This window comes from Ornithodoros turicata, unplaced genomic scaffold (assembly GCF_037126465.1).
Source record: "Ornithodoros turicata isolate Travis unplaced genomic scaffold, ASM3712646v1 Chromosome11, whole genome shotgun sequence".
In the NCBI taxonomy this organism is placed as follows: domain Eukaryota; kingdom Metazoa; phylum Arthropoda; class Arachnida; order Ixodida; family Argasidae; genus Ornithodoros; species Ornithodoros turicata.
In genome coordinates, this window is record NW_026999295.1 from 1,466,688 (window position 1) to 1,724,890 (window position 258,203).

The 258,203-nt window shown below is 46.3% G+C and overlaps 4 protein-coding genes and 1 long non-coding RNA gene across 9 annotated transcripts; 1 reads left to right on the forward strand and 4 right to left on the reverse strand.

Moving 5' to 3' along the window:
- Positions 1–14,521: 14,521 nt before the first annotated feature.
- LOC135371430 (cholinesterase 1-like) lies at positions 14,522–22,080 on the reverse strand. Its single transcript, XM_064605483.1, has 3 exons — positions 21,920–22,080; positions 17,709–19,269; positions 14,522–14,709 (listed from the first exon to the last, which is right to left on the reverse strand). Exons 1-3 carry the CDS (start codon positions 21,972–21,974, stop codon positions 14,535–14,537), a joined length of 1,791 nt encoding a protein of 596 aa, XP_064461553.1. The 5' UTR covers positions 21,975–22,080; the 3' UTR covers positions 14,522–14,534.
- Positions 22,081–57,459: 35,379 nt separating this feature from the next.
- LOC135371410 (uncharacterized) lies at positions 57,460–58,710 on the reverse strand. The gene has a single exon (XM_064605475.1). It carries the CDS (start codon positions 58,708–58,710, stop codon positions 57,460–57,462), a length of 1,251 nt encoding a protein of 416 aa, XP_064461545.1.
- Positions 58,711–79,252: 20,542 nt separating this feature from the next.
- Positions 79,253–226,673, reverse strand: LOC135371418 (uncharacterized). Of its 3 annotated transcripts, XM_064605477.1 has the most exons (14): positions 226,564–226,673; positions 226,204–226,309; positions 185,222–185,263; positions 183,243–183,260; positions 176,815–176,859; positions 176,283–176,327; positions 159,293–159,436; positions 143,232–143,445; positions 139,621–139,768; positions 101,967–102,076; positions 101,276–101,381; positions 89,560–89,718; positions 79,877–79,981; positions 79,253–79,570 (listed from the first exon to the last, which is right to left on the reverse strand). In XM_064605477.1, exons 1-14 carry the CDS (start codon positions 226,630–226,632, stop codon positions 79,400–79,402), a joined length of 1,482 nt encoding a protein of 493 aa, XP_064461547.1. In that variant the 5' UTR covers positions 226,633–226,673; the 3' UTR covers positions 79,253–79,399. The 3 variants fall into 3 exon arrangements, with proteins under 3 accessions (XP_064461547.1, XP_064461548.1, XP_064461549.1); XM_064605478.1 differs by lacking the exons at positions 101,276–101,381; positions 101,967–102,076; XM_064605479.1 differs by lacking the exons at positions 79,253–79,570; positions 79,877–79,981; positions 101,276–101,381 and having other exon boundaries at positions 89,600–89,718.
- Positions 83,491–88,566, reverse strand: LOC135371434 (uncharacterized). 3 transcript variants are annotated; one of them, XM_064605487.1, is made up of 8 exons: positions 87,542–88,566; positions 87,310–87,484; positions 86,841–86,918; positions 86,610–86,687; positions 86,388–86,503; positions 85,199–85,333; positions 84,067–84,267; positions 83,491–83,964 (listed from the first exon to the last, which is right to left on the reverse strand). In XM_064605487.1, the coding sequence occupies exons 1-8, from the start codon at positions 87,542–87,544 to the stop codon at positions 83,665–83,667; spliced, it is 1,086 nt and encodes a 361-aa protein (XP_064461557.1). In that variant the 5' UTR covers positions 87,545–88,566; the 3' UTR covers positions 83,491–83,664. The 3 variants fall into 3 exon arrangements, with proteins under 3 accessions (XP_064461557.1, XP_064461556.1, XP_064461558.1); XM_064605486.1 differs by having other exon boundaries at positions 86,841–86,921; positions 87,542–88,563; XM_064605488.1 differs by lacking the exon at positions 84,067–84,267 and having other exon boundaries at positions 86,841–86,921; positions 87,542–88,560.
- Positions 106,613–107,494, forward strand: LOC135371426 (uncharacterized). Its single transcript, XR_010415610.1, has 6 exons — positions 106,613–106,908; positions 106,994–107,018; positions 107,084–107,126; positions 107,195–107,243; positions 107,302–107,328; positions 107,423–107,494. It is a non-coding gene; the product is annotated as an uncharacterized LOC135371426 (long non-coding RNA).
- Positions 226,674–258,203: the final 31,530 nt, after the last annotated feature.

Genomic DNA, 258,203 nt, shown 5'->3' on the forward strand with positions numbered 1-258,203 from the left:
GGTACTGAAGTAGTGCTGCCAGTAAGTATGCGTAACGATGGCCCACAACGTATAGAGCCCAATCCGAAACTGAAAAATGGGCTGTCCGTGGCCCGAACAATCAGCAATGTGCAGCAGAGTAAGGGATTTGTTCGCGTAACGAATCCGACCTCATCGCCGATTATAGTACATGCTTCTAGTAAGGTGGGCTCAGCCAGTTCCATACTGAGCACGCAGCTTTGCCTCGTGGCACCACAGGAGAAGACGTACTAAAATCGCGTCAATCAGGGCAGTGTTAGTCGACAATTAGGGCCACAACTAACAGACCAGGAGGAAACATCACTGCGCACCCTCGTAGGCAAAATTGACTATCTGTTCACGAGCAAAGAGAACCCTATCCGTCAGACGAATTTTGCTGAACATATTATCGACACAGGTAGTGCAACGCCAATCAAGCGGCACCCATATCGCCGATCGCCGTACGAGCGCGACGTTATTCGAGCTCAGGTGCGCGAGATGTCGAAGGACGGCATTATACGCGAATCCGACAGCCCGTGAGCCTCGCCGGTAGTGCTAGTCCGGAAGCCAAATGGGGGCCGCCGTTTTTGTGTTGACTTTCGAAGGGTCAATGCCGTGACGAAAATAGACGTGCATCCACTCCCTCGCATTGATGACATCCTAGACGTACTGCAAGGAGCGAAATATTTCACGACCCCCGATTTGACGTCAGGATACAGGCAAGTCGGTATCCACGAGAAGGACAAGGAGAAGACTGCCTTCACCTGCAGCGTAGGCTTGTACGAGTTCAACGTGGTACCGTTCGGGTTGTGCAACGCTGCAGCCACTTTTCAGAGAATGATCAACAAGGCACTTGGTGGTCTCCTCTGGAGAGTGTGCTTAGCCTATCTGGACGACATTGTGATATTTTCTAGAATAGAAGCGCACGTGAAAGGATCTAGAGGAAGTATACTTCGTGCTCTGGGTGACGCGAACCTGCAACTTAGGTTCGAAAAATGCAAATTTGCTGAGGGCGAACTTAAGTACTTGGGACATGTACTCAGACTTGTACGTATTTAGAGTATTGTATTTAAAATACTGTATTTTAAATACAATGTGCGGTATTTTGGTACTCTACTCAATACTTTTTGTTTTGCGTATTTGTACTCTATTTAAAATACATTTTATGGTATTTTCTACTCAATACTCTAATTACATATTTTGGATCTCCCTGTCAACCTTTCTGCGTCTCGTCTTTCCATTATCTTGCTTGTTCAGTGGAAATTTCCTGAGTCCCTCGGACTTGACCCGGACATTGGCCCTTCTTGGAAGTCTCCATTTGGAGATCTTGCCCCGTGTGTACTAATCCTTGGCGAGGGGGGTTCTATTATGTGTGCCCTGACGCGGTAACGCCGAATTCTGACCTCGCCGAGCAGGGACCTGCTAGAAGTTTGCTTTGGTCTGGGTCACACATACTTCGTGGAGTTATGTGGTATCTCTTTGTCACCTTTTTGGAACTTGTGTTTAGATGACTCCTATTCCTATCACACAGGGACGGCTTGCGTAATACGCCGGGTTTAGGTGATTCATGTCACATAGTGGCGACTTGCCCCATTGACCAGTGACTGGTGACTTTTTGCGTTCAAGGATAAATAGTATCTTAATTTTATTTCAAATACTTTTTGAAGTATTTCGTACTCTATCTTAATTACTTTAATCTTCATGTATTTATACTCTATCTTAATTACATTCTAACGTCAGTATTTATTACCTTATCTTAAATACATTTTTGAGTATCTTGTACATGTCTGCATGTACTCGACGGAGGTCACATAAAACCTGACCCTATGAAGATTAATGCGGTACAAGAGGTCCCCCCGCCAAGGGACCGGAGCGAAGTGCAAAGTTTTCTTGGAATCTGCAACTACTATCGCCGATTCATAAAAGGTTTTGAGCGCATAGCAGGACCATTAACCAATCTCACAAGGAAGGGCGTACATGGCGAGCTTGCCATGATGACATAACGGCAGCCCATCAGGTAACAAGCGCACATGGGAGAAGATACGAGGCAGGTACTTCTGGTGGAAGATGTTTTCGGACGTTACGAAGTATGTGATGGGCTGCGAAGATTGCCAGACAAGAAAAGTGCCTCCTCTCAAGCCAATGGGGTTCCTGCAACCCATTCCACCTGTTTCACGCCCCTTTCAGTAGGTTGAAATTTATTTCGTGGGCCCACTTACGAAGTCGAATACCGATAACCGTTACATCCTAGTAATGACGGACTACCACTCCAAATTTGCGGAAGCCGTTGCAACTCCAGTAGCCACTGCATCCTGTGCGGCCAAATGATTCGTTGAGAACATCGTGCTCAAACATGGTGCTGCACATAAGTGTGAAAGTCCGTACAACGCCCAGGAGCACCGTATGCATGTAATCCGGAACAATTCCAGACCCAATCCCAAAATGTGACATGTTTATTAGTGAAGCTTTATATACCCGCAGACGGGGTGGTTATCCTCTAATGACTGCTGCTACATCGGTCCGTTCTCTTGTGGTGTCAGTGGTGCTATGGTTCATGGCTGAGACATACTACTCCTTTATGGTAGCACCAACTACATCCGTAGTACCCGTCAAAGGAAGGTATTCGTGTCCGGCTTTCCTTTACCACACCAAAGCCCAGCTAAAAGCATGTATCTCTGCCTCACAGTTGGCGGCAACTCATTTACCATCACGTGAATGGGCCAAGCTGATACGTGCAATAGAGAATATTACACTCAAGCTGTGCACGTCTAATGTGACAACACCACAAAGAAAAGAAGAAGAAAAAAAAACGCACTGGCAAGAACCACTCCAATGAGAAATATGCTGATGTGGCTCATTGGTTCAACGAGGCATGCGGGCATTAACACTTTCTGTGATTTCTCATTAAGACTCATTGAGTATTGCACCATTTTCAGTATACTTTTTCCCCCAAATTATCTATTGGGAATTAAAGTTTTTGTGGTCACTGAATGAGATCTGAGTACATGATATCCAATAGGTTCAATGAAATGAGATTTTCATAAGATTTTGAATAAGACAGTTTCCAGCAGGATAGGCTACCAGCTATCTCACATCCCTATAGGCAAAATGTCCCTGTGGCGACACTTAACTGTCGTCCGTAACGACATAGTCTATTAGATGCCGAGGAGGTCGGCGTTCTCGTCGAGGACGCTGTAACGTAGCCACGGAGCCGTTGGACAATACTTCCTGTTGTATTTCACTTGTTCCGACTGTTGTTGCAGATGGATCTTGAGATACTGCCTTATTGGCTGCGCTTAGAGCCACTAGATAGGAACTCTAGCTGCGCTGGTACAAGGTGGTCCTGTTGAGGCTGGACTGCTAATTGTGTTAGCAACATCCAATAAGTATAGTGCCACGTATGGAGGCACAAAAGGCTTCAACTGTGAGACGTGAACTATTCGTTGGTCACACTGTAAAGGCTGACTCGTTCTTGTAATCTTCTGTACGACAAAGGCCACAGGAGCCTTTTGTTCTGTGATCTGATACGGGCCCGTGAATTTGGGTGCTAACTTCTCTGCTGCAGAAGAACTGGTACTGCACGCTGCACCCAGACCACTTGGCCAACCTCGAAGTTGTGGTTGCGATGTGTTGTGTGGTAACGTCGCTTCTTGGTTGCCTGAGCGTTTCCGGTGTTGTGGGCTGCATATATGTGCCCTTTCTCAACCATGTGAAGGATACGGTCATGAAGCGTTGTTTGGTTCTGTTGTCGGTGCTTTTGCCTGGGAAGGTTGGGAACGTGGCCAAATATAGAAGATCATAAGTAGAGAAGGCAAGCAAGCTGGTGTATACGATTGAACTGAAACATCTCCTTGAGTCTGAGGAGCAACGAAGGGGAGGTCAACACAGGATGGACATGTGACAAGAACCGACAACGACGACTCGTGTAAGTCGTCATTGTCGGTTCTTGTCCCTTGTCCCTTGGGATGCGGCTGTTTTCGCCGCGCGCATTATGCGCGGATTCTTTTATGACTTTCGTTCCGTTTCTTTTTAATTTAGTTTATTATCATTGTTTTTATGAATGCATTTTCCAGATTTACTTAATCGAGGGAACTTTTTTTTTCGTCACCATAACAACTGCGTATAAAGGAACGGGAGTTACAAGTGGTTGGACAATACAAGCCGTGGTAGAATATCTCCCGGCGTCTTCCAAAACGATTCCAGACTCAACAAACTTCCAAAGCTGGCACCCAGCAAACCACCAACGGCACACAGATGTGCATAAGACGTCACAACATGGATATTTGGATATCCAGTGGATTTTCGTGAGGGTCCAACTTACATCCACTGGATATCCATAGGTGCTGGGCTTTACGCCCTGTTTTCTGATCCCAGGAACCTCCAGACAATGTCTTTCATGGACATGTGGATATGAGATGGATATTGTTCGGTGCAGGTATAAAAACCCCGTAATTCAGTAGTTCTTACATACCGTGTGTAGTTTTATCGGTACAGTGTACTATAGTATCATAGCCCAATGTTATTATTTAAGGGCCTATTGTTAAAAATGCACTCAACCTTCAAAAAAAAAGAAAAAGAAAACAGCAAAAAGAAACCCTTTTTGCCCTCTCCACCACGAACGTGGATTTGGAGGGAGACCGGAACATTCACAGTGGCCTTTCTTGGCGAAATGGCCGGAGGCCGGAGCGTATACTGAAGTACAAGTTGTTAGCTCTGCTGTGTTTAAGTGATAAAACAAAAAGTGTGTCTTTTCGGGTGGCACGAGCGATAAATTTATGCACTATTGCGTGAAATATTGGGTTAAAAAAAGGGTAATCGCGTTTGCATTGCTATCCGTAGGATAGGCCGAGCGTTTTTAATGGAATTGCCTCGCGAACCTGGTGAGGTCTTTGTTTTGGGCAGGCTATTTTATGAGTGCCCGACGCCGGTCCTGTTGCGGTGCATTTGATATGCTTTCCTGAAGCAGCGTGCTTTGTTCTTGTAGTGTGGTTCACGCCTTTAGCTCCAATTCTATCAGTTGAAATGAATAGAAGTGTAGAAATGAGTAGAAGTGATTTTCCCTGATCGCATAAGGTAATTTGTGTATACCTTTGTCTTGTGCTTTCTTTAAGCAGGGACAATGCAGCTGTGTGTATCGCATTATGCAATAATTTTCTGATAGCAGAAGTGAGTGCCTTTTTCTCAATTTATTAACGTGCGCCACTGTTTCTTGCAGTTACAGCTATTGGAGCGAAAGTGCGTGTAATTTTTCACTGCTCTTTCTTCTTTCACTGCATTTACTCAGAATGTAGAAACAGTCAGCATTCAGGTAGAGCAGAAGAAAGCCGCTTGGCATATACCGGGTGTTTCAGTTAAATCCCCGGGCTAAATAGTTCGCGAACGGGTGGACCAATCGGTATGGCCGCGACAAAAATACGTATACCGAAACCGATTAATTACTGACTGCAACAAATGACCGCTTCGGTGGCAGATTATTCTCTAAAAGGTGTCCAGTGAAGGTACCAAAAGGGGTAGCACCCATTTTAATGTAGACGGCGCCCTACTTTAGAAGTTACGTTTTTTCACGAAACTCATTTGAATTTTTATTTAAATAATGAGCACCTCCCACTCATTCACACGGTGCGCAGCTTTTAGGTGGTATCGGACAGATACTTGTAAAAAATAAAGTTCTTCGATTGGTGCACCCGTTCGCGAATTATGTAGCCCGGGGATTTAACTGAAACACCCTGTATAGCTGAGTTCATGAGAATTGATTTTCTTTGTTCTTTGTTTCTTTTTTGTTAGATGTTATTGAGTGTCAGTATTCACTTTGCTTGATATGTTGATGGAGTAAGCTGTTTGCAGTTATAAGTATTTGTGCAGAAATGCTGGTATCTGAGCGTGGAGGAGAAATTCCTATAAAGCACCTCTCCTTGTGCATTCCTAAGCTGCTGTCTGTGTGTGCGCGCGCGTGTGTGCTTTTTCCCTGATTTGTGACGTCATCATGGCATGTTGGGGCTTGTTTAGCAGTGTCTTTCTTGTTACAATTTTACCCGCCGCTAGTATCTGGTTGTTATCTTGTGTTAGCCGTTGAGTTTCGTAGCGATGTGTGGTGACTCTGCTATTATTCCTGAGCGCTCCGTTTTAAGCCTTTTCCCTGCTCACTTAAAGGAATTTGTGTGCCCTTGTCCTGTGCTTTCTTTATGCAAGGGCAATGCGGCTGTGTATGTAGCATTATGCAAGAATTATCTGATAGCAGAAATGGGTGTCTTTTTCTTAGTTTATTAGCGTACGCTTCGGTTTTTGAAGTCATTGCAATTCAAGCACAAGTGCGCACAATTTTTTGCTGACGTTTCCCTTTTTCACCGATTTTACGCATAAGAATGCCGCATGGTAAAGCTGAATTCGTGAGAAGAGGGCTTGTATGTTTTTTGTTTGTTAGATTTCATTAGGAGCACGGTGTGTTGAGGAAGTCAGCTGTTTGCAGTTGTCGGTATTTGTGCAGAAATGCTTGCATCTGAGCGCAGGACATAAATTCCTAGCACGCCACCCTCAGTGTAAATTAATTATTTTGGATGCGAGTCTGCTTCACTGCATGACAAGGCTGAAATGCCAAGAAAGAAAAACTTGCAGCGCTTGATTGATAGTAATCCAAGTAATAGTGCAATTATAGTTTCCATATGAAGTAGAATTTTAATAGGCTCCTAAAATTATAGTTTCGTAATAGTCTTTCGAAACTGCAATGCAATAATCATTAATATAGTAGGAATGCAATCACATCATATATCTGTTCCCGTAAAGGCGTTCTGTCTAGTCCTCCGTCGAGCGCGAATGGAACTTTGCCCCCAGGCTTTCGCTCCTTTTTGCTCGCAGGTGTAGCCTCAGACAATGAATATAGAAAATATTGAGAGCCACGTAATACATAAGCCAGGGTCACAATTATTATTATTTCAAAGAGCAGTGGTAGTTTACTGCTGTTGTGATTCTAATGACCGTGATAAACCTTTACAGTGAAAATCGTTAAGATCAGCGTTCATGGATGATACTTTTAATTTTAATGTAAGAATGAATATCATTAAGAGTAGGTAAAAAGAAATAATCTTGCGATTCAATAAATAATAGGAGTATTTCTCTTTGCCGCTGCATTCTTCAGACAGGATGTGATTACGTCATGCAGTCTTTCAGGTGTCTGTAGCAATGCATTGACCGTTACTGGGAAAAAGTGTAGCAATAAAAAAATGGGAGGTTGGTCGATGGTGTGCATTGTCCTGGACGATTTATGATGAGCACTGTTCTTCGAATAAGAGGAGTGTGTGTGCTTAGAATAGTTGGATATGCTGGTTTTCCACTTTGTTCAAGTGTTTCTCTGCGCTTTTGTTCCCCTGGTTGTCTGAAAAACATGAGATTTTTCCTGACATGACAGTGGTCGTCCTGACATGCCCAGACCTGTTCAGATGTGCTTTCCTTCTACATGTAGTTCTGTTTTCTTTTTTTCTTTTTGAAAAGAAACATTCTTGTCTTGACGATAGTGCTGCCCTGAATTGGAGTAGTGCTAGAATGATTCTTAATATTTTTGTGATTCAATTAGCTCAGTGAGTAACCGCAAGGGGGACAGGTGCATGGCTTTATTCAGGAGGAAAAGAAGCGTCATTATTCAGTTATCTCCCTGGTTCTCGGATGAGACGGACATCTCTTCTGAGCTCGTCGTATTTAGCCATTGATGGTGTTAGGATATTTTGTTCTTTCCTGTATTCGCAAGTCTCATTCAGTAAGACTTTGGGATTGAAATGCTTAATTCCTACCATCAGCTTTCATGCATGGTGCTTTTTTGCAATAGTTTTTTTGCTTCCTATGCAATCGTTATAGAAGAATAAAGGAAATAATCTTGGGATAGTGATTCAATAAGTCACAGGTCCCGTGTCTACAGCGTACGCGTTCTTGAATCATGCAGCTGCATGCATGGGTGACGACGTCATGCCGCGGCTCTATTCTTTCAGGTGGATCTTGTCCAGTTGAGCATTAGTGGAAGAAAACAGTGTAGCCCTGAGACAATAGGCTGACGTCACGACCAATGAGCAAGGTCTGCAGAGGGCGCAAGGATTAACTTTTCTCTTGGACACTGACGTGAGTGGACGCGTTAATTTTGTTCCTAGCAATTGTGTTGGCCGTTAGTGAAAAAGCCTAGCTTCGGTGGAATTCTGTTTGCCTCTGACGGGGTACGAATGTATTGTTCGTCACTGGTGAATGGTGGATTTTGTGTCGAGGGGATTTACAATGAGTGAATGCAGTGTACGTGTCCGGTGAGTGTCTTTTTCACTCTGTTCAAATGTTTTTCTGTGTTTGCTTTCCTCTGTTGCCCGGCAGTCGTGCGATTTTTTCTCGTTTAACAGCACTCATTGAGCAATGTTCTGACATGCCCTGACCTGCATGTTTTGTATTTTTCCTTTGTGGACGAGAAAGATTCATGTTGATCGTTCTTGTCTTGAAGATGATGCTAGTGCTGCGGCACTCTTGATCTGAATGGGAATAGTGCTAGAACGATTCTTCATAATTTTGCGATTAAGTTAGTTTAGAAAGTAACCGCAAGAGGGACAGATGCGTGACTTTATAGAGGAGAAAAAAGCATTCAGATTCAGTTCTGTGCAGGGCTGTCGGATGGAGCAGACGGATCGTTCTGCGCTCCCCGTGACTCCTGTTGTGGTGCCTGATTCGTTGTGTAACTAATTCTTTCGCACAAGATAACTTTGTTCCCCCTTTTCTATGATTTTCATGCCCGTGCATGCGCTGGTTGCTGTTGTCCAGGCATCCCCGCCATTTTCTATCTTCCGTAAAAGCTACTTTGGGAACGAGGGTAGCGCTGGCGTGACTCTTAATAATTTTGTCATGAAATTAGTTGAGAAAGTAACCGCTTGGGGGGTGCAGATGCGTGACTTTAGAGATGAGAACAAAGCATTACTATTCAGTTCTGTGCCTGGCTGTCGGATGGAGCAGTTGCATCGTTCTGCGCTCCCCGTGACTGCTGTTGTGTTGGGCTCATTTGTTGTGTAACTAATTTTTGTTGTTGGTAGCTATTGATGGTTAGCATATCTACTCTTACTTTCCCAGCCTTTGTATTATGAGTGTTTTTCTCCTCGCATGTCTAGAGCTGTCCTAACCTGCCCAGACATGTCATGATGACATCACAGCTGATGTCACAGGATGTCCGGAACTGGTGGTCATAGCTGCGATGCTTTCCAACCTGCCTGTGTGCTCCGTCGCCCAGTGATGGTCAGCGGCCGTTCAGGACCGCTTTCTTCAAGATGGCGTCGTTGATCTTCAACTAAACTCCTTCTCTCCACTCTATCTATTTTTTTTCTTTTTTTTATGGGCTCTCGTTGCTCACAACTCACAGCTGGCCTGAACACGAGTTAGACGCTCCCCAATTAGTGTGATGACTCACTGGATGACGCTGATCACTGTTGGGGGGGTCCCAATTAACTCTAATTGCTAAGTAAATCGTGTTTAAGGCTAGTTGTGAGTTTTGGGCTACGAGAGTCCATCCCATACTGCTCTCATACGGTTCATTTCTTTCTTCTGCCACACGGTACTTCCACCAGCTTTCAGGACCAGGAGAGCACATTCCATGGTTTGGCGATTCATTGGTTGAAAGCTTATGAAAGTACGTCGCCCAGATGTCTTGTCGCATCTTTTGCAGGTCTCCTGTATTACGTCTTATGGCAAGTCCACAATATAGTTCTGGGGTTCATCTACTTTATCCGTGAGTCTCCCTCCTCCTGCAAGAGGTTTTCCGTCACTCAGAAACGTTCCTTTGCTCTCCCTCTTGAACTTGCGAAGACGTGTGCCCATTCTCTTTTGAACGTGTCCGATGCACTCCAGCTTCTCTACACAGATGTCTTCGCCATAGGGATTAGAAGGTGCTACCTTCCTAAACCCTTTGCTGTCACCATCACCTAAGAATTTTGAGTAATATGCACCTCGCTGCTCCACGCTCCTGTTGAAAATTCTCACAGCCCCCTCAACTTCCATAGCCGCACCTTCAAAGTTCTTCTGACAACCAGTCGAATGACGAGACCCTTCTGTGTCTGTGTTGCTCTCACGCAGGCACCCTTGGCAAAATTTTGCAAGATATTCAATGTCGATTAGTTTTCCAGTATCTATAGACGTTACACTCACTACACCATTATTGGATGTGTGACCCTGCTTTTGCCAGGTTCCATCGAGGGCTACAGCGATTTCCAGACTTCCACTTTCCTCCGTGGCCTCTTTTGCAGCAGCTTTCATATATACTTCTGCTACAGCTTGCAAATGTGTAGCTAATTCGCCTGTGTAAGTTCCAAACTTCACTGGAGGGCTTGAGAGGTTCAAATTCGCTAAGAGGGTTTTCCCGGCAGTGTAGCCCTTCCCAACTGAGCGGAGGCCGCACACTAGACCCATATTTGCTTCCAAAAGACCTCAGTCAGTCCTTTCGGAAGTGAAGTAAGAATTAGACGCCCCACATGACTTACACGAAAGAGCACACTTCAAAACCACTCCCGCTCTTTCACTCATCCGTTCCGAAGCCTTCATGCTGCCCCCACATACTTTACAACAGCACGACATGATCACCTCACTCAATATCTTACTGTCTATGAGAAGAAACCCGTCAGCTTTGTCACAGCAAATATCCGGCTGCTCGGCGAAAGGCGGCGGGGGGGGGGGGGGGGCGGAATATGCATTTATTAAAAGGAAAGGTCCGGCTCGGCGAAAGATCCAGACAGCTTCTTTCGGAATAGGCAGTCATGACTCGCCGTGACGTGTTGAGCATCTGCTGGTGGATTTGACTGTATTTCCTCGCCCTTAGAAGGTACCGATGGTGTTGTTTCTTCCCGCATACCTTGTTTCATGTGCTGGTTACCTCGAAATTTCCGTTTCTGGAACGCTGACTTTGGTTTTGTCATCGTTACAAAGCAAGTAGCACGCAGTACACGTTAATTTTGCAAAGGGTTGGCTTGGATACCCGAGTGGCTGTACAGCCGCATGCACCAAGGTGTCTAGCACAAGGTATCTGCAGCCATTAAACTTGGTTTATAAAATAAAATAAAATAAGACAAAAGCGAAAAATCGATTTTTCGGGATTTTGGATGCCGGGTGGCTTTAAGAAGTGAGTCCGCCTGAACTTTTTAATTTTTACACTTGCAACAAATATCGTATTGACAAAAACATAATTTTAGCCTGGTTTTTACGTTGTCAAAGGTAAATATTCCATTTAAAGGTAGTAAGCTCCTAGCACTTGGGACATACTTCTAGGTGTATCAAGTTCGGGTGTTCCACGAAAATCCCCCGGCTGAATAATTCGTGAACAGGTGGCGCTATCGAAGAAATTTCTTTTCGGTAAAGATCCTTGGGACATCGACCATGAACTGAGTAGTGAGCGACTCATTTGCAGACGCTCGCTAATTAGATAAACATCTTAACTTCTAACTTTTACTTCGCACGCTTACGGAACCTCTGTTTTACGCATCGGGACCTTCAGCGAAAAATATTGCAAGGAAAAAACCCGCATCGACACTTAGTGATTTTTTCGAGTAATTCATCTACGAGCGCTATCCTAGCCAACCGCACCCGATGACAACGTTTCTAACGTATGGGATAAGTATGGGTAACGTACGCCTTTCTTTCTTTCTTTTTTTTTTTTTTTTTTGTACCGATGATACCGTACATAAGGAGACAAAGAAAGGCTCCGCCTCCCGTCTTTAACAAATCAGGCGAGAGCGTTGTTATTCGGGATGATGGTTGGCTAGGAGCGTGCTTTTTTTTAAAGAGTGTGCCCACTAGTTCACAGTGCTCGCGGCGCATTCGTCATCATCCACGATAACAGCACGCTACCTCACCTACGGAACGACAGAACCGGCAGTGCCGTTTGCCAGTCGCTTTGAGAAGGAATATCAAAGCGTCTCTTGCGGTTGTTCCTAATCATCCATCAACCCCATGTGTCAACCAGGCTGATGGACACGAAATTGACAGCCAGATAGCTGATCCGAAGAACGCATTGATGCGCTGCTCCGCGCAAGAAATATGTAAACCGAAACCAATTAATTACTCGAAAAAATCACAAAGTGTGGATGCGGCTTTTTTCTTGCAATATTTTTCACTGAAGGTCCCGATGCGTAAAACAGAGGTTCCATAAGCGTGCGAAGTAAAAGTTAAAAGTTAAAATGCTTATCTAATAAGTGAGCTAATGCAAAGGAGCCGCTCACTACTCAGTTCATGGCCGATGTCCCAAGGATCTTTATCGTAAAGAAATTACTTCGATAGCGCCACCTGTTCACGAATTATTCAGCCGGGGGATTTTCGTGAAACACCCTGTATACAGGGTGTCCCAGAAAACGTGTCATTGAATTTTAATTAAAACCCTACGCCACACAGAATCATGCGGTCAACGGCATTTGTTCTTACTATGTTTTTGCCACCTCCTGTTGTGATCTGATCTGTGAACTGAACTCGGAAATTTGCCAGGTAGAGGTCACTTTTTTACCCCACCAATGTGAAGAGCGGACGGAATTTACACAAATTAATGATAATTGACAGCAATATTGAGGATCTATCGTATCGGAAAAAAATATCCGAAAATCGTGCTCTACGGAGCTCGCAGAGGATGCGCGGAACGAATTTTTCAGCGAAATCATTCTCAGTCCGACGAAACGAGGTTGAAAACCCAGCCCACATTGACATGGTAGAAAGAGATAACACAGACATGGCTTATCGCGTCCAGCTTCGGTTGGGATCATACCTTCCCTCTCTCAATTTCAGGAACTGTCACTTTTTCTCCTATCACTCCCTGGGCTGGGTTTCCAACCTCCTTTCGTCGGACTGCAGCGATTACGCTCAAAATTCCTCGCACGTTAAACTCAAATGCCTCGAGAAGCATAACGTTCGTCTATTTTTCACGATACGATAGATCCTGAATATCACTGTTAATTATCATGAATTTGTGTAAATTCCGCGCTGTTCATGTTGGTGGGGTAAAAAAGTAACCTTTACTTGGCAAATTTCCGACTTCACTTTACAAAAATTTAAATAATTAAACTTAGGTTACATGACATGCACATCAGGAGGTGTCAAAAACCTAGTAAGAACAAATGCCGTTGACCGCATGATTGTAGGTGGTGTAGTTTCTTTATTAGAATTGATGACACGTTTTCTGGAACACCCTGTATGGAAAAAGAGTACAAGTTTCCAGAAAGGAAAATAATGCACAAGGGAAAGGAGAGATACGCCATTTTTTAAGAAGGCACAGAAAACAAAAACAGCAGCCCGTGATTAAACCGTCGCTAAACATGGACTAATGTAGCTCGTACAGTTGGAGATGCCAGATGTTTCTCGAATGGAAGGAGCTGGTCTCTTCTAGCAGCAAATACCAACTACAGGTTGAAGTTTCATTTCAAGAAGTTGCGTTCAAATACAGTAATTCAGCATCACATTCGTATTGGTTCGACGAAACGAAATGCAGAACATGTTTACACCGGGGGTGGATCTTGGTAGAAGGTTCAGTCCTAATCATTTGTCGAACAGATCTTGCGCAGTGTATTCTGCGTGCTGTACTAGAGTAGACTAGACCTCCAGCCCCTATAAAAATATCGGGTCCTGAAATGTCTACCTATTGGACTTGGTTCTCAGAGGAAGCATCTGCTGGGATAAATAAATGGGAGTAGATTTGTAGATTTTCACATGAGGTGTGTCGGCCTATTTGTCTGGCGACATGCTGCACGTGTAGGTCTTCCCACCATGTGAGGTACTTTTGACGTGCACCGGAAATCTCCGACACAGGATGCTTGAGACAATATTTTGTCCCCCACATTGCTATACAGTCTCGGCCGGGATCGAACCGATGATCTTGTGCTAAGCACGCCAACACGTTGCCGACTGAGCTACCGAAGCCAGTAAGAGGATCACGCTCCTTATTTTCCAATCAAAAGCATGCAGGACACGAGATATACTAGAGAAAGCTTGAAATTGAAACAGTATATACCAGCTCCCGTGGCATGGTGGTTAGGATGATCGCTTACGTATCTTATGGAAACACGGAGGTTTGCAGCACTTAGCATATAGAGTGTAGCTCACCCTTACACATTTACACCCTTTGGACGGGCCGCGGAGTGACACGTACATATCTCGAGCGGAGTAAATTACCACCATTAGAGTATTATACGTACAGCAATCGGCGAATAACCTGGGTATGTGCATAAATCTGACAAGGGGTTACTCACCTGGTCGGGTGATTTGCGGTTTGTCTCCCGTCTGTGCAGACTAACCGCTGCAGCATTTACTCGCAGTCGATAAAGCCGCCAAGCATTTTTTTTTCAGGACTGCTCCATTGCGGTAGAGAGCGGCGCGTCCGTCAAGCCTTTTTCATTGTTGTTGTTACACCGGATCTGAACCCCAGGACCAGGACCCCACCAGGCTTGGAACCCAAAGGCTTGAACGCGTCCATAGTCAGAATTAAGTCAAAAGTACATGAACCGTAATTACGTTTAACTATGCGAAATGTGCGGACACAACATCATCCAAGAGATGTTTAATTAACCGTCATGAGATGTCCTTGTGCGCGACTCTGCGTTCTTCAGAAGACGGCCGCATGCGTCGTCAAGTTCGCTCATGTTGCGTTGGCGTAGTTTGTTCAGAAGAAGGACGGCCATTTTCTTATCCCCAACATTGTACTGCGGCCACTTGACATCATCACGACGATCCGGTACTCTGAAACAACAAATTTGAACTTTTACTAATCGGCGGTAAAAAACGTGCCGCAGGTATGCCTTGCCTACGCTTGTCCCGCAAGTTCCTGCATAACATCATTGACACGAACACCCTGTACGCCCAATTTTCATCCAACAGTGTGCTGTTCCCATGATGCAAGAAATCTATATCTACCTAACTGGTGCAGGAGTAAAAGTCCTTCAAGCAGCCGTAAGCAGCTTCTACGCAGTTTATTTATTTATTATTACAGGAAACCCGACAGCGCCATGATATGGCATTACGTAGGGGAGAGAGGACACCACAGAACTCATTACAAAAAAAAAAAAATATATATATATATAAAACATGCACAGTACAAATCAGTGAGTAAAATAAAAGAAAGCAACACGCTTTGTAAGTGAGAAGTGAGTTTCTGCACACAAGAGGAGAAGGGGGGGAGTGGAGTGATGTGGCGTGCTCCTATTCGTGGAGAAGCCCATTGCACCACGTACGAGCAGCGAAAAAGGTAAACAGGCTGGATCGGTCGCTTTCACGCTGTGAGCTTCTCGTGTTTTACGTCGATTTTAAGCGACGAAATGGTAAATACGCGTTGTGGAGTACGTGTTGTGACACTAGTGTTAAAATGGGACTCTCACATGTCCTTACGATATTCTTTTGGTTGTCCATAGGAGGTCATCAAGGACCGATGTATGGGAGTGTGATGACGCAGGAGGGACATAATCTAGCATCATTTCATGCACCTTATTTGTTTTCGTCAGAAACCACACGCAGTCTTGACAACTGTTTAGTTTCACTGATTTTACTGATTCATATTGACACACTGCGGCGTAAAGTCTGTACTTTCCATAACCGAAATAAGCGCGGCGACAAAAAAGACAGAAATCTAGAAGGTAAAAAAAAAGAAGAAGAAAAGAAAGAGAACGAAGAAGTCTTGCCCGGAGTACACAAACACCTTCGAAAGGTACTGTAATTCCCTTCCAAAGAACAATCAGACACTGTTCATTGCTTGCTATGCGATCCTCCGGTTCGAGAGTACTGCTCGCCTCCGACACGAAACGAAGGGTGAGCTATTGAAGTTTAATTATATTTAGCAAACACACACTACTTAAGCGACGAATTGCTTGAAGTGCCAACTCGTAAGCAATGCGAAGTCTATGTTTCTTACTCATTTGGTTTGAGACATCCGGGTAGGACCTTCAAAAGCAGTGCTACAGAATCGCGTTTTTCTGTTTTTTTCCGCGGTAAATGCTCCAAGTATCAAGATGCCTTTTCGGAGGCGAGTGTCTCTTCTGTAGAATGTCATTCAGCCCCTGGGATCGACCCAGAAAGCAAAATAAATGTGTCACTGAATATTTGCAGTCTTAGCAGGAAAATGGAACAAGGTGGCATTTCTCGTCCCTTGCTCTACCTGCCGGGACTAGTACAGGATGTGCCTGAATGACTCTACACGGACAATCCGCGAGTGTCAACCTCAGGACATTCTGGGAATACAAATCGGAGGACTAGGACACGATGACACTGTGAGGACGTCCCGGGGACCGTCTGTGTTCTTGGGGTTAGTGACTCTTATCGCCAGAGGATGACAAAACAGCTCCCTTGATTTCATTTTCACTGTCAACCAAATAAGGTAACAAAGCTGCTCATTTTCATGAAAATCGGAGATTCTTTTAGACACCGTACAACCTGAGAGTTTGATGATGCGACGCATTACCAGAGCCTAGCAATACCAAGCAAAGCAATGCTTGAGAGTACAGAATCCACACACTCGTTCACATACAAGGTGTCTTTTTTTAGGTGCCACATACTTTTTATTAAAAAAGTATGAGAGCTATGAGTAGGCCAGGTATGAGTCTACCATACCTGGCCTGGCGGACATCTTTCCTAGCCGGTTGTATCACTGTTCGATGACTAATTCACTAAAACCCGATAATTAACTTATTGATTGAAGAATTTTAGGAAAAACTCAGACGGAAGGATTACAGAGCGTCGTGGTCAGAAGCTATTCCAGATGCCAGCGATTTTAAAATGTTTCTGTGCTTCAACATACGAGCATTTTTGTTGTCTAAGGAAATGAACCGAAACTGAAAAAGCGCGCCTCAAGACTACATAATCTACGCCGACGGAGGTTTATCTGGATCGGAAAGAGGATTGACTATCTGGCCAGCAGATCGGCACCTACTCCAATCATCTCCATAGCTCTACATCTTTCCTAGCCGGTTGTATCACTGTTCGATGACTAATTCACTAAAACCCGATAATTAACTTATTGATTGAAGAATTTTAGGAAAAACTCAGACGGAAGGATTACAGAGCGTCGTGGTCAGAAGCTATTCCAGATGCCAGCGATTTTAAAATGTTTCTGTGCTTCAACATACGAGCATTTTTGTTGTCTAAGGAAATGAACCGAAACTGAAAAAGCGCGCCTCAAGACTACATACTCTACGCCGACGGAGGTTTATCTGGATCGGAAAGAGGATTGACTATCTGGCCAGCAGATCGGCACCTACTCCAATCATCTCCATAGCTCCAACTAACGTGGCCCTGTCACGTGGAATGAGCGCTGTGCTCCTTGCGTTCCCAGTCGCCGCGGTTTCGGCTCATTTCCATATCAAAATGTGGGGATGGATATTTTAACGTACATGTGTGTTTCAGGGTTTGTGGACGTGGACGTGGAATGGCTTACAACAAGGACACCCTCTGATCCTGCTATCTCGCTTTTGCCCGAAATCCCGTAACTAAATAGATTAACGAATTTTACGCAATTAGTCATCTTGTAGTTGCGTGCTTTCTTCGAGAGGATGCCTCCTGGCCATATAACACAACTGCAAAAACGACATCTGTCCTGCTCTCATAGGTCTTGAATAAAAAATCTGTGGCATCTAAAAAAACACCCTTATATGCTTAGCTGAAAAATGTGGTACCCATGCCTAAAAACTACTGCAAAACTATTACTTGTCCATCGAGCGAACCAAGCTACATTGTTCTGCAGAGGAACTCACCCACTTTCGGCAAAGACAGCCCACTTCTGGATGATGCGTCGACTCATGGAGAGGGTGTCATTGTCAACAGGTCTGGTATATGCCAATCGAAAGAAGTATCCGAGGCTGAAGAGGACGTCCACGTAGTGAGTTGCTCCAAGCCACTGCTTAAAGTTCAGCACGTTGGTATTCAGTAGGGTGGGGGACAAATGGTAGTCAAACTCGTAAACGAACACATTTCCGCCACTTCTAGACACGTAATCTGCCATCATCTTCACGGGACATTTGACCAGCACGTCGCCAAGGAATCTGCATGCTTGGATATAAGAGTCTTGATATGAAATACCATTCTTCCGATCGTAGTAGTACTCAAAGAGGGAACCGAGACTTCTTTGTGAGTAGTATTGCAATACAAGCCTTTCTTGGAATACCGTCACGAAGGCCCTCGGGAAGCGGTTCACAGACTGCAGTGACCAGGAACTAAAAAACTGTCTCAGAAAGTATTCCCCTTCGTTTGCTGTAAATCCAATCAGTATATCTTTGTCCATTAGGATTTCCTTCTCTGCCTTGTTGATGTTCTTGTTTATGGCTGTAATGTAGAGTTCCGTATCGAGATCATAGTAGGACGGGCCAAATACGCGACCGTGAATGCCATCAAAATCATCTAAGTTGGACAATATCTCCCAGGATGACGCGTTTTTGAGGCAGCCGAGCAGCTCCTCTTCGGATTGTTGGACTCCGTGAGAACCGCTGAAGCACACATCGCGAGCGAGTGCTTCGAATTCTGCTTTCCTTGCATAAAGAACCTGCTCGGTGACGAGGAAGGGACTTCCACCTTGCATGATCGCCCTCTTGATGTACGGCCTGCTCACCGGCGACAGCATGTGCAGTCCTGCTGCGACGGCTCCGCTATCCACACCAAGAAGGGTGAGGGTGTCCTCCTTTCCACCGAACACGCGAGCGTTCACATATATCCATTGGATCGCTAGTAACTGGTCCCACAGTCCCTGGTTACCTTGAGCTTCGTGTAGTGTAGTTCGTAAAAATCCAAATACGTTCAGCCGAAAGTTGGGCACAGCCACGACAACCTCGCCCAAAGCGGCCAGATATCTCGCGTCGTACAAGTCGTCCACATTGGATCCCGTGGAGAAACCACCGCCGTGCAGGACAACCACCACCGCTCTACTAGCTGACCCACTGTGTGATACCATGGGTGCGTACAAGTTCATATAGAGGCAGTCTTCGTCGATGGACACGTTACTGGATCGGCCGAAATAGTACTCTTGAGCTCGTTGTGGGCAACGGGCATTGATGGCGGTACCGTCGTGGACGCCCTTCCAGGGGTAGGCAGCGATCGGGTGGGAGAAACGACGTCCATTGCGGGGAGGTAGAGCATACGGGATGCCATAGAAAGCGCGAACAGTGACATTGTAGACATCCAATGGGACACCCAGGACGTCCCCAGTGCTGGTAGTGACAACGAAAGTGGTGCCTCGGTTTGCGAGTATATCCTTGAATGTCCCTCTTTGCTGCGAGAACTTTAGTATAAGCAAGACGCCTATGGCGAAGACAGCACAGCACACTGCATTGAGAAGACGATTGAGAATGTCAAAAGTAATCGCACTGCAATGGTCGCTACGCGCATCAGCTAAGGGATGCTACGATGAGGCCGGTACATGAGCGCATGCGGTAATACGGATCAGTCCTAGTTTATCCTGCTATGCAACTGTTGTAATAGAACGGCGCAATGAAGTCTCCTGCAAGTGATATATGACGCAGGTGTATGGGGTCAGCCTTATTTTCAATATTTCAAATTTGATTTTGTGATGAGCTGTTTCAATTTTCCTAAGATGAACTTGGAAATACTAGGGTACTCTATGCGAGATGCACGGAGAACACAGAACTCTCGACCCCGATAACCTATTGCAACTCCTGCGCAGTCAGTCAGTCCTGTCAGTCTTGTACGGAGTACTGTCGATGTCACAACGATGTCGCCGTGGTCATAGCTATCTGGCATATTCAGAGCGGTGGAGAGTAAAGAACAGAAACAACACCTTGTTCAGATGCCTGCTGTGCCTCCCTCATGAAAAATTCCTGTCAGCTTTGAGCTTTAACTCATGCAATTTCTCGGTGGCTTGCAGCAGCAGTTAAGCACGACGGCATTTACTATACTTTTCTTCCTCCTCTTCCACTTTTCCTCTCAGATATCGAAAGTAATTGGCAAAGTGACGCGCTACTTTTCTAGACGTTACCCCATTACTTTTTCCGGCGAGTAATTTGTAGCGGTAAAAAATACATTTTCGTACAGGGTAACGGTAATTAATTACTTTTTTAGTAATGTGTGCACGTCTGGGTACAAATGACTAGATCGTAAGTACCCCATGATGCGATAACGGAAGCTGCTAGGTTAGCAAGGTGATGCCAGTTGCCTTAAAGCAATAAGGTGATTGGCTCAACGTATTTTTTTGGAACCGCTATCGGGAACACCTGATAACCTCGCTAGCGATACGACTCTTGAAATGATGGAATGCACTAGTTATTACACTGCAGACATACTGGACCCTATGTACAACAATTGAGACATGAATTTCAGTCAATAAAGCGCGCGTATTTGGTCGTTATGGGGTACGACAACAACCAAGCAGACATGCGGGGTTCCATACTACAATATACAGTACTAACTGAAATATTTGAAATGTGGCAGTCGTCGAAAAAGACAGAGTGGCGGGGATCGAATCACGTACCTGTCGATTGACGGTCAAGTGGCTACGCTGGCATCTGCTTTTCGACCTCCTACCAAGGGACCTCATTCACCTAACGGGACACGCGCTGTCCCAAACGTTTTCTCTCAGAAACACAACACATATGCAGAGCCGTGAACACAACGACGAGGCAGCGTCATCTGGTGAACATGATGGAAAGCCACTGCAAAGTAATGTATCTCTCCTTCCATTGTTCATGTTCTTAGGCACCTGAAGGCTTGGTGTTGTGTTCGTTCGTTTGAGTGTTTCAGACTCAGCAAGTTACATTCCATCATACGTATGCACTCGACCACCGTTTATCCCGGCATCCCTTATCCTGACACATATCGTGGGGACAGATTTGAGACTATGCATGTTAGCTTCATTTATCTGGCCGTCAGCTTCCGGACCTGGACAAGGATTTCCAGGAACCACCATAGGAGCGTACCCAACGACCTGCCTCACTTATCCGATCTTGGGTCAGAGTCAGTGTGCGACATTTTCGCCAGCGCGGGCGACAACCTTGAGGGTAGAGTGAACTATGAAAGATGGAAGTCACTGAAAAGGTTAGCCAGCTGTAGGACTCGAACCCACATCTTCTGGATTACCGGTTCATTCACTTGAAGCTTTGTATGAATTTGTCCTTTCTGTCTGTTCCAGCCTCAGAACATGAATTGTCTCAGAGTGAACTACTCCGTACTATGCTTAAAGGGGCAGTAAACAGGTATACAAGGTGCGCATTTCTCTGCGTTATATTACTGCAACTTAGGCAGTGAAAGCTCCTGGCAATTACTAGCGCTCAAAGCCGAAGACGCTTGCATACGGATGAAATATTCACTGCACTCTTTCGTCTTTTAGCTCCACCCTGCACTTTAACTTTACGTCATTTTGACGTGGCGGATTCCTCATCAATTACGATCAAGGGTTACACGTATGATTTTATTTCCTTGCGAAAATGGACCAGATGATTACATTTTATTTTGTTGTTGTTGAGCAAAAGAGTGATGTTCCTGAAATTAGTGCTATAACTATGAGTTTAGGAGAGCTTGGTGTTTTAGTAATCTTATAAAAATGAGTATGGCCGTTTCATATGCATTACGAAAATGCATTACATATGCATGGGCCTCGTGGGCAGCTCAAAATATCGTGTTTCATTTATCCGGATGCCCCGCTCACCGGACATTTTTGCTGGGACCCGGATAAACGGGGGTCGACTGTTTTCAGAGTCGAGCAGCATTTTACGGAGAGGCTAAAACGTTCTCAAGTGTCTTCTCTTTACAAATGAACGGAGGGGTTTCGCCCTATGAGTTCATGCAAGCGTTTGCCATATTGGGTTGACGAGCTCTACTGAAGTTCTCTAAACGCTGATGTAGTCGACTTCCTTTTCAAATCGGCACAGTGTATGGTAGTTTACATGGAGAGGAGGGATAGCCTTTTCTCTCAATCGACTTTACAGCCTGTCGCTGACAAAATAAACAACATCACACTCACCAAGCACAATGAGCATGTGTCTTCCAAAATCATTTTCCCTCAGTTGCGATGCCATTCCTGGGATGGTTCTTCTTTAGTCTGCTCCATTCAGAAGATCGTGCATGTGTAAGTGTCAAAGGAACGCGACCTCTGCGCAGTCGTCGTCTTCCTCAAATGGTGACTGTAACCGCGTGAGTAAATAAATAAATAAGTAATTGCAGTAGATTTACATGTAACGTCACCCAATTAGTTTCATTTCAAGAAGGTACATTGGTAAACACAGCACGATTTGAGAACCCAGAGGCGAGCCTAGATTAAAGGGTCCCAGTACAATTTTTTTTACAAAGAAATTAGGATATAATGTATCATTCAATAGCCAATTCGCAGTCGATGAACCGCTGAGATAACCAGGCTAAGTGAAATATAAGTCAGCACTTGCCGGTTTTTACAGTGCAAGGTGAAAACCGGAAGACCAACAACAGTAAACTTGCAAACTGGCGTAACTCGGAGCTAAGCGTGGGCCTAAACTTCTTTAACTCATTGGTCGTTGCGTCAAGCTTGGTCCCTACAACGTGTCTAAACTTGTCAATGAACAGGGTAGCCCAGAATTTATGCACGTAAGACCTTCTCTGTCTACCGCATGAACTTCCGGTGGCACACGAAAAAGCATTTACATGATGAAAACCAACAAAAATATCGTGGTAACCAAACTCCACGTAACAAAAAAAGTTGTCCATGCAAACCTTGCTCTCCGTGCATTCCGAATTTCCTATGCAGAAGTCAATATGGAGGTCACGGCACAGTTGCGTCTAGCTACCGCTAGGCGTGGTAGATTCCGTTTCGATGGATGGATGGATGGGTGGCTTTTCGTGTGAATCGGGCGGTGGCGTCGCTCCCCCAGCAGTGGAGCAACGCAACTGTGCTACACTGCAATGTCCCATTTGAAATACGACACGGCGCAAAGTTCGCATGACTAAGGATTTTGTTGTTGCTTTTCATCAGGTTTTTATTAAACTTCTATAGCCTATTTGAAAAAAAAAAAAAACTTCTCTTTTACTCTCTCTCTCGAAATATTTCAGGAATCGATAGACACCAAATTTATGTCTACCAGTTTTCGTTTTTGTAAAAAAAAACATGAAATATGAGTACACATACACATCGACTGAAAGCCCAGTGAACCATGTCACTCTGTGGCGCCATCTGGTGATGCACAGGAAAAACCGCGCGTACCGTATCCATCCGCCGAGCAAGCGGTGCGCAGCATAGTGCTGGCTCGTATGGGTGGCGTGGGGGTGTGGATGGTACCTGCGTCCTCTTTCTCTCTCTCTCTCTCTTCTCATTACTTTCATGACTTAGGGCATGGCCTTGGAGACCAGTACAAAAGGTTGCTTAGCTGATCGTAAAGGGATTATCCTCTGAGCCTACATAGTCGTGCTTGTGTAATGTAAAGAGAAAGCACACTGACCAACGACCCTCACGAAAGGAGTTGCCTCAGGACAGAAGTCACCGATATTTCGAACACAGACTGTTCTTCTTCTTCTCTGTTCGAAATATCGGCGGCTTCTGTCCTGAGGTAACTCCCTTCCTACATCTCTACCGGTTCGCTGGATTTCTACCCATCAACCTTCACGAAAGAATGTCACATACATCGCGAAAGAATGTCAGATACATCGTCTACATACCTCGAAAACGCCTGAAATCCGGTAAACGGACCCGGGAATAGCTTGAGATTCGGAACTAGCATCGCGGTCAAAAACAATGGTTTAAAGTAAGAGCTTCAGTACGAGTCGTATCCTAGCGGCTCTCCAACGAACCATGTTCGGCGCACGTCAAAACGTGGGTAGCACAAAGGACGGAGTGCTGAGTGGGGCCGACAAGGTCGCGCCATTCGTGCGGTCTCCACACTGGTCCCCAGTTCTGTCGTCCCCATAGTGCGCCATCTAGTGAAAACAGAGACAATCCTCTCCGGCGCGTCAATGTCATACGCATGCGCATAGGCCATTGTGAAAAAGGTCCATTGCTCACAAACATTTGAAATCACGCGAACTATTTTTAACGCGGACGAGGTGGCTCTCAGCGCGAAAGGTGTGTACCGACTTGAGAATTCAAAAGGAGAGGGTCACGTGGTGCAGAAGTCACGTAGCGATGGTCGAAAGAGAGTAGGAGAAGGTAAACCAGAGAGGAAATGGCACGAGCGCACGGGGTCAGAGAGGAGTCATTTGTGTCATCTTTTTTTTTGTTCTGTTCTGTCGAAGTTCAGAACCCTGCTCGGAAAGTTTGCTGGTTGTGGGCGGCTAATTTGAAAAGCACCCTTGACGTTTGTAATTTCACCTGCAGTGAAGCTACACTATGATATCATTGACGGTATGGTCTTATAGTCATCTTCAGATGCTGCTAGTGCATCGAAAGCTATGGATCTGCTCGAGTAACACGCAGCAAATGTGTGTTTGTCTTCTTTCCGCTACCTCCTCCTCCTTCAAAAATCTGGATTGTTGCTGGAGCTATGTGGTCTCCCTGGTGGGCACCTGCAGCTCTATTTCTTTTAAGCTTCTGGGTAATTGCGAAGACGTGACTTGAACGTGCGACGCTCTGACATGAGCGTTACTGTTTCCTTCGGTCTCTCATGTGTGCTTTGGTCTCAATGTTTGTATTCGAAAAACGGGAGAGCACAAGGACGGCTGATAAGCTAACTAAGTTGCGTTTGCTTCAAGTGGTCTCTTTCGTCTGTACTTCTCTTGCAGATACTTCGCTTAGTATGAAAACATGCTCTTTTGTGTATGCATGCCACCTGAACCACAATGGGACTTCGATCCTTATTGTGAAGGTGTTCATTATTTCATTCCCCACATCACCACCACCAATGGGGTATAGGGTATCGCCCCTGGCGATAAAACTCCCCATTCATCATCTTTAAATCAAGTTGTCGTTGTTACCTCATCCCAGTTACACCCTGTTACACACTCTTAATAAAACATTTGAAATGCACGCTAAAAAATCTACCCTTCAAAATCCATCCCTATGAAATCCACGCTGTCAAAATAAATCACATTGGGTCTATGCAGTTCAGTGTTAAGCATGGTTTCACGTGAGCGACTCGGTGTTTAAGAAGGTCACACTCAAGAATAACGAGTCTTTATGCAATTCTGTGTCATATTCAGCATGTATCTTACATTTATTTATTAATTTAATCAAGTTATAGGTGTAAATAACTGTGCGTATGAATACAAGGAAAACAACGCTTCGGCGGTTGGGCTACCATTGGGAACGAAGCTATCTGAGAAAATGGAGTAACGACGGAGCGGTATGGTGTTTCGGATTTGCTGTATGAAAGGGCTACTCACTGCAAGCTCTAATAAAGTATATGTCTCTTCTGCAGATTTCGTCAGGTATTTCTCAGACGTATAACGACTTGGTGTTCTAAAGCGCGTGCAAGTGCGGTGAAGTCATGAAGGAATTCATGGGTGAAGTGGCATTGATGCATCCGTAGCCATTTTGGACGTTGAGTCGGGTAGTGAAAAATGCCCAGGATGAGCAACATATAGAACGGATCGCAAAACTGCTGTGACAACCATTTGTCACGACGGAAATCTCGTAAATTCTCTCTTGCTTTCCTTGCTGTCGGCGTACGAAGAAACCTGAATGTTATGTTTGATTAGAGCCGCGAAAAGTTGTTCAGCAAGGTAAAACTGTGCACCGTTACCGTGGGAGAACACCGTCATAGGCGGGGGTGTTTAAAGGGACAGTCGCATTCTCCGAGGTCAATTTCGAAACTAATGCGCATTCTAATTCCTTGACGACCACTGAAGTGGGCCCGAAAATACCATTTCGATCCGCGGCTTACTTTTCGCACATTACGATGAAAAACAAACCGGAGTCCTTGCGCCCTCGCTCTCTAAAAGTGGGAGCAAACGTCACACGGATAAGGCCAATCAGCGCGCGCCGTGGGCAAATGCGAGCCGCGCGCCTGTTTGGCGATCGCGAAGCGAAGGCGAAAGTAGCAAACTTGGAGTCTGAAAACGAGAGTGATGTTTCTCTGTCTGGGGGAGATTCTGACGAACATGTTAGCGGTACCGGCGACGAGTTAATGCTGGATGATGACCCATACTCTACGGACCCAATGCCTCTGCAACCCGCCGACCATCCACGAGATGTGGCTGCGGCTAACCCGCGGGATGACATTTTCAGGTGACGTATCTCTTTGCATGGTTGCCGTCGGATGTGCGAAACAGTTTAGAATGTTGAAATTGTTGTCGGCAGGTGTCTCTGTGGAGTCTGCGACCCACAGGAGCCCGACGAGCGCCTGTGTTGCCATTCTGTTGCCAGGGTGGTAGAAATGTGCAACAGTGCCGCTGTGCAGTGCATCACACAGTGCAACACAACACCCATTACTCAGGGACATCTGCCTCCGTAGGGAGCTTCTAGTGGTGTACGCGCCTCAATTCTGCCGCTATGATCAACATTTTAGGCGACTCAATCCCTGATAATAATATACATACATAATAATACAATAAAATACATACATAATATATATAATAAATATATATATATATATATATATATATATTTAAGTTGAAATAAACGAATGCGGTTGACCACGAAAAATAAAGGTATTCAATAAAGATCAGAAGTGGAGACGGTGCTTCTACAGGACAAGGAATAAAAGGGGAACTTTATTAAAAACTAAGAGGGAGTATTCGACGTTTCGACAGCAGCGCTGTCTTCAACAGGAATGGGATCTTATGGTGACGCAAGACAATTGCAAAGAATGAGAGGGGAATATGTACAAGGGGAGAGGGCAGCACACGTGCTTTGTCAAACAAAGGTAAAAGGGTACAATGAATCACAGGCAGTCATATTCTTCGCCGGATATGACTGCCTGTGATTCATTGTACCCTTTTACCTTTGTTTGACAAAGCACGTGTGCTGCCCTCTCCCCTTGTACATATTCCCCTCTCATTCTTTGCAATTGTCTTGCGTCACCATAAGATCCCATTCCTGTTGAAGACAGCGCTGCTGTCGAAACGTCGAATACTCCCTCTTAGTTTTTAATAAAGTTCCCCTTTTATTCCTTGTCCTGTAGAAGCACCGTCTCCACTTCTGATCTTTATTGAATACATATATATATATATATATATATATAATGCAGGAAAAGAAAGCCATTAAAGAAACAAATAAATGATATTAGACGTGTTTCAAATTCAAACTTACAGATTAATATGGCTTCTATGGCTGCACGCAGAGAAACAGATACTCATGGAACGATGCGGCAGCACCAGAGGACACGTGTTTCGCCGTGTTTGCGGCTCGTCGGCCCTGGGTAGCTGCGCATCGTTCCGAATTGGCAAACCAGGGGTCACTCAGCGAGCGATATACACCTGGGAGGGTGACTGAGCACTCCTCAATGCCACAGTGCAAGCCAGTGAATTGTAATGCAGGAAAAGAAAGCCATTAAAGAAACAAATAAATGATATTAGACGTGTTTGAAATTCAAACTTACAGATTAATATGGCTTCTATGGCTGCACGCAGAGAAACAGATACTCATGGAACGATGCGGCAGCACCAGAGGACACGTGTTTCGCCGTGTTTGCGGCTCGTCGGCCCTGGGTAGCTGCGCATCGTTCCGAATTGGCAAACCAGGGGTCACTCAGCGAGCGATATACACCTGGGAGGGTGACTGAGCACTCCTCAATGCCACAGTGCAAGCCAGTGAATTGTAATGCAGGAAAAGAAAGCCATTAAAGAAACAAATAAATGATATTAGACGTGTTTGAAATTCAAACTTACAGATTAATATGGCTTCTATGGCTGCACGCAGAGAAACAGATACTCATGGAACGATGCGGCAGCACCAGAGGACACGTGTTTCGCCGTGTTTGCGGCTACCAGGGATAACAGGCAGGGGATAACAGGGGATTGCGGCAGGGGATAACAAAAGCAGCTGCAGCTATTTGCAAAGCACATTTTTCCTCTCAATTTCAACTGCAATACAAAATCTCAAAAAGCTGTAGTAGCATGTAGACATGTATTCCTTGTTAGGATACATTTTGTAGGCAGCCACTGTGGTTACGTTCCCTGGTGTTGCAGGTGACTGCTCCCGAAAGAAAGGAAAGAACAGATATTATTTCATGTTCTTGGTGTATAAAAAATCAATAAGGCTATCATTCTATAATGTTCCTCTGAAAGGGTAATCTGCACGCAGGCAAAGCCTCTTGTGGCAAAAGTTGGGTGGCCCTGAAAAGGGCCGTTTTTGTTGCTGGTAACAAGGCTGGTGCATCCTGGTCGGCTGTCAAGTTTTATTGCCAGTAGGGAGCCACATTTACTTCCGGAACCTGAAATAAGAAAATCAAATTTCAAAGTGTTGTGCAACGCTCCTCCAAGGCATACCACATACAGCATACTAGGGGTTTAAAAAAAACGGGGAAGGGGGGGGGGGGGGCTCTAGGCGAATGCAACCAATGGTGCGCTGTTGCCTGTTGTGTGGATCATTCAAGAATATATTTTTCGTTCCACCCAATTAAGGGTAATTAATTCGCTATATTTTAATTACTGGTTCTATCTTCGAGGTGTTAATGAGAGAGTTGTAGACTATCAAGATACAAAGTGAATGAAGTGGTTCCAGGCCGCTATGGCTCCTGGTTTCCTCTTTTCCCGGGTACAATAGTTGGAACTCAAAAGCCAAGCTGAGCAAAAGGGGATACTCAGATTTGACAACCATACCCTACGAATGCAGCACCCTCAAGCGCACTAGAGATGAATGACGTCCAGGTTATCTTGGTGCTGTGCACGTATTATTAATCGCCGTGGAAAGGACGAGCGGCCCTTCTAGAGTGATAACTGAATCACAGCCCCCCACTACTCTCTATTCTGTTTCAGGCAGCGCAGACAGGGAGGAAACACAGCCCGTATGAAGCGCCTGCAGATTTTAGCTAGTTTAAAAATCATATTTTTATTGTTCGTTTGATATGGACACAAATTTTCCCAGCCTGAACGATGCTTGGGGTTGCCTTCCAGGTCTTCCTGGGTCCATATCGAGGTTCAACTTTTACTTGAACTGTCGGTGGAAATTTCAATCGGACTGATGACGAATTAAGGTTCTAATCATGCAAGGATGCGTTCTATGAACGAGGAGAAGACATTTCTCTTCTTTCACAGCACGCCCTTCAGAGTGCGCTGTAATTCACGTGCGTCGGTGCAACTTCCGAAACCAACTTTTGAACCGGGGGAGAAAAGCAAACGAAGGCGTAGTGACCTGTAACTACTTGAGTTGCCTTTATACCGAGACCATCTACAACTCTGTCGTTGACACCTCGGAGCCAAGACCCGTAATTACAAAATAGCGAATTCATTAGCCTTAATTAATTAATTGTCTGGCATGAAAAAAAAATTGGATGGTCCTCACAACAGGCAACAGCGCACCGTTGGGTTCATTCGCCTGGGCCCCCCGGCATTTATTTAACCCCTGGTCAACTTATCTTAGGACACGGTGTATCAAGGCCCTGAAGTTTTCAGGTTGCATTCTTTCAGATTATTCTCCTCTTTATTATTATTTTTCAAATTCGGGGGGGGGGGGGGTAAAAATCAAGGCAATAACCTCATGTAAAAAATTCATGCAAACTCAGGTGGAAAAATTATAATTAGACTGAATTCAGGGGGAAATTCATCCGTATTGTAGAAGTAACATTCACCACACGGTTTATCTGGCGTGTTAGAAATTTGACGTAGAGGTCGAGCTGAGGCCAGAGCATATTTTGTGAAAAAATAGCATGTCACTTCCTTCAGGCGCCTAACTGAGTTGGAGCTTTGTGCGCAGTAGCCAGGTTTAACCCTACACAAGCGAACCTCGATTCAGGGGAAGAATAAGGTGAAACCCTAAAACTTCCGAGTCTAATCATATGCCACCTTTTAAGACAAAATTGGGGCGTGCACACACCTTGATTGAAAACGTTCCATAGCCTCTTCCAAGGTTGGCCTTTCACCATAAGAGGCTGACCGTGCTGGGCGAGCTTCCACTGCTGGTGGTTCTTTGTGTTTCTCTTTGATGCGACGTAGCACCTCTGCTGTAAGTGTCGTCCCATATTCTGTTGAAGGAGATAATTGCAACGTGATCTCACAGGCCAATCGCCGTATAAAGTTTCTATTTCTGTTTGTAATGGGGAATGAACAGTTCACGAACAGAGCAATGAAAAAAAACAACAACAACGACAACACCATTTTCGTGGTAGTTTTGATAGACACAGGTGATACAGAACAAGCACCATGCACTTTTTTTTTCATCACGGGCACGAGAAAAGCACCATGCACACCCCCTTTTATCGCTCTGTTCGTGAAGTTTTTCCATCTACAGCAAAAAGATGGACATCCTGTACTCATGACCGTGGGTACACTCATGTTCAGCGCACCACTGCCAGGTACATACCGTACGTTGCATCTTCGTTCACAGGTACCACAAGCCATGCCTTCTTAACCTTTGAAGGATTCAGGCGGTACTGCTTGGACCCCTCTTTTTCCAATTGTGCACGGTCGGCATTTTCGTTATAGTGAAGTACGGCCAGTTATGTCCTACAACATGACTAATGATGTTACAATGTTCCTTCGAAAGGCCCGCCCATGCATTTAATACCTGGCTAGCATTCCCTCATCATGGAACGAAAATGTCTTTGGCGTGAAGTGCAGCATGACGCTGTGGAAGGCTTCCAGACCGTACGTTTGGTCTTGGGAGGGCAGCTGAGGGATGTCCTTGAGCAGGGCAGGTGCTGCAATAATGTCTGTGACCTTCCTGTAAGTTTCACTGTCTGCAAAAAAGAAGCAAAGAAGCAGAGCCACAGCCGTGAGTTTGACATGAATACGTACATGAACATGTACGTTCCATATATGGTGACGAGAATCATGTTATTGAAGAATGTTATGAGTGCACTGCCAATGATCAACGCTCGCATGCCAGTCGTGGGCATCAATGCAAACGTCTCCCCACGAGATGCATTCATGAGCATAGTAACACGTACTGTTCCCCTTTGTGATCTTCTGATCATACTGGAACTGCATGAGATTAGTACTGTGTTACTTTTTTACGCTTCTGCCATCCCCATGCGCCCCCACTGGTTTCTCAAGCTGCGATTCGTTTCTCAAACAGTGAAGCCAACATTTCTGCCCACCACTACAGTTTACTATACTTCGACCTGATTTCTGCTTGCTCTCATTCTATTCTTTCGCCTTTGTAGCTAGGCTTTTCCAACTTCAATCCAGAATAACTTTTCTGCACTCATCCATACGTGTTCCCACAAGGTGGTGGTGGTGGTGGTGATAGGGCTTGCCGTTGTCGGCCTCACGTATGTGGGCAACGTCACGACTCACGCCCTGGGGGAATGTGCGTCCTGGGCCGACTTCTAAGGGAACTGTGGCGACATATGTCTGAAAGCGTCTGAGGAAAACCCAGGAAAAACCCCAGACAGCACAGCCGGCACCGGGATTCGAACCCGGGTACCTCCCAGTCTCGACGTGACATGGCCAGCAGGCTAACCACTGAGCCACGGGGTGTTCCCACAAGTTCACCACTTGTTCCCACAAGTTCACCACTTGATGACTTGCTGAGCGGCCAAGTGCCAATAGCTTCTTCTTTACCCCTGGGAACATCAATTTCGTTGTTGTTATCCCCAGGAAAACCATACCAGTATGCACTTGGTATAGGCACCTTTGACGACGTGCCACACATCAAAGCGATGTTTTATCTGGGGGCAGCAGTCCCTCATCATCGCCTTGATTCCAGTGTGTCTGTCTGTAATAAGGGTGTCTACGACCATATCATTCCATTCAAGGAATGCCAGGCACCTCTGTAACCCGTGCTTCTCCATGGCATTACCGCTCGATACCTCAGTTGCCTGTACAAAAACATAAGCAAGCCAGCAAGCATGTGGCAGATGTTAGCCTTCTCCAAAGTTCCTCTGAAACAGTGAGGAGCAAAGCAAAAACTGAAGACAGTACCTTGACCAATTCAAAGTGTATTATGCGGTTGGCAGTGGTCTCGAGCAGGGTGTAGGTTCCATAGAGGGCAGTGTGTCCAGGAGAATCACATCTCCCATCACCGGCAATGGTTAGGGGACGTGGCTGCAGCTGTTCAAGGAGTTCCTTCTGTCTAGTCTGATAAACCTTGCATTATTGCGGAAAAGCAGTATACTGTCCATTAGAAGGGGACTCGATAACCAAGTTCTTTCATTCTTGTGGCTCCTCATCAAGAGGGCAAAATATGGGCAATACAATATTGCCATTTATGTGCAGTAGTGCTGAGTTCGTACTGGCTGTTTCATGCAGATGGCATATACTTACATAGCTGACAGCGGGAATGAGGTACTCCTTCTGGGTCCTGTAATACTGCGACTTGGACAGTGCTGGCACCCTCAACATTTCAAACATGCGAAGAGCCTTTGCCACGTTCATCCCAGAAAACATTATGAACGTACACAGCAGCACGTTGCCCAAAGGTCTGCTTCCGACCCAGGGTTGACTAGACAAGATTCGCTTCCTGCCGCAGCTGCACGTTGTCGTAGCTTGTACCAATGTCCCTCTTGGCTTTATCGTGGTGGTAAGCTCACTGACACCACAGCGCAAGAATTCCGACAGGAGCTCTCGCAGACTAGACTCGGCAACAAGAAAGAGGCGTTCACCTTCCTCCATAAAAGGAGGAGACATGCACATATGAGGCGTTGCTTCTTTGCCCATGGCCACGGACTCACAGTTGATGTATATAGGGGCTTGAATGATGGAACCCTGGAGAGCTGCTGAGTTCATCACTGTAGACGGCAGAGTTTGCAATGCAACTCTTTCCATTATCACAGCACTAAGAACATTCAACTCACTCTTCATCGTCAGAACTTTCCACCATGTCCGACGTATGAAGTGTAGCATCATGTGGGCCGGGAATGCTGCATGTAAAAGATTAAATCATGCCTGTTATTGATGTTTAGGGTGATGTATGTGGGTTACACTAAGAAATTACAGTAAACTCTCAGTAACTTCACCCCGCCCAGTATCCACCAGAGCTTGATTGAGCTAAGCAGTAATTTGAGCCATTGAATGTACTTTACCCCACAGTAAGTATACCAGGGAAACCACTGTGTGTTTGAGTGAAGCATAAATTTCAATTTATCCATTTTTAGTTCACTACATAAACGACTGAAAATTCTTTGTCTCATCTTCTACCTGAAGGAATGAAATGGCCTTCTGTAAGAGACCTAACGATTACGGCCTGTGATCGCAAGGCAACATTTCATTTCTTCAGCAATAAATATAACCATAATATATAAACATAACATAACATATATATATATCTAAACATAAATAATGAATTTCCAGTTGCTTCCATTACTCTGTCTAAATCCTCTGTATGCAGGACGCTAAAGGTACCTACGGTACTACAGGTGCCTGTAAAACCGCACATCAGAGCCACGTACCTTGTCGATCCAAACGTGGTATCGAGTTCTGGCACTACATCTGGCGCTGTACCTGGCTCTGGAGTTGAGGCCCTTTGCACACCAGTATCAACATATTGGTATGTAAACTGCAATGCAGTTTTGCTGCCTCTCATGTCCCCTGGGACACCTGCAGCCAGTGCCAAGGAAGTTTGTGGCGGAAGGCTAAGCTCAGTTGCACAGTTGTGCTCGACGCAACAAACTCTGTCTGAGTACCTGTGTACAAATACACGTTTCAACCTTTACACAATAAGTGCTCTTTCTCAGTACCTAATGTACACAAAGGAACAGCTGTTTGTGTTCCCATGTGCCTCACATCCTTCTTTACGGCTTCCTCACGATCAACTGGAAATAAGGTATAGAGAAACCCGTACTGGCTGACTGTTTGGTACGGCACCAGAGGTTCCAGCAGTAGTCCATCCAGTATAATGGCTCCAAGACATGGGCAACAGGGAGAAGATATGTATGCAGCTGTCAAAAATACAAATTTTTCTTTGTGCCATAGTTTCCCTTTTTACTCTCCCACATGCCGCAATAAAAAAAGATGTGTTTCTCTCTGGTGCAAAAACAGGAGAAAAGATGTGCACCAATCTCGTAGTGGCATCCCCGTTACGGCACAGTGAACTGCAGTGATAGATGTTAGTAGTAGGTACTGGACTCTCATAGTGCACAACGCCCAACTGGCCTGAACACGATTTAATTAGCAATTAAAGCTAATTGGGACCCCCACATTAATCAGCACCCTCCAGGGAGCCACCACACTAATTGGGGAAAGTCTAACTCGTGTCCAGACCAGCTGAGCGTTGTGCACTATGAGAGTCCATAAAAAAGAAAAATAATAGGCAGAAAATAAAAAGATAGAAATAGAGTGGAGAGAAACAATTTATTCGAAAATCAACGATGCCGAGGCGAAGAAGCCGCTCCGCAACACCCGATTGACCAGCGCCCGCCATGTTGGTAGTTTGCACCCAGCAGTTGCAGAGATCGACGACAGGTGGCCAGGTAGTTGCAAGGCATCACACCAGATGCCGCCACCGTCATAGCTCTAGACGAGAAAGACAGAACAAGATACTAGCGGCAGGTAAAAATAGCAGCACTGCTAAACAAGTCTAGGCATGCGAGAGAAAAGGTCTAACCGCTACTGCTAAAACAGCACGGAGAAAACAGTACACATCGGGGGAAAAAGGCTTACGGGGACGATCGCTTAGGCCTAACCTCAACGTCACAACACTATGCAGCTAACACAAGGCGGGAACCACTGGGCACACATCGCTAAACATGCGTCAACACGAACAAAAGGCTTGCTCACCGCAAAACAAGTCTAAACATGCGAGAAAAGGCTTAACACGAGCGCGGTCAAATCACTCGTTGGTCACCGCTAAACACGGCAAACATACGAGAAAAGGAGCGCGCTTAGGCCTAACCTCAACGTCACAACACTATGCAGCTAACACAAGGCGGGAACCACTGGGCACACATCGCTAAACATGCGTCAACACGAACAAAAGGCTTGCTCACCGCAAAACAAGTCTAAACATGCGAGAAAAGGCTTAACACGAGCGCGGTCAAATCACTCGTTGGTCACCCCTAAACACGGCAAACATACGAGAAAAGGAGCGCGTCAAATCACTCACCTTTTCCCTCGCGGCAACTTCCAGGCAGAGACTGAGCGAGCGCGGGGAACACACGTCTGCCCTGTACGACAGCCAGCCAGAAACTGAGCGAGCGCTGGGAGCGTACGTCCGTCTTCCGCGACAGCCCGAGAGAAACTGAGTGAGGCGACGCGCAGCGGCAGCTATGGATGCGCGCGCGCCCTCTGCTCCACCCGTCCGCGCATGCGCGCGCGCGCGCTCCTAGCGCCCTCTGTGCCGCCCGCGGATGTTTTCGGTTTCGACTCTCTGCTGTGCGCGCGCGCGCGCTGCTAGCGGCGACGGGTGGCTTCTGAGTTTCGGTTTCATTCTCCGTTGTTTGCGCGCGCGTTTATCTCTATAAAGGCAGCGCGCACCGCGCTTGCGTCATCATTCTGGCCGATACGTGGAAAACGCCATGTGTGGTTTATTCTCCTGCATTTCTCGTCGTCGCAAGGAAAACACAAAAAACGAAGAACTTCGCGAATTTATTCGCGGCATCGTGGAGGAAGCCTTTCAAGTCCACCGCCTGGAATGGTTGCAAGCGCGTCAAGAAATGTGTCAGGACAAGATGAAGACGCTCGACCGCATCTTAGCGGCGGACAGACTGGCGAAAAAGAAGTCCAACTTTAGCCTGGATAATCTGTATTGGGAACGCAGTTCCAATGTAGAGGACGACGACGACGACGTGTAAATGAAAGCGTTGCATTTCTCTTCGAGTCTCAGTCTCTTCTTTCTCTTCGTGAAACGTGTACGCACGCAACATGTCTTCCCCTGAACCTTTTTGTTTCCGTCATCCTTTTCGCTGTATCTTAAGCGGCCCCTCCATGTGCGGCAAATCTACGTTCGTTGCTAACGTGCTGAGGAACCTGAACGACGTGGTGGACAAGCCTCCGACACAAATATTCAACGTACAGAAATATGCTTCGCCGAGCATGCAGGACGAATTCGGGGACTCCGTAAAATTTACCAAGGAGCTACCGCGAGAGTGGGACACGTCGCGCGCTACGCTGATCGTCGTCGACGATCACATGACCGACATCCGGTTCCTTGAAGGAGGTGACCGATCTTTTCATTCGGGGTTCTCACCACGCCAACGCGTCGATCTTCTTACTTGTTCAAAACATCTTTTTCGACAGTAGCCATTTTAGAACAATATCCTACAACGCCAGTTACGTCGTCCTGTGGCGCACCGTGCGCAGCGTGCACCAGATGGAACATTTCGGCCAACAGCTATTTGGCAGAAAACATTGGAGTATTTTCTGGACGCATATAAACAAGCGATGTCGTCGCCCCACGCATATTTACTCGTGGATCTTCACAACTATACGCACGAGGATCACAGGTTGCGTAGCAATATCTTTCCGGGAGAACGTCAATATATCTACGCTCCGAAATGAATCTCCGCCCTCACCTCACTTTACTCAAAGTACTCTCCACTCTACCCCCTCCACGCCGCCGCGACGTCTTGAGACGTTCGTCCTCGTCCGACATGAAACACGTCTCCGAAATTTGCCTCAATGTATTGAACGGAAAGGCGGCTCTAGCTCCACATACGTTCGCGCGTTTGAAGAAGCACAAACGCTTTTTACGACGGCTCGCCTACAAAAAGATTCACAAGAATCCGCAACGTTTGAAGCGCTATCTGTCTCAGCAGCGAGGACAGGGCGTTCTTTCGTCGGTGGTTCCTCTCCTGCTTTCCGCCGTGTTGAACCTTTTCGCCAATGGCCAAGAGAATTGAAGTGACCACCTCCTCCATCGGAAACATTCTTTCCTCGAAGGAGAGTGACGACGTCAAAGTGAAACTCATACTGCAAGCACTGTATCGCATACTCAAGCAATACGGATTTGACCCCTACGACAATAAAAACAAGGCGTCCGACGCTACAAATGACTTTGACTATTCGCTCCTCTCTCCAGAGGTGGACGAAGAGGAAGCGGAAAGGGTCGTCTCGGAATTAAAGAAGGTTCTTTCCTGGGATTGCGAGGGTTGTGTCTCCGTGTCGGGCAAGCCCATCAGACACTCCTCCGTTTACGAACTCGTCAATTATTTGTTGCAACGTAAGACGGGAAAGAAACCTTCCTGGTTCCCCAAAGTCTCGAAACTATTGCGTCTGATTTCTCTACCCAAATCTCGCGAGCCTCAACAGCAGCAGCAGCAGCAGGCCTCCATTGCGTGGACGACTTATGGAGGGATATGAGAAACCAGAGGGTGGTTTGGGGGGTGTGGAACGCTATAGAAAAGCGCATCACTTGAGCAAAAAGAAGGCTCTCGCCATTCTCAGAAAGCTGGATGCCTACACGCTCCACCATCCGGTCAGAAGAAAGTTTAATAGGAGACGCATCATCGCGCTCAAGATCAACGACGTGTGGCAAATGGATCTCGCCGATTTTTCAAAATACAAGAGATTCAACGGTGGCTACCGCTACATTCTCGTGGCAATCGATTCCCTCTCCCGCTTTCTGCGCACCCTCCCACTAAAGACAAAGCGCCCCGAAGAAATGAAAAGGGCCATGATAAGACTTTTTCGGGGAGGTAACGTACCTACACGCATCTTTTGCGACAGAGGCGGGGAATTCTACAACAAGACCGCCAAGGAGTATCTCTCACGAAAGAAGGTACACATGTATTCGACCTTCTCTCCAGTAATCAAAGCATCGCAGGCAGAACGCGTCATACGCACTTTACGCGACAGAATATTCCGTTATTTTAGAGTAACGGGAAAATACCACTTCGTTTCCGCGCTTCCCAAGATCGTGCGCGACTACAACACCACCAAACACAGGACTTTGGGCATCAGCCCGTCCGAAGTCACGCCCGAAAACGAATTGGAGCTGTTCAATAAGATAAACGGGAAGCCCGTCGTACCCTACGTGAAAAAGAAGCTCAAACTGGGGGATAAAGTGAGGGTCCTACTACACAGAAAAATGTTTTCATAAGAGCTCGGAAGGGAGTTGGTCGCCTCAGATTTTCACCGTCTCCCGCCTGAGAGACACCTCTCCTCCCGTCGTACACCTGGAAGATTACCGGGGTAAGGAAGTGGACGGATCTTTCTACTCGGAGGAGGTACTGGTCGTAACCCGAGACGCCAATCAGCCTTGGCCAGTAACGAAAGTGCTGAGAAAGAAGCAAGTGAACGGTCAGAGCTTCTCCTTGGTTCGCTGGTTCGGTTACGACAAAGAACACGACAGTTGGGTTCCGAGCAGCGAAGTGGTCAAGATTGGGAAATGATGTCAGACATCTACGTCCACCTGCTCTCGAACGCCAGCATGGATAAGTTTCCCTCGAATAAACTCAACGCCTTCACGGTAGCTTTCGATAGTCCGCTTCAGCTCTCGAATCGGTATAAAGTCGGTCTGATGGATCTCAGCATAAGTAACGATTTTTTAAATATCGGGTACGAAAGGCAAGATGCGAAAATCGAGGTTTCTTTCGAGGACACGGTCGAAGCCGGCAGAACTTTTCGTGTCACCTCGGATCTCGAGAGGGATTTGGGAAAAGCCATTTCGGAATTCAACGTTTCTTTCGCGTACAATAAATCGCGATACGACTTCGTCTTACCCGTGGACGTGAAAGCCGTGGAATTGGACCCTCGTCTCGCACAGGCGCTCGACGCCTCGCTAGCGTCCCGCGAAGCAGGTCGTGCGGTGAAACCTCCCGAAGCCACCATCTTATTGGAGCACGCCGCATCCGTCGCTTTCGTCGACGTCACTCTGAATTCGGAAACCACGTCCCTACGGAACACACTCAACAAGTATTTCCAGACGCACAAGCTGGACGCCTCGCTAGAATTCGCGGATAACGTCTACTCTCTGAAAACACCGAAAGGGTTGCACGTACCGGAACCCTTTGTCAAGCTGCTACATCTCACACCCGTCGAGGTACACGAAGAAACGCTACGCGTCTCTCTCCCCGTAGCGCGCCAATTTTCTTTCACGATCAAGACGAAAATTCCTCGATCTTTGCAAGTACATCTGCCTCCCGGCTATTATGCGACACCGCAAGCACTTCTAAATGCGATTAACCAGCGCGTAGGCGAACGCGCGCGCTTCAGCTTCGACGGAACCGAACAGAAATGTAAAATTTGGCTTTCCGAGGGCACCTCCACCCTAAGACTTTCCGAGTACCTGGCCGTGCTTTTGGGCTTCGAATCGCGTACCGTGTTCACGGGGGAGGAGGAGGATGCCACGAGCTCCGTCGAGGTACTCCTGGAACCCCCGTTTCACAACATAATCGTCTACACGGATATCGTGGAACCCACGTACGTGGGGAGCGGGAAAAAACCGATATTAAAAATACTACCCTTTTATTACGAGAAAGACAAGCACGTCGTCACCTACACGTTAGATAACATCCAGTATTTTAACCTGTCTCAATTCGGAATTCCCTCAGTGACGATCGTTCTCGCGGACGAAACGGGAAGACGTTTGCCGTTGCGGTCCAAAGGCAGAACCAATCGAACGTTGCATTTCAAATATGTACCGTAATTCCCCCAAAATAATTCCCGTGTACACGGGACCCCTTTTCCAACGAGGGGGCGGTGTGTTGAGTAACATATCCAAGTTTATCGGTCCTATCTGGCAGCAAATAAAACCGATCGCCAAGAGAACGTTGAAGCGCTTGGCGCGGAATTTGGCCAATGGCGAAGGAATATCGCGCGCAGTAAAAAAGACGGCCATAGCAACGGGGAGAGACGTGCTGGATTCCATGGAGGGCTCTGGAAACAACAATGGGAAGAAACGCCGCAAACGACAACAAAAGGCGCCGACACACGAGGCACCTGCAGATATCTTTGGTACGCCGTGAAGGTCACACATCCGCTGCGCGCGCTCCGTCATGACGTCAACGAAAGGAAAAATACAGACGCCGATCTGTCTAACAAGTGATGTGATGATATTCGAACCCCCTTCCATTCAATACGGCGTGGAAGATACTTCGTACCAACTCTTTTATCCTGTCAACGGAGTGAATAATTCCGTGATCGAATTTTCTATTCAAAATTTGCAAAGGGCGCACTTGGATCTCTACGGCAGTTTCGTGTCTTTGACCGTGCGCATTGTTCGCGACGACAGGGAAGAAATGGACGAGAAAGATGTCGTTTTCCCAATAAACCACCTGTTGAGCGGCATGTTTAAGATGGTCACCGTTTATGCGAACAACAAGCTCGTCAGTTCCAACGAGTTATACGCCTACAGGAGTATTTTGGACGTCGTGCTTCATTCCACGCCCATGGCTCAAGAAACAGTGCACGCGGCTGGACTCTATGTCGAGGACGACGAACATTTAAAGAACGATTACGACGTCTCGTCTCGCGGTCCGAAACAACGTTACGAAGCGACGAAGGGTGGAAAATACTTTAACCTGGTCGGTCAGATCAATACCGACCTGTTTCAACAGCCGCGCCTGATGGTACCTGCCGTCGAAATTCGCGTCGTTTTCCTGTTAAACAACGACGAATTTAAACTCATATCGGTCCCTAACGACAAGACAATGTACAATTACGAGGTGGACATTAAAGAAATGACGTTACACTTGAAAAAGGTGACGCTGGCACCTTCACTGTTTTTGGAATACGAGCGCCGGCTTCAGACCACGCCAGCCATCTACGTGTTACGCGGATTGGAAACCAAGGTGCGGAGCTTGAGTGCCGGGAGCTTGGACGCTCACTTTGAAAACGTTTACCCCGAAAGGGTGCCTTCCAAATTATGCGTCGCCCTGCTCGCCACGTCCGACTTTCTCGGCGACATCCAATCGAACCCCTACAAATTCCGCCATTACGACCTGTCTCATTCGATGCTCTCCGTGGACGACCAGCAAGTGCGAACCGAGTACGACTTTCAGAACGACCTCGTCAAAATTCCCTACTTTAACTTCTTGCAAGAACTGGGAGAGAAACATTTCAAGTATAGCTACGAGCGATTTAAAATGAACGGGTTCCTCCTCTACTTCAACTTAGACGTGGACAAGTGTTCTTCTCCTTCGCATTTGAACGAGTGGCGAAAAGGAAACGTTCGCCTGCAATTACGCTTCGCTAAAGCCCTTCCACACGCGGTCACCGTCCTCTCGATTTCCGAGTGTCCCAAGCTCATGTACGTCGAGAAGGACCGTATGGTCACCTTCCCATAAGAAAAGAAGTACGAGAGCCACATCTTGGAACTCGTGTCCCTGAACCCCCTCGCTTCCTCCATGCTGAGAGGCATTTGCGCTTCCGACGAAGCCTTCGTTTTATGCAAACCCGGCTATTTAATCATCAATACAGAAGAGCGAAGAAGACGCGGGCAGGACTGGGTGCTCTACCTGAAAAACTACGACGGGTCTGACGTGTTTTTCGACAGCTACGGACTACCCCCCATCGAAGCAAACCTTCGAAGGACTTTACCTGTAGTGGACGAGTATAACGACAAGTGTATTCAATCACCCTTTTCGCCTTACTGCGGGCTTTTTTGTATCTACGTAGCCACGCGCATGTCGAAACGCTACAGTTTGAAAAGTTGTGTATCCATGTTTTCCTGTAACCTCGAAGAGAATGACGAAACAATAAAACGTCTCCTCGTGAGCGAACTCGTTTCGTAAAAAATAGTCTATTTATTCACGACATACACAAGACCCTTGCGAGACGATCTTCCAATGTGCTGACCCGACGCTCGCCGTCGTCGCCGGTCTGCACCGTGACGTCGAGGGGTGTGTGGAGAAGCCAGTAGCGACGGACGATAGGTCGGTTGAAACCCGCGTTGATGAGACCCGGGTCGACTGTCTCTCCTCGTCTGTACTTCTCCAGCAGCTCGAGCTTGTAATCTACGAAACGCTTCATTTTCTTTGCAATCTTCCCACTGACGGTGAACAGACGTAAGGGTATCGTCTTGAGAATCCCCTGGACACACTCGTTCCCCTCTCTTCCTCTCTATGACGTCATTGAACGTGTCTGAACATGTTTGGACGTGTTCAGACACCGGCGGCGAACCGTCGAAGTCGTCCCTGGACACACTACTTCCTCTCTCACCCTCTCTATGACGTCATTGAACGTGTCTGAACATGTTTGGACGTGTTTGAACATGTTGTGACGTCACTGAACATGTCTGAACATGTTTGGACGTGTTTGAACATGTTGTGACGTGTGTATACACGAACCCCGCAATACGAAAAACGTCACGCAGTACGAATTAGACTAGTGGTTAGTGTGTCGCGCCCAGTGTAGAAGGATCCTGGGTTCGAATCCCACTCTGGGTCTTCACAAGTCGGCCCAGAGTGTTAGCTAGAAAATAGTGTAATGTTTTATTCAACGTCGATGGATTTATCATTGTCATATGCGACATCGCAAAAAGGCGCGAAAGACGGAAGGCGGGGTGGTCAAAGTACAGACGACACCGTCGCAATGCGAGGAGGAGGAGAGCGGTGTAGCGACTATAAAAGGTGCGCTGGTTCTACGACGATTGATCGAAAGCCCACGAGGGGCACCCATCCACGACACGAGGCATTTCGTGGACCAAAATGTAAGTCGACCGTCTCTGCTGTGAGAGTGTATTCTATGTATAGCATTGTTTTTTCAGGAACCAATAGCCGCTGTCACCGCATGACAGTGAACACACACAGGGACTCACCCCATCCTCTGTCATCATCATCATCAATCTCAAGCGTTCCTCAACTGAAGGGAAAAATGAGCATTGTTTCGTGAGAGGAAATCTCGTACTGATTTTGTTTGACCGCAGTGCCACGCTGTCTCGTATGTCAGTACGACCCCATCGATGCCATGCTCGTGGCCGTAGAAAGAGAGCACGAAGCTAGAATAGAGAATCTCGGTAATAGCCCAGTCGTCCTTTCAGATGACGACGACGACGACGACAGAGTCAGTAGTCCGCCTTTCGTAATACCTGAAACGGATGACGACGAACCCCTAGATGGACATGACAATGCAGACGAATTGCTCATGTGGGAAGGGGATCAGTCGTATGCAGATTTCATTCCTCTGTCTGGTAGGGTTCGAGATGAATCACCAGATGCAAGCCCAGAATTTCAAAACAAAGCCGAGCCTGTCCAGGGACGTAGAATCGTTGAATTGCGAGAACACGTCGTAGAGAATCATCCCTCCGTCACGGAGAGACGATTCCTTCCTTTTTTTGTCACAGATGAGGCATTTGATGGAACGGCTACTAGGTACACGCTTCTCTGTTCCCCACACGACGACAACGTCGACGATTTGCGACTTTATCTACCGAGCATAGCTCCAGTAATCACGCGCGTCCTCGAAGCTTATCCCATGCCTTTCAAATTTTGTCTGTGCTCGAAGGTGCTCATGATTAAGGACGGAGCCGACGGGTTGACTTCTCATCTCCTCCACGTGAACCTTCACTTGAGAGTGGTGCATAACCGCCAAGAAATCGAAGGCGCGATAAATGCTGCCATCGCAGAGTCCTCGCAACACGTAGAAAACTATGCGACAGAAGGGTCTGGTTTCACCTCGAACGACGTCCAATGTGTCGACTTAAAACTAACGCGCTTAAAACCGAAGCGGATTGGGTGCACGATCGAGCTTCCCGAGCTGCTAAAAAGAAAACGAAAGACTCTCACAAACGTCAAACTTCCGCCGAATCACGAAAACGAGTGTTTCAAGTATAGCGTGCTGGCACTCTTGCATCCGTTGAGGAATAACCCAAACGATTATGCTAGATACCGCAAATACATGAATCCTTCGAATCCGGAGACGCGCGAAACGTACTGGCCGCCCTGCTTCCCAGTCACTTACGAAGACATTTCCCTGTGGGAGAGAAAAAACAAAACCTCCATGTACATCTACGTGTTCGACGAGCAGACGAGTTCGATAACAACAGGACGGGTTCCCTGCACGCTCTATAAAGATAAAGTCCACTTGCTCGAGGTTAGAGAGCATTTCTATGGAATGAGAAAATTTAGCACTTTCATGGGACGAAGTGACTACTTTTATTGCGAGAAATGCACGTCCGGTTACGGGACGAGAGAGGCATTGCAGCAACACGAACGTCTGTGTCGCGACGTAAACAAAGTGATTCTCGAAATGCCAAAAGCGGGGGAGTGTGTCTCCTTCAACAAGATACAGTACATGCATCCCTATCCCTATTTCGCGGTGTTGGACACGGAGAGCGTCTTAGAAAAGGACGCACTCGTTAAGGACGCTGTGAGTGTGCACAGGATGAGCTCATACTGCATCGTTGTAGTGAGAAGTTGGGATGGAAAAATACTAGGTCTAGATGGCTATTTGGGACCCAACGCGGCAGAGAAATGCTTGCTCTCGCTCAAGCGATTTAGCGATCAAATCGATAGGTTGAACCTTTGTCCCTCACCGTTGGTCATGAGTATGGACGACCACTTTCGGCACGCGAGCGCTACGCACTGCGAATTTTGTGGAATCGAATTTAACCGACAAACGCGAAAGGTGTCGCATCACGACCACACCCGCTTCGTAGAGCCCGGTTCTTCGAATTTTGTCGCGACGCTGTGTGATACGTGTAACCTTACGTGTCGTAATACCAAAGAACTCGTCGTGTGCGTGCACAACCTGCAATACGATTTGAGCTCCCTTCTCCGCCACATGCACGTTCTAAATCTGGGCGAGCCTTGGATCTTAGCTTCGAGTACGGAAAAGATAAGAGGGTTCAACATTGGCGATCTCCATTTCCGCGATACCACGCAGTTTTTCAACCTGTCCTTGTCGAACCTGGTGGAAACCCTGCTCGCGAGCGGTGGCGAGAGCGCGTTTCATTGTACCCGCCAAATGTGTGCTGACCGTTTCTGGCGCCTCCTCAGGAAGGGCATTTACCCGTACACCTTCGTCAACAGTTTCGAAGCGTACAATTTGCCCGCACTACCGCCAAAGGAAGCTTTCAAAAGTGACCTGAACGACCAAGAGATCACGGACGAGGACTATCAGTACGTCCTAGAGATTTTCGAATTGTTCGAATGTAAGAACCTCGGTGGTTACACGCATCTCTACGTCACGCTCGACGCCTGTCAGCTCTGCGACGTCGTGCTGTATTTCAGGAAGATCGTGCTAGAGACGGATGGGATGGATATCCTACGCACCGTGTCCCTCGCCAGCTACGCGTGGGGCAGCGCTCTGAAGCTCACCAAAGTCAAACTCGAGCTCATGAGCGATCGCGAGATGTACGAAACGATCGAGAAGGGAATCAGGGGAGGCATTTGTAACAGCTTCCACAGATACTGTCGGGCTAATCACAAGGGGTGCGACGATTACGATCCCCAGCAAGAAAAGACTTTTATCCAGTACCTCGATGTGAATAGTTTGTACCCGTATGCGATGACTTTCCATCTCCCGACAGGTGGTTTTGAGTGGGTCGATCCTTCGAGGTGGAGCGAGATTGATTTGCTCAACATTCCTCACGATTCGGAAGTGGGTTACGTGTATGTGGTAGACTTGTTGTATCCCGAAGAACTGCACGCGCTCACCTGGGATTTTCCCCTGGCACCCGAACACAGGTGCGTGGACGAGAACGAACTGTCCCCCTACCAGCGACACCTGAAAGATGCGTTGGCGCTGAACGCCCCTCCCACAAAGAAACTCTCGCTGACGTGCTATGACAAAGAACGCTACGTCGTTCATTATGCATTGCTCGCTCTGTACGTGAGGTTGGGCATGAAAATAAAACGTGTTCACAGCATCCTCTCGTTCCGCCAAGACGACTTTTTGCGAACCTTCGTGCAGAGAAACGTCGCGTTGAGGAATGCCGCGAGCACGAAATTCGAGAGACTTCTGTACAAAACCATGTCGAACAGCACGTTCGGTAAGTCGATACAAAATGTGAGACGCATGAAAAGGTACGCAATAGCCTACGACAAAGAAAGTGCACTACGAAAGGCTAGCTCCGTCGACAGTCAGCATTTTCTCATTCTGAGTGACAAGTGCATCTTGTACGAGATGAAACAGCGCCGCATCAAATGCACGCACCCCCTTTACGTGGGCTTTGCCATTCTAGAAATATCCAAAGTCCGAATGTACAGCTTCGTCTACGAGTCGCTCTTTTCTCGCTTGTCGTGTCCAGTGCAATTGATCTATAGCGACACGGACAGCATAATTTTCTCTCTCACGTGTGCAAGTCTGGAAGAACAGCTGATGAAGATTGAGAATGAGTTAGATCTGTCTTCCTATCCACCGGACCACCCGCTTTTCAACGACGAGCACGCGAACCAGATGGGGTACTTCAAAGACGAGACGGGAGGTGGTGTTATTCAGGAAGTCGTAGCCATCCGAGCGAAAATGTACAGCATTCTCTTGGCTCGGTCGCACAAACAGATCGCGAGAGCGAAAGGAGTTAAGAAAGACGTGGTGAGGAAACACTTATTGCACGAAGTGTACCGAGATTCTCTGTTCAATGAAAAGATGGTCTCTCAGAAGCAGTGCACCATCCAGAGTATAAAGCAAACGATGTACACCATTTCGAGACTCAAGAAGAGCTTGGTCCCCTACGACGACAGACGCTATCTCGTGGATGCCGTACACTCCTTCCCTTATGGGAGCTGCGAATACGGTAAGCTTTACGGGTGTTTTGACGCGTATCGCATTACGATAGTACTCCTTCTTTGTGCAGCACCGGAAAACCCGGAAGAGAGCCCGAGACCGTCGACGTCAGGCATCGAGTAACCGTGGAACAAAGAGCTGCACGCGCATGTAATCGAGAATAAAAGTTCTAGTCGAGACATGCTCCTCTCTCTCTCTCTCGCAGACAAGAGAAGCACGGGTTATCATGGCAGTCTGGTAGCGGAATGGGTGTACGAAAAGAATTACCATTCTGTCATCATGCTGGTGCAGTGACCCGCGCAATGACGGCGCTGCGATGAAGATTCCCCTTTTCTGGCACGTCTGATCATCTCGTAATGCTGCGTTCGTGAGATCAGACAAGGGAGGGAGGGTGCAGGCATCTATTGACCAACTCTTTTGTTTGTATTCAATAAAGATGTTTCAGTGAAAGAACACACAGAGTCTCGTCAAAGTTATTCAGACTGTTTAATGCGTTGCATGTCAATAACCAATCGGTATTTCAATAAATCAATGACAAAGTTGGCGATATAGACTGCTTGCAAATGTCGCTGCTTCCGTAGGGCGTGCTTAATATGAGCGATGGCACGAGCGAGAAGGTCCATGATGTCTGCAGCGATGTAGTTGAATTCTGCGTTGGCCAAGCTCACAAATTCGCTCATCAGTCCCAGGGGTCCGTCCGGAACCGTTATGCAGACGTTCTTGTAACGGACGTAAATTCGACGCACCATCTCCTGCAGCGGACCCGGCGAGATCTCTCCTATATTGCCAAAGCCTACCATGTCTATCACGTAGCGAAATGCAGTGATGACGAGCTCGTTGCGGGGACTTTCGCTGGTGAAACATTCCTTCTCCACTTCTTCCCAAGAAGCGTGGGTGCGGGAACAATTTTGTAGCGAGTGGTAGCTGAACATCTTCACGTAGTGATGACGCGAGCGCGGTGCGCGCTGCCTTTATAGAGATAAATGCGCGCGCGCGCAAAGAATGGAGAATGAAACCGAAACTCAGAAGCCACCCGTCGCCGCTAGCAGCGCGCGCGCGCACACAGCAGAGAGTCGAAACCGAAAACACCTGCGGGCGGCGCAGAGGGCGCTAGGAGCGCGCGCGCGCGCATGCGCGGACGGGTGGAGCAGAGGGCGCGCGCGCATCCATAGCTGCCGCTGCGCGTCGCCTCACTCAGTTTCTCTCGGGCTGTCGCGGAAGACGGATGTGCGCTCCCAGCGCTCGCTCAGTTTCTGGCTGGCTGTCGTACAGGGCAGACGTGTGTTCCCCGCGCTCGCTCAGTCTCTGCCTGGAAGTTGCCGCGGGGGAAAAGGTGAGTGATTTGACGCGCTCCTTTTCTCGTATGTTTGCCGTGTTTAGCGGTGACCAACGAGTGATTTGACCGCGCTCGTGTTAAGCCTTTTCTCGCATGTTTAGACTTGTTTTGCGGTGAGCAAGCCTTTTGTTCGTGTTGACGCATGTTTAGCGATATGTGCCCAGTGGTTCCCGCCTTGTGTTAGCTGCATAGTGTTGTGACGTTGAGGTTAGGCCTAAGCGATCGTCCCCGTAAGCCTTTTTCCCCCGATGTGTACTGTTTTCTCCGTGCTGTTTTAGCAGTAGCGGTTAGACCTTTTCTCTCGCATGCCTAGACTTGTTTAGCAGTGCTGCTATTTTTACCTGCCGCTAGTATCTTGTTTTGTCTTTCTCGTCTAGAGCTATGACGGTGGCGGCATCTGGTGTGATGCCTTGCAACTACCTGGCCACCTGTCGTCGATCTCTGCAACTGCTGGGTGCAAACTACCAACATGGCGGGCGCTGGTCACTCGGGTGTTGCGGAGCGGCTTCTTCGCCTCGGCATCGTTGATTTTCGAATAAATTGTTTCTCTCCACTCTATTTCTATCTTTTTATTTTCTGCCTATTATTTTTCTTTTTTATGGACTCTCATAGTGCACAACGCTCAGCTGGTCTGGACACGAGTTAGACTTTCCCCAATTAGTGTGGTGGCTCCCTGGAGGGTGCTGATTAATGTGGGGGTCCCAATTAGCTCTAATTGCTAATTAAATCGTGTTCAGGCCAGTTGGGCGTTGTGCACTATGAGAGTCCAGTACCTAGTACTGATGTTTACATACAGCCTTCTGGATAATCCCCTTGTGAGATCCCAGGCAGAAATCAGGACTGGTTCCCGAATGGTCCCCAAGTGGTTCCATTTGCAGTTGAATGGTCCCAGATGGGTCCCCAAGTGGTATTAATGGTCCCGCTCTGGCTTTAAGCGGGTTCCATTCTGGTCCCAGATGGGTCCCCAAGTGGCGTTAGTGGTCCCATTCTGGCTTTAACCGGGTTCCATTCTGGGCCCAGATGGGTCCCAAAGTGGTGCAGTGTTCCCACTCTGGCTTTAAGCGGGTTCCATTCTGGGCCCAGATGGGTGCCAAAGTGGTGTGTGGTTCCCACTCTGGCTTTAAGTGGGTTCCATTCTGGGCCCAGAAGGGTGCCAAAGTGGTGTGTGGTTCCCACTCTGGCTTTAAGCGGGTTCCATTTTGGGCTCAGATGGTTCCAGCACTTCCAGCTGGAGCCTCACAGGTACCATTTTGTTCCCAGAATGGTCACTTGAGGCTCCAAGTTGGGCAGCTTCCCAGCTTTCCCCTTTGAGATTTCATCTTGTCCACACTCGCCATATATCCTTCTGGTTTTGTTTGGTCTATTACTCTGATCTATTTTAGCACATGCATGATCTCTTTTTATTGCTGTTTATCCAGGTGCGTGCGTCTGCGATCAAATATATGCTGTATCCCTGTAACTCCAATTCGAGCACATATTCTCATCTGAAGGTGCATATCATAACACATTAAGTACCAGAGAAAGGTAAAAAATACATCTCAACAACAACAAAAATTAAGCTAAATAACTAGAAGAAAGACAACGAAAAATAAAAGAAAAGGTAACTGCAGAGGCTGATGCAATGTGGAGACGCTACGGCGGCTACAAATTCAAACTTCAAACCGCGAGAGCCGAGAGGGAGAGGAGAGGGCGAGAGAGGCGAGAGTGGCAGGTGGCATGGCAGTTGGAGAGCTTGAACGCTTGAACGCGTCGCAGCAAGTTGGTTTGGTCTTCAGTTGCCGTCGCAAGGATGGTGTATCTCCTGTGCAGTATTTACGTGTGTTTTAGTGGGCTTTGTAAGACAATACGATGACAATGGTTCCTGTGCAACACATTGTCGATTTCCCGGAAGAGTTTTGACGCCAAGAAGACCTAAACGGCGTAGGGGCAAAACGCACTGTGAAACGCCAATCGGACTGCACGTCGCGAATGTTTGCAGGTATGAGTGATGACCGCGATGTTTTGATTGCTATTAAATACATGTTTCATTTTAGAAACTTAGGTGGAACTTGAAGAGAAACAGGATCAGAAGATTCCGAACGTACGGTGAAGAGGAAGGGGGTGTCGCGACCTGCATGGAAAACAGGAGTGTCATGTGTCATCTTCTCTAAGAAATTACAAGATGTGAGGTGGCCAACGAACGAAAACTCCCTCTAGTCCGTGAGTGCATCGCACAGTCAGGCATATGCTTTGTCAAGACACAGTGAGTGATCAGACTTATACTACGTGGTATGTACATGTAGAGATGTATTGATTATTTCTTTCTGCTCAGTGTATGCTTTTAGCAGAATAAACGGTATTTAATTCAGTAATATGTGCATTTCTACGCATTATTTTCACCCAGGCAAAAATCTGGACTGGTTCCAGAATGGTTCCATTTGAATCTGGACTGGTTCTATTTGAATGTGGATGGTTCCGGAATGGTTCCAGTTGAATCTTGGTGGTCCCAGCTGGATTCGCAAGTGGGGTGGCTGGTTCCACAATGGTGAAATCAATGGTACCACTCTGGCCTCAAACGGTTCCAGAACTTACAGTGGGAGCCCCACAGGTACCATTTTATTCCAACAATGGTCAATTGAACCACTTTAGATTCCAAGTTGGGCAGCTTCCCCCTTTGAGATCCGTTAGGGGAAGAAGAGTCCACTCTTGCCATATAGCCTTCTGTGTTTTTTTTTTTTTTGCTTTTTTAGTTATTATTTTGATGTATTTTAGCACACGTATGATCTATATTTCTGGATTTTTTATCCGTTTACGTCTTCGATAAAATATATGCTGTAACTTCAATTCGTGCTCATATTCTCATCTAAAGGCAAATGTCATAAAATGTACCAGCAAAATGCCAAAAGACACAATCCAAAGATGGCACACTCCGCCAAATAATTAGAAGAATTAAAAACAAAGAGGTAATTGCACGGGCTGGCCCAAAGCAGATGCAATAATTATGAGGGCGCTCCAGTGCGGCGGGAGGCTTTCAATTCAAATTCTAACGGCGGGCCGCGAGAGGCGAGAGGGAGCAGAGAGAGCGCAGGCGTCAGTTGGAACTTGGCGCGTCGTTGCGAGGTCGTTTTTTCTCTTCGGTTGCCGTGGCAGATATCGGGCATCTCCTGTGCACTATTTACGTGGTTTTAGTGCATTTTCTAAGACAACGTGATGACAATGAGTCATGTGAAACATATTGGCGATATCTCGGAGAAGTTTCGACGCTAGGAAGACACAGCATCCGCAGAAGTACCGGACGATGAAACGCCAAACGCACTGCACAGAATGCTTCTTCCGATGTTAAGAGGTATAAGTGCTTACCGTAGTGCTTCGATTACTACTGATTATGTGTTTTATTTCAGGAGCTAGAGGAACCTGAGAAACATGGTTAAGACGAGTATAAAGATTAGGATTGTTTGGTGGAGAGGAAAATGGTACATGCCGCGACCTACATGGACGGAGGTGTCATCTTCTCTGAGAAAATACAGGTGTGAGGTGGTCAACAAAACGCCATGTTCCCTGTTGTCCGTGAGTGCATCGCAAATTCAACACAAGCGCATGCCTCGTCTGAACGCAGTGAGTGATTACCCGTGTGCGACTTAGTACGTGAGAGATGTATCGATTATTTCTTTATCCTTAGTGTATGCTCATAGCAGAATAAACAATATTTACTTCAACAGTATGTGCATTTCTACGCATTACTTTCGGTCATGCATTTAGTGGTCCCATCTGCTAAGTGGTCGGATCCGAGACCACTTAGCAGAGGGGACCACTGGATAATTTCCATTGGTTCCACTCCAAGTGGTACCACCGTGAAACTGGTTCCACTTTTAACTGGTCCCAGCCATTGAATGGTTCCACATTCCAAGTGGTTCCTGTCCGATAATCCACTTCGAAGTGGTCCCGCTCCAGATTTTTGCCTGGGCAGTCATGCATTCAGTGACCCCAGCTGCTAAGTGGCCGGATCCCGGACCACTTAGCAGAGGGGACCACTGGATCAATTCCACTGGTTCCAGTTCAAGTGGGACCATCGTGAAGCTGGTTCCACTTTCAACTGGTCCCAGTCAGTAAGTGGGACACACTCAAAGTGGGACCTGTCCAATAAACCACTTTGAAGTGGTCCCACTCCAGAGTGGTCCCATTCTGAAGTGGTTTAACGAACTGGTCCCCCATGGGACCACTTGGCAAGTGGGACCAGAGTGGGACCATTACTAGGGTGGGACCAGAGTGGGACCATTACCAGAGTGGGACCAGTTCGTTAAACCATTTTGAAATGGTCCCATTCCAGATTTCTGCCTGGGATGCGCCGTGAAGTGGGAAGTGGGTCCCAGCACTTGCTTCAGCCATGACCTCCATATCTGAAATATGGCCTTGAGTGTTAACACTCAAAAGAATACGTTGTGGGCCTAGCGGGTAAAATAACAAACATAAAAATGACTATGCAAACAAATCTTCCCCTTTGCGGTCCCTGTTCCACTGGCACAGTTATTTTCCTGTCCACATTACGTTATAAACACTGGCAGCCACATCACACAAGATTCCTTTCACAGAACTCGGCAATTTTCGGGGCCCGTACGTAACCATTACTTTGTGGGACGTGCAAAAAGAATTGCAATTTTTTCGTGGCTTGACAAAACATACCAAATACAGTTGATCCCGTTGACGTGCTTGCTGCCGCCTGAAATAGAGCCAGAAATTAGCAACAAGGCTGCAGTAGAATACTGATGCACGGTGCTGTGTCTCGGACGTAGCCGAACACAGATTGCGATGTTTTCACATCCCTGAATGCTGCCATCAAGCTTACACTATGAACTGTAGAAACATCCACTAGCTGCAATAACATTAGAATACCGCTGTCATGTGGGCGTGTTACGTTACTCATAGCTCTAAGAATACAGGCGACCATTAGCACAGCAGCAACACACCAATTTTTTTTTCGAGAGTAAGCGTACTATTGCGTCAGGATGCTGCAATCATTGTAATAGTTTGTGTACATTAGTAGCCGGTGTGACTGTGACGTTACAATCGGCGGCGAGGCCAGGTGTTCGCGATGATCTTTACTGTGACAACTGATATTTTTCATCGCAGCGTAGCTGTGACTACGCAGGATTGTCACTTACCTCCGTTACTGGTTCCTGCCCCTGTTCCCGATCGAATATGGTAGGCACGGCGTCAATCTTCAACCGCTTTCGTTTCTGCCGTAGCCCGAGCCGAACTTGCAATACATCGTCATCAAAATAGGCGTCGTCGGCGAAATGACAGGAACAGACGCGTGAAACATTCAGTCCTTGGGCCACACTACAGTAGTGGCTGGCGATCGCTGCCTCCCACTTTCGTTTCGTCTCGCCATTGCGAGGTCGGTAAAATGTAAGCTCAGGATTCGCGTTATAAGTCTTTGTGCACCCGGGCACGTAGCACCGGTTTCCTGACTGTGACATCGCACGTCAACGGCGTGAAATCCTAGGGCACACGCTGTGGTTCAAAGTACTTCAAAGCAAATGCGACAAGACAACAAGAAAAAGGGTCAGACGCGCGCTCAGACACACACACCGAACTCGGCGAAAAGGAGCGCCTCCTTATGGTTGGTTTATCCCGGTGACGTCATCCAATGTCGGCGCCTTGCGGGGATTGCCGTGCGCGCCGGAAGCGCGAACATTTAAAAATCGTTTCTGAGTGAACCAAGTGGATTTGTGCGGAGAAAATTTGCCGGCGTACGTTTTGAACGACAGGGAACATGGCCATAAGAGTTCCTGAACACGCTTCCGGATGCGACTATCCCTTTAATTAGATAACGGTGAAATATAGCCAAGGGCAACTACTGGTCTTGTAGCAAGTAGATTTCCTTGTCCAACAGATGAATGGATTGTACGAATTGCCTTCCTGTCAATGGACAACTGACATTCTCCTCCTGTCTATACTGACATATGTTGATCTAAAAGCCGCTTTCCAGATGCCACAAAACACTTCTCGCCAGGTAGGTGCATTAATTCATCGAATGTGACTGAATGTGGCATTTACAGATCAGTTGCATTACCACTGAGGCAAGTTGAGTCTCAAATGCTGTCACTGCGGTGCTGTAAAAGACCTACAGCATATTCTTCGTCATTGACGACACTACCAACCTTTCCAAACTGCCCTTTTCGGATCTCTTAATGATCTCGACTAAGGCCGCCCTCTCTAAAAATTGATTGGCCCATGGCTAAACCGAGCCCACAAAGCTCTTCCTTCCCTCAAAGCTCTTTTGGCCTTTTTCGATTCCGTAGGATATTATTTCCTTCCTCACACCACCAGCAGCTATGGGGTACAGTATTGCCCCTGGCGATGAAACTCTCCGTTCATCTCAAAATAAAGTTGTTGTTGTTGTTGCTGGAACGATTAACTACGTTTCTTACAAAGTTACTAAACAGCATCTGTAACTACTGCAAGGTGATTTAAACTACTCTTGTAACTACATTTTCTGTGTAACATAGGAATGCTGGTATGTGGGTGAAGTGGCTAGTTTGCCACATCACCACAAATGGGAACACAAATGGTCGATAAATATGCTACCGAATCTGGTGCAAGCGGCCAAACCGTTGGAATGATCACAATTTTTAGTACCATGCAGAGGAAGCTACAGTAGAATCATCATCATTCACCATGTTTTCCCCTTCAAGCAATGGGATAGGGTAATGCCTCAACGCGTCGACACATCCCTCTACATCATCATTACTTATTTGTTGTTGTTGTACAGTAGAATCATGGGCGTTCCCAGGACTTTTTCTGGGGGGAGGGAGGGGGGGCAAAGTCCTTCAATTGGGCAGAGTGCAAACACCCGACCCTCCTACCGCAAATTTTTCTGGAGGCGGACGTTCCGCACTGTGTGGGTGTTCAGACGTACCTATCATAACATCTGAGAATAGTCATTACGACTTATGACTAAAGAGCGCACTATTTTCACAAGCGACCTTGGAGTTCGAAGGTGGCACGCCCCCCTCTCGGTACGCCCTTTAAACCTTTTGTACTGCTTTGTCTGGATTAGTTGTAATTATGCTGCAGCTACATAGGCAGTAGTTAAAATGCTACTACTATAGCCCATTATTGGCTGCCAAAACTTCATGCTAACACTCAGTTCTTTTTACAAACTTTGGTCGGTGATGTGTTGAATGTTTCGGTGACTTCCGTAGGCTCGATTTCACCAACTCTGGTTAATTGAACGAAGATCAAGGGTTGCCCATTCTTGAACTTAACACACACTTCTTTTTTTACAACCGTTATGAGTTAAGTGTTAGATTCAAGTTTAGTGACCGTTGATCGCAGTTCAGATGTTAACAGGTTGGTGAAACTGCTTTTGTACTCTGGTGTTGTGCAATGGTTTTTCAAGGGATTCAAACTGCAAAAAGGCTAATAATACAAAGTTTATTTCCATAATTATTTATACATATCTTCATACATGTCCTGGACAGTACGTAAAAAAACTTAATAAAATATAAAAGTCAGTAAGGTAACGTTCTGATCCGATGTAGAAGCTGAAGACTATCAAGAGCCCTCAGCGTGCTGTTTAGTGATAAACCTAATGGCCTTCGATTGAACCATTTCGAGGGCTCGAACATCTCTGTCTGCATAGGGTCCCAAACCGCTTGCAAGGCACGCTGTACAAGGCTTTTGTATGCCAGCAGTTTAGTGTGTGCTAAAGGTAGTTTTCGTGTGCACTTCAAGAAGACAATTTTTTTCAAAGCTTTAGAAGACACGTAACGAATGTGTGATTTCCACTAAAGATGGGAAGAGAGATGCACACCTAAATACCTGAAACCCTCAGCTCAATTAATTATAGTAGAATCAAAATTACAAGGGAAAATATTGAGGTTCTTCTTGTTCGCAAAAGATATCGTTGCACACTCTGCAAAATTTATCTGTTGTTGTCATGGCCTACATCAATCATTAAACACTACAAACGACTCACAGATCAGACGCTTTTACTTCGTTGATCTTTTCGTCTAGATGAAGTACATACAACGGGCCACGTCGACAACCGCCGACGGTAACGGCGGTTTATAGAAACATCCAGATTACATGCCTAAACAGCGATGCTGGGTTGCCATGAAAATGAATATATTTTATTATTAATTATATTTTTCCAATGGCTTCACTTAACAATTTTGAAATATTACATTGGCGTGTATGGCAAAGTTACTCACAGATCAGACACTTTTACTTGCTTTAGCTTCTCGTCTAGATAAAGTGCATAGAACGATAAAGATAGTCGATAAAGTGCCACGATAACGATCGTCTAGATAAAGTGCCACGTCGACAACCACCGACCGTAACGGCGGTCAATAGAAATATCCAGATTACATGCCTAGACAGCGTTGCAGGGTTGCCATGAAAACGAATATATATTTTTCCAGTGGCTTCACATAACGCTTTTGGAATATTACATTGGTATCTATAGCACAGTTGCTCATAGATGACACTTTTACTTACTTTAGCTTCTTGTCTAGATGAAGTGCCTACATCGTGCAACGTTGACAACTGCCGACGGGAACGGTGGTCTATAGAAACATCCAGATTACATGCCTAAACAGCGCTGCAGGGTTGCCATTAAAACGAATATATATTTTTCCACTGGTTATACACGTGCTCCAAACATGTATGACAACATGTCTTCAAACATGTATGGAGCATGTATAATGCTCGGTCACACTGGTTATACAATTCTTGTTTGACAACATCGTTTGGTCCAAACGCGTGTATGATTATACATAGTCTCGAACATATGTTGTTTAAACATCGGTCACACTGGTTATATAACTTGACTGGAGGAACAGTGGGAGTGGCTTAAACCGTGATGTCTGGCACACGTCAGTGTCGCAGTAACCAACGGAGGAGTTTATATAGCTTCCATTCGCGGACATCGCTATTCAAAATGTACGAAGACAACGAAGACGGGTCTGCACTTGCTGATTTTCGATTGTTTCATGCTCCATGTGCGCAGGCATAGCCTCCTATATTTGAGAATGCCTGTTCAACGGCGCCGAGATCAAAGAGCACCGCCCGTCCAAATCGTTTCCGGCGCCCACCGCAAGAGGCGCTGCCTTCCTAGGATACTGCGCTGCGATTGCCATGCTTTTCTATGAGTAAAGTTGCATCGCGAAACTAATCTTATGTGGCATATTCTGGACATTTTAATCCTGGAACGCAACCTAGAGCTTATGATAATTCGTTGAGAAGTTTATAATAGAGAAAAATGCGTGCTACGTTATTTTCGGGAGTGTTTAGTGATGAAACGCGCAAACGTCGGAGCCGCAAAAAATATGCGTTTTCCAGCAGTAACATGTTTTTAAGTCGAATTGTAGCAGACGTTATGAAGCAGAGAAGTTATGTGAACATGTTATATTGTGACTAGGGAGTGAAAAGGGCTGATGATGACGGTTTTTAGTATAGATGCCCCAAGACCTGAGCGAGCTTCACCAGTGCACAGATCATCATAGTACAGCCGTGTAAATTATACGCACGAATGTGCGACGCAAATATGACAGTAAAAATACCAAGAAACAAAGCGCAAACAAATTATTTATTCGGGTACATATATTCGGGTTATACTCTGCCACATTTGCTATCGCATTTCTTTATAGTTTTAGTGCCTCCCGTGAGAGTGGCTTGGAGGTGAAAATTTTTGCCATGTCATACTTGTCTGTGACTCCTAGAGCAAAATTTGTAAACAGTGGGCGGAAAAACTTGGTCAGTAACACTTCCAGAAACTGCCGGTGATGTCCAGGAACCGAGCATTTTAATATTTGCCGCTCGCTTAATATTGCAGTAGCGTGCTCCACAGCTGCTTTAAGGGGATGTTTCAAGTTCCTCCTCTTTGCTAGCATCACTTGAATGTAGATTTTCAAGCAATGCAGCACCACAAGTAGCTGTTGAGACGGATAGAAGAGTCCACCTCTATCTTGATGTTTAATGAGCGCGTCAGACGGGGCCAATGAGTCAGGCTTTTGCACGAGTCCAGTACACTGCTCACAAGCAATGCTTTCGCTAATAACCGTGGCCAAGTAGCCACCCACCATGGCTAGCGCTGCAACTTCAGGAGTAGGAGCCAGCGCCTCTGTTCGTTCGAGGTGGTAAATCAGTGCTCTAGTTGCATCGGTAGGGAACTGTTCTACATCCACCCTGTCTGTGGCTTGTACCTTTGACATTGGCACGCCTCCCGAGGAGCAAGGATGGTTCTCCTCAGCAACTACATTGCTGTCCCGTGATGTAGAGGCAATACCCGTCTTCAAAGTCTTTTCGATGCCAGAAAGCACAGCCCGGACATCTGTTTGGTCATTACTCCCAGCTGTCTTTCTCGACCACCCGAAGAAAGACTCAGTAGGGTCAGACGACATCTTTCTGGTCAATACAAAGCCGAAATTCATAACCCGAAGCAAGTACCTCGTGCAGTCCACATTGGAACGTGTTATAAGCAGAAGCCCATTAAAAGTCTCCTTTGTGAGAAAGTTTTTTATATGGCACTGGCTCTTGAGCTCGCCCAAGTACTCCAGGAAAGTACTTTCAAGCCACTCCAGTCGCTCGTCTGTTTCACAAAAGTACTGCTTAGTGTCAGCGTAGTTCTGGTGGATATGCTGAGTGCAATTGCTGACATCCATCAGCACAAACCACCGATGCATAGTATCCATGAACTCTACCGTTTCTCCGACTTGCGAGAAGCTCGCATCGCAGGTGTGGCCGGCTTGCTGCTCCAGCAGTTTGAGTGCCGCTGGCACAGGGGGCGATAACACCTGCACTGCCCTCATCACGTTCATTTTCTCCAGATTAGTGGGGAAAACGTGCTTCCTAGTCAGGAACCTCACGGGCTTCACAATGCTGCCTTGCTGCATTTTGTACAGCTTCGTGAGGTGATCTGCCGTAATAGAGCCGTTTTTGCCAAGATCCCGGTGGAGAAACTGTGACCGCACGTTCTTTATTAGATGGCATTGGTCAAATGCCAGAAAGAGTTTGCGGTCAGGGTCTTCAGGATGTGGTATGTGGTGTCTGATAGTTCCGTTACACAGTAGTTGGAACGCCATGACGTTGATTTTATTATTATCGGTCACGACTCGTACCACAAGAAAGCCAAGTGCTTCGACTTCCCTCAAGAAATGGCGCAAAAGAGTGTGAAGGTCTTGACCACCACAGTTCTTTGTGAAGAAGTAGGCTACGGGTATTCTGAAGCGGGATGAGAGCCCACTGAGGACGAAGCACAGGCGCGAATTAGCGAGAACAGGGTCTCCTGTGCGTTCCGTGGGAAGGACTCCTCCATAGTCGACTTCGCCGACGAAAGCGTCTCTCTGTTTTATATACTGAAGCCACAGTTTCACTCTCAGTCGTCAATGATTAAAGAGCAAGTCCTTGCCTGCGGAGAAGTGTGGACGGTAAGCTCAGCAGAGAGTCTTTCCTTCACGAGTTCTGTCACACCAGAGTCTCCACGGGAAGACCCAAGAAATCGCTCTAGCGTGCTTCGGATAGGCAAGCTCAGTAACGCTTCCTTTCGAATGTGTTCGTAAGCCTTGGACGAAATGTTTCTCAGCGCAACTGCATGACGTACCGTCAGTTCGGACCAGACCGGCTTTTTTCTCCCGAAGTTCTTTACTTGTTCCAGTAAAATTGAAGCTGCAAGATCTTTTTCGTGTGCCTTTTCGACGACATGTGTAAAGGCAGAGACGTCAGAGTCTTTTTTCACGGAGTCCAGCTCTTCCTTCAGGCTGCTTACATCCAGCTTGAGTGCTTGAATCTGGGCACGGAGTTCACGCTCTTTGCGCTTCCACTTTCGTTTCTCGATTATTGCAACCGATGAGATACCCGACAACCGATAGATGGACGCCCCGGTGTACCTTCACCCAGGAAGGCGCTGCTTGGTACGTGCTACTGCATGAGGGTCGTGTTACCTCATTTGTTCCTTCCCCGGCGTTGTCACTGACACATAGGTCGTCGTGAGCGGGCTCAAAGGATTCCTTTGGGCTGCCGGAAAGTGCTCGCCGTTTTCCTGCTGATGTCGATTCTGGAATGCTTCCTTTGCGCTTCCTTGACACCGCGTCCCCTCTCTTGGGCTTCGTCGAAGGCTGCAGGTACACAGGGTATTCCTCGAACACACTGGGCACAGCACCTTTCTTCAACCTTCGTGTTTTGCATCCTTCCTTGAAGTCGGAAGGAAGGAAGTGCCGACTACAGACACTGGAGTAGCAGGATGTCGTATTGGGAGTCCAATCGTCTCTTGATATCACCTTTAGCCACTTCTCGCGCAGCTCTGCATCACTTGGGATTTCATGAAATGAGACTCCTGGCAGTCGTTTTTTACCTGATGAGTTGCAGCGAGGCACGCAGCAGTAAGCCATGACATGGAGAAACGAGCATACCGCACCGACTAATGCAACGCGTTCCGCCAGCAAGTAGACGCTACCCGAGCGTCTCGGCGTCGCGATCGCCGGCATTGGGAAATCTTACGTCCCATAAACAACGGTATTTAAGCGGTGGTGTGATGTTTTTAGGGTGATGGACGTGCTATTCATCGATGTAAAGCTATTGCTTGAGTTGAGTTATCAGTATTTTTTTTGCTAGAAAATTCAGTTCAACCTGTAACTTCGTTTTGATCGTGTCCGTCAGATTTGCTTATCTCGTGATATCGAGTACATTAAAAACTTAATCGGAACGCAAAATAGAAAAATCGACAAATATAATGGAAAGCGGAATAGGGACAAACAGACGGAAGACTACGCCCTCTCTTACCAAAGTGTTGTTTTGGCTTATAACGATTTTTAGATATACGCATCCCACGACTATAGAGCCTGGTTTTTAACTGTTCATCTTACACGTATTAACAAGTTCGTCATCCCTCGTGCGCAGGCTTCATGCGCCACAGTAATTACCTTGTATAGACGCACAAAATACAGCAAAATACGAACAATGTGATTGGTTTCCGAATGACTACCTCATCAAGACATCACTTCGTCGCGTTAAATCAGGCTTGTCATCGAGATCGACAATGAGCTGCTCAGGATAGGATAGGATTGGAAAGACGATGTCGTCAGGGAAATGGGGGAGGCTCTATTATAGTACTTCAACGTATATTTTTACTAATACTTACGCCTTACCTTTCTGTTTGAAATATTGGCGCATTATCGGTAGTTATGTCTTACTGACGGTAGCTCATACTCGCACGGCATTTTTGTTTCCTAATTGCTTTCAATGTATTACTTTCTTGGTGATGCTTTGTATGCCGGAAGTATTTTAAACAAAAATAAATAAATAATCTCGGGGTGGTGGAAAGCAAAAAGTACAAAAAGTACAAGAATAAAATAAAACCGTTTGCAATGCATGTATGTGTGCTGTGACGCGTGGCCAAGAAAGCTTGGCCACGAACAGGTGCGCTGTCATTCGTACGTCGCACATATACTCTGACAGAGAAGTGCATTTGCATGGTGAAGCCGTTCTCATTAAGGTAAGTCTTGTGAAAGGAAGTAGTTGATTTAGGCGATTTAAAATAATCTAGCCAAATAGTTGTGGGGGATGAGCAACCGCGGTATTTTGATCACCCGTTTTTTCTTACTCTGCCCCCACCTTTTTTTTTGTCCGGTGCACAATAACAGTACTTCGACGTAGCGGAAGATGCTGGTACAAGCGGTCACGACAGCAAGCAGGTTGTTTCTTTGAAATAATCAGCTTTGCTATATTTCTTGAAAGAAAAAAAAAATCAAGCGAAGTTACAACATCCTTTCGTAATTCCTGTTGTAGTTCGTTACAATAATGTGTACACATGTACGCATGCAACAACAGCTGTCAAACATGTAGGCCATGAATTTGCGCATACAGTAGAACGCAAGACGCAACTGCTATTTTACATAATGTGATGGAAAATACAGATATGACACAATAAGAGCGCCGAAAGCTTTGGGTTCATCACTTTTCAATTAGCTTTTGCTCTGCTCAGAATCAATATCCTGAGCAGTCCACTTCAATATGGAGCAATCTATTAATATTAATTGATTTCCTAATCATCCATCCCAGTAGTGGCAGACGTCAACGCATATTACTACCAATTGCGCGAGCGCTCCATAGCATTTGCATTGAGAGGAACCCTAGGATGCGAGCGCCCCAAGCGGCGCGGTGCAGAGGAGGATAGGGGAGGAGGTTGAACGGGTGCTCCGGGCCGAATGAGCAGGCATTCTCAAATATAGGAGGCTATGGCGCAGGCAAAGAAGTCGCCATTTTGAACGTACGTGCAACACAATGTCGCGAACACTGACTTACAACTTACTCGTGTAAAATAACTCACGCGCATCACGATGTCGTTGACACTGACTCGCGCGAACGAAAACTGTCGAGGCGAATACACCCGTTTATCCAACTTGTCCGTCACCGTTTTTCGGCAGTGCCCAAATACATCGTCTTGTGTTTGGCAACATGTTGTCAAACATAGTCAGAGCGCTTGCTTGTATGACGGCACAGTCACACTCGTTATACACACATGTTTTAAAACATGTTTTGCCGGTGTATAAGCAGTGTGACCAGCACTGTATGATCATACATGTTTAAGGGATGTTTCTTATACACGTTCGTCATACATGTATGACGGAATGTTCGTGTATAATGTATAATGTATAACCAGTGTGACTCCGGCCTTAGCTTCTCCTCTAGACAAAGTGCATATAACGTGCCACATCGAAAAAAGCCGACGGTAAAGGGGGTCGATAGAAGCATCCAGATTACATGCCTAAACAGGGTTGCAGGGTTGCCATTAAAACGAATATATATTTTTCCAGTGGCTTCACATAACGCTTTTGGAATACGACATTGGCATGCATAGCAAAGTTGCTCATAGATTAGACACTTTTACTTGCTTTAGCTTCTCCTCTAGACGAAGTGCATACAACGTGCCACATCGAAAAAAGCCGACGGTAACGGGGGTCGATAGAAGCATCCAGATTACATGCCTAAACAGGGTTGCAGGGTTGCCATTAAAACGAATATATATTTTTCCAGTGGCTTCACATAACGCTTTTGGAATACGACATTGGCATGCATAGCAAAGTTGCTCATAGATTAGGCACTTTTACTTTCTTTAGCTTCTCCTCTAGACGAAGTGCATACAACGTGCCACATCGAAAAAAGCCGACGGTAACGGGGGTCGATAGAAGCATCCAGATTACATGCCTAAACAGGGTTGCAGGGTTGCCATTAAAACGAATATATATTTTTCCAGTGGCTTCACATAACGCTTTTGGAATACGACAATGGCATGCATAGCAAAGTTGCTCATAGATTAGACACTTTTACCCTCTTTAGCTTCTCCTCTAAACGAAGTGCATACAACGAGCCACATCGAAAAAAGCCGACGGTAACAGGGGTCGATAGAAGCATCCAGATTACATGCCTAAACAGGGTTGCAGGGTTGCCATTAAAACGAACATATATTTTTGCAGTGGCTTCACATAACGCTTTTGGAATACGACATTGGCATGCATAGCAAAGTTGCTCATAGATTAGACACTTTTACTCTCTTTAGCTTTTCCTCTAGACGAAGTGCATACAACGTGCAACATCGAAAAAAGCCGACGGTAACGGGGGTCGATAGAAGCATCCAGATTACATGCCTAAACAGGGTTGCAGGGTTGCCATTAAAACGAATATATATTTTTCCAGTGGCTTCACATAACGCTTTTCGAATACGACATTGGCATGCATAGCAATGTTGCTCATAGATTAGACACTTTTACTTTCTTTAGCTTCTCCTCTAGACGAAGTGCATACAAAGTGCCACATCGAAAAAAGCCGACGGTAATGGGGGTCGATAGAAGCATCCAGATTACATGCCTAAACAGGGTTGCAGGGTTGCCATTAAAACGAATATATATTTTTCCAGTGGCTTCACATAACGCTTTTCGAATACGACATTGGCATGCATAGCAAAGTTGCTCATAGATTAGACACTTTTACTTTCTTTAGCTTCTCCTCTAGACGAAGTGCATACAAAGTGCCACATCGAAAAAAGCCGACGGTAATGGGGGTCGATAGAAGCATCCAGATTACATGCCTAAACAGGGTTGCAGGGTGTCCATTAAAACGAATATATATTTTTCCAGTGGCTTCACATAACGCTTTTGAAATACGACATTGGCATGCATGGCAAAGTTGCTCATAGATTAGACACTTTTACTTTCTTTAGGTTCTCCTCTAGACGAAGTGCATACAACGTGCCACATCGAAAAAAGCCGACGGTAACGGGGGTCGATAGAAGCATCCAGATTACATGCCTAAACAGGGTTGCAGGGTTGCCATTAAAACGAATATATATTTTTCCAGTGGCTTCAGATAACGCTTTTTGAATACGACATTGGCATGCATAGCAAAGTTGCTCATAGATTAGACACTTTTACTTTCTTTAGCTTCTCCTCTAGACGAAGTGCATACAACGTGCCACATCGTAAAAAGCCGACGGTAACGGGGGTCGATAGAAGCATCCAGATTACATGCCTAAACAGGGTTGCAGGGTTGCCATTAAAACGAATATATATTTTTCCAGTGGCTTCACATAACGCTTTTGGAATACGACATTGGCATGCATAGCAAAGTTGCTCATAGATTAGACACTTTTACTTACTTTAGCTTCTCCTCTAGACGAAGTGCATACAAAGTGCCACATCGAAAAAAGCCGACGGTAACGGGGGTCGATAGAAGCATCCAGATTACATGCCTAAACAGGGTTGCAGGGTGTCCATTAAAACGAATATATATTTTTCCAGTGGCTTCACATAACGCTTTTGGAATACGACATTGGCATGCATAGCAAAGTTGCTCATAGATTAGACACTTTTACTTACTTTAGCTTCTCCTCTAGACGAAGTGCATACAACGTGCCACATCGAAAAAAGCCGACGGTAACGGGGGTCGATAGAAGCATCCAGATTACATGCCTAAACAGGGTTGCAGGGTTGCCATTAAAACGAATATATATTTTTCCAGTGGCTTCAGATAACGCTTTTTGAATACGACATTGGCATGCATAGCAAAGTTGCTCATAGATTAGACACTTTTACTTTCTTTAGGTTCTCCTCTAGACGAAGTGCATACAACGTGCCACATCGTAAAAAGCCGACGGTAACGGGGGTCGATAGAAGCATCCAGATTACATGCCTAAACAGGGTTGCAGGGTTCCCATTAAAACGAATATATATTTTTCCAGTGGCTTCAGATAACGCTTTTTGAATACGACATTGGCATGCATAGCAAAGTTGCTCATAGATTAGACACTTTTACTTTCTTTAGCTTCTCCTCTAGACGAAGTGCATACAACGTGCCACATCGTAAAAAGCCGACGGTAACGGGGGTCGATAGAAGCATCCAGATTACATGCCTAAACAGGGTTGCAGGGTTGCCATTAAAACGAATATATATTTTTCCAGTGGCTTCACATAACGCTTTTCGAATACGACATTGGCATGCATAGCAATGTTGCTCATAGATTAAACACTTTTACTTTCTTTAGGTTCTCCTCTAGACGAAGTGCATACAAAGTGCCACATCGAAAAAAGCCGACGGTAATGGGGGTCGATAGAAGCATCCAGATTACATGCCTAAACAGGGTTGCAGGGTGTCCATTAAAACGAATATATATTTTTCCAGTGGCTTCAGATAACGCTTTTTGAATACGACATTGGCATGCATAGCAAAGTTGCTCATAGATTAGACACTTTTACTTTCTTTAGCTTCTCCTCTAGACGAAGTGCATACAACGTGCCACATCGTAAAAAGCCGACGGTAACGGGGGTCGATAGAAGCATCCAGATTACATGCCTAAACAGGGTTGCAGGGTTGCCATTAAAACGAATATATATTTTTCCAGTGGCTTCACATAACGCTTTTCGAATACGACATTGGCATGCATAGCAATGTTGCTCATAGATTAAACACTTTTACTTTCTTTAGGTTCTCCTCTAGACGAAGTGCATACAAAGTGCCACATCGAAAAAAGCCGACGGTAACGGGGGTCGATAGAAGCATCCAGATTACATGCCTAAACAGGGTTGCAGGGTGTCCATTAAAACGAATATATATTTTTCCAGTGGCTTCACATAACGCTTTTGGAATACGACATTGGCATGCATAGCAAAGTTGCTCATAGATTAGACACTTTTACTTACTTTAGCTTCTCCTCTAGACGAAGTGCATACAACGTGCCACATCGAAAAAAGCCGACGGTAACGGGGGTCGATAGAAGCATCCAGATTACATGCCTAAACAGGGTTGCAGGGTTGCCATTAAAACGAATATATATTTTTCCAGTGGCTTCAGATAACGCTTTTTGAATACGACATTGGCATGCATAGCAAAGTTGCTCATAGATTAGACACTTTTACTTTCTTTAGCTTCTCCTCTAGACGAAGTGCATACAACGTGCCACATCGTAAAAAGCCGACGGTAACGGGGGTCGATAGAAGCATCCAGATTACATGCCTAAACAGGGTTGCAGGGTTGCCATTAAAACGAATATATATTTTTCCAGTGGCTTCACATAACGCTTTTCGAATACGACATTGGCATGCATAGCAATGTTGCTCATAGATTAAACACTTTTACTTTCTTTAGGTTCTCCTCTAGACGAAGTGCATACAAAGTGCCACATCGAAAAAAGCCGACGGTAACGGGGGTCGATAGAAGCATCCAGATTACATGCCTAAACAGGGTTGCAGGGTGTCCATTAAAACGAATATATATTTTTCCAGTGGCTTCACATAACGCTTTTGGAATACGACATTGGCATGCATAGCAAAGTTGCTCATAGATTAGACACTTTTACTTACTTTAGCTTCTCCTCTAGACGAAGTGCATACAACGTGCCACATCGAAAAAAGCCGACGGTAACGGGGGTCGATAGAAGCATCCAGATTACATGCCTAAACAGGGTTGCAGGGTTGCCATTAAAACGAATATATATTTTTCCAGTGGCTTCAGATAACGCTTTTTGAATACGACATTGGCATGCATAGCAAAGTTGCTCATAGATTAGACACTTTTACTTTCTTTAGCTTCTCCTCTAGACGAAGTGCATACAAAGTGCCACATCGAAAAAAGCCGACGGTAATGGGGGTCGATAGAAGCATCCAGATTACATGCCTAAACAGGGTTGCAGGGTGTCCATTAAAACGAATATATATTTTTCCAGTGGCTTCACATAACGCTTTTGGAATACGACATTGGCATGCATAGCAAAGTTGCTCATAGATTAGACACTTTTACTTTCTTTAGCTTCTCCTCTAGACGAAGTGCATACAACGTGCCACATCGAAAAAAGCCGACGGTAACGGGGGCCGATAGAAGCATCCAGATTACATGCCTAAACAGGGTTGCAGGGTTGCCATTAAAACGAATATATATTTTTCCAGTGGCTTCAGATAACGCTTTTTGAATACGACATTGGCATGCATAGCAAAGTTGCTCATAGATTAGACACTTTTACTTTCTTTAGCTTCTCCTCTAGACGAAGTGCATACAACGTGCCACATCGAAAAAAGCCGACGGTAACGGGGGTCGATAGAAGCATCCAGATTACATGCCTAAACAGGGTTGCAGGGTTGCCATTAAAACGAATATATATTTTTCCAGTGGCTTCACATAACGCTTTTGGAATACGACATTGGCATGCATAGCAAAGTTGCTCATAGATTAGACACTTTTACTTACTTTAGCTTCTCCTCTAGACGAAGTGCATACAAAGTGCCACATCGAAAAAAGCCGACGGTAACGGGGGTCGATAGAAGCATCCAGATTACATGCCTAAACAGGGTTGCAGGGTGTCCATTAAAACGAATATATATTTTTCCAGTGGCTTCACATAACGCTTTTGGAATACGACATTGGCATGCATAGCAAAGTTGCTCATAGATTAGACACTTTTACTTACTTTAGCTTCTCCTCTAGACGAAGTGCATACAACGTGCCACATCGAAAAAAGCCGACGGTAACGGGGGTCGATAGAAGCATCCAGATTACATGCCTAAACAGGGTTGCAGGGTTGCCATTAAAACGAATATATATTTTTCCAGTGGCTTCAGATAACGCTTTTTGAATACGACATTGGCATGCATAGCAAAGTTGCTCATAGATTAGACACTTTTACTTTCTTTAGGTTCTCCTCTAGACGAAGTGCATACAACGTGCCACATCGTAAAAAGCCGACGGTAACGGGGGTCGATAGAAGCATCCAGATTACATGCCTAAACAGGGTTGCAGGGTTCCCATTAAAACGAATATATATTTTTCCAGTGGCTTCAGATAACGCTTTTTGAATACGACATTGGCATGCATAGCAAAGTTGCTCATAGATTAGACACTTTTACTTTCTTTAGCTTCTCCTCTAGACGAAGTGCATACAACGTGCCACATCGTAAAAAGCCGACGGTAACGGGGGTCGATAGAAGCATCCAGATTACATGCCTAAACAGGGTTGCAGGGTTGCCATTAAAACGAATATATATTTTTCCAGTGGCTTCACATAACGCTTTTCGAATACGACATTGGCATGCATAGCAATGTTGCTCATAGATTAAACACTTTTACTTTCTTTAGGTTCTCCTCTAGACGAAGTGCATACAAAGTGCCACATCGAAAAAAGCCGACGGTAATGGGGGTCGATAGAAACATCCAGATTACATGCCTAAACAGGGTTGCAGGGTGTCCATTAAAACGAATATATATTTTTCCAGTGGCTTCACATAACGCTTTTGGAATACGACATTGGCATGCATAGCAAAGTTGCTCATAGATTAGACACTTTTACTTTCTTTAGCTTCTCCTCTAGACGAAGTGCATACAACGTGCCACATCGAAAAAAGCCGACGGTAACGGGGGCCGATAGAAGCATCCAGATTACATGCCTAAACAGGGTTGCAGGGTTGCCATTAAAACGAATATATATTTTTCCAGTGGCTTCAGATAACGCTTTTTGAATACGACATTGGCATGCATAGCAAAGTTGCTCATAGATTAGACACTTTTACTTTCTTTAGCTTCTCCTCTAGACGAAGTGCATACAACGTGCCACATCGAAAAAAGCCGACGGTAACGGGGGTCGATAGAAGCATCCAGATTACATGCCTAAACAGGGTTGCAGGGTGTCCATTAAAACGAATATATATTTTTCCAGTGGCTTCACATAAGGCTTTTGGAATACAACATTGGCATGCATAGCAAAGCTGCTCATAGATTAGACACTTTTACTTTCTTTAGCTTCTTCTCTAGACGAAGTGCATACAACGTGCCACATCGTAAAAAGCCGACGGTAACGGGGGTCGATAGAAGCATCCAGATTACATGCCTAAACAGGGTTGCAGGGTTGCCATTAAAACGAATATATATTTTTCCAGTGGCTTCAGATAACACTTTTGGAATACGACATTGGCATGCATAGCAAAGTTGCTCATAGATGAGACACTTTTACTTTCTTTAGCTTCTCCTCTAGACGAAGTGCATACAACGTGCCACATCGTAAAAAGCCGACGGTAACGGGGGTCGATAGAAGCATCCAGATTACATGCCTAAACAGGGTTGCAGGGTTGCCATTAAAACGAATATATATTTTTCCAGTGGCTTCACATAACGCTTTTGGAATATGACATTGGCATGCATTGCAAAGTTGCTCATAGATTAGACACTTTTACTTACTTTAGCTTCTCCTCTAGACGAAGTGCATACAACGTGCCACATCGAAAAAAGCCGACGGTAACGGGGGTCGATAGAAGCATCCAGATTACATGCCTAAACAGGATTGCAGGGTTGCCATTAAAACGAATATATATTTTTCCAGTGGCTTCACATAAGGCTTTTGGAATACAACATTGGCATGCATAGCAAAGCTGCTCATAGATTAGACACTTTTACTTTCTTTAGCTTATTCTCTAGACGAAGTGCATACAACGTGCCACATCGTAAAAAGCCGACGGTAATGGGAGTCGATAGAAGCGTCCAGATTACATGCCTAGACAGGGTTGCAGGGTTGCCATTAAAACGAATATATATTTTTCCAGTGGCTTCACATAACGCTTTTGGAATATGACATTGGCATGCATTGCAAAGTTGCTCATAGATTAGACACTTTTACTTACTTTAGCTTCTCCTCTAGACGAAGTGCATACAACGTGCCACATCGAAAAAAGCCGACGGTAACGGGGGTCGATAGAAGCATCCAGATTACATGCCTAAACAGGGTTGCAGGGTTGCCATTAAAACGAATATATATTTTTCCAGTGGCTTCACATAAGGCTTTTGGAATACAACATTGGCATGCATAGCAAAGCTGCTCATAGATTAGACACTTTTACTCTCTTTAGCTTATTCTCTAGACGAAGTGCATACAACGTGCCACATCGTAAAAAGCCGACGGTAACGGGAGTCGATAGAAGCGTCCAGATTACATGCCTAGACAGGGTTGCAGGGTTGCCATCAAAACGAATATATATTTTTCCAGTGGCTTCACATAACGCTTTTGGAATACGACATTGGCATGCATACCAAAGTTGCTCATAGATTAGACACTTTTACTATCTTTAGCTTCTCCTCTAGACGAAGTGCATACAACGTGCCACATCGAAAAAAGCCGACGGTAACGGGGGTCGATAGAAGCATCCAGATTACATGCCTAGACAGGGTTGCAGGGTTGCCATTAAAACGAATATATATTTTTCCAGTGGCTTCACATAACGCTTTTGGAATACGACATTGGCATGCATAGCAAAGTTGGTCATAGATTAGACACTTTTACTTTCTTTAGCTTCTCCTCTAGACCAAGTGCATACAACGTGCCACATCGAAAAAAGCCGACGGTAACGGGGGTCGATAGAAGCATCCAGATTACATGCCTAAACAGGGTTGCAGGGTTGCCATTAAAACGAATATATATTTTTCCAGTGGCTTCACATAACGCTTTTGGAATACGACATTGGCATGCATAGCAAAGTTGCTCATAGATTAGACACTTTTACTTTCTTTAGCTTCTCCTCTAGACGAAGTGCATACAAAGTGCCACATCGAAAAAAGCCGACGGTAACGGGGGTCGATAGAAGCATCCAGATTACATGCCTAAACAGGGTTGCAGGGTTGCCATTAAAACGAATATATATTTTTCCAGTGACTTCACATAACGCTTTTGGAATACGACATTGGCATGCATAGCAAAGTTGCTCATAGATTAGACACTTTTACTTTCTTTAGCTTCTCCTCTAGACGAAGTGCATACAAAGTGCCACATCGAAAAAAGCCGACGGTAACGGGGGTCGATAGAAGCATCCAGATTACATGCCTACACAGGGTTGCAGGGTTGCCATTAAAACGAATATATATTTTTACAGTGGCTTCACATAACGCTTTTGGAATACGACATTGGCATGCATAGCAAAGTTGCTCATATATTAGACACTTTTAACTACTTTAGCTTCTCCTCAAGACGAAGTGCATACAACGTGCCACATCGAAAAAAGCCGACGGTAACGGGGGTCGATAGAAGCATCCAGATTACATGCCTAGACAGGGTTGCAGGGTTGCCATTAAAACGAATATATATTTTTCCAGTGGCTTCACATAACGCTTTTGGAATACGACATTGGCATGCATAGCAAAGTTGGTCATAGATTAGACACTTTTACTTTGTTTAGCTTCTCCTCTAGACCAAGTGCATACAACGTGCCACATCGAAAAAAGCCGACGGTAACGGGGGTCGATAGAAGCATCCAGATTACATGCCTAAACAGGGTTGCAGGGTTGCCATTAAAACGAATATATATTTTTCCAGTGGCTTCACATAACGCTTTTGGAATACGACATTGGCATGCATAGCAAAGTTGCTCATAGATTAGACACTTTTACTTTCTTTAGCTTCTCCTCTAGACGAAGTGCATACAAAGTGCCACATCGAAAAAAGCCGACGGTAACGGGGGTCGATAGAAGCATCCAGATTACATGCCTAAACAGGGTTGCAGGGTTGCCATTAAAACGAATATATATTTTTCCAGTGACTTCACATAACGCTTTTGGAATACGACATTGGCATGCATAGCAAAGTTGCTCATAGATTAGACACTTTTACTTTCTTTAGCTTCTCCTCTAGACGAAGTGCATACAAAGTGCCACATCGAAAAAAGCCGACGGTAACGGGGGTCGATAGAAGCATCCAGATTACATGCCTACACAGGGTTGCAGGGTTGCCATTAAAACGAATATATATTTTTACAGTGGCTTCACATAACGCTTTTGGAATACGACATTGGCATGCATAGCAAAGTTGCTCATATATTAGACACTTTTAACTACTTTAGCTTCTCCTCAAGACGAAGTGCATACAACGTGCCACATCGAAAAAAGCCGACGGTAACGGGGGTCGATAGAAGCGTCCAGATTACATGCCTAAACAGGGTTGCAGGGTTGCCATTAAAACGAATATATATTTTTCCAGTGGCTTCACATAACGCTTTTGGAATACGACATTGGCATGCATAGCAAAGTTGCTCATAGATTAGACACTTTTACTTTCTTTAGCTTCTCCTCTAGACGAAGTGCATACAACGTGCCACATCGAAAAGAGCCGACGGTAACGGGGGTCGATAGAAGCATCCAGATTACATGCCTAAACAGGGTTGCAGGGGTGCCATTAAAACGAATATATATTTTTCCAGTGGCTTCACATAACGCTTTTGGAATACGACATTGGCATGCATAGCAAAGTTGCTTATAGATTAGACACTTTTACTTCCTTTAGCTTCTCCTCTAGACGAAGTGCTTACAACGTGCCACATCGAAAAAAGCCGACGGTAACGGGGGTCGATAGAAGCAGCCAGGTTACATGCTCTCCTCTAGACGAAGGTTTAGTAGTAGTACTACTGTAGGTTTAGTAGTAGTACTTTTGTGTATGGCTATCATTTGCATGTAAACAGCCTACTGCACACCTGTTGTAGCTGAAAAAAAAAATTACGATTCAAGTCGGGTGCCCAGGCTGAATGGTAAGCGCGCACGCAGCCCTCCGGTCACACTCCGCCCACCACAGCAGCCCTCCGCCCAAGCGCCACCCTGTTACAGGTGGTGAAGGTTTTTTGGCTGGGTTTTTCTCCTTCACCTGATTGGCATCCCAATTGGCACAATTCCCAGCACTATTGGCTTTAATAAACATATCTCAACTTGATTGGCATTACAATTGACATTAATAAATATATTTTCACTTGTACTTTTTGTGTATGACCCTTCTTTGCATGTCTCTGCATGTAAACCGCTCACCTGTTGTATCGGAAAAATATGTGAAGTCGGCCCACGTATGGCCAAAGAAGTCTGCCCAGGCTGAAAAATACGCTACGATGAGCGCACGCGCAGCCCTCCCCCGCCGATAAGCGCGCAGACAACCCTCCGCACACGCGCCGCGCGGGGAAAACACGCACAGGGCTCAGGGGCAGGGTGCCGTAGTTTGGACCGCCCGCTAATAGGACCAGACTATGTACTACTCAGTCCTTTTACATGACGAAGTTGACATCAAGTACTTTGCCATACGATTGCAGTGCCCTAACGAGCTGTTCCGAGGAGACATATGCAGGCAGGTACCTACATGGTACTGCAACGACACGTGGTCCAATGGGTTCGATGTTAACCTGCTCATTTCCGATTTTCAGATGACCCTTTTCAGTGACTAAACGGCTGGCTGCCGCCGACGAGACTACCACCTGGAAAACGGCTCTTCCTAGATGTTGAACACAGTAGGTGTTGTCAACACCCACTATTTCTGCTGCTGCATGGAGGATGCCATAAACGGAAGTGCCTGCAGTCAAACTCACTTTGAACGCCCACTCCTTGCTGGGCGCAAAAAGCGATGTCATTCTGCCCCGGGAGACGACAACGGCGAATCCGGGGCCTGCTTCCTAAGGTAGATAGCGCAGTGGCTGACGACCTTGACCTTCCAAATGACGAATGATTCCTTCGCAGATTCGGAGCCTGAGGTACGCAGCTTAGCCTTATAAGGGCCATCTTCAGCACTGCGTAGGTGGGCGACGTTTGAGCGAGTGGCGTCGAAAGGCCACGTGGAACGTGATGTTCTCCCCGTTAGGGTGAGAGTCTCATCTCTGAAAGCCCAGTACAAAGCCAGTGAAGTATTAAGGGAAGAAAAGTAGCAGAATCTCTTTGGCTGCACGTTGAATATGCGTTTATAAATCCCTAACGTCGCCACACCAGCACTGGACAGCTGTTTCGGTCTTATTGGGCCATCATCAGCAATGCGTAGGTGGGCGACGTTTGAGCGAGTGGCGTCGGAAGGAACGTGATGTCCTCCCCACAGGGTGAGAGACTCAAACGTCGTCCACCATGGCTAATCCTTCTATTCGTTGGAGATCCATTGTCGTACGCGGCAATGATGTCATTTTGTATGTCATTTATATACATGTCCGGAGCTTTTTCGCGGGTAGGTTCCGCTGTAAAATCAGACCGCACCTTAAAGGGATGAGGGTCATGGCCATGCTAGTCAGGGAAATTAACGACGAAAGATTCCAGCCTCAGAACATCATTCTCTCATAGTCAGGGAAAAATTCTTTAAGACGCATTCTCCTTGCAACTTTATCTAAGTCGAGACGCAGTTGATATTCGTGTATCGTATTATTGTTAAAGGGGCATTAAAGTGGTATCTAACATGGCCAAAAACTGCTGTCATCTTGTAAGGCAGTATGTGAAAAGCATTCCCACAAAATATTTCTGTCCAAAGTTGTTTCACCACGGTGCAACTAATTTGGAAAATCGCTGCCGCGGTGACAGGCCGGAGGGCTCCAACTGCAGACCACACCCACTCTACTGTGGTGTTGGTGGTAGAGATCCCCTCATTCGTTAGTAGGAAAAACCGTCTGCTACTAACATTGCGTGCTGTTTCTTGTTGACTTCTATGCTTTATGTGATTTACAAAAAAAAAACACAGCATATATGCAGCCTGAGAAAATAAGATTACCATCACAAGGGTAATATATCCGTGGCTTCTGTGCAATCTCAGAATTCACAGTAGCAGAAAGCAAGCGATGGCGGCGGTATTGTGGCCACCTGTTAGCCACTGAACCAACTGCGCGGTGAAAACGGTCGGACAGGCTTCACACTGTCGGGAAGCACGGGGTTTTCTCTCTACAAGCGCCGTTAATTTCGGGCTGCACCACTCGTTCTTCCCGTGGTATCTGCGGTCCCAAAAAATCGTGGTTGTGTCGTGGACAGCCTTCAAACCCTCCATTTCGGACATCACGTAGCCGGAGAACGCATAACGTCTCAGAAGCGGTAGCAGACGTTCCGGCCTGCGCGATGTTGCTCACCTCGATCATATGATCCCAGGTCCAATGAGGAGCGTCCTCACCAGTTGCGTCACATAATGATGCACGGTTAATCTCCTAAGAACAGATTCCGTGCCACTACACCCAACGCGCCGTTACGTCCATCGTGCTCTTACATCCAAAAAACGAGTCGTTACATAACACATAAAAGAAAAAAATAGCCCAAATAGCAAAAAAAAAACGTTTTCGCTTCCCTGTTCACAAAATCAGTAGAATATACAGCATGAGATAGGGACATAGGGGCATAAACTCATATTATGGACACATTAGTTCGCTTGTAAACTTGTTCAGGAAGACGTCGGATGGCACGAAGTCTTTACAGTCCATTTGTCCGCAGGGCGAATTTCAGGTGAAGAATGTTCATTGAATGGTCACGTCATATATGGTCGAGGTATGGCCCTTCGAGGCTGATAGATGGGTGTGAATTGGGTGCACATCTACAATGGTGTGTTCAGGGTGTGCTAAGGATGTTTTGCCTTATTGTAAGATGCTTAACATCGTTGTGGAATATGAATAGCGTGTACGCTGAGTCTTAATTTTCCTTCATACCAAAACCAGTCTTGATCGTGAGTTTATACTGCAAGCAATTCCTGATTTCGGTGTTTTTTGTGTATATAATCAAGTTAAACTTGCTATCGAATTTGCAGACGCTCGCAAGACAGGCAATGTATATAGTTATGCCATTGCTTAGGGCTGTTGATTTACACCAAAAATTTAATCAGATAAGGTATCGTCCGATTACCAGTGTACACCAACAAGTCACACACACCCTTTCGGGAGGGAATATGGGTGTACCATAACTCACACACTTTTAGGTGCAAAGGTTTGAAAGTGTTGTGAAACACATCATGAGAGGTAGGTGCATTTCATTACATCTAGACAATTTAGGGGTTTGAGTTATGGTACACACACCTTACATTCAAAAAGGTGTAAAAGTTTGGTGTGACGAGGGGTGACAATCATAGTGTGGTCATGTGCTGTCGTCCAATCGTATCTGGCGTTAAACCCTGAAATTGCCCAGAGATAGCCAAATAGCCAAGATTAAAAACACCCCGCCAACTGTTACAAAAAGTAGCCCAATTTGGCGGTTTATAGCCCAATCTGGCAACCCTGGCGGTTACTCTCTGAACTAAATGAATCGCAAAATCATCGTTAAGAATCGTTCTAGCTTTACTCCCATTTAGAGCAGCACTATCGTCATGACAGTACTTCAAGAAGAAAGTTCCTTGTACAAGAAAAAAAAAATACAGAACTACATGTAGAAGGGAAGCATGACAGAACAGGTCTGGGCATGTCAGGATATTGCTCAACGAGCACTGTCACTCCAGGAAAAATCGCATGTTTGTCAGACAACAAGGGGGAAAAAGCGCAGAGAAACACTTGGGCAAAGCAGAAAACACACTCCCCAGCATCAAACTATTTCTAAACACACACACACACACACTCGTCTTATTAAAAAAGCAATGTTCATGGTAAATCCGGCTAGGAAAATGCACACCAATCGACCAACCTCCCATTTTCTATTGCTGCACTTTTTCTCCAATATCGGTCAATGCATTGCTACAGATACCTCAAACAGAGCAACTGCGTGACGTCATCACATCCCGTCTGGAGAAGGCAGCGGCACAGACAAACACTCGTATTATTTATTGAATCGCAAGATTAGTTTTTCCTACTCTACTCCCTCCCTACTCCTAATTATATTCTACGACGAACAATTCTATATTCTACGACGAAACCCACATTGAAAGCGCGGTCTAACATTTTATTGCTTTCAAGAAAGTGGACAGAACGGTTATGACCAAGCAGCTCAAATATTTTCACGGATGCGTCTACAAATGAGAGAGGATTCATGTGTGCGTGCGGTTTGTTTGGTAAATTGGTTAACCAAACCGCTCAAATGTTTTACAAAGGACTCCATTTGTAGCAGCAAAGACTATGGGCGGGAAATGTAAAAATTGCAATAGCACGATATGTTCATTGGATGTCCATTCAGCATACAGCCATTTGTTGAACATATACAAAAGTCGGACCACACAACAAGCAAGACACAAGCAAGACCATATGACAAGCAAATCTGCGGCGGGAAATTCAACTCTAGCGCGGCGGACGTGGCATATCTTTAACTACAGCAACTGCGTGGCGCCATCTGTCTTAACGCCCTCCCCTCACCTTCTCACCCTCACTATTGTATTTTAAATACTGACCCCTGTGTACAAGATTGAGCCAATGGCCCAATACTGACTGACAACTAACAAGACACAGGTTGAATTCCTAGCTTTTTTTCATCTTATCAATGATATGGTTTAACTATGATGTGATATCGCTGGTTAGCAATGATATTGCATCACTGATCACCCAAGCGCTCGACCCTCATTGCACTCTACTTCCAATGTATTGTGCTGCTTGGGAAACTGTCCTATGCAGTGAGGTCATGATGACCTGACTGATGAGGGCGGAGCGACTGTGGCGGAGCGAGTGACGTCATACGACCTTGATGACGTAAAATTCTATCGTTTGGCTGGAGTTCAACTTACCTTTTCTTTGGGGACGTTTTCGCCGGGAATATTCTTGATGGGGACCTACCACACCCGACACTTCCACCCTCCTTGTCCTCCTCCTTACCGTCAACGAATGCATTGAGGCGGAGCACAATGATAAATAACAAATTTTTATTCGTCAGGATTGGCTTCGATGGGACCGATTCCTGACTCAGCTTCTTGTTTTCGGCGTTTACGCAAGTGGGTCCGCATCTTCGGCGAAGCTCGAAGACGCTTTGTCCAGGTAGCGGATAGGAAAGCGCAGAAGTGTACGTGCATACTGAATACAGTAATAACAAAAGCACGAAAAGAAAACTCGACATCACTAATTAGCCGTCAAGATCTATGAATTGAGCTCCTGCAGCTCTTGACCGGCGGATTAGTGGTATCGGATTTCTAAACATGACACATCTTGCGAAGCAATCGAGCATTTTCTCTTTCGAGATCGCTTGCATCAAGGGGGCGAGCAAACCCTATATCCTATTTTGCCTTTTTTTTTCTTTTTTCAGGTACCCTGATTTAAGCCCCAGCTTACGCGGCATTGAAAACTCGACTGGAGAACTCATAGAAACAAGACAGTTTACACCAGGGCAGCTCCATACCAGGACAACCAACACCTTTTTGGCCCTTTTTTTTCTCGTTGTACCATTCAGGCATTCACTACGCAGGCAGGCATCATTTTAACGGGTGCCGTCACAAGACATGGCGATGGCTGATGAAAGCACAATAAGGCCGAAACAGCTGTCCCGTACTGGCATGGCCGCGTTCCAGACGAAGAGCAAAGTCAGTTGCTCTCCGACTCGGAATGTATCTGAGAAAAGGAAATTAGGATGGCGGCCACAGGAACAAGTTCTGTGCTGTGCTCTTTATCACTAGAGTTTTTGTCGTAGTGTTATCTGCGTTGCTGGCTGTATACCATCCTCATAGGTGACCAGCAGATGCAGCACCCTGTCCGAATATCACCCACAAGCGCGCAGACATCGTCATTGATTCCGGGCCACCACACTGATTCCCGAGCTCTGGCCTTACACTTGTTCAGACCTTGATGACCCTAGTGGACCAGCTCCAACATTTTCGTACGAAGGGCACATTGAAACTTCATTTGAGATAGATTCATTGAAACGTGCGGAACGTCAAATTAGTGTTGGCTAGGTTACTTGGGTGTCCTCTGCGAACACCCGTGCAATGCATTGATAGGAGCAAGCAAGTTTTGTTGAAACTAAGCAGCGAGAAAAAAAAAGAACACCTGCCATGATCTGTGCCACCCGAAAACTGCGCCAACAACTCTAGCAATCCCCATAGCAAGCCTCTCCCATTATTTTATGTAGGGAACCTGTCACCTACTGCTAAGAATGGCTCACTCAGGAAAGCCGTGGTCTTCCTCCACCACTGTAAGCTGGGTCACCTGCTGAGGAGGATGGTGCGTTTTTCTTTTTAAGAATTTTGGATCAGTTACATCACCATACAGTTACATACATACAGCCACTTCGAAGCGGTATTGGGAATGGCTTATCGTGTTTCGGGATTGCCTACTAAGGCCCATTATTGCTTTTACGTGTGCACAGCACAGGGCTGCACCTCTCCGAGCCTGCCAACATATGCGTATGTGTCATATCGTGCCGTTCACGTATGGTAATGAGGCGTTCGTGAGTCAATGATGTGATAGCCTAGTATGGGTTTGGGTCATTATATTTTTTTTTTGTTCGGCTGCACTGGTCCATTTTTCGAAGAATGTCCGTATAGGACAATTTGGAGTGCCCGCAACTATAGTTGTCTGCACGCTCAAGGGCAAAAACGGCCCAGTGTCCTTGAAAACCAGTTGATCTCGCCGCACAAACCTTTAAGAAAGACAAAAGTAACGATAAGCGGGATAAACAACAGCGTATAATCTCATCTCCGTGAACATGTGACAGTAGTACGTCGTCAACGAACAAAATAACCACACCACTGATTGTGCATGGCATTGTACTGCACCGTAGGTTTGACAATACACTTTCACCACGTCTTCCAACGTGTGACACAGAACCAGCTTTTATGCATAACATTGCAGTTCTAGTAGTGCAGCTACGATTGTGCAGCTACGATAGTGCAGCTACGATTGGAAGCAGATTGGTGTCCTAATAACAATGCCCCGTACTCCTCACCTTTTGTTTTGTGGTGCCCAGGTCATCTGCCACTTTCACAGTAAAACCGTCCCATGCCAGGCTGTATACATAATCGGTAACGCGGACTCTTTTCTCTTTGCACCACTGAAATCAACAGTAATTGTACATTGTACATCTAAATATTCAAGTTGTAGCGAGAAAGACAAGATGTCATGTGGAGTAGTCATTACATTGGATGATTAAGTAAAGCTTCATTGCTTTTTGTGCACCAATTTTGTGCATCTTACATTAAAAAGAAACGAACCGAATAAAAAGGAACTCCGTGTGCCAGTATTAAGTGATAATGGGAGTGATATCCTCAATAGTCACGATGGAACACATGGAACAACTACAACACACAGCGTACAACTAGCAATTATTCATTCAGTGAGTTATTCAACCCTCAACATTGATCCTGTAGGGATTAGTGCAATTTATTTTGCATGGGGCATCCTGGGACAGAGTTTGACGAAAGAAGAGGTATATCGAGCGCTTTGTCGAGAAGTGTTTTGTCGCGTCCTCAGCTTTCTCGCGTTCTCAACATAATTGTCGCCGGTTCTACGACTCTAGCAGAGTTCCCGTCAAGCGATTGTGCTGTCAGCATTATAAGCCATGGTCGCGTCGGCACCAGTTGGCACAGTTGCTTCAGGTCGTGTCCTTGGTTTCCGCGCTACACGTGTAGGACAATATCTACTTCGAGGCACAAACCTGTCTCTATTAAGCCACTATGCCGATGCGGGATCACTACGACGAGCAAATTATCGCCGTTCTACGACTTTAACCAAGTTGCTTGTCAAGCAACTGTGGTGTCAGCCTTTAAGCTATCGTCGCATTGGCACCAGTTGGGGTACGGCCTTCATGAAAACACGAAGGGCTCACGCTTTCGTATACTTCAGGTCTTGTCCTTGGGTTCAGCGGTACACATGTTGGATAATCTGCAGTTCGAGGCACGAACCTGTCTCTATCAAGCCACTCTGCCGATACGAGATCACTACTACGAGGAAATTGTAGCGCGTTTTACGACTCTTACAGAGTTCCCCGTCAAGCAACCGTGGTGTCAGCCTTATAGGCCATCGTCGCACTGGTACCAGTTGGGGCTCGGCCTTCTTGAGAACATGCAGAGCTCACGCTTTCCTATGCCTCAGGTCTTGTTCTTGGTTTCCGCGCTACACGTGTTGGACATTCATTATCCTTCAGGTGTTACAGCTATTAAACAATCCATTGACCTTCCTTACCTCGAGACACGCAGGAAATCTAATAGGCTCTGTCTATCATAAATTCTTTAATACCAGTTTATTGAGACCGAATTTTTTGTTACCAGCTGTACATAGCTGTATGTACCCGCGACTGGATCACTCCTTAAAAGATGAACCTTTCTCACACATTTTTCTCGCTCATTTTTTAGCTCTATGCACCACCGAATAGAGCGGTCTTCCATTGCCGCTAGTCATCACTCACGATGTAAGTCATGTAACTGCTTTCAAACGTCAAATTTTGCATTTTCTGCAGATATAAGTAACTGTTTATGCAGATTATTTTACAGATATCGATTATCTTGCTTTTTATGAGTGTGTCTAACTATAAATATCGTGTCTCTTTTGTTTCTTGTTTATCAGTGTGCCTAGCAGGTATACGGGATCATCTTGTTTGTTATTCGTGAGTGTGTCTCGCTGTAAATATATGTTGTTTTTCTTCTTGTTGTTCCTGTACTGTAATTCCCTCCCTCATGTAATGCCCCAATGGGATAATTTAAGGTATTTACATAACTAAATACCAGCAGCATGGCCGGGTGGGCTAAGCCGTCCGCTCGTTGGTGGTAACCAAGGTCGTGCTCAAGACTGGGAGATGGTGGGTTCGAATCCTACCGCCGGCTGTGCTGTCTGAGGTTTTCTCTTGGTTTTCCGAAGACTTTCCAGACGAATGTCGGCAGAGTTCCCCCTGATGTCGGCCCAGGACGCATACTAATCGCCCTGTCCCCCACTCCTTCCTGCTGCCCTCTCTCCGTCTGTCCACATCTGTACGCCGCTCATAGCCACAGTTGCTTCGCGGCGCTAACACGCAATAAAAAACATAAATAAACATTACATCGTAATGCATTAAGGGACGAGAGTGCCTTCAATAGTTGGTGCTGGATGGATACGATCAAGAAGGTTACATACTAAAACTTCGCCGCCACGCAGCTGGAGTGACGCCGACACGTCGTCATCTTAGAAGGGGCAGAAAAAGAAGCCTGGCTCGCACTATTGCGTCTCAATAAACCCGTCCATCAGAGTTTTTGTGAGGAGGACGCATGGGTTTCCAATTCACATTCGCACTTTTGCGGGGCTACGATACGAGACGCTGCTTATAGCCCACTACATGAAGTGGACTTTAAGCCCACGAGCCGCAGAGAACGCGGCGGCACGATTACCGGGGCAGTGACAGGCATTTCTTACGTCGCTCCGTCTGATACTACCGAACTCTGCGAACCTATGCGTCCGTCGCTCTCGAAGGCACTTGCGTCATTTCGTAGACGGACACAGAGCTGACGGACGCATTGAAACGCAACAGTGTGGACCAAGCTTAAGGTAGCTCTAGAATGTGTGCTTTCATTCAAAACGCCGTTCCGGTCATCTGCTCCATGTAAATGGACCATGAAATTCCCGTGAACAGGACAAATCCCGAGACAGGGAAGAAAGACCACTGTTGCGAAAGAACCAGACATCGAAACATACACGGTGGGATTAGCTGCATCTGCGATTAACCTGGACCACTTCGAAAACCTTTGTGTCATTACAAGGGGGTTGGCCACCTGTTTTCCACACGGACCCAGACGGAGAAGATCATCCGAATGCGGAAACCCGCCGTCGCCAACATTCCGACAGGATCTACTACCTGTCCGCCCCACGAAGCAGACGGAGGAAAACCCCAAGCAAGGTTAGAAGCCACGGGCAAATGCTGTGACCTCAGCCAGGACCTCAGAAGTCACGTTGTCTGATATCTTCGAAAGCTAGGAAAGCTGTCAGAATAAACGCTGCTACGTTTTCCCAAGACCAGAGCCCTGTCTTTACCTGGGACCTTGCGTCGCAACACCAGACACATGCAAGACTGCGAGTGTTGTCTTTCCTACTACACTCTAAAAACTGTAACTCATAAATAAAGGTAAAAAATGTGCACATTTTTTACCTTTATTTATAGAGGTTATCGCATAACTCATAGACAGTATAACCCACATATCCTATAACCCATAGACAGTATAACGTACATATCCCATAACTCATAGGCAGTATAACCTATGTATCGTGTACCTCATAGGCAGTATAACCTATGTATCATGTAACTCATAGGCAGTATAACCTCCAGATATACGTTACCCTGTAACTTGTAAATGTCCCTGTACATGACCGGCTTGTAACCCTTATATACAAGCTATGCAGCAAAGTTTCCTAAGCACCACAGCAACCAAACATTCACCACATAAAACGGACAACATAATAAATTACTCTATACGAGAGATCATCATGTTGCTTGTCTCTCCTCCCTCACATGGAATTTATGGATCTCTGCAGCTTCCTGTGCCTCCTTCATTTGATAGCATGAGCAAATAGCACAAACACAATACCAACACTGTGGCACTCTTTGCAGAAAGTACAAGTTTATTGTGTGTATCTGACTTCTCATACACACACCAAGAGAAGAAGGTATGATATGAAGTATTTCAATATATTTGTTCAACAAATCTGTTCTGTTGCTCGCAGGTGTTGTGTATCTGTAATCGTGACACACCCTGTACAATTTCTCTTTTCACATCATATTATGTGCTTCTTTTCAAGCCGTGTTATGAAGTCCTTTAGCTTGCCATTCATGCACGCTTTCGGCACACTGTCCTTCACCACAATCCTTTGCAGTAAGAGCAATATCTGGCCGTATGCCAGCGGGTAAGACAAGTCCTTGATGTAATAAATTGTTAGGCACATCACAAGAGCTCTTTCCAGTGTGCATTCTTCATTCAGGAGTATGCGTTCATCGTAAGAGCCTCCATATACCCACTTGTCCTCTCCAAAAACAATTGCTGGACCGAGAGGTTTTTGCATTTCAGGATTGCATGCCTAAGGGAAAAATGGTTGCAGTAAGTCGAAATCAAGAACAACGCATGTCCCTTTGAACTAGCTGCCAATGATTTACACAGCTGATAAGACTAAACTACTCACATCCATCACCAATTTCTGTTGCGTGTGGCGTGATTTCAAATATTTATCAATAGCCAAGTACGAGGGCTCTTCATTAGTGACCTCTGCAAAGGCTGCCTTTACATAGCCAGTTGCTTTAGCCAGTTGCCATAGCTTTGCATAGAGCAGTTTCTCGATTTCTCCAATTTTAAGCCCAAAGCGTAATTCTGCCTCATGAGCAAGCTTAAACAACAAAAATACCTTCTTTGCAGCAACCTATGAGCTAGTACTTCACATCAAAGCCTTCTTGACACACATATCATGTAATCGTGAAAAAGAAACAGAGAAACCTGTACACCGAGAAACTGCGTAGATGCAGGCCAGCTGGTGGACGAACACCAAATTTAAATAAATGGCCCTTTTCACTTGTCTAATATTCTAATGCTTATGCTAAGTAACAAGCAGGTTTCCCCAGCAATTATAAGATTGTACCATGCTAAGAATTTTGCTCCCACAGCCACGATAGTCATTTTCCTGTCTTTCGTCTAGTTCACTAGTCATTTATCTTTTAGTTAAATGTACAATAAAGTTATACAGCAAAAAATATGTATTAAAACCAATGCAATTCAGTGTAACTCAATTACATTTAATAGTAACTGTATAGCTTTAATTGGGATGCACTTCCTATTTTGTAATTGTTACTGTAATCTAATTCCTTTTATGAATGTAAAAGCCTGAGTCTCAGCACACAGAGGGATGACACAACTCCAACCAGCAAATTTTACTGATCAGAAGAACACCATGTACACATAGTTATACAGCATGGTGGAAAGAGGGAAAGCGAGGTAGCAAGAAGGTCACGAACTCAGAGCAAGGTCAACCGAATGCAACGGTTATCAATAGACACAGAAGCAATGTTGAAACTGTTTCCCGCATTGCGATTTCTGAGAGAGGCTTTGGCGATCTCCGGCGAACTGGACTTGTGCTGAGCCTGTGAACTTCTTGCTACGTTCCTTTCCCACTTTTTCCTGTGCTGGGTAACGATATGCACATGGTGTTCTCGTGATTAGTAAAATTTGTTGATTTGAGTCGTGTCGTCCTTCTGTGTGCCCAGAGTGAGGCTTTTACATTATGAAAACCTGCACAAAAATTGACAAGTGAGAGGGTAACCTACTGTGTGCTCCCTCAAGAAATAGTTCGGAAGTGTCTCTGGAGGGTTATCTTTCCGGAACAGCAAAGTGACTTTTAAGAGTTGTGGCATCCTGGACTGATGATCATCTAGCTCGTCAGCGGGCATGCTACACAGCACCTGAATCGAAAATACTCTACACGTCGCAGTAACTCATGATATTCATGTTTCTGCTCGTTCAAGTACGTTTGAAAACCTTATGAAAATACAGTTGATTTAAACTTTGAATTTTGACTTCGTTCATAAAATTATTTGAAATATATTGCTTATTTCTGGAATTGAACTCAATAGATATACTGAAAAATTATAGTCGTTTAACGTTCTTTACATGACGCACAGTACAGAGCCGCGAATTGGTATACCAACCACACTTAACACACTTTTGGGGTGACAATTCACCAAATAAGTTTCGACAGTAAGACATATATGCTTGGTTTCACCAACACTGGTTAATCTTAAACCAAGACCAAGCGTTGCTAAGACATAGAGCTAACAGTAAATTTTTTTTTTTTTTGCTAACGTTAGTTGGTGACATGTTGAATGTTTGACTAACAATAACCCCCTTTTGTGAAGCACAAATCAGCGTTAAATTCAAGTTCAGAGACCGCTGACCTCGCTTCAAATGCTACTCGGTGTTGGTGAAATCAGGCCAAACCCGTGTACTTAGGCTGACAGGTTAATCCAGGTTTATCAGGTAACGTGGCATGAGAAGGGATATACTGATACCAAAAAGTTAATACACATAATCTATATTGCTCGTTATAAAATGAATATGTAGTATTTAATTAAGTAAGCCATTTTCAAGGAAAAGCTCTTCTATGCCCTCAACAACGCAGTCAACAACTGCTTTTGAGCACCTGTGGTGGCCCTCCAATTTCCTACACAAATGCCCCAATTTGCTGAATGATGGCAACGGTTCCGCTTCGTTCGTACACTCCATCTCCTCAATCGCATTACTAGGACACTCGCTTTGTTTGTCATCAAAATCAGTTGCACTACTGGACTGAGCACAAAATTTGAAGTGATCTTTGTACCTTCGAATGCTTTCAAATCTCGCTCCACAAGACAAGCAAGACGGCATATGATCAGATGGAGCACACTGTAGAATGTGTTCACTATATCTTCGAAAAGATGTTGTCGACAATTTGCAATAATGACAACTATGGGTGCGTACATGACTGGTGTTGTCTTCGTTGTGCAAGGAAGGCTGCAGATCATGTTGCCCTTGTCCACTGCTGCTTCCTTGAGGCTCTTTGGAGGGTTGGTATGTGCCCACATTTTCTGAACTGCCTGAAAATGTTTCGACAAAAATATCAGGCCCATGACAGCAATTATTGGGCAATTGCTCATGGGAAATGCGCAACTGAAAGCTGATACGACCATAGTAAACACTTACATTGTGCCTGTGGAACGGCGACGCTGTTCCTTTGGTATTCGGCACTTACTGCTGGTGGTGAACGGGACTCCAAATTCCCTATTGTTAAATAAAAATTAATTGAACTCAATTTACTTGCTCACATTACTGTGTTATTTAACAGTGAATTGTTCCCATGACAGGAACTACAGATGGAAACAGTCCTTGGGAAGTGCAAAATTGAAAGGGAGTGCGACCACAGTAATCCCTTACATTGTGCTTGTGGAACGGCGACGCCGTCGCTTTGATGTTGAACACTTCCTGCTGATAGTGAACGGGACTCCAGATTCCCTGCTGTTATATAAAACTGAATTAAATCCAATTTATTTTCTCATGTTAGTGTTATTAGACAGTAGACAGATTTGCGTCCTGTTACCTTGCAACAGGCGCGTGTACATATTTTCAAACAACGTCTATATCAAGGGTTTCACCCGACTGCAAAATTCCCCATTTGCCTCCTCTATCAGTATACGTTGTAAGCACAAAGACGGCGAGTGAGGATGGAGCTACCAAGTCAATGAACGCTGTGAATTAAAACAAAGCAAATGTGCAACACAGACAATCACTGAAAAGCGTGAATCGCAAATATGATGACAATGCAGTTTCGGAACGTCAGTGCGCGTTCTGTTAGACGCGTAAACAACACGGCTTAATTCGTACAGACTACCACAATTTCGCTCACCTAATGAAGTCAGTGTTGAATGCTTGGCCGGTGCGTGATCACAATAACAGCACATGACTCTGCATACACGTCCGTTGTCGTCTTGTTCCACGATGAACTCATCACAGTCGCAGTCAGCGTCCATGCACCGACCACGCTCGACCCCACGTATGTCAGTGTGCGTTAGGGACATTTCCTTGGAAAAACTTCATTTGTATAATGTCACGCAGTAGAAGTAACACATAACACTTACCATGTGCCTTTGCGGCAGAGGGTTTTGGGAATACTATCCTCTTGCACTTGCACGCCGGAGCACATACGTGCGCGCGTATCTCAAACTCGTACCTCGTGCTTCCAACACAATGTTGCCAAACGCAGTCTGTCGCTTGGCCGTACACATGTTGAAAACGTGGCTGCGCGGTGACGAGATGCGCGTGTACGTGGAGATGTGAAGGTATTCCACACGAAATAAAAGTGTCGCCAAAGACGTGTTCTAAAATAAGATTATAATAGCAGAAAATCTGCCGACTGCTTGTTTCGTAGACGAAAGTGCTACATTCGATTTTAGCTACTTTTGTTTTCAGTAAACGTCAAGAATCGGATACTGTTAAACAAATGAGGCAAATTGGGGTCTGATTTTACCGAAATAAACAGAGCCACTGCATTTTAATTCGCAGAAGCAAGATGCGAAACTTCGCTTACGTTCGAAACAGCCGTGCTTTGTCAATATAGGTAACGGCTTAAAGAGTAACGCTTTGTTTATGAGTTACTCGACAGGATTTTCGGAATGTAACCCTTAGAGCAGACGCTCAGGTTGCCATATAACTCATATACGTTCTGTAACTCTTGCCAAACAACGGGAATAACTCGTATTTCATAGGTTATCTCACTTAAAGGGAACGTTACAGGTTACATTTCTAAGAGTGTAGGTTTCGTCCTCTTCGCAAGTTATGCATCAGCTATTCAGCACCCTTCGAGTCATGTGAAATACACACTGGGAAGAGCAAGCATGACCTTCAAAAGCCCTAGACTTGTGCTCATAAAGACATGTGTCAGTCGAACAATTCCTTTTATCGGTTCCCCACCAAAACCACCTGAAAGGTTTACTCGCTACATTATTGGCGCCCCTTCCAATATGGCTGCTGGCTTCACCTGCTCAGAGTGGCTCGTATGTGGTTTCCTGTGTTAGGCACTGATGGTAGAGTTTGCCATTTTCGGCCTCCGAGGTGGGCAACAGACGACTAACGCTCCGTGGGAAGTGCGTCTCGGGCTGACTTACTCGAGAACTCGGGAACTGTGCGGACATGTCTTACGGCGTCTGAGGAAAACCCAAAACAACCCCCCCCCCCACACACACACAGCCCCCCGGCGGTTACCCCCCAGTCTCGACGTAAAATAGAAAATAGCCAGCACGCATTCCACTTTAGACATGCGAGTTGGTGAATGGGCACGACAGCAGTGGCGACACTGTACGAATGGCTCATTCGTCCGTCCGTCCTTTGTTATTTGTTTTGAAACATCGCAAGACAACACTGTGCCGAAGATACAATGCCCACATTAAGTGGAACGTTTTGAACTGGTAACATTGTACGTTTCAAGCGGAGACATGCTTGTGGTGAATTCGAGTGGGCTCCTGGCAACACAGCCTAGCGCAGGAAATACCTAGTCTTGCGCCCGTGCTGAATGAAATGAGCGTTGCCAGGAATCAAGGGGAACCGCGGTGGCTCGTCTTCAGGTTTCATGGTCTGCTAACCCATGTGTATGCCAATACCGGCCAATGTGACGACATCGGCTATAACCCGCTTCGAAGCCCGCTAAAAGGTTCTATAGAGGACAGGAGAAAAAGGCGCTGCTTGGCGTTCGGAAAATGCCACGGGAAGATGCGAGATTGCTACACTTTGACCAAGCGAACGTGACTTCTCGGGATTCGGCAAGAAAAGCTACCGCGAAATTATCAGCCGAATTATCCATTAGGATCTAAATCGCTTCCCCGTGTCACAATCAAGTGACATCGTACAGGAGTCTGTTTAGACGGGTTGAGCAGGACGTCAAAATGGTGTCTGTCTGTTGTCGGCAAGGCATCGCAGAGCAGGGCATGAGAAGGAAAAAGTGCAGTGGTGTAGAACATTTTCTTAAATAATTTTTGGAAAGCGTTCACCGCCGGCAACGTAAAAGAATGCATTAGCAAAAAGTGCACATGTGCCCCTTTAAACATTGTCAACATACCGCGGGATAAATCTGATGTACTCTGCGGAACCCTGGTGTACTTACAGATCGAAAATCGCTGTACTCCACCGATCTACACGGTGGGTCTACATGTATGCCCTTCTCCAGGTCGTAGAGTGCAACAGCTGGTGTGAAAGACATGAACGTCTTTGCTGTTGGTTCTAATGATGCTGAGGCCGCTTGTAAAAGTTGCCACGCGTCCTCCTGCAATTGAGTATAATATAAGTTCTAGGAGTTGTTTTGGGACACGATGTTAAGGCATTTCCAAACGAAGCTTTCAGGAGACTGTGAAACGTTCTTCAACCCGATGGGGAAAGTCCAGCACAAAGAGGCATAGGTTGACATTTTTCGAAAAATGCATTCAACATCACATAATGCCCCGCCGTGCACGGAATATTGACAATCAATATTGCATTACAAGCAATGCCCTCAGCATTGGTTGCTTTACGGTAGCATAACACTATCGCGTGCACTTCTGTGACAATTGCTGCGCAGAAATAATCCGCTATAATTTCCACACAGACAGCAAGAGAGAAAAAAGAATATTGCGGAGGTTTTGGCACTGATCGCATGATACTCAATTTTGGATTTGAACTACCTACAACCACCGTGCACACGTGTTCTTATTGAAAGCACGAAAACCATAGGAAGCAAGCATCATTTCAATGTGTTCCGACTGTCGCCTCTCACTAGGAATTGTCCTTAGCCAAGAACCACCCTTACGACGATCCATGACGAAAACCCGAGACTGGGAAAAAGACGAAAAACAGACGACACAACACAAAGTCTCAAACACAGCTAAAGTTTAATGGACAACCGCACACTTTTAACACATCAGGTGGGGGAGGAGGGACAGTGCAAAAGGCTCGCCAAAGCAGGGCCGAAGGTCACAGACGCTTTGCTGACACAGTTCCCAGCCCCCAAAATTGACAACGTTTCTCTCAAAAGCCTCCGACTGAGGTCGGACTCCCTGGCCTTGACAAAGGTCTGTTCCCATGTGGGAGAACAATTAAAGCAAACTTTGAGATGCTTTGCCAATTCCGACGACTGGTCCTCATTTTTTACCTTCGAAGCGCTTCGAAGGTAAAAAATGAGGACCAGCTCGCTTGCTTTTTAACCATTTTATCTGTATCTTACGACGATGATTTGATGGTTGGTAAGCTACACATTAAATCAGTTTCACATGTGGTCATCCTGACCATGGGAAACCGAGAGTAAATGAGGAGTAATTCATTTAGCCAGTACAGAGATACATTTCAGTATAAATAACTTTTCCTGTAACTAACTTTGTCGGTAACTTATAGGGATGCAAGGGCAGACACGACGGGATGCCGGCGAAAAACGAATCCACTTTGTTACAGAGCGAGACACTTTCAATTTGTGATGATTCTGCAACTTTATTCTCTCGTTGCAAAAACTAGATAAATACAAAGCAGAAAATACAGTATCCGTTTAGGTACTTCATCAGCAACAAACAAACAAACAAACAAACAAACAAACAAACAAACAAACAAACAAACAAACAAACAAACAAACAAACAAACAAACAAACAAACAAACAAACAAACAAACAAACAAACAAACAAACAAACAAACAAACAAACAAACAAACAAACAAACAAACAAACAAACAAACAAACAAACAAACAAACAAACAAACAAACACACACACACACACACACACACACACACAAACACACAAACAAACAAACAAACAAAGGAACTAAGATGAGGGTGTGTTGTGACGCTATATCGCAAGCCCATGACCGACAAACGCCGAAGTCGCGATATACGCGAGCAGACGCACAGCCATCACGCCCCTTTGGTTATCATTTCCCTCGAAAGGACTTAAGAGGGAATGAGCAGAGGAAAATGGACAGTCTGGGTGCGGCAGCGGACAAAACATCGGAAAAAACCTCGGAAAATAAAACCTCGTTCGTTTGCTGTTATGTAATGCTATGCTATGTAACGCGCATGCTGAAGAGCGTGAGGAACGCATCATAGTGAGGAGAACCTCTTATAATACAGTCGGACGATTCGAGAACTGTATGGGAGAGCGGAATCTCTCTCAGACGAAAAGAGAAGGTGGCACGTGCTTTCCGACAATGCCACCCTACGGGATCAGAGTTAGCTTATTTGCGGTACCACCCAAACCCTAGACCGGGGGATTCTCTTCATCCTAGTTGTCTATGGGGCAGACAGGCAGCGGAGTTCCAACCCCGCTGGCCTGCAGGTCTGAGAATACCAGCGAAACATCCGATTCGAGGGAACAACCTCGCCGCACTCAGTTGGAATAAAAGGTGGAAGACCGCGGCGTTATGGGTGTGTGGAGCACGGATGCATCCGTCGGAACTGCCCGCATCGTACTCCAGCCGCCCCTGGACAAGCCCCCCAGGAAAAGTCACACCGACTGTGGTAAACTCCAGGAAAACGCCGACTGTGGTAAACGCGGATAATGCAATACCGTCCGCGGCGGGAGCGAACATTTACTAGAGCCAAGTTACTTCTAGCTGTGCTATCTTTTCTGAGAATGCAGTGGCCTCTCTCCCGCTTGCATTCCGATTGCAAGATGACATCTGAAACATTGGACCGTGTATAGTGGTGCGCTTTCTGGGCAAGGCTGTCTGTCTGGTGGACACCGGAGAAGCTGTTTCCTTGATCAGCGACACTATCCACGATTGCTGCCGGGAGCGGAACATCTCGGTACGGACGACCCGACCCATGACTCTCCTATGGCTCGGCGCTGGTGCGGTTGTACCTGTTGCTGGCGCGGTACGCCTTACCTTCACCGTCGATGAATATCGTGTCGGACAACCCCTTGTTTACCTTCCTGGACTGGCAGGAGCAATGATCTTGGGACGTGATTTAATTATCCGGATGGGACTTGTCCTGGACTTACGTCGCGAAGGCTATCCAGCATGCATGCAGCAGTACCTTCCGCCCATTGCTGGAGTGGACAGCCCCTGGTAGAGATCGACGCCGGACTGATGAGTGTACCCAAGACATCAGCCCAAGGCGAAACCGGGAACTGACTGGCAACAGCGATGCACTCTACTACCCGCGCACTCTTTCTCCGTTACGGTATAATTTCGCTCTAGCGACTTCAGCGTGAGGCTTGCAAATGTCACTGGCCGAAGTTTGCCTTCGTGCTGTTATAACAAAGCCGCGCCCAATCCATAATCGCTCGCGTTTGTCTGCTCTACAAATGGGCGATTAAGACCTATCACTTCAGTCAGGGCATCCCCTTGTGCTTCCACCCATGACCAGCGCGCACCTTTCCGCAATAACCACATTAATGGCTGCATCACGTGGCGGTACGAATTGTCTATAAAATCGAATAATACCAAAGAAGCTCTGCAAGCTCTTCACGTCCTACGGACGGTATAGCCTTTAGCTCGTCCAGGTTCGGTCTGATCGTGCCGGATTCCACCGTAAACTCGAGCAAGTCGACAACTGCCTCTTTCGAGGATTGACTGTCAGCTCAGCAGAGTGCATGCGTCCCAACACCACTTTAATTCGACGGGTAGAAAAGGGGGGGGGTATAGGTTTATTGCAAAACAAAACATAAAAAAGAAAGGTAGAAAGGTATGAAAGGTGTTCCTGGAAACGTGGAATGAACGTGAACGTGAAAAAATACTGTCATCCATATAAGCTATGACGAAGTTGCACTTCACATCGCCGAGCACCTTGTCCATAATTTGCTGACAATTAGCCGGGGAACTGGACAGCCGGAGAGGGGAAGCCGGATGAACCAAAACCGTCTCCTATGACAGGTAAAGCCTGTCTTATCGACATCATCAGGTGTTATCAGCATCTGGAGGATTCCTTGATTGTAATCCAATATTGTGAACACAGGGGCTGATCCCAACGTTTATACGATCGAGTCACAGAGGGAAGTGGATAGGAATCTCTCACCGTTATCTTGTTCAGATGGCAGTAGTGTGCACATAGCCTTGCTGCGCCGTCCTTCTTGGGAGCGAGTACCACCGGCTACTACACGGGTACCACGGTACAGGGCTGCGCGAGGGTCTCGCAGCACCAGTCTCGATCATTTCGTTCAGCGCAGCATCGAGCAACTGGAGGTTGCTGACGCTAAGCGGCTGCGGGTTCCATCTCAAAGGCCTTGCGTCACTGGTTCCCATAGTGTTCCAAGACATCGGTCAAACCTGGCTTCCGAGACATCCGGGAAAATGGTAGCAATTCTTGTTCCAGAATTTCTCGTTCTTCCGAGGTACATGGAAATCGTCGCAGGTCATCGCAGATTCTCGTCCAAGACAGACCACAGGTGTTTGGTACTCTGTTCCGTGATGCTCTTCAAGGGGCAGTGATGTTCCCGCATCGCGAAGTGCTCCAGCGGCTTGCTGCTTCATCGCTGTTGCCAGTCGGTTCCCGGTTTCGGCTAGCTATCATGTTCGCGCCCGGTTGGCTAGCTATCATGTTCACACTGAATAAGTTCGACAAGTATCTGGATGGCGCGAAATTTGCAACCCAGACTGACCATCCGCAGTCGCCTGGCTGATCAGACTGAAAAATCCCGCCGGAAGACTTTGGACGTTGGAGTGCACCACGACGGAACGGTACGACTTCTCAATCGAATACCGGAGGGAAGCCGCAAATGAGGTGGCAGGCGCGCTGTCTGGAGCGCCTCTGCCCCTGGAGGAAGTCGTTACCACGAAGGAGCTCGTAGACATAGAACTGGCCATGGGTCCAGCGGACACCTATCAGCTGACCGAGGATGGTCTCCTGTTGAAGTACACCCCCGAGGCGGACGACAGAGGTAGGTGACAACACTTTCGGGAAAGTAGTATCACGAAAGCTCGGATATTTCGATGACTGCGTTAGCAGGCCACAGGAGCGGCAGCGACACTAATTCTAACTTATGTCGTATCGCGACGTGCTCAGCCATGAGACAGGATGTTTTGCGCAAAAGCACGGCATCGTATTTTCTTGGATGTATAGCGAACATGCATTCCTTTTTTTTTTTTTGGTTCGTGACGGTCAACTGATGATATCCTATTACGTCCGGAACGAAAACCTATTGTTTCGCGTTCGCATATATGTGCGTACCGCCTACTGAGGTAGGTAGGATAATTATTGACCTGAGGAATAATATGGATTTATGTGGTTGTGAAATAGACGTTGTGTTTGGGCTCGTAGTGGCTACAAAAATGTGTGTGTGTGTGTGTGTGTGCGCGCTTTTGTGAAGCTGGGACTACACTTGACAAGCAAGTGCTTTGTGTTTGCCTTTTCGTGTGACACGAATAATATATTTATGTACTACTGCGTGAAATAGTGGTTTAAAAAATAATTGTTATCACGTTTGTTATAATCTGTTGGGTTGAACGAGCCTTTGATATGCCTTCCTGAAGCGGTGTGCTTTGTTCTTATCGTGCGGTTCAAGCCTTTAGCTTCAATTCTATCAGTAGAAGTGAATAGGGATGTTTTTTGTTCTTCGTTAGTATGTGTCTGCCACGCCCGTAGCGGTGTTCAAGCTTAGTTTTCTTGGCGCAAATTCACATTCATCGTATTATCTGTCCGAGCAGAAGTGCCTTTCCCTCCTCGCTTAAGGGATCGGATTTGTGTACCCTCGTTCTGTGCTTTCTTTACGCAGGGATAACGCCACTGTGCATGTAGCATTATGCAAGAATTATCTGATAGCAGAAATGGGTGTATTTGTCTATGTTTATTAGCGTGTGCCTCGTCCTTTTTTTTTTTTTCAGTTACAGCTATGCGAGCAAAAGTGCGTGTAGGTTTTCACTGCTCGTTTCTTCCTTCTCTCTCCTTTTACGCAGAAGAAAGCCGCTTGGTAAAGCTGAATAGTGTTCTATCAGTGGGTTTGTTTGTTAGATCTTGTTGGGTGCTCGATATGTTCATGAAGTAAGCAGTGCTGAATTTTGCAGAAATGCAGAAATGCTGGTATCTGAGCACGGAGTAGAAATTCCTATATTTCTCTGCTCCCTAAGAAAATTTGTGCGTCGTTTTCCAAGCAGGAAATAGGAAACCGCGTTTAGTTTACGCAAAATTGAAAAATGAACCTGTGTATGGCTCTATGATTTTCTGTCGCAGGCTTAGGCCTTTTCCCCGATCACCAGTGTTTCGTATGCGATGCCGCATGTCTGAACTTGTTCAGCACTGTGTTTCTTGCTGCAATTTTTACCCTTCGCTAATACCTTGTTGTTGTCGTCTTGTGATAGCCATTCAGCTCCGTAGCGATGTGCTGGAACGCTGCGATTATTCCTGAGCGCTCCCTCTTAAGCCTTTTCGTCGTCGTATGTTGTATACACTGTCGTATGTGTGGAATTGCTTAGTAGTGCCTTGTAATTTTCACCCGTAAAAATTCAGCGTATATCGTATTATGCTGCCCGAGTTGAAGTGATTTTCCCTGTTCCATTTGTGTACCCGTGTTCTGTGCTTTCTTTACACAGAGACAATGCATTTGTGTGTGCATCATGCAATAATTTTCTGAAAACAGAATTGGATGTGCATTTCACAGTTTATCAGCGTAAGGTCCGGTTTATGCAGCCAATGCTATTCAAGGAAAAGTGCGCTGACCTTTACTTCTTCCACTGCTTTTATACAGAAGCAAGCCGCTTGGTACAGCTCAATTCCGGAGAAGTGGGCTCGTTTGTTTGTTTGGTTTGTTTATTATTTGATAGATGTTGTTGCTTGTGTATTCGCTTTGCTCGATATGTTGATGAAGTAAGCTGTTTGCAGGTATGAGTATTTGAGCAGAAATGCTGGCATCCGAGCGCAGGGTATAAATCCTATGAGGCACGCTACCCTCAGTGTATATTAATTATCTTGGATGTGAGTCTGCTTTATTGCAAGACAGGACGCGGCAGTCTGAAATGGGGAATGAGAAGAACATTGGAGCGGTTGGTTACTAGTAATCTAAGTAATACCGAAATTATAGTTTCCATAATGAGTAGAATTTTAAGGCTCTTAATATTATACTTGAGAGTATAGTACAGGCTTTTAGTGATAGCTTTTGTAATAGTTTGTGATAGTTTTTCTTTTTGTGATAGGTTTTCTATATATGTTCCCGTAACGGCGTTCTGTGTAGTCGTCCGTCGTGCGCGAATGGATCTTTGCCCCCAGGCTTTCGCGCCGTTTTGCTCGTAGGTGTAGCCTCAGACAATGCGTATATGAGCATAGGAAAGGTTGAACACCGCGCATTACATAAGCCTGGTGATGATGTTGAATGTTCCAGGGTCTCAATTATATTTTAAAGAGCAGTGGTAATTTACTGCTGTTGTGATTCTAACGATTGACAGTACCAAGGGCGTCTTCTGATAAGCCTTTGGGGCCGATCAGATGTTATGCATGGTGCTTTTTGAATTTTAAGGTAACAGTGAATATCATTAAGAGTAGGACAGAGAAAATAACCTTGCGATTCACTAAATAATAGGACAGTATTTCCTTGCCGCTGCATAGACAGGATGTGATGACGTCATGCAGTGGCTCTATGTTTCACGCGTCTGTAGCAATGCATTGACCGTTGCTGGAGAAAAAGTGCAGCAGCAGAAAATGGGAGGTTGGTCGGATTTATGATGAGCACTATTTTTGAATAAGAGGAATGTATGTGTGCTTAGAAATAGTTTGATGCTGGAGAGTGTGTTTTCCACTTTGTTCAAGTGTTTATTTGCGCTTTTTCCCGCTTGTTGTCTGACAAACATGCGATTTTTGCTGGCGTAACAGTGCTCGTTGAGCAATATCCTGACATGCCCAGACTTGTTCTGTCTTATGATGCATGCTTTCCATCTACATGCTATTCTATTTTTTTTTCTCTTTTACAAGAAATATTCTTATTGAAGCACTGTCTTGACGATGTCGATAGTTCTGCCACGCCCTTGATCTAACCAGAAGCAGTGCTAGAACGATTTTTTATCATTTTGTAATTCAATTAGTTCAGAGAGTAACCGCAAGGAGGACAGGTGCATGACTTTATTCAGGAGGAACAAAGCGTCATTATTCAGTTATCTGCCTGGCTCTTGGATGGGACGGAGATGTCTCACTGAGCTCATCGTATTGAGCCATTGATGGTGTTACTTGTTAGAATATTTTGTTCTTTCCTGTATTCGTAAGTCTTATTTAGTAAGACTTCGGGATTGAAATGCTTAATTCCTACAATCACCTTTCATGCATGATGCTTTTCTGCAATAGTTTTTCTGTTTCCTATGCAGTCATTAAGTAGAATAAAGAAAATAATCTTGGGATAGTGAATCAATAACGCGTCCTTGAACCATGCAGCTGCATGCCTGGGTGATGACGTCACGCCGCGGCTTTACTGATCCCGGTGGACCTTGTCCAGAGCAGTTGGGTTGGGCATTAGTGAAAAAAAACAGTGTAGCCCTGAGGCAATAGCATGACATCATGACCAATGAGCAAGGCCCGCAGAGGGCACAGTGATTCACTCCTCTCTCTGCCACTAGCGAGTGTTGACGTGGCACACAGTAACTCTGTTCCTAGGAATTGTGTTGGCCCTTAGTGGAAAAGCGTAGCCTCGGTGGGATTCAGTTTGCCTCTGACAGGGTACGGATGTGTTGTTCGTCACTCGTGAATGATGTGCGCTTCCGTGGACGGATTCACGATTAGGAGTGGAGTTTGTGTTTTCCACTTTGTTTAAGTGCTTTCTCCGTGCTTGCTTTCGTTTGTTGTTAGCAGTCATGCAATTTTTCGTCAGGTGACAGTGCTCGTTGAGCAATATCGTGACACGCCCTGTTCTGTCTTATGATGTATGCTTTCTTTTTGTTGATGCTCTGTATATTTTTTTTGACAAGAAACGTTCTTGTTGATCATTCTTGTCTTGACGATGACAGTAGTGCTGACACATCCTTGATCTGGACATGAGTAGCACTGGCATGATTCTTAATTTCGCGATGAAATTAGTTCAGAAAGTAACCGCAATGGGGATAGATGTGTGACTTTATTCAGGAGGAAGGAAGCATCATTATTCAGTTCTGTGCCTGACTCTCGGATGGAACGGTTCTGCGCTCCATGTGACTGCTGTTGTGGTGGACAGGGGGGGTCCCCGAAATCCACCATGAAGAATAAACGTTTAAGAATAAAACATTCAAGAATAATCCGTTTAAAAAATACACGGTTAAAAATATTCTCCTAAAATAAACCGCTTACTATCCCCGCTTCGAGATCACCGTTTAATAATCCACCATGAAAAATAAACTTTCAAAATCCCCTCACCATCTAGCACGGAGGCGGACCGATTCCAATTTACGCCGGGTTATATCATGTTATGTTAGGTTAGTTTAGTTTGGTTTCGGTTAGTTTGGGATAGTTTAGGCTAGTTTGGTCCTTTGAAGTTGGGTTAAGCCCCTTGCTTGCAGTTCACCTTGATTTGGGCCATACCACATGACTCTAGCAACTGTAGTGTAGATTTGGGGGGATTCTGAAACCATTTATTTTTAACAATATATTCTTAACCGTGGATTCCTTAGCGTTTATATTTAAACGAGGATATTTCGGCGATTATTTTTGTGCGTTTATTTTTAAGCGTATATTCTGGGAGATATATTTTTAACAGTGGGTACTTAAGCGTGTATTTTTGAAAGATTATTTTTAATGGTTTCAAACGGGATACACGCGATGGACAGTGGGTTGATGGTGTTCGTGTTAGGATATTTTGTTCTTTCTTGGTTTTGGTAAGTCACATTGGGCTTAATTGCTGTGATCTGATTTCAGATGTTTTGTGCTTTTCTGCAATAGTTTTTCTGTTTTGTGCAATCATAGTGGGATAAAGAGAAAAACCATGGGATAGTGATTCAATAAATAATAGGTCTCCTGTGTAGAGCGCAGCTGTACGCATTCTTGAACCATGCAGCTGCATGCCTAGGACAGGAAGTAATGATGCCATGTTGTGGCCCCATTGCAGATGAACCTTGTCCCTAGGAGTTGCGTTCACCGTGTGAAAATAAGTGCTGTATCCTTGGGATAATGGGATGACATCACGACCAATGAGCAAGGCAAGCAGAGGGAGCAGGAATTAACTTCTCTCTTAGCCTCTCGCAGGTACGGTTATGTTACTTCTCACTCGTGGTCGCCACAAATGGCGCTAGGAGCGCGCGTCGGCGCAGAGTAAGCTAGAAGCGCGCGCGCTTCCCGTACCCGCCACCCGTAGAACAGCCCTTGCGTCAGTCGTGCGCTGGCTCTCGTGGAGAGAAGACGTGCGGTCGGTCGCTCCGCCACGTTAGTTGAGCCTTGGCTGTCGATGAGAGCGGACGCACTCCGCGCTCGCCGCGGGGGAAAGGTGAGTGATTTGCAGTAGCCGTTAGGCCTTCTCCCGATGTGTCTGGTCTTGACGCACTTCTACCTAGCTCTTCGCTCGTCTGAAGCCCTTTCCCCACATTACCAGTGTATGCACCATCCCGTGTGTAGATTTGATTAGCAGTGTTGCATCGCATTTTTACCCGCAGCTAATACTTTTTCTGTGTTCCACGTAAACCAACATGAGGCCAAGCACTGCGGTTAGGCCTAAGCACCCCGATTCCTAGCTCAGCGCTCATCTTAAGCCTTTTCTCTGCAGAGGAGCAGTGTTTTGTATGTGATCTCACATGTTTAGACTTGTTGTAGTGTTGCTATTTTTACCCGGCGCTAGTATTTTGTTGTTCCCTCTCTCTTTCGCACGTATCGATGTGACGGTGGGGCCATCTGGTGTGACGCCTGGAAACTTTCTTGCCACCTGTCTCTGCAACTGTCGTGCCCAACGATGTCGAGCCGCAAGCACCGGAGTGATTCTTTCAAGATGGTTTTCATTGATATTCAAATAAATTGTTTCTCTGTGTCTGCTCCCTTTCTATTTAGTTATTTTTTCAACCACCCGAGTTTGGCATAGAAAATCCACGACAAGTATTGCAGATAAAATGGTTAAAAAGCAAGCGAGCTGGTGGCTAAGATCCATGACGAAAACCCGAGACTGGGAAAAAGACGAAAAACAGACGACACAACACAAAGTCTCAAACACAGCTGTTTGAGACCTTGTGTTGTGTCGTCTGTTTTTCGTCTTTTTCCCAGTCTCGGGTTTTCGTCATCGTCATGAAGTATTGCAGTGAGTCGGATTTTGCACTATTTAAAATTGTAAAAATTTTAAATAATTTTAAAGTAAAAATGCAACACTTGCCGTACATTTTCTGCATAAAAAAGTTGGGTTGTATATTGACTACTTACAGTATGTTTAGAATAGGTCTACATTCGTTTTGTATGTGGCTGTATTTGCTGGACTTCCATGCACAGATAACATGACATTGGAAAATTTGGTTTGGTTTAGTAGATTTGGCTTGGATATTGTGCACATTCTTCTCAGCCGTTCGGGGCAACCCTTTGTGGTAGATGGGCGAACTGAGGTAAAGGTGGTACATAGCATGGGAGAGGCTGTGTAGGAGCGCGATGGAAAATACAATCCCAAGGGAACCGCCTGAAGGGGAGCGCCGAGGATGCGGTTCAAAGCCGCATAGAAATCCTCTAATTCAGCATTTTTGCAATCTTGCCACTCCTAAATAAGCGGTAGCCAAGTGGCGTGAGATATGTATAACAGGATTTTACAAGCTGTTTTATCCAACACTCATCAATCGCTTGGTGAGTGACGTTGATATCGTGGCTATTGGGGGTGCTTCTTATTTTACTCGGAGCGCACAGCAAAGGGTGTACTGTATTTACAATACGCGCAGTTTGACATGAGCCTGTTGTTGTGTAGGTCTCCCCGCTCCCATCGTGTGTCTGTATCCACAGAATGAGAGCAGACACTTACAAATGACGGCGAGGCGCCATGCAACGGCGAGGGTGCTCGAACTTGACAGCCTTTATCAGAAACCAGCATAGAGCTACGGTAGACCACATACATAGGATTTACCGCTCTGAAAATGCAAAGGCCAGAGAACAAAATCAGTGACATGTACGACAGGGCATACGGTGGTTATTCGATGTATGCTGGTCATTATTGCTGACCACTATGATACGAGCATGAATCATTGCTATTCGCTTTTTCAGTGCTGACAGCAGCATTTGCACACGGAGCATACAGGGAGTCAACAACACAGGAACCTGTCTGTGAGATTAGGGCCCTCTTTTGGCGAGATCCAGAGTGCCTGTTGACGGACGCTCCGAACCGTATTCTGCGCCACCATCTGTGACCGTGTAGTCCTACCTACACTGCCGCGCCAAAAATCGTGGCGCAAGGATTTCCACAAAGAGAATATGTTCCTCCTTCGGCTTTAAGGAAGGGAACATGCCAGACACGACCGTCCAGTAAAGGTGTCCAACACTATAGGAGAGAAGTTGGTGCAGCAGTCACCGCGCGAAACTTTGCAACACACCCATTGAGACTTTCGTTCTTGGAGCTGGGGTAAGTTAGGCATGCAGTATCACTACCAGACACCATACGATTCCAACGTTTTTCCTCTGGAGCAACCTCGTTTATCTAACAGTGCACCTTTGCTCACTTCAAAAGATGTGAAAGGACTCCAAGGACATCTTTCCTTTTGCCGGACGCGCCTTGTGCAGTCACTCTGATGGCTGGCCCGTCCGTGCTCTGTAGTTTGCTCTGCAGCACCTGAAAGGGAGACCTACCATTAGTAGTGTACGCCATCCTTCGTTACCATGGCTCAGCGACTGAGACGCAGTGCACGCTTTTAGTCACATGGCGACAAATGCACAAGGTCGAGTCAGGCTTGGTCACCCCATCACCTGTGGGAAGCTATCCCAGCTGAAGGTAAGAAAGACAGGTCCGACCAGCAAGCCCAACGAAAGAATGATTTATTCTGCACGGTCTGGCACTCAGGCGCGCTGCGTGGGCGGCGCCAGCTGACCGGCTTCGTCGTCGGCAATCACCACAGCTACCCCCCGCTCAGAGCATTGACAGTACAGGAAGGTTAGCATCGCGGTTAGCGGTTAGCATGGGGTACGGAATCTGTCCAGGTGACGTGCTTCACCGGCACGGACTTAGGAGATGCTGGAAAGCTGGGTCCGGAGAGGGTACAAACGCGAGGAGCGTTGTCGATGAAGGCAGGCTTTAGCCTGTCGATGGAGACAGATTCAGGCCGGCCGTAGTCGTCGATCACAAACGATTTGCGTGAACGGCGGAGAACCTTGTAAGGACCGGAATACGGAGGCTCAAGCGCGCGACGAAGGCGGTCCGTCCGAAGGAAGACGTGGGGCGTCGACGACAATTCAGAGGGCACGAAGGGAGCTGGTGATGCTACTGCTCGGGTCGGAGTGAACTGAAGCGTTGCGAAAGCTTGTCTGAGGCGGGCGAGGAAAGCAGATCGTCCGGCGGTCCGTGCAGGGAACGGATGAAGGTGCAAAGACGTCAGCGGGCAGGCGAAGAGGGGTCCCATATATCAGTTCCGTCGACGAACAGCAAAGATCGACATTAGCTGTCGCACGGCTGATGGACGGCAGGCTATCCGTCCAGCTCACACGGTCACCGTGGGTCATCACGGCTTGCTTGAGGTAACGGTGGAAACACTCCATCAGGCCGTTGCATGCCGGACGGTACGCGGAAGTGCGTATACGCTCGGTCTCGATGAGGCGCAGAAAAGCTGCGAAGAGGTAGCTCTCAAGCTGTGGTCCCCTATCTGTGATGACATCCTCTGGGACGCCAAAGCACGAAATCTAGGTGGACAGGAACGTGTACGCAACAGCCTCGGCAGTCGAGTCTTTCATGACAGGGGCTTCAGGCCAGCGGGTGAACCTGTCGACACAGGTCAACAGATAACGATGGCCCTGCGGTGAGGGTAGAGGCCCGACAATGTCAAGGTGGACCTTGCTGAACATGGAGCTGGGAGGCAGAAAGGTGGCAAGAGGAGACACGGTGTGCCTGTGGCATTTGCTCAGCTGGCAAGAACTGCAAGTGCGGACCGAACGACGGGTGTCCTGTCGTGCTCCGGGCCAAACAAACCATTGAAGAACGAACGCCGTAGAGGCGCGGACTCGAAGGTGTGCGAGGCCATGGAAGGAGTCAAAACCAGTCTTCCGCAAGGCAGCGAGAATTACTGGACGAAGCGCGGCATTGGTCGTGTCGCACAGGACGGGCCGCGGGCAGCCAGGCACGGGCAAATCTTTGGCAAGTTTGAGGCTTGTTGAATGACGGCTACGAAGGTGGGCGATCTCAGAGTCTTCAGATTGTGCATGGGCGATGGCGTCGGCGCTGAGGACTGTCGCTCTGGTCACAGCGTGAACACGACTCAAGGCGTCCTCTACAGCATTACTGGGCCCTTTGATATGGCGGATGTCAGTGGTGAATTCAGAGATATAAGCGAGGTGCTTAATCTCGCGAGGGCTGTACTTTGTGATGGCGGATGAGAAAGCGTCGACAAGTGGCTTATGTGGCGGTTGAAACGGTAAAACTTCTGCCCTCCAAGGAATGACGAAAATGGCGCACCGCAGAGTACGTCGCGACGGAGGCACTATACTTCCCGAAGGCACTACACTCCGTGGGGCTGAGCTTGCGTGAGAGGAACACGAGCGGCACGTGGATGCCGTTGACCTCTTGCTGCTGAGCCGCGCCAATAGCGTTATCCGAGTCGTTAGCAACGAGGGACGTGGGAGCGTCGTGCCGGGGATGGCTAAGCATTGTAGCGGAAGCCAAGGCATCCTTGACGGAGTCGAAGGCGGCTCGCAGGTCTTTTTTTCTAGGGTAAGGGTGCCGCGGGTGAGGAAGCTGGTTTGGTTTTCAGCAATTCTTCGAGGGGTCGAAGAAGTACCGCGGCGGACGGAATGAAACGTCTATAAAAATTGACGAGCCCAAGGAAACGGCGTAGCTGGTGGACAGAGGTTGGCAGAGGAAACTCCTTGATTGCCCGCACTTTTTGTATAACGGGGAAGATTCCGTCGGCGGAGAACTCCACCTCAGGCGCGCTGCGTGGGCGGCGCCAGTTGACCGTCTTCGTCGTCGGCAGTCACCGTACATCGATCAGCTTGCAGACTACGTTTAGTGGACACGGGAGACGTACGGTCTCGCCGATTCTAGCAGAGGTCGCGTGCTTTTTATTCAGCTCCATATTGTGCGAATCCTCGGTGGGCGAAATATTGAGGATAGCATAAATTTCGCAGTCACAACCGGCAGCACCCGACGATTGCGAGCGTACCTATACTTCCGACTACTGAATATTGTTCAGAGGCCGGGAATTGTCATCTTTAATAATTCAAACGTATCGGCTAATATATGCGGGTCTACGCGGGCCCCATCCTCAGAATGAGGCAACCTGGTAGGCACGAACCTATTTGACCCATTTACCCATTTTTAACCCTATTTAAATCGGTTAGTGCAGACCAAGTTGGCTCATTCTGATGATGGGGCCTTCATTTGATCCGAAACGTAAAGTTTTATTGTTCCTGTATATGTTAGCCGGTGCAGTAGATCCGATGTGAAGATCCAGACTTACTAAGCTCGGCAGGTGGGCTAGCGGGAGTTCTGTGTACGAATTTTAGCGAGCAGACAAGTCGAGTGTTGTTACGATATTTCACTTGGCAACTCTATCCTAGCAGGTCAGGCCCCCGATCTTGGCCCAGACTTTCACATAGCAAGCGTTTTCTGTTTCCATGACGTAATCAACCCGTAAACGAGCTTACTCGTAAATAACGCGTATGACGGTTTGATGTGTACTTTGTTGGTGCAGTAAATTTCTGCCTCTAGACGAAATAGTCACACAACCAGTATACCGCGCACGTTAAATATGGGGTGCCGTTTGATGAGCTTTATGGCACGTTAAAGAACCCTCAGGTGGGCAAAAGCAATCCACAGACCGACCGCTGTTGGATCGCTCATGATCTCAGTTGTCTCGCGACTTAAAAACCCAATTTATTAGTATACCGCGCACATGCAGCGCAGGAGCATATTTGAGAATTTCATTGTTTTTCGGAATACTTTTGATCTTGATTCCGGTATTACGCGACGCTCTGCGGCCGTGTCAATCCTTGGTTACCCTACCCAGGGCTATACTATACCCTTTACTTTTAGAGGTAAAAATACAGCGGGATAGCGCGTCTTTTGCGCAAATGACGAGGCAGCGATAAGGGCACAATATGGTGGCCCATAATATATTACGAAAATATCCCTCTGAAAGATGCATGTGTGTTTCTCACCTACACTCTCAGAGCAGAACTTCACTGCATATTACGTCGTACGCAAACCATTGGCACTGCTCGTATTGTTACCGTTTCCGATTCGAAGAGCGACGGGTGCGTAGGCCTTTTTGTAGCAATTTGGATATATGATAATTGCTACAAAAAGGCGTACGTCTTTCTCTTAAAATCAAAATCATTTCTGTCAGTGGTTGGGGCACAACGTGCTATGCGTGCCATTCAGTGCGGTGTGGTGCGCCGGTGCTGACAATGTATACTGTTTATAATCTCATATATGTATATCTAATGTATATCGCTTGTGATGTACAAGGTGATAAAACCAACGAATCGAACTACCAACCTCACTTTTTTGCTACAGAAATGTCAAGTCCTCCACGGAAAGCCGTAGCCAAGTACGCATAGTATAGCAACGGAAATACCCTTATGAAAATGCATTTTGTCTTTCTGCAGACTTCTTGTGGACTTCTTGTTTCCTGTCTTGACAGTGTGTTGACTTCGACTCCTTGTTTATCAAGTCAACAGGAATTGCTGTTGACATCATGTTGACAGTCTTTTGAAATACCTTATGTGTACCTTGTGTGGACAATGTACATAGGTGTCGTTGTTGACGCTTTGTGGACTTTCTGTGCACCTGTGTAATGAGTATTTATTTCGACCGTTTTATTTTATAGATGTATTTTGTATTATTAATTACCGCATTATCGGCCAGTAATGTCCCAGAGGTCGACCTCTGGGGGTACCGAGCATTTCCTAACGGGGTGGGGGGTGGCGGTATATATGTATAGAGGCATATTTGTGAATCTATTCATTGGGAGACAGGCTGTATGGGTAATATTAGCAATTTCAGGGTGAGTTCAAAAAAAAAAAAAAAAAACTCCTGGGAGGTAGACAGATCAGTGTTACCGTCTTTCCACTAAACAAAGCGGTATTTGAATCTGAACTTATGATCAAATGTAGCTTAAATGACACTTTGCCACATTTTAGCTGCACACTAAGGCTCTAAATACATTTTCGTTGGCTTTGGGAAGGCGCTTCCTCGTATTATTTATATTTCAGTTTATTATGCAATATATTTCCAACTTATACGACCACATGAGGATCATGCGCATGCGACAAGTTTGCTCCACATTTTGACTCTGCGCCGCCGTGCTTCACCCTCGCCCCTCGCCTCGTCACGAAGGAGTCATCGCCATTAGCATCATCGGAATGTCGTTGGAACCGTTGCAAGACGTTTGAACGGTCTCCGCGCTCGCTCGTCCATTTGTGAACAAAGGAGGCCGTGATTTTGCGTCGTATGGGGTAAGCTGTGTGATCGTAAGTGTGTGATTAAGCTTCACTTGTATTCACACCATGACCGTTGGCTTTTGTTGTTTGTTGGGAGCAGCGGCTGCAGTGTTGCGTCCCGTCAGGTAAGTGTACAAGTATCAGTTCGTGGCCGGTGTTGCTTCTGCTAATTTCATTCTCGTTGTTGCAGGCCATGAAAGAAGGAAGGAGGATATGATTTTGCGTCGTAATGGGTAAGCTGTGGGATCGGAGTGTGTGATTACGCTTCGCATGTATTCACACCATGACTGTTGTGCTGTAGGTTTTTGTTGTTTGTTCGGAGCAGCGGCTGCAGTGTTGCGTCCCGTCAGGTAAGTGTACACTTCGTGGATGGTGTTGATTCTGCTAATTTCATTTTCCTTCTTGCAGGCTCTACTTTGTTGAACACTAAGCTGGGTGAACCAACTTTGTTGTTGCTATGACCGTATTACTCAGTTTTACTCACTTGTGTTTGAACGTTACTAATTTGCGATTGCACGCCCTATTTCAGACACATATCTCTCCAGCGCTTCAGAGACGTCGCTGGCGCCGAAATTCTAGCTGTTTCACCGTGGGTCGCCAGCAGAACAGCAGATCACTGACTGTCAATTGTGCGACGCGACACTATGTGGCACGAAGGATGTGTACGTGTGAAATACGTAACTACTGTGTGCGCGGGATGTTTTGTATGATTGTGTCGACACTGGATACCACTTTCAAGGTATGCATTTTCGGAATAAAGTAGATACATATATAATTTTGCAGTACTTCATTTCGTGTATTTTATGCGTGTTGCGAGTAAGTGAACATATGCACTCTTAAAAATGAACTTCACCGCATAGCATGCTCCTAGCCGACCATCAACTCGAATGATATCGCTATGTGGCCTGATTTGTTCAAAACGGTAGGCGCACGGCTTTTTTGTGATACTTACGCTGTTCATAATTGTCACAAAAATGGCGTACACCTCCCGTTTTCAGGCAGATAACGATATTCGAGATGATGATTGGCCAGGAGTGTGCTATGCGGTGAAGTTCATTTCTAAGAGAGTGGAGTCACAGGAAGTCTACAAAAAGTCTTCATATCATACGCGGGATGGTGTTACCAGAATTATGTTGACAGTACACAGAAAGAAAACAAAGAATTCCACAGCTATTCTGTAGCCAAATGTCTACAGAAAGTTGAGGGCCATAAGTCAACAAGAAGTAAACATATGATGTAAACATGAAAGCAACACAAACTCTGAAGAATGTTTTCCATGTTGACCTTGGTCTGTAGAAAGTAAACAGAAACTAAACACCCATTTTCATAAGGGTAGTCGAAAAAAATAATGCTTTAGGCCTGCTTTAGCCCCACCTGCTTTGTAGAAGGGTAGAGTGTTGGGCTTGTTGGTATTCCATTGTAGTTTCAAAAGCGCAACTACACACGAACACATACAGAAAGACACACGAGCGAGTGTCTTTCTCCCTGTGTCCCTGCGTGGTTTTGAATCTACAATACAATGTCGCAAAAAAGCGCGCATGACAACACGTTCGGTAACAGGAGGAAGTGCTTGTGCCTTCGTTTGTTTTGCTTTGTTGTGATGAGGCGGTCTTTTGTTTTCTTTGTGATAAGACGGTCGTCACCAGCATCAATGTCAAAGGTAAAACAAGAGCCGGATCACTTCCTCCTCTCGTTGCACCATCCGCGCGCGCTTTTATGCGACAATCAAACAGGTTAAATTAAATGCTTTGCGTATTGATTTGGGTTGTGATCAAGTACAAAACCGTCAGGCCAGGGCGTGATTTTTTTCGACTATTTTTGTTCCTATTTTGATTTTTGTTGAGTCTGCAGTTATCCATGGTCGTAAGTTTTCAGAGTTGAAACCCTCCAACTGAAACCTCCTCTGGTGACGTGAAACACCCTGTGCAGTTGCATAGGCATTGTTTCTTTCGGCGAATTCGATTATTCTTTTCTAGCTGCATCGTCGTAACTCCCGAAAGATGGCAGCTCGGGAAAATCGAAAAATGACCGTATGGACGCGCCACCTGCCGCTATTTGCCGGCAAGACAATGCCCTCCGATGAGCCCGTCTGTACCAAAATTTAGGAAGACCCATTGGTGGATCCTTCAGAAATGCCCTCTCGTTCCTCTTTGTGCTTCCTTTCTATTCATTGATTGGTTTGATTACTGAACAAAGGGCGTATACGCCACAGGTCCGAAAATTGTGGTAAATGATTGAGAAGCATCTGCACTGCAGCAAACACGCGCAGCACATTGTGCATCCTAATTAGTTTCACCATTAAAGCCCCGCATAATTGGTTGCGTCGTCATATCCTCGAAGAATGGAAGCGTGATGATTTCGCTATGACGGGGAACAGAGGATGTTTAAGCCACAGGTTCGAAATGTGAGGTAAAAGATTGACGTTGATCTACGCCACGCACTTTCTGGAAGTGCTACGTTTCAACCATCCCCTTCTTGCCTTTAGTTACATTAGACGCCATTTCTGCAACAGAGGCGGCCTTTGCAAAGTGCGCAGAATCCCCATATGATCCATGTATCTTATACACAGAGTTCATCGTTTTAGGAATAAACTTGATTTTTCACGATAGTTCAAGAATTCGGCCCAACTTGTCGTTTTTGGTAAACCGGAAAAGTCAGCGAAGAGAGCTATTTTCGACAACGTATTTATCCTCCTTTTATTGTTCCCTCCTGCAGGAGTCCAAAACGAGCTTTTGTTGAGCTCTGGCAAGTGTCTAAATACCGCGGTCATTCACTATCACAGTTCCGAGTGCAAATATAAAGATTATTGTTTCTCGTCCCAGTGTCGCAGCAGTGGCTTGTTTTATATGCCTTTCGTTTCACCCGAAAATCCCCCGGTGACATATCAAACAGGAATGATAACGCCCGATTTCTCCCCGAATTCTCAACTTTTCCCTCCGGAATTTGAAAAATCATAAAACCCGAAAACGAAGAACTTAAGTTCACTCATTCATGTTCTGCGATCACTATTAAGTTCCTGGATGTGCAAGTTAAATTAAGTGATGGTATTCCCAACAGTATTTGTCCTTCAACACTTGCCACCAACGTCACACAAAATTGGCTATTCTCTGCAGTGAGGCTGTGAAATACAGGAAAATATGCCCAAACCACGCTGACCTGATCTTATCCAACAAAAACAAACTTTTCAAGACCGTCAATTCCCTCCCGACCTAGGCGAAGATGCATTACACTCTTAACTCGGTACCCTTTATTGTAACTTTCAGCAATGTGTAACTTTTATATAGACGTAGATTTCGAAATATCGTAGAGGTTACGTGTTCGTTACCTCTATTTAGAGGATGAACGCGACTTGTAACAAGACACTGGAGGAGCAACAGAGGTTACTTCAGAGATCAACGGAAATCCAATCGTCGTAACTTATAAATGTACCCTTTATAGGAATGTTGTAACTTCTAAACGAATTTCGCGTTTGAATTGCAAGGTAACCTGTATAAAAGGTACTGCTGTGTTGTCGTTGAAGCCGCACATTCAATCATTCAGTACGAGAGTTTCGGACCAATGTGCGTTACGTTATTGTGACTCTGCGTCAGTACGAACTGCGGATCGTGTTCAAAATTCTGGAACTTGGTATGTTCACTACAAAGTTTACGTAGTTACGTTTTTTGCTGGACAGTCTAGGAACACTAATCGCAGCACAGTCTCGCTCTTCAACACGGTTCAACGATTCAACACGGTGTGTACGTGTGTGTGTGCTGCGTCCGCTATTTGCTTAGTCCTTCGTCATCCTTGTGTTCTACTTCTTCGTTTGTTTCTGACTAACCATAGCCGCGTCGCTGATGTGTCATTCCGACATATCAGAAAGGAATAGAAATGTTTTCGGCGCACTGGAGAGGGAGTTGCTAAAACGTGAGGACTGTAAAGAGTAGGCCTCCTTGAAACTGAACGTCGTTCACCACAGTTGGACTGTTGGTATTGTGACGTCCTCGTGCTCTCGCCTCAGCTGTAGTTCCAGGTTTGAAAATTAAATAGATATGCTCCAGTTGAAATTTGTTGTGCATGCGAATCTGTAGATGTAGTGATCACTCGTTTTTCGCCACTGGATGCCTTTAGATAAATTACGTATATTAGAGCTATATGTTGCGAATGACAGTATGCGTTCTGCACTGATGAGAGCTCATTTTGAGCACCATTTGTTCTGTAGCGTCTGCGAAGTGGCTGGAGTCTTAGAGACAGTCATGCCTGTGCAACTGTAACTTTTACGTCAGAGTGGCTTTTACGAGACAGTAACCTCTATGTATAGGTGATCTGCGTAACGTCTATAGAGGGTATTGCCCATAGGTTACAAGGTAACTTCTGAAATAGAGGGTCCCTTTACTAGAAGGTACCACATTTAGAGTGTAGACAAGGCTGGCAAAATTTGAAAAACCTACCAAATGGTACCTTAAACTGAACCGTAACATTCGCTAGAAATATCCCACATGTTAATCATATACCGAATCGCTAAGAAAGCATCCCATTTCAGTCCAAACGCACAAAGGAAATTTTCCTGAACCGCCGCGTGCCAGCTACAGGAGTGTACGCACCTAGATCGCAAGTAGCCGGAACCAGAAAATTCACTTAAGAGGCTGTCACCAATGCAACGGTCTGAGATGCTAGGTTTGTAAATGATTGCAAACGACCCAATCAGACAAGAGCTCAAAGTTCGGTTTTACGCCAAAATCAACGCTGATGTAGATTGCAAATCCCCAACTTCTACTTGCCAATCACAGTACATACTAAAACGTCTTTTAGAATTAGATTCAATAACCACCGGTCGGGTGTGACGAAAAACCAAATTTTCCAGTTTCGTGCCATTTCAGCGAGCACGACCATTCAGGACTTATCAATTTTTCTTCACAACCGATCGATCTCGGGAATCATACCTTACAACCCGACAACAACGGAAATCATAACTTATATCTTGTGAACTATTTGGATGTCTATTTAGGTGTCCTTTTCTTTCTTTTTTTTTCGTTTGAGATGGAGTCCTGACAACGCCCCCTCCCTAACTCGATGACACCACCCAGACTTGACACAGCATTCCCGGACTTCACCTACTGACAGTCGCCAGGTGGCGAAGCCCTCCTGGTTCTAGACACGACACGCACGTGTCAAAGCTCCAAGCAACGTCGACGTAGCTTTCAACGTTGCAAGCACGCGCGTTCCCTGGAACAGTTATCGACGCTACCGGTTCGTACTCCCGATGAGACACGTTCTTTTTACCTTGTCTCCCATGCACTTATTACTACAGCTTCATTGCAGGTTCGTGAGTCTGTGTGTTCGTCCAGTGTTTTCACTCAAACTAAAGGCAATGTTAACATCAAAACTGACGCTTTTGCGCTCCCATTCCACACGTACTATCGAACCTCTCCATGGACTTCTCACACCGACACCTATGCGTGGGCATTTCCTTCTGAAGCTCAAGGTCAGATATTCTATCAAAACCAGGAACAATGCATTGCTTCAATCGAAGGCAGCAAGTACGCAGGTCTGTGAATGAAGACTGTTGTGCACAGACTTGAAATGGAAAGTGCGATAGTGCAATAAAATTCCATCCATTACATATTTGTGCCTCGTGTGTTTAGGTTCTATGAAATGTACCGGACAATCTACCGGTCAAAGGATATACCTTTCCTTTTAGTACTCTGCAGGTACGGTACCTTATGTACAGCGTACCATACGGAATGAAACTGGTGAATACTGTACCTCATACGACACACGTACCTCATACGACATGTAACGTTAAACACTGTACCTGATGCTTCGCGTATCTGATACTGTGCGTAATGTTCTTATACTCTGAACCGTCTATTGGCTGTACCCTCCACGCAGTGAAGCTTATAAAGGTACCTTATAAGAGCTATTCCGCTGAGCAGAGGAGGAACTGTACATTTAGCAGTGGTCTTCATGTATTACTGCTGCGGTCATTAAGCGTGAAAGGAAGGCTGCACAATATGTTCACTCTACTTTTATCGTGTGCTATGTAATCTTTTTCAAGTTCTGTCAAACGAGCGCGTAATGCTATCATATAGTGGGGTAAATGGCAGTGGATGAATGCAGGAAGGAAACTGCCATGTTCTCAGCTTTCGCCGACGTACTGTGTCAGCCATGTTGTATTAATTTGGGACATGTTCATTCATGTTTATGTTCATGTGAGCAGCTGTTACACAATGAGTTCTAACATAGCTCGTGTGTGTTTGTCTTTTCTACCACTGTCCTTGGTTTCCCTCCCTGAAGCTACACATGTCAGGGATAGGTTTCAGAACCAGTAGTTCCAGCCAAGAATTGCTTTTTAGGGGGTCATCACGCTGTCAGATGAAACATATGGACAGGACAGGACATGAATTGCGTAGCTTCATACAAATACTACTACTACGACGTAAGAGTGGTTTCAAATCTAGCTTTCTTGTGTTCCTGGCATTATCGCACAAGATGTAGTATCCACCATAATCCTTTATTTGGGGGTACGTGCCCGTTACGGGGGGATACGCTCATTGGGGGGTACGTGCAGTGCAATTAACAGATGCTATTTATAAATCTGTGGTTCGTACTGCGTTGAAATGGGGTAGTTTGTATCTGAGAGCCATAGTGAAACAGGCAGCCAAGGGCAGACTTTTGATGCCCTCCAGAAACTTGGCAACACATTGCAGGGACTCTGGATGCTGCCTAAATTCCAGAACACAGAGATCAAAGCTGCATTTAAGCAAGTGGTTAGAGAAATCCAAGACAGTTGCATGTGAAAGCAGTCCGCTGTGTTGGATTTGCTTCTGTCCGAGATACGTTATCTCAAATGAGACACACGGGCACACTCGGAATGATATTGTCACGCGTAATAGGCGAGCGTGAGAGGACGAAGACGTTCTCTGGCACGGGTGGCGGTCTCTTCCTCTCGTGCTGGCCCGATAATAAACAGACTGAGTCACCTCCGTTTCTCTTAACATTTGGTGGAGGTGCGATTCCTTCCCCACGGCTTGCCCAATACGTTACAGCCGTCGCCTTCGCGGCTTGTCTCCTGACACCACCATGCCGGCTGATGCCAATGGTCAGTCCATGCCAACCAGCGCTTCCGCGAACTATGTCTTCTCTAGGCGGGATAGAGAAGCCTCGACTTTTGCTGGAAAACGAGGCGAAGACCCCACCACCTGGCTCGAAGAATATGAAAGAGTCAGTGACGTCAATATGTGGGACGACTCGTTTCGCCTCGCCAATGTCATCTTTTATCTGGCGGGAACAGCAAAGGTGTGGTTTGAAAACCATGAAGACTCCATCACGTCCTGGGATGCATTTAAAACCCAGCTATCGGCCATATTTGGAAACGCTCAGTTCCAAAAAAAGGACACCGAAGGTTTACTTGCCACTCGGGCCCAGCAGCCCCAGGAGACCTGCACAGACTACATCGAAAACGTCCTGAAGCTCTGTCGAATCAGCAATCCCGCAATGTCACAAGAAGAAAAGGTAGGCCACCTGTTAAAAGGCATTGCAGAAGACGTATTTAATTTTCTTTCGGTGCGGAACGTAACCACTGTCGAAGCGCTAGAGACGGAAACACGCAAGTTCGAGGCGATGCGGCGAAATCGTATACGAAGCCCGGCCTTCGAGCGCCTGCCTAACGTTCACAACATCGCCGCTGTGAATCAGTGCGGTCCTGACCTGGAGGCCATGGTGCGTACCGTCATTCGTCAAGAATTACAAGCACTCTTCCGCAACCAACACGGTACCCCTTCCCCTTTGCCGAATATCCGACAAGTTGTGAATGAAGAAATGCGTGAGTTTGGAGCCGACATCAGTCCCCATATCACCCACAACCAAGAGCTACCGTCTCCAGGCCCATTTCCGCAACAGCAACCTCGACCACCTGCCTGGCAGCCCCCAACGTCAATTCCTGTCCAATCGAGCTTCCTGGTCCCTATGCCACAATATCAGTCCTTTCCTCCTAACGGCCCTTGGACCCATTCTGCATACTACCCATCATATGGAAACTACAGGAGGTCCGGTACTTACGGACGCACTCCCGACGACCGCCCCATTTGCTTTGGATGTGGACGTGTAGGTCACATTCGGAAGTACTGCCGCTCCTCTCCGCCTAAGCCTTGGAATACTCTGAACCCACGTGAAGACGCTTGGTATGACGCTACAGCTTTTGGAGGCATTTCGGGAAACCCGTCGTCCACTTCTCGCAGCATGCCACGACGTCGGTCCCGCTCTCCACCGCCGCCCTCGCCTGCTCCCTACCGACCTACTTCTCCGTCACCGTCACGGCGCTCTCGGTCCCCAGCGGGAAACCGAAAGCGACCTTCGGGGGCCGGGCCGCTACAAGTATTGACCAGGAAGTGCCCCTCAGCAACGTGCTTCGCATGTCCAAGAACATTGTTGATATCCACTTTGACGGTACCCACATTCATGCTCTCATTGACACAGGCGCATCGGTTAGCGTGATCAGTGATCGGCTGCGGAGAAAGTTGAACAAGGTTGTGACCCCATGGACCAGTTCTTGCCTTCGAGGCGTTAATGCGCACTTATTGGACCCAATAGGACTTTGCACAGCACGTATCACCATCTCATGGCACGTCGTACCCGCACAGTTTGTCATTCTGGAACACTGCTCCCATGATATCATTCTAGGAATACATTTCCTGCGTGCACACCGAGCCCTCATTAATTGTGCTTCGGACGAGGTGGAAATATCGCCATTTTCTAATCTGGAATACGAAAGCGACTTTAAGCGCGCAGGTTGTGATGTATACCAGCTCACTCTCGACAGTACTACCGTGCTTCCCGCACAGGCGGCTCTCTGTGTACAAGCATCATCATCCCTTATGGCCGCACAGACGAACCCTCAAGACGTTATTACTGAACCAAATGATCGCCTCATGCTCCAAAAAGGGATTGTATCTCCCCGCAGCCTAGTGACGCTGGCAAACGGCTCAACTTCTCTTTGGCTCGTTAACCCAGGCTTCTCTCCACAAACGCTTCCTAAGGGCGTAACAGTCGCTTCATTTACAATGCCGATATTCTGCGCCGATGTCACCTGTCTCTCTGACGACTTACCTCCAGCTACATCACCGCCTCCTGACCCAGCTGAGGATATACTCTCGGAGCGCCTTCTGTCCATGATCGACGGTGCGCTCGACGACGAGAACCGAGTGAAAATTATGCGACTTCTGCATCCCTACGGTACTATCTTTGACTTCGAGAAGAGGCCCCTGAGACACACATCCGTCGTCAAACATTCTATCGACACTGAGAGTCAGGGTCCCATAAGACAGAAGCCGTATCGAGTGTCCTTCGCTGAACGCCAGGTCATTCAAAAAGAAGTCGATGAGATGTTGAAAGGCGACATTATCCAGCCCTCTTGCAGTCCCTGGGCTGCACCAGTTGTTTTAGTACGCAAGAAAGATAACTCATGGCGCTTTTGTGTCGACTACAGAAAACTCAATAAGATCACTAAGCGGGATACCAATCCGATGCCACGTATTGACGACGCACTCGATTCCCTACAAAATGCAAAATACTTTTCCTCGATCGATATGCGATCTGGATACTGGCAAATTGAAGTGGACCCTAGGGACTGTGAAAAAACAGCTTTCGTCACTCCCGATGGGCTTTACGAGTTCAAAGTAATGCCGTTTGGTTTGTGCAACGCGCCAGCTACCTTCGAGCGAATGGTCGACAACGTCCTTGGCAATTTGAAATGGACCGCTTGCCTCTGCTACTTAGACGACATCGTTGTGTTCGGATCTACGATTCATGAGCACAATGCGCGTCTCGGCCAAGTTCTTAATTGCATGCGTGGCGCCAACCTCACGCTGAACAGTAAGAAGTGCCGGTTCGGTTCACAAGAACTCACGATCCTCGGCCATGTCGTGTCTGCCGACGGTATTCGGCCTGCCCTAAGAAGATAGCCGCAGTTGCAGAATTTCCCTGTCCAACCACTGTTAAGTCTTTGCGGAGTTTTCTTGGGTTATGCTCTTATTTCCGCAGGTTCATCAAGGACTTCGCGAAAAAAGCACACCCCCTTCATGCCCTTTTAAAAAAAGGCTCATTGTACAGTTGGACTTACGAGCACGAGAGCTCCTTCCAGATCCTCAAACGCGAACTTTCTTCCGCCCCTTTACTACGGCACTTCAACCCAGACAAACCAACGGAACTTCACACGGATGCTAGTGGAGTGGGACTCGGTGCAGTTCTGGCTCAACGCTGGGAGAACGTAGAACACCCGGTTGCCTTCGCGAGTCGATCCCTGACTGGCCCGGAGACGAACTACAGTGTTACTGAGAAAGAATGTTTGGCTGTTGTCTGGGCGGTTACAAAACTCAGACCCTACGTATATGGACGACATTTTACGGTTGTCACTGACCATCACGCGCTCTGTTGGTTGGTCAACATTAAGTATCCCTCTGGGAGGCTCGCTCGTTGGGCCCTTCAGCTTCAAGAATACGACTTTGATGTCAGGTATCGAGCAGGACTCAAACATCAAGATGCGGATGCACTGTCACGGTCCCCCCTACCAGCTTGCGGAAGCAGCGGAACGGTCTCATTCATTGACAACCTCGATCTATGCACAGAACAAGCCCGTGACCCTGATCTGATGGAAGTGATTACCATCCTTTCTAGTGGTGAGCCCGTGACAAAGCAGCAAGCATCACTGGTGCGAAATTTCGTCCTTCGTGACAACATACTTTATAAGCAGAACTTTAACCCTTTCGGCCGACCGTATTTGTTGGTTATTCCCCGCCACCTGCGAAAACCGCTCTTGCAGCACTTTCACGATGACCCCAGTGCCGGACATCTTGGATTTGCCCGGACGTACGGCCGCGTCACCAGTCGTTTCTTCTGGCCAGGCATGCGACGATTCGTTTCCAATTATATCCGCACCTGCCTAGAATGTCAACGTCGCAAACACCCGCCGACTGCCCCTCAAGGTCTCCTGCAGCCCATCCCGTCGCCCCCAGCCCCATTCCACCGTGTTGGAGTTGACCTGTTGGGACCGTTCCCCTCGTCTTCTGAAGGGAAAAAGTGGATCATAGTCTGCATTGACCATCACACCCGTTACGCCGAAACGTCCGCTCTTGTTTCCTCAACGGCACCAGACGTCGCCAATTTTCTGCTGCATCAGGTCATTCTTCGCCATGGTGCCCCTCGTGAAATCTTAACTGATCGTGGAGCTGTCTTCTCGTCCACAGTCATTTCCGAACTCTTGCGTGCATGCAACACTGTCCATCGGACGACTACTTCATATCACCCTCAATGTAACGGCCTCACGGAGAGACTGAATCGGACGCTATGTGATATGTTGTCCATGTACGTGGACGCCTCTCATTCCAACTGGGACCATGTCCTCCCGTATGTCACCTACGCGTATAACACCTCCCGGCAAGACACTACTACTTTTTCTCCGTTCTTTCTGCTATACGCCCGGGAATGCGAGACCATGCTGGATACAGTGCTTCCGTATGCTCCTGACCACTGCCCCACCGACTATGTCACTGAGATTCTGGTCAGGGCTGAAGAGTCGCGGCAACTTGCACGCACATATGTGCTGCTTTCCCAGGATAAGCAGAAGACCCGCTACGACTTAACGCACACGCCCGCTCTATTCGCGACGGGGCAATTGGTATGGATCTGGAAACCGGAACGGAAGGTTGGCCTGGCGGAAAAATTGCTCCGTCGCTATTTCGGCCCTTACGAGGTTGTAAAGCAGACCTCAGCTGTCAATTACGTCGTCGTTCCCACAAGCGCATCTCCTCCCTGCCGTCGCCGTCAGCGTAAAGTCGAAGAGGTGGTACATGTCTCCCGGATGAAACCTTACAGCGCCCCACTGCCGCCGTGATCAGGATGATCACACGCCTCAGCGGGGGGGTATTGTCACGGGTAATAGGCGAGCGTGAGAGGACGAAGACGTTCTCTGGCACGGGTGGCGGTCTCTTCCTCTCGTGCTGGCCCGATAATAAACAGACTGAGTCACCTCCGTTTCTCTTAACAATACTATAGGGCTGCCTGTGAAATAGAATGAGGAGAGGGGGAATATACGAGGGGTGTTCAAGTAAAACCGGGACTTTGTCTCCTGTGCGTAGAAATGGCTCACGCTACTTCTTTTTCGTCATTTTCACACGCGACAGGCCTCCGCGTTCCCCACATGGTGAACCAAAGTTTGTGCAAAACAGAAAACACGTGCTGGACAAGATGGCCGACAACGAGGTGAGCGCGCACATCGAACAGCGAATTGTCATGAAGTTTCTCGTGAATGAAGGCGTAAAGTCATCTGAAATTCACAGAAGACTTCAGGCTCAGTATGGCCACGATTCACTTAACCGCAGCAAAGCGTTTGACCGTTCTCCGTGTTTGACCGGCACAGAAGACTGGAAGCTAAGGTACGGTTTCGACACTGAACGGCAGTCATTCATTGATCGGATCATCACGAGCGATGAAACGTGGGTGCACCATTTCACTCCTGAGTCCAAACGCACCGGGCAGCCACCGGAAGCATCCGGGCTCGCCAGCTCCTAAGAAATTCCGAAGCACCCCGTCTGCGGGTAAGGTTATGGCCGCGGTTTTCTGGGGCAAGGCTGGCGTTGTTCATGTTGATTTTCTGTCCCGCGGACCCATTATTAATAGTGCATATAACTGCCAGGTTCTCAGGGGTGTGCATAAGGCGCTGAAGCAAAAGCGGCCGGGCCTCATCACAAAAAGAATCCTCCTCCTACACAACAATGCACGACCGCATACCGCGCATCTCACAACACGCACCTTACAGGAACTTGGCTGGGAGTTACTGCCACATCCTCCTTACCCTACAGACCTCGCCCCTAGCGATTTCCATCTCTTCGGGCCACTGAAGGCGTTCTTTGGGGGCCGTCACTTCAGCTGCAACGAGGAGGTCAGGAATGCGGTCCGATCATGGCTGCTACAAGGATTTCTACGCTGCTGGCATCGAAGCCTTTGTGAAACGCTGGGACAAGTGCATTAGTGCAGCTGGAGATTACGTTGAAAAATAAAACTAATTTCTCGCCTGTAACTTCTTTTTTACTTTTGCGAAAAATGAAGAGTCTCGGTTTGGCTTCACCCTGTCTCTTGTCTGTTATTCTGTTGGTTAAATTGTCATTTGTTGAGCAGCATATATGTATATATTCCAGAGTCTGCTAATAAATATATCAGTTTAGAGCTAGCAGTCGCATTGGAGCTGTCTCATCCTGTCTTTGGCTGCTTGTGTTTCACTATGGCCATGTTTGCTATTGCAAAAAACAAAAACAAAAAGAGCATAGAAAAACACGAAAACAGCAACCTGGAAACCTGCCTGTTCTAGTGCTCACATGGATGCAATGCAGTGAGGTAACATGTTTCATGCATGAACTGTACATAGTAGTACACCTCACAATGGCAACGGAAGATGTTTCTTGGAGCTGGGACTACATTGTTTTTTTTAGCTTTGATTGCGCAGCCTATTCCTATTATTGGAGGTACGTGATTCCCCCTTTTTAAGATACTAAGATACTTTAAGATGTTGATGTTGTGCAGTGTGTTAATTTTGAAACTGTACTGTGCTGAGGTACAAAGAGTCATATCTGCAATACATAGGAATAATTTGTAAGTACTTTCCTTGTTGACATCTATATTTGCACCAGGTCCCAACATTTTTGATTGATGGAAAATTGTAATAAAGATATTTACTTGACTGCCAAACCATACACAAATGTCTTTTCTAGTGAGACAGAAATGTGGAAAAGTTAAAGAGGCACAATGATGGTAGAGTCTAGCATTTTTCCATTGCCACTTCACTTGCCACTTCACATATATTCACTGTTATTCGTGTGCACATGTACACTTCACCGCATAGCACGCTCCACGCCAACCACCATCTCGAATGATATCGTCATCTGCCCTGATTTGTGTAAAACGGGGGGCGTACGCCTTTTTTGTGACACTTGTGCTGTTTATAAATGTCACTAAAAAGGTGTACGCCTCCCGTTTTCAACAAATCAGGACAGATAACGATATCATTCGAGATGGTAGTTACCTATGAGCGTGCTATGCGGTGCGTGCGTGCGGTGCGGTTTTTAAGAGTGTAGTTCTCAGTCTGGAAAAAAAGTGCTTCCAAGCGCTTTTCCAAGTAAGGCCCGTAGAAACAGTCACAAACTGTCATTCTTCCAGCACACTTGCCACCATTTTTGCCACACAGGAGGCGCTGGCCAATGGCAAGTATAGTCCCGTATAGTATTTCCCATTAGCGCAAAAGGTACAATGAACTGAAAGGTATAGAATATATAGAATTTAGTGACAAAAGCTGCATGAAGACGCTTTAAAGGGACAGTCTGGACCCCTAGATGTGAAGTACATAGGCCTCATCAGATGATTCCTTATTCTTTCCGAGCCACCATGCAAAATATTTCGTTTATGATTCGGCTCCTAGAATTTGTAATGCAATTTTCAACTTACATATTTTGCCCCCGACTGAAAGCTGCACTTGGACAGTCGTCACGCTAGGAGCGTTCTCTTCCGGCTTTAGTGGCGTCTGCTCGGCTCCTCTCGGCGGGCTGTGTGTTCTTTGTGCGTCGCCGTTCTCGGTTTCCGTACATTCAACTTTCAATACGAATAGCATTCCTACTTTTTATTAACAGTGACTGGTTACCGCATACGTGGCGGTGTATGTTGAGCGATGAAGCATATGTGTTCCTTAGTGCGTCGTGAGAACAAGAACGAAAACACAACGTCCGTGTCATTTTTCGGGTTTGCGGAGATCGAACCCCTAAAACAGTTGGGGCAGCAATGCAGTATTCACCACCCTGGATAAAAGCTCGGTGCAGTACCTCGTTCTCGTCAGATTTGGCCTACACATCATAAACATTTGTCAGGCGCGTCTTTCAGAGTTACAGTAGACCCGCATAGAAAATATTAGAAGCTACATAGTTAGGAATAAGTTAGTAAACAAATCGCCAATCCCAACTGGGTAAAGTCTCACCTGAAAATCTCACTTTGCACCTCAAACAAGCGCCGGGTGTTGTTGTGTCGTCTTACACAATTATGACGTCGCGAACAGCGACGTGACGTCACGGAGAAACCGAAACCGGATATGGGTTAACCATGGGATTTAATTCGGGGATTCTAAAACGGGGAAGCTTTCACCCTTTCTATTTTACGTGGATGATATACGTGTGGAGCACAATCGAATGGAGTCTCAATCTGAATACCCCCCAGAGGGCCGGAGTGTCGCTTTAAAGGTCAGCTACGCCGATGTCCCCATGTGTTAAAACGGTTGTGATATTCAGAACGAGCATATCCAACTGCCCCCGAAACACACCTTCGTTTCTCAATTTTGCCTTCCTATTACGAAAATTAATTAATCAAAGAAACCAAAACAAGCCATGAGCGCAGCCATTTTTGTGACGTAGATGGGAAAAACCTGCTCCATCTACGTAGATAGAGAATCGTGCTTCTGATTGGATGAAAGCTGAGGCTTTCTCCGACTTCCCTGGCGTCTTCTCCCTTTTGCGAGGAAATCCAGTTATGGCCGCCGGCTACAATGAGCGTTTCATCCGAGGTAATCCCGAGAGCTATTGAACGATGGAAACAACTGCGAACTCACCTCAACAACATTTTCGGCATGAAATTGTGATTATGTGTTCGAGAGCTTCGCAGTTCAACCGTTCAGCTGGCATTCACGTCAACCTGTTTGCTGCTTTTACTACAAGTGCAGGAATGGGAGGGGTTGAGCAACAACGTGAGACTTGGTGGTCGTTTGAGCATATACCTGCAGAGGACTGGTCTTCAAAGAAAGAAGACCGTATATCTGCCCATGCACATCGTGCGATTGCCAGGCTCAGTGTTACACAAATACATATATTGTGCAGCATCATAGCGTGACCGCAATGAACGACGTAGGAATTATCGTGACCATTCGAACTGCATTCGTTCAACCATTCGTCGGTTATATGAAAGTGGTCATTAGAGTTGCCCGGGACAAAAAGTGTTGGATGTAGTTTTGCAGTGTGTTGTTTATCTCGTAGAGCGCCTCGCGGCATGTAGATCGAGAGCCCTTATACGTATTTTTTGCATGTTTACTTGAGTGTGCGCATTGTTGTATACCACAGGCCATATTTCATTCATAATAGTTTCGCAAATAAACACGTACGGGTCGATCTCATACTGCTTTTGTGTTAGGCATAGTGTCTTCAGATCAGGATATATGTATCCTGTTTGCTGGGCCCAACAGGTGTTATTAAGGGTAGTGCAATATTTCCCACTTCTTGGACCATGCTAACATTGCCAGAATAAGGAACATTACACTGTGCTCTGTATTCCACACTCAGTTGTCTCGCGAGGTAAACCCCCAATTATTATATTGTGTGCTCCACATGTTCAACCAGGCAGCACTTCCCATACCCTAATTTTTTTAAACATGTGCTTAAAATTGTAGAAGTGCCACTCAAGTAACTTTGCCACCAAAGTAGTCAGTGACAAAAGGTATATGTACATATGACAAAAGGTATATGGTTGATGCTGTCCCCTGCCTTGTACGGAGCACTTAGTAGCAAAATAGACAGTCCAAATGTTCTCCTTGTCCACAAATGCGCTGTCAAGACTGAAAGACCCTTATCAAAATGGGGAAGCCCAGGCTTGCTTGTCCAGAGAAACAAATATGAGACTGCAGCACTCAACGTAAATAACTGCATGCTCAGCAACTAAAGCTGGTGATGCCGAAGACCTAATATTTCTAGGTTAAAAGGAACAAAGGAGAAAAGATCACTGCAGCGTATTAATGTTGCTTCAAAAGTATAACAACACAAAATTTGTGAGCGTCAGTTAGTGTATTTAGTTAATTTGGTCACCTCCTGCACCAAGTTTCAATTGCGTTGCTACCAACCAGGACCTAAGGCAGACCTATAATCTAATAATAATAATAGTAGTATCTATGACCTATATGGACCTTTAACATTAGTTTGGTTTAGGTTTCACACGTGGCTTCTAGTGAAATTCGAAGCTGCTCTGTAGAGCTGACAGGAGACTTGCAGAGTAGATAATTTTTTAATTTATATTTTCCAAAGAACATGCCAAAAACAATGTGTACCAACTGTATTCAAAGATATACAAATATGCTTGTTTTAGCTATGTGCATGTTAGCAGATTACAGGTGACTGATGACACACAATGGGCGTCAAGGGTGAGAACACAAGAATACTACCACTGCAGGCACTGTCCTGAAATTCTAAGTCACCATTTGTCAGAAAGCAATGACCATGCACAGCCTAAGGATCATATTGAGCTCCTTCCATTATTCGTTTTATTGACAGCACGTTGGCTGCCATCTAGTTCATGAAAGTGACTTTTATCGTTGAAAGAACGGTTCAACAGTAAGCGAGCTGGTGATAGTGTCCATGATGGCGAGACCTGAAGAGGAGATACAAGAAGGGGCATACACACACAATGTTGAGAGATTGTGTATGTCCCTTCCTATCCCTCGTCTCAGGGTTTTTCGCTATGGGCCTTCAGGATGTTTCCTTCCAGAAACTTTAAATATATTTATGTAGAATTGTGAAGGTACAGCAAGGCGTTGTTAGCAAATCACACAATACTTTTCTTGAAACAAGAACCCATAGAAGGTACACAGTCATCTTCAGCATTGCACACATCTATAGGACATGTTAATCACTTTCGAATGTCAGACATGTCAGGGAGGCCAGCACATGATTAGTGGTGTTGAACTATTTGTCATATTTTAGGCACAAAAAGCAGTTTTGGCACATGTATGTTGAGACAGATGTATCTCTACATACTTTGCCATGACACAAATATAGGAAGCAACAAATGTACTCTCCACTTTATTATGGTTATTAGTCAACACTGCCAAGAATGTGGGAACACAGTATTGTACCACCTACACTCTTCAAAATGACCTTCACACACGACACGTTGTAGGTCAACGAGACTCCAGAATAATGTCCTCTTCCTCCCCATTGACTGAAAACATTTTTCTACTACTTTGCATAGGGGGAAGTTAGTACAAGAAACGCACGCGTTCCTTTTTTCAGCAAATCAGTATTCAGAGCGTTACCATACTGTGGTGGACCTGCAGTGCATTACGTGGTACAGCACACACTGTAAAAAATTTCACCGTAGAACATGTCCCCCGATCTAATGACAGTCTTCTCCAGCTTTTTCAAACTGCCATTTCGCGTAGTGCTTTATGGTATGACACAGTATTTCTAAATCTTTACTGTAGTTTACTGGTTGTAGCAGAAAAAGATTCCATTGTTTCCGATCACGGGACGCAAGCGTGCTATACAGCAACAGTACATGCTGCTGTCTAGCAGTTGTTGGTGTTTGGACATGGTATGTTGCATGCAGGGTAAATTCCATGGTTAAAATAGCCAAACGTGAACAACTGTTAGATTACATGATGTAGAATGCTGTATAGTACAGTAAAACCTCCAAAGTCGGACACCTCCCTACCTCGGACAACTCCCCATGTCGGGCAAGATTTCATTGCACGGGCAGGCTCCCATTGAAACTACATGGGGATGAAATTCTCTATGTCGGACACCTCCCTATCCCGGAAGGAGGACAGGGTTTTCCCTGTTAAGTCGGACAAAACCCCGGCCAAATTACCTCAATCTCGCCCCATCTTTGCACCAAATAGACCAAAAATGAGCCAGTGGCCTTGACTTTCGCTCCTTTTTTTCCCCTATACTTGTCTCGGCATTTTGTTGTTTTAGCTTTTCGAGTCCAAAAACAAATGCTGTCAGTCTACATTGTAATTCTTTGTTTGAGCACTTGTCTTCGGTTTGTCTAGAGGCTTTGAGTGCGCACTGCACCAAAGCAATGAAAAGCGGGCTGACGCTTCAGAGAAAAGTCCTCGCTGCTCGAAGAGCTCCAGAGGTAATGCCATTGAGTGGAATCTGAACGGAATTGAATCTACCAAAATCAATAATAATTGTCAGTGAAGAGTCAGTAGAGGTACCACTACCAGGCACCCCAACCAGGTACCACAAAGGACCATAAATTGAAGAAGGGGGACATAGGAAGGTTTCACTGTATTTATGTCCTGTGTCATGTGACCAAAAACAATATGTGCTTTTTGCTCATGCTGCAGAGCACAGGCGAAATGAGCTGCATGTGAGGATAACAACATGACACCCGGGTCGCAGAGGAAAAGGCATGACTTTACAATCTCTGTGTCAGTTGTTTCATGTTGTAATTGCGTACCAGCTGGCCTGTACCCTGAGAATAGGTTTGATGCATTGTACACGCACCTTAGACATGCAGTGTGTGGTGTGTTGTGATAGTAATGCCACTGCCAATTGAAAAATAATGCTCCAGATGAATATTGAACTAAGCATGCCAAGGGGTAGGGCATCTGCGTGACACGTTTACCTGTACGTAAGAATGTAAATGTTAGCTGAAATCATTGAGTAATTAACATTATGAATATACTGCTACAGATCATACTAACAATAGCACACAAGATGCTCCGATATGGTCTGCAGGAATGTCTCTGTACTCACAATATTAGTACAGCAGCTACAGAAAGGCATAAAACAAGTTTTTGTATACATGATACCACTTGAATGCAACACAAGCTTCTGCTGCATTGGCAGAACACAACAGCGAACAGATTTACCTTACTCCACCTGAGAAAAAGGATGTACTGTAGCACACATGATGCTGTTCGAATGTAATCCTGAAACGTCTCGAAAAACATAATTTATGACCGACACACGTCAACTGGAAGGTTTCGATTTCTCTTACTCAAAACTGAGAAAAGGTATGCGCTGTTGCACATATGAAACTGCTTGAACAGCCCTTGAGGGCTCTGGAAGAACACCTTACTTGTGACCAAAATAGAACAGCTGATCCAACATTTTAATTTATACCTTAATAAAAATACACAAGATGTGCTGCCGTGCATATGATACGATAAAACTGCTGAAATGTACTGTGAAAGTGCTGGAGTAAGAACAGAAACACCTCAGGCATGGTTGCTCTAAGCTAGCGAGCAACAGCAAGGGTATAAGAACACAAGAAGTCGAGCACAAGGGATGCAATGCACTTGATTCACCAGAAAATTAAATGTCTCAGTACCAGGTGTCACTGTTCCGTCAACAAAAACAGATGAACTTTGAAGGGGCGTCTGGTTGGCACTGGTGAAAGCCTTCAGCTTGAAACCTAGACGGTGATATTTGAGACGTGGAGTGCAAGCTTTTCAGTGGTGCCATAATGCCTGCAAAATAATTTAACAAATAAGGCAATTCCAAATCTGTACTGAGAATACACACGCTGGGGCATAATCTCTAAAGGAAGAAGCAGTAACTGACAGAGAGCGTATTTTTCTTTTCTATGTGATGCCATTTGCACAGCATGACTAACGTTACGCGTCTTACATTTATCTGATGCCTAGTCCTGCCCCTGCAATGTCCTGCTGCAGATAAGGTTGGCACAGCATCCCGGACGACACATCTTCGGCTTCGTGCGTGCTTCGTGCGGGCGGGCGTGCGTGCGGGCGTTGCGTGCTTCCGTAACATTCGTATGAGCGAAATGAACAGATGAAATCGCTGCTTTCGAAGGTGGCACCCAGTCGAAGTTGTAACCGATTGTTGCAGCCAATAGCTTTTTCTTTCGCCTTTCGGAAAGTTCCAATGCATGTTGCATGTGCATGTTCCAATGCATGTGTTGTTCTTGCAGACAGGAGCAAAACGCTCACGCATTCTCGGCACGCAGCACAGAACACGAAACACACCAGGAAGTCTGTACTGGCCCTGCAAATGCTTTTCAGTCGAAGGAGCACAACTCACGTTCCTCGTGGGTTCAGTGAAGACCAGAAATATACTGGCTCCTTAGTAGCGAACTGTTCATCACTTCCCCAATGTCATCTGCGCAGCAGACGGCTCGGCAGAAAAAACCGGCCGGCTTGGCGGAAGAAACCAAGCCAAATGTCATGCCAAGCCGGAGCACGGGCAGATCACGAATGTGTCGTCGACACAGGGTTTGCGGGCGACAAGACGGAACGTCAGTGAAAGAATTCGAAAAACTGCGAGGAATTTGGGATAACTATTTTGCACACATAATCAGTGTTCCCTTATGAACACATCGCAAGGTAAATATAAATGGTAGCGAAGGCGGGAAAAAATACGAAATCTGTGTTAGCGACCCTGCGCCCTTCATGATACACATGCGAGCGTGGTAAACAAAAATAATTTAATCGGAGGCGCGAATAATGTCTGTACTAATACAATATGAATGTTTTTAATGTAGCAATTCGCGCGGTCTGCCAGTAATACGTAAGATTATAGACAGAGCCGAGTACTCTTCCCGTTCATGTCTCTCTCCATGTTGTTAGCTACGAGTTTGCTGTACGTTGATTGCGCCTTTGTGACTGTTCATAGCCGTTTTCTTCTTCATCGTCGTCTTTTCAAGTCCAACTTGGGACATTCCTCGGGGGAATGCCACATTTCAGGACAGTAGCCAGCTATTGCTTTATTTGAGTGTCAAGAATGTGGATAGTACTGACTTTGGAGCTGTCGGTTCCTCTTCCCGCCTTTGCGACGTTTGTGGGTGCGTGTGAGGAAGCCTTCAAAGCCAACGTTAAGACATTCCTCACCTCCCAAGGAGTCAGGTCCAAGTTGTGTGAAGCGTTGGACATACTTGTGCCAAAGACATTGAGTGTGTTTTTCATTGGTGTACGAAGTAGTACGTTACGTCAGAAGGCACTGCAGCAGGCAGCGAGACTAAGTTCGTAATCTCTGCACGTTGTTGTGATGTAATCAGAAGTTTTCTTTCCATGCAAAGGGATATGCATGGTTCTGTTGTCTATCCAGTGCTTTCAGTTGTAACCTAGATTACACATGATCTCTTGTAATTCTTTCATTCCTGTGAAGCATTCAATTTGTCAAAGTGCACTTTTGCACATAGCTCCTTACTGTGTTAATTGTATTTTGACAGCCATGCAGAGTTCAGTAGTCTGTGCCAATTATTTATATGTTTAGTGTTTGTACACCTGTGTACATAGATACCTAGCATACATTTTCTATTTTGAATCTTCAGCAGTTTGCCTATTCTTTGATACGTATTAAGTGTATACCTGTGTACATAGATACCTAGCACGTAATTTTATATTTTGAATCCTGCGCTGAGTTCAGTAGTTGTGTGCAAGTATGTAGGAGCAGTTATGTGCAGGGCTAAGCACCTTGTGCAGCTTGCAAATCTACACCACATGGCAAAATGTGCACAAAATAGCAGAAGCACAGAATATTGTCGATGCTTTGACATTCCTTGAATACAAAAATGCTGTTGTAATCATAGTAGAAGTAGTCATCAGCAGTGTGTGTACACACTGAACAAGGTTGTCTGTGCTGAAAACTGATACTGTTGTGCCTGTTTTGCAAGATAAAGTATCACAGACTTCTAAAATGAGCTAGTGGACTTGTGCCTTCTTATTCCCCCATAGCATTCGTAACAGTGCTAAAAACTGTGGGCAGACATAGCATTACACAGTATACAAATATCATATAATGTGATATTCAAGTGTAAATATTGTAGTGAAGATAACGACACGTCAGATGACGACGATGACTCGCGCCACTCCCGCGCGGCTGTCTGAATAAACCTATTCCTACGGTCACGCCTACCTGCGCTCTTCCGCTCTACATATTTGGTGGAGGTGCGGAACTAAAGGACTCCTCTGCTTATTCCCCGCCCCATAGGCTACCCTCTGGAGCTCCGCAGCGGCCGAACGCTACGTCTGATGACTCCTCCTTCGGGAGCGGCAGGTTCAGACTGTTGCTGAGCTTGTGGAAGAATGCGGCAAGTTCGAAGAACTCCGAAATCGCCGAGTGTCGTCTGGCTTCCAGCGTCTTCCGCAGACGCTCGCCACGTCTTCCCCTTGCGACACGCACTCTCTTCTGGATCTTATACGGCAAGTGGTTGCCGAAGAAATTCGTTGCATTGTCGTGCCGGCACAACCTCCTCTTCCGCCCTGTACCAACCCCCTGCTGCGACTCAGGAAGCCTGCGCGGAGCCAGCGCCATCCTGCACTTGCCCCATGCATATACCGCCGCCCACCTACGCTGCGATTTGCGCGTCTCAGCCTCGGCAGCCCAACCCGCCGCGGGATACATTCCGGCCCTTTCGGGCCCAACCTGACCGGCGCTACCGCGTTCCTTACGACGCGCCCGCACGCACCGATGTTTGGCGCGCTCCGGACGGTAGTCCAATTTGCTACTACTGCCATTCACCCGGCCATATCCTGAGGTATTGCCGTCGTCGCCCGGACTATTCTCCACAGTCGAATCAGACCCGCTACGCTGCCCCTCGCCGGTATGACTACGAACGTGACCAAGACGAAGGTCGCCGCCGCTCACGGTCGCCGTCACCCTACCCCCGTCGGCGACGGTCGTCGTCACCCTTGGTGACTCCGACCCCAAACTAACCTGTGCAGCCTGCGATACTGTCGGGGACCAGGCTGCAGTTCCCATTTCGACGCAAACCCGTCCCCGCGTTCTTTGCTCCGATGTGCCTTGCCCTAATTACGTTGCCGTTCAAGTCGATGGACACCACACCTTAGCACTCGTTGACACTGGGGCTACAATGTCATGTATGTCGAGCACATTTTGTCGCCGCCTGCGTAAAGTATGCACTCCGCCGCCCCCTGGACGATTACTTCGCATGGGTGATGTGTCCCTCGTCGGCCCCTTAGCGCAGTGCACCGCGCGCGTTTCTATTGGTGAGTCTACGTACTGCATCCCATTTTTAGTTCTTTCCACGTGTATCAGCGACGTTATCCTCGGCACCGATTTCCTTTACTCTGTCCGCGCTGTTATAGACTGCCGCTCAAGGACCATTTCTTGGGATGTGCTCCCCGACGCATCTGTTTTCGTCGAGAACACCGTTCCTGAAGTACGACTTTGTGTGCACGAAGACGTTGTGTTACCTCCAGCCGCACTTGTCCCCGTCCGTCTCCATGCGCCTCTTCCTTGTCCCGACATGTCAGCCGTCGCGTCCTCCTCTCCGCCGCTGTTTGCTCGGGGCCTGCTGCTCCCGCCAAGTATTGTGACCATCACGTCGGGTGAAGCACTTGTTTGGGTTCTCAACACATCTCCGGAACCCCAACTCGTACCACAATCAATGTGCTTGGCCACCATTTCACCTGTAGCTGACGCCGCTATTACCCCTCTTGCGCACGCTACAGCCGACGACAACCGTCCTTCCGATGAGTCTGCCCCGTGTGGTTGCCCCGAGTCGCCGAACCTGGCCGATACAGGCTTGCCTGTGCCACCGTCTCCCATTACCACTGCCATCCAGAATACTATTGACGGGTCACTACCGCCGCAGGAACGCCAAGAGCTACTGGCCCTACTGCGCACCTTCAGTGACCTCTTCGACATCAGTGCCCCCAGTACTCATTTGCCTGTTACCAACACGGTGGAGCACGTTATTGACACGGGAAACTCCTCGCCGGTGCATTCTCGACCTTACAGAGTTTCATCGTCTGAGCGCTGTGTCATCCAAACGCATGTCTCCGACATGCTCAATCGCGGAGTCGTCCAACCCTCGTCGAGCCCCTGGTCCTCTCCGGTCGTTCTCGTCAAGAAAAAAGATGACAGCTGGCGCTTTTGCATTGACTTTCGGAAACTGAACAAAATAACGAAGAAAGACGTGTATCCGCTGCCACGCATTGACGACCTTCTAGACTGCCTGCAAGGCTCCGAGTACTTTTCTTCGTTAGATCTCCGAAGCGGATATTGGCAAATTCCCCTGGCGAAAACTGCCCGTGAAAAAACTGCTTTTGTTACACCGGACGGACTTTACGAATTCACTGTCATGCCCTTTGGCTTATGCAACGCGCCCGCCACATTCGAACGCATGATGGACACCATCTTGCGCGGCCTCAAATGGCAGACGTGTCTTTGCTACCTAGACGACGTCGTCATTTTCTCGTCCACTTTCCCGGAACATCTCGACAGGCTGTCCGAAGTCCTTTCCCGGTTTCGTGCCGCACGTCTGCAGCTCAACTCGAAGAAGTGAGTCTTTGGCAGTCGTCGTATTACGGTTCTAGGCCACGTCGTCGATCGGACTGGCATTCACCCTGATCCCAAGAAAGTTGATGCGGTGCGGAACTTTCCTCCCCCGTCGTCAACCAAGGAATTACGTGCCTTTCTGGGATTATGCTCCTACTTCCGCCATTTCATACCCCACTTCGCCGACATCGCTGAACCATTGTATGCCCTTCTCAAGCGGGATGCGCCGTATCATTGGAACGATGTTGCGTCCCTTTCGTACAACCATTTGAAGGAATGTCTCACCAACGAACCTGTCCTCGCCTTTTTCGTCCCAGGAGCACGCACGGAGTTGCATACCGATGCCAGCGCCACTGGCTTGGGAGCTGTCCTAGTGCAAACAATCGATGGTACTGAGCGTGTCGTCGGGTACGCCAGCCGGACGCTATCCCGTCCGGAACGCAATTACTCAACCACAGAGAAAGAATGCCTCGCCGTTGTGTGGGCAATCTCGAAATTTCGTCCATACCTTTACGGCCGCCCGTTTACCGTCGTAACGGACCACCACTCCCTCTGCTGGCTATCCAACCTTAAAGACCCCTGTGGACGCCTTGGCCGATGGGTGCTCAAGTTACAGCCGTACGACATCACGGTGATCTACAAGTCTGGGCGCAGACACAGTGATGCTGACGCCCTGTCCCGCATGCTCCCGTCTCCTTCTGAATGCGCCACATTGCCGGCTCAACCCCTCTGCCCCTTATCGTCTATCGACGTCGCAGCTGAGCAACACCGCGATCGTCTTCTTCAGCCTCTGCTCCAGGTCCTCCAACAACCCGACCACCCTGCTCCTAGACGTCTCCACCGTAAAGCGAAATCCTACGCTTTGCTTGACGGCACTTTATATCGCAAGAATTATCGCCCTGACGGCAACCGCTGGCTCCTCGTTGTTCCATGTACCTTGCAAGGCCACATTATTCGCAGTTGCCACGACGATCCTACTGCCGGGCACCTGGGCTTTCTCAAGACTTACACTCGCGTCGCTGACCGTTTCTTCTGGAAAGGCATGTATCAGTCTGTTTGGAAACACGTCCGAGCTTGTGTCCCCTGCCAACATCGTAAGCGGCCGCCAGGTCTTCCCGCAGGGCTTCTTCAACCGCTTCCTCCCCCAGAGAAGCCTTTCGACCGCCTCGGGATTGATTTCCTCGGACCCTTCCCGCCCTCAGCGTCTGGTAACCGCTGGATAATCGTCGCCGTGGATCACATGACCCGCTATGTAGAAACACAAGCCGTTCCCACTAATAGTGCGGACGCAGTGACGACCTTCCTTCTCCACAACATAGTGCTTCGCCATGGTGCTCCTCGTACGTTGCTCAGCGATCGTGGCACTCCTTTCCTTTCTGCTGTCGTCAGCGCACTGCTTCGAGCCTGCAGCACCGTCCACGCCCTCACCACCTCATATCATCCGCAAACCAATGGCCTGACCGAGCGTTTCAACCGCACCCTTGGCGACATGCTTTCGATATACGTCTCCTGTGACCACACCAATTGGGATGTCGTCCTCCCTTTCGTCACCTTCGCCTATAATACTGCTCGTCAGCGTACCACTGCATACAGCCCCTATTACCTTCTGTACTCCCGTGCTCCGACCACAATCTTGGACACTCTTTTTCCTTGCCCCCCGCACTCTGATGACCCAGACGTGGTTCTCGACGCGGCCGCCCATGCCGAGGAGACTCGTCAACTCGCGCGTTTGCGTACCTTGGAAAATCAGGACACAGAGCGCTTTCGGTACGACGAACGCCATCGGCAAGTCCGCTACGAAGTCGGCGACGAAGTCCTTCTATGGACTCCGCTTCGTGTACCCGGCCGCTCATCGAAGCTTATGAAGCGCTATGTTGGCCCATACCGTGTCACTCGAAAGCTTTCACCCCTCAACTATGAAGTGACGCCCCTTACCCCCACCACCTGATCGTCGATCCCGTGGCACCGAAGTCGTCCATGTCATGCGGATGAAGCCTTTCGTCACTCTCCCTGGCCACACACCCGAGACCACGGCTTCACAGTCCACCGCTCCCGACATCACCGGGCTTCCGTCTTCCGAGGGGGGGCAATGTAGTGAAGATAACGACACGTCAGATGACGACGATGACTCGCGCCACTCCCGCGCGGCTGTCTGAATAAACCTATTCCTACGGTCACGCCTACCTGCGCTCTTCCGCTCTACAATATGTTCACTTCCACCTTCTTTGCACGAGAGATATGTGGAAAGTTCCAGATGTACATGAGGACAGCTATAGCAGCATGCATTGGACATTAAGGTCCTGGGACCCACCTGTGTTTGCTGGAATTTGTACATTAGCCTTTCGTGCTTATTCACTACATGGACTGTCATACTGATTATTTTGCACATTATTCTGTCGTGGGTATTTATGATGAAAGATGGAAGTCACTGAAAAGTCAGTGTTCCAGCCTCAGAACATCAATTGTCTCATGCGGGTATTTATAATGTTTACAACGGCATGGCGAATTTACCTGTGATAAAAGAAAGCAAGCCGCTACCTGGTCTCCTGTGTCCTTTGTTGCACGCATGTCGCTAGTGTTGATTCTTCTCTGTTTACAAATTGTTAGAGTTTTTGCTCTTGGATTTGCTTTCAACAGCGGTTCTGACATTCCGCGGCTCGACATCGCGATGGAACGCACGCGCAGCGCTAGCGCCCGCCCCGCGCTATACGTAATGGTGACGTACCAGGCGACGTCATTATGACGGAATTTGTAGTTTGCCCCGCAACGGATGGATGGCGCTGACGGTCTTTATCATGGCCGCCCTTGAAGACGTGGTGGCCAATGCAAGCTTCGCTACCATCTATATTTACCTTGCACATCATGTAAGTAGCATTCTGTTCTGTAACACTCGAAAATCGGCGTAGCTGAGCTTTAAGGGGTTGGGACCAGCGGACTGCGCTGCTGGCGCGGTTGCGCGGAAGGCCTACTATAGGCTGCGAGACACCTGGTGATTTTGTGAGAATGATTAGGAGAGAAACGTTGGAGACGGCCAGGCGGGAGACTTGTCCAGACTTAAGCTGGGACTCACACATGCGTTTTTTGAAAGCGTTTCGAGTTCGCGGCGGCGCAAAAACGCGAGCCGCTTGGCTCACCAACGAAACGCGTTTGTACGCTGCCGGCAAATGCATGTGTGACCGGCTCCGCTCGGCTGTGCCGCGAACGCTGAGGCGGCGCCGCTTTTGAAAACGCATGTGTGAATGAGCCTTTACGTGTACTTTCGGAGACTCCGACCGTTGAGCTCGCACACACTAGCGGATAGTTTCGTTGCATTTGGATGCTTCTGATTTAGATTGAGCAAATTGTCGTAAATGGCTAATGTCAACACTGAATTACTGATCCTGGGGGGGGGGGGGGGGTATGTTTGGTGAAGGTTGCACTTACGGAATTTTCTTAGACACGGAAAGAATCGTGGCAAAATGGTGACTATCTGCACAGGTTTCCCGTTTTATTTGTACATGTTATTACGTTAGAACACAGTACAGTATAATACATATTCATTATGAACGGCATTTCAACGTTAAGATGCATAGTCACACGACCGACAAAGAAAAAAGACTAGCACCTTGTCTCACGAAGCTCAATGAATACCTAGCAACCGACGGTGAAAACCTTAGACGAAAAAAGCAGAATACCTTGCGCAAATGGTTCTTGATGGAATCCACATTGAGTTTGCGTGCCCGCACGCATTTTTGCTCCTATATGCGCGCAATATATGATTGAACAGTCACTTACAAATGATTTTAGACAAATGCATGTACGATCATCTGCATGACTGGGTCCTACAGCCCAAGTTTGACAGTACGAATGTAATTCGCTGCGCCGGGCTCACTACCAAAACGTGTTGGTAGCTGAGCTGCGTGAGGTCACCTGAGAAATTTCAGTGGTGGGGGTTGCAAAAATGCAGGGAGGGTGTACACCCCCTCTGGGGGGGTGTAGGAAAATCCCTGCGTTGCGGTACTGTAATTACGTCATTAATGCTGGTTGTGCTACTTGCTCCTCACGTCGCAACCATTCACTCACTGTGGCCTACGAACGTTTGTGACACGTGCGTTCTGGTGTTTAGATACATTGTTTGCTTATTCATAACAGTATTTATTTTCGTGCAGAGTTGTTCGTTGTTTCCTCTTTGTCTTTTTATTTATTTATTTATTTTGTGATCCCGCAGTCGGCAACAACGACACACCTGGTCCGGATATTTCAGAAAAGTTCGCGTGTGTATATTGGATGTGAACTCCAATTTCCTCTTGGCTGCCAGTGAAACCTGTCATAAGTCGTAGATATATACTGATACTTTCCGGAAACAATTCGTGGTCTATCATCCCCCATCTCTTATCGTTCCTTCTACTTTGATTCAACACGTACGTCACTTACAAGGACGGAATGACAACTGAAGCTGTAAAGTGGTAACTGTCACTAATTGTCACAAATGATTTTGCGTGCGGGGTGAGCTGCGTTAACATTCGTATGTGTTTTCTGCCCAGCGCATCCACTGCAACCTCCACACTCACCGCATATAGCACGCTCAGAATCCCGAATGACATCGTTCTGTCACCTGACAGGTTGAAAAGGCTTATGCCCGGAGCCGTTTCGAGCGCGAAGAGAGGGGCAACCGCCCCTCGCGACTTCCCCAAAAGGGCGCAGGACGGCAAGTCTGGACAGCTCAGTGGGTAACAAAGCGACGGTCGGCATAATTGGGTTCAGCGTTGCTCCTATACACTAGTGTTCAGGGAGGTGTTTACCGTTGATAGTTTAATTTATTGTTTCGGAGTTCGTTGCTACTGGTTGTCACCTTTTTTTAGCACGCCAAGCGAGCAACTGCGACGCACGAGACGCCGGCTACGGTAAGGCTCGGTCAACTAGAGCCACTAAATAAGCTAGGCTTCAGAGTATCGACACCAGGGTTGCTGAATGGGGTCACCCATTCCATTCCAATCCCATTCCCAGGAATGGAGATTTGTTATAATTCAATTCCTTTCAATTCGTCGGAATGCAAAGGCATGGTCAATTCCCATTCCTGGATTGTCTAGGCAACCCAATCCCATTCTTTTAATTCCACCAATAAAAACAAAAAATAAGGAGCGGTAACTGTACAGGCTAGCCCAGCATTGTTAGAGGAAGTTATCAATACCCAGCACGGAAAAAGCACATCAAGACAAGCTGCGGGGAGGTTCCTAACATCACAACAACGTCGATACAGTATTAATTGCTGTGAGAAACTTTTTTTTTATTTGCGCATGTGAGCAATCTTGCTGATATCACGTGTTTCGGTTCACAAACATGAGGTTCTGGAAATTGGTCCTTTGCTGTGCTGTCATAATATGCCAAGCTGTGGAAAATACTCCCGTCTGCTGGAGCTGCGCGCAATTCTCGTGGACCCCGGAGAGCTTCCCTGTATTCTTATTTTTGAAATGAAGGTGCATGCCGAATATTCAACAATATTTCTCCGCTCTTGTCCGCACCGTGTGCAGGTGCTGTGCGTCTGTGAACGGCAGAAACCACGGGATTGAATCAAAACTATCACCGGAGCGCCCAGACCATTCCATTCCTAGAAGAGTTTCCGTCATTCCATTCAAATTCCATTCCAGGCTATGATAAATCTGAAATGATTCCGGAATCATTCCAACTCCGGAGTGCCAACTCCGTAACCCTGATCGACACTGAGGCAAGATGGCGAGTTGGAGCGGCATGTTGTTTTCGTATGGCCTCCAGCGCCATCTATGGAGCGTTATTCGAAAAGTTGTCCTCTTCCACTGTCAGAGCAGAAATCAGCCCTCTCAAGTAGCCGCGGATGCGGCTGTAGATTATGTACCACTGCGCCCACACACCGTGTTGCAACCACATTGGCTGAAACTGTGCGCGAGCTTCGATTGGTCGACAATGTTTTGAAATCGCATTTTGTATGCGCGCATTCATGGCGAGCAATTGTCCACACCCCTTCAAAAGCACTCCTGTACAGGTTCACTTCGTTGCGCATTCCCCCTATCGGACTCATATAGCATATGCATTACTTTTACATTACCGCCATAATCTTGGTGGAGCGGTGGAAGACATCCCCCTGAACATCCAAATATCCATTCTGATTCTGGGATGTGTAGACAGTAGGAATCTGGCGGTCGCATGGTTGTAGTTTCTACATAACCTGACAGTGACAATTTGAGATTTCTCCAGGATGTTGGGTAAGCTGGAGCAAGATGGGACACAGGGCAAGCCGCGACATTATGTATTCGACGTCTCCCTGTTGCAGAGACGCGTTGTTCCATGCGATTGCCACTTTACTCATAGATGGCTCTGCATGTCTGCTTTATTGCGGATTTATTGAGTATTATTGCGCAGGCTTGAAATGTAAAGGCTTGCAAAACGGCGCGATTTTTCTATACTCTTTTTTGTGATCTGTGCAGAGCGTTTTCAGGACTATTCTGTCAATGTAAATGGATATCCTATTTCTTTTCATTCATATAGATACATGCAGATGTGCACATTCCTAGTTACCCGGTGTTTCACAGAAAACATAATGAATCCGACTGTATGCACTGGTCAAGACGCGACTAGGTAGTTTTATGCATGCTCCTCAGATATTTCTTTTTTGCATATCGCCTATAGTATTTCACAGCACTCAAAAGTGAGCAACCAGCGACACTCCAGACTGGCGGTGCCTGGCGTGCAAAGGACGGAGGAGCAAGAAATAGCACCGGGTTCTGTGTGGTTTTATTGCACACTATGTGGTCCTGGAGCTCAAGGGAGCTGTGTAGGTGCTTGGAGAGCAAAAGTAATTTCCTGTAGCTCATTACCGAGCCGTGTCACATCTTAGTGCACGCGTCTTGTCACGAGTGTTCGGGCAAGATGAGACAATCTGCATTTTTTAATTTCTTGTTCTTTTTCTGTGTTTATTTTACAACCGGCTGCGTCGGTTACGATTTACAGATCGGAAGCTCTAGACCTGTGGCAGGTTTTTTTTTTTTTTTTTTTTGGGGGGAGCATATTCCGTACTCAGTTCATATTCAACTGCAAATTTCTGTATTATCTTGTCCCATCTTACCCTACCTGGGATGTATATATGGTTTGCAACACAGTGCTGCACGAATATGCATCAGCACTCCTCAGAGTGACAATGTTGTTAGACATCTGTCTTCCATGCCGTCGTTTACTATTTATATATTCCACATTGAAAGTGGTGTCTGGAAAAAATGCCGTTGTACTGAAGGTGCCATCGGAATAGTGGGTGCCTGAAATACGTGTAACTGGACCGACGTCAATGGAGTATGCTGCCGAACAGTGAGACGTCTGCGTTCATGATTTCGTTACGTGTCGGATAGGAACCAGCGTGGTGAATCTCGGCGGCAATGCCAATTACATCACCGGAGGAGGTGAAGCATAGAAAGGCCGTCGCAAGCGGAAGCTAGTTCCGAATTCGACTAAAAAAACAACGAATTTTGCGAAACATTTTTGTCTGTGTGTGTGTGTATTTTCTTCTTGGAAGGCAACTCTGAGTGGGAATTCCGGACTTTTCGCGCATACCATTTTTAGAAGTGCTTTCCGCAGAATATGTGGAATAACGCGCTTGAGGAAGACGTTCAATGCCTACATTGACGGGGACATCGTAATACGCGACCCTAAACTGTTACTTACTACAACTTCAACTTACGTGAAGCAAGACACTCGTGGCTTCGCTACGCTCATCCCAGTTTGATCCCACTTTGGCAGCGAGGACGCCGGACAAGGGCGCACCGATCTCTGTAATGGCTTGGAGCGTTGACGAACTTCCGATGTTATTTCGGTGCTCGCCGATAGTGCTGCGAATGCAGTAAGCAGTGAGAAAGTGAGTGTACGGACATTGAGATGCTTCTTTTTGGCATAGAAACTCGAAAGTGGTCCACTGACCCTGGGTGCGGGGTGCAGCTATCGGAACAATCAGGCGCGATGCATAGAGTGCCCCGCTCCGGCCAACAGCACACGATCTGTATCAGCGTTAGAATGAGCGGGGGTGTGGGGAGGGGGCCGCTCGCACACGACCGGGCGCAAGCGAAGTACAGTGCTGGACAACAGCTTACGGAACACGATCCGGCGCATTCTTTCCTCAAAGCGACATGCCAGCAGGGAACGGGATTGTACGGACTAGGTAACCCAGTCCTGTTTTGCAAATCCGTACGGTCCCATTCGCTGCTAGCTTGTCACTCTGAGGAATGAATACACAGGAGGCGTGTTTCGTAAACTTCTGCCCAGCACTGTACAAGCAGGAGCTTCCACTATGTCACCGAAAGAAGATGAAAGGTAAGTGCAGTAACCAAATAGCAGAAACCAGATGCCACTTAACACCGTAGCTTCGGTCAAATCTATCCATCTCGAAGGAGCAGTCAGCGGTGCTCCGTCTAGTGGCCTTGACCAATGCCACCTGGATAACAAGGGCTGTGCACTCTTTCGATACCGCCAAGCACCTCGACCGGCTGCCATACATTTTCAATGAGATGGCTTCTCAGCGAAACTCGGTCCAGGAGCATGACGTGAATTGAAAGAGTACGCAGGCCTTCTGCTGCCTAGGTGGCTTTGCATTGACCCCGGGACGTGGGAAACCACCGACTGGAAGTCTTCCAATCTGCAAAGTTCGAGGTAACTCGTTACTCTAACTAAGTTTCTTTTTTTGGTAACTTGTAACTTAACTCGGTACTTTTGCGCCGTGGTAACTCTCAGAGGAACTCGTTCCTTTTTCAGGTAACTTTGCCAAAGTAACGTAAGTTAAGTTCCAAGTTACTTTTAACTCGCTTTTCACTCACATCCACATATTTTTTTCTTTCTCTCCGGTTCCTTCATGGCATTTTTTGTCATAAAACGTGATATTCGTGATAAAACGTGATAATGATATATTTGTTTATCGCAACATCAGGCAGGCTAATTTCAAGGATTAAAGCGATTCTTATACTACAATGATCAGGCCGATTTTAGAATACGCCTGTACAGTATGGGATCCTCACGAAAGTTACACTGATTCAAATATTTGAAAGGGTCCAAAACCTAGCTGCAAGAATGGTATTTAACTGTATGAGTGCCCGAAATAGTGTGACTGAATTAAAGGCTAAGTTGGGGTAGGAATACCTTATCGTTAAGAAGAGGGCAACTGCGACTTATGTTTTTGGGTGATATCGTAAATGACAGGACTGGTATTTCAAAGGATTTGTATCTGAGCCCTCCTACGTTTATCTCACCAAGATTAGACCACACAAGAAGTTGAGGCCCTATCATCGCAAAACAGACGCTTTTAGGCACTTTTTTTTTTTTCGAAAACTATATACGACTGGAATTACAGTGTAGAGGAAAGTTCATAGACTAAACTTCTCTCCTCTTTGACACTCATACAAGAGACATATTTTACTTTTAAAATACGTCACCATACGAGACATATTTTACTTTTAGTAATGCAACGAGTACTGATTGGGTTAAGTGTATCGGTTTAGTTTGGTTTTCTCAGCTTTGACGCGTGTCATATTGCTGTGATTGCTGTAATGTTATGTTCACGTTCATTTTTTGTACCCCGCTACTCTATGCCGAAAGGCGATGTAGCGTAACAAGCATTAATATTCAATCAATGACAGTATTTTATTCAGGAAGTAAGAACCGCTGCCATTGAAATAAAGCTGAACCATTGTGCGCCCACAGGGGGTAAGTTGCAAAGCGTTCGAATAGACCTCTACCAGAGAAACGTCATCATTACATTGGTAGACAGACTGAAACCGAAACAAATCGGAAGGAGGGCTGGGTTCCACGAACGGGCACTTGCTCGCTGTCTCCCATTGAAAGAAAAGTAGGACCGAGGGTCGCGTCCCTTTAAGGGACCATGTCGTAATCCCCTCATGACCGTGGCCTTCGGGCGCAACCTCGTTCACCTCTAGCTTCGAACCAAAGCACCAAATTTTGGCGCTGTCGAACACTATTACGTCATTTTTTTACAAAGAGGGAGATGTCTATTGTTGAACATAAACTAAAGAGTATTGCACTCCTCCGCAGGCAAATCAAGGTCTAACTCAACTGCTCACGCGCGCTGCATCTGCGCTCAGTAACTGCAAGTTACATTTCACGCTAAAGAACTTCGTTATTAACTTAGTTACATTTTGCAAACGGTAACTTAACTTGTAAGAGTTCTTTTCGACGGGTAACTTCTCAATCTATGGCAAATAGCACAGAATTGCTCCAGACAGAACAGACAGACTTGTTCCGATAGTGTTCCCAGTGCTCCTTGTACGCGCGGCGCATGTTGGGAGATTACAGGAACGAGGAAGGGGGGAAGGAACGTTTCGTTTTCGCAGACATGACTGACCTGGCCGAGAGAGAAGGAATCGGAACAGCTTGGAGATTTTCTCCTTCGTTATCAGCAAGTGCCAAAGTTCAAAGCGGTCCAAGGTTGCGGGTTCGAAGCAGGCAGTGAACGCATTAACGTGATGGCACGTTACAAATCTAGGCGTGCTGCCACGGAAAACGTGTTCGCATGGAGTTTCACACTACCATAAAATAGTCCCGTACCAGGATGGTGCCTCCCGAATTAGCGATGGAGATGAAGGCTGCAGTGACCGTGCAGGGCGAATATCAAACATTACAATATCGTCTCTAGTTTTTAGCCATGCACTGTACACACGGGTCACGCGTCGTCGCTATTTTCTCGCATTGCATTGCACTTTATTCTAGCACTGTATTGCTTTTCGACCTGTTGTTTCCTAGACCAAGGGCCAACTTTTGGGTGCAGTGATCGCTGGAAGCCTGAATTGGGATATCACTGTGAAAAATATGTCACAAGTACGACTGCACCCGTGTGTACACACCGCTTCTGTACTCTTAGAAAATAGGATGGAGCAGCTACACTTTTTCGGAAGTAATAGTTGCCCCATACGTTGTGCCTAAATGTTGGCACCTGTACCCGATTAGGTGAGCGAGGGGGACGTACGCACGCTTATTGCAATTTGATTATACGATAACTGCTGTTACCACCCTATGCTAACCTAGGTGGTAACTATCGAAGTTGCCAACTTTTCACACCTCCAACCTCCGACCAATCTGCAATGGATGCCATACAGCAGCAGCAGGGGTCAGCAGCTGTAGGTGACCCCTCGGAGCTCTGTGGGCACCAGGCAACTTGCAAGCAACTTGATTGCACGGTACAAATCTAGGTGAGCTGCCATGGAAAACGCGTTCGCATATGTAGTTTCATACTACAATGAGGCAAGTGCCCGTGGAATCCTTGCAAGGATAAAGCATAATTGGAGGACTCACTTGAACTCGAAGTCCAGCCCGCATTGAGTTCTCCTTGACGCAGCAACATATCTTCTGATGCGGTTGAACGCAATTACACTGTTGCTAGAAAACATTACGCTGGTGTTAGTCGTGAGCAGCGTAAAGAAGATGATGTTGCACAAGCCATCTTTAGGGAGATGGTCTGCCATGCCGGATGTGATGGAACACAGAAGAAAGTCTCCTGGCTTGTACGCTGGAAAAGAGCGTGTACACACTTCACATCCGCTTGCAACAATCATGACGGTGCATGACGAAGTCTTCTCTTTTTAAGACTTCCTGTTTGTGTCTGTCCCTTCGTGTTCCCTAGTCTCGAGGTTTTACATTATGCATCATCTTCACCAGCTCGCTTGCTTCATTTTTTCATAATCATAACGGGCCACAGCTCCACACCGCCTGCATATTGCAAGGAAGCCGGACACCAGTGGTACTAGACACATGCAACGCATGTTATTCGAGACAACCCGTGATCGTGCCAGCGCCACCTCAAAGACCCTACTATACAGTGGCCATGAATAAAAACTTGCAGCCAAAGAGAGGACAGAGGCACAACACAACAGCGGGAACTGCAGCTCCCGCTGCGCTGTTGTTGTGTCTCCGTCCTCTCTTTGGCTGCAAGTTTTACTCACGGCTATGTACCAACTACCTCAAATTTCTACCTTCGTATACAGTGGCATCTGTCTAGAAATAAAAGTGAGGCGAACTAGATGTATAGTCACCACTTAATCGTACTACTTAACGTACTACTTAACCATACTTATTACTACTACTACTAATAACGACAACAACTACTACTACTAAGTCGTAATTACTTAATCGTACATGTTGTCCTCTGGGTATTGTGTCTCCTTCTATTCTCCTTCTACAATACACTAGCTCTATTGCACTATTCTAATTTCCTCATAACGCGTAACCAGTCCCGAGTGGCTCGAGACTAACATCTTCATTTTTGTCTTTTAAAAATCAGTCAACCAATGAAAACAATTTCCTCATGTTTGTTCGTTTCGGCTTCACAATACATTCCCGCTGATAACAGATTGTGGGTGGCCACAACGGTTCCCACTGAATTTTGCAGAAAAATTCAGTGACACGGACACTGACAGAAGGAGGAATAGAACATGGTGCTAGAGTCAAGGAATGAGGTACAGTCAAACCTCGCTTTACGAACACCCTTCGTTTCTCAAAAAATCGTTCGTAAATCGAGGTCCGAGGTCTGCAGTGCACAAATACCTCACAAAACCACGGGAAAATGATTTGAATAAGTTTTATTTTTGAAAATACTGCGTAATTGTGCTTTGCACCGTACTTTCTGCAGGGTCTATCCTGTTTAGAAGAGATGACAGAAGTCTGACACTTGACACATGCACCCGGTCCTCAAAGTACCGTATCGCGCGCGGATGAGACTGTTTCCAACGGCAAATATCACGCTTGTCACCGGCTGTCAGGACTGAACGCCTTCTCTTGGAACGGCAAGATGTTTCTATCTTGGAGACCTGGTCCAAACTCACAACCATTCGGCTGTAAACGCCCGAATTATTCTTTCAGGAAATGGTGAATCATGTTTGTGGAACGTAGTGGCGTTGGGACATTGTAAATTTGACCTTGGCAGCATGTACTGAGGAACTTTCATTATCCTCCGGTCCATTGGCCTGTCCTCTGTACGTTCATAACGCCCGTTCGTATATCGAGGTCAGAATGGCTTGGCTACTTTGGGTCCGTTCCCTCATAATCCGTTCATAGTTCGGATATCGAGGGTTCGTAAAACGAGGTGAAAATACACGGAAAAAGTTTGGTTCCCTGTGGAGCCGTTCGTAAGTTGAGGGAATTCGTATATCGAGGGTTCATAAAACGAGGTCCGACTGTAGCACCTTGTCCTTTTTCTCCTTCTGTTCGTATTGCGTTGCATGCAAAACAGTTTATAACAACGATTTCAATGTTTTGCAAAAATATTACAAGTTACATGGACTTGCACAATAGTCCTTCGTTCAAAAATTCGTGACAGACATGATAGTTGACTTCCTAGTTGACTCCTATTGCAAGGTTGCCGGATAAGGTGATATTTGTACTGCAGCTTCGTGGGAACGAGGAAAATCAAGGGTTGAAAAATCCCAGGGATATCCAGCATTTAAACGGAATTGAAAGGACGTTGAAAGGAATTCTGGCGTATTGCAATGACCGTCACCAGCGGCAACGTGGTCCCACGATCTGGATGTCAATCGCAATCTCAAAGATCAAATCTCGATCACGGTCCGAACAAGGTTCTCAGACAGCAAGCCTTAGTAGGAGGCCAAGTTACACTCTCGAGTGCTGAATAGTACCTTTGTGCAACCCCGACTCCGAAACACCATTCACGGATTGCTCAGGGTCGTGTCAGAAGGGACGTTTAATTTGGTACCTGGGCAATTCCATGCGAACCGACTCCAAAGGACCTGCTCGGGCCTTGCGAGACTATTGCCGAATTTTTCGAAAAAAATATTTAGCAGTCCGTAATAGAGCAAAACGACATACCACGAAACGGTTCTTCCCAGATATCAATGTGAGGGGCGCTAGACACGAGCGAAGCTCGCAGCGCTGGCGAAAACCGTGCCCGGCGTGAACGGCAGCTGCGACAGCAGCGTACGAATTAATTTTCATTATTACGATACAATAAAGGAAGCTCTCAAACCACAACATGCAGCCTCTTCAAAAGAATCTGGGCTTATGTTCTATGGACCAAGGTTCCTGTGTTCCTTCCAATGAGATAAATCGCCGCCCGCATAGACTTATCAGCGGCGAGCAATAAACGAGCTTTGGGGGGGATACCGCATCGCGAGAGAGATAGTGCCCCTCTCCACCGACACTACGCTTTACAGACATTAGTGAGTTTTAGTATACCGTTGATAAGATTATCGTGTCTATCGGAACCAATCGTAGTCGCGCGTGACTCAGAATCTTATCCACTGATTGGATCCGGTTGATACGGTTTGACGCAAGCCACCGTTATCAACGGTCTGCTGAAACTCTCTAATACAGGTTCGGTTCGGTTTGCTTGAATTTCGTTCTGGCGCAGTTTTGGCTCGGCCGCGCCAAAAATCGAACCAGTTTGCAGCCCCGAACTGGTTCGCGAACCGCTTCAACGTGCTCGTTTTAGGGAATGCGTACTGTGCCTGCATTGGGAGAAAGAAGAAATGGATGTGCAAATAGCTACTGTCTATTCCCAAAAAATCGCATTTCTCACACGCACAGTGCCAGCAAAGTAAGATAGCAAGCATTTTACATACACGACGGTACTAAACCGTACTGGAGCATATCGAAGATAAGTCTACCAACCTCGCTGTGTCCGACCTAACAGCAGTGTACCAGTTAATCCAAAACACAATGTGGCTGTAAAGGCAGTAAGCATTTTTCAAACCATCACCAATCATACAGACACCGCTCTGGGTATGCTCCTTCTCAATTTCTGCATAACCACATATTCGTCTTATCGAGCTACACAACTGGCCTACTCCATTCCTGCTTCATTCGATGGACGATGACCACTCACCTTCAGAAACTACAGCAATTGGTGGCAAAGGACAGCCACGTTGTTTGCTTGGAAACCCGACATTTGACAAGCGTCCGCGCCCCTTTCTGAACAGCTGACTCAGCAGCACGTTCGTCAGGCGCAAACCGCGGCGCTTACAAGGACAACTGCGCTCCAACGTGTTAAAAAAGACGCTGAGAGCACTGTACTCACTGTACTTACTCACTGTACTTACTGTACGTACTCGTTTGACTGCTCGATGAAAATTTACGAAATCAGTGATATGGAGAGTGGAGACCTACACTTCTTTCCGAATAGTTTCGTTGCGAACCGGTTACCGCTATTATTTTTTGTTCCGCTTCTGCTCCGGTTCGCGTTCAACAGTCCCATGAAAATTTCTGTTCTGTTTCGGTTCCGTCAAAAGTAATGGTTCAGATTCGGTTCACAACTCATATATTCTACACTCGTATATTCTACATTTGGTTCGCTTGTCCTAGCATGTCAATTGGCCTCGATCAACTTTAACGCAGCCTTAGTAGAAGTTAAGGACAGTAAACGTTTGTTCTGTTGGAAGTGTTCATTAGTTGGCTTCATAGACAATTGGAGTACACTTCCACTTACAAGGTGTGTGTAGTGCCAGCTATGTGGTGACAAGCTGCAAGTGCCGCAAATACCATTACTAGTGTTACGTGGTGCACATTTTCTTCAACATGCTTTCACCAGGAGTTGGCAATGAGCCGCAATGACGCCACGGATACGTTAATCGCACATGCATTTGAGTCTCATGGTTATTTTCTGCACTGGTAAACTTGAGCACAGGCAGGCGCGAAACTGTTTGCACACTGAACCCCACAACGACTATCCGCGTATTTCTGTACACATAACAGCATTACGCTGTATATCTCCGCCGTCGAAGATCGTCCCCACAGGTAAAGTTACGCGCACAGCGAGGATGCAGCTGGCACAACTGGCATGCAAGCCCGATAGGTGTTGCTTTTGCTGGTGATCGATTGCAGAAGCCATTTTGTCTCAGCGACATGCTAGTGTCATCTAACGATACTCACGTTTTACAGGTTTCACTCATGTTTCACAAATGTGAGAAGAATGGCGAGAATGACAAGGAAGAGAGCCTACGCAATTTTCAAAAACAGCTCAGGCGTCGCCACGAACGGACGATGACACCTCCAAGTAAGTTCGACCACTAGTGCGGATAAATAAGCACTAAAAACTCCAAAAATACGCATGCATCTATGCACTGAAAATCTTCAAAATGTTACATAAACACGACGTCCAAATCGCGATGTCAAATTCACGACGAAAGGAGACGTGCACACGCTGTGGAAAGCAAGGAGATGGGAGAAAGGCTTGTCCTGAACGAAGAGAAAATACTTCCGAAGAACATGCATGTTGCCGCATGTTGTCCATCTGGAGTACCAAATGAGGCTTTCCGCATGCTTGCTTCATCCATAGGAGTCACAAGCGGAAACCAACACAAAGTCTGAATCGTTGTAAGCGGGAAACATGGTGAATGTGTTGGAATGGCGAGCCGACAACTGTTCTCTTGGACACTGGTGCTCAGATCAGCCCTCATCAAATCAAAATCTGCAACGCAGGAGGGTAAAGTGGCAGGCTCCACCGGAAAGAAACTTGCGGGAGGAACTTGCGTAACGCTCGGAAAGATTGAGGCTTATTTGGATCATCATCAGAGGGCTGCACATGCAGGTGGTTCCAGGCGACGCTTTCTCTGGCGCTGAGGTCATCGTGGGAACGAACGCCATGGATTCACCACACGTCGTGGTACAGCGGAATAAAGGCACAACCGAGTTGTTGAATGAGTGAGATTTCCCTCAGTCAAAACACTGCGGGAGTGACTGTGAACGGGTGGCTGTCCACCAACGAGACAGCGAAGCTCGAGGGCAATCCAATGGGCTGTCCAATGGGTCTACTTGTTTCAGATTTTTCGGAACAAAACAGCCTTCTTTTACCCGGAGAAGATGAGGTGGATTACCTGTGACAAGCCTTCGTATCATGAATGCTAAGACTTGCGACATCACCATAAACAGCGTAAACTTGATCGACATTCAGGATCTTGGTGAGTCAGTCAGTTCACAACAAGCAGCCATCACCAATCCAAGTAGAGATTGGACGCACCAGCGTCGCAAGTTTGCGAAAACTGAGGAGGAGTGTCTAGGTTTTGTACTCACAAATAAAGGGCCGGGAAAGCGAAAGCAGGCAGAACTTAAGGAACCACCACTGCCTACGGACGTGACTAAACTGTGGAGGTTCCTCATATTGACAACCTTTTTAGGATATTTGTGCAGCACTACGCTACGATTGGCGCGCCTCTACACAAGCTTCTGAAGGCTCAGGCAGATTTCAATACACGACAATCATGACGTCGGTAGATGCCGAAACAGCGCTGACAAGGAACACCACTGTTTCAGAAAGCCGTATTCCTTCACGAAGATCGAGGGTCCCTTCTTCGTATCAATGGTGCACAGAATTGAGGTCACGTTTTTGGTCTTTGTTCGCGCTCCCGGTCAACGGCGTAACCCGTTGACCGGGTTATAGAACTCATATAGAATATATGAGTTGTGATCCGCTGCGCGGAATGTGGATTTTGTGCTTGCTTTGCACAGGCATCATCGAGCAGTGCGCATCATGCCGCGTCCATACAGAACACTACGATCGGACCCGTTCCAAATCCTCACGGCCACACGCGCTTATCCTGCGGCCTCATTGCTGTCTCATTGGATGCCGCCAATCGTTGCTTCCTCTGTGGATCTCATTCGTTGGCGCCTAAGATTGCCTATTTTCACTGCGTTTTTCTCCTAAACGGTATCTCTGCAATTTTGCTTATATTATACTAACTGAAACATGAGTTTCATTTGAGAGCAAGTTATTTTTGCATTTTAGTGCAAGATGAGAATAAATACTGCAAAAGATTGACGACCATCGATTGAACGGTAGGATGTGAGAGCCTTCAAGCTGAAACGATTACCTTCTCCACTATCAGCACGAGGATGGCAACGCGAGGATGGAATGAAAAAAAAAAGAATCCGAAAGTTTATTGTGGTAAAGAATCGCTACATTGGGGGCATTTTGCTACGTATCCGACAGGAATTCTGATTCTCTAAAATGGTTTCGTCCATCAAGCAACATACGCGGCAATAGCTGGAATGTCTCTTCCTTAAGGCTCCATGCGGCAAAGCTCAAGGACTTCTCAATTGTATTCTGGCAGGGCAGAAGCCGATAGTGATCTTCCATATGGACCACTTAGGTCGTTTTGTGAGAAGTTCATTGAAGAGCAATGTGCTGTTTGTTCTTGTCGACAACATCACGAAGTTTGGCCGGTTACATGCCTACCCGAGGGTGGAAGTAACCAGTGCCGAGCCGAGCAATATGTCATCAGGTTTCTTGAGGAATTCATTGACGAGCATGGTGCGCCTCGTAGAATTGATAAACCAAAAAGTGGTGATTTCCTGCGTCCTCGCCTCCAAAAAGTTCACGACATCCCGTACCCGGCCCGAGGGGTAAGCAAACAAACAAACAAACAAAACGATGTGCTACCCTACACCTAGCTACTCTTTGCAGTGATGCCTTTGCTGCTTCATTCAGCGTCCCAGTGTGAAGGCGACGGAAATTGTAATCGTGACATCCGCAAGCAGCACGGCCAGAGGCCTTTTGTATGTTGTACGCATTTTCCCAGCACTTTTTTTGGTACAGTAAAGAATGAGCTGCATTGTTCCTAGTAGCTATGAAGTGTAAACGCTACGGAGCGAGAGGAAGGAAAGAGGAGCAAGCCATCGGAACCTGAAATTACCTCTCACATGTGGTACACTGATTGGCACAGCACACGAAAACTGGTTCAAACCGTTTAAAATGTGTCTCGTAGAGTTGAAAATAGACATACTGATAAAGATTGCACAGCATACCGCAACAATAACAAAATGGCTTCGTCACCCCTAAGAACACACATGGTCCTCAGGATATCCCCACAGTGTCATCGTGTCCTCGTCCTTCGAGGTGTATCCCCAAGAAGTCCTGAGGACAACACTCGCGGACTGTCCGTGAAGAGTCATTCAGGCACGTCCTGTGCCCGTCCCTGTGGGTAGCTAGGACGACGAGAACTATTATATTGTTTAGTTTACCTGCTCAGACTCCCTAAGCACATTTGTTTTGTTTTTGGGCCGATCCTCGGACCTGACTGACATTTTTCTTAAATATAGGGTACGTGGCCCAGCGTAAAATTCCCAGCCGCCAAAAGGAATGACTGTCTATGATACATGAAGGATTTCTCCTGGAAAGAACAAAACGCGCGATTCTGTGGCACTTGTTTTGACTTTCAAAGGTTCTACCTGAATGTCTCAAACCAAAGGAAGTAAGAAACATAGACTTTGGAATGAAGCAGAGCACTACTTCAATCAATTTTTCGCTTTGGGTATTGTTCTTTGCGTAATCGAAAGAAACATGGACAGCTCACCCTTCGGTATGCGTAGCAGGCGAGCAGGACTCTCGAATTCACAGACGAGGGTCACGTTATAAGCAACTAACAGTATCTGTGTGGGCTTCGGGAGAGAATTTTCGGAGTTGGTTACGGAGTGGGCAAGCTTAAGCTTATCCCACCCTACAGTTGGCAGTACGAGGATTTCTCAGACTTAGTGTCCTTGACAAGATTCTGTTTCTCAGTGGAACAATAAAAATGCTGCCTTAACTTTGGTGTCATTGCAATTTGATGTAACTTCTGTAAGCACTTGGCGGATGTGCGTGCCAGAAATACCAAAATAATCCAGGTAACACGTGGTGCGCTAGTATAAGTCTTTAGGGGTACCGATAAATTTAGACGTCTACAAGCTGTCCATAGCGTTATACATTCTTTTGACGTCTAAGAACGGGCGGTCACGAGACATGGCTGAGATATTTCGCAGTAGACGTCTACCGTTAGACGTCTAAAAGCATGTCACACGTTGACCACATTTAGACTTGCATCACAAATTCATGAAACCATTTTCACTGGAGCTATAACACAACGTTGCCTCTGTGTTCTGCGAAATATTATCAAAGTATAGTTTGTTCTTGCTGCTGGTCATGACAGAGCGACTAGAAGCCGTGTGTCTTGCAACCGTGAGGCTCAACGTGATTAGATTCAACTGTTATTGGCACGTACTGACCCCGTGAACAACCTAGTCTGAATAAAGTTCCAAGCCGGCAAAAGAAAATGTGACTGCGGAAGAGTGCTGCAATGAGACGAAAACAGACAGCGCGAAGACGCCCTCGGGCGCCAGTTTGGAAACGGCATCGGCAGAGGGCGCCGCCAGGCCCCCACAGCTCCCCCTCTTCGCGGCTCTAAAAAAATGTTTGCACGTCATAAACACGTGGTATTACTCCGTCAGGCATCATAGTTGATAGCCATTGGCCGAAGGACATTGCGCGCTCCGCTATTGGTTGGCAACGTTTCAAAAGAGCATTCTTTCGCGGGCTGCCTGTCTGGCGGGCAGTTACGAGAAGAGAAGGGAGAGAAGTGGCACCGGCGTCTCGCATCTCGACGATGTCAGTTGACACCACGGTATGATGGCATTGTTCAAAGAGAAGTCCCAGATTTATTTGTTTGTCAAAGTGACTCAGCGCGTGTTGTGATGTTTCCCCGACACAAGTATCCTACGTACGAACAGTCTCTCGAGTTCAGAACTGGAATACAGTGGTGAGCTGACGCCTGAGGAACACTTGTGAGCGCCGTCGCATTTTCAAATGCAGTCACAACGGAGACAGGATTCGGTGTCCGTGCGACAAGCATTGCCCGCTTCGTTGAAACCTTCGCACTGCAACCAACGAAAGGAGATGCTCACCGTGAAATCGTGTGAGCGTCGCTCACTTCTGGGACTAGAGTGTGTGTGTGTGTTTTTCGAGTTCGAACTTGGTCAACGAACGCAACGATTTGGACTCTGTAGGCACGGTGAATATTTGTGTCAAACTATTGAATCAGTACGATGTTTCAAATAAATGTGTATTTTGCCAAAAATTTGCCTAGTTGTTCTGGAATACGGAATAACAAGCGTCGGGCATGAAAACCAGCAAAAGTAAAAACCGATGGTAGCCAGTACTGGCCAGTACCGGGCCGAAAGGCGAGCCAAACTGAGAGACTCCTGATTGGCCGAAAGGTAGGCATCATAGTTCATTTTCATTGGTTGCATGTCCAATGTTGCCTGAATTATCTCAAACTATGGGCTCTATGGGGAGCTGTGGGAGCCTGGCGCCGCCAGTGGCGCAGCGCAACGGTTGGCGGTCAGCGTTCATAGTTGTTTGTTCAGTTGCTCGGGCTGACGCTCGCTACTGTAGTGTTTCGAAGTTTAGTAAGTTTATTTCTTGTCCAGCGTCGTGCGTATGTTTTCTTGTAATCTGTCGGTCAACGGGACAGTTCCGGCATCCTGTCCAATACGCAATGAGCGATATCGTTAAGCGTAACAACGAGCGCTGCTGTAGCGGGGAGGCGACATCCCTTATTTGTTCTCTGTATTTCAGGTTTCAGGGGTGAGTGTGCTTTCTTTCTTGTCCTCTGCTTTCAGATTTGTGCCTGCTTGTGTTCACAATCGCATGCGATAGAGCTCTGGAGCACAGCAGCTGAACATGGTTTTCTTTCTCTGCAGAATGATGTTGCGAATGAGTGATGAGCACAATGGAGATGTGGGACTGACCTAAATGTGTTAACAAGATTGTCGTTTGGTTACGTTCGATGCTGTCTGTTCAGTGTACTGGCGACGAACAATATGGAGATATGGGACTTACGTATGTGTGTGTTAAGATTCAATCGTTTGGATACGTTGTTGGCTCGGGTACCTCTTGGATTTACGTCTTTGTTATCTTTATAGGTGCTGGCAGAGTCACGGAATGAAGGTCACGATTACTACGCCTGGCCTGTAAGCCATTCGGTGGCACTTCAGCTGGGCTGGAGCTACGATCACATTTTAGGTAACTGAAAACAGTTACCTTTTCAGATCTGTTGTCCCCTTGTGTTCTATGTACTCGCTGATCTGACGCTGTCTGCTCCCACTACTCTGTGCTGTTGTCACTAATCTGTGCTGACTGTGTTGCAGTGAAATATGGGTGCAGTGACCATTTTGCCACGGGCAGCATGTTTATGATAGTTGCATTTTTTAAAACAGTGTGTACGTTGCGAAGTTCTTTCGTTTGATATCTGGCTGTCAAAAGCCGCACACATTATGCTGGTGCGGGTACCTCATGGTTTCATGGAATTTATTGGTGCTTCCAGGCTCGTGGATTGGAGGTGACGAATACAACGCTTGTCCTGTGGGTCATTTGTTGGCACTTCGGCTTAGCTGCAGCTACGATCCTATTTCAGGCAAACACAAACTATTACCTTTTCTAATCTGACTGTGCTGTTGTTCAATATCGCTGGATTTCTAAGAGTTCGCTAATCTGATGCTCGTGTGAGTCTCTTGTAAATACTCTTGTAAATACTTTGTTGCCAAAGAGCTTCAGTTACAGTTGGACTGTCTGAACTGCGTCTGATTCATGTCATTAATGCCATGTACGTGCAGCCTGTCAGAATGATTATTTTTCAGATTCAGTCACACAATTCCCTTTTTAACGTGAGCACATTGTGATTTGCCGAGTAGGATGTGTCTGTTCACGGTCCCTTTAGTGGCCTCATCTTTCGTCTTCGAATTGTCAGTCGGGAATCAAATGGGTTCTCCACGAGCAACTATGATCCGACATGTATGGATACGGAAATACTTGGTGCCTGAATAAAAAATATGCATAAATTGCAGTTCTGCAGTAAATAAGCAGCATGCAACATTTTTACATACAGGCATTTATCGTGATATCACACATTGTCTTTTCTATTTTCAGTGTACCTCGGAAACGTTCCTTCCTGCTACCCACAGCCGTCTACCACCCCACACGTGTGTAAAGTACTGCTTGCATTTGGAGCACTCGAGCACGGACCCAGAGACAGAGGCAATACTTGCAGCTACAAGTGATATAAGTGCTGCGATTTGTGTACATGTACATTACTATCTGCTTTGGAAGAGTACCAAGATTTGCTGGTATGTGACTGTGCAGTAAGGGGAAGCGCTCGCAATGTCTGCTGACTTGTCGACATGTTTGGAAGTCGGTGTTTGCCCGGTATGTTCATAGAAATAAATCTTGTACCAACACCCATGTTGCCTTTGTAAGACATACTGTGCATGAACCACATATAAGTGCATGTCAGTGACATATCCCTGGACGAACCAATACATGGGCCACTAGTGCCAAAATTTAGGTATAAAATATGTATAATTTTAGATGTCATGGCTAATACATGTCTATATGACGGCTCAGTGGAGAGATAAGTACCGTCCCATTTTAGACGTTTGATCTAAAATGGTCTAAATCGATCCAACAATTATCCGGCTATTAGCTGTATTTTAGCGTAACGTTAGCTGGACTAGGGGACGGATACGAAGCAATAGAGCTACTTTGTTAGACGTCTAATAGACATTCCTAAAGTCTACATTTAGACATCTTTTAGACGTATACTAGCGCAAACGCGTTGCATGGGAACACAAATCAAAACAAGGAATTGAGGGAAAGCATTGTCCTCCATGTGTACGTAAACTGTCCTAAATTGGTCCCTGAGGATGGGCGAGGGACAGCCTCGGGGATGTCATCTCATATGCCAAAGTGGCAGTATTATGACATTTTGAGGATCAGATTTTGACATCCTAGGGATGCCAATACCTGTCCCCATCTGAAAACCTTAGGATAGCCCTGGGATGACAGTGTGTTCTTGGGGACCCTGCGGGTGATTGGATGAGTGGACGACTTTCAAAAGTGACTGCGGGGACGTGTGAACTCGCAGCCTAATTGATGGTAGCTGTAGGCCAACCCAACCCACAAGTCGTCGTCATTGACTGTCGCATGCAGCCGAGACCAACCAAAAACTACGTCGACGTACGTGGAGAAAGAGCGCGTGTTTATTAAAAATCCACATTATGTGCTCGCGGAAAGAAAACGTGTGAAAGAGACGCGTAGCCGATTACGCGCCGCATTTTCAGTCAACCCCACAGTTAGTGCACGGTCTGCATCAACGGCTCGTGGTGGAGATCTGTCTGATGTCTGTTGCAGTTCTTGTTACATCTGGAGCTGTCCCCACTTCGCGAGCAAATGGGAGCTTATCAGGATGACAACCCACAATCCTTCTGCGAGCTGCAACTGCCATGGCAACTGCGGTAACTGCAAACCGCCATTTTATTCTTCGCTCAGCCAATGAGCGACTTAGCCGGAGACCAATGTCATGCGTGACGTTGCTTGAGAGCGAAGGTTTCGTCGTCTGATATTACGCAACGTTTAGAGAAATTCCGTGAATACGAGTTCGTTGATAGTCCTCGTGCGCATTAGCCCGGCTGAACGAGACTGTTTCTTCCAATACAGTACAGAATGCCACATTGCACCAATTTAGTGTGCATCACACTATTCGGTAGGTCATGTTTGGTTTGACTGGAGGGCTTTCTTGCAAGCGCGATGAAGCCCTGCCAGTTAACTACTTACTCGTGAATATGAACCGAATCAGATGCATAATTCTCATTGACATGCAATGCAAGCAAGTAGCTGTGTTGTGTCTCTAGTAGCACCGGGAGACACCTAGAACAACCTGAATGTATTGGTTCTGATTAGAGATGGGCTGGATTCAATCCAATCCGTATCCGAACCCAATGAAGGTTCTGCGAACCTAGGAATCTTGCGAATCTCTGATCTGTTGGATCATTGAAAAGAAGTAGTTAGAAAGCCAAGGGAAAAACACTTCTAGTGCTTTGAAGCAGAATGATATCTTTGTTTAACGAGAAACAAATTAAATAATAGTTCACTTTCAAGAGCAAACACACCCGTATATTTCTTCCTAAATGTAATTTAACGTGTTGTTGTTGTTGTTGTTTGCATGTGTTGTTTACCATGTTATATGTGACTTAAATGTGAGCCAAGAGCAATGTACCAGCTGGTGGATTCGATTCAACGTTCTGGGCACCGGGATTCCGATTTCCGAATCTCGAATCCCTGTGAAGGATTCGCGGATTCGGTTAGCCCATCCCTAGTTCTGATAATAACCCGCAACCACTTCAAGCTTGTTCACAATGGCTGGGCTCCTAAAAGAATGCTCGTTCGAGACAAATTGCCTTTCTGTATTTTTCTGTCGTGAACCAGTTAGGTAGTACATGATAGGAAAATGCCGAATAAAAGTACCAGTACGGCTCACTTAGTACTCCTCATCACGTGACTCGGCCTCTGTCCGAACGAAAGAGAATTCAGTTCCCTCAGGTCTACTTCGTATTAAATGGTGATGGTTTTATTTCCGCATAAACGAATATCAATTTGAAACACATGCCGATTAGCAGTAATTAAATCGCGGTATGGCGATCCCCATACCGATCTATCTTGGTTTTCTTGGGTTACTGATCTGGGTTTCATCCGAGAGTTGAAGGCGATCTGCACACAACCGCGGTCCTAGCAGTTTATCACCGAGGTTGCTTTCAAAACACGAGCGCACAGCAGAAAAACATAAATATGGAGATGACAAAATTTGTAGAAGGAAGAAAAAAGCTAATGGTGCAACGGGAAACGAACGTTGTCCCGCCCTCCCATGTCAGCAGCGGCCCCCACTTACAGCGCCCCCTGGCCTCTTTCTGCCAAATGCTCCGTCGACCTCTCTGGAGTACGGTTGCTCGGATTTCAACAGTCCGGAATTCAAGGTTTACGTGGGGGGTTCCGGGTGAAGGTACAATCCGTGCGACTCGCGCTTTCGTACGGTCGTTCCCAACCCACTTCGTCCAATCCAGCACAGGGCAAAACATGGGGGTCTCTGTGGCAGTAACAGCTCCCCTTAGAACGCCTAGCTTGAGGGAGCTCGCAGAGCATAGGGCACAATGCCAATGAAATTGATAGAGCCACTAACAATGCAACGTTATGCATTCCAGTCGTCCAATTAGGGGCCTTCCTCCTTATCTCGCCTTTCAGCGGGACCCGGCTGTCACAGAGTTATACTCGTTTTCTGCCTGACGCCCGGTCCTCTGTCGTGTGAGATAACTGAAGCAACGTCCGGTTAAAAAAATACCATAAATCGTATCGATTCATAGGTCTATATCCGCCAGCCCACTGCGTTGCGCTAACACGACACGGCCGACGGATAAAGTGCACTCTTAAAAATGAACTTCGCCGCATAGCACGCTCCTAGCCACCCATCATCTCGAATGATATCGTATATTTGCTGAAAACGGGAGGCGTACGCCTTTTTTGTGACATTTGTCACAAAAAGGGCGTACGCCTCCCGTTTTCAACAAATCACGGCAGATAACGGTATCACATGAGATTATGGTTGGCTAAGAGCGTGCTATGCGGTGAAGTTGATTTCTAAGAGTGTGGCAACCCTACTCCGAAACCGAACGACCTGTACTCTTCTAATTCACTGGGGTTGCGACGTTCGACATTCCGCCGCCAGTGGCGACGCTAATATTCTAATGACGCAGACATACACGACAAGCGACAAGACCCAGCGACATACACACCTGGTCCCTTCGAGTTTTCTACCGCCTGACTTCCCGCTGAGCTTGTGTCTTCCTGAGCTAACACACCACCCTTCGCTACTTCGGACTAAGTTTCTCGTCTGCGCAGTACAATGAACGCCCTCCGACCAGCTTCTACTCGACCCTCACACTATTCCAAGACCGACCAACGCCCGGACCTGGAGTTGTCTTAGTCCGGACTGACGCAACCCGGAAGCCACCCACACCGGCCCTTACAAAGTCCTTCGACGACCCAGTCCACATCGACCCAGTGCTGCATTAATGGTCACGAGGACATCGTGACAACCGAGCGCCTGAAAACAGCCTACATCGATAGCAAACTCATCCACTCGATGTCTGTCCTTGCTGTTTCCCTCCCCACTTCTTATCCGCCTCCTCCAACGTCTACAACCCGTCACGTCGCCTGGTTCTCCACCCTATTGAGATATCATTCGTTCTCCAGGCACTCTCCAGGGAGAGAGAGATTATGGTTTTAATGGCACAAACGCAACAAAGGCCATAGAGCGCCAAAACTACGGTGAGTGTGTGAGAGATGCTTATGGGAGAGATGATGTGAGAGTGTGAATTTTTGACCATGTGTGGATTACATGTCAGATGTAGGTGTTAAGTATTGCTCCGCTTTTATCCAATATCACCGAACTCCTCATGTAAATATCTCATCCTGGATCACCTCATCGCTCACACTTGTAGATACTCACTTGTTATCGTCCGCCAAGCACGTTAGCCTGTTCACCCTCCTGTCACCTTTCTTATCCTGGTCCATCTCATCGCTCATACCTGTAGATAGCTTTTAACTACCACACACTCTCCAGGGGGGAGCACTGTGGCGGCAATATCGTCAGGGCCACTAGCGCCGAAGCGCGCGTGCAAGACAAATCGAAATCTCGCGAGCTCTGGTTCTCCTGCTGAGCAGTTGCGTACTTTGTCTCCTCGCAACAGTGCATTGCAAGCCTGATACTTACGGGCACTTGTTGGCGGTGGCGGCTTCATCGATGTCGTTGTGGTCGACGTCGACGTTGTGCTGGACGAAGTCGACGTTGTGCTGAATGAGCTCGAGGTGTCTGAGGTGCCGTTCTTCGAATTGGTAGTACGTAGGTCGGGTTCACCTGTAAAACACAAAACGTAAGCGTAAAAACTAGATTCAAAATGCACTTTGGAAGTTGGCACATATGAAATGCGATAGCATTAGATACCAAAGATAAAGCATAGATAGCACTAGATAGCAAAACGCACACATATAAAATTGTCACAACCACTACAATATGTTTCCCGTACTCCGTTCTTATCAGGGATTGCAACCAAAACTGAACCCGAACACAATACCGCTAAACCGGAACCGAACTGAAACTGAATCGAAATAAATTTAAGCGGTTACAGGCTCGCTAAACGATTCAGACCTAATGTGAACTGTGACGGATCGGAAGTGAGATTTACACAGCGGATTGAGCCGCGTTCTCAAACAAATACGAAACCGAAACTGAAGAAAGGAAAACAGCTACCCAAGTGCGCGAGGTATTTCCTTCTCGGTGTTATTTCGAACATTCAGTTGTGTTAGGCCTTTTTGGCTACTTTAGGTTTCTTTCTGTCACTACCACCTCCAGCACCGCCTTGTACGCGAACTTCGTCATCCAGCAACCCCCAAATTTTTCGTTTTGGTTTTCAGCTTTCAATAACGGCCCGTCTCTGAGCAAGTTATAACAAGGTGTGTGCGATGAGTGAACATAGAGTGTGTATTACAGCATAGACAAGCAAGTATGCCACGTGGCAGTTGTCTGAGTCATATTCTGGACTCATATTCTTGCGGAATGCTCCAGAATATGACTCAGACAACTGCCACGTGGCATACTTGCACCGATTGTGACGTCACCCAGGAAACCTATTTAAGCAATATGCTACCCTTGTACCTCTTTTGTCCTCACGAAGACAGTGTCACTGTCGAAACGTCGACCATTCTTTTTTTAATCTATGTGTTAAATTGCCCATTAAATAAATTAGTTTTTGTTAGCGTTCCTGTAATCTGTAGTCCAAGTCTTATTACTTCACTTTTATATAACACCACACCTGTGAAATAATAAGTCCCAAACGTTGCCACACCAGCATTGGACAACTGTTTCGGACTTATTGGGCCTTCATCAGCAATGCATAGGTGGGCGACGGTTGAGCGAGTGGCGTCGGAAGGTCACGTGGAACGTGATGTCCTCCCGTCAGGGTGAGCCTGACTCACCCTGACGGGAGGACATCACGATAACCGGCATCGGACTTATGTTCAACGTGCAGCCAAAGAGCCTATGCTATTTTTTTTTCACTATATATATATATATAGTGAAAATTGGAAATCGTAACGATGTGCTTGCGATAGGTATATACGATGTACGATAGGTATATAATATCGGTGCTGCCGACATTGCAGTGGTTCACCTCAACATTGTGTTATAGATCCGCATATCAGCTGCAACATTACGGTACCCTGCCTGCACCCCTACATGATCCATTACGTAACGCCACCGCGCAAAGCATGCTCGTGGGCATGAACTTCTGAAGGTGAGCGTTATTCGGGATTCCCGGCAGAGCATTTCCTTTTTTTTTGGAGATCAGTTCTTTTTGTTCCTGGATTCGTCAAGTGCATTTGCAGTTTCATTTCGATTGCACTTATTTCTCTTTCGTTAATGACTGTGGAAATATTCGAAGTTGGAAGTGTGCGCTGCATTGAAACAAACGTTGTATCGCCCCTGGGGAAGATAAGCAGGCCTCTCCCCGCTCCGTATTCCTGCGGTCCGGTCTTTGCGCCCCTCTTCGGAGAGCAGTATATGGGACCGCCCAGTCCTAAAACAGCTTCTTGCAGGAAAAGTGCACTATCGGCTCACCCTTGTTGCGGCTCGCTTGCTCGAGCTGCTTGCTCGTCAATAGTGTTCCCAACGGCCTTAGCCAATCGCAAACGTGCTTTCAGCTGTCATAGCCATAGAGACGGGCTACCGGTCCTCTTGGGAGAAAATGGTGCCGCAAAATTTGGGCGCGTAGGCGGAAATAATGGGATAACTGATGTTCTGAGGCTGGAACAAGATAGAAGCGACAATCACATACAAGGCCTCAAGTTGCCTAAGAAATTAACGATGAAAGATGAAAGTCACTGAAAAGGTTAGCCAGCTAAATATGGGAGCCTCGCTGTGGACAGCCGAAGAAACTGATCCTTGCTACCAGGTGCTATCATTCGACCCCGTGATTTGTTCAAAGTGGGAGACAGATGTTAATGAACAATAAAAGCTGTACATCATTAAACGAACATGAAAGCGATTACCGGTACACGGACAACGCGGAACATAAAAGACATCAGTGGAGTACAGAAAACGAGATTTCGCGAAGTCGGGAAAATGGTAAATTCTGGTCGTGGTAAATTCCTTCGCGGGCTGTAACTGCCTCTTCGGTTTTGTCTCGATAATAATCCAAGGGAAGAGGCATTTACAGCCTCCGAAGAAAAAAACAAGGGTCACGCCGAAACGGCAGGTGGAAGGAAGCCACGGTTCAAGGGAGCGTCCACTAAAGGACTCCCAAGACAGAGCAACCACCAATAGGGAGAAGACGAGCATCTGTGTTCACTCCGTGCTCATTTTCCCACTTTCTCAGAAGCGACCGAGAAGCGATCGACGGTGTCGCATTAGACACTCTAAACTGTACTGACTGTACGGCGCCCCCGAAATCATAACGTTTGTGTGACGCCTGGGCTGTTCACGTCCATTTGGGACACGTTTGGGACGCGGTTAAGCAGTCGCATCTGGTTCTTCACAGCTGGTATGAAAGCAAAGCAGTATTCAAAAGCAAAGTAGCCCAGCGACATATTCCTATTACCGGTAGTGAGCGCGCTGGTGGAGGCGTACAGAAAGACAGATGCTATGAAGCGCCGAATTAACTTCGCCACTGAGATTCGCACACCTATTTCGCTGCATGTGCTGCTTTTCGCTACTGTGCCGTTACAATGACAGCGCCGTTTTTATCTGCGCATGCCCTCCCCTCTGAGTAGCTGTTCCTGATTAATTATGCCCTGCAAACGCCCAAGCAACCCACTTTCCAGGAGAGCAAGTGGGATCCCACAGCGTCCGCCTGTTATTCGTGCACCATGGTTGTTACGGCTGTTGGATTGGTGTGGTCTTGGCTGGAGGGGTATCTGAATAACGGCAACGGCATTGTTTCAAGGTAACGTGCTCAAATGATGCGGGAAGGCCATGAACCTGCCCTTTCCGAAGCTTCTACTGATAACTGCAGAATGGTTGACCCTTATTCCTCCTCCACATCTTCCATTAAAGTGACGAAGAACCGCGCCACTTCTTCCCGGTAGCGGGCCGCCGGTTTTAAATACTAGAAGATATACAGAGTGAATCGCATCTTAACCTATCGCATCCGAAAACGTACCGTGCATTGCAACAAAATGCACAGACATTACACTAATTAGTGCCGGACTTTAGGTGTTATCGTTGAACGGCGATAAGACTGCACAAGATTTCCTCTTTGAGGGATAACATCGCTGCACAGTAGCTTCAGTACTGTCAGTTTCAGGAATTTTATATATGATTATTACATAATACGGAAGAAAACGGAGAGTGGTACGACTTCTAGTCGTAATAGACGAAAATGGAGGAAAGGGGAGCTTTACAAACTAACTATTACTATCTGTTTCATGTTTTTCACGTACTAGGAATGTGCATCTACAAGCCTAGTAGCAAGTTACACCAGTCTCAAGCAACAAGCCTGTTACCCGGTAGATGAACAAGCTGTTCCGAGTGTCTACACTTTCTGGTCGGGCATACCTTGCTCCTTTCGTGCTAGGTTGTCTGTAGTAAACCACACAGTAGATCATTTTACACCTTTATTTGCTCAAAAAAGGTGTATTCTTATAAAAACACCATTTTCTATGCCGCAAAGGGTGCAAGAAGAGCATTACTAAAGGTGTAATATCGACATACACCACGTTTTATTCAATGTCGACCATTAAGGGTGTAAAGTGGGGCGTTGAAACAGGTGTTTACCGCCTAATACACCTTTTTTACACCCCATTTGAATTGGGAATATAGGCTACTGAGGGTGCCCGAAGTCTCTTCAAGGCTCGGCACTCACGTTGGTCCCACAGTGTTACCAAGCTAACGAGGCGTGCCTGCGACGCATTGCGCTCCGGTTTAGGTTCTACGATGGAACCACGGCTGGTAGTCTGCCGTGTTCAGGATGGTGCTTGCCATAGAAGCAAGAACGTCGAACTGTATGTCTCGGCCACTGGTCTCGGCATGCTCCCGCGGAACCTTGTATTACACTAGCTATTTGTGAGGGATATTTGCCAGCAAATAATTCCATCATTAAAGGTGTTTTCAATAGAATACTCCACTTTTAAGGGTGTTTTTGTTTTCAAACGCCCATTAAAACTGTTTTATTAGGAATACACTTAACTAAAGGGTGCATTAGAAAACACCCATCATTTGAGTATAAAGGCAACACCAAAAAGGTGTGCGCCATGGGACAAGCTATTTACACGAAAAAAGTGTAAAAAAGTTTACTGTGCACCGAAACGTGTTTGCGTACGGAAGGGATTTGTGTATGAAATGCTCTTCCGCTTGCATGATCTCACAGGTGATCAGTGATTCAATCTTGTGGCTCGACAGCTACATCAGCAGCCTTCAGCTTCAGCACCAGGTTTGCTTCCTGAGCAAACCAACTGCCTGACACTGCGCAGTGTTTTTTCCCTGGTTCGGCGTCTGAGGCGTCCAGGTTTTCGGTATGTCTTGATGTCAGAATCCCCTCGAAGTATGCTGTATTCCCCTGTGAGCACCTATTGACTACTGAAAGTAGGATACCAATAGATGGTCCATATTCGGTGTTGCTCGACTGGTGACGGTGGCCAGTTTCTGTACATGTACATGAAGCTCTCCATGTATGTTAACCTACATTACCCACAGCTGCTGATGAAGCTGCAGACACTGTTTGACAAAAAGCCTCAGCCACCTAGCCATGTATGGCCACCTCAACTGCCGTACAGCACCTTCGGACGGAGGCATTCACACCCACTCAATCTTGTTGCAGGTTGCCAGCCTGCCAGCATACTTCTTGACCCAGTCTTCGTCTCATTGGACTGCACGTAGACTCCAAAAGGAGTTAAGTAATATCTCCAATATATCGGAGGGTAGATCGTGCACAAAGTTCCTTGGTTTCTCTGTTTGCTCAGGCAGCGCTCATCGCTTGAAAATGCTGAACCGACCTTCCCAAAGGGGCATAAGGGTTGAAAGACTCCTTGAGTATTATGTGGCGTGTGCCTTTACACAGACATTGTGGAAACTTGTGAAACCAGCACTTCCCAATGACCGACTGCCACGAACCAATGTTGGCTGCGCGACACTACGTGCAGAAGAAACCGTGCATACATTTCTTCTCACGAAAAAAAGAAAGAAAATAAAACAAGAAAGCTTCAACAACAAAGCTTGTTGCCTGGTTGAACGGTGAACACCAATGCTTCCGGTCTTTTTCTTTAAGTTCTCGTGTCACTTTAGTTTCACCAAGTCACCAAGTCTGAGGAGCTGTTCTTTCTGGTGGTTAATTGCAGGAGAATGACAGGCATATCCTGTAACCTTTCGGACATGACCACCGCGTCCTGAATGCGGCGACTAATTGCTTCCGAGAGAGCCCTGGGGACCGGTGTGTAAGCCTTAGCAATCGCCGCTGCCTAATATAGCGGACTTAACAGGACGGAAGAGAACGCAGACACACAACATCAGCGCGCTTCAGAACCGGTCTTCTGTACGTGGAATTGACCGTCACAGGGTTTCTGAATTTCATCATGATGATGCAGAACAATATGGGCATGGAGAGTACGAGAAAGACAACGTGTCTGTGTTTTGCCCCAGCATATACGACAAGACGCAAGTCAAACACCCGTTCTGAATTTCACAGCCCGTAAAAGAGTGACGCATAAGCAGCTGCCGGTTCTACAGCTCGTTTATTACGCGCGTTGAGGGGAACGTGGTCCCGTTGAAAGGGACGATCTAGTACCCCTGCCCCTTTTAAGAAGTGCACCATTCGAATGTCCATTGTTGAAAATTGAAATTTTCAGCCCCCATTTTTCTCTATAGTCGCGTTTACAAGGGCGCATACGTCGACTGAAAGCAACAGTCGACTGATCGCAAAGATCGACTTGGGACAGTTTACATGGCAGGAAGCGATGCGCCTTAGTCCGCCGGGCAATTCAGCCGACTCAGTCGATGACAGCGCCGCCAAGGCACTAAAGTGGTCACTTCGCAATTGCATACTGGTTTATCAGCGTGTTACTTCCTTTACTGCACCTATAAACATTAAAGCCTTCTACCAACGGCCCAGTCAATAAATCTACACCTGGAACGAGTCTTGTTTTGGCTGCATTGCATGCCAGTCTGGCAACAGCCCTATACTGACCCCCACAAGCACCATCGCACCATCCATCCGTCGCCATATTTATGTTGCGGGCGGAGCACGGCGGCAGATGCGGTTGTGACATAGCGGAAACCGTCGGCACAGTCGACTTGCTCGGTTTATATGGCAAAGGCGAGACGACGCCAGTCGTCTGATCTACGCCAACGTAGCGACTTATTTCTGCTGCGTTGACGTCCCCTTTAGGTTGATGTAGACGGGTTTACATGGAGAGGGGTGATCGACCTATCTCGCCCAGTCAACTTATGTCGCCTTCATGTAAACGCGCCTCATGAGCGTATTCAAGGAGCAGTTTCGGAACGAGTTCCTCCTCGCAGCTTGCAGCACGAACGCAGCATAGTGATAAGAGCCTTTTGGAATACATTCGGGCGATTCAGGAACTGTATCGAAGAGCGTACCCTCTCGTAGACGAAAAAGAGAAGGTGGCACGCGTTATCCGACAGTGCCACCCTCGGTTCAAGCCATATTTACGGGGTCGAAGGTTTACTTCCCTGTCGTAGTTAGCTACAGAAGCGCGCAGCATTCAGGCCGACTTGCTAGCTGAACTGCGTTACCGCCCACCCCCTAGACCGGAGGAGACTCTTGAGTCTAGTTGTGCATGGGGCGGACCGGTACAGGCAACGGAGCTGCATCCCCGTTGGCCTGCAGGACCGAATAGCGGAGCGTCGGCAGGTCCTTCACACCGCTCACTCGATCCTTTTGCCCACGAGCAAAGGAACCGAGCGAGGCTTGTTGAGAAGACTTTGAGCGCAGGACAGACCGATAGCGAACGTCGCCGAACGTCAGGATACCGGCGCAACGACAGGACTGAGGGATCAACCCCACCGCGCTTTAATGGACTAAACGTTGGGAGACCGCGTTGTTACGGCTGCGGGGAACACGGGCACATCCGTCGGGACTGCCCGCATTGTACATCGGCCACCCCCGAAAGAACCCCCCAGGGAAACTCGGAACGCCGACGGCGGTAACCGCAGATTACGCAACCCCGTCGTCGGCCGGACCGAACATTTATGAGAGGCAAGTTACTTTTAACCGTGCTATCTTTTCTGATAATACAGTGGCCTCGGTCCCACTTGCGTGCCGATTGCAAGATGACATCTGCAACATTGGACCGTTCATCGTGGTGCGCGTTCTGGGCAAAGACGTTGCAGGTTTCGTGGACACCGGAGCAACGATCGGCGACACCAAATACGATGGTGCCGGGAGCGAAACATCTCTGTACGGACGACCAGGACTCGTCTAAGGCTCGCCTCTGATGCAGTTGTACCTGCCGGTGGCGCGGTACGCCTTACCTTGACTGTCGATGGACATCGGGTCAGACAACGCTTCGTTTACCTTCTTGGACTGGCAGGAGCAATGATCCTGGGACGTGCCTTCATTATCCAGATGGGACCTGCCCTGGACTTGCGTCGCGGAGGCTACCAGCATGCATGCAGCAGTACTTCCCATTCCTGGAGTGGACAACCCCTGGCGCGGACCAACGCCGGACTGGTGAGGGAACCCCGGACGACTGCTCAAAGCGAAACAGGGAACCGACTGGCAACAGCGATGAACATAAGCAGCAAGCCGCCGGAGTATTTCGCGGTGCTGGACCATTACTGCCCGTTGGAACACAGAATCATCACGGAACAGAATAGCGAACGCCTGTAGGTGCAACTGCTGCCTTCGATGAGGGTCTGCGAGGATGTCCAGGAACCTCAGAGAAACGAGAGAAATGCTGGAGCAAGCATTGCTAGCCTTTTCTCGGATGTTTACGGAAAAACCAGGTTTGATCGACGTCTTGGAACACGGCATAAACACCGGCGACGCGAGGCCTTGGAGATGCAACCCGCGGCCGCTCAGCGTCCACAAGCGCAAGTTGCTCGATGTTGCGCTGAACGAAATGATAGAGACGGGTGCTGTGAGACCCTCGCGCAGCCCGTGGGCCTTTCCGGTGGTACTCGCTCCGAAGGAAGATGGAACCGCAAGATTATGCGTGGACTATCGCCGGTTGAACGAGGTGACGTTGAGAGATTCCTATCCGTTGCACTCTATATAGACTCCCTCGTACACGCTGGAGTGTACGAGGTGTACGAGTGTATCTTGGACTGCAGTCGAGGATTCCTGCAGATACCGATAGCACCTAATGATGTCGAAAAGACAGCCTTTACCTGTCATAGGTGATTGTTTGAGTTGGTTCGGCTTCCCTTCGGACTGTCCAATTCCCCGGCTAGTTTTCAGCGAATGATGGACGAGGTGCTTGGCGATGCGAAGTACAACTTCGCCATGGCTTATATGGATGATTATATGTAATTCCGTGTTAGCGCCTCGAAGCAACTGTGGCTATGAGCGGCGTATAGACGTGGACAGATGAAGAGAGGACAGCAGGAAGGAGTGGGGTACAGGGGGGTTAGTATGCGTCCTGAGCCGACTTCAAGGGGAACTGTGCCGACATTCGTCTGGAAAGTCTTCGGAAAACCCAGGGATAACCTTAGACAGCACAGCCGGTGACAGGATTCGAACCCGTGTCACCTCCCAGTCTCGGCGTGGAAAGCGATTACTCTAACCACTATGCCACGGGAGCAGGTAATAATTTTTTCACGTTCATTCCAGGAACACCCTTCACACCTGATTGTGTACGTTGGGACGTATGCAAGCTGCTGGGTTGACGGTCAATCCTCGAAAGATGCAGTTGGCGACTAACCGCATCGACTTGCTCGGGTTGACAGTGGAGTCCGGCACGGTCAGGCCGAACGAGGACAAGCTAAAGGCTATCCTAGACTACCCTCGCCCGCAGGATGTAAAGCGCTTGCAGCGCTTCCTTGGTATGATTGGATTTTATAGACAATACATACCGCGGTGTTCAGACATGACGCAGCCAGTAACCTGGCTATTGCGGAAGGGTGCGCGCTGGTCATGGGGAGAAGTACAGGAGAATGCATTCTCCGCCCAGACGGAAGCGATAGCGCAGATCACCTGTATATCTCCCAGATCTTAAAGCAGTACAGAGGGCCATCAAAAAAAAATAAAATAAAAAAAATTCAGATTACGACATCTGATGAAAGTGTGTGTGTCATTATACCGAATAGCGCGAAAGGTTTTGATGTGTGCAATTTGCTTCCCAGAAAAAAAAAAAAAAAAACCTCACATAAACATAGCTCCGCGCCTTCACCCTTAACTCGCCACTGAAGCTATAATGAGGATGATGAGGTATGATGGCACGTCACCGATGACAGCATAAGGAGACTCGTTCTGATTTGCCGGTCAGTGGGGGTCAGCGCATTGTCCCTTTGCCGCCGTAAACCTGTTTTGCCACTTTTCCCGGAGAATTGGGGATAGAAGGAGCGGCCGAAGCATTACCGAGCAAGGAGAAAGGCTTTATCAGAACCCCGAACAGCCGAGTAGCAGACGACAGCGGCGTAGCCGACAACATTTCTCTAGGCCAATCAGGGAGCGTTCTCCTTATAGCGTCAGCGCGAGGTTCCAGGCAGATCACAGGCTGGTACTGCTCTTCACCACCGTTGCGCACGGTCGCTTTTTGCGGCGTATTTTAAATTCAATTTGTGCGATAATTATGACTGTGGTGTAAATTACTTCGCATGGTGCATCTTACTGGCAAACTAGGAAGAATCATAGACCGTGCTGATACAGGTAGAACGATGTGAAAGCAGCTGAACTCTCAGCCTGAGAATATTATTTTTGGCGCCAGCGTATCTCGACGTTTACCTGCAGCAGAATCAGACCTCGGAACACTCGTCCAAAGTTTATATATTGTATCACGGCAGCCTTGTCCGCGTAGTAGGTATGCACATACATTATCACGTAGAATAATTTGAATACAGCACCCGTTCGGGTGAATTTCGTTTATTTATCGTCTTTTACGTACTACATTTTAAACCGGTGTTCATTTTCATTCTGCGGTAAAAGAATGAAAGGAAAACTGTCTCTGATGAGACTTGCGGATGAAACATGGCGTGGCGGGATCCTTGAGCGAAAGTTCGGGGAGTGACGTATGCTGTAGGTTCGGGGGTCTCGTCGTGAGACAGAAATAATGCGACGGACTCGATGGAAAGCGTTGCTGTACATTAGCTCGGTTCCCGGGTGTTTGTGCGCTGAACTGAACTTTTTTGAACATTGCAGTAGCAGTGAGATAGTTTCCTTGGCTTTGTCGCATATTGCGTTCACTTCATCTGCTTTCTCTTTTCCCCATGTGGTGTAACCCCCGCTCGCACATTGCGGCCTCCCTAAGGTTCATGTGTCAGTTTTGGAAACACTGAGGTATACTAATATTGTTACATGTGACACATTGTAGTGTACTGCAGCCAGCTTCACCGTTTGACTGATAATTTGCACGGTTACTTCTTTAATATTATTTGAATAACCTTGATCTGATGCTGTGCCATTAAATAGGACAGAAATCCATTGCGGTTTGTAAGTATTTTTCCTTTACGAATATGCTTTAGTAGAAATGCTTTTTAGAATATGCTTTAATATCGGACATTGGAAATACATAATTGGATACAATGTATCAGCTTGAAAATTGCTTCAGGTGAGTTTCAGTGAAATTCGTTGTCCTTCTACGATGGCTGTTCAAGTCAAAGCGGGCCTTTCTGTCTCCTGAGTGTACAAATGGTCTGCGTTACTTCTTTTTCGTCATTTCCACACGCGGCAGGCCTCCGCGTTCACCATGCGGTGGCCCAAAGTTTGCACAAAACAGAAGACACGTGCTGGACAAGACGGCAACAACGAGGTGAGCGCGCACATCAAACAGCGAATTGTTATGAAGTTTCTCGTGAATGAAGGCACAAAGACATCTGAAATTCACAGAAGACTTCAGACTCAGTATGGCCAGGATACACTTAGCCGCAGCAAAGCATTTGAGTGGTGCAAACGGTTCCGAGACGGCCGTACAACAGTGCAGGAGGATCCCGGCCGGGGCGGCTCAGAGTCCAGTGTCTGAGTTCATGAGAACATCACTTGTGGAGAAAACTTATGGAACGCCTGATCCTCAAGGACCGACGGATAACATGTCTCGAACTGGCTCGAAAGACGGACCTTTTTGTGGGAACATTGAAATGAACAACTCCAGCTTACGAAAGTTAGTGCCCATTGGGTTCCGAGGCAGCTCGCCGTGTTTCACCGGCAGAGAAGACTGGAAATCTCCCAAGAGCTAAGGCACCGTTTCGACACTGAAGGACAGCTGTTCCTTGATCGGCGATCAAGTGATCATCACGTGCGATGAAACGTGGGTGCACCATTTCACTCCTGAGTCTCAACGCACATCAAAACAGTGGGAGCATCCGGCTCGCCAGCTCTCGAGAAGTTCCGAAGCACCTCGTCTGCGGGTAAGGTCATGGCCACGGTTTTCTGGGACAAACACGGTTTTCGGGGCTGGCGTTGTTCATCTTGATTTTCTGCCCAGTGGTACACCATCAATAGTGCATATTACTGCCAGGTTCTCAGGGATGTGCATAAGGCGCTGAAGCATAAGCGGCCGGGCTTCACACCAAAGGAGTCCTCCTCCTACAGGACAATGCACGCCCGCATACTGCGCATCTCACGACACAGAACTTGGCTGGGAGTTGCTGCCACATCCCCCTCACAGTCCAGACCTCGCCCCCAGCGATTTCCATCTCTTCGGGCCACTATAGCGAAAGCGAGATTCATTGCGTGTGATAGAATCCCGAACTACGAATTTTTCTTTTAAGTTTCGTTAGGAAAGTAAAACAGCCTTTAAAGTTGAGCATCGCCTTCAAAATTTATTTCGCTCTGAGGACGCTTTCAAATTTATTCGGATGGTTATTCTGTTAGTTGAGTGACTTGAGCGTCACTTGAGCCTTCTGTGTGTGGCGGAGCCGCTCCAAAGACTGTTTTGAGATTTTGTACCGAAAAATGGTTGTAAGTATAGGTAAGGAAAAAAATACTGTCTGTCATTTCTTGTGGTCTGTGTATACCGACATCAACGTCATCACCACGTTACACAGGTCCCTATTGAAAGCCAGTCACAAACGCTGACGTCTGAGATGGACCTGACTTGCTGTTATTGTTAGTCATTTTGTGGCTAACTAGAGGTCTTAATCGCATCAGTCTCACAAATCAGTATTTATGAGCTGCATTTACTAGCGACCTGGTCCCAGAAATTGAGGTACGGTACCCGACATAGGATTACGGGACACGACATCGGCGCAATTTTTCTTCAGCGTGATACTGTGGTCGTCTACATGACAGGAGAAGTGGAAAACAGAAGAACAATCCGTTAATGCTTCTGCTTTCTACTTGTCCTCACGTGTCAGCGGCGGCACTGTCACGCTGAAGAAAAAGTACGCCGACCAGGCGTCCTTTAAACTTTTGTCAGGCACTGTATCCTTAACATAAAGGTAACGGGAATATACTTCATTAAGGCTACGATAGCCTTTAAGCAGAGGGTACGGAATTCAAGGCAACAGTAACCTTAACAGAAAGGTAACGTGATAATTCCACAAGCCTCTACATAAGGGTTACACTTTGTAAAACGGACCGTAACCCTCAAGGTAACCGTGATATTTTAAGAGGTACACCGTAGCTTTTATTCAAAAGAAACGAAAGGGAACAATTTAACAGTTCTAAATAGAGTTATTGGCAATTTTTTTGCCTTTACTATAAGGGTACGAAGCTAAGAGTCTGGCGTCGGTGGCTGTGGAGACTCGCTGTCTTCCTCGATGTAATTTGTCTGTGTTTGTAGTTTGTGTGAACTTTGTGTGTCTGCGGGTTGTTGTTGGAGTGTTGTCGTTTACTGTATGTATATGCGTGGGTGCAGTGGTCGTTGTGGTCCCCTTTGATGCCATCGTGTGTTCAGGGGGTTTGCGATGCTGGCACTTAAAGTGTGAGCTGGTTGAGGATGTTGTGTTTGAGCGTTTGTCAGTGCAGGACGGAATCTATGGACCATTAGGTGTTTGAAGCTGTGTGCCATAGCTCGTACGCCTGCGTGGTTTGGGTGGATGCCGTCCCGAGCGAAAGCTGCGTGCGTGAAAACCATAACGTTGGCGTGTGCCTGACGCATGTGGACGAGGTGGTTGTTGACAGCGTGTTCCTTCCTGTTGAACTCTTATAGTCATGTGCGCTGGTGTGTGTGTGCTCGTGTTTGTTCTGTCGTCGGGGAAGTGCCGCTGTCAGTACTGTAGAGGACGATGGTTTTCCTCCACACGAGTCCTAGCCGGTGATGATGGGGAACGTCCCAGCGAGCAGATGGTCGTGGCCTCACGCTAGTACTATGTCGGGCTAGAAGCCCGCCATACTAGGACGGTGCCGGTAGAACTGGCTGGCAAGCGCTGTGGAGCGCGCCAGCGGAAGCACATCTTCATCGTCGTCCACGGGCCGCCACATTACTACCCCCCTCAAACGCGGAGCGGTGTAGATCTAGCGGTTGAGGGTCGCGTCGATACGTGAAGAGGAGAAAGAAGGGCGACACGTGGAACAGGGACGGATAGGAGTTTTGTTCATGTGTAGTAGCAGCGAAATGAATGGCGCGAGCAAGCGCTCACCGGGCGTCCAGGCGCGGGTCGAAGTGGCATGGGCGAGAGGGCGACAGTACCGCGACCGGTACGTGAGCGGTTAGCTCTGATGGTTGTCGCCTGTGAATTGCCGGGGAGGACCGTCTTGGAGCACGGAGAGACCGGGAGTAGGACTCACTGTGGCCTCCGTTCGTGCCCCGGGTGGAATTGTGGTCCCAGGGCCTCTTGCCTGCCATAAGATGGTTGGCTATTGGGTTGTCGAAGACCAGAACCATTGTGGAAGGCAGAGAGAGTGACCATGGCGTGGTGTGGTGCGGGAGCGGCCTCGTGATATGCCAGGTCTTGAATGCTGAGCGAAGAGCATCACCGCTTAGCGAGTTCTCGGAGGAACTATGCACCGTGCCTTCAGTGATGGCTTCCGGGGTAATTCGCTGGTCGTGGGAAAATTTGGGATGGGGAGGGGCCGAATTACCCCGAAAGTGGTGTTCTTTATTCCTGTCACCAAATGTTGAGGACGATGGTCTTCCTCCACACGAGTCCTGACCGGCGATGATGGAATGTCCCGGTGGGCAGATGGTCATGGCGGAAGCACGTCTTCATCGCCGTCCACGAGCCGCCACAGTACTATCTCAGCGCCTGGTCTGTTGTTTGTGATGGAGGACACTAGTACTTCGAATTCCTGGATGAGGTGTTGTGCTGTCGACCATTTGATGTCCCTTTGTCATTCATCCCTACGTGGAGAATGAAGTGCTTGATGTTCGGTGGGGCGGCGGTTACATGTGTCATTATGTCTCGTATTCTTGCGCCGTTTGAATAATGTATGTCAGGTCCGTGCTCTCCGTGCGATGGGATGTGAATGTGATTTTTTCAACTCCAGATAAGTTGAAAAAATTGTTCGGGATGAAGCCTGTCGATGATGCTGTTGTTGGTACGTGTACTATTAAACATAGGAACCCGCCATTACAGTGTACAACAAATGTAGTCTATAAGATCCCGCTGTCGTGCGGGAAGTATTACGTCAATGAAAGACTAAAAGAGCATTCATATAATGTGGACAAGAAAAGAGAAGGATTGTTGGCCCTCCACTGCAAGTCAGGTGGGTGTGCACCGAGGGTTTCAGACACGATCTGCGTGTCAAGGTCTTCTTGTCGATTGACCTGGGAGACAGTGGAGGCAAACGCAATTGATAAGTTGGGTGATGAATGTGTGGCGACGCCGTCGACCAACCTATCCGGAAAGGAGATATCATTTCATGATAGGCAAGCCTCATTTCTCCGGCGGCAGTGCGACGGCAGGTTTTTGTGGGTTCTGTGTGGCCTTATGTGTCTATGTACATTTCTCCAAGAAAGCGCCAGTTTGTTCCCTTCTGTGTCCGTGTGTTTTTCGCGCTACTCTGCTACAAATAAATTATTATTGTTGTTGTTTTACGTAAAGCGGCCATGGTAGGGTTTTGCGACAGTGGAGTCGTGACTTTTTCCTGACCAAGAAAAGAGGGATGTTCCGTGGAGTGGCTTGTGAGAGCCCCGTTTAACGAGGTTTGTAATGGATTGCTGGATGAACTTGACAGACTCGCCCCGTGGTTGGTCTAGAAGACGGCTGAATGTAAACGCGAGGGGTATAGCAGCGGTCTGTCCGCCGGGGAAGTTTGGGAATAGTGGAGGTGGCAATAGCAGCGGTGTTGGCACCACCATCGGTCTGAAGTGTCAAGTGCAGGTTGCAGTACAGTGCAGTTAGATTATTTTTGGGACGTGTGCAAGTGTTGTGTGCCACGCTATGACGTCGAGAAAAATTCCAGAAGATACCCAGCCGACAAGAAGACGTCTCAGGCCTCTTCGAAGAAGCTTCGCACTTCCCCACCCCTGCAGCTAAGTGAAGTTGACGAGACTGACGTAAAAATGGTTCAGTTAGGTTGCCTGCCTAGCAATTTTGAGTTTAAGGATTTGTACAACTTGTTGGGTAGCTGGCGATTGTGATTTTAAGAAGCAGAGATCATTTTTGTGCATCTGGTGGAGAAGCCTGAGTGACGAGTTCATTTTAAGTTTCTTGAGCGTAGAGTGTTCTTAGAATTTGATATTTTTTGCTATTTGCTATAGATCCATCGTAGTAAACTAGCACTGCAACGAGGACTGAAAGGGGAGAAGACAAACACTCCGCTAGACTTCCAACGACTAACGTCACGGGGTCACTATGCGTCAGCCAGGCAATGTTCCTGGAGAAGTGGGACAAAGGGATTTGATGTGTAGACTGGAATGTGACACGTGGATGATTACAACGGAGGCAATCATAAAAGGAACACGTTTCGGTGTCAATAAAATATGTTGTTGGAAGTCTAGCACAGTATTTGTTTTTCTTCTCCCCTATCAGTCCTCGTTGCAGTGCTAGCTTACTACGATAGGCTCTTGCTGAGCTCCAGACCGCGTCAGGAAAGCTAGGTTTAATTGCAAGAGGCAAAAGGATTGAGGATCAGACGATGTTCGCTTCCAGCCCCGGGGAATATAGTTAGATTTTCGTTTGATTTCGCGTCCTACGGCCGTGCTGCGCCGCGGCTCCCGCGTAGACACACATTTCATGCTCCTTCTGTTGAATCTTCCATTGTTGGGCTGCCGCATCGGCAACAAGTTTACCGGACAGAAATATCCTTGACTGGAAAAAGTCCACAGAAAAAGCACGCGTTCTCGCGGCTAATGGCGTTCGTTGATCTATTTCCTTGTTTGTGAAATATGTGCAAACGATATGTAAATTATGTTGATAATTACATTAGCATCATCTGCTCACTGACATATTCATACACATTACTTCTGTAATGTTAGTTCAGGTGTGCTGTACAATTATGCACATGTCGTAATTTGCCTGGAGCACGTTTTCAATTTGTGTACCACCCCTGTATTGCATGCATGAGAGCTCAAGGAAAATAAATGACGATGATGATGATGCTTATGGTAGAATTTTTTCCCGCTCCCTTAGTCGAAAAATAGTTCCGATGCCACTGCGTACCCCCATTCCTCTGCAGGTCGGTACGTCCAGGTACAATTCCTGAAGCACTTACCGTGCGACGTACTTAGGTCCCCGTGTTCGGAGGTAGTAGTCGTTGCTGCGGAAGAACAATCAATCGATTTCAGTCCACCTGAAGGATCCATTTGGCTTATGTCTCCCGACCACATGACCAGGAGCGGATCTAGGGGTGTCTAGGGGTCTACACCCTCCAAATCTCAGACTTGAAGATGCGGTTCAATGGGCAAATCCTAGTACGCACGTGGCACTTGTCCATAGCGAACCCACCCACGGGAAAATCCTAGATCCGCCCCTGCACATGATGGCAGCTTAGCTGCCTTTGCAAGGATCGCCGGTGATTTTATATGGTCGTGATTGTGATTGTCTATAGGTTGCGTTTAAGTATTGCTTTGATGACAAACAAACCGATCATATCGCCCTCAAATGTCCACTGCCAAGTATATCTAGCAGTTTGCTGCAACTTTTCTTTCCCCGCTCCCTTAGTCGAAAAATAGTTCCGATGCCACTGCGTACCCCCATCCCCTCTGCAGGTCGGTACGTCAAGGAACAATGCCTGAAGCACTTACCGTGCGACTGACTCAGATCGTCGTTTTCAGGGGTGCTAGTCGTTCCTGCGGAAGAACAATCAATCGATTTCAGTCCACCTGAAGGATTCACTTGGCTTATGTCTCCCGACCACATGACCAGGCGCGGATCTAGGGGTGTCTAGGGGTCTACACCCTCCAAATCCCACACTTGAAGATGCGGGTCAATGGGCAAATCCCAGTACGCACGTGGCACTTGTCCATAGCGGACCCACCCACGGGAAAATCCTAGATCCGCCCCTGCACATGATGGCTGCTTAGCTGCCTTTGTAAGGATCGCCGGTGATTTTATCTGGTCGAGATTGTGATTGTCTTTAAGTTCCGTTTAAGTTGTAGAATTCCCCAATGAGCGACGGAGTCACAAGTGCATACAACCGTCCCAAACCGGGACTCATTCTAGAAGAACTTTATTCCTTTTTCGTCTTCTTCCCCCACCTAACACCGTCGGCCCTTCTTCCTCGTCCACATTACTCCCCCGCTGTTGAATCCATCCCTCCGTGGATGGTACGGAACGATATTCCCTATGGATGCTTTCTCTTCGGTTCCCTTGGATCCCATATAGACTATGGCCTTCACAGCTCCGTTATGGCGGATCACCTTTGTCACCGTGTAAGGCCCGGTAAACGGGACTCGTCCACCCGTTAACCCACACCGTACGAGTACACAGTCTCCCACTTCCAATTGCGGTATCTTTGTGTTGCGGCGTTTGTCGAAGTTCATTTTCATACGACGCCTGTATTCGACTCTCTCGTTAGGGGTCAGGGGTCTCTCATTTAGGACGAGCCGTTCCGTAATGCCGAGCTCCTTGTCTGCTTGTAGGATAGGAGGCGTCTGGTGGAGCGCGAAGTGGGGGCTACAGCCGAGTGCTCTAGTATGTGACCTGTTGTGGTGTTTCACTGCTGCCTCTAGAGCACACTTCCATTCGCCACGATATTGAGGGTAGGCGGCTATGTAGTTCTTAATATCCCTGATGGCTCTCTCCGCTAGCCCGTTTGCTGCCGGGTGGTATGGGGTCGTAGTCCGCAGGGTAATGCCTTTCTGCAACGCCCATGTCTTTAGTTTCCTGCTCCGGAAGGCTGGCCCGTTATCTGAAATAACGACTTCAGTATCCTTGAACATCTCCCTTCCGAGAAGGCTGACGACTGCATTGGCGTCTTCCTTCCCTGGCCTTGCTGCGACCATCCTGGTGCACTGGTCAATTGCCAATAAGAACGCTTGGGTACGGGGGACCCCTTCTGCTTTCTTTTTAACTTCAGCAAAGTCCACATGAACGACACGGAATGGTACCGCCGAATGCTCTGGGATGACCATAACATCAGTCCGCTGTCGGTATTTCGCGTGGTTCATCCCGCATGTGTGGCACGACGCAACGTAGCTCCGTATGGTGTTTCTCATATTGTCCCACGCGAACCGATCAGCGATCTTGTGATATGTTCGCCAGAAGCCGTCGTGCCCCCCGGACTCAGGGCTGTCGTGGTACAGCTCCAGAATTTTGTGTATCAAGCTGTCGGGGACGAGGAATTTGCCTTTTTCCTTTTCGAATATGAGTTCCTCACAACCTTCCCAGAGTTTAGCAGCGTTGACTTCCTTATGCTCCGGGTGACCGTCGTCAGCTGCTGTCTGTATGGTTAAGCGCGACAAGGCATCAGCATCCGTCAACGCTGATGCGCTGCGGTGGGAAACATGGCAATCGAAGTGCTGTATCTTGGAAATCCACCGGGCTATTCTCCCTTTCGGTTCAGATAATTTTAGAAGGTAAGACAGCGCCTGGTTGTCAGTAAAAAGCTCGAATCTTCGGCCCTCCAGGTATGGACCGAAATACTCCAGTGCGTATACTACCGCTAGAGTTTCTTTTTCTGTCGTAGTATAGTTCAGTTCTGCTTCCGAGAAAGTGTGGGAGTAGAAGCCCACTACCGATAGTTGGCGACCTCTTGTGTTTTCTGGTCGCCTCTGGTATAGGACTGCTCCTGTACCATAGTGGGATGCGTCGGTCTTAAGCTCGAAGGGTAACGCAAAGTCAGGGAAGGTAAGTATGGGGTCCGAGGATATTTTGTCTACCAGGAACCGATACGCTTCGTCACACTCCTCAGTCCATTGAAATGGGATATTTTTCTTTGTCAGTAGCGTGAGGCATTTTGTCTTTAGAAGGAACGTGTAGCCCACATCCTCTAGTGCTAGCGCTTGCACGGTGAGGGTGCAGTCCAGGTACGAAAGTTCCACTGTTGCCCACTCTTTGAATTGCCGACAAACACCGTCATAGCTCTTCACGACGACTGTCCTTCCTCCAAAAACTTCGTCGGGTCCAACAGCACTTTTGTTCACCACGTTCACTGTTGCCCCGCTGTCCACGAGCACCTCCGTGGGTCTGCCATTTACCAACATTGGTATATAAACAAGATTTTTGTTAAGTAGGTACACAGTCTCAGAATTTGTCTGCGGGCCAGACTGCGAGCCCTCTTTTATTGGTTTTTTGTCACAGTGTCTTCGGAATTCGCTCCCTCGGTTCTGTACTCCTCGATTTGATTTACTGGTCGACCCATGCGATCCTGACCGGTGCCGAAGCCTTGCCTGTGTTGCCTCCAGGGCGGTTGAACCCCAAACCGACGATCCTGAGGTGGCGCTTGAGGCGCCGTCCGACGATCTTGAGGTGGCGCTTGAGGCGCCGTCTTTGGTGTCCTTTCCGCCGTTAGGGGGTTCTCAACGCACAGCTCTCTACAGCAGCGATGGAGATCCTCTACGCTGCTTGGGCTCCTCACCTGCACTTGCTTCTGCAGATCCTTTGGCATCCCGTGGACGACTAGTGGGATGATGGATGAATCTGGGAGCGCGTGGTCGGCCATCTGGAGCAGCCTCCGTTTTTCAAAGAAATACTCCAAGGCGCTTCCAGTCTGATACGTGAAACGTATAGCGCGGTCCCATCGGTCAACCGCGCACTCGTGAAACGAGTCCAGGAAGCTTTTGCGCCACGCATCCCAGCTGTCCGTAGCATGGTCAAGGATTCTAAGTTCGTACCAAGACTTAGCCATCTGGGCGAGAAAGAGCCTTAGGTTCTTGATCTTATCCTCGTCTGTTGACCACCGATTCTTCGTACACGCATACTCATAAAAGTCAATCCAACTCTGTGGACTAGCAGAGGTTCCATCAAACACGTCGGGCTTCACCGCCTCGAACCGGGGTTGCGGCGCAAATGACTGAGCCACGATCCGGAGGAACTCTTGCTGTTGCTGGGCTTGTTGGCTCTGTAGAGATATCAGCTGGGCCATCATTGTTTGAACGCTCCCCTCGGCCATCGATGCTGTCGTTTGTTGGGACGACTCCGCGGGCAGCTTCGATAGAATCCGATCCTGGAACTCCGACAGTTTCAGATTGACCTTCACTACGCCCTTGTCCAGGACGTCTTCCGTTGATACTTTGGCCTTTTCCATAATGTATTGCACGGTGTCGGGTGTGCTAATCCCCTCTGGTAAGAGAACGTGGTCTTCCCCTTCCACGTGGTATTTCTCGAAGACCACGCCCTTGGTAGCCGTGGGCTTTACGAAGAATTGAACCCACATACTGCCGATCCTGTCGGCCGCGCCAAATGTAGAATTCCCCAATGAGCGACGGAGTCACAAGTGCATACAACCGTCCCAAACCGGGACTCATTCTAGAAGAACTTTATTCCTTTTTCGTCTTCTTCCCCCACCTAACACCGTCGGCCCTTCTTCCTCGTCCACATAAGTATTGCTTTGATGACAAACAAACCGATCACATCGCCCTCAAATGTACACTGGCAAGTATATCGAGTAGTTTGCTGCAACTCGGTCGAAAGTGCTAACAACTTTGCTCTATCCTTGAAGTCGGTCCCGCAAGCAGCTCTTGTCTTGGCTCCTAAACCCATATTCAACAACAACATGTCACCGTAAGCCCGCCCAGCCAGACCGCATTACGCAGCTAATTCCTTGCCATGCACGACCATTACTGGGTGCAATCGCGTGTCTGTTCTATTCCTTGAGCGACTCGAGAGGCTGTTGTGTGGACAATATGTATGATGCCAAATGACAATCACATAGGGTTCTCTAACGGTTCCCTGTTCCTCGTCTGGGGATGGACATAAGACAGACGTTCGCAAGAACTTTTGAGGCTACTACTGCACTGCAAACCTTTTAACGATCGAATCGAGCCACATTACGACGACTGTTACTATTCTTCCGGCTACATATCTCGCGCGAAAAGCATTGCCGTATAGGTAGCAGCGTACCACAGTGTGGTTTGATGAAAAGAAATGAGGTAAAATAAAACGATGCTAGACTATGTCTCTGCTGTGTCATCACAGTCTCCTACATCGGTCCTTGATGACCTCCTAGGAACAACCAAAAAGGACACATCGTAAGAGCATGTGAGAGTCCCATTTTAACCAATGAAAGGGGGGTACCCTGAGGACCAATTTCGACCTCCCGCGGGCGTCCTGCCAGTCCAGGTGTGATAGCCGTCCGATATCTCAGGCCTGACAATGTGTTCTTAGGGAAGTGCCTTGAGGGCAGAGCGTTGGAGCGCTGGATGTGGCCAGGACCAAGCAATTTCGTGAGCGAGAGGGGGCATGAGTCGAGCTCGTTATGGAAGGTTCGTGAAGGTTCTTAGAGTGGGCAATGGAGCAAAATGTGCTTTAGATCTTCAACAGCAGCGCGATGCTTGCCGTGGGAAGAGGCAACTTGTCTCAAGCGGTGCTGTGAAGGCCACATTGAGGCACATTCGATGAACTAATGTGTCATCTTGATGAGAGATATGTGCAGGCATGCGGAAAGCCAACGCTGGATCAACTCTGCTCAGCATGGCGGGGTGGGGGGATGTCAGCGGTCCGCTGGGGAGTAGCCAGAGGAGTCACGAGGCGACGAAGCACGGACCGTTGATTTCCTCTCAGCAGTTCGCTTCTGTGTCCGAGATGAGAGAGCTGCTTCGGCGAACTACCGGCTACTGTCAGCCTGTTCATTGCCTTCGACACTGCAATGGGCTGAAACCCCTCCAGAACGAGCCTGTGCCCTGCCTCGTAGACGAGTTTGTAAGCCATTAACACATCCATAACCAACGGTGCGGAGGAACCTCGGGTGCCAGAATTTCCAATTGCTTGCAGGGCAGATGTTGAGTCAGTGAATACCACCCAATGTGCGGTCGACGATGTGACGTCCTTAGATATGAAATCACCGAGTGTCTAGCGTGTCCTCTGCGCGACGCGATGGAAATCACTTTCAGGACGGTATCGAATTTTCCTGAAGAGTGGGTGACGGGGTATGTGCGCACGCAAACGTAGGAATTGTCGAGCCGTTTCCCACTCATGGAGGACCTCCACCGGGAGTTCACCAGCTTCAGGTAGGGCTTGCTTGTTTCAGCCATTCTTGGAACTCAAAGGCAGCGACGAAGGCTTCGGGCGAATAGGGTCCGAAATTTAATGATGTTATAGACACTGTGTGCAAGAGTGGGAGGCTGTAAAGCACAGTCGCCCTCACCAAAGCCGCGTGAATGGCTAGAAGCGAGCGTTGATCACAGTTCCAGCCCAAGACAGAAAGATCTTGTATTTCACGAAGCCATCGCTGCACTTTCGTTTCAAGGTGCTTAGTCTGGCGAGCTCAGCGCAGGTTCGAGTCCAGTGCTACACCAAGGAAGTGATGGGAACGCACAGGTTCGAATTTTTTTTGCACCCACCCAAAGAGTGAAATTATAGATAGCATGAGTGAAAGGGAACTCGACGCACTTTTCGGGCGAAAGGTCCATTCCAAGTCGCGAAAGAGAGAGAGAAAGAGATTATGGTTTTAATGGCACAAAGGCAACAAAGGCCGAGCGCCAAAACTACGGTGAGTGTGTGAGAGATGCTTATGGGAGAGATTATGTGAGAGTGTGTAGTAGTTAAAAGCTATCTACAGGTATGAGCGATGAGATGGACAAGGATAAGAAAGAGAGGAGGGTGAACAGGCTAACGTGCTTGGCGGACGATAACAAGTGAGTATCTACAAGTGTGAGCGATGAGGTGATCCAGGATGAGATATTTACATGAGGAGTTCGGTGATATCGGATAAAAGCGGAGCAATACTTAACATCTACATCAGACTATGTAATCCAACTATGTAATCTGACTATGGAGTCGCGAAAGGTAGAGATGAACATTGTTTAAGGCTTGCTGCAACGATGGCCAGTGCACTTACTTGCTAAGTTCGCAATGAAGCGCACTAAAGAAACCCATTTCAGAAGACTTTTCGCGATGTCTTCGCGATAGTGCCCCAAGGTGCCATCGGGAGTTTACGTCAACACGCGATCGTATGAGTCACTAACACGGCACTGACTCCAAACGCGGCATGTAGCCTTATCATATAAATGCTATAAAGCAGACCACATCTGACGCCCATGAATACAACGAGATTGACATAAGGTGTACTTGCCTGTATATGGCCCGGGGGCTAAAGAAAGAACGAATACATTTTAGGAATTATCACACGTAAAAAATATGCACAAATGCATCGAAGAAGAGCAACAGCCGGGAAACACATAAGGTTCGTGGAGAACCCTACACCCTTTCCCTTGTTTCATATATACGGTTCGTGCGTTTGCCTGCTGTCGACTAACAAGGCGTTACATCAGCAGTAGAACTTTGTGGTTTGCATTGATCCTAATGTTTAACGGCTGAACGGATTCTTCCTCTAATTGGCAACCCGAATTGAGGGATGCCTCTTTTGGGTGAAATTGACCTCGCTGAGCCGTTTGTAGGGTGCACACTAAGTTGTTTTGCAGGAAATGCACTTGCATCACTGTTTGTACTAAATCGGTACATAGCTAGTTCGAGTAAATGAACCTGCTCCCGAATTTAGCAGACAGGAAGGTCTTCCGGAATTTAGAGCACATGTTTAATATTTACCCTATTCTTCCCTCGAAGACTTCAGGTTGTAATACGCAGTAATATGAAATTGCCATACACTACTTCAATATGTGTGACATACGCACACATGACACTACACATGTAGGAGGCGGGGATAGCAGTTCACTCATTCGACCACACGCTTTTTAGGTTCTACTATTCTGCACTTATTCAAAACTCACTGGGGCTAGAGGAGCTCAAGCAGGTGGATGAACGACAAGGACTTGTAAAATATTTGCAGACATATTAGATGTGTTAGAGGAAGGGCCTAATGCGAGACTCACTGGCATGCTATTCAACTGAAGCTGCAGTGTTGCTCTCTGAATTGTAAACATGCAGTTTTCACCGCTTCTGGTTTGGTGACAAAATAACATTCGGTTTCACAGCAAACGCGCTCAACGCCAAATACTGCGCACACGTCCAACAAACTCCCCGAAGCAGTTATACTGTCTTTCCGCGAGCAGAGCACCTATATCATCATCACCTCATCATCAAGCATCTATACTAAGAGAAGTCTCGCCCACAAAGCGTCCATTTTTCATTGATTGTCTGACATCATTAGCAACCAGTCCCGTGAAGAATTCGTCGATGTAGATTGACAATACGGGAACACTGGCCAGTAATACAGAATGACATCGTGAGGGCTGGTTGAAAACAGGTGTATGATGTACACCCCTTAGGTATTAATCAATTAAGGCATAATGAATTAATGTAAAAGAGCCCAAATAAAGTCATCCCAAAAGTGGAGCAATAAATATAGATCGCTACGAATTATTTGCAAACAGTGCAAGCAACAAGTTCGGAATGTTACCAGCAGCCCCAGTTTTGGCAGTTGCACTCCACTGCGAATCTTTGGCAGCTCAGAGAAGTCGATGAGAAGGTCATTAGTAACCTCTAGTAAGACATTAGCTTACGCACAGAGGCAAAGCTACAGTGTGCTCGTTTTCACGTATTAGTACTTGCTGTCAGGAGGAGATCCTTACGGAGAGAATATGTCACTACTCTACGACGAAATACCTAAAAAAATTGTTTGAATAGGGGCGCAAGCGAAACAGAAGGCTATCTGCGCTTTTCTCTCAGATTTTGAAAGTGAAGGCTAATTAGCAATGTTGTAGTTGTATGCTCTCTTCGAAAGGATCTCGATCCCTCTGATGCCGCCGAACACTCCCTCCGTGTACCCTTCACAGCTTTAAGGGAGGAAGAAAGAAACGAACGCCCTGGGGCCTCATCTTCAACATGTTATCCCGTAACGTGCGTTAACTGCACATCACTTCGGCCTGTGATTCACTACGTGTTCTTCTGCGAGCATTCCGAGCGTTATCGGGGCCCTGTAGTAAATAGTGAGTTTTAGTATACCGTTGATAAAGTTATCGTCTCTATCGGAACCAATCGCGCTCGTGCGTGACTCAGAATCTTATCCACTGATTGGTTCCGATTGATACGGTGAGAGGCTAGCCACGTTATCAACTCGTCTCGATCAATCAGTCTCGAATAATAAATACTTACGGTACACGGGTATACTCCCATCCCGAGTGAAGATGAAGATGTCTGAAAGAGTGAAAAAAATAATTCGTGGAATCTCTACAACGCATTCCACAGTATAGGCTGCGTTGAGCTTGCTGGGACCGTGGAACAGGGTTTCCCTTTACAAAGGAGCCACGAAAATGCCTACAACCCCCCGCCCCCGGATGATTGACTACAAGCGCGCGATAAAGGATGTTCCAGTTAAGGGATGGTCTCGCACAGATCGACTGATTCTGAAGCTTAGCGGAAGCTATATCACGGGTGCTACAGGAACATAGTCGCGAAAGTTGCATCCAAAACAACGACGTGGTTTTCGAAAAATGTACAGAAATATGCCGTAATAGCAGACGCTGGAAGCTGCAGCTCGATTAACTCCCTCTCATGCAACGACGGGAGTGACATCGTTATACGGTGACCACGGTGGAAGGTTGGGGCGACCGAATAACGAAAGAGTTGTTTGCGATTGGAAGTTGCCATGCGCCACGTCGCAATCTCTGACAGCGAATTTGGCGGTAGTGACAGGTCGATATCACTGAGCGGTGAAGATGAGTTCATCAGGCCAGACCGACTGAATTAGGAGACGTCGATGACCTTAACGCAGCCCTTTGCCCTTTGCCACAACAACGATGGCCAGCCAGTGCAAATGAATGATTAACTCATCGACAAATGCGCACTTTTATGCGTTTCCTGATCCTGATCGTGACACCGCTTCTGAATTCTAAATTGTACAAACGTTGCAGGTGTGTCTGTAGCCACCGGTCGCCGCAAGAGCCTCACGAGCACATACGTATACTCTATGGCTGTAGACAGTGACGACGCCGGATGAGGCTGCATCACAAACCATGCACTCTTCCCCGATTTTTGCGCACGTCTTGAACAGTGTCAGCTGCGCTTCGTTTCTTTGATACAGCAGCTGGATCGAACGGTAACCGGCATGAGATTCTCAACTTACACTATTGTTTATAGAATGGGTATCTTTGTCTAAGTGAATAGGCGATGTGTTGTCCGCACAATTCGCCCTTCCGTCACGTACACAGGCTGTAAGGGTGTACCTTTGTTGTACAGTTTTTTGTTTGCATACAAACATGTGTGTGCAATGGTACACCATGCAAAATTTCAGGGCTTGGGCACTTGGTCGTAAGGATCGCGACTAGGATACCCTTCTGAAGGCAGCTACTCTCAGTATCCATTCGAACAAGTGGCAGGAGGTTGTCAAAGTGATAAGCGAAGGCATCAAGGAGAGGCTGATCTACGTTGAAAAAGCTCCTTTCAATGCCATCCCATAAGTACGCATCAAAGATCATGCCTCTGCGTAGAATAAGGCCTTATCATCATTGATGTATTTATTTATGTGCATTCCTCAAGGGCCTCACAAAGGCGTTACGTTTCTTGAACGTTTCTCAACGTAAGACAGGAAGCGCTCATATCACGTCAGTGTGTTCATGAGCCCATACTAGCTCACATTTGAATTCGGTGTCAGGGGTTGAGTGTTAACATGTCGGTTACATGCCATTTCGCCTATTTCCATTTCGCCTAATCCGTATTAAGGATGCGGGAGGGATGAGTGCGTTAGGCAAAAAGAGGGCTGCGGGTGCACTTTCATAAGGCGATCTACGTTGAAAAAGCTCCTTTCAATGCCATCCCATAAGTACGCATCAAAGATCATGCCTCTGCGTAGAATAAGGCCTTATCATCATTGATGTATTTATTTATGTGCATTCCTCAAGGGCCTCACAAAGGCGTTACGTTTCTTGAACGTTTCTCAACGTAAGACAGGAAGCGCTCATATCACGTCAGTGTGTTCATGAGCCCATACTAGCTCACATTTGAATTCGGTGTCAGGGGTTGAGTGTTAACATGTCGGTTACATGCCATTTCGCCTATTTCCATTTCGCCTAATCCGTATTAAGGATGCGGGAGGGATGAGTGCGTTAGGCAAAAAGAGGGCTGCGGGTGCACTTTCATAAGGCGAAACGGTACTATCGACAAGTGGCCGCTATTTACATGCCCGGCTCCTACAGTGACGTGTGCAAGAAATGAATGGGGTCGTCCGACGACGACCTTACGTTGTACGAAACAAGGACCCTTTACATCTGCAAACGAAAGTGTCTGCAATACCACTAATAAAACCAAATAAATAATTATCCAGGATATAATAGATGGATAGATGAATATTCAACGTAAAAAAAGGATAAGTTTCCATACAGACTGGACACGGAAATGGTCCTGCTACCACTTTGGAGAATCACTAGCAGGGACACTGGGTCTCGTGAGGAATTGGACTTGGAATGAAAAAGAAAAGAGACAGGTTTTTGGGTGAAAAGGTTAGCTAGCTGTAGGACTCGAACCCACATCATCTTTATTTCCGGTCCAGGGCTTTACCAATTGAGCTAAGCTAACACGCCTTCTCAGCGACTTCCAGGGTGCGTCATCTGAAGGAAGAAACCTTTAATGGCTTTTTCTCCTGCATTATAATTCACTGGCTTGCACTGTGGCATTGAGAAGTGCTCGGTCACCCTCCCAGGTGTAGATCGCTCGTTGAGTGACCCCTGGTTTGCCAATTCGGAACGATGCGCAGCTACCCAGATCCGACGAGCCGCAAACACGGCGAAACACGTGTCCTCTGGTGCTGCCGCATCGTTCCATGAGTATCTGTTTCTCTGCGTGCAGCCATAGAAGCCATGTTAATCTGTAAGTTTGAATTACAAACACGTCTAGTATCATTTATTTGTACCTTTAATGGCTTTTTCTACTGCATTATAATTCACTGGCTTGCACTGTGGCATTGAGGAGTGCTCAGTCACCCTCCCAGGAGTAGATCACTTGTTGAGTGACCCCTGGCTTGCCAATTCGGAACGATGCGCAGCTACCCAGGGCCGACGAGCCGCAAACACGGCGGAACACGTGTCCTCTGGTGCTGCCGCATCGTTCCATGAGTATCTGTTTCTCTGCGTGCAGCCATAGAAGCCATGTTAATCTGTAAGTTTGAATTACAAACACATTTAGTATCATTTATTTGTTCCTTTAATGGCTTTTTCTCCTGCATTATAATTCTCTGGCTTGCACTGTGGCATTGAGGAGTGCTCAGTCACCCTCCCAGGAGTAGGTCGCTCGTTGAGTGACCCCTGGTTTGCCAATTCGGAACGATGCGCAGCTACACAGGGCCGACGAGCCGCAAACACGGCGGAACACGTGTCATCTGGTGCTGCCGCATCGTTCCATGAGTATCTGTTTCTCTGCGTGCAGCCATAGAAGCCATGTTAATCTGTAAGTTTGAATTACAAACACGTCTAGTATCATTTATTTGTTTCTTTAATGGCTTTTTCTCCAGCATTATAATTCACTGGCTTGCACTGTGGCATTGAGGAGTGCTCAGTCACCCTCCCAGGTGTAGATCGCTCGTTGAATGACCCCTGGTTTGCCAATTCGGAACGATGTGCAGCTACCCGGGGACGACGAGCCGCAAACACGGCGAAACACGTGTCCTCTGGTGCTGCCGCATCGTTCCATGAGTATCTGTTTCTCTGCGTGCAGCCATAGAAGCCATGTTAATCTGTAAGTTTGAATTACAAACACGTCTAGTATCACTTATTTGTTCCTTTAATGGCTTTTTCTCCTGCATTATAATTCACTGGCTTGCACTGTGGCATTGAGGAGTGCTCAGTCACCCTCCCAGGAGTCGATCACTTGTTGAGTGACCCCTGGCTTGCCAATTCGGAACGATGCGCAGCTACCCAGGGCCGACGAGCCGCAAACACGGCGGAACACGTGTCCTGTGGTGCTGCCGCATCGTTCCATGAGTATCTGTTTCTCTGCGTGCAGCCATAGAAGCCATGTTAATCTAAGTTTTAATTACAAACACGTCTAGTATCATTTATTTGTTCTTTTAATGGCTTTTTCTCCTGCATATAATTCACTGGCTTGCACTGTGGCATTGAGGAGTGCTCACCCTATTGAAAAAAACCATGAGTAATTCATATAGGTCCTGTGTAAAATTATATAGGATGCTACAGGATCCTTATGGGTTATTTAGGAACCTATAGAACTCCTGTGTAGGTCATTATAGGATCCTATACGAGTCCATGTAGGAGCCATAAGGTCCTATATAACTCCTGTGTAAGCCATTATGGGATCCTAAACGAGCCCATGCAGGAGCCATGTAGGATCATGCAGGACCCATAAGTTCCTGCATTGAGGATGTATGAGTTACACGGGTCCTATATGTAGACCATGCAGGAGTCATACAGGGTCAGAGTTTTACACGTTACTCGCAAAAAGTAATTGATTACAATTAGTGTTACCACTGCGGGAAAAGTAATTCTTTACCGTTACAAATTACTTCATCACAAACGTAATACGTTACCGATTAAAAATGTAACGCGATACTTTTACCGTTGCTTTTAAATTGTGAGCCATACCAAAGCCAACAAGCCTGAGGTCAATGCAACGATGCAGCTCTTGCTGCAAATTCTAATATGAGACACCAACGTACATGATAAGTGAAATTCACAAATACGTTTGAAAGCAACATACAAAACACATACACGCGTTTATTATAGATTTAATACACACTTAAAACAACATCGAAACATCCACGTCGAAGCATGCGCGTCGTTTTGTTACTGTTGCTATGTTCAGCCCGCACAATGTATCAATACCTATTTTACTGTTGCTCCAGTAGGTCGCGGTCGTAAGGGATCATCGTATTACTGTGGTGTGCATGGGACACATGTGGACTAGAGACTGCCGTCACATTGCTTCAGTCATTGCTTACAATTACACATTCAATTGCACGTCATTGCTTCAGTCGAACTCGTGGTGGAACAGAAGTACAGATTGGCTTGGAAAAGGGTTGCCATTGTTGAAACAAGGTTAAAAAAGTAATCGATTACTCAGTAATTGATTACCGGAAATTGTAATCAGATTACTTGGAAAATTACTTGCTCACACACTTAATTGATTACGTTAAAAAATTACTGAAAAAGTAATTGATTATTAGTAACGCAATTTCTAGTAACGCGTTACGTACAACTCTGTACAGGGTCACATACGGCCACATAGGAGTCATCCTTTGTTGACCAGTTATAAGTCCCTGAAACCCTGAAACAAGCAAGAACGTGCAGGAATCAATCAATATAAAAGTTTTACATGTAAAAATTTTAAATCAAGAAATTAATTAATTAATTAAATTAAAAAATTACATGTAAAAATTTTAAATCAATAAATTAATTAATTAATTACATTAAAAAATTACATGTAAAATTTTATATTGATTTTAGTAGGGCTGATATGTGTTTCATCAGTCATTTTAAGCTGCAGCTTAAAATGACTGATGTTTGATTCATTTTTGGAACATACATACAAGTCCATTATTGATCGACCAAACATCAAACATAAAATGATGCGTGCGTTCCATGCACACATTTGGCATATTACAGTACTTGGCGTTTTTCAACCGTCCAGTGGTTGTTGAACCCCATCCAGCGACATTGCTTTGTCGCTCGATGGGTTTCCGGGTCTAATATCTTGGCCTGCAGCTGTCATATCGGGACGCGTTTTTTTGTGACGAATTCCCGTTTCTTTCCCCTTCGCCTGCATGCTCGTGGCTTCGGAGAAATCCTGACAGTTGCCGAGATATTTGGAAGTTCAAGGCTCCCGCCGGTGCTTCCGACACCTCCAAAGTCCCGTAGCTCTCGCCCCGTTTGTCGGATCGAGACCAAAATTTAGGTCCGAACACGTCTGGAATAGCTCTAGTCACACTAGCAGCTGATCTCTAGTGGTTTAGAAGCTGTACGAAGAGACGCGTTAGAAACGCCGTTTTTTCGAACTTCGGGGCCCTTTTTCGGAAATAAGCTCGCGTCGGACATGATGTATCTTTGGAGAGCATACTGTTATCGACGCGGTGCACGTGGTAAAATTTACCACACTTTTCTAACTTTAGCGGTTCTCGAGTTACAGGTTTCCGCGCTAACTGGCCTCCCTGTACATGAGACCGACGGCTTTTTTCCCCAAAAATGTTCCCCTTGCTGCGACATGGTCGTGTTTCCCTTCGTTGTGACAGTCTCGATGTGCTCTTTCGAACAGCGTTGATCCCGTAGACGCGCGACGTTCCGTTCTCGCGATATCGGCTTAAGTGTATGACGAGGCGACCAGTGTGGCTAGCGCAACTCTGAAACGCTTCCCACTGTTCGGAGTCTCAACTCGCATACCCGACGTCCGATTCAGTCAAAATTTTGTGTGCACGTGCTCTGTTCTCTGCTCTACAACTTTCTCATTCAAACCACCCGTCCATTTCCAGCGGCTAAGGCGTCATTCTCGAAATTCCTGACACCGACCACCATTTCCTGACTTTGTCCCCGTTTTCAGGTTCCAAGCCCGCGGCGGATGCGAATTTCCTTTTAATGGATAAATGCACTCGACATAGGCAACGCGTAGAAACATACGGCACCTTTCTATCCCTCTCCGTTCCCGAGTTAGGACACCGTGGCAACGGCGGCCCTCTTATACATAGGACCGGGGGCATTTTTCTCAATATCGGGTTTTTGTTGGCGTAGAAAGGCGATTGAGGTCTCTTTTTGACAGGGAAAGCGTCTTCTTTTCGATAGTATTAGTCCCGTCTTCGCGCGACTTTCCGTTCTCTTGCCATAGTGCGAGGAGCGCCTGAACAGCATGCATTTTCCTTCCCTTCCACCGCCGCCACCAGGCGGGGCTCTGGCGCTGCTGGCGCTCTCGCGTCCATTTCGCTTGCAAAGTTCGTTGAGGTCGGACGCGTTTGTTCTCGCATCCGGATTTTCGCGTTTCGTTGGGGCTCTGGGCTCCTCTGGTGCACCGAACTGCTGTGGATGTGTTATTCTGCTCTACAGGTGATGCCTGGACGTGCTTTCTTGTGTGCGTGTTGGAAGATACGTCCAGAAGCCCTGAGATTTGGTGAAGTAAAGGTTAGTTGCGTGCCAGTAATGTCATGTTTCGTGCTTTTTGTTCAATATCCTTTCCAGCATGTGGGTTCCTCCTACTTTATGCTCTCAGTGTGAATATTACCGTTGTGATTCCTATTACCTTATCTCTATCTGTTAGCTCAGTGTCCCTATTGGTAAACCTCCAACGCTTATCAGGGGGAAGATGTCACATGTGATGCTCCAGTGGCCCTGCTACTTACGACGAATTTGCGAATTTCAGATGCTTTTCACGGATCGATTTTCGTGAACAACGCAGATGAGCCAGCACACACACGACGTGGGAAAATGAACAGATGCGTCACGGAAATGTTGAAAGACATCAAGCAAGTCACGCCAAAGTACGTTGCAGAGCTCTTCACTGATTTGTGTTTACTGTGAAACAGATGAAGGCCTACGCCTCACCCATGCAACTCCGTCATCTGCTCCACGGCAGTGCAAGCCTTTACAGCTGTGTCCTTGAATGTAAAAAAATGTGAATGGTATTAATAAATAAAGGGAAGTAGACGGTATTTTATTGGACTCCTCTCTTATTATTTTTGTTCAGTGCATGTGTATGCATGTATCGCCACAGCCAAATTTCATACCGTGTCCCCATACACGCAATGTACAGATCATATAGGAGACGCAGGTCCTACATCTCCTATAATACCTATATTGCTCCTATAAAACCGATAACTCCTGTGGTACCTACACCACTTATAGGTCCTATATCCAATAACGTCATATGAGGATCTACATATAGGATTTTTCAGTAGGGCAGTCACCCTCCCAGGTGTAGATCGCTCGTTGAGTGACCCCTGGTTTGGCAATTCGGAACGATGCGCAGCTACCCAGGGCCCACGAGCCGCAAACACGGCGAAACACGTGTCCTCTGGTGCTGCCGCATCGTATCTGTTTCTCTGCGTGCAGCCATAGAAGCCATGTTAATCTGTAAGTTTGAATTACAAACACGTCTAGTATCATTTATTTGTTCCTTTAATGACTTTTTCTCCTGCATTATAATTCACTGGCTTGCGCTGTGGCATTGAGAAGTGCTCGGTCACCCTCCCAGGTGTAGATCGCTCGTTGAGTGACCCTGGTTTGGCAATTCGGAACGATGCGCAGCTACCCAGGGCCGACGTGTCGCAAACACTGCGAAACACGTGTCCTCTGGTGCTGCCGCATCGTTCCATGAGTATCTGTTTCTCTGCGTGCAGCCATAGAAGCCATGTTAATCTGTAAGTTTGAATTACAAACATGTCTAGAATCTTTTTTTGTTCATTTATTGGCTTTTTCTCCTGCATTATAATTTACTGGCTTGCACTGTGGCATTGAGGAGTGCTCAGTCACCCTCCCAGGAGTAGATCACACGTTGAGTGACCCCTGGTTTGCCAACTCGGAACGATGCGCAGCTACCCAGGGCCGACGAGCCGCAAACACGGCGGAACACGTGTCCTCTGGTGCTGCCGCATCGTTCCATGAGTATCTGTTTCTCTGCGTGCAGCCATAGAAGCCATGTTAATCTGTAAGTTTGAATTACAAACATGTCTAGAATCTTTTTTTGTTCATTTATTGGCTTTTTCTCCTGCATTATAATTTACTGGCTTGCACTGTGGCATTGAGGAGTGCTCAGTCACCCTCCCAGGAGTAGATCACTCGTTGAGTGACCCCTGGTTTGCCAATTCGGAACGATGCGCAGCTACCCAGGGCCGACGAGCCGCAAACACGGCGGAACACGTGTCCTCTGGTGCTGCCGCATCGTTCCATGAGTATCTGTTTCTCTGCGTGCAGCCATAGAAGCCATGTTGATCTGTAAGTTTGAATTACAAACATGTCTAGAATCTTTTTTTGTTCCTTTATTGGCTTTTTCTCCTGCATTATAATTTACTGGCTTGCACTGTGGCATTGAGGAGTGCTCAGTCACCCTCCCAGGAGTAGATCACTCGTTGAGTGACCCCTGGTTTGCCAATTCGGAACGATGCGCAGCTACCCAGGGCCGACGAGCCGCAAACACGGCGGAACACGTGTCCTCTGGTGCTGCCGCATCGTTCCATGAGTATCTGTTTCTCTGCGTGCAGCCATAGAAGCCATGTTAATCTGTAAGTTTGAATTACAAACACGTTTAGTATAATTTATTTGCTCCTTTAATGGCTTTTTCTCCTGCATTATAATTCACTGGCTTGCACTGTGGCATTGAGGAGTGCTCAGTCACCCTCCCAGGAGTAGATCGCTCGTTGAGTGACCCCTGGTTTGCCAATTCGGAACGATGCGCAGCTACCCAGGGCCGACGAGCCGCAAACACGGCGGAACACGTGTCCTCTGGTGCTGCCGCATCGTTCCATGAGTATCTGTTTCTCTGCGTGCAGCCATAGAAGCCATGTTAATCTGTAAGTTTGAATTACAAACACGTCTAGTATCATTTATTTGTTCCTTTAATGGCTTTTTCTTCTGCATTATAATTCACTGGCTTGCACTGTGGCATTGAGGAGTGCTCAGTCACCCTCCCAGGAGTACATCGCTCGTTGTGTGACCCCTGGTTTGCCAATTCGGAACGATGCGCAGCTACCCAGGGCCGACGAGCCGCAAACACGGCGGAACACGTGTCCTCTGGTGCTGCCGCATCGTTCCATGAGTATCTGTTTTTCTGCGTGCAGCCATAGAAGCCATGTTAATCTGTAAGTTTGAATTACAAACACGTCTAGTATCATTTATTTGTTCCTTTAATGGCCTTTTCTCCTGCATTTTATATATATATATATATATATATATATATATATATGTGTGTGTGTGTGTGTGTGTGTGTGTGCGCCTTGAATATGAACTTGCTTTGGTAAGGTTATATTGGTAAGGAATATATTCATCCTTCCTCGTGTTTCGGATCCTTCACACCGAAAAAACACGGATTGCTCTCGATCCAGAGTACTGGTCACCCCGGAAAGCACGCAAATCTCTCACTTGAAATGAACAGCTACTGCACAGATTCGCATGCCTGCTGGGGCCACGAGTGCTCGAATTGAGTGGCTGTCCAGACACACACTACGATTACATGTTGCAGATATATGAGTATTTACTTAAGCCTTTTCAACTTTCCAGAAACGTTAATTATTGTGTGCTATTAGGAACATCTCAAATACTCTGCTGGTCACACGATTCCAGACGTCCACAAGGCAATCAAACAAGCGACCAACCAAACAGGAGGTGTGATGCATTTTATGTAACATTGTAATTCCTCAGCTGCGATCATTTAGTTCCGTTATATAGTTGCTCAACATGTACATCAGAATATGTGTAATATTTGACTACAAACGAAATGCATTTTTGTGGTGTCGTTCTTTGGACTTGGACCTGCCTTTGTTGGGAACAGCGATCCTGCGTAGAGCCACCGGTTACATGCCAGTTGGGCTGGTATCAGCTATGCAGTGTTATCGTACAGAGACCACTTCAACCGGTTCCTTCTCAGCAATCAGGTTTGCAGCTGGTGCCAATTTCAACTTATACCACTTGTGACTGGGACTGGTTACAGAACCAGTTGGGCCAACTTGTACCACTTGATCGAACTTGTCCCTGTTCGATAACCGTTCAACTAGCGCCAGTTGAAAAAAAATGTTCGCCTGGGATACAAGGCGCCGTATGGGATGAGTGATGCTAGCAGTAGTGATGTTAGCGAAAGTGGACATCCCATTAAACGCAAAGGGGTGCTGATATACATGTGCCTGGAGGCACAGTAGGCCAAAATGAGAGCAGATGAGCAAAAAGTGTTCGGTTGCTTCATTCTGGCCGCAGTGGGAGAAAACAGGTGATAAAAAGCGGTCAGCGCGGTGAAGATAAAAATTTACGGGTAGGGATGGAGCTCGCGTCACCTAGACTTATTCCCGGTGCAGTTCTCAAAATTCGACGAAATGGTACTTCCCCCCCCTTTTTTTTTTTCATTTCGTTACCAAGAGCTACTATGGCAATTTACGATTTCACAAACAAAAGGGCGTAGACCTCTCATTGTTGAATGCAGAAAGTATGAAGCATTATGCATGAAGAATTATTCAGAATTACGGTGTAATTACGGATCGTGAACCGTGAATGGTGGGCGTGAACCGTTGGCACCGGCACACCGTTGAAATTGACAAGGAAGAAAAAAAGGCGCGTTCCCTTCTTCGGTTCATCTGTCTCATTAGTGAGCGTGCTTCGTGACAGCGACCGTGATCTCCGTTTATAACTGTGAGTATTCGTCTGTGAATTTCGAAGTTTGCAAGAGCGAACCGCCACTCCGAACGATGTCAATTTCGTACGAGATTTGTTTTGACGCCTTATCAATGTGGATATTATGTAGGCGTTCAAACGTGAGGACACACGAACGAATGGACACGAACCTTTTTTTCTTCTTTATTTTGTTCATTGTGCATCTTCGAAAAAACGTCTTTCGATGACCACCGATGCGGGAGAGGGAAAGAGCACAGTGCCGACTCATGCGTGGAAGATTGGTTAACTTGCGTAAAGAAAAAAAAAGTATCGGGGTGACTCTATCGGAGCTGCGCTTATCTTGAGCTGTATTTTCCGTCTTTTTTTTAAAAATCTGTTTCCCGGACCCAAGAGGCGACAGTGTGCTCTTTCATTCCCTCGTGTTGGGGCCGAACGAAAGACGCCACTCTAGAGATGCGTAATAAATAAAATAAAGAAATGGTGTTCCTTCACGATTTTTTCTTCTGCGAACGATCTATCCAACGGATTTTAGTTCTGAAAACGGCTTTGGTATTTGGTGACCGAAGAGGTCAGATGTTCTCAATGGAACAACTTCGTAGCATTCATAATGAAACAGTTAATTATTGAAAGTTAGTTAAGACATTGCCTTAGAAGTTTCCTAATGCCTTTCTAGAGAGCGCCCTTCAGCATACGATATATTGAAATTGATTTCATCTCGGAAAAAGTTATAGATATACTTTTAAAAATATGGTAACGGCCTTTTACAATGCTACATGAGAACGAAAGATTTGGCGAGGTACAGAATAAAGGAAGTTTAAGCCACATGTCCGGAATTTATGTTAAATGATTTAAATACATCTACACTGCGAAAAGCATGCGTAGGAATTCCTTCACTTTAATTCCAATTACCATTAGAGCGAGTCAAATCTGACCCGCATAATTGGTTCCGTCGTCATATTGACCTCGAATGAAAATTTGGTGAGTTGTGTCTTTACAGGGAACAACGGACGTTTAAAGGGACTCTGAAATTTCCCGAACCCCCATACTTTTTTTCGATGGAAACTGTTCTTCCCGCAGAGAAACTAATATGCCACAAATTTTTCCGGACGAAATCGCTCCACTCTGCGAGGAGCGCGCGCTGGAAATGTCTCTTCCGCGTTCCTCCTCTCCCGCGCATATTTCCCTGCCGATGGTGTAACTGTACGGACCGCTCTTCGGTTCCCCGTTACGTCACCGGTGTTGCACAATGGCAAGTACTGCCGCGAGATGGCGCTGTGGCTGCCGCCACTGCCGAAATCTGCCGATCGCGCGAAAGCTGCTGTCATGGAGATTTCCACTCCCGATGAACGCATACGCGGGATCCTACAGCGCATGCTCCTGGCGGGATTCCTCGGCTCGGCAACACGTCACGATGACGTGTTGCTGAGCCGGCCGTGGTCGCGTCAAGTTACCCGTTGTGTCTCCGCTCGGCAGCTCGTCACGGCGCGGCGCCAGCTGTCCTCCCTTCGCCGCTCCGTTTAAATTCGCTCCCGAGAAATCCGCTCGCGCGACGAAAGTAAAATTTCGGTTCTAGACTCAGAAAAATGTCTTCTTTCGAACGAAACGAAGAAAAAAATCGTTTCATAGTCCCTTTAAGCCACAAGTTCGATCTACATTACATAAAAAAATCTACATTACAAAAACATGCTTGTAACTTTGTGCATGCTATTTAGTTTCACCATTATAGAGCGCGTCCAAGTTGGCTTTCACCAGGACTCCGTCGTCATATCGATCTCGATGAATGAAAATTTGATGAGTTCCGCCTTGACAGGGAACAAAGGACGTTTAAGCCACATGTTTGAAATTGATGGTAAATGATTGACAGGCATTTACACAACAACAAACGCGCGTGGCACTCTGTGCATTTCAATTTCCCCATTATAGCGCGTTAAAGTGTACCCGCGTGTCGATTCCGTGTCATGTCGACCTCTATCAATGGAAGTTTGATGAGTTCCACCTTGACAGGGACAAGGACGTTTAAGCTACTGCTCTTTTCCCTGAGATGTTTGCATTCGTTACAAGTCCGAAATTTATGGCAAATGTATCATGTATCAGCGCTACAACAAACACGCGTGTTAATTCGTTCATCTTAAACACCCTTACCATTAGAGCGCGTCAAAGTTGACCCACATAATTGATTCCGTTGTCACATCGACCTGGAGTTCGCAGTCAAGAAAGGGCGTTTATGCCACAAGTCCTAAATTTATTTTAAATGACTCCCAATAATCTACATTACGACAAACGCGGTTGCTATTGTGCAAAACGGGGATTCCTGTAGCGGTGAAGTAAGTGGGAGTGCAAGGAGAAGTCATCTGCTATTCACATATTAACTGCACAGGCTGTCGCACAGCATTAGGGCAACTAAATCAAACTGAACGCCATGCAGTGTGATATACATCCAGTACAGCATTATTAAGCCAAAACTCTGACGCTCTCGCCCTGCCGTTACTCTCATACCTACCTCTGTTAAACTACCTAAAAAAAAGAACAAAAAGGAAGAAGGGAAAAAGAAAAAAAAAGTAGCAGAGCAGCCCGCGGATCGAACGACGGAACCCGGAAGCAGTGACCTGCATCTGTACCACTGAGCCAACGATGCCATTCGTGCTCTCGCCAGGAATGAAGGTACAGACGCTTCGCAAGCCACACCGAGCTTGTCAATACTTCTTTTGTCGTGGGAACAAAATAGGAGCGTCCCACAATAGCGCACAAAGTTGCAAAGCGTACAAGACAAATTCAACTTTCATGTCCTACATGCGCATTTTCACCCATTGTTTTAGCCAAGTACAACAAAAATAGCACACCAGTGCATTCTGCTATGAAGCCAACACTGCGAAAATAAGTCCTCCAGGAACAAAACTGTGACGCTCTTGCGCTTCCATTCTACTTGTACACCATGGATGGGCCTCTCACAGCAACACCCATGTGTGGGCTTTTTTTTCTCAAGCTCAGCCGTCAACAGATATTCTACCAAATCCAGGTGGAATGCATTGCTTCAATTGAGGGCAGCGACTACGCCCGTCAAGCCAACTTTAAGAAACCGTGTCCCGGATTTCTGGGAATGAAAATGACACAGTTTGACAAACAATCCACTGCACACAGTCATTCTCCAGGAATTCTCCAGGAGCCACCTTCGGATGACTGAAAAGCCTTTGGCAGGAAAGCATTACATTCATTCATGACTGAAGCAAGTGATGGGACTCACAGTAAGACTGTCACGTCTTCATTTCTGGGCGTCCACTTCTTGGAAAGGGTGGCGTTTAGCAAGCCGAACGCCCTGATCCTTTCCGAGATTTGCCTTGCTGACCCACCGATGGTGCTGAAAGGAGGAGTAAGATTAGGAATATGGAATTATTCAGTATTATTCACATATCGAGCTAACTATGCACCTCGGTAAGCAATACAAAAGTGTAGCACAGTAATTTGGAAAACTCCAATTCCGCTGCGGAAGTGGTAGCACGCTGCTCGTCGTTTCAATTTCGTCCTTATTGCTGAACTAACGCTAGAAACAATTTGTTTTATATTCAAACCATAGTCCTGCTTCGATTTCCCTCCCCATTATTCTATTTCCTGCTCTTTGTCGTGCTCACTCGGCCATATATGGCCATATGGGCACACGCCATAGACCCCATTTTCAATGGCAAGGTACATTTTGTACATAAGTAAATTTCTTTCTAACTTGCGTCCAGTTGTTTTAAACTTCACATTAGCTTAATGTACCCATGCACAGCTATAATAGACTATGCTATATGGCTATATTGTACTTCGAGTTCACTAAATCGTTTACTGTCTCTGGCTATCGAGGACACCCCTCGAGTTAAGAGTCGAGCCAATGACCAACGTTTAATGCGCTCCTTCTCGGTCACCTCCGTGACCCCAACTGCTGAACATCCGTTCTTGTTCGTCCCTTTACAGCTGTCCCCGTGCTGCTTCGTCTTCTCAGCTTGTCGAGCCTCTGCTTCGTCGTCGTCCGACGTCAGCGAACGCTGCTAGACCAGATAGCACCTGGTAACAGTCTGCTGAGAAGCACAGCCGAGAACATTCGCACACAACGTCACACACCCACACACAGGATTGGATCCCCCCTGGTACATTCCGCGAAACGCCAGAAATGCAACACACAAAGTTCACTGCGTAAATTTAAACCCGTAAAGCCCCAAAAGTTAACCAAACCCCGAACATAGAGGAGGAGGCACGTAGAAACACTGGATTCGAAATTCGAAAATAACATTGCATCTGACCAATCAGACATTAGCCCTCTGGTTAATCAGTGCGAGCCCCACAGGCCCAACCGTAGACCTCAAGTCAGCCTTGAAAATATGTCAGCAACGAGGTTGTCCTTGTCTCGGACATATTCCACTTCAACGTCGTACTTTTGGAGTGCTAGTGCCCAGCGTGTTAGTCGCGCGCTCGTGGGCGCTGTACGAGCTACATAGACCAATGGATTATGGTCAGTTCTGACCCTTACCTTCGCCCCAAACAGCCACATGTCTAGCTGCCCGAGTGCCCACACGATCGCGTATGCTTCGTGCTCTATTGTTGCCCACTTCGTTTGGGTTTGTGACAGCTTCTTACTGAGGAACGCGATAGGTTTCTGTCTTCCTGCGACAAGACGGCTGCTACAGCTACTTCAGAGGCATCGGTCGATAGAATGAAATCTTTATCTGGCCAGGGAGCAACGAGTTCGGTAACCTTTTTCAAATCTTCTTTAACGCTCTCAAAAACTTTGTCGAGCTCGCGGCTCCAGGTTAGTTTGTTCGGCACCCCTTTCCTCGTCAACTCCGTCAACGAACTATCTTTGACATTGTTGCGACCAGCCGCAGTTACTTAACATGAGTAAACCCGGTAGAGGGGGGTCGGGGGACTGGCTGTGCCCTTGGAGATTTTGACAACTGCATGTTTGTTGTGTGTCTGCACCTGGGGATCTGGAGCATGTTTCGCGCTGGAGTTTTAACAGTGCCATTCTACATGAGATTGCACCAATTTTGCGTTCTTAGCGATACCCTTTACCTCACGATGGTTTCTCTTTCAGTTCCCTTCCTCTGTAACAGTACATTTGAGGCTACGCATTAGTAACGTAACGCTTAAAAAGCAAGCGAGCTAGTGTTATACACCCAATGGTCCGTAGTTAAACGTGAACACTGATTAGAAGATCGCCATTGTCTTGGAAGGGCACCCACACGCAACTAGCTCATTGTCTTCATATTACTTCAGCTTCGATCTGGATTTAGTACATGACTTACATTGTCATGCAGTTCTATACCTCGCTGAATTGTTAGAGCCTGAATAAATGCATTTCCGAGTGCATTTCCACTCGGACGTCTTCCCTCTCAGATAGCTTCTTGACGATAAACCCTAAATCCCACACAATTGATGTCACTGCTTCAATGTAGCCATCGCTCCGGAATTTATGGAGCGATGGCAACTGTTTAGGAGAGCGGTTCGACTTACCGGAAGGCGAAATCGAGGCCGTGCTTTGTCTTCGCAGCATTCGCGCTCTTCTTTCGGAAACTGTCGAACGTTTCTTTCCCGTTGGAACCCAAGTACCTGAGACCGTTCGATGTCATGTCTACTATGAGGAAAATAACAGACCCCATCCGGCGGGAATACGGGATGTCGGAGTTCGCTTGAGAGCGAGCATATCAGGTACCCTGCAATAAATACCGTTACAATGGATGCCGGGCCATGTTTCCAAGCTATAAAAACGTGCAAGTCTTACCTGGTGAATATTCGGGGTGGCGAGCTGCAAAGAAAGAAGAAGAACGAACATTAATACCTAGCCACACCTGGTAATCGTAACCCGCTGTTACACGAGGTTTGGAATTCAATGGCTATTTGTCCAAAGGTATTTGTTATTCGTGCATGTTGCCACTATGGACGCACATGCGTACCACGCACAGACATATTCCTGACACTAATTTCAGCTCAAACAAGGCGGTCCCATCCCTGCGCTGCAACGCGAACCGAACGCGAACTTTTGTCGTGGCCTGTTCCTGAACAGCCATGTCGCGCTCGCAAAAGTAGATTTGGAGAGCTCATAGAGCCTATGCCAGTTTTTAAAATGGCTCGCCGCTCCATCTGACACGTAAATCACTAGCTGCAAGAGGAACATTCTCGTCAAGCCATTCTTCGATAGCTATAGAGGCTAACACAGTGACTGTGCCCAATCGTGACACAAGTCTTCGCTCACCACACCAAAACTGCGTGTTTCCGTACCAGCTGTTACCGCACATGTGAATATGGAAATCATCATTTTCATCAGTAGCACGCCTGTATTTCGCTGGGAATTGTCCAGTTTTCAGCGAAATCTAAGCGCATTATGTGCGTCTCCTGTATGGCTGTGCTCTGAACGTCTCTAATGTAAGTATGAGAAATGCGAGAACCCGCCCACTTCCCTAGCTCTGAGAAGAAATGTACTGCTGCAAGTTCAGCACAGAACACGCGTTTTGTGTTAAAAGCCCTCTGCATAACTTAAAAGTATTGTAAAATGAAGTAAAGCAAGCTTCGCAGGAACTTGCGGGAACCCTGGAAAAAGTAAATCCCAACTCTATATTTATTTGTATAGTATCGGTATCACCGTGTATGGAGCTTGCATGAGTGAGGTGTTACCTTCTCTGACCATTGAGTTTGACCTAGCCGTTGAAATAGGGCTTTGCGGCAACGTAGGATTTCATTCAGGTGCTTTGTTGGAAATAACTATCCCCTAGGCATGAATTGTATCTTCAGCATGACATCAAAAGTTTGTCGACAAATAGCTCAGATAAGGCCAACGCCAGACAACCTTGCCCAAACAAGGGGAATATCGACATGAGGCCCGCCGTCCCGCGGTACCGACAGCCGGGCTCCGACACGTACGCACGCAGACCAGGGCCGCGTTTTAGCGCGCTAATCGCCAGTGTACGCCTTTTGAAGCTGATTTTACTGATTTTACAGACTTTAAGATGAGAGGTCTAACATCGGGTCATGTCCTGGCAAAATATAAATGAAATCAAAACGGGCTTTTTCGAGAAACGGACGCTCAAAATCCTTGCTTTTTCGAAATATACCTTAACATTTGCCTGTTTCAGTAGATACCTGAAAGACGCACGATATACATAAGATGAAAGAGCGTTAAAAGCTGAGTGAAACTGGCCCATATTTTCCTGGTCACACGTTATTTTGACGTCATGTTACTCCTGAGACTGAGCACACAGAGGGACATGTCCCTCAGGGGTCGTCCCTCAGGCCAGACTCTCCTGTGTGTTCAGGATTTTACAATATGGAGTTGCTCCAAGAGCTGACATGCATATATGCCATCTTGTCGGGTCGACTTTTTTACATGTTCTAGCGCTTGCCGAGATATTCCCGTATTTTACCAGCGTAAACAGTACGATGTGTCATGTGCAAGACTGCGCGTTCAATGCGAGATTATCTGGTTACCCGTGTACAGAAACAGTAAACGATTCACACACGATATCGCAGTCGATCATGCCGCGGCCATCTTTAAGGCTACGCATGCGTTGACGTTTCCTGTGACGTGTGACGAGGGCATGTCCAGAATGCATTGTGTTCGCCCAGCACGCTTTCGTCTATGGAGCAATATATTGGATGCCACCCCTGTGATGAACACACACTTCCACTACACTGTACGTACGACACTTCCCCGTTTCGCCACGTTTTACCGTTTCTCCTACCAATAGACGTCTACCCGAGAAACGTCATCATGACGTTAGTAGACACACTGAAAGCGAAACAAATCGGAATGATAGGGCTGGGTTCCACGAATGAACATTTGTTCGGCTGCCTCTTATTGAAAGAAAAGTAGGACCGAAAGTCCCGTTCCTTTCAGGGGCAACAAGAGTGGGTTACTCGACAAAACAACAACCTTTGACAATTTTGGGAATCTTGGGAATAGTTCACATTCAGTGGTTTTTAGTCGTTTACGCATTCGACACACGCGCCTAACACATGGTTCTTTACTGCGCCGGAAAGAGCCACCGGAATACGTACTGTGCAGCTCTGTGCTTCGCATCCTAATCACGTGTCCCGTACATGAACTTCAGTTGCCACTTCACCCAGTCTTGTTGTTCGGTGATGAGCCCCTTTTACCCGGTCATGACAATTCATAGCTAAAGACAACTGTATAGTTTTACCCAGATTTTGCTCATGTATCATGTTTTAATCTTCCTGAAACGCTAGTTTTAGTCTTAGTTTAGTTTTAGTTTAGTTTATAGTTATCTTTCTGTGTTTACCTAGTCACTGAAACTCTCCATCATCTCTGCGCTGTTGTTGTTACCTATAGTAACTAACCACCATTCTCTTTTCGCAACAGTTTGCCGCACTATGACCTTAACTGCCCTGCGCCATAAAAATCCCAAGCATCATCATCATCATCATCATCATCCTTTCAGGGACCATCACAATTCCCCCATGATCCTAGATTATGGATGCCTTGTGTACGGGTCTGCACGCCAATCTGTGCTGAAGGCTCTGAATCCGGTTCATCACCAGGGACTGCGACTCGTGCTGGGGGCTTTCCGTACATCACCTGTTGAAAGTCTCTATGTGGAAGCAAATGGGTGGTCCTTAGCAAAACGTCGTTTCTTTCTTGGGGCTCTGTATGCACTAAGGATAAGAGGCTACTCTCAACATCCTTCTTTATCCTGCATTAAGAACACACGTTTTAGGCAACTATTCCTTAACAAACCAGCAGTTACCCTTCCTTTAGCATGCGAATATCAGATGAGATTCAACTCTATGGCTTTACTGCTTACAGTTATATGATCGCAGAAAATAGTCCAAGGGTACCTCCATGGCAACCACCGCTAAAATATAACTGCTACCTTAAAAAGTACAAAAAACATGTGACCCCTTCCTTAGTGCTACAACAGGAATTTGAGCACCTGAAGAGTAGTTTTCAGAACCACACTGAAATTTCTACAGATGGATCCAAAACAAGCACAGGTGTCTCCTGTGCCATGGTATCCGGTACATGTACTAGGATGCACCGCTTAAAGAGCATCACGTCCATCTTCACCGCTGAGGTTTATGCCATCATTTTAGCACTGAACTTCATTTTAGAAAGTAACATCGAATCATCTGTCATATATACAGATTCTCTTAGTGCTTTAGAATCCATATGTAATATCCAACCCCAGGAGAACCACCTTGTGCAGCGAGCTCAGTACATAGCCAGCAGAGTAGTAAACAGAGGTCTAGCTCTTATCTGTTGGGTGCCTAGCCACAGAGCCGACAAAGCTGCCGCTGCTGCGCTCTCTGCTGATGTAACGCCGTTTGATGTACGATGATGTATCAGGACTTGAAGCCCCATCTCAAGAGGACGATAAACAAAAGATGGCAGGAATATTGGGACACACAGATACACAATAAACTTCACCTGGTTAAAAATAACATAGGACACCCTATACAGAGCTTGGAAAAGAGAGCACATGAAGTAGCCCGTACACGGCTAAGACTTGGCCACACTCACCTCACCCATAGTTTCCTTCTTCACAGAGAGGAGCCACCCGAGTGCGCGCACTGTGGGGAACCCCTTTCTGTTCTACACATCCTTATTTCTTGTGCATCGTATGAACCTCTTCGCCATCGTCACTTCCAGGAGTTTTATAGAAATCACCTACCGCTCCACCCAGCCCTACTGCTGGGTGATTACGCTCTTTTACCGTTCAGTAGAATCTATAATTTTATTAGAGACACTGGTTTTTTAAACGCCTTGTAATTTTAACGATATTTTCTGAAAACACAGTACTTGAGCTAATTTGTATCATGCACTGGTTTTAACCTTATCATTCCATTTTTAACTCGTGACATTTTTAACAATGTTTTAGCGCATTATAGCCTCCGTCGCTGCTGCGCCATTAAAATACTAATCATCATCATCATTCCCCCATGATCGTGGCTTTTGGTCGCGACCATGTTCGCCCCTAACTTCGAGTGTAGTTAAACTCTACGAAATTGGTGGCGCTGTCGAACACCATGACGTCATTTGTTTACAACCAGGTACAGTAGATGTTTCAGGTGTTTCACCAGCTAGACTATTTTGAGGGTGTTTATCGGTGTTCTCAACTTTTCCGAAATTCCTCGGAGCATTAGAAAGTCTGAAAAATGAACGTCGCCGATTTCGGAGTATTTCGGAGAGACCCCTCAGACGGCGCATTATGAAAGACACCGCAAAAATGAACGTCACTTCAGCGAGGCTTTTTCGTCGGTCACACGACGTTATAACGTCACGCAGAGGTGAACAAATGGAGGAGGAAATGCTGAGGCAATTCAGATCTTGACAACAGTGAGTCTGTATATAGTGTCGTCTCTTGTCGAAAGGGAAACCTACTGCATTGTGTTGCTTTTACCGTCCGCCAAGCGCAGGCGAAGAATGTGTAAGAAATTTGTGTGAGGACACAGTATCTGTTATGAGATATTAAATTATTAACCTTCTTACCGGGTTTTTGATGCATTCTGAAATGCATTCTGTGTGTGTAACTGTGAGGAAATTAGTGATGTTTCTGTTTTCCCGTTCCTCTCGGATCACGAACGTGTGACTGCTACTGCTAGGATTCACTCAAAGGCAGTATCAAATGAGCAAAGAGAAGCGGTCGTATTTTACAAGACTTAAGTCGAATTTGGGGGCCAATTCAAACCCTCATTCAAAGCCTCAAGCAATTATATTTCTGTGTACCTGTACTTTACTTTAAGTACAACTTAAATCGTGTACTTTGCACCGTACTTTTTTCGAGTAGTTTCCAATCAAGTACTCAAGTACCCAAACTTGGACTCCGGACAAAAAATCGCTACTAAAAGCGCTAAAATGACAACAAGAAGACGAAAACGCACAGGAGTTTTCGTCTTGTTGCCGCCATTTTAGCGCTTTTTGTGGGATGCAGTACCAAGAGTTCCCTTCATTGGCAATTAATAATCATTTTATATCACATTATATGTGTGATTGCATTACATGACGAAAACTCTGAAAGACACACATGCCTTCATTTTTACATGTTACGTTTTCTTAATTGGTCACCTGCATTACATTGCCGCAGATCACAGCCGTATAAAAATGAAGACTTACATTGTGCTTCATCCTTTTTTACTTATATGTTTAGAAAAATTTCAGAAAGCAGCGGAATGCCGAGAAATGTATAATCTCTGTTGGCTAGTACTTTTCTTTCTTAGAAATTTCGTAGCCTGTTATAGAAGAAGACCGGAACACCACACTAGGCGGGTGATCTTGGATCAGCCCGGGTATAATACTATTTTGCATAATCACAGCACAACTCACTGATAATTTCTCTACATGTAAGAGCAAATCATGACATCTGATTAAGTTCATATTCACGGGTTTGTACTTAACCTAGGTCTTTATGGCTTCAAAGCATTGTACTTGAGTACTTGGATGAGTGCTTGAAGTACTTTGCCTAGTACTTTGCACTGTACTTGAAGTACTGATGATGCCAGGTACTTGGTACTTTACTTTAAGTATAATTTTGAGGTACTTTGCTCATCACTGGTGACTATGAGGCTTGTGACGCGAATGAAATGGCGTCGGTAAGTCTGCAAAGCCACGACAAATACATGTGCCGAATGCGGCCCCGCACACTGCGCCGCATTATCACACCGATAATGGTAGATCGTAGGAAGCTCCGGATACCTGCTTTCATGTTCACATAAAGTCGATGACACCCATGGGAGTCCTTGTGGCAGTAAAAGGTCCCCAAGAAGGCACACTCTACGAGTGTTCGCACAGCACAGGGCACAATACGGACGAAATTCCTAGCGCCACTAACAATGCAACGTTATGCATTCCAGACTGCCAATTATCTCTCTATTATCATTATTTGTCTGTCAGCGGGACCCGACTGCCATCGACTGACTACCGGTCATTTGTGGCGTGCCAGGCATGATTTTTAAAACCGAACCGAACGACCACTATACCTGGTTGTGGTGGGGATGGACGTTCGACACGCCGCCGCCAGGGGCGACGCGAATATTGAAATGGTACATTGAAAGCCTGATACTAACTAGTAGTTGTTGGTGGAAATGTCGTGGAAGAGGTCGTAGTCGTGGTGAGAGACGTGGTAGAGGTCGGGTACGTTTTAGGAGTCAGGGCCGTTTGATGCAGCAGGGTAGATTTTGGAGTCGGGTTGTTCGTTTCATGGCTGGGAGCCCTTGGTTGCTGTTTGTTACTGATCGTGGTTGTTGTAAAAGCTTTATAAAAGGCACTTCGTGCAGCGGTAAGTGAGACAACCCACAAAAACGCGCAGCTTCGGTAATGTATTTTCCATGTTCGTCCACTTCGTGACGTGGTTCACATTCATACGTACGTTGGTAACCCTAAATTTAAGAGACATAGTGGCCTTGACAGAAGAACCCTCTCCGACATTTTTCATCGGTCACCTAATTTCGAGCTGCCCCACAAGGGATTGTGAGCGTTAAAAGCCCCCGAGATGTAGGGCTGACGAAGTTGATCACATAGCTTTTCAAGTTCTCTCTGTTCTACTAATGATGATGGTGGCAAGTATAATGAGCATACTGTCAAGACAGTGTCAAGGCAGACCTGAACGGCAACTGCGTGCAACTCCGTGACGAACAGATGAGGTTTTGCAGATATTGCCTGCAGGAGGACCACAGCCACGCCTCCAGATGCACGCGTGCCGGTTGTACGGTTCTTTCTAAAAACGTTATATCTGCGGAAAGGATTTTAACTTCCTTCGTGTAGGTATGTCTCTTGTAAACAGAAGCAGACAGCCTTGTACTTTTCGAAGACGAAACAAGGATTGATTGTTTTGTGGATTAACAAGGACAGAGAGGAGAGCCTGGCCATTACGTGTACCAAGGACGTACAACCCTCGGTGGGGGTAATTTGTTACCCCTCCCTGGGAATTATTGGGAATTCTTTATGTGGGAAGGAGCGCGTGGGTTAGATGTACTGGGGAGACTTGACGATTACTTCTGCGACATGCAGTCATCATCATCAAGCTCCATGATGTGTGTGCCTGTCTGGGGTTAACTCCCAGTGAGCCCATTCCAGAATGAAGGTACGCCACCAACCTCTGCAGAGGTTGTGGCCACCACTTGCTGGCTGCAAATTTGAGCAGCCGGAGCCAACGCAGGCAGGCTCTTGTGTTTGGGGAGCTTGGAGTAAAGGCCCAGACGTCTGGGTCTCCACGGATTTAGTCGGTGGCGTCGCTCCCCTACACGACGCCGCGTCGTAACCACCTTTTTTTTTTGGCATATTCAAATCATCAGGATGTCTTTCTTGCTGCCACTGAGGGCAGGACCGTGAATAGGCTTTGTGATTGCCGCTGCAGTTCGCACATTTGATCTTACTTCGATAGGTTTCTACTGCATGATTTTCCTCTGTATCGGGCAGGTAGTGCGTCCCCGGCAGACCTGGGATCAGTGACAAAAACGTTTGCACTTAAAGCAACGGCGTAGGTTAGGAACGTAAGGTCGCACGGGACAGTTGATATGTCCTGCTTTGATGTCTGTGGGAAGTTTGTGTAGATAAAAGGAACATACTGTATGCTTCGTCGGGATTTCTTTGCTATCTCGGCGCTTTACAATCCGCTGGGCTCTACTCCCTGAGCCTTGCTGTATTTCAGTGTTAGAACAGTCGAAGAGCTCATGTTCTGAAATTACGCATTTTATGAAGTTCAGTGTGCTATGTTCGGAAATAGTAACTGACAGATCAGCGATTCTATCGAGGTAGAGTAGCGTGGAGCTTTGCAGTTTCGTTTGTAGTTGCATTTGTATGTCTCTTGTTGGCAGTTTCTTCGCTGTGTAGGATTTTCCAATGACTCACGTTCTCTGGCGATCACAAATGGTGATATATTTTTCAAAGGCTTCGTGCTGTCTTCTCCATGGATAATAAGAACTTTGGCAAACAAAGGTTCTGGAGTCAGTTCTAGTATTTGCATTGGATGTGCATGGGTGCGGCGCCTATCTTGATGGTTAGGCGAGAGTCGAGACTTGACCAAGTTCGGATTGGCGATTTGTTTAATAATGTTATTCCTAACTACGTAGCTTGTAACATTTTCTACGCAGGTGTTCGCGCTGTAACTCAGAGACGCGCCTGACAAATGTTTATGCTGTGAAGGACAAATCCGTGACGAGAACGAAGTACACGTACTTGTCGTTTCGAAAGGGGTTCGTACTGCACCCATCTTTTATCCAGGACGGTGAATACTGGCTACCCCGAACTCTTTTAGGGGTTCGGTCTCCGCAAACCCGAAAAATCACATGCACGTTGTGTTTTCATTCTTGTCCTCACGATGCACTAAGAAACACCTATGTTTCCTCACTCAACAACACCGTCACATATGCAGCCAATAAAAATAATCAAAAAAGTCAATAAAAAGCAGGAATGCCATGCGTATTGAAAGTACCGAAACCAAGAACGGTGACGCACAAAGAACACACAGCCCGCCGAGAGGAGCCGAGCAGACGCCGCAAAGACCGGAAGATACCCCTCCAGACGTCACGGCTGTCCAAGTGCGGCGTCCAGTCGCGGGCAAAAGATGCAAGTTGAAAATTGACTTACAAATTCACGGAACCGAATATAAACGAAATATTTTGCGCAGTGGCTCGGAAAGATATAATGAACAATCTGATGAGGCCTGTTTACTTAACATCTGGGGTCCAGACTGTCACTTTGAACGATGCCTACTGTTGCATCCCTTGGTACGTTCGAGGGCACTGCTATCCCAACCGTCGCTACCACACGTCCCTGCATCAAGACCTCATCATGCCCCTTCCACGGCAGACCCTTCCCCTTTGGCTATTCCTTACGTCCCTGCCGTCAAGCGCAAGCAAGTTTGCCCTCACAGGCATTACCATTCACTCAATTGTGCAATGTGGTCGCGGCGGTAGCTGAGCACAGAGGTCAGAGACTTGGTATCCCGCCGCTGTCACACGACTCCCTCAATCCAAAACTCATTCGCTTAAGTGTCTCCAGCGGCAAGAAGGGCTTGGAGACCGCAACATCAGTTATTCAGTCGTACGTGCGAGCAGCTCAGTGATCGACCTGATAGTACACCAACTGTATCTTCACCAATGAATGTTTCTGTAGTATTAGTGTGGTAGTAGTTTGTAGTATTAGTCACTGGTAATATGCATGCACCTCCCTAATCGCTAATCTCGCCTACCGAGTTTTGCAAATGGCACCCTCTTGCCATAGCCCCTTGGTCCCTTCCTGGTTGCAGCTGTCACCATACCGCTTATGACATTTCTCGACTCATCCATCAGACAGAGACAATACAGAGCTGGAAGTCGTAGCTCTACGACGCAGTTCTTCCTGTTCTCCGCTGCGGGTACCAGTTGGTGAGAGAAGCGGCGAAAGTGCATGTTTATGAACGTTCTTAATGACACACTAGGTTGAATGGTGAGCATGAACTGAGGGATGTTTTTTTCTCACGCTGGGCAGCGTTGTCAAACATCGTGCGCAGGAACATTGTGACTGACAAGGACTCATCACTTTACAGCTCGAATCAGGGTTAACTTTAACGTCATTCCGGTCTGCGGACTCCGGTGATCCTCAGTAGTGTGGCGGATATCTTATCTGCTAGACATGGGGGAGTCCCGCGCTGTTAACTCTGGGGCGTGGCCGTTAGTTATTTAAGCCAAGTAGCCTTCCTCCTGAAATCCACGGGAGTAGATTTCGGCTGCGAATCTCTGCGTGCAAAAGACCGCCCTTATGAAAATGGATTTTTCCTTTCTGCAGACTTCTTATTGACTTCTTGTTTCCTGTCTTGACAGTGTGTTGACTTTGACTTCTTGTTGATCAAGTCAAAAGGAATTGCTATTGACATAATTTTGTCAACCTCTTGAACTACCTTATGTGCACCCTCTATGGACAAGGTACATAGGTGTCGTTGTTGAGAGTCTGTGGACTTTCTATGCGCCTATGTAGCAAGTACTTATTTCAACCGTTTTTTTTTCTACATAGACGAATTCTGTATTATTAATTGCTGCATTATCGGAGAGTAATGTCCACAGAGGTCGACCTCAAGGCGGTACCGAGCATCCCATAAGGGGTATACATATTTAGAAGCATGCTTGTGGGTCTATTCGGTAGGAGACAAGCTGTATGGGTAATATCAGCAATTTCTGTGTATGTTGCAAAAAGTCGTGGGGTGTACACCACTCATGGAAGGTGGAGAGGTCCGTGCTATCGGCTCTCTAAAAAAAGCGGTATTTGGATCTGAACTTATGATTACATGTAGTAGCTTGAATGCCACTTTGCCAACTTTTAGCTGCATATTAAAACACTAAATACAGTTTCGATGCCTTTGAGAAGACGGTTCCTCGTATTATTTATACTTCAGTTCAGTACACAATATATGTACGACCACATGAGGATCATGAGCGTGCGACAGGTTTGCTGCATATTTTGATTCTGCACCTCCGTGCCTCGCCCGCGCCTCATCACGAAGGAGTCATCGCCATTAGTATCATGGGAATGTCGTAACGGTTGCGGCTTTTCGCTCGTCAATTACAGAACAAAGGAGGATATGATTTTGCGTCGTAAGGGGTAAGCTGTGTGATATAAGTGTGTCATCAAGCTTCACTTGTATTCATACGATGACTGTTGTGCTGTAGGTTTTTGTTGTTTTGTTTCGAGCAGCGGCTGCAGTCTTGCGTCCCGTCAGGTAAGTGCACAAGTATGAGTCGTGGCCGGTGTTGGTTCTGCTTATTTCATTCTAGTTTTTGCAGGCCATGAAATAAGTAAGGAGGATATCATTTTGCGTCGTAAGTGGTAAGATGTGTGATAGAAGTGTGTGATTAAGCTTCACTTGTATTCTTACCATTCCTGTTGTGCTCTGGGTTTTTGTATGTTTCGAGCGGCGGCTACAGTTTTGCGTCCCGTCAGGTAAGTGTACAAGTATCAGTTCGTGGCCGGTGTTGATTGTGCTAATTGTACTCCCGCTTTTGCACACTAACTATTTGCACACTAACGCCGTATTTGCTTTACTTTGTTGAACAGTAAGCTGGGTGAACCCAATTTGTTGTTGCAATGACTATTTTACTTGGGTTTTAGTAACTTGCGTTAGAACACAGACACATTTCTCTCCAGATCTTTAGAAAGGAAATTCAGTGAATTTGAAGTCCTACGTTATCGTGGGTCGCCAGAAGAACTCGGACCTCAACCGCTCATTGACTCCATTGTGCGACGCGACACTGTGAGGCATGAAGCATGTGCTATGTACGCATTCTTTTTTTTTATGACTATGTCGACACTGAATACCACTTTCAAGGTATGCATTTTCGAAATAAAATAGATACATATATAGTTTTGCAGTACTTCGTTTCATGTATTTTATGCGTGTTGCGATTGAGTGAACAAGACAAGAGAAACAATACAATACGGAGAAATTCAACTTCGCTCAAGTCACAGAAAGTCCACATAGACTCTTCACATCATACGCGGGATGGTGTTAATCGGGCTTCAAAAAATCATGTATCTTCCTCGATTAAGAAGAATATACTGATGCCTCATGCAACGGCCGCAGGGCCTTTGAAAAAAGCACCAACGTAGCTTCGTGGGTGACGCTGACTGATTGACAGCTGGGTCACAACAATTAATAAACAAAGAAATTGAGATCACATATCACAGCGAAACTACGACAGGGTCACAGATCACAGACGATCACAGCGAAACTACGACAGTGGTACGCCAAGGCGACAGGATTGCCCTGAGTGGAATGGAGTACAGCATTCCAATAGTCTTTGACCGAGAACATGCCACTCACCATGGAAGAGTGTCTCATTCTTTGGAAGAATATGACCGGAGGTTTAGGTGGCGTTGATTGGAACCACTGCGACTATACGAACCGCACCGGCGAGGAGCTCAAGCCGCAACGAGTTAAAGAATAACCAATGAGAAAGTGCCTCTATGTACTGAACTAACAAAGATGAGGACTGCTAGTGAGAGTGCTTTCGTGTTAATGGCAGAATATTTGCTGAGTCGTCAATATCTGAGTTGTCCGCAGTAGACGGGAGACCATGCTTTAGAAGCATATAGCGAAATATATGGTCATACTGGCACCGTCCAAGGGGACCCCTGGCATAGCGAGAGGGGGGTTTAGGGGGTTCAAACCCCTCCCAAAATCGCATATTTTTGAATGCTTTGAAAAAGAGCAGCTGTTGAATGAGAAGCTGAACATTCCCTTTTTCCTTAGCACTGATGGTTTGCATTTTCGATGGGCTGCTGCATTGACAATGTTATGCCATGTTATGCTGAGGTACTCGCCTGCTGTGGCGCGCTCTGTGCCAGTCAGTAAACCACCGGAACGTTTCTTGTCCGCGCTTTGTCTGCAGCTTAATCGTTGTAGGTTCCGGACGCAGCGTTAGCCCAACAAAGCGACGGGATGAGCGGCTATCTCACTAATATGCACCACTGTCTGCGGAAAAACTCCAGCGCAACAGGCAGGGAGCTCGTGGTGTCGGGTTCTGGCTCCATAGCCTCGGTTACATGAACGTGACAGAAATATCAGGTCGTGTCAACCAAGATTCTAGGAAGGATTGATGTGTGGAGATGCAGTAAGTCACATCGTCCCGTTTCTGTTGTATTCATGTAACCGCGGCGTATGTTTCACTACAAAAATAAAATAGCGTAACACCAACCGACCCCTGGGAGGCGAAAGACCCCCTCTAGGAATTCTAGTGAAGGAAGGATCGAACAGCAGTGACTCAATCGTTCGTGATACCCTGCTTCAACTCCTGAGGTGAGCAAAGGCCTGGTTACTCCAGTGGAGAGACATCACGATCCTCTCTGGTACAGTGATACCACGGCCATCCACCGCGAAGTTCCAAAAGTGTACGCAGAACAAGTGTTGTGTTTCTTCATTATAATGTGGGTTTGACCAGAAAACGAAATTGCTGCGAGAAATCCACAGAAATGTAGAATTCTAGTCAGAAGTGTGCAGTTAGAGTACCTATCGATGCCGTACAATAGATCATTTTGTTATACGTTCTGTTCTGTACGTTTTGGCTTTTAAACAGAGAGATCAGACCATCCTTCTTAATATATGGGAGCTCCATCGTTCCATCCTGAACAAAATGTGTTGTACGGGCACCCTCTCCATGGACAGGGCCGTCGCCCTCATTTATAAGTATTGCCTCTCATTATACCACCCACACTTCCAGCGATATATATAGACTCTAGCTGATCTGCTTTCACAGGCTCCACAAGCGGAGACTGCCACAAGGTACAACAGCTCATCATAGAGCCCACAATACTGGGCACACAACCAATGTAATTGCGACATTTGACAGATTATGTATTATGCGTCGGAAAATCATGAGCTTCCCTGTGTGCCTCGCGATTCAGGCGACCTTGACTAGTTCTAATGGTTTTCTCGCCTGTCGCCATATTTAGTCATTCAAAATAAAAGGCTTTTATTTGACACAGTACTGATCCAAAGTAGTGATACATGTGTGCTCTTTATGTTTGTGTTTAGGGTGTTTGCTCTAGCGTGTCCAGAAATTTTATTTGAAGCGAGCGATAAAAGAGAAATTAGTGCTACTTTTCAGGTGCTACTTGTGAAGCTGTACCCGTTCCTTACTCAAGTGGAAGTAATTTCTTTTATCGCTCGCTTTAAATATAATTTCTGAACAAGTTAGAGAAAACACCCTGTATACAGAAGCCCACTCAGTGGCGCTTGCTGACAGACTGCACCCAGATTCCAACTTGAAGCAAAACGAACACACTGTTCAATTCCTAATAACGAGGCAGTCTTATGAGTGCGTATCATTTCATGGTGAGCATCTTTCGATGTTTGTAGAGCATCGTACAAACGGAAAGATCTTCTCGTACCCCTAAGAACACACTGTCGTCCCTGGAATATCCGACGGTTAACATACAGGGACGGACAGGACGTCTGTGGGAGGGCGAAATCCATTCATAGGGTATCCCTCATGTGACGAAATGAATAAATAAAGATAATGAGCACGGTGACTCAAAACAAAGTCTAGGTGGTTAGGTGAAGATTAACAAGACAGATCTAGGAGGTGATAGAAAAAAGTATTGCCCAGACCACAAAGGCAGAGAAACCCACTTCGAAAGGTACTCGAACTCCCTTGTTACGCGGCCCTTCCTAGGTTCAAGAGTCCTGCTCGCCTCCGACACAAAACGAAGGGTACTCAAAACCAGGGTGTCGAACCGCAAAAAATACGGGTTCGGTTCGGGTTCGGGTTCGCGTTGTTTTGATTTCGTTCCGGTTCAGTTCGGGTTCGGCCAGGCCAGAAATCGAACCGGTTCGCAAACCGGTTCGTAGCCCCGAACCGGTTCGCGAACCGGTTCAACGCTTCCGTTATATATGTTCCATAAAACTGCTTTTATCAGGAAATGCGTGGCTAATAGCATACTGCTGTTGTCTGCATTGACATCTCTAGCGGTGAGGTAGCCCTTTAGTGAGAGAAATGAGAAATGGATGAACACTTATTGCAACTAGAGTTCACGCTGTCGAAGCGGTGTAGTCCTGCTACTTTCTGTTCCCAAAATATCTTTTTTCACACGCACAGGAAGCCTAATAAGATGGACAGCGTAACATAGACGACAGTACTTGCCGGCACACTGCCTTCGCAGCGTGAATCGATCTGAAACCGTACTGAAGCATGTCGAAAATAAGCCTGCAAGCCTTACTCTGTCCGAGCTCACAGCAGTGTACTTGTTAATCCACAACACAACGGCAATGTGTCACGACGACACAACTGCGCTACCAATAAGCAGAACCACATTTACTTTTCAAAGCACGACCAATCAAACAGGCACCGTTCTGCGTACGCTACTTCTCCAGTTCTCATGTTTCTGACTTGTTTAATTTGTGCTGCTCACGTGTAAAGGGAAACCTTGGGCGCTTATTTGATCACATATTCGTCCTGTAGAGCTATATAACTGGCCTACTCCATTCGTGTTTCATTCGTCCGCGTGGCACCTGGTCTCTGAAGAGTAGACGCCGCGCCGCGTGCGTGGGGCGCTAGCCGCGGCACTCACAAGGACAACTGCGCTTCAACGTGTTAAAAAGACGCTGAAAGTATACTTACTATACGTCGTCGTCTGACTGCTAGGTGAACATTTCTGAAATTTATGATATAGGCGCGTGATGATGATACCAATGTGTCTTCGTTCGGGGATAGAGAGGAACTCTTATGCTGACTTCTTTTATGTCCGAACCGTTTTGTTGCGAACCGGTTACCGCTATTATTTTTTACGGTTCTGCTCCGGTTCGGGTTCAACAGTGTCATGAAAATTTCGGTTCGGGTTCGAGTTCGGTTCCGGCAAAAATAACGGTTCGGGTACGGTTTTCGGTTCGGGTTCGGGTTCGGTTCGACACCCTGCAGTCAAAACAATGCTCAGGCGACGAACTTCTTTAGTGTTAACCTTCCAGTAGTGTTTCTTATTGCTTTTTCTTTGAGACATTCAGGTAGGACCCTCGATAGTCAAAAGCAGTGCTACAGTATTGCGCTTTTATATGTATTCCGCGATAAATGCTTCATATTTCATGGACAGACCTTTTTTGGAGGAACGCTCCTTGTTTTTGACAAATGTCATTCATCCCCTTGGATCGGCCCAAAAAGCAAAACACATGTATAACTCAATATTTGTGGAGGTAAATTAAACTGGGTAGTATTTCTAATCCCGAGACCTACTCACCGGAAAGGCACAGGACGTACCTGAATGACTTCACGGACAGTCCGTAAGTGTCATCCTCAAGTCGTTCTGGGGATACACGATGACACTGTGTCTTTGAGACCGTCTGTGCTATTGGGGACGTAATCCTGTCTTTGTTGTCCGTCCTTGAAATGCGACGGCACTCTCGTACTCTTTAATTTCCAACTCATGACAGCCCTCTAGTTGCAGATTTCCACATCCCGCACGAATAACCAAACAGTATTTACCCCTTTTCGCGTGAATCGGAGCGTGATGGCGCCGGCGACTCCACAAAACCGGAAAGGCCCCACCTGACTTCACAGCCTTTTTGACGCTATGGATGCGTGGTGTTTGTATTTGCACTGCATGTGGTTCGGATAACGATGCACCGATTATCTTGTTTTGGGATGTGTTGCGTTGTTCCCGCACTCTCAGAAAACAGGGAGTCATAAGGGAGTCGGACACCTCGCGGACACGTGCTCGGACACCCTCGCGAACAGAGAGGGAGTTGCATCGACACCCTTCCGTGACTGTATTTAATGCGGGGTGTTGCGTAGACTCCCTACATGGAGGGGTGTTAGCCTCACTGCCCAATGTCTATGACGAGACTATACAGCAGTGCAGCCTCGTACATTTATTCATTTGTTAAAATTATCGAGACACACCTGCAAATAATGAAAACAAGCCTGTGTCTGACACGGCCAAAGTAGTTGTATCCCAACAGAGCACATTTACTTTTCGCAAGCCCTGGCTGTACCAAGAAAAGCCGTTGGTGGCTCATATAATTGTAAAGTACCCAACATTACATACTGGGGAACAGGTACTGCAATTTTATAAGCAAGCTGGTGCCTACATCTTGTTTCCGTGTGCTCATAAAGACGCCACTTCGACAATGCAGTCTTTTTTGTTATAATTGTAATTGACACCCGGATCGGTCGTTTCATTCGAGGGAAAATGTCCGTGAAAATGCTCTCTATTGACAAGGGAAGCGGCAGATCGAGTAAGAAACACAATGTCCGATAGAAAGGGATATCTGTTCTGTAACGCTAAGTGCCTTGAAGTGCAGATGCACTGCGAGTTGATAAATCGTATGTCCGTCACCGTTACGAAAATGTTTCGGTCCTTGGTACTCTGGGAGCGGGTTGTTAAATTTTGATTCGTACACTATTGCAATTCCAATGACGGCTTTTGAGGGATGTTCCCGCTTGGGTAGTTCTATGGGAGTACCTAGATTCTTGAGGAAGACGGAGAGGCGCTGCACCTGTTCGTGTTTTTGAGCGATGGCAGTTTTGTTTTTGTAACGCTTTACAACACAGATAAGTATCTGCATAAAAAGAAAAATGGAGTAATATCAATGGAGTAACCAATGGAGTAACATCACTTAATAACAGAGCGGGAAACGGAGTGCCTAATGTTGTCTGCAATGTGCTTGGTTAAGGCAGTCAAGAGAACACCTGCAGGAAGGGTGTCAGGGGAACACCTTTAGCAAGGGAGTCAAGAGAACACCCTTACAAGTGGCGTAGCCTAAACACCCCAAAGGGAGTTATATGTGTGACGAGCGTGAACACCCCCAAGAGAGTTTCCCATACTCCCTTTTTTCTAAGAGTGCGGATGCAGTTGCGCCTGTACAACCCCCTTCACCACAGACACAAAAGAACAAAGCCAGCATGTGAAGCATATGAGCACCAATGAGCATGTAGCGGCCAACTTCACTATCATTGACATCGCTTGTGGCCCCGCGAGTTCTTACCTCGAGCGTAGGTGTCGAGCGACCCGCAGTTCATCAAAACATCATTCTTCCTTCGGCCATCACTTGTATCGGACCTCGTTTATTGTAGCGCAGCTACAAATTGGTGACCCGAACGTGATTTCTCTCGGACGTAATGTCAATCCCGGACGGTGATCACATACCCGTCTCCGCAGAGGCCGCCGTCACCAACCTTCGCCTACCGCTCTATTCCCTGGACGATCCTCAACTCTGGTTTGCTCAAGTAGAGGTACTTCACCGTGCCGACAAGTACTTCGAGGTGCAGCTGCCGCGCGGTCCCGACACCATTACCTTGGACCGGCTGAAGCCAGCCCACCTCGCGGACATCGACGCAACCCCGCCGGCCACAACCCACCTTCCCTCCCCTGCTGCACTGCCCACTGCTACCAGCGGTCACCGCCGCGCGCGTCCGCCAACACGCCACGTTCGCTGGACTTCACCTCGTTCGTAGCGGCCAACTTCACTATCATTGACATCGCTTGTGGCCCCGCGAGTTCTTACCTCGAGCGTAGGTGTCGAGCGCACCCGCAGTTCATTAAAACATCATTCTTCCTTCGGCCATCACTTGTATCGGACCTCGTTTATTGTAGCGCAGCTACAAGCAGATGAGCAAGATTCCACCCACGAAAAGCATACAAGCACAGAACCAATGATATATTCAGAGGACTTTGACATTTTTTTTTAAAGAAAAAAGAAAGCGGCGTCACTGTCTAGCGAACTGCAGAAGACAAAAGGTTTGATGGAGCGATCCAAAGCAAACTGCAGTGTCTTGGAGGAAGCTCCTGATCACCGTACGACTATCGAACAAGTGCTGAAGAATGACGAGTCTGCCAGATCTCTCACAGGCATTGTTCGTTGCACTAGCTATTGCGCTTGAAATTAGGAACATCATTCCCAGAAATGCGGGACACAGTTGGCTTGACCGGCGTACTCGCTGCCTTCCATTGAAGCAATGCATTCCATATGTTTTGTTAGAATATCTGTTGACTCTGAGCTTGAGAAAGAAATGTCCACACATGGGTGTTGCTGTGAGAGGCCCTTCGATGGTGTACTAGTGGAATGGAAGCGCAAGAGCGTCACAGTTTTGTTCCTGGAGGACTTATTTTTTGGCCGTGTTGGCTTCATGGCAGAATGCACTGGTGTGCTATCGTTGTTGTACTTGGCCAGAACAATGGGTTCTCCAGAAAATATTCATGTAGGACATGAAAGTTGTCTGTCTGTTGTCTGTAATTTGTCTTGTACCCTTTGCAACTTTGTGCGCAACTGTGGGATGCTCTAATTTTGTTCCAACGACGAAAGAAGTGTTAACAAGCTCAGTGTGGCTTGCGAAGCGTCTGTAACTTAATTTCTGAGGGCGATAGCAACGGGTTGTGTTGGCTCAGTGGTAAAGATATTGCTCATTACTTTGTGGGGCCGTGATTCGATCCGCGGTCTGGTTTGTTTTTTTCCTTTTTTGTAGAGAGAGTTATGAGAGTAACGGTAGGGCGAGAGCGTCAGAATGTTGTATTAATTATTGTCAATCATGTAACATAAATTTCGGACTTGTGGCATAAATGTTCTTTCTTGCCTGAAGTCGAGGTCAATGTGACGACGGAACAAATTATGCGGGCCAACTTTGAAGCGCTCTAGTGGTAAGGGTATTTAAGAGGGACACGTGTTTGTATTTAAGGGTACGCGTGTTTGTTGTAGTGTTGATACATGTCAATCGTTTACCATAAATTTCGGACCCGTGGCTTAAACGTCCTTTGTTCCCTGTCAATTGTCATGCGGGCCCACTTATGGCGAAACTAAGTAGAATGTACACAGTGTCACGCATGTTTGTTGTAATGTAGATGATCATCAATCCTTTAACATGAATTTGGCCCTCTGTTCCCTGTAAAGACACACTCATCAAATTTTCATTCGAGGTCGATGTGACAACAGAACCAATTATGCGGGCCAGCTTTGACGAGATCTCATGGTAAAGGAAATTAAGATGAACAAATTCCCACGCGTATTTCTTGCAGTGTATATACATGTCATTCCCTAACTCGCCAAATTTTTCGTACTCATGCAGCATATGCAAGACCGTAATCTCCTTACGGGTTAACTCGTTCTAGATAGCAAAACAATGAATACGTTAAAAATATGCGTGCTTATTGTCATGTATACAGGGTACGCGACGTAAGACTGAATGAATTTTATTAAATCCGCGATTGACTTTTTTCGCAAAAGTCGCTGAATATATTAACCGAAACCACAGAGCCATTTTGCGCTCTAGTAAGAAAATGTGCGAAAGCACTGTGGGGGTTTTGCGGTCAATTTCTCCTCTACTTGTCTCGGTGTCACCCTTTCTTAACTGACATCATGGAACAGCCCGCTTTGTCCCTGGAAGTATCGATGCCGTTTCTCAGTCTACATTATCATAAAATATGCCGTATTTGATTTAGATTTTTTTTTATCTCATTTGATCTGCCCAACACCTCACAACACAGTTCGCGATTTCATGTGATAAACGTCACGCAATAAAACTACCAATGCATTACTGCAAAAACCTGGCAGATAACAAACATGAAATCACCGATTCTGCTGCTCAATAAGTGTCTACGTTGTATCGGATTTTAACAAAAGAAAAACAACGAGGACGCCAGGAAGCGGGGGGCCCCATGCTTTGAGGAGCAGCGTGATGTCAGTATTGTCAAACGGTGAGAGTGATAGGAAAAAGCGGCCGCTGAACTAAGCTAAGCATTTCACTTGGAATGTTCTTTGGCCCTCAACTTTGGTAGAGACTGTAGTCCGAAGTTCTCTGGGAAGGTTGTCCCAACTTAAACGTCTGCTACGATACTCGTCTTACGATGTGAGGTTAAAAGCGTGGAAGTCTCTAGAGTTTCCATTAATGCAATGTGCCTGTCCAATTTGGGATCCCCATCTTTCCATACATAAAAATAACTTCAGAAAGGTTCAGAAGAAACCTGCCAGATTTATTTTTGCAGATTATCGCGCAACAACATCTGCGTCAGGTTAACGTCGCAAGGCTAATATGATACCACTCGAACAATATTTCAAGCCACAGCGCCTTAAATACTTGTTTCAACTGATGACAAGAACCACGCTTTCTTCGCGTTTGATTCCGGATTGTCACATTTCTAGACATAAGAATAACCGACATTTAAAGGACATCGTAGCTCTCACGGATGACTTTAAACATTCATTTTATCCAAAAACAATACGTGAATGGAACAGCCTTCCGGCCACCATTGTGAACCAAGTTGATATGTGTACTTTTGTTGCAAATTTAGAACCTGTTTTGCAGTCCAGCCACCTGTAATGGTCCGTATCCTAAATAAAGAAATAAATAGCAAGTAGGCTATCAGAAAAACCTTCTCAAGAAACATAAACGACCTCGTCGTGGTGCAGACATTACTCACCGAGACTGAAGCGACTCACGACCTGTAACGTTCGTTTACAACAACAACTCTGAACCTGTTCCAGTGCCTTCAGCAAGCATGATCATTGGAAGGCGTTTGATTTCCTACCCGACGGGGTCACACCCTCCTGCGGAGGAGATGATCCATGCCGCCAAATCGAGGGCCATGTTCCGAGGGACATGGAAGAGGCAGATGGAGTATCCCGAAGCGGCATGGAAAAGATGGCGCAAGGAATATCTCACTGATCTACGTTCCGGATTGGAGACATCGTCCTCGTGGAAGATCCCATCTGTCCAAGACTTCAGTGGAAGTTACCAGTGGTCGAAAAGATCTTTCAAGGCTCTGACCGGAGGGCTAGGTTGTGTCTAGTGAGGACCCCTAATCGCACAACAATAAGGACAGCAGTACTTTAGAGTACCTTTACAAATTGAAGGCGTCCGAAATGCGCGCTTAATCACCTCGCGGCGGGCAACCTGTTGATGTATTGTAGAAAACGGTATGGAAGTAAGATATACCGCACGAGCATTCTGTATCACTTGTCTGTTCTTCTCATGCCACAGTAAAACATCGTCATCCAACAGTCTCTGTGATATTATTCTCTACACATGCACTACATGCACTGCACTGCATGCATTAGGAGGTAGTCCTGATGCCTATAGAGCTACACAATTTCCTTTTGTTAGAGGCTGTACTTATTTCTATATAAATTCCATAGTTCCAATTTCCCAGCAATCCCCAAACCTCAGTAGTGTGGGACAGACTACTCAGTCTCGGTCGGAGTAGAACGCTTAAAACATGCTTCAACAGGGGGTATAATTATTGCACGCGGAGCGCAAGCTCCACAGCCCTGTAGCGTTCATAACACGGCGGAATTTGAGGTGGCAGATATTGTGATGTTGGCAACAAGCGGACCCACAAGATCGCCATCGGCGAATAGGCTGAAATACATGGCAGGATGGCGACTTTGGCCGATCTGGTAGCAGTGACACTGGTACTGCGGTTGTAATTATCGAATATAACTTGTACTGCAGTGTTGTGCACTATTTCTAGTGTGTTGGAGATTGTACAGTGTATCCCGCACGAAGGCTGCGTATTCCATCTTTGAAAGGGCAAGATCTCCACAACGAGCAACCACAGTACAAGCTTATTATTTGTGCTATTTGAGGTACTAAAGGCCCGTCAAAAACGTTCTTCTTTACGTCAAACCCAAGCCCGTTGCCCTCTCTGGCATTACATGATGTCTTGTGCTCCTATGCACATTTGACACATATCTGCAAACCATTACGCGCAATTTCAAATTATCCTCGAATTTTCGCGTTACTACTTGTTCCGTTGCACCGAGGTTTTTAGCGGTCTTAACGCACGCCATTTCTCCATTCCATTGCATCCCACGTTCCCGAGGGCTTGCTGATGTACTGTGAGGCGCCTTCTGTTGGACCTAAAGAACCACCGACGGACCATTGAGTTCTCCTATGACGCCATTAATCCCACCAGACGGACAGCAGGACATCATTTGCCGGACCGCTAACAGTCCTGTCGGACCACTAGACGTTGCTGACGTTGCCAAGTTGGCTTGATAGTTCAAAATAATCGGGTGGGCCATTAAAATTACTGATGGAGCCTTGTTGGATTTTTTTTTTCAATCACTGCTGCCTACATATCAAGAGGGTGTCGACAATTGTCGACCAACAGCGCTCCGCTATAATGGCAACACAAGTAACATTATCCTAGGCCCGTAGAGGACGAATCCAATTCTGGGATGAGAGAGAGAATGAAGACCTAATGTTTCGGCATTAAAGCGAATTGAATTCCTTTCGCTGCTATCTGTTTTTACCGTGTTGTAAGAAATAGGATCTTATATGGTATTACAAAAACATGTCATGTGCACACCGTGTAAACGACTGAAAGCGTTGCTATCCTACAACAAATTTCAACCATGACATTGCGACACACGTTTTGGCACGCTCTTGGCTCACCACTTGGTTCATAAGCAATTCTCAGGCGTAGTCTAACTTTGAGAAGTGAATGTAACGTGAGACCAAACAACGCCGTGTAGGACTCACTAGAGGTAACACCTCATCCTCACGACAGCATGCCGTCAGTATACCAATGTGCCAGCTTCCTCCAATTCCAATTGTAGTCGACGCATTCCACGCCATGCGCGATATATATATATATGAGCGAAAGGGACACAGCGACGGATTATTGAATTTTCGATTGAATTTGAATTGAAACACCGGGATCTTCATTGATTGCGGATTTAAACTTATAAGTCAAATATGACTCGAGTTGCTCCCTGCATCTGTCAGATTTGAAATTTGATTCAATAAAAAAAGGGGGAGACGTCATTCATTGAGTGTACGGGCTGTTTGAAATGGCGGGAAACAGGAAGCCCGGACACTCAATAAATGACGTCTCCCTTTTTATTATTGAATCAAATTTCAATTCTGACAGTAAATTCGCCGTGTATTCGTCCAACGAATACACGCTACTGCACTAGCTACCATTTTGTTACCATATGCATGATTTCGGACGATTAAAAGGAACTAATTTGTGCGCGTGCGGTTTTTTAGCTGCGCATTACTAAAGCCTGTTCGGCGCTACTGCCTTTCAATACGTCCGTCCGTCACCATTTCGGTGCGACGGAATCGCTTTCCAATCCATGTCCGCACTTTTGCGACGAACACGAGGAACGGCTTGGAGAGGACAACGCGAAGTGAAGTGAAAGAAGATAAGAGTTGCGCGGTGGCACGGTTACCGTGGCAAGGGCCGGCATTTCTTGCGTCGCTCCGTCCGAAAATTGCGAACCCAACTCTGCGAACCTATGCGTCCGTCGCTATCGGGTCGCAGTCGGACGTAACACTGACGGTCGCGTTGAAACGCACGTACTCATAAATAAGGGCCTTCAGACATAGCAATTAAGCGACAACTTTCTGGCAAGGGATAAAACAATTACAATGTCGTAGTTTTATACGACTTACCGTTGCCTTGGTCGAAGCATAATGATGCTGGATCGTTGTAGGTGAATGTGACAGTAATCCTCAGTAGAGTACATTGGAGTGCTCGGACAAATTGGGTCACCGATGGCTGTGGAATTATAAGGTACATTCAACAACTTGTCCGGCTAACACTGCAGAAATCAATGCCAATATGACAAATGTGGAGTAGCGCCTCTATTTCCAATATTCTTACTTTAACGATTCCCCTTCTCTTTCCACAATAACTGAGGCTAGTTCTAAAAGACTGCCTCACATACTGTGTCATGTCTCTCCAGGAAGGCACCAACACTCTTGCGTTTTGCGTTTTACGCCCCGAAATCCGAAATTTGCAGGTGTACTCACAGGTGACGAGTGAAGACATACACAAAATAGACGACACGACAGAAAGAGCATAGAAAGTAGACAAGACATAGAAAAGCTGAGCAAACGAACTGGTACCTTGACGGCGTCTGGTGTTCAGGAATGCACCGCACGTCGTTCGATGACCTCTTCTTCATCTTCGATCTCAGATGCTGGCCGTTATCCATCATGGGAGACTTCTTCTTCTTCTTCAGCCACAAAGGAAATGGCCCTTAGCCACACTGGGCGATTGGCGAAGGGCGGGTTGCTCACGGCACCCGCGCGTCGTCTTTGGTCTCCGTTGCCATGCCAACGACGCGGTCACGTGGAGCCATTCGTCTCTTCCGCTAAGAGGCAGCTTGCTCGCCACTGTGCCATGGTCATGGCGTGACTAATTTGTGGTCGCGATACACGCGACGATACACAGACTACGTAATTTTATGATGATACCGTCAGTATCAAGTTGGTATCAAGAGTTATTACGAGCTAAAATAGAGGAAACTGACAAATTTGCGCCAGTGAGTGCCACTTGGGCGACGATTTGGCAAAATGTCTGAAATATATAGATTGGGCTGGTTGGTGTAAATTCACAAGCGACCAAAGAACAAACACGAAACAACAACAGAGCGACTTGTGTGTGATCTTGTCTCCTGTTTGTTTTTTGGTCGCTTGAAAATCAATGATTTGACCAAACGCTACTTCGGAGGCTCTAGCAAGAGAAACAGATATGGACCACGGACTCATAGCTATTAAGCATGGATATACAAACTACGTAGTTAAATGATGACATCTTCGATATCACGTTTATATCCAGAGTTATTACTAAATGAAATGGAAGATATGGAACAAATGGCGTCTGCGAGTGCTGTGGCGATGCGAGTGGTGGCGTCTGCGAGTGGCAATGATTTGATCAAACGCGACTTCGTTGGACCAGAGGTTTTGGAGCAGAACTGAATACCAGAATCGAAGGCGTGTATATTCCCAAATCCCAGTAGTGGGTAGGAATACAGAAGGTCACCGACACACGAGGCGGTGAAGAATTAGAGAACACTGACACTGAGTGAATTTTATTTTAGTGTATTTACAATACTGTTTACCCATACTTGTAGGTATAGCCGCTGGTGGATAGGTCACACGGCAATTTACAACAACACAAGAACAGACAATTACAATAGATGTTGCAGTTTCTAACTAAAAGTGCCATGTCAGATTTTGCCTTCCGCAGGTAGGAAAATTTGGTTGGCTGAAGTGTGGGGAAGGAATGTCAGTGACGAATCCAAAATAACATGAAAATGAGCTTTTTTCTGGGGGTTCATGTTGAAATGCGTTCGGTGGTGTGTTATCGCATCTCTGAATGACAATGCACGTCTGCCGCTCCCCGCCTAGAAAGGAAACAGTTTCGTGACGTGATCCAGCAGGTGAAAGTATTTAGACCGGGGCGACATTCGTCCCTTACAACTACTAATGTAGGGTGCATCGGATGCAGCGTACGGATCTTGTGGTATTGTTTTTTTTATTGCGTGTTAGCGCCGCGAAGTAACTGTGGCTATGAGCGCCGTACAGAGGTAGACAGATGTCTGTTGTATTCAGTAGTATAGTTATGCGTGGAAAATGTAAGGTGCTCCAAAAATAAATTGTACAGCGATCAGCGAGTTTAGGTCAGCTTGAAACTAAACAACAATAAAGCGGTTTGATGGTGCAACCCGTTCCTTCAATCCCAACATATATCTTTCAAGTTGATCTCCAATGTTTATTGTAGATTTTAAATAACCAGTTGTATGGATCCATGGCATGAAGACTGGCATGGGATTGAGTATAGCCTGTATAGGGGAGTAGAAACTGGAACAGGGTAGGATATCGCCGGTGGCGATTAGACACCCCAACGTCGAAAATACAGTTGTTCATAAGCAGATTTTTAGATAACGCTAAAAAAGTGCTACGCGCCCTCGGGTACATAATTTATTTCTCGCTTACGATGAAGCAATGCTTAGATCAGGGCAATCAGGGCTCTCACACACGCGGGCCGCATGTGCATGGCTTGCAATCAGCTATTCTGTGTCCGGAGGGCTCTTGATCACTAAACAGAATAAAGCTGCCCCCCCCACACACACGCACACACCAATGACTAATTCAGGCATTCATTCAGGCATTCAAGTTTTCAGGCATTGTTTTTCCCCTTGCTCGATGTAGTGCTGCTCCTGTCGACGTTAGGAAGTACATTCATATTCGAGCAGTTCTTATGACTCATGAACCTCAACAAGTAGTTATAGCGATCTGGTCTGAACGTGCATTTTGATAAACTACACTGTAAGTAACATGATAATTGAGAAGTAATAGTGGAGACAAGTGCAGAGAATGACATCATCTTAATTATTTAGTTTATGGGCTTGCAGCATAGCAGCAGCCTCTCCGGATATCATGCGCGAAAAACTATATACGGAGCACAGAGAGGCGCAGAGAAAAAAAAGTGGGGAAGAACGTTCGTGAAGAACTATGTACGAAGAACTTGAAACGCCTTTCAATTTTCAATGTCACATTTCGAAAAGGAGCTCATTTGTTTCTGTTGGTGTATCAAGTGAAGTTTTTCATTGACGAATTGTATATGCGAATGCCTAATAACTATACGGCTCAGCTGTTTACGCTAAGGTACTTCGCTATAATTGCGGTCCTTTCCTAGGGTGATTACCCCCACCCCCAGGGAGGTGTACACTCCCCCTGAATCCCCCCCCCCTGTAATTCATGAGATTTCCCGATACAGCTTGGCCACCAATGCATATACCCATAGATATGTATCCATATAGATATACCACCCTATGGTTCGCTCCACTCGAAATCACGCAGACATCTTATCACGCCGGGTACCGCATCTTGGCTTCTATGCGCATTGATGATAGTGCCAGCCGCGTCGTTCCTCTTCGCTGCTGATACGAGTTGCGCAACGGACTAAAAGCTGATACCTTCAGCTTGAATTCAGCATGAGAGAGCCACGACGATATGGCAAGGAAAAAACTTGCCAAGATACGGGGCACAAAAGTGAACTTGCACGGCAAATCGCCGGCAGTCCGAACATTTACACGGCAACAAACACCTACAAGCACTGGTGCTAAAGTCCCAGGAAAAGACATCATAGACGAAAATACATATCCGTTACGAAGCCGTTTGAATTTCCCTGTTCATTGTAATCAAGCAATTTTTCTGGAAGTGCAGCACGCATAAAGAAGTCCATGAATAGCTTACACTTCGACTTAATAGAAAGATCCTGATTACATGCCTAAACAGCGTTGCAGGGCTGCCATTGAAACGAATACACATTTTTCCAATGGCTTCAGATAACGCTTTTGGAATATGACGTTGGCATGTAAAGCAAAGTTGCTCACTGATCAGACACTTTTACTTCCTTTAGCTTCTCGTCTAGATGAAGTGCATACAATGTACCACGTCGACTACCGCCGACAGTAACGGTGGTCTACAGAAACATCCAGATTACATCCCTTATGAAAATACGCTAAATACATTTTATAGTTTTGTGTATAGGTCTATAGGTTTTCCTGTAGCTATTTCGGACTAATTGTATACAAAAACAATGGACAGTTTTGTAGACAGATTCTATTTAGAGCAGATATATGAAGTGTATAAAGAGTTTACACTGTGGTGAATATGTTTTCTATACAGTGTTGTTCATACAAAACCATACCGCAATTTTTGTATGTAGAACCTATTTAGAGCACATATATTAAGCGTATATAAAGGATATACACCGTGAATGTATGAACTACCAGGGAATAACAAATCAGACATAAGTGAACTTTATTGAGACCACATATCTTCCGGGAATGTGGACATTACCATTTTAAATTCTAGAAGAACAAAAACACACACTGCGTACTTACAATCTCTGAAGGAACGTACGAATACTTGGTTTAATTTTTGACACTTCGGTGTTTACACAAGCTCATCGCGGGAGAAGAGAAGACGAATAAGGCCCCTTGCAAGACGACAGCCATTGGCTTCACTCATCGATTTTGCAAGATTGAGGGAAGCTGTACTGAGGAAAACGCCAGACTGTGCAACCAGCTCCACCTCAAGATGTTCATGCAAAATCGACAAAATTAGCATGATAATTAAAAAAATGTGCATGAGGGCCTTTGTCTAACGTCCCAGAAGAACTCAATGCAATCTAAATAACCAACGATAATGAACAATAATACTCAAATCAATTTTTTTTTCTAATTTGACTTCCTCGATAACATTCCACAGGAGCACTTATATTGTCATGAAGCAGGAGAACTGTTTATGGAGAATCATGCCTTTGGAGGTTGCCAGAAGCTACGTATCTAGTAGAATCTGAAACTTGTCTCACGAAGAAAAACTACTGCCGTCTATATAACTCGGCGTCCTTGCTGAGATTATACAGGGTGGTCGACCAACCACGATATAAATTCATAGTAAATAACGTAGACAACGGAGAGACATACGGTCAAGGTATTTTGTCTGGCAGGAATATTTGCCACATATTAGTACGATTTTTATTTCATTTCAGTTGATGAAATTTAATTTATTGAATTCAGCTCCAAAATTTCCCAAGTCATCCTACCGTTTTCTTTGTGGGAATGTGTTCCTTGTGGTCATTTTACACAGTGTATAGCAACTGTGATGTAATGACAATTGCTGAAATAAGTTCGCCGAACATCCGCGGAAATGTGTCCTTGGCTCTACTTCTTTTTTGTCGGCCCCACTTTGAGCGCCCAAGTGCGATGAAAGGAGGTTATATTGCACGACATACGAGGGGGATAGGGATAGCATCCCAATTCACAGAACAAACACGTGCGGTGAGCGCAGGAATCAGAACTATTTTATCAAAAAACGAGGTCACCCAACATTTTGACAGGCTCCTTGGCACTCAAACTAAAGCCGGCAAAAAAGAGGCGGAGCCAAGGACTGATTTCCACATATTTTCGACTAATTTATTTCAGCAATTGTTATCGCGTTACAGGTGCTATACTGAGTAAAATGACCAAAACGACCAAGGGAGACCCATTTCCACAAAGAAAATATTAGGTTAGCTTGCGATTTTTTTTAGTTCAATTCAAGAAATTAAATTTTCATCAACTGCACCAGTATGCGGCCATTCAATATGTGGCAAATGTTCACGGCAGCAAAAATCCCTTGACTGTATGTCTCTTAGTTGCCAACGTTATTTACTATGAATTTCTACCATGGATGGTCGACGATCTCCTGCATGTTATAAGATGGATATCATCGCCAAGTCACTGCTCGAATTTTGCTGACTGAGTGAGTAACATATCTGCATGCTGTAAGAGCACTGTTACGAGCAAGCTGAGTTCATACATCAGCAGGCAGCAGTGCAATTTAAACCACGATCTATCCTCAACAGTTAAGTTAGGAAAGTTAATTAATGCCTGTTCTAATTGCAGATACCACGCCACATTTATGTAGGCTCCAGCATGAGCCAAAAGGACACTCTTCAAAGGGCGAACATCAAACGGGCACTCTTCAGTCCGTGCAGGAGCCTTGGTAACGTGACTCCACGCCAAGGAAGCGGTGGAAGCGTACCGGTTCAAGCTTCTTGGCACCAACCCAAAGAGGGAAATTGGTCATAGCTTTGCGCGTGAAAGGGAGCTCGACGCACTTTTCGGGTGAAAGGTCCATCCAAGGTGCGTGAGGAATGTATGTACATTATTTAAAGCGAGCTGCAGGCGGCGCTGTATGGCGGGGCGTGATTTTCCTACTGTCCAAAGGGCGACGTCATCTGCTTACACGGAAAACGACACTTTGCGAGGAATTACTGATTGTAGGCCGGCCATCGCCACATTAAAGAGTGTCGGACTGAGAATACTTCTACTACTTGGGGGACTCCTTGACGAACAGGATGCTGAGGGCTTTGGCCTTGGGACGTACGACAGTTCGGTTCGTAAGGAAGTCTTGGAGCCAGATGAAGAGCCGACCGGATACCCCAAACGAGCGCAAGGCGTGCAGCACACAAATGTGCGAGACGGTATCATATGCGCGCTTGATGTCGAGGAAAACCGATAGGACGATCCGCCGATGGGCACGAGCATGTTGGACTGTAGAGACTAGGTCGAGAACTGGATCCATGGAGCTTCGGTGGCGACGAAATCCAACCATTTCTTGAGGGAACGCACGGTTTTTCGAGCCACCAGTCGAGGCGATGCAAAACCATTCTCTCCATCAGTTTTCCCATACACCTTGTCAGGCTCACAGGGCGAAAGGAGGAGAGGGCATTTGGGGACTTGCCTGGTTTCAAGATAGGAACAACTAATGCCTCCTTCCAGGTAGGTGGTAAAGATCCTTGTTGCCAAGACGTGAAGGAGAGCTTGGAGTGACCGCCCGTCAAGCTTTCGCAGTGCGGCAAAGGTGATTTGATCGGGTCCCGGGGACGAGCTGGCGTTCACAAGCTGCAACGCTGCCTTTAGCTTGAGTAGTGTGAAGTCGCGGTCCATAACTTCCGGTGGACGGGGTCATTCTTGGCCAGACGGGGCCAGCGAGTTGATCAACGCTTGCTTTCCGCATGCCACGAAACACCTCTCGTCAAGATGCTGCATTAATCCACCGAATGCGCCTCGATGTGGCCTTTATAGTTGTGGTGAATCCGGCCACCACACATAGATGGCACCAGGCAAAACCTTTGTCTAGGTCAGATGTTAGCCTCACGCGCTGTGGGAGGGGCCTTGGCTTGAACAGATCAAACCACTGATCTCTACCCAGTCAACACACATTGTTGGTAGAATGCAGAATTAACGTTGAATATTGCTGAACAATGTAGAACGCAAAATGCGAACATTGATTCCGCGCTGACATTACGTAGTCAATTCAGCATGTCAAATCTTTTACGTGAATATAACGTGTATTTGTTGCACACAAATTAACAGTAGATTGTCATACGTGAAAACAGCGTCGATAACTGTAATGGAAAGTCACAGAAGGACAGACGTCGAATATACAACGTTGCTTTTGTGAAAATTTTGCCTTTAGCAAAAAGCATGCTCAAACAATGAATCTGCCGCGCAGGCCGTTCAACAGCGCTTTACCATGGTTGCTTTTGTGTGACTCTGCTACTGTTAACATTGCAAAAGATCGTACAAAGAAAATATTAATATGGAAGTAATTCGATACGTCGGAAACCTACAGCTGATGGACAGCCAGTAAGTGCTCACCCAGTAATCCAGACACGGGTATTTTATCAAATTCAGAGCATCTTGAAAACCCTACTTATAATCAAATTCTATTCATTTCAAAGAAAAATAAAGTTTGGGCGTTTCAGCCCCCTTTTCTCCGACATCCGCCTTCACCCCATCTTCTTAACTCTGCCCCCCTGCCAGCTGAGACCCCCACACCACCGTACCACCGCCATGGCCAGGTGCGAGTAAGTCGCCATCTTCCCATGCATTTCTCCCTATTCAGCGCGTCAAACGGCGGCGGCAGCCATCAGACGTCCCACAGTTATTAGCACAGAAATATCTCTCCCCATACTTGGCGCAAAGTATAAAGTGTCTGGGCACGCTGTGCCTAAAGTTGGATGATTGTTTGGATCCAAGTGGATTACAGACTCAATCCAAGCCATCCAACTGGCAACTTGTCCAAGCCAAGCCTAAATGCTCCTAATGTCAACAAGAAGCACTGCGAAGGCGAAGATAATGCGAAATCGTCGGTTTGTGAATTGAGGAATCGTATTTCTCGAAGTTATTGATCTACAATATGCTGCACAGTTTTGTGAAATTGGTGATTTGTGGCTTCCGGGCTTCAAGCCTTGTTTACGTCGTCACGTTTGTTGGAGTAGTGTTGTCGGTGCTGTGGCCTTTACATTTGCGTGCCATTTTCCACTTCTACCACGAACGATGACCTGCGTTTGTTTTTGTGAATTCATTCCAAGTTTAGCGAAGTGAAGTACGCATCATATGGATCATCGTGCTAGCTGAATCATGCCATTGAACTATTAACAGATGCATCAAGTTGTTTGCATCGAATGAACTACGCATTTTGACGGTACTTGGCACAGAGCTCTGTAGGTCGATGTGCGATATCACAATCTGCCGTGATTCAGGCAGAATAGCTATTCGAATGCACGAAGTAGAGGGAAAAGTGTAGGTGAATGAGAAAGCAACACACAACTTTGTTGCAACAAAGAAAATCTGTTTATTAATGTGAGTCGTGATTTCATTAGAGAACGGTACAGTAAAATTAAGCTGTTTCACGGGGTAGTCAACAGACATGTAGCTGCTGCTGCCAAGAAGCCTGTAAAAACCTAGTTGTGGATGGGATGCTGTTCTACAGCGTTACGTCTGAGCAAACTATACTTACGTCTGTCTTTTTTTTAGTATGCTCCCTAGAAAAGGGAAGAAAAATGTGGAGGTACAATCTTTCAGTTTCCCATCTGTAAATCAGGATGACATCAGTTGCTGCTGATGCTTTTGGGTGTTATAAGCATCGTAATTTTTCTCTTTTCTCTGCGCAACTGGACCTCAGGTAAAGGAAGTCAAATATGCAGTTGTCACAATTAATGGTCACAAATGGTGAATGTTGTGATATCAAACGTGCCTTGCATAGTTTATTTTTGCACTAAAATAATTTTACATCATACATATGCATTCATATTGCCACTAATTAGTAGATGATGGTAATAATCAGTAGGAGGTGAGTTTAACTTGAAAAATTCAGACCGTAAATATAATGTTGAAGGTACGCAGGCTGTTCGACACAGGTACACCTCTATAGTAAAATAATGGATGGTGATCCTGAGTAGTCTACTTTATTATATCGAATACAATTAACACACAATTTATGAATGGTCAATATTCCTGCAAAATATTATAATTAATTGAGATTCATAAAGCGAGGCTTATAATTTTGCAATAAATAAGGAAATGGGTTTTGTTTGAGAGGGCACTGTTAATAAAATAAAGGAATGTGTGAGTTTCATCAATCAAGAGATGATTATATTTTGTTTCAGTGAGAATACAACTGCATTGACTTTCTCTGTAACAAGCTGTGACTGTATTACACAGGGGCATTCACCACGCCACGCTGCACTGTCAGTGTCGGTACTCCCCATATACAAGAGATGATCGACTGAGCAGCCACGATGTAGAACATGTTGTAGCACATAGCTGCTTGATGTAGACAGTCGTAGTGCCCGCGCACTTTGCTGGAGATTCTTCCTTGGTTTTGGTATAATTGCACAAAAATTTAAGCCATAGTTTTGTGGTTAGTACATGAATTTTAGTCATGTAACATGTGCTAGATGAATATGCCTCACACAAACTATCTGGCCGCCCTTTTTTGGCTTTTCTGGGTTTTAAAAATTACATTTATGCAGCAATCATGTACTTTTAATTAGTACTTTACTTTTTAAAGGATTTGACATTCTTTGCTCAAGCAAAAAGTACGCTGCAAGCAGACTTTCAACTGAATGGGCCGAGTGAAGACGTTCCTGTGTCATGGCTTTATGGCAAATGCTTGGAGAGGTTTACATCTGAGACACACTTTGCTGTTGGTATACTCTTGCATGACCTGCACACAAGCACAAGCAGGATAAAATTGAGAAAATTCACAGAGAAGTACAGAGGCACACTGACACTAAAAGGAATGAAACAGTGTAAGTTCCATCACCTGAACATGTATACTTTGCATAATGTAAAAACCCCGAGACTAGGGAACACGAAGGGACAGACACAAAACGAAGTGACGTATACTTTGTTGACCTGGTTCCGGAACGCCAGGGCATGCACCAGGCTTCAGTACAGCTCGACTGCGTCCACCATAAAAGGAGCATTGCTGAAAATGAGTGGAGCACATGAGGTCGTGTTTGCAGTCAGTGTCGGATTTCACATTCACTTCCTCAAGCTACTGAACCCATTTCGAATATCGTTCCGTATGTTGTTGTGGGAGCCTGTGAGGGCGACAAATTTTCATTAACAATGTTACAGAAACAACAGAAGTAGTGCCCTTTTTATCTTTATGTAGCACACGCATAATACACCTTCAAATGTGTCCGAAAAAGCTATACGATCTCCAACTGCAGGTGCATGCATCCCAACAGCCTTCCCGAGTGGAGCTGTTAATGGGATGGTGTAGGATCTGCTTGCCATATACCCAGAGTGAAAATATCTGAATGCTTGTATTATCTTGAGGAAAATACAAGGTGATCCTATATGTGTGTGTACTTGTATCTGAAATGCAATTATTTTCTAAGTAACTTGCACTGCTTCTTTCAGTACCTTTTCTCAGATGGTTGAACAAAGACATGGCAGATGGGATCAAATAAATATAAGTAACTGGGATAAGGTGGGTGCTAAGCGGCATGCTACCTTGCGGCATGTGCCCTCTAGTCAATGCTGTGTTAGTAAAATATTTCTGATGGTGAAATTTATAGGTTTGGGTGAATGTTACAAATATAAAGCTATGTTTGTACATATTGGCACTCTGATGTACAAAGCTGCACGGCCAGGGAAAGACAAACTTAATTCACTCAAAAACATAGTGGAAGAATTTCACACACATGAAAGTAGGAAAAGTAGGCTACTTACTTTAGGAAAGATGCTCCTGATCCACGTTCTCTGCACTGCTTGCAGTTCTCTTTTATGCATTTATTGGGCAACAACAATAACAACTTTATTTTAAGATTATGAATGGGGAGTTTCATGTTTATGTTGCTGACTTCCGAAACAGAGCGTCGAAGCTCTCGGATTCCGGCTCCATTTAAAGGCATCGGTAACCACGATATCTTTGAAATCGCCAAAAGTATTATGGCTTGACAGGTTTGACAACCACGGAATAGAAACCGAAATCTAAGCAGGCTCAAGTTAGAAAGCTCAGAGGTGGAGGCCAGTCTAAAAGAATACATCGGAACAATAAAACACACAAGATATGACACCACTCTAGATTTAATCACTTTTTATCACGTTTCACACGTCTTTGTTTGGTACACACAGCGACAGAACGACAAACATGAACCAAACCATTGTTCAGATTTCTTCCGCCAAAACTAGCGGGCTCCGCCAGTTCTGGCCTGGCAACATGGGGACGCCTAATGGCGGCTTCCTTAGTTTGATGGCAGTTTTGGGTGAGCTCCGGTGACCTGGCCATGGCGCCCGGCCCGGCCAGCCGGTCACAGGAGAAATCTGCGCAGAAGGCGTATTTTTCGTCAGGCGCAGAAGAGAGAATCACGTGATGCCCTCGCCCGTTGCGCCGTTGCAGCGGTTAATTTCAAACTGTTCGAGACGCCGCTGGAGGATGGAGCTGAGGAACATGTCGGCGTCTCGATAGGAGTGCGGTAATTTCCAGAGCGAACAGCTCAAGCACAGGTTGAGTGAGTATCCCTCGTAGGTAACGGATGCACCACATGCGGCCACAGTCTATACAGGTAAACGGGCGTGGTGTCTTTGTTTATTAGCGTTCGTTTGAGACTTTATTGTTCTTCCAGTCGATTCAGCCCACCGAGTTCATGAAAATGAAAACGATCCTGGCTATGCTTCTATAGGCACATTAGCGTGGTGTGCTACTTTTAGTTTGTGGTCGATTCACTGCAGTTTGCATCTTACATATTCTTTTAGGACTCGGAAAGTGTCTCTTTGAGCAAGCTTGGAATCATTTACCGTCTAATGCGCAACAGGTAAGAATGCTGCGTAAATCGGAAAATTCTCTAACGTCGAAATGTCTGCATCATGTCTGTGTCGTTTTTCTCAGTGTTCTTTGACGGCGGAACTTCTACTTGGCCGGTGAGTTCCAGCGATTGGAAAACACGAAGGAACGATGAAATCGGTTCGTTCATAAGGCAACAAGGGACCAGAGGCTACAGTTGCGTCGCTAGCAGGCAGGACCCGAGCTAATTGCACTGGTGAGTAACATCGACAATCCTTCTTATTTACATAAGGTGGTGATATTGTGATCGTGATCTATATAAACGGACGCTCTGTGATTTGCAAACATAAATAACCACAAAGTGGTCTTGACACAGGCATGAACAGTTCATCAGTTGACACTTCCCGATTTTTTACAGATGCAACATCCAAGTGCCTACGTGTACAGACAAGCAGAGGTCCCAGCAACCACAAGCCAATAGTGCAGAAGATAAACACGAGGGCTATAGCAAATTCAAGTCAACGCTTATGCCATAGTGCTTTGGGTAATAAAGTGGTTCTATTCCCCACTTTCCTGCGAAATTATTTTTATACCAGACTTGGGATGTCTAAATGAACATTCAAAGTGTTAAGGGGATATACTAAAATAAATGTAAAATTACACTGAACGTGTAATTTTTATCGTCATGGCAGCGTTGGAGAAACGTTGTAAAGCGCTGTTTATTTTATGCTCTCATGTCGTACAGTCTGGTACGTTGTATTCACATATAAACTGCATTTCATATACGTTAAATTTACGTTGATCGGCACTTGTTAAATTAACATGTTTTCGAGCGGACATTTGACATCATGATTTCACGTTCGCTTTCATCGTCGATTCAACATTCATTTCGTTGATATACAACGTTTTTTCTACGTCGAATTTACAATAGTGTGTTGACTGGGTATGTATAAAGGCTGGATAGCGGATGGGTGAGGGTATCGCGGGAAAGGGTACGCCAGCCGGCCGCCATATTGCGGTGCTCGAAAGAGCCATTACAGCCCATTGGAATGCATGTAAGCTGTGACAAGTTTTGCTGTTTGTGAGCGCTTCCCTTGCTGCTTCGCTAAAACTTTGCCAGGGATCGCTGCAAAAATCCCTCGTGATTGGATTCCTTACGTTTTTTGTGTGAAATCCCGTCACATGCATGTTATTTCCTGTCTATTTTGTACTCGTGTCAGGTCGTGTCGTTCCAATTTTATACTTTGAACTTCGATTATGTGATTTGCTGGTTTTGTGTGGTGTTGTATTTGTTTGTGTTACGTTTCCTTTGTCGTCTGTCAGCGTGTGCAGCGTGTTGCTTCTCGTGTTTCTCCCATTTTCTTTCTGCTCGGGGGTGTGGAATGCCAGGGAATGTTTGGCACGTTTGTTTATGTAACCACATTAATATGCTTGGGTATAAATATGATGCTTTACAGAGGAAGTTTAGACATGACTAGTTATGATACGAAATGCCGAAAGCCACTAAAGCACTTCCAAAGGACTAGAATGATATTATGTGATAGAAAGGCTATATGACGGTAAAAACATATCGACTAGAAATATGTGCACTGGGGAAGTAAATGGCGGTAAAGACAGTTCAAAATGACTAGAGGTAGAGTGAATAAGTCATAAAAAGGCTAAGTAGCAAGGTCTTGTGGTGAAAGCTCCAGCATCAAAGTATCACAAGTCCAGTTGCAACAGCAAGTTTGAAGCAGTCAACCAGGTAAGTGGGCAGAGTGCATTACTGGTTGTTGAATATGATCAACATTGACAATTTCTTTCGCAGATGAGGGCTGGCTGTCACCTTCTCTGTATATTCCTTGGCAAGGTGGTACAGTCCGATACTGCTGTAGCACTTGGAAACTTCTTTGATCAGACGGATCACATTGTTTTCATTTGGGCTGCATTCAAACATATATTGTCGCAAACTTAAGCAGGGAGAATAAAGAGTAGACATTCGAAGTTGAAAAAAATATTTATTGTCTCTAAGTAAAGTAAACATGCTGGAACACACCAAAGAGAAATGTGGCTGGTGTGTTTGTATGTCCCACTAATACGAGTTTGTACGTTAGGCAAAATTTTCATGCAATACTTTTTTCTTTATATGCTTTTGCCCATCTCAGTATTGTCCTATCCAATATGGAGTGGCTTTTAACTGCATATGAATCCATAATTCAGGAGTGTTTTCATATATTGGACTAGTTGCAGCTTTAAGGTACCCTTCATGCAGTACTGATTCCAATCATCAACCATCGCTTGAAACTCTTAACTAGGGAACATGATTCATAGAGGCTAGACTTTCATGCAAATACACACTTTGAACCAGAGTTCGAGGCAACTCATTACTGTAACTAAGTTCCTTTTTTTGGTAACTTATAACTTAACTCTCGACTTTTGCGCCGTGGTAACTTTCAGAGGAATTCATTTCTTTTTCACGTAACTTTGCCAAAGTAACTTAAGCTAAGTTCCAAGTTACTTTTAATTAGCTTTTCACTCACGTCCTCTTGTTTTCTTGCTTTCTCTCCGGTTCTTCCATGGCATTTTGTGTCATAAAACGTGATGTTCAGTCAATGACCGTATTCTGTTCAGGAAGTAAGAACCGCCGCTATTGAAATTAAGCTGAACCATTGTGTGCCCACAGGGAATAAGATGCAAAGCGTTCGCATTGTTGGACATAAACGAAAACTCAACGCAGGTAACTCAGGGTCGAACTCAACTGCTCACACGCGCTGCAACTGTGTAGTGCTATTTTGTGTCCGAAGTAACTTGGGAGTATCTCGTTCCTTTTTTTAAGTAACTCCGTAACTGCCAGTTACGTTTCGGGCTGAATAACTTCGATATTAACTTAGTTACATTTTTCACACGGCAACTTCGTAGGGAGTTCCTTTTGACTGGTAACTTCTCGATCTATGCTTTCAACTCTGCATGCTTTTTGTACACTGCATAAAGTAAGATACTTTTGCCCCAGTGAATTTGTTGCGTGTTTTAAATGCATGCAAGTGAATTTCTAGAGGTGCATATTTTGAGTAAGATTAATGAATTTTTCATGCATGTGTGTTCAACCAGCTTTTAGTGCATATAAATCCGGCCTCTACATATGACGTATGCATTATTACTTTCTCTTGGGTGTTCTGGGAAGTCGAACTTGTTGGGCACAGCGTCAGGCCTCAGTCGAACGGTTTGCCTTGTTCTGTCGAAGCACCTGTCTTTAAAATGTTTGCTGCAGACCAGTGATGTCCTCGACGGCGTCCAGTCCTTTCGCCTGACATTCACCACACACTTTTTTAAATGTTATGGGTGGCTGTGAGGGAACCTGCATTGAACAACCCAAGCAGCACAATGCACTGAAAGTCGAGTGCAGTAGGGGTGGACGGTAGGTGGAAGGCCTTGAACATACTCGTGAAACTAAAGAACATTGATGAGACACGTACCGTCCACCCCTATTGCACCTGACTTTCAGTACATTGTGCTGCTTGGGAATTTATGCCATCAGTTACGGCAGGAATGACAAGGCTGATCCAAGCAAGCAATCATCGATACCGTGACCAACAAACTAAGCCGTAGATCCCACACATGACAAGCGCACTTCAACGCCTGCTACGTGCCGAGACCATACCCGTGAACTGCAGGAAGTCTGGACTATCACAATGACTCTAATCAGATAACGTACTGCTTAAAGTTTAACGTTTAGATCTTGAGATACGAGTCACAAAGTGCCGCGCACATGCTTCAACAGCAACGTTTTGTCGCCCCGCTCGTGGACTAATAAATCACATTTATTAGTAAAACTAAGTCACTTACTTGTGCAATGTCGTCCCCGGTATCTTGCCAGTATGGGCAGTACATCCATAACCACAGCAGGCAGGCATGGCACCACAAAAATGCTACGCAAAGGCGCATGCAGAATATGCAGCTGAGTCGCGGACGGCAATGTTTTGAGCTTCGCAAGATGGCGGCCGGTGACCGTACGGTTGCACCCTCAATTAGAGCCCTGCACGGGCCGACTTTTCCGGGCCCGACCCGGCGTCTAAGCAAATAGAGCCCGGCCCGGCCCGGTGACCCGACGAGTAGATTCCGGCCTAGTATTTCCAGTCGCGACGTACGCGTTTCTGGCGATTATCAAACAAATTTATAACTAAATTTATAAGGAGAGAAGACAAACAAGTGATGGCGGTTTAACACCGTAACCGCACGAGACCAAATTAAATCCAGAACGCACGCGGGCATGGGCGTTATCGTTACACTGTCAAGATTTTGCGGAGGTAGAGCATGCTGTCGACAAACTGCTTCTCTCAGTCCCTACCCCTCTCACCAAGCTTTGCCAAAGTGATTGTGAAATATGTGAGGAGTGTGGAGCAATGTAACGTGGCTTGGAGAATGTTCTAGAGGGTCGAATCATATGCATAATGCAGTACCCTTTGCTTGTCTTTGCAAAATATGCACAGGAGTGGCGCAAGCGCATGATGATATGAACTAATGCATCTCCATTGTGTGGAATTAGCTGCGTGGCCCGGCCGGGCCTGACTCTCGGGAACATATTTGTCGGCCCGGCCCGCGGTGCTGGCGTATTTTGTCGGCCCGGGCTCGGCCCGGCCCGGAGCACACAGCCAATAACAAGCCCGGCCCGGCCCGCGGGCCGGGTCAGGGCCAGGGTGCTTGGAACGACTGGCTTGGAGAACATTCTCGGTGTGAGGATTCCATTATGTGAGTTATTAAATATCACGTTTCTTTTCGTATTTTGACTGTGTCTCTGTGCCTCGCTTTCCACGGGAGTCGAATGGACGGGCTTTGCCCCCGAGAGTGGGAATAGGCTCCCACACAGCTCAGTGGCGTTACCGCTTGAGACAAGTTGACTCTCCCACCTGCTGCCACTGTGGTGCTCTTGAGGATCTGGAGCACATTCTTCTTCATTGCTCCCACTACCAACCTTCCCGAACCGCACTCTCCGAGTCTCTTTGTCAGCTGGACTCTCGCCCCTTCTCCCTCTCGAAATTGCTTGGTCCCTGGCCCAATCTAGCCCTGCAACTATCTGCGCTCAAAGCTCTTTTGACATTTCTGGGCACCATCGGACTTCGCTCGTTATTGTGAAGGGGCTCATTATTTTATTCCCCACATCCCCACCACCAATGGGGTAGAGTATCGCCTCTGGCGATGAACCTCCCCACTCTTCCTCTTCCGTTGTTGTTGTTGGAACATGACTCAGGACTAGTGTAGACAACATGTAAGGAACTCGTACAGTAATAGCGGCACAATGCAGTGCGGTTCCTTCTAGAGGTTTGCCCGTAAATATTACTACAAGCACCACAACAAATTAACCCACACGGCGTAAAACCCCTATGGCATGCGCATAAATTGTTCTGGCTCCAGGATTCAAATTTTGAGATTTACCATATTGTTTCAAAGGACACAAGTAGACTCACATAGGTACTGTGACGGACAGCTGTCATAGAAAATACAAGGCGCACATGCTCGATCAACAACTGCGATACACAACTTCACAAATCCCCGAATGCACTGATAGAGAGGCCTAAAAGCAGGGGGAGGGAGGGATGGGGAATAGTATATTGATGACACAGCATGACCATACAGCACATCTGATCAGCAGCCAGAGGCTAAATTCCTATTTCGAACCCACGATTATACATGACAAAATGTCACACTCTATTATCAGGCATGCCTAAAGATCATGATCAAGGCAACGAAAGCTCCTTGGTTGAACACGATTTGCTTACGTTACCAAAGAAATGTACCTGTGAGGTTGCAGAGATTCCCCACTCTTTCCTTCAAGCATTGGACCTCCTCCATGCACTCTTTGTTTTCTTTCAGCACACGCAGGAGTTCCGGTAGATATAACCTGGCTTGGCTTAGTATAACAAGGCATGCGACCAATAATTTAAACTTCTACAGACCTGTTCCACATGGTTGGGTGTGTCGTTCTGGTGCTTCTTTTCCATTTTTTCCTTCAACTTCCCCATTTCATATGGCGTGCCTCTGAATTTACGTATTTGCTTCACATTAAACTCATACATATAGTATATTCACACAGTTAAAACATAACTAGTGTGATACTAATTACTAGTTAAGTGCATCTAGTCTAACTAGGTGATTATGAAATAACACATGAAGGAAACATGAGATGGGAACGGGGATTATAAACAGGACAACAGAATGGGGTTTAAGGCAGTCAACATTTCGCGGTCTTCACAGTCATAATTACACATTCAGGGCGTGTGCTCTAAGATATCAGTCAAATTTTAGCCCATGACGCGATAACTACTTCACAGAAGGACTTTTGCTGTCACACGGTGTATAATTTATGCAAGAGAAATCTACGAACAAAATTCTTCACTCTGTGGCATCGGAACTCTCGTTATGAAGTGGTTATCCTATCATGCACGAAAATATGACTGATCATTGTGTTGTGGTGGGCTCGCCTATACTTTCGGTTTGCCGCAATGAAGACCCGTGCGACCCCGTGTAGTCCCGGTTTAGAAGTGTTTTATTCGTTTACACTCTTGCGCTATCAGATACATAAGATACATGCAGAGCCATCTCATGGAGTGCGTACAACACAATTGTTTAGAGCACACCAGCGGTATAAACAATTAAATATTTGGTGCCTCACAAGAAGAAACTCCCTAGTAGCACAAAACCTTTTGAAAACGTCGAAAAATGGTGGACAAAAAAACTAGTTTTTCGTCTAGAAAACGTTTCGTTTTTGGTCTACGTAACGTTTTGTAACGTGGGACAACGTGACGCTCGTTTTTCTCTCAAAGACGGCATTGCAGACGTCTTGAAGACGGCTATGCAAGGTATCCAAGACACCTTGTCAAGGTGCATATAAAACGTTTAATAGACGTTTCCAAGAATATTTAAATATAGTGCCCTTTTTCGTGCACTTTCTGTTTCCTCTTAGGACAGTGGCATGCATCCTTGATGCATGCTACTGTCCTAAGACGCAATGCATCCAGGGATGGAGGATCCATTGGAACAATACTCAGTGAGTTACCTGCTTTCACCCACTGAATACTATTGCAGATCGGACGCTTTATAATGTCTGCATCTTGCTGTTCTGGGGTCTGCTGGGTCTGGTTCGTCGCTTTTGTGTCCTACCATGAGCACCAATCTGTAAACGAAATAGAAATTACCCCAGCATCCATGACTAACGCCTCCTTGTTCATTTACAATACTGCTGAAATGTCAGATGCAATTAGGAGAGCAGGCCGAAGAACGCTATACGATTGTGACACAATATGCAAGCTAGGAGCAGTGCCCGAAGCCCACTGTACGATTGTAACGCAAGATGCAAGTTAGGTGCACTGGCCGAAGCACGTTGTGATGTCACGGCAATTCTTCTCATGGCATTCTACATTCTTCATGGCATGGCAGCTGCCACACACCTAAACATGTTGACCACTCACTTTCGGCATATCTTTGGGCATCTGAGAATGACACAACAAAATAAGGCTAAATGTACTCCATGGAACAATTTATTGAACGCAGTGACCATGAACATGTGACTAGAAAATATATGAACATCCCACGAACTTTCAAGGCTCAGAAGAACGTTTCACTGTGCTCCCCAGATTTATCCGGTGCCAGTCACAATCTTCTACGGATCGTATCTCCCTAACTGCAATAGAATAAAAGAGAGACCACACGTGCAACCAGATCGCGTTGCAACACCAAAAAAGTCGCCAAAAATACCACAGAAGCCGGATGAGAAACGCGTTTACAACGAACGCATCAATCCTCCTAACCAGCGCTTTGCAATAGAGCTTGAACCAATCGCATCTCTGATCAGGGCTACTACAATCTACAGCACTCACCTTATTTTATTTGACAGGAATAGCAGGAACCGCAGGAACTTCGCAGTCCTGACCGTCCAGCATTGGGCTGTGATCGAACAAATGGCGAAGGGGACATCACCCGCACGATGACAGAGAGGGTCTGGGGGAGGAAAGAGGGAAAGAGAAAAAAAAAAAGACGCGAGAAGGGCTGCCAGAGAGAAAGAGAGAGCGGTTGGATAACAGAGGAGGAGGCCATGAGCGGAGTACGGGGGGGGGGGGGGGTGAAGGAAGGCTGCGGCCGTCAGCTGTGATAGCGGTGTGCGCCTTGGATAGGGTGCGATCGGAAATTGTACACGACATAGAAATCGTAAGGAAAGACGAAAAACTTTCATACTTTGTCGCCTGTCCGTGGTACGAATTAACGTGTTCATCGGGGTTCAAGAAGATTCCTTCAAATGATATGTCAAAGAATCCGGTAACTGGCTAGGCTTCACATTTCTTAGAGTTCGACAAATGTTGGATCTTTCGAGAATTGCTACCAACAATCTTCAAAACAGACAGCGTCAAGCGAACGCATGCGAGAAAAATATCTTGAAACTTCCGTCTCTAAAACCGGTGTCCAAATACGTCTTTTAGATGCGACACGAAACAGTTTTAGAAACGTCGTAAATTAGGATAGCTCTTGTAGTGGTATTACTAAGCTGTTTTTTAAACGTTATATCAACACGTCTTATAAACGTACTGTTAATTACGTCTTACAAATGTCTCGATAACGTCTGGAACGTCTTCTATCCCAGTTTAACCAAAATAAAACGTTTTCTAGACTTTTTGTGCTACTAGGGCTGTTACCTTACTTCATGTCACAAACGTCGTCTGAAAATTAATGGTAGCAATCATTTGTGTGCGTGTTTGGTTGTCATGCTTGTCGAAAAAACAACAAGAAGAAAAAGCATATCTAGTCGCTTTTGAGCATGAAAACTCACCGATATCCACGAGCAGCGCTGGAGCGGTCCACACCGTCCGTCCAGGCTACCTCTACTAGCCTCGCTTTGTTGTCCTCCTGGACTGCCCGTCCAAAACCAGGACTTGTTTCAGTACCTCGTCTCGAATGACGTGCACAGGGTAAACGTCCCACATTTATATAACACACCATCTCACAAGGATATGAACAGGTTGTTGCGAAGATGACTCGCACGAACGTGGCACGCTTCAACTCCAACGTTGCCAGATGACAAAGAAAGCAGAAACGCTGGTGTACGTTTCATACCCGTTCATACCCCGGCCATGCCTGTGCCAGTGCAAACATAAATACTGAAGTAATTGACCATTAGCAACTGATAATGAATAAATGAGCTAAACTAATTCAAATAATAAACAAGCCCCGTATAGCTGTGTTTGCAGAAATAGCTTCACTTGTTTTGGTTTCGTTTCCCCAAGAACACACACGGTCCTCAGGATGTCGAGGTGTATCCCCAGAACGTCCTGAAGATGACACAGTAGGCCTGTCCGTGAAGTGTCATTCAGGTACGTCCTGTGCCCGTCCCTGTGGGTAGAATGCGGGGCATTACATTGTTTAGTTTACCTGCTCAGACTTCCTAAACACATTTTTTTTCTTTTTTTTTTTTGGGGGGGGGGCGATGCTTGCACCTGATTGACATTTTTCTGAAATACAGGGTGCTCCAGCGTAAAATTATGAGCCTCCGAAAAGGATGACTGTCTATGATACATGGAGAATTTCTTGTGGAAAGGACAGGAACGCGCGATTCTGTCGCACTGCTTTTGGCTTTCAAAAGTCCTACCTGAATGTCTGAAACCAAAAGGAGTAAGAAACATAGACTTTACAGTGATACAGAACTAATACTTCAATCAATTCCTCGCTTTTAGTATTTTTTCTTTGCGTAATCGAAAAAAACATGGACAGCTGACCCTTTGTTTTTTGTCGCATACGAGCATGGCTATCGAATTTACGGAAGGTCGCGTAATAAGCAATAAATAGTATCTGTTTGTGCTTCGGAAGAGAATTCAAGTACCTTTCAGAGTGGGTTCCTCGGACTTTTTTCTGTGTCTGTTATATTTCTCTGCGCTTTCTTTCTAAACAGCTGTGCTTACTGTCCGTTATGGAATGTACTGGAAACGAACAGCAAGACTTTACTGCGGCAGTTAACCAAGTTGTATGGAATCCGTATGCAACTGTTTTCTGTGCAATAAAATTATTGATATGGGTTCTCTGACGAGCTGGGGCTATTTTATAAGTGTGCATACTAAAAAAGTGATATGAATATAAAAAATGGTTCATCGTAGAAATACTCTAGCACTTTTCTCAAGTTGTCCTCACGTAGGATCTGGATAATCTGAGGATACCATGGGGATGCTATATAGTGCCAAAATGACATGTTGAGGATGATTTGAGGATCATATTCACCGTACTGGGTATTGTATGTCACCCCCGTCCATGCATGACGGTCTTAGGATATCCTTAGGATGACAGTGTGACAGATGACAGTGAGACAGGGTTTAGTAGGGCTCGCAACTGTCGACTATCCGAATATCGACGACTGTAGTTACAAACGCAGTATAAAAAGCTTGTTTTGTGAATGAATTAAAACAATAAACCGCGGTGCAACAAGAGCACATTCGGGAATCACAGCTCGTTAAATTTGATAATGTGTTTCCGTCCTCTGCTACGTACCAACTGCGCGTCGCTTTCCTTTTGCTCAAGAACGACGACTCTTTCGTGGGATTCTGGCTGTTCTAGTCGGCCACAAATGTCTCTTCTGTGGATCTATCACTACTTAAAGGTACTGTAAAGCAGCACCGATCAAATGTCATTTAGTGTGGCTATTCGATAGTCCAAGCCACCAGGACGAAAACTGTGCAAGTTTCATTCCAATCGACGGTGCAGTTAATTAGAAAATTACAATTAAAGATTACGGGCAACACTGTACTTGGTATTCGAAATGAATCCGTACTTCTGACACATACGGCGGCAACCACATTGCATGCGTATAACACTGGGCCCGACATAACAATCCACCATAAAATCCGCCCCTGCAATCCACACAACGATCCACATCTGAGGATAAACGGATAAGCGAACTGAAATGAAATGCTGAGCCGTTGAAAAAAATGTGTCAGACGTTCAAGAAGCCAGACAGCGTCGGGACTTGTTTGTTCACAGAGGTTCACAGAGAGAGTTTGTTCCTTCGAAAGAGGCCGCGAACAAAAGGAGCGCGCAGGCGCAGCAGAGAAGTAGGGAGAGCCCCCATCGAACAGCGGCCAGCACTGGGTTACTTCGCAAAAACAGGGGGTTAACAGGTTAAACTGTTAACAGGGGTTTCAGAATGCATAGGTAAACAGGAAAACTAATAATATGGTTACTAAAATAAAGAAGTTCCGATGTCATAGTGTGTAATACCAATTTTCAGTGTTGCCTGCTGTACAGGGGGTTGTTTGACACCAGGCGTCGCACCGCTCCACTACGCCGCATCTTTCATGGCAAATTAAAAATATTTATAGCGCGTTGTCGGTCGTATTGTTCCGCATATGGTATTTAGAAGCAACAAAGTCTCTAGTCACATCACCGGCATATCATGCTTGTCTACTGCTTTACAGTACCTTTAAAGAGGAACTTCTTCATTGCGTTTGATAATTGCTGTTCATGGTCCCGAGGTTGTTCTACGGAACGGAGCCAGACAACTGCGTGCACGTATGTCGTGTCATGCCAAGAAAGGGCCACAAAAGACATTTATGGGACGCAGCAGAGGCGGTTCACCGGTCCACAGCATTTGCCTACAAGGCAAAACTTCGGAAAGAAACCACATGACCAATAGGAAGCAGTAACACTAAACTGGCCAACGGTTCGGTTCCGGAGCAAGCTCTGACCTACGGTGGTCCTACGACATCTCTCTTACCCGACCCTTCTTCACTGCGCCATGCATCGCCAGAGACAGCGTGTTCGGAACCTCCAGCCCCACCTGACGAGTCAGCGTACAGTGAAAGGTTTGCTCTGCATTATATAATTAAATATGAGCGTTTTTTAGTCATGAGCGTTTTCATTCTCTATGCAGCCCAAGCACTTCTCCACTTCCTAGTAACAAAGTCAGCTCACAACATGAAGCCAAAGGCTTGGCAAACTCTGAATCTGGAGAATCTGAAGAGTGCCACAATGAGGCACCCGCGCAGCAAGTGGACGATTTGGGATGTTTTTACGTGAGGTGTACTTCGCTGGATGTTACCATAACCATTTTTATGAATGCCTTGTTTCAGGATCAGCAGGTATACGAAGGATGCCAGCTTTCTCTTGCGGATAGTCTGCTGCTGGTAATGGGGTTTATCTTGCGTCACAAGGTGACAAAGGAGGCTGCACAGACCTTTCTTCAGGTCATACAAGGACATCTACCCCGAGGAAAAGCGTACCCAGCTACGAAGTACATATTCAAAAAGTATTTTGAGTTTTGCGCAAAGACACCAAACCTCCATTGAGGTCTGATTACTGTCCGATTACTGCGACTGTGGCCAATACCTCAGTGACAAAATGGGAAGTTATGTTTGCAGTGAGTGTGGCAGATCTTCGGACACTCAAGACCGTCTGAAAGAAGGTCACTACTTCCTGGCATTTGACTTGGAAAGCCAGCTTACGGAGATACTAAAAAAGTTTGAAGCGTCCCTTCTGGAGTCTTCACTCAGCATGATAATGAAGGACATGCACCAGAGCCTGGCTTACAACAGCTTACTACTTGGGAAAAACCACGTAACACTCACTTTCAACACTGACAGTGTCCAAGTTTTTGAGTCGTCAAAATATTCCATCTGGCCTATCGCAGTACAGATTAATGCGTTACCATTCAAGGCCAAGCTCTTGCACCCTGCTGTGGCCGGGTTGTGGTTCGGGAAGACAAAGCCGACGTTCAAAGTGTTTTTCAACCCCTTTGTCAAGACAATTAACCGGTTACCATCAGAAAGTATCAAGTGGTCAAATTCAGAAGGAAAAGTTCTCACTAGAACATTTCCAGGTCCATGCACAGTGGACAGTGTAGCAAGAGCCTCGATGGTAAACATGCACCAGTTCAACGGAAGCTTTGGATGACTCTGGTGTTTTCAAGTTGGAGAGTTCGTTGCAAAAGGGAACGGACACACAAGGGCATACCCTATAACAGATCGTGTACGTGTGCTACGCACTTCTGCTGTCATCTACAAAGGTGGTGTGAAAGCGAGGCAAACGAAGGAGCACTACCGTGGGACCCTTGGTCCCAGTGTACTTTTCCTGTTAATGTGTTTTGACACCTGGGCCATTCCAGCCGAAACCGGCTAGACGTGTAGCTCTACCCTCTTATATTTCGCTGAAAATAAAATTGTATGCATTCCCCTATGGGCGTGTATGTAGGATATGAAATTTTTTTCTCAAGATTATGTTTTCGTGAGCATTGGTGGCGCCTCAAACTTGGCCCAAACATGAAAAAGTGTTGCCCGTGCCGCGCCTTCTCACACATACAAACAGCATTTCTGCGCTTTCTTTGTCTGGTGCTAAAGAGGAAGGGTCCATTTAGCTTCCCGAAGAGCATATGGAACGAGAATAAATCCAGTGACGTCGTAAGAGCTCAAGAACGGAGCGCATTTAGGGCCAAATTTACGATAAATTTTTGGAAAGTTAGCATTCTCTAACGAGCCCGAGATCATTTATACTCATAAACTACTGTATGGAGATTCGCTTTGAAGCAGCCTTGTGTTCATTGCTTAACTAAGCAATCTACCATTCGTAAAAAATGACACTTTTCAGATAGTATTTTCACAGACCTGAGGTCGTCTAGGAAGTGAAAGAAGTCGTGCCATTTGTAGGACAGATCCTCTCCTATAATATAATGAAAATCTACAGATGGATTTTTCCTCATTAAAAAAATCGTCACCATACTCCGCTGCAGCTCATTCGTTAGTTGAGGTCTTCTAGGAAGTAAAATAAATGTGCCTTTGTGGAAGACACCATCTCTCATAACATTTTGAAAGTGTACATGTGTATTTTTCTTAAGCGAGAAAAAAGGTACCATATCACACTTTGAAGGAAGTTCGCCTTCTACTGTTAGTTCTACCTCGAGTACTCACAGCCGCCTCTTCGTGGCAGCTTCGTCGTCGTTTTTGGTTGCCTGACTGTCTGAGTCATGACAATGTTACGGTACACACCATTCGTCACTCGTTTATTGAACAATGTTCGATAGCTGTACTACTTCTCTGATGGCGCACCGCGAGAGAAAAATAGAATATACACTTGATAACCTTTGCCTCCACAAGCATGACTTTAGCATGCTCGTAGCACATTTTTGCCTCATCCCATGGTAAAGGGCAAGTGGCAGTACAGTTTAACGTCGGCAGCTATAGGGCTAGCTTGCAGCGCCCCTATTGAATGCAGAGAATTCTGACACCAGAACAGCTGTTTCTCTGCAAGGGTGAAAAAAAAAAAGAAAGAAAAAAGGTAGAAGAGAGTGCATGCGTTGTGGCTCACCGCCGAGGACTTGCGGTCGGAGAAGAAAATACTGAACGTGAAGAACAATGAAGCGTGTTCCATCCAAGGCACCAGGAGGTACTGTTACTTTGAGCCTATATCTTCTGTTCACGTGTATGCAGCGAAAACGTCTACTTCGAAAGAAACAAAGACAGTGCGCGTACAGCTACATTTTTTCCATTTTTTTTTACTTTCTGTTGTGGGAGAAGTGCCCGCGAGACCACAAGAAATTGTGTCCAAAGACTTAGTTGCGTTCGGACGTGTTCTGAGTCTATAGTTCAGCTGGCGCAGTAAGATCCAACGCAAACAGTGGACGAAAAGTGATGATAATGGTACCTCACAGAGTGGTGCAAATGCGCTCACGAAGTTTTTCCCGTTTAAATTAAGAATCAACGGCGAGGCATTTCACCACTACCACCACCACCCACCCGTTTAAGAATAAATACGCCAGCAGATTCTTAATATGTTGTAGGAGATGGTCTGTTCTTGAAGTGGTGTGATTTTTTTTCACTTCCCAGACGACTTCAGCTATCTGGAAGCAATCATAAATGACGACGAATCTGTTACGAAGCAGCGACTGTGAGTGTTAAGTTGGGAGAACTTGGCAGAACAGCAGAAGGCGAAATTCGTCCAAGAAGTGGTAATGGTACCTTACAGACGGGATGCAAGTGCGCTGACGAATCTTTGTTGTTGTTCTTTTTTTTTTTTTTTGCTCGTGTAAGAGCACACACATCTGTAGATTTTCAAAATGGTAAAGGAGATGGTTTCTTTTAATACAAGGGTGTCGCAAAGGATCACTTTTTACTTCCTAGACGACATCAACTAATAATGTGCTGCAGCGCCAGTATGGTGAGGGAAAAAAATATTGTTTCTCTTTAAGGAAAATTACACCTGTAGATTTTTCAATATGTTAGAGGGGACAATTTGTTCTACAAATGACACTATTTGTTTCACTTCCCAGACGACCACAAATATGTGAAAATACTATCTGAAAGGTGTCACTTTTTGCGAACTGTCGATATTCTCGGCCGCTTAGTTAGACAATGAATATAGATCAGCTTCATATTTTTATGTGAAGCTAATCTCCGTACAGTAGTTTATGAGCATACATAATTTCAGGATCCTGCGAGAATGCTAATTTGCCGAAAATCAATCGTAAACTTGGCCCAGAGCGCCCTCTGTTCTTAATCTCTCACCACGTCACCAGATTTATTCTCGTTCCATATGCACGTCGGGAAGATAGATCGACCCTTCCCCTCTAACACCAGGCAAAGAAAGTGCAGAAATGCCGTCTCTATGTGTCAGAAAGACGCGCGGAACGGACAACACTTTTTCATCTTTGGGCCAAGTTCGAGGCTCCCCCAATGCTCAAGAAAACAAAATCTCGAAAAAAAAGTCTATATCCTACAAACGCACCCCTAAGGAAATACATACAATTTTTTTCAGCAAAATCAAGAGGGTCGAGCTACAATTCTGGTTGGTTTCGGCTGGAATAGCCCACCTGCAAGAATGTTTTAGTCGACTACATACACACTGTCTGCCTAGGTGTAGCCAAGACAACAACAGTTATGTGGCTCACACAAGCATCTGAGCGATATTACTTGAAAGGCAAACTCAGTGAGTTGAACGGACGCATTTTGAACATCAAAAGCATCTCCGAGTGAGTCTTCTGCCACGTGCAATATCTGACTACAACATGTGGAAGGCGTCTGAATGGAGAGCATGGTTACTCTTTTATTCTGTACCTGTACTGACGGACCTACTACCCCGAAGATACTTGAAAAACTGGAAGAAGTTAGTTACAGTGATGCACAAGCTGCTCTCGGCCAGTGTTAACATAGAAAAACCTGACAAAATTCAAGATGACATCATTTTATTGTTTTATTACGAAGGTATCTAACACTCTACGGCATACAAAACATGAGCTACAACATGCACCTATTGACACACTTGGTATTATGGGTCAAGAATTGGGGACCTCTGTGGGCCTACTTACATTTTCCGTTTGAACATTTTAATGGTGTACTAACGATGATGTGGGGCACGGAACGATACACATGGGGTCGCAGATAGCGTACGGCTTAAGCATTTGGATGCACTACCAGCATTCTGTCGAAATCGAGCCGTATTCAGGGTTCACGCGGCGCGTTTGTTGTGGCAGTCGTTTCTTGCCGGTAGCAGTTTACAAGGTGCACATTGGAGCAACGACTCCATCAGCTTCATAGGCAAAAGAACGGTTGGCCATTCTAATTCTGCAGCTCTTGTCCTAGAAGTGTTACCATGTCCACCAAAAGTTATGAGGTGCTTCACCAAGTTTTCGCTTAGAGGAATGCGGCTTGATTCAAAGACATGTGGGTCAAGCCATTGTAATTCTTTGATATTGACAAGGAACTACTAGGGTGTCATCCTGAAGGATGTATTTGCTTACTGTTTTAATTGTTCCGTCATCCCGTGTCCATGCAACAACGTTGTCCTCGTTGTGGCTCAGATGCCATCAAGAAGCATTATTGTAAGCGCTTTGCTTGGAGAAATGGGAAGTTTACAGGTAAATTCCTGCAGTGAAATCATGTGTAAATGCGTCACAATGAATGATAATAGTACATTGTTCGCTTGCCCTTTGACAGTTAAAATTGAGTGTTGGTAGCGAACTCGGCTCTCGCTGTTGCTCTGCGAGTTGCTCCGTCAGTCCATGTGTCCATAGCTGTAACTGTAATTGTAATATGTGTTTATATAACATGCTCAAGCGAAAGTTTCTGTTATCTGCCTTTACTGGTGAACGATTTCTAATTGGGGTTAGATGGGTGAGATTCAGCGAACTGGTAGAGAAGTATGAAGGGAGTTGCCTCAGGACAGGAACCGCTGTTATTTCGAACAGAGACTGCTCTTCTTCTGGGCAAGTTCCTCATCAGTGGCATGGTATTTATAAAAGGTTAGGTGCGACGTGTTAAAGGTTCATGCGAATTGTGGGTCAGCAGCCCGGAGGGAAGAAAGGGTCCGTACGGGCTTCTACGGCCGGAGTGAATGGCCGTTTTGTTAGAGTGTGGAGGGATTATGTGAATGAAGTGATTTTCGCTCCTGACCGGTTACAGAAATGGGAGGTTAACGAACACGAGGACGAAACGGGACAACAGGCAGGAATTGGCAATCATTCCGAAAGATAAGGAGGTTATTGGTTACGTGGGGAAAATTTCAGAGCGAGCAAAGCATTTTTTTAACAAGATATATATTTGTAATACAAAGTTGTGGCATGCAATAAAGAAAGCAAAACAGGTGATAAAGGGGATAGAACAGAAGGGGATAGGGGATAGGGATAGGGGGGGGGTCTGAACATATTTTATTTGTGAAGTGTTTCTAGGGTGCCTTGTGATTTGTTGATACCGAAAGGGTGAAGAGCGTTGAACTTGTATATGAGATTAGACTCCCTATCACGTCTGTCACGTGTGGATCTGAACCCAGTTTCTAGAATATATAGTTTAATGTTGTCAAAATTGTGACCAAGTACGTTGAAGTGTTCGGTGACTGCTTTGGGGAGTTCGTTGATCGTGTCGGTTCTGCGTCCGGTAAGGCGGTTGTTCGTTTGTTGGCCGGTTTCACCAATGTAGAATCAATCAGAGTAGTCGCCGCATTCAATGCAGTATATGACATTCAAGCTTGTGCATGTGAATGCGTGGTTAACTAGATGGGTGTAATTGCTCGCAGTGCTTTTGATGGAGTTAGCGTGTTGAACTTGCTTGCATGTTTTGCAGCGCGGGAGGTTGCAGGGGCGTGTTCCAGTGTATTGGGTGTTCGTTTTGCTGATTTTGGCATTGACCAAGGATTGGGTTTTTTGCGTGTCGGTATGGGGGGGGGGGTCACCTGTATTGAATGGGTGAATATATGGCTAAGTCGGTGACTGCTTTGGAGGAGGGGCTCGTGCTTCCGTAGAATGGCTTTGATGTTTGGAAGTGCGTTGGAATATCTTGTGATGAAGCTTATTTGACACGCGTCAGGATCTTTTCGGTGTTCCAAAGCCTCGTTTCGATCGAGTGTGAGTGCCTTGCGACGGAATTCGGTTAGGAGGGAGTCTGAATAGTACCTTTGGGCAAGTGTGCTGTAGAGTTTGTCAAGCTTCTCAGCGTAATCTGTGTCGTTTGAACAAATTCTGCGCAGTCTTACACTCTGCCCATTAGGAATTCCAACCTTACAGTGACGCGGGTGGTAACTCTTGAAGTGAAGGTATTGTTGTTTGTCAGTTGGCTTTTTGTACGGGGTTGTGGTGAGGTTGCCGTTGTCTAGTGATATTGTGGTGTCGAGAAAGTTGATTGAGTGAGTTGAGTGTTGTGATGTGGACTTTATAGTGCTATGCGCGGTGTTCAGTAGATCTACGAACTTTTGAAATTCATGTTCCCCGTGTTCCCATATTATAAGTATATCATCGGTGTATCTAAGGTACATAGTGGGTTTTAATGCAAGCGCGCTAAGAAATTTGTTTTCTAGGAACCCCATGAAGATATTTGCGTACGTGGGTGCAACAGGTGGGCCCATTCTTGTACCGTGTACTTGTAGGTAGTATTCGCCATTGAACTCAAAGTAGTTCAGTTTAAGGACCAAGTCCATTAGAGCGAGGATGGTTTCCGTGCATTTTCTGGTGTCTGTTGTAGACAGGGTATTTCAGAGGGCTGTGATTCGGTCGTTGTGTGAGATGTTCATAACCTTTCAATACTTTGTACTTTCAATTTCGTACTTTCAATACTTTCACTACTTTCAATACCATTTTTGTGGCAGCGGGACTGCAGCGTGCACATCACGTCTAATCGTATGTTTTGAACCACAGATTCACGCCTTATCAGCCCAAAGATTTCCAAGCCAAGTGGGACCACACGTGGAAATTCTACCTCTGCAGACAATCCACCGGGAAGAACTACGTCACTCATCTACTTCCGTCCAAAACGCATAAAGGAGCCGCTCGACGTTGGCGATGTCTTATTTGTGGCAGCGGGACTGCAGCGTGAACATCACGTCTAATCGTCTGTTTTGAACAACAGGTTGGTTGTTTACATCCACTGGTCTTTTGTCACATTGTCCTGCTGCCGTTGAGTTGTGCTTTTTTACATGTACCTTGTAGGACTTTACTCGACTCGATGTGATCATGAGCAATGTGGATCAGTTGAAAGGAATTCACAAAGCTATAGCTGATTTGACAGACCAGTTCAGTCAGCTTTCTAAACATGTTACTGCAGAAATAAGCAATGTAAAAGGATTGCTGGAAAAGGAACTCGCCGAAATACCAACCTCTGTTCAGTACATGAGCGATAGTTTCGAAGAAATGAAAGCCACCTTCAAAACAGTTCAAGAAGAAGCCGCAGCATTGAAAGTTGACGTAGGCTGCGTGAAAAGTAAAACTGCTGCCTTAGAATGTGAAGTTACTACGCTAAAGTCAGAACTTATTGCATTAAAGCAATATTCCAGAAAAAATAACGTTGAAATAAGAAATTTTCCGCTGAAACCAAATGAGAACTGTGCCGATGTGGTTTGTGAAATTGCCAGTAAGCTTGGTGTTACACTAGCACCGACAGCAATCGAAGTCTCACATCGTGTACCACCAAAAGATCCTTCAAGGTTAAACATAGTAGCGCGCTTTTTCTCACGGCAAATACGTGATCTAATGGTGTCAGCCTCAAGGAGGAAACGTCTTACAACAGCCGAATTTGGATATCAGCATACCGATCCCATCTTTGTTA

Bases quoted from the DNA above. Each gene is read 5' to 3' on its own strand.
- LOC135371430 (XM_064605483.1), bottom strand. From the start codon at position 21,974: ATGGCATCGCAACTGAGGGAAAATGATTTTGGAAGACACATGCTCATT. The intron at 19,270-21,919 runs GTGAGTGTGATG...TTCTCAATGCAG, and splicing joins ACACATGCTCATTGTGCTTG to TGTGCTGTGCTGTCTTCGCC. The intron at 14,710-17,708 runs GTGAGTTCCTCT...TTGTTGTTTCAG, and splicing joins GCTGTCTTTGCCGAAAGTGG to AGTACCGGATCGTCGTGATG.
- LOC135371410 (XM_064605475.1), bottom strand. From the start codon at position 58,710: ATGCAGCAAGGCAGCATTGTGAAGCCCGTGAGGTTCCTGACTAGGAAG.
- LOC135371434 (XM_064605486.1), bottom strand. The intron at 85,334-86,387 runs GTACGCACCCAT...TTTTCGATTCAG, and splicing joins ACGAAGACAACACCAGTCAT to GTGCTGTGTAGCATGCCCGC. The intron at 84,268-85,198 runs GTAGGTTACCCT...TTGTTGTTTAAG, and splicing joins ATTTCTTGAGGGAGCACACA to CTTGCTCATGAGGCAGAATT.
- LOC135371418 (XM_064605477.1), bottom strand. From the start codon at position 226,632: ATGTCTTGTCTACTTTCTATGCTCTTTCTGTCGTGTCGTCTATTTTGT. The intron at 159,437-176,282 runs GTAAGTGCTTCA...TGTGTTTTACAG, and splicing joins GGACCTAAGTACGTCGCACG to GTGAACCCGACCTACGTACT. The intron at 143,446-159,292 runs GTAAGTATCAGG...GCTCTTTTCCAG, and splicing joins GCCACCGCCAACAAGTGCCC to CGTACAAGCCAGGAGACTTT.